Source organism: Cygnus olor, chromosome 6 (genome assembly GCF_009769625.2).
Source record: "Cygnus olor isolate bCygOlo1 chromosome 6, bCygOlo1.pri.v2, whole genome shotgun sequence".
In the NCBI taxonomy this organism is placed as follows: Eukaryota; Metazoa; Chordata; class Aves; order Anseriformes; family Anatidae; genus Cygnus; species Cygnus olor.
Genome location: NC_049174.1, coordinates 26870015 through 27151089, shown reverse-complemented (window position 1 = coordinate 27151089; position 281075 = coordinate 26870015). Strand labels below are relative to the sequence as shown.

The 281075-nt window shown below is 40.3% G+C and overlaps 4 protein-coding genes and 1 long non-coding RNA gene across 21 annotated transcripts; 3 read left to right on the top strand and 2 right to left on the bottom strand.

Moving 5' to 3' along the window:
- Positions 1-36411: 36411 nt before the first annotated feature.
- TMEM177 (transmembrane protein 177) lies at positions 36412-41040 on the top strand. Of its 4 annotated transcripts, none has more exons than XM_040561837.1 (3): positions 36412-36487; positions 39318-39379; positions 39899-41040. In XM_040561837.1, exon 3 carries the CDS (start codon positions 39913-39915, stop codon positions 40846-40848), a length of 936 nt encoding a protein of 311 aa, XP_040417771.1. In that variant the 5' UTR covers positions 36412-36487; positions 39318-39379; positions 39899-39912; the 3' UTR covers positions 40849-41040. The 4 variants fall into 4 exon arrangements, with proteins under 4 accessions (XP_040417771.1, XP_040417770.1, XP_040417772.1 ...); XM_040561836.1 differs by having other exon boundaries at positions 36425-36487; positions 39318-39424; XM_040561838.1 differs by lacking the exon at positions 39318-39379 and having other exon boundaries at positions 36467-36487.
- A 34156-nt stretch (positions 41041-75196) lies between these two features.
- PTPN4 (protein tyrosine phosphatase non-receptor type 4) lies at positions 75197-188866 on the top strand. Of its 10 annotated transcripts, none has more exons than XM_040561077.1 (30): positions 75325-75384; positions 103665-103732; positions 105459-105614; positions 115334-115488; positions 121954-122061; positions 127389-127431; positions 127528-127606; positions 131152-131196; positions 131441-131493; positions 133720-133840; positions 134875-134962; positions 135945-135986; positions 136370-136458; positions 141550-141613; positions 147639-147811; positions 151813-151881; positions 159299-159433; positions 160707-160865; positions 166010-166169; positions 169186-169269; positions 169352-169408; positions 170731-170887; positions 172349-172515; positions 174242-174332; positions 174416-174477; positions 174905-175051; positions 176987-177115; positions 178574-178722; positions 181389-181524; positions 184064-188866. In XM_040561077.1, the coding sequence occupies exons 4-30, from the start codon at positions 115351-115353 to the stop codon at positions 184148-184150; spliced, it is 2832 nt and encodes a 943-aa protein (XP_040417011.1). In that variant the 5' UTR covers positions 75325-75384; positions 103665-103732; positions 105459-105614; positions 115334-115350; the 3' UTR covers positions 184151-188866. The 10 variants fall into 10 exon arrangements, 9 of the variants coding, with proteins under 9 accessions (XP_040417013.1, XP_040417009.1, XP_040417015.1 ...); XM_040561074.1 differs by lacking the exon at positions 75325-75384 and adding an exon at positions 88800-88978; XM_040561081.1 differs by lacking the exon at positions 135945-135986 and having other exon boundaries at positions 75257-75384.
- On the bottom strand, positions 84475-89979 carry LOC121072006. 2 transcript variants are annotated; one of them, XR_005820931.1, is made up of 3 exons: positions 88816-89979; positions 87752-87870; positions 84475-85862 (listed from the first exon to the last, which is right to left on the bottom strand). It is a non-coding gene; the product is annotated as an uncharacterized LOC121072006 (long non-coding RNA). The 2 variants fall into 2 exon arrangements; XR_005820932.1 differs by lacking the exon at positions 84475-85862 and adding an exon at positions 87220-87379.
- A 2722-nt stretch (positions 188867-191588) lies between the features above and the next one.
- EPB41L5 (erythrocyte membrane protein band 4.1 like 5) lies at positions 191589-245929 on the top strand. Of its 2 annotated transcripts, XM_040562342.1 has the most exons (25): positions 191589-192078; positions 201988-202092; positions 205557-205599; positions 206725-206803; positions 209609-209653; positions 209960-210012; positions 212693-212813; positions 213222-213309; positions 213936-214024; positions 214861-214930; positions 215642-215811; positions 217795-217901; positions 218582-218609; positions 220995-221040; positions 221959-222077; positions 231122-231288; positions 232107-232201; positions 237246-237374; positions 238036-238097; positions 238761-238871; positions 239290-239383; positions 240350-240427; positions 241352-241393; positions 241802-241935; positions 242328-245929. In XM_040562342.1, exons 1-25 carry the CDS (start codon positions 191899-191901, stop codon positions 242383-242385), a joined length of 2313 nt encoding a protein of 770 aa, XP_040418276.1. In that variant the 5' UTR covers positions 191589-191898; the 3' UTR covers positions 242386-245929. The 2 variants fall into 2 exon arrangements, with proteins under 2 accessions (XP_040418276.1, XP_040418277.1); XM_040562343.1 differs by lacking the exon at positions 240350-240427.
- Positions 245930-253378: 7449 nt separating this feature from the next.
- Positions 253379-269866, bottom strand: LOC121072614 (F-box only protein 42-like). 3 transcript variants are annotated; one of them, XM_040562340.1, is made up of 9 exons: positions 269143-269866; positions 268089-268204; positions 260638-260888; positions 259694-259773; positions 258816-258894; positions 258043-258089; positions 256520-256640; positions 255430-255616; positions 253379-255086 (listed from the first exon to the last, which is right to left on the bottom strand). In XM_040562340.1, exons 3-9 carry the CDS (start codon positions 260816-260818, stop codon positions 254393-254395), a joined length of 1389 nt encoding a protein of 462 aa, XP_040418274.1. In that variant the 5' UTR covers positions 260819-260888; positions 268089-268204; positions 269143-269866; the 3' UTR covers positions 253379-254392. The 3 variants fall into 3 exon arrangements, with proteins under 3 accessions (XP_040418274.1, XP_040418273.1, XP_040418275.1); XM_040562339.1 differs by having other exon boundaries at positions 267677-268204; positions 269143-269335; XM_040562341.1 differs by lacking the exon at positions 268089-268204.
- Between the last annotated feature and the right edge of the window lie 11209 nt (positions 269867-281075).

The window sequence follows — 281075 nt, the reverse complement described above, 5'->3', positions numbered from 1 at the left end:
TTCAGGTGAGTGCAGCTAATGAAAACATTTTCCTCATTTGTCCAGTCTTCATCGCGGCCAAAATACAGCAAACGTCTGCAGCCATCTCAGCAAGCTGCTTAGCATCGTGCTGGCTCACCTGCCTCTGCCCTATTCTCTGTGATGACAGATGCCGGGGACGGATTAGCGAGGGGGATATTGGAAGGAAATGTTTTTCCTGGTAAAGTTGCAACACCCTGTGTCAACTAAGATCTGGCTTCAGACCATCGCAGTGTTTCTCCCACTGTAGTTTCCTCATTGGCTGAATTGTGATGGCTGAAACCTTCCGGGTCAAATCCGGGCTCTTGAGACTTGCCATTATCTTTGGGGGGTGAAGATCTCCCTGTAGGCATCTCTCTCATTTGTTCCGCCTTCACACGGTGTCTGATGCTTAAAACCAAAACAATTTGCTGTAAACCCATTGTTGCATTCCTGCCTGAATCCCTGTCTAGTCTGACTACAGGCTTTTTTTTTTTTTTTAATTACAAACAAGTAATGCTATGGGATGCCACACACAAGAAGATGATGGCATTTTCAGGGAGCTCTGCTAATACCCCCCGGAGCGCTTCCACTTAAAAATAACCTGATTTCTGCTGAAACCCCTCATCCTTATTATTTTTATCAAAACCCTTGGGAATGCTTGCCTGAAAACAGCATGTGTGCATCTTGAGTCACATCTGCTGGGTACTCAGCACTGCATGCAAGAAATTATCTGCTTTTTCTGAAAGCATCTTAATTGTTTCTTCAGCTTCTTTAGCAACTAACAGCTACTGCAGAATAACGTGGGGAGGAGGGGAAAGGAACAGATTAACAACTAAATATGCATAATGATAAAAAGGGGAGAGCATGCTTCGTTTTTTTTATGTTAATTAAACTGTTAGAGCAAGGAGTGTTTTCCAGCAGGGACTGCATCTCTAATGAGTCTAGGGTGCGCACGATAGAGAAGGGATACAAAGCCTTTTGCCATCTAACTCACCCTTTTGTATTCAGGGCTGTTATCAGACCAAGAGTACTGTTCCTCTGTGTGCAGCACCTGGGACCTGGGTTGCAAGACACTGGCTGATGGCACTCCCACCGCAGAAGGCACCCACTGTGCTGGTGGGTAGTTTATTTTTTGTATGGCACGTCCACTGGAAAGGGACTTTGCTGGGGTCCGAGACAGTCGGGAGAAGGATCCTGTAAGGGTATGTTGGGGAGCCATTTTGTGAAGGTCTGAGGGTTCAAATGACCCAATGTCAAAAAATAAAAATAAAAATAAAAAGCCTATAGGTGGTCAGCTAACAATGAACTTCTCTTAGCTGTCACAGACCTCTCTTGGCCGTCTCAGACAAGGCAAAGCTGCTGAATGACAGCCTGGGTACATCCGAACAAACCATGGTCAGATGATGGTGCTGTGCAGGAGAGCAGCAGAGATGGGGAACAAGAGAGCAGCAAGAGCTTACTGGGAGGCTGAGCTTGCTGGGTTTGGATCAGATGGTTCAGTTTAACAAGAGGCCATTGCAGTATGTTGCTCTGTTCCTTAATCTGTCATAATTAATTTTGGCTGGCTCTTTAAACCTACAGCTGTACTAGAATTTGTAAATTGGGCTAGGCTGAGGGTTTTAGATATACATTATGTGTCTGGTCTCGAGAGGAAATGAGCAGACGGCATTGTTAGGCATGGAGAAGACAGCACTGAAATATTGGCTCAGACTTCTGCTGCTGAAGTGCTTGGGAACGAGCCAAATGCCCTAGAGCTATACGAGCAGAATATAGACTATATTATATAAATAAAAATATAAATATATTTTTAAAGAGGCACAGCCTGTGGGCTACACTGGCTACCAGAGTTCAGAAATGTATTTACTCATGGTGCTGAAAGAGGGATAGAAAGAAGTTTGGCATTGTAGGACTCCCCAAGCCCCTGTGACAACCGTCACATCAACCGGTGTGCCTGGGATTGGACAGAAGAGATCTTGTCTGCAAACCCAAGTTCTTTTAGCTGGGGTTGAATGGACAGTCTACTGTAGGTTGGACAGAAAGGCAGACCTTCAGCACATGTGCGAAGTGCTGCAGCACATCTACACATCCAACACTGCAGAAAAAAGGAGATGAACACGGGGAGTGTTGCAGTGTTGGGATGTAGCTCCCTGAGCAGCGATAGGAGGTGTGTTGGGGCCAGCAGTCACACAGGCTCTGTTCTGTGTTTGTTTAATGCCATTTGAGGTGCCTCAGGGCATCCAAGGCATTTGCCCGGGACTTTCAGCTGCACCAAAGAGGTCTGTGCCTTTCTGAAGCAACAGCTCACAGCCAGGTAAGATTCACTTGGGCATCAGAAATGGCTCTATAAACGTATCTTCTGGCAGCTACTTGAGCCCATGGTGGCTTAAGAGCCCTTTTCTATTTCACAGCAGTGCTCTGAGAAAGTCTGTGGGTAGTCAAACTCCTCTTCCTCAAAGTAATCCCACCTGTTTTGTAGGAATCACCAGTATATCAAAACAAAGTCTGAAAGAAAAGTCCCCAAATTTGTGATATGTATTAATTGCATCTTGCAGCCTGAGTGTTCTCACAAGCATCACTTGCACTTGTGAATAATTCAATGTTTGGCTATTGGGGATTCCATTGATATTATCAGGCTTTTTTCTTCTTTTTCTCTTTCATGCAAGGGCAATAAATATTTTATAGATGATCTCACAGACAGTTTCACTTTTCTGGGATGACATGGGACTTGCAGCACTATGGAGTGGGGAGACAGCCCTGGGTGTGCTGGATCCCATGATGGGGATCGACGAGGCAGAGATGTGCTCCAAGTTGGCTTTTGTTCCATCCACCTGGCAGCTTCCTGCTGCCTCCCTCCAGCTCCAAGGAGCTCCCTGTAGGTGGCCAAGAGGTCAGGCAAGCCGCGACTTCCCAGGGAAGGAGAAACATGCGGGTGCTGCCTCACTGCTGCATGGAGTGCCAGGGAAAGGGAGGATGGAGGCTCACCATCGGAGTGTGAGGCCCACTTGGTCACTGAGCGCAGGGGTTAGCATTTGTGACAGTGTTGTGCATGTCCAGAAGTGGTAGGGACAGACAAAATCACCTCATCTTGCTCTGATTTCCAGCCCTCCCCCTGGGGCTGTCCTGCAGCTCAGGGCCTGCACAGAGCAGCGCGAGCCTCGGCCTGGGCACCCGGTCGGGTGCTGGAGCCAAAGAGGAAGGACCCGGACACTGCCCTGGATTTCGTTAATGAGAGAGCAGGAGGAGGAGGAAGGAGCTTGGGGAACTGGGGCTCCGTCCTACAGAGCCAAAGCCTCTGTGGGTCTGGGTAGGAGACACCGTGCCATGGTCAGGACAAGCTCTGCCCAGAAATCAGCCCGGCTGAACACGTTACAAGCCGGCCCTTGGCCTGCCACAGGCAGAGGAGATTATGGTGCAGCTCCCCTGACAGCAGCTCCCTGCCCGCAATAGTCGTGCCTAACCAGCCCGCCGGGGCCAAGGCAGGATTCGGCATGCCTCTTTGCATCTCAATAGCCCCCTCTCCCCTGAAAGTGGGAGCCTTGGCGCTGGGAACCTGCTGAGCGGCCTGGGCACATGCTGGCGGGGCAGGGCATTCAGGAGCTCCGCAATGAGAGCTGTGCTTTCAACAGCAGGCCCTGGGACGCAAACCGACAAAAAGCAGGAAATTTGAAGTGAAGGCTGATGCGCCCGGCTCTGCTCACACAATTGTGGCGGCCAAACAAAGCACAATGGTGTGAGCTGGGGACAGGGTGCTGGCCAGCCCTCCCGCGGGAGCTTCCTGCCTTTCCCTCATCCTGCTTTCCCAAACTTTCCAAGAGCTTAAGCCGTTTTCTGTCGTCGAATTTCCCACAGAGCTCGTCACAGGGCTTTCTTCCCACGTTCTTGAGGTCTCCCTGTCTCTTCTGGCACCCTCTGGCCAGAAAGGTGAGGTCTCTGGCAGGGGACAGCCTTGGCAGGAGGTGTTTCATGGAGAAGGAGATATGCAGCAGGTGGTGAGGATAGCAAAGTATTCATGATTGATGCTCTGCTGGCGTTTGGGCAGCGTGAATGATGCTCTGCTAGGGTCTGGACACTTTTACTGTAGCATGGAACAATTATTCTGGAAAAATTCACCTGATAGCTGCTGCCATCCAAACAGAGAAATTGGCACTAGTGATTTTGCAATTCAGGACCTCAAAGCGTTTTTCAGACATTCATGAATCGGTCCAGACCATTTTGCAGCTGGGACACTCGGAGGCAGCAGATCTTGTTCCATAGGTTGCAGAAACGAGAGTGCAGAGATCTGAAATGTGGGGAAGGAGCAAGGTGCAGCTGGCGAGGTGCCGGAGCACTGCACACTGCTGGGACTTGTGCTCGGTTTGCCTCAACCTGAGAAACTGCAACTAGTATAGATTTAGCTGAAGATAAATACTGAATGCTGAAAGAAGGGGTCTAAGGCCAGCTATCCTGAGAGATTCAGTCCCTGATACAAATGGTAAATACCTACTAGATAAATACTTCTAAAAATGGCGTATTTGCCAGTATTGTAATTGATTTCTTTTTCCTAAACAATCTATCTCCTTCCTAATTTGGGATTCAGATTATCACATTGTGGAGGTAAAACAAGAACGGAAAAGGTCACAAGCTCTGTTTCATATAGGAAAAAAATGTTTACTCTTTGTAAAGCACCTTTGGGTTTATTTACATGACTGCTTTGGTTTTTGTTATAGAACAAAAGCTTGCATCCTGCTTGTCCCACACAGCCCCCAGTACCAGTGACTGCAGTAGCGATGCAGGACAAGCAAGCGAGCACCAAGCTGCAGCACAAGCCAGGAGCCCACAGCTGAGCTGAGGTTTCCTTTCCAAGGGGCAGAGGCTAATTCTTGCTTTTAATGGGGCAGGTCCTTTGGCAGTGTTGTCCTAAGGCACCGACAAACAAGTGCTGCTACCCACTGCTCCTCTCAGCATCCTGACTTTCAGAGCTGGCCATGTAAGTAATGTCATTAGTGCCCGCGCTGGATAAAGTGCCTCCTGTTTATCAGCCTGACCAGTGCTACAGGGAGGAAGGCTGTCTGTGTGTTTCCTATATTTTATTGCCAAGTAATGCCAACTCACAGGCTTATTCAGCCCTAGCAAGGGTCTCAGTTGGGTTTCCTTTTACCGTGACCAGTATGGGGCTTGTAGCATTGAAAAATCCCTGGAGAGCCAAACAGCAGAAAAAGCTTCCCTAATGCATTAGTCCATTCTCTGTGAAGGTTGGGAGTAAAACTGCCCTACAAATGCTGCTGAAAAAGTTGTTGAAGGGGGAGAATATAAAAGACAACCCAAGCAATCTCCACTTGCATTTTTGGAAGATGCTTTTTACAATTACTGTCGTTGGCTAGTCAAACACTTACCCCAAAAAAAAGGAAAGAAAAAGTGGAGGAGACAGCTTCAAACCAAACAGAAGATTTCAAGCAGTTCACAGACTTTTTCAAATTGTATTGATCTTCCAAAGCCTGTTAGTTAGACTTAAACCATCATGACACAGTGCTTACAGAGTAACTAAAACCTTTTGAGAGTTCACATTTTATTCTCCAGGAGATCACTGTAAAACAAAGGGCTGAAAAATCCCATTTGGATGTGAATCTTTAATATGGCTGTTTGGAAAGCTGCTGCTCTGGCATTAATTTGGGCAGATAATCAAATAAGTATTAAAGCACACAATTATGCAAAGATAAAATTGGCACAGAAAAAGCTCTAACTTAAGCCAAAAGAAAACGGTTTAGAGAGACCATTTGACAATGGCCTTTCAAACAAAATTAGAACAAAACACCGGGGTTACTTTATATTCAGGATTACAGACTGGCAGCCGTGCTGGTGGTACCTGGTATGTAAATATAGGGCGAGCGTTTGTTTTATCCCTCAGAGGCCCCTGTGGCTGGTAACTGGAGCCTTTCTGTTGAGCTTAAGCTTTGGGTCGGGCTCCGTCACCTTCTGAGCAGGCAGTCCCCAGCTCCTTTTATCAGCAGCGCTTGCAGGAGGCGCAGGAGCAAAGCTCATAGCAGAACCGAGCTCCAACAGGAGCTCCGTTCAATTATGCCCTAACATAAAACTGTAGCTAATGCGCTTTTACCAGATGTCCTGATGAAATACTATTAAGAGCCGGTGCATTGCATTAATTAAAGTGAGATTTCGTAATGAATTCTTCTTGCAAGGCAGACCGGGGATGAAGCAGTGACCTACATAACCTCCCTTCGCTTCGAAGCAGCTTCACGAAACGTGTCCCCGGCTGCGGCACGACGGTGCTGGGCGCCGTGCTGGGGGCTGAGCAATGCCCCGCGACACCAGGCCAGCTTGGGGCCCCGTGCAGGCAGCACCCCGCAGCAGCAGCAGGGCCCTGGCCGAGGCAGGATGGCTTTCTAGGTGTAACAGGTGGCTTTCGAGCTCTTCCTGGCTGTGCTCAGCGAGCCAGTGGTCTGACCCTCTGCCGTACAAACAGTTAAACGCGCTTTCATTTGCATGGACAAGGCTTAGTCTGTGTCATTAAAATATAATCCACGATGCACAACAAAGGCACAGCTGGCAGGCTCAAACCCGTTTCTGCAAGCGCGTTAGGAGAGCAAGCACTGCACAGCTCATGTATGGGGGGAGAGGGCGGGCAGAAGGGAGCCCTCTGTTCCTGGCATATGCTTTTAAAAGAGAAAACATGCCTGTGAATTCTGCTTATGCCTGCATTAGTACACTTTTATCCGTGCCCGTGGTTTAAAAGATTAAAAGCTCCATATAATGTCCCTACGCTTCAGCAGTGTGTGCTGCACGGCTGAAGCAAGGCGGGATTGAGCCAGCACATCCTAATTGCCTGCAAGATAATGGTGTCATTAAAGCCTCGTGCCCCTGTGAGCCTTGTGCTCCTCGACAGCAAAGATGCTTTCACTGCTGGTTTCATGGGAGCCCTGAGCCGCTGCTGAACCACACGTCCGTCCACCCAGAGGTGCTGGCAGGCTGCGCTCTGCGCTTGCTTTATTTCCCTGCTTCTTGCTTCTCAAGTCATTGGAAAGGGGAGGGCAATGGAGGGAAATGCAGACAAATGTTGATTTTTCATCAAAAAAAACCCAGGATATAAATCATATCTTATTCAGTTAGAAACTGTGAGGGAAAAGCGGCTGCAATGCTTCCAGCAGCAGGACAGGAGCGTGCTTCTGGGAAAGGAGGTACGTGCCACAGAATGCCAGCTTGGCTGATGATCTTCAATTCGGGAATTGTTTCGGCAGAAAAGCTGTGATCTGCTCCTTTATTCATACAAAAGGCATGCAGCCCTGCAATGACGCCTTAATTCACAGGACAATTTCAATTAGGAGATGACCTCACTTGAAAACATTCAATTCTGCTGTGTAATTTATTCCTCCCTGCCTTGGTAACACCTCTACAAGGCAGAACGATGTTTATGCAGGTAAATTGATCACATGCCAGTTCATGGGGGTGCGTTATTTCTTTTCACCTGCACTCCCACCCCCACTGTGCTTGTGCTTTGGGAATTGCCCTTCTGCTGGCTCTGCCCTGCTCAGCTGAGGATTTTGTGTTCGCTGGGGTCAGCGTTAAAAGGCCACCCAACAGTGACAGTGACAGCAGTGGTGGCATGCAGAGATATCCGACTAATAGGTGTTTTCTGCATTTTTGCCATAAAAAATTGAAATGACATGTATTTAATATCTAAGAACTAGTGTGAGTGATGTCTGCTAAGCCAGTACAGTGAGCTGCTTGCCTTGCAGAGGGCCTGCCATCCGTCTGACCTCATAAAACCATTGCAGCTAAATGTACTCTCACTTATGCTGAAGAGACTTACGGTAAGCCATTACAATATAATCCCGAGTGCTCACCAAATGCATGCGTTACGGATAAAATTGCTTTGCAGTGCTGGTGCAGGATACTGCCGAGCGGAGTACTTGCACTTTGCAGCACACAAGTAAACCAGCGCTGCACGAGTCGGTGCCCAGATCATGTTTCCTTTCACATTTTCCTTCTTTTCTGCCCGTCATCCTCTTAGCCTTTGCTCCTCCATCACTAGGCTTCCATCTCAGCCCCACGGGGCTCATTCAGGACCCTGGCGCAGGCAGCGCCCAGCCACGGACCCGCAGCCTGCAGAACACGAAGGCAGAGCTGCAGCCAGTGCGTTCACAATAGGGGATGGTTTTCTTCTTGTTATAAAGGAGCGATGCACAAACGGCAATAAATCCATGAGCCTTTTGGCTTAATCCCATCTCTGACACAAGAAAGAAAACCCTGCCTGACAGCCACAACCTCTCTGGGAAGAGTCGGCTCTTCCTATGTTTCCCTAACTATAATTTTACTCGGTCATGTGCTGTCATCCTCCAATCCTTCTCCAGTGTCACTTGAAAAAATCTGTTGTCGATTATAATGACAATGCACTGAGGATGGCTTGCAGTGGAGAATGGCGCTTTATAGCAGCCGCCTGTGACAAATCTGGGCTGCCAGAGAACATTGTGTGTGTCTTAGAGGTTATAGCTTTTAAAATAAAACCCTCATTCTCGTTCCCTGGGGCTTTTTAATGAATTGCCACATGTAGCAGTGCCTTAAATGAAGCATCAGTGATTAGCCATGTACCCATCTGACTGTGGCTCGCTGCGAGGTATTTGTGAAATAAAATCAGGGCCAGCACCCTGCGCAATGCAAACCTGCTGGAAGAGCTCTGTTGATCTGCTGGTGATAAAGGTACCCCCAACTTTAAAGGCAACGATGCCATAGTCACCAAAGGTGCAAAAGCTTTCAAAGAGGTGGGATTTCAGAGGCTGCCCCATGCCCTGAGCCACGCACCAGTTGCACCACAGTCCAGGAAGCGGGCTGAGAGCAGCAGGTGCCACCCTGAACCCAGGATTATTCGGACACCTGGACAAAGGGAAGTCATGGCTCACGCTGCTGGCAGGAGCTGGTATGAGGCCAGGAGCAGTGGTTTTGCCGTACGACCCAGGGGAAGCAGTTCCTGTTGGGTACGTGCCCCTGAGGCTGCCCAGGGTCCCCTCACCCAGGGCTCTGGGTGCCCAGCAGCCCAGGCTGGCCGATACCCAGCTGTCCGTGACCTCAGAGCTGGCAGCCCAGCACGCTTCCTCGCTGCCGGCCCCGTGCCCATCTCCTTTTGCTTCTGGGCTTGCCGGCAGCCAGGGTAGATCTGGGTCAGCGTCTTTCCGCAGCATTTCTCTTCCTTTCCTGTCTTGGCCGGCAGAAGGGGATGTGCCAAGACAGCACTGAAGGGCCATTGAGTGGCGAAGAAGGACAGACAGGGAATGGCAGGTTTTGGTTTAACTATGTAGAATCTGTGTGTGAATGCACAGACACACAGGGCATGAGCTGGCAAATTTCAGTAAAAATCAGAGTCTGATATACATGTACGAATATGTCCTGTTTCCTCAATGTATTGCACAGATCCATTTGAGTCAGTGGGAAACTCAACGTTTGCTTTTCTACTGTGGTTAATAGCTTCTCAGTTTTTCATAATTTTAATACATTATTGTTAATATATCTAGCAACCTAAGGTTAAAACCGTACTTAGAACCAATGCAACTCTGACTGTTGGGAAGTTCACAGAAGAAAACAAACAAAAAAGTCCATCTTGTCCCTATCCCCTATCTCAGAAAACGTGCAGGAGAACTGGGATGAGTAAAAGCTCTTGTTAGTTCTCTCACGCTTTGCTGTTAGTAATTGGTTGATATTTCGGGGATGGAATAATCTGTGGAAGTTGTTTTCTGTAGCATGCGTTGCTAACCCTGTGGTTTCTTAAGAAGATCCTTTTGAAATTAGACACAGCTTCTGGAATCTACCCAGACGCTGCTTTTCAAGCCAGCAGCATTGTATAAGCATCATCAATCATGCCACTGGCTCTCATTGCTACTGTACATCGCCTTTCTACCTGGTTTGAATTCCTAATTGACTCGGACTCACCACTGACCGCCTCAAGGAGCGCGGTGGGGCGGGTGGGGGGGTTCAGGGCTTCCACAGCTGGAATCTGGAGGCTTTCTTGCAAATTGCACTGATAAAGTCCATTTCCTGGAGAAAACAGACATGAAGCAGTTGGTAGCAGGGTGAGTAAGAGTCGAATGTGGTGGGGTATGAGATGTACGAAAGTATGTACGGCTGGCTCCATTATCATCAGACCAGTTGGCCTGGCAGCTGCTTCTATCATGTGTTTCAGGCTCGTGTGCTGTAACGCAAGCACAGAGAAGTTGTTTGGACACGAACGGAGCAGATAATTCAAGAGACAGACTGATTTTCTGATTTAGGTACAGAAGAAGCTCTGTGAAATGCGATTTTTGATGAAGGTTTTCTCTTACTTTGCCTAGGAAACCACTGCTGCTCTCCCTTTCCTGCATCTCTCATTTTACACCTAACTATTTGTTACAGTAAGCAATGTTAAGAGGGTGAGAGCACCCCATGGGCTGGTGACCCCAGGCACAGCGATGGACCAGCAATGATGGGCCATGGCCCTGTTCAGCTGCAGGCACAACACAATCCAGGGTGACTTGGAGCTACCTTTCCATCTCAGGTGCAGAGAAAGCACAAATAGGAGCTCAGTTCACATACAGAACATTTATTACACATATAGGATATTTATTTCACTGTTTTGCATCCCCTATAGCCCCCCACCCCACTTACATTAAGCACTTACACATGCTGCTGGAAGCCAGGGCAGCTGTACTCATCTATCAAAGCCTGTCAGCTTGAGAACATAGGCTCTTCCCATTAATTAAGCAAATGTAATGTGATTAGCTAAGGCTGTAAATGTTTCACTTAGAAAGCTACAAAACACTGAGCCTCACAGCCCTCATTTTCACACACTTGTGCAATCTTGGATGCTCCTCTGTGGCTGAGAGGTTTGTTCTCAAATTTCTGCATGAGAGAAAATGGGAAGATGTAACAGAAAGCACTGGAGGTGGGTCTTACTTTGTACTCTTTAAATTGCAGTTTGAATTATAGGAACCTGAAGAAGAAATTAATTTCAATGCTTCTTTTTTTTAAAAAAAAAAACACCTGCCTATCTTTTGAAAGGGATGTAACAAGAACTGCTGGAAACTGAAATTTCGGTAAGAACGTACACCTTGTTTAAGCTTTCTATGTGCTTTGATGAAAAAATATATACTACTTAACATTTAAAGATCTAAATCGGGGTACTTTCAGCTGTCAAGCTGAAAGCACATAGAACATTCTGTGAAAGCTGGATGTAGAATAAGAAAATTCTTGGAGTTAGAATAGTATGAACAAGACCAACTTAAGGACTTAAAAATCTAGAGCAGGATAGAGGTGTCTAAATCCAATACTGTGATGCTGAAAAGCATTGCTTCACCTTTTGGCAGACTCTCAGGATGTCTGAAACCTGAAGGCACCTCCCTGTTTCCCCAAATGTTCACCGTCATTGTAACTTCTTGCTCCCTTCCTCAGCATGTAACAGGCATCCACAGTTCTTTGGGATCTAGAAACTTAGCATTCCTTTCCTTAAATCCCCATAGTGGCTTAGCCTGGTAGGCATGCACTAAGAATACCCCAGACAAAGTGGTTGTGCCTACACAGACAAATCAGGCCACTCCCAAGCTGCTCAGAGGGCTCCCACCAGCTTGCATCCACACATGGTTCACTGAAAGTTAAGCCCAGTGCCTGATGTCTTGCCCTCAGTGCTTGGGATCAAAGTCCTGGTGCATCCCATGCTTTCATGTGGACGTGAAAAATACCCTGGACTCCAATCAGAAGAGTCATTTCCTGAAGCCAAATGCTTTTAAACAAATCATTCCGCCAAGCCCTGACATACTATGTGTAATCTTTTAGATGACCCAAATTGCCAATTTTATTTCCAGAAATCTGCTGTTTTTTTCTCCATACAAGAAGTTACTATCACGGCAGGCAAGGCAAGAGTGGGGATGTGTGCCTGGTGAGCTCCTCTCCTGCAAGACAAAAAGCTTTACTGAGGCTCCACAATCACTATGTCATCGTTCACAGAAATGTCCTGAGGGACACTGAGAGGAAAATGTTGCTTGAAAGCCCTCTACCTCCCTACCTGCAACTGGCCAGAAAGCTGAAGCTCTGGGCTGGCAGCAGGGAAGGGGTGACAGTCGGCACATCCTCCCCTCCATCAGGAGGAGGTTCTGTCACACCGCCGTATGCCCTACACTTTCTGTGGGCATGGTATCTTAAAAGTACACTGACTGCCCCGGCCTTTCCCCCAGGGAGCACTTCTGACTGCCATGGGAAAGAGGGCTGCTGTTACAATGATTATCTCCTCTAGGTGAACGCGGGGCTAGATGTCAAGTTAATCCCTAGGTAGGCCTGCAGTGCTTGAGACCAGGCCAGGTCGCTGTGGAGGCCTGTTTGTACAGACAGGGCCACGAACGCGGCTGGGCTCTTCTGACAGCCGGCTGCCACAGCTGCTGGAAGGGACACAGCAATGCCACGTTTTGTAGAGCTCCTTTGTGCTGGGATCAGCAAGAAGCAGGAAGCCAAGTGTTAAATTGCTTCTTGGCTGAAAGGGATTCAAAGAGCTCTCCCTGTGGAGACAGTGCCTCACACAGGCATGTGTGAGCTGTTGAGTGGAGGAATTCCCCATCTCTCAGGGACTAAAAGTGGAGAAAAGGACTGCCAGGCCTACATGCACTTGCAGAAGAGGATGCAATGCTGGAGTTTCATGTTTTGGGCCTTCACCTGGCTGTTAGTGTAGCTAAGAGTCCATAGGACTGATCAGTTACTGCAACATCTCCCAGCAAGTGGCTGCAGGTGTCTCGAGCCCACCAGCAGTCACAGATTGTCTTTCCTTATGCCGTTAGACCCAAGTCCTCAAAGGTGATTTCAGTGACCGTAAGACACTGAAACAACTCCAGGAGCGTACAGATCAGTACCTTTCAAGGACAAACAAGTTATCCACCTGATTTCTGAGGGCACATCAGCACTGGAAGAGATGCCAGGCAAAGTAATGATATTCTGAAAAGCTCCTAGGAACCTGTATCTAGTGAAAAATGTGTCAGCCTGATGCACAGGATATTATGAAGCTCTACCAGGTGCCCTTCTGCTTTCCCAGGCAAGATCCTCTGAAGTGTTGATGCCTCAGTGGCATTTAGATGGCTGAATGCTTTCAGAAATTTGATCTCCACCTTCCTGAGAAATGGGAACTTTTCCCTACAACTCATGCTATTGAGGTTTAGCCTCCACCAATAATACCAGAAGCCTAAATATTTTATCCAGAGTACCCAAACAGCCTATTTTGTACCTCAGTTTGATGCTGGCATTCAGTTAATATTAATGTAATGGTTCCTTCGAAAAGATTGTAATGATATTTACCAACACAGTCACCAAAGGGCCATTCATAACTTGTATATATAGTTGCAATTCAGCATGTGTTGTGAGTATTTTATAGGGTTAGTCTTAACATCACAAGCTAATAATACTGAGAGCAGGGAGATGGGTAAATCACAGGGGACACTACACTCAGTATATAGCTAACAGTGATTAAGTAGTCTGCTTTCAGAAGAAAGATAAGGGCCAAAAAGAATAGGTCCCTCGATAACATCAGGTAATTCTTATATATGGTCCTTCAAGACACAGGCATAAATCACAATAAGACCCATCTGCAGATCTAAGGGGTGAAATCATAAATCCTGCTTTATAAATGAGACCTGCACATCTGATAGCGTGCACTGCTCCAGATTTACAGCTGCTGTAAATGATGTACCAAGGTTCACAAACCCATTTGCACTCTCTGGCTGGGAAGAAGAAAGGAGTCAAGATATTCCAAGGGAGGCAGATATATTTCAAGATATACTCAAAAATGAGAGGGACCGTGTGTGCAAGTGAGAAATTGATGTTTTACACTTGAGCCTCTCTCATCTGGCCCTGGTTCCCTTACAGCCATAGCGCTGGGGTGTGCCTTCCCTTTTGCTCCTAGGCCTGACAGGTAAATGCAGCTGATAGAGCTCAAAGACCAGCTTTGGCTGGTTGCTGGAGCACACCAGACGCAAATAAAACCTTTCATGTTGGTCAGGAGACCTGGCTGTAGCTTTGCATGCCATCTTCTCCCATTGGGGTAGTCCAAAAACCGGGTGTTCATTTAAGCAAGTGCAAGGCTGGGAGCTGGGTGCTCCAGCACCTCCACTACCTGGGTTATGGTCCATCTGCTGGACAAAGATGGCCAAGTCAACTGTTGTCTCATATGGGCTTTGGAGGGTGCATAGTCCTCGGGACAGGCACATCTCCCTCCGTGTTTGGAGGACCTTTGGAACATCCTGGACTTCCTAAAACCTTTACATTTGTTGTCCATTAAGATGTGACACACCCAGACTGCTGGTTTAGGCAGCCAGCGATGGGGCGCTCCTTGCACAGGCTTTCACTGCAAAAAACTCTTCTCACCCCTTCCTTTTATGCAACTTTACTGCAAACTTCCAGCACACTTTGCAGCTGAGGTTAGAGCAGCCTGACGGCGCTAACTTCTCTTCCTGTTATGGTATTTCTGCAACAGCAAATTTACATTTCTATATAATTGAGTCCAGCAGCTTTGCCTCTGTCAGAGCAGCATGGAGCTCCCAGGCGTGATCTCTCTGTGTTTCCAAATGTCATCTATGTAAAGTTCAGTACCTCCTAAGCAATCAAACATGGTGCTGTGTTTTCCTCCAAAACGCCTCAGGGAATGAGCATAACTGAAATGTCAGCCTGAGGAAGAAGCGTTTCCCAAAGGGTGAATGAAGTTTGTGGAAATATGTACATTGTTTCTCTAAGGGCACCTGCCAGACATCTGATGATGCATATAAAACTATTTTCTACCTGTCATCTCCCCAGAAATCTTTCTTTTGAGGCTAGTAAAAAAAATAAAAATAAAAAAAAATTACAGATTTTTTTTTTCAGGTATACATAAATACAGCATTCCAGCTTTGTAACGCAGGTCCCTAAGACAACTGCATCTGCGCAGTCCCTCTGCCTGCCTATGGTAATCTGAATTTCTTGGCCATAGAAACACATGAGGCAGATGGATGGAGGCTGCCGAGAGAAAAAGTCTCCATAAGCTCAATGCAAAAATCCATGACTGGAGAGAAGAGAAAATTTTTATCGCCCCTGGTGAGGGAAGAACAAGGGCTATCCCTTCTGCTCAGCGGCAGCTGGCTGTCGGCTAGCACTTGTACCAGGCTGGCTTTTGGCCTGCCAAAAGGGAAAAAGGATGAGGGAGGAACCTGGGAAGCTGGCTTAGAGGCTACGTTGAGCTTCTCATTTTCTATACCCCTTTTTGACAATTAGCTGACTGCCACAAAATGCCAGGTGGCACCTGTTTCCTTCCTGCTGCCTGGGATGGTGCACCGCTGCTTCCATTGCCTCATCAGCCTTTGCACCTTCCTTGAAAGCCCAAAAGCTGGGAACATCCCAGCTGCTTCTGTCACCTCCTGCCTTCTGGGAGCACCCAGATTTTTTTAGAAAAACTGTGCAAAAAAATGTTTTTTTTTTCTTTTGCATTTAGAAGATGTATGATGCATTTGACTCTTTTTCACACTCTTGTACCTCATTTCAGTATTTCCATAGTGTATAGTTCATAGCTAGTCCCTTTGCTTGAGTCAGCTGAAAGCTATTAAAATCGTCAAGCAAATCAGAACCAGTTACTGTTACAAGTAAAGCTGCTTTCTGACTGTCGTCTTAATTAGTTTTGCTGGCACTTGCTGCTAACAGGAACAGAATAAAACAGAGTTTAAACCAGTTGTCTTCTTTATTTCCAGAGTTTCAAATCTAGGAGGGCTATTAACTGCTCCATTGTTCCACTCAGACTATCATCTCCTTTTATTTTCTCTTATTAGCAAGTACCACCAGGTGTTTACTGAGGGCTAGTCATGTGGCTGAGGCTTGCCTTACTGCCTGAGCTCTTGCTGGTCACAATTCTTGCCCAACATAACAGTCAGCCTCAGTTTGCTTTCTGCAGTGTCTCTGGAAGGTCCCAATAGCCGTGATGCTTTCAAGACAACATTGCATCATTGAATTTTACTTGTTTTACGCAGCTGAATGCAGGGTAAGCTTAGCAGGGCTGGTGCAAGCAGCATGGTGAAATGGGCAGCAATTGCAGTGGGGTTGCTCTTTGGTGAGGGAATATTTATAGTAAACACTTGTCGTGGTTCCTAAGGGCTAGAGGGGGTAGGAGATGTGTCCTGTGGATTTGGAAACCTGCCCCCATGGAAGGGGGAGACCAACTACCATGAAGAGCAGCAGCTGAGGGCTGTGTTTGCAGAATCACAGAATGGCTGAGGTTGGAAGGGACCTCTCGAGGTCATCTGGTCATCAAGCAGGACCACCTAGAGCAGGCTGCCCAGGCCCATGTCTGGGTGGCAGACTCAGTGTTGTGCCTGCCAGGCTCTGGGGCGTGGTCTCCAGTGTGTGGCCAGCAGGGAAGGAGGTGACAGCCCTCCCTTTGCCACCAGGATGCTGGAGCACTCCGATAGGGTGCTGGGGTCCCTTCCAACTCGGGATATTCTATGATTCTATGGGATGGAAAGCGAGGGGGCTTTGCAACCAGCCTGAACTGCAGCAGGAGGAGGCATGAGGCAGGGTCCTGTGTGCATGCCCGCCAGCAGCCCTGCTGTCAGTCATGGCCGGGGACTGTTCAAGCTGCAGCCTGACGCTCTGTGCAAAGCTCCTCTGTTCTGGTGCTGACTCCAGCTCTGCCTGGACCAGAGTAGAGAAGAGAGTGTCTGGGGCACCAGGGCACCTTTAACCCCACTGGTGGGCATCACCTGCGCTCCCACGGGCGCTCATCAGAAATGGTCTGCCTCAGGACTTCCTCACCCACTGCCCTCTCCATCCATCTGTCCCCACGCGGTTTGCTGGCAGGGGTCGGTGTTCACACCCCCAGCCAGGAAAAGCCGGTTGGAGTTGGGATGCATTACAGTTTCAGATTATAACTGATCTTCAAAGAGCACATTTAACACTGCTAGCTCACTTCCAACAGAAGCTGTACCTTCCAACCACCCTCCTCCATACCATCTGATAGCTTTCTGATGCTGCTGCTTTCCCTGACGACTAGTGCCACAGCCTTATAGATATCCTGGGTATCTAAACCCTACAGGACCTCCAGGGTCACCCGACCTTCAGATGTCAGCTGTCTGGGACCCGTTGTGTTGGCTCCCACACCCTGCTTTGGTGAATCTGTTCAGCTCTCCCCTGGTGCCCTGGATATGGTGGTTCCTCCTGCTATCAGAGCCGGCCAGCTGGGGAGCGAGGGACCTGGCAGCTGGGGCACCACGGCCGTGGTGGAGCAAACAAAGATGTTTCTGTTTCGGGGGCTGCCAGGCTGTCAGCCTTCAGCCAGAGAAAGGATCCCTCACTCTTTACCTCCTGCTCCTTAAATGAATACAATTCTCCATTTCAAATCTGTAAAACTCACTCTTTCCCCCCCACCCCCTACAAGTGAGCATCTGGAAAGTTAAAACAGGCTCCTCTGGTAGAGGAGAGCAGCTTGATTAGTTTTATGGCAGCAAAAGTGGGTTAATCGTGAAAACTGCTTCTTATGCTGTCATGGTTCAGATAAACGGGTTTAGCACAGCAAGCAGCCAAAGGGCACGCATTAGCGGTTCGTTCTGCAGCAAAGGGAGAGAGCATGCTCAGAGGACACCCCTCGGAGGCATCAGCCTGCTGCCTGTGAAGCTGGTGGCAGACTTCCCACTGACTTCAGTGGAGCTGAGATTGTGCTGTAAATAAATATATCTGCTTCCAAAGGGTACAAGAGACAGATCAAACAGGAATGAGCTTTTCTTGTATCTAGTAAGATCTTTTCCTCTATTTCCTCCATGGATTTCAACAGCATTAAATTTTCATTAAAAAGAAAATGATTCGAAAATTGCATTTACCTAGAGCCTCTGACCGTATTGTCACGTTCAAAGCACACATATTCTCAGCACCTATTGGAGCTAAAGCTAGCTGTGCTGCAGTTTTGGCATGTATAGCACTCGAATTCTGCAATACCTGCTCTGGCTCCACCTGTGTGTGCTAGCACCAGACCCAAAGCACCAACAACGGGTGGCTGCCTGGTGGCTGTCTCAGTTCCTACAGGAAAACTCTGTGCATTGGATGCATTAGGATAATTTTGTAAGTCTGAATGCAGGACTTAGACTACGTTGCACAGTCAGCTGTAGCCTGATTTGTTCACACAGCTTTGTTGCAGCAGTAAAAAGGCATAACAGGTAAAGGGGAGAAATGAGGATCACCTGCCAGGCAGCAGGGAAAAGTGCAAGACGGTACGGTGGAGACACTGGGGTCTGGAGTTTGGCTAAAGCTTTGTGGGTGAGGAGGGAACTGTGAAATATAGAACATGATGAGATTTTCTGATGGCCAGCCTAATGTTGGTGTCAGGTAAAGCTGTTGTACATTGTGGTAAGTTGGTAGCTAACTATTAGCAAGTATTATGTTACATCAGAATATGGTTGCAAGCCCTTCAAAGGCAGTTTCATGTTGTATTGAGTGGTCAGAAAATGTAAGGTGGTTTTCCATTTCTCGAGTGAATAACTGCACCAGCTTCTCCAGAACAAATATGTGTGTATTACTTGTATTTGTATATGTATAAGATTGGATTTCCGACATTTCATGTGCAACAGAGGCATTCGTTCCTGCAAAATAGAGTCACTGTTCACATGAACTATACACAGAGCAGAAACTCACATCATTTTGGTGCTTATTGGTTTCAGTATTGATTTCTACTGTGTTATGTTGTTTATCCATTGCTATGGTAAACTCTCACCTAGAAATAACTCAGATGCACAAAATTACTAGGCTGTGATTCTGATCTCTGGTCAGTTCCCCACTGTGTCAGCCACTGGCGGCCCCTTTCCTACAGCCTGCTGCTCTCTTTGGAGGCTCTCCAACCAACTTTGCTCTTAACCCTGGGCATCTCACAAAATCTGGACAGGCGGCTGTTGTGCAGCCTTCCCTTCTTCACAGAAAGCAAGAAACAAAATCTTTTCCTTTGGCTGACTGCAGAAAACAAGCGATTTTGCGTGTCTCACCCCGTCCTCGTCCCCTCCTGTCGCAGCGAGGGTGCTGAGCGGGGAAGTGCTGGGTGTAGGCGCTGTCAGAGCAGCTCCTGCTGCTGGGAACTGGCAGATGGCTGGTCTGAAATGTTTCCAAAAGAGGAGAAAACAAGAGCCTCCCAACCCGCTGCGAGCCCCCTGGTACAGCTGCATGGGTATGGCAACGTGCTTGAGGGAAATGGGGGAGCAAATGAGGCAGGGAAGGGCTAGGTTCAGACACCGAGGTCTCAAGTCAGAGCCCTCGATGCAGATTTCTGTGTAATCTAAGTTTCCTTTCCCTTCCCTGAGCGTTCAGCTGTTGCCCATTTTATGAGGGGAGCAGATCCAAGTAAATACAAAGCAGGAAAGCCTTGGGAATTTTCCTCAGAACTGCTGTTTCCCTTTCAGCCACATCATTTGGGTTTCTTATTTCTTTGTTCACTGCCTGCTTGAAACGTGGCAGTGTACCCCAGCAGCCAGCCCAGGAAATGGAGAAGGCCCCGTTTCTGTGCTCTGAGTTGTCGCTGTGTGACCACCTGAGCTCTGGTGCCGCTGTCGGATGCCTCAGGTGTGACACAGAAAGGTGACGGGGACTCACAGAGGCGTCACCAGCACCACCAGCAGCTTTTATAAACCCACATGTAAGAAACACGGCCTGTGCTCCGGGGCAAGCAGGACAGGCCGCGGAACTGGGGCCTTCCTGCCTTGCCCCGGCCTGTCACTTAAAATGGAAGTCAGAGAGTGGAGGTGAACTGAGATAATAAAACTACCATGGGGGCCAGAAACACCAGCCAGAGATAGGTCTGCTTCCTCTATACGTAGCATTTGCACTCCCCGGTGTGTGTGTCTTCCCTGTAACAGGCCAGCGAGCCTAGTGGCCATGGGCTCCTCCAGGAATGCATGCTTTGCTGGAGCACGTGGCTGCAGAGGGCACAGGACAGTCTAGCTGGGAACTCACTCGTGTATGCAACATCTGGGCCTGCTGCAGGAGCGATCGTGTGGCTGCTGTGAATTAGGGCTGGTATTGCTGCTTCGTGGCAAGCATCCCATATTGTGTCCTCACTGATGCTGTTTTCATCCTCTCCTCCATGCTCTTGATTTTCAGTGTTCCTACTCATTCCTTGCCTTTCAAATCCAGGGCATAATTATGGTGGATCCATGCTAAAGCTCACAGTAAATCCCTTCCACTCAGCCCCCCCTGTGCTAACCTCCCCAGCACTGTCCCTAAGGCAGCCCTGGCCTCCTGATAACCCCTGCACCACCGGGACCTCTCACCTGAGATGAAGGAGGTGCTTTAAAGACTCCAGGTCTGTATGGAGTGGTTTGCCTTCCAGTATGTCTCAAGCAATTTGGAGCTATTATATATAGCCCAGAGAAAAAGGTGTTAGCAGAGGTGGTGTTTGGTTTTGTTTTGTTGGTGGTGGTTTTTTTGTATTTTTTTTTTTTAAAGGAGCAAATATCAAAACATTATTCCTTTCTAACCCTGGGATATCCAGAGATGTCACAATTCCCTGGGAACAGCATTATGCCACAGAGAAAAGCTACTTTAGCTTCTCTTTCTCATTTTCTAATGATATTAAATAGCATTCTTTCTCTGTCCTCAGGGGGTACATTCTGGCAAATTCATATCTCACTGTAAATCAAGAGCACTTCCACTAATCTCAGCAAAGACTGACTCAGTGGAGAGTCAGATTTTGGCCAGGTAATTAGGGCATGAAAAACAGCACGGTCATGAGGCTTCAAAATGTCTCTCCAACATTTTTCTCACTCCACAAAGGTGATCCTGCTCAATAACTACAGCCAAGATCCCTCTCTTACATAAAAGCTTTGTTGGTACCCAAATGAAACAACCTAAAGTCACTCAGATTTGCTGCTTTGTTACATGCCGATATTAGTGCTGATAAAAACATGGTCTGCTTCAACATGTTTTTGTGGTACTTATCGTCAGAGGTTTGATGATGTCTTCTGATAATTAGCATTTTTCTGATAAAAAAAAAAAAACACCAGACTGCTCAATTTTTAGCCACACTTCCTTTTGAAAGCAGGCTTATGCAACAGCACCTTCTGTCAACTATCCCCTCCTCCTCCCAGTCCTATCACTGTCAGAACCATCACCCAAACTTCAACCCGTTGACAGGAGGAAGGAATTAGAGACCTGAAATGTATGAAGTGTCCATAGATTTTATGAAATGAGTGGAGAAGGAGCTATTAAGGAGCTCGGGCTGCTGCACAGGGTGGAGGCAAGAGTGGGATGGATGGAGGTGGCCCTTCCTAAGCCTGGCTGGGCCCATGCTGGAGCTCTGCCTGAAGACATGAACCCATGTCTGTGGTTTTATCACTCAAGCTTTATGTTGATGTGAGTGTCATTTGTTGATGTGAATGATGTGATAACAAGTGACACATCAACATCTCTGGGCAAGACTTTCTTTCCATCCTGCTTAGCTTCAGTAGTTGAGGAGGCATTCTTGTATGTGGGCTATATTCTCCAGTTTTTCTGCAGGTCACCAATGGGACCATGTCCGAGTGAGTCCCTTTCTCTGGGTCTCTGTTCCCCAGCTTTCCTCCCCTTTGGCGGCAGTGATGACAGCCCTTTTCTCCCTTCCTACCTCACAAGTGCTGGGAGCACAAACACAGTGAACATGGTGAGCAGTCTTCATCCACCACCTTTCTTGCCTCCAATCCTGAACACATTTACAGCAGAAGTGTCCAAATACTCTTTCAACAAAAGCCTCATTTTAAGAGGCAAAGTGTCTAACAGTGCCTGGAGTAGTATGCACGTACCTGCACAGATCATGTCCTCCAAGCAGGTACGTGCATATGTGATGGGCCTTTTGGGACCTATCCTTTACCGAGCAAGTGCATTTTATGTAATGCTTATACATGTCAGCACTTCACACTTCCTCCCTGCCCCCCCTCCTGTGCATTACTTATTTCTGGTTGGTAATTCACCATTGCTTTGACATCTGGCAGTACAATCAAAGCAGAATCTCACTTACCGAGGCTGCAAGGCAAGCAAATCTGTGTTTCCTTACAGCTTTGTCACCTCATCCTGTTTCACAGCAGAAAGTTCACAGTACCCCCTGTGGCAGGGCTCTTCTGCTGCTGAGGGTATAGTTGCATGTTGGATTTCTCCAGCAGCAAAGCCAATGGAAGAGGTTTGTCTGAGCTCAGGCCCCCACCTAGGGATGCTTCAGCCCTTTCAGGTGCACTAACTTCACTATTTCTGTTGCTATGACCCCAAACTTCTTTGAACTGGATTTGCTGCTGGAGAAGTCTTACTGTAGCATGTCACACAGATCCAACTGCTCTTGCCAAACATGTAGATGTACCTTTTACTGAATGCTATGAAATATTAATGGATGGAGTGGAATCTGGGCTTTAAACATAATCACAAAAAAAAGAAGAAGAAGAAGAAGAAGAAGAAACATGGATAGAAGAGGGGCTGATCCAGCTTCTGGCTAAATTAGGGTTCATTCCAATGCTTCTTACTGTATAACAAAGTGTCTTTCTTTCCAGACCAGAATGCCCACACAGGAGTTCACTCTGCCAAGCACAGATTTGCCAAACAGAGAGGAACAGGAGAGGATCTAACGAGGACCTAGCTCAACCCTTCTCACTGTGCCCTGTTAGTTCAGTGTCACTAAGCCATGAGACGCAGCTGATGTCTGGCTTTGTCCCCTGCACAAGCACCACCGACCTTGCCCAGGAGCTAATCCTGCCCCGTGCCCCCAGGCAGGCAAGCCTTTCGCAGCAGGGCAAGACCAAAAAGTCAGTGGGAGAAGGAGGCAGCTTGTAAAAGTTACACTTCAGACTTGTTGGGATCTGCCTTAACTTTTACTGCAAATGAAATAGTTACACTTTTGTACTTTGGCAATAGCTGATCTATCAGACTATCAAAAAAACTTGAAATTATGGTATCAGAAAAGCAAAGCTAGAGAGAAATTTTAAATTTCCTCCATTATCAGTATTTCTTGGGATCTGGCTAATTTTAATTCCTTCCCCTTCCCCACCCACACAATGTCTTATTTCAGTCCGTTGGATATTGAGCAGTGTGGTACTCCCACGAAGAAAGGGGAGGTACCAGGCTCTTACATTTGCTGCAAAGCTGTCAGTATTGGCTCTGTGTTTTACTTGCCTGTCATATTATCTGCAGCTCATGCTTTGGATTTCTTTTTCCCTCTTTGTTCCTAAATGCTGCAAGTAAAAACCAGTTTTCTGTAACCTTACAGTCACTCCCTCATTTACAAAGCAGGCACCAACACATCTCTCAGATCTGTCTGCAGCATCCAAGGAAAAATCAATTCCAGACATATTGTATCAATTTCAACACTTTGTAGGAACTGGCAGAGTTCAAATCTCTTCGCTCTGTATGTCTTGAATCAAATTTGCCTTTCTTTTGTGTAGATACAAATGCAGAATAATCATCCTTACTTTGAGGGAGTTTAATTCAAGTGTGCATCTGTCTAAAGAAATTAAATAAATATGTTGCTCCACATTTGCATACTTCTGAGGGAGGGGGAAGATGTGACTGCTTGCTTTTGGAGGCCAAATTTTGATCCTTTTAATAAGCACCAGCTAACTTTACCCCAGTCTCACATTCTCCAAGGGAATCACAATGGAGCAAAGGCTTAATCTTGTTCCCATTCATGTCAGTAAAAAATTCCCATTCATTTAAATTGGAGCATGAGTGATCCTAAAATATGAGTCAGAATTGCACAATCCAGCTTCCACTGGGGCGAACTTGAAGGGTCTTTCTTTAACCAAAGTCCAGTACATACTCACCCAAGTTCCCTGTGTGCAAAAATATTGGTTTACAAGATGAGGCCTCAAGCCCTGACTCATTCCTTCCTTAACCAAACTTCCACTGCAGTACTGTAAATATTATCCAGAGAGTTAGAGATTTGTTCTTTTGCCCCTATAGCACCATCACCTTTTTCCTTCCTTCCCTTCACTAAGTCTTGCACTCTGCAAGCCCCCATGTTTTGCCTTGTGCTTTATAGAAACAGCAGAAGCAATAAACTTTCATTTCCCTCTACAAACATTATGAAACTGCTTAATTATTAAAATGTCTGTGTTGTTTCACTGGAGGGAAAAAGTCAAGCCCTGCATGTTCTAATTGTTTGTTTTCTTCTCAGTTTCCTTGGCATAGGGGTATATCTTTTTTTCATTTAAGCTTAAGCAAACATTTCTCCAGACTCAGCATTCAGAAAGTTCCTGGTGAGTTAAACTGGTTGAGGTTCACAAGCTTGAATATTTCAGTGGAGGTGCGATGAGGGGAGGTGATCTCATTTTATGGCAACATCTTCATAGGACATCTCCTATGAAACTCTGGGACTGGACGGATGCAGATTGACATGTAAAGCCCAAGAGTTACAGTCAAAAACCTTCCTGAGTTTGTAGCTGAGCTATAAGCAATGTGTTGCAGAAAGTATTTTCTAATCAAGACTTGGCTAATGCTGTAATAAATCAGTACTGCAGCCTTCGGTCTGGGGCCGCAGACCAAAGGGTACCAGCTGTTACCTATTGCCCTAAACCACTCCTGCCCCATGCTGGGACCTAACCCCAGGAGCTGCTGGCAGGGGAGAGATCTTGGTTCCCTCTCCTGATCACAAAACCACAGAATCACAGAATATCCCGAGTTGGAAGGCCCTCACAAGGATCACTGAGTCCGACTCATGGTTCTGTGCAGGACCACCTAAAAATCAGACCATATGTCTGAGAGGGTTGTCTAAACTTGGCTGCTTGAACTTTGTGCTGTGACCACTGCCCTGTGGGGCCTGTCCCAGTGCCCGACCACCCGCTGGGTGCAGAACCTTTCCCTAACACCCAGCCTGACCCTCCCCTGTCCCAGCTCCATGCCGTTCCCTCGGGTCCTGTCGCTGTCCCCAGAGAGCAGAGCTCAGCGCCTGCCCCTCCGCTCCCCTCGTGAGGGAGCTGCAGGCCGCCATGAGGCCTCCCCTTGGCCTGCTCTGCTCTGGGCTGAACAAACTAAGTGAGAAAATCTGTCTGCAAGCAGCTTGTAGCTTAATGTCTTCACAGTGTGCCTGCCCTTTCTCATTTATGTGGACTGTGCACTGGTAGATCATGCAGAGGATTAATGAAGTGGATCTTCAATGCCTCGTCTACTTGAGGTTTTGTTAAAGCTGAGTTGTTAAACTCGATTATCTGTTGGGATGTCCACGTAGGATTCATTTGGAATTGGAGATAGGCTGGTAAAGAAATGCTGTGTGCACTTCTGCTCCTTTGTCAGGACTGTGAGTTGAGTTTTGTGCTTGTGGGACGTGGCATGACCAAGCAGCTATATGTGAAACACTGGGCCTGCAAATTAAATGAGGTATGTTGTGTGATCTGTGCGTTCAAGAATGGGGTTACTTCTTATGTGACAGCGAAGTCTGCTCTTAGAGAAGCAAGTGACATTCCTGGACCAAAACAGTTCGGTTTCTGCTTTCCAGGTCTTGCTGTTGTGCAGATATTAAGGAATACAAGAGGTGTAGGATACACTGCTTATTGTGCACTGCAAAGAAGCTCTTTCCAGTCATATAGCTAAGTTTAAAGATAAATTCAAATGAAAGGGAATTTATTTGAATAGAGAGGAATTAAAGGTTGGAAAAGTAACACTTTCTGAACAAAGCTGTGAAGCAAAGATTTCCTTGTCATCCTTGGAAACAGAGGGGCACTGGGAAAGGGGCAAGTGGAAATGGGTGAAGAAGAGTCTGTCCCACAGCTCTTCACAGGGAGCCTGACCAGACTCAGCTCTGGGGTGAAAATGGCCAGGGACAGAGCACTGCCAGCTGTCCTGCCCACAGAGGATCCTCTGGTACCAAAGTTGAAGTCTTTCTCTTAAGAACTATCAGGTGGAAACTGATTTATGGACCGCACCAAAGTCTTTAACCACAATTAATCGGATTCCTCACTGTGTAAGTGCATAAGACAGTGTCATTGGGGGTTATGAAATGAAACTGGCCCTGGCAGAAGTGATGGAGCTAAGCCCATGTTGGTTTAGGCTCAAACTTTACCCTGGTCTCTCATCATACAGGTTAATGACCATGCCACCAGCAGACTCCTCTTAACCACAAACTGGGAAACACAGAAACGCATTTTTCCTGTTGACTGGGCCACAAAACACCGGGAAATCTGGCAAGAAAACTCTGGTCTGCTGGTGCCTCTTCTAGCAGCGCTATATGAACGCCCCCAAAAGATGGGGTTCGGAAGCTCCTCTCTCAACTGCTACCTGGTGCCCAGGGCTGGCTGGCAGCTGATGGACATGACTGTAATAATGGACACCTCCAATTAAAAGAGATTATACAGGGTGGGAAACCTGAAATTTTGCCTTATTACTTCAGAGCTTTTATTCTTCTTATACTAGACCAAAAGCCCACTAGAGTCCAAACAAAAGTTTCCATTTCTTTTAGGTTTTGATTCAATACCTTTGCCAATAACACAGCCTGACTGCTGGCATATGGAATCAAAAGAAGCCTTGCAAGTGGATGCTAAATAGTATTTGTGGGCAGCAGGGGCTCAGCGCAGACTTTCATGCTAGAGGAAGGCTCTCTAGGTCACTTCTGAGGTCCTCTGGCAGGGTAAAGACGGTGACATGACTGCTTAGCTGGTGGTGCTGGTCAGGCACGATTTGCTTGGACAGATTGATTCTAAAATGACCTGAAAACAGCAAACTTTCCCCTAATAAACCCATTCTGACATTCCTTTCCTGGACCTGCAATAACCTGGGAATGCAGGTTGTTGGAGCAGAGGCATGTAGTCTCTGAAAACTAGGAAGCTTTTTTGTTTGTTTGTTTGTTTGTCCATTTCAGCCAGGTTTTTACAGCCATTGAAACAGATGAACTCTACAAAGACAAAGTTGGTTGCTCTATTATTTTTCCTCTATTTTAACGTATATTAACTTACTCCCTGCAATCCCACTGGAACAGAAATCAAGACTGTCTTCATTAAAATTCAGAGCTATTAATTTTGGCACCCTCTGTGCAATAAGCGGCTTCATTTCAGATTGCACATTGCCTACATTTTGCACCATAGACAGCCTTGTAGAAAAAAAAGAAGCAAGAAATACAGCAGCTAATAGTATAGACAAAGAAAAGACAAAAGGATTAGGATGAACCTTTTGGGCATTGGCTTTTTGGAAGAGGAGGAGGAAGGTCAGGACTCCTTTGTCCCTGTGGTTGCTGTTATCAGGGCTTTTAGGTTCAGAGTTTTTATTAGACATTTTCCCCCTTTACAAACAATATTAAGCATACAAGTGAACTCTTGATTTTTGTGCAAAATGACTAATTAGCCACTGACCAAATCCTTAGAAGTGGGTCTTAATGCTTATCAAGTATGCATATTGAAAGGAAACAAGACTCAGGTGGCCTGGATCTTGAGGAGACTCACATAATTACTTTTGGGGAGATTTAAGGGAGAGAGGAAGGTTACTGGCAAGCTGAGTGTCTGTTTTAAAAGAAAGGGAAAAAATGCAAAGAAGAAATTACATGTTTTGTTTTCTCCTCTTCTGCTGGTTTTTCTGCAAATGAAGATCTCACTACTGCTGACTTTCTCCATTATAATGGATAGGGCTAGAACACAAAGAGGTGGGGTATTTTTTTATTTATTTTTTTTCTTCTTTCTTGGCTACAGCTTCTGCCTGTATGTTCCTATACAAGCTGTTCATTCTAGTTGCTCCTTTGCATGAAGCAAAAATCAGGGAGTGTAAGGTTGGCAACTGTATTTAGTAATAGTCATCCAGGCTATGCCCTTTAACTCTTCAGTGGGTGAAATACTGATACCTAAGTGCAGCAAACTGGAACATCCAAGTGGCTTGTAAACTAACATCAGCTCTTGCTGGTCACAATGCTGCTCACCTAAGTGTGCTTATATTACATCAGCCTGTTTAGTAATAGAGGTGATAAAAACTGCTATGTTCATGTGAGCTTGGAAAAGGTCTGTTGATAACTTTGCTGCGTTGAAGGTTGCTTAGGGCTCCGGCTTTCTGTTCCCTGTAAACCTTCTAGGGCTGCCATACCTCATGAAGGCACACAGGCTAAACAGTGCTCTGCCTGTTGTGAGGCCAGCAAAGCCTGCTACCTATTTAATCTTAACTGATGGCTGCCTGATTGTAGGCCAAGGAAGACTAAACAGCAATCCCTGGCTGCTCATGATGTGGTTCCTGCTCTATGTATCATCTCCCCAAACCCATCAGCATTGTCCCAAGCTAAAATATTATACGCGTGACAGCGAATGTTTTCTGATGTTATACTGCCTTCTTCTATGGCCAGTCCTGGAGACAAAGGGCTTTATCAATCACTTCAGTTATTCATTAGGACACGCAAATTGTTATCCAGATAAGCTTGGTGTTTGCTCATTGACAGCTTCACAGCAGTAGTGTCATGTCTATGTGTGACTATGCAAGTTATCTTGAATGAAGAAGCTTATCTGTTCTGGCTGAATAGCTTAAATCATTCTTTTGTTAACTTTATATGAAGAAGCCACATGACAGAAGTAGATATATTTATTAAACCTTTGTTCCACTTCTAGGCTAAGGACACCATGAGTCATTCTCACCGGACTTTTAGATGTCATCACACGTCTGTGAAGTTGCTCGCTGAAAACAACTTAGATATCAGTTCTGCTTGACACGGCCGCTCTCAGCCTTGCTTTTAGCGCTAAACTATCAATGGCAAGCTAGTAAACAAGGTAGTTATCATAACTTATCCTTTGTTTTTTGTGGATAACACGGTCTGCTCCTCCAAACGCAGCTTCTAGTTTTCTGACTGACTCTCCAGCTTGTTAGCTCCCATGCGATTCTTATATGACAGGTGAGATCAGTCGCTGTTATCAACCCCAGATTAGTAGGGAGATTACTTCTGATGAATGCAAACCATTCCTGGCATTTAACATTTTCTATTTCAGAGTGCAGATTATAAATTTCACAACTTTCTGAAGTGTGATCTGTGATATACAAACGCTAACTACTGTGACAATAGGCTTTTGCAGGCATGATCTAACAATAGCAAGATTCCTGCCCTGCATATTCTTTGTCACAATATTGCGCACCTGTGCATCTGCACGTAGTGTGTGAGCCTGACCACACTCCATGGACCTTCTCAGCCCCTTGTTTTTATTCTTTCCTTGGAGAGTATCTTTAATTGGGGGATAAACAATCTATTTGGGGTTTGATTAACATCATTTCAGTAGGACACTTATATAGGGTGTAACACCCTCATGAGGAGAATGTGGTATAAACAATAGCCTCTCTAAAACAAAACTGTTTCCTGCAAACCAACATACATTCCCCTTCAGAGCCTGTAGACTGGCTTGAAGCTTGCCTCACAGATTTCAGAAAAGTTTATCCTCAGGCAGCACTATTTGGTGGATATGAATGAATCCAAAAGAGTTATTGTTTATACTATGATCATGCTTTATCAATTCCAGTAATGCTGAACCTGCAGTAATTCACTTTCCAGTATTCAGACCTGGAATGTGACTGCAGTTTTAGGCAGCTCTTAGAGGATGGCATAGGAATTTTGGGGGGGAGTGACAGTAGATGGCAATCGGATTCTTGGATGCTGGATCAGCTGTGCAGATCTTCAGTGTTTATTTTGAAATGTACCCACTGCCTCTTTCTTTTGAGCTTCCGTTTGTAGATAGTGCTTATGCTTTGAACCAGCTTTACAGTGCATAGCATAAACTTCATCAGACATCAGCAGCATTATGTGATTGAGTAGGAGAAGATGTAAAAATGAACCTGATATTGTGGTATCCAGATCTCATTTTGGCCTAGAATTATTCTGAAAAAGCAATTTATCTGGGAAGCTAGTATATTTAAATAAAGTAATGATCTAGCATTTAAATGCTGATTAAAAATGTAAACAAACCTGTCTATTTCTGATCAAACTTATTGCTTAAGTGGGCATGAGCAATTTTGCATTGAATCACTTTATTTAGACTTCTGAGAGAGGATCCCTACAAAGCTTAACTCAGGGATGCAGAACATAAAAGTTGACCCAGTCACATTTAGAGCTACAAGACATCTAGTCTTAAGGATCCATGTAGTCTGATGAACGGCTCAGACATGGTTATTAAAGTACTGTGGGATCTTTAAGTGACTGATGTGATAGGAACACAGGCTGCTTGGTGGCCAAATACCCTGCTTTTCCCCAAGAACAGAGTCAGTGTGGGACCAGATCCCTCCCCTCCTACACACAGACACATACCACGTTGTCAAAGCAGACAGATTGCACCTGGTTAGGCAGAGCAATTGGTTTATAGAGAACAGCCTTGGCTTACTGTGGCTGTTCTCTGCTTTATACACCCTGTGTAAGACTTGAATCTGCTCCCACACAGAAGCTGTCCCTTTTTTTTTTTTTTTTTCAGTTAAATGTGCTCTCCAAGAAAAAATGTGGGTCACAGCTATGAACAATCCCATCTTCTCATGATGACTTCTTAAAGTATTTTAGCTAAGATTTTCTGACTAAGGAAAAAAATAGATGCAACTTTAGTGGGGAGAGATGGGTGGAAATATGTAGCAAGATACAACTTATTTGTAAATTACAAACTCCACAGGTTGGGACTGGGGGTGTCCAGCTTTCCAGGTAGTACAGAGCAAGCTGGCCATCTGTAGGGAAACAAAAAGAGAATGTTGGATTTTTCAGTGGAAACAGAAAAGTATCCCTGTTCTAAGGAATTCTCACTTTAACATACAAGTTTGCATTTCCTCTGCATGTAATCCACGCTTCTATTGATAACCTTGCCCCAGATTTGGGATGTCTTTTCAGCTGACTTGATTCAGGGTGGAATATGTGGGCTGTGCTTGTGCCAGGAGTACACAGAGCTCTTTGTAGGCTTCAAACACTTGAAATCAAGATATTTCACTGAAGATATGGCATCTCTGATTAGATTCCTTCATTCAACCTCTCCTGGTATAATCTGATCTTGAGTCTAAATACTAGAGGCAAGAGACGCCTCCTTGCACATCCTTATGCAGTATGCATTACTAAAGGACCCCAGACTTGCACATGTGCTTTACTGAGGCTATGAAGACAACTTCTTTCAGGGACTTTACTTTCTGCTTTACCCTGTGGGTGCTAACAAATTCGAAGTTTAATAACAGTGGTTTGTTTGTGAAATGTGGCCTTAGAAGATAACGGTTCTTGAAGTTTTTGCTGAAATCTGCCAAAATTATTGAGAAATGAGTCTGAGTGCGTGAAAACTTCAGCAAATCAAGAAGATGACCCCCTGATTTTTTCAGACATGGATGATCGTAGTGTTGGCAAAATCTTTTCACCATGGAGCAGTGTTTGGTGAGGAACTAGGCCGATTGTCTTAGTGAAAGAGCCCCAATTTCTGCTTCCTGTCAAATATCGTTGATTTTGGAGTAAGAGTATCAGGAAGGGTAAGTATTATGGAGGCTACATAATTATGATTAAGTATGTTAATTATTATGGCGTTGCCTGTAAGAAAGGACATCCTTTCCTTTCCAAGACAGGCAGCTTCTAGTTCTGAAGGGAAATAGTGCTAATTAGCTGTATTGTGAAGATCTGTGACACTTTAATTCGCTATAGCTACCTTCCTTTCACTATAGCTAGCTAATTGCAGGACCAAAGCTCTTAAAGACAGATACTATATCTGCTATAGACAATGTGCAACTGTCCTGGGTACAGCAAGTTTGGCTTGTGTGGACTGACAAGAAATCCCAGGCTAGATGATCAGCTTTTGTTTGTGAGTTTTGTTCTGATTTTGCCAAATGGTATCACGGTGATGTCTGTAATGTGACTAGAATCTAATGCCATTTGAAATGCAGTCTGGTATAGCATCTGTCTGCACAACGTGGATAGACCCGAATCAGCTTTAAATACCAGCAGGCTACTTGAAAGACCACAGAGTTCAGCATGAATTGATTTGGCCAGAATCTGTAGGTGGTTTTCCCCCCTCAGCTCTCTGCTTCCAGTATCCAAACTTTCCACCAGCATCCATGTTACATGTCTGTTAGCCTCAGGAGAAATTGCGGTGTATGTTCAGATCAGGAATTTTCTAATGAATAGAGTTAAAATGTCTGATTACAGAGAATACTCTATCATGAACCTTTCAACTTCTGGTGTATCTGGTTAGAGTTAGAAGAGCTTGTACAATTGGTCCCAGCATCTGAAAATGTAAAAGCTAAGCGATAAAAACATGATCACTTGCATGTTTTCCCTTTCTCACAAAGAACCCTCCTGAGTTTTAGGTAGATCTAGACCAGCAGAGGAATACTGTAAAATATAATGCCAAGGGTGTTTGAGTGGAAACGAAGTCAGTCCCACAGTTTTGTTGCTGGCAAAATGCCTCACAGCCTCATTGTTGCCTTCTAAAACACTGCTAGCTTTTGATCCCTGACTGATCCCAAACTGTTGTACATGGGAAAGAGAATCTCTTCCCAGGCCCTCTGTAGACTCTTTGTAGTACTTTTAATTACTTTGATCAATATACCTGCCAACTCCAAAGGCACAACTTTTTCATTCTTGAATAGCAGGGTTTGAAGGTTTCATCTGAGACCAGAAATGTAATTCCCCGTTCTATTCCCACAGTTGGGTTTCTGAATGCTCACTATTTACTATATATCACCCATCCTGAGAGGCAGTACAAGCTATGTATTTATCTTGAAGAACATATGCACATCCCAGGAATAAGATAAAGAGTCGGGAACAGATCATCCTTTTCTACATGAAGCACTTAACTAGGAGACAGGAACTTTTCATCCTACTACTTTTTACATATGTCTTTGATTATCAGCATAAGACTGGCAGGGCTTCTGGTATTCCAGCCAAACCTTAATGAAAGGGAAAATGTGGATTCTAACCTGTGCTATCTGAGCCCATAGCAAAATCCTAGAGTACAGGAGCACAGTTGTATCCCACACAGTTGGACAGTATGCATGCTAAGATTACCTCATTGCTATAATTTTATTAAAATTGTTAATAGTTTCTGCAAAATGTTTTCTTTTTTTGGTGTTGTTAGTCTTACAAAACACTATTCTTTGTTATGCACCAAAAAAATGTTGCGCTCAGACTGGTGGACACTTGTTAACTGACCATATTTACTTTGGAGATCACATTAGCAGAACAGAACGTAAGCATACATGCATTAAGATATATAGAAGTCAATGAGACTCGGTTCTGTACTTAAAAATCAACATTTTACCTAATGTAGCAACAAGGTTTTACACAAAATTGTAAATTAGAGAAGCAGGTAATGGTAGGCATCTATCTCTCTTCTGGTAAAACATCAGACAGAACTGTTATTTTTGAATGAGTAACTTAGAGCGTGTCCTACAGCACCACCTAGCAGGCTAATTTAAAAGTGGTCTGTATCCCTTGTTTCCTGACTAAGATGTGCTTATACAACAGAAATAGGGTGCACTCCAGTCTTCCTTCCTTTTCCGTTCTGTAGCAGCTCCTGCTTGAAACCAGAATCATGCCAACGTGCTGCTTAGTAAAGCTGGGATCTCTACTTTTCACAGTCATATTTATTATAAAGCATTTCAGAGAAACTATGGTTTGAACGTAATACTGAGCCAGCCTCTAGAGTTTTGCATAAGAAACCATTGGTCTCCAGACATCTCTAGCTGGTACAGAAGGCAGAAGCACCTTTCAGAAAGAACAAGCCTATCCAAGCTTCCATCCAAATTCACCACTAGGGTAAGTCTTAGCAACTCTCAGGCTTTCAAAATCCATCATCACTCCGTGTGTTTTGGTTAGTGTATGGTCTAGTCTCAAGAAGTCCCTCATCTGCATGCATTATTTCTTTGTGCTTCTGTATGGAGGATGAATGTCAATACCTATTCACAAATGGTAAATTTTGGCGGATGATGAAGCTACACACTGAGGCTGCGGACCCATGGCTATTAAAGTTCTCCCCTGGTAAAGGGGGAGATGAAGCACTCCTTCCCTTTTTTTCTGGCTGCCTCCCACCTTGTTACAGCCCTGGCAGTCTTCAGGCTTTTCTATGATCCCATTCAACTCAATAACCTAGAAGAAAATGATTGTAGGTGTTTTGGTTTTTGTTGTTGCTTTTGTTTGTTCTCCTATTAGGATGTTTTCTGCTGATAATGGTTAAAAGTAGTTCACGAGAGGGTCTAATGAATGCCAGATCTAGAAAACATAAGCGGTTCAAAGGGAGACAGAGAGGTGGGGAAGGTAAGATCTTTTCCCTGACTTCTCCCTTTGGGTGGCAGCAAATTGTTAATCTGCCATACTACATAAAACCATAACCTAAGGCTAGAAATGTGTCCTCTCACATAGGAATGTGTTTTCTTAGCAATTAGCAACTTGTTCATTGGAAGGTAAAAACCAAGGCTGTCATTAACAGCCTCTGTTCACAGCAGGGAGAGATGCTGGCTAGGCCTGGCCATGTCTATTTAGCACTAGCATTTCTGTAATGCTGGGGACAAGCAGATCATCAAGTAGAGAAAAGATCAAACTGACATCTTTATTAGGATACTTTCAGAGAAGTTGTGGCAGAAGATCTCAATTTGAATGAAAACTCCTAAGTATTTAGTTCACGATATTAATCCATTTACGTGAAGGCAAATCTCAGAAGTTCAGAGAACTGAACCTTTACTGATAAAAGATGCCTTTATCAGGTGCTGCTACAAAGAACTTTCAAAATTAATCCAAGTAGATAATAACAGTGGGTTGCTTTTATTTTTATTCTGCTGTGTTTCAACTCACTGAAAAACATTGTCCACTTGATTTGTTAAAACTGATTACCTAGTTGACTGCTCAGTGTGAAGAGACACTTTTAAATGACTGTAAAGCACCAATGCATACCTTTCTTATAGAAGAGGCAAAACCAGTTTTCCAGTGTACACCACCCCAATGAAATTCTAGGGTGGCTGGAAGCCATCCTCTGTGTTCTTGTTTCGCAAGGCCCATACAACTCAAGGGCAAGGCTGGCCTTAATAGAGCCATGTGCTCAGAAGCCAGATCTTAACTGGCCTTAATGTGCTACTCTGTGACCCACCACCCTTGACATGCCAGCAAAATTGAGCTTTCAAGGAAAAGGCAGACCTGCTCTGGGCTTTCTTAGAGGTTCCAGGTTGTAGAATGAACTCATGAAGGACTAGTGAGAAACTGTACTGGCTGCTATCTGCTTTGAGCAAATCATAAATCATATAACAAATAAAAAGCACTGCATGTGCTATTTTCCTATTAGGGATGACAGAAAACAAATAATACGTGGCAGATGTTAGTTATGCCACTGAATGCGTTCTTATTATGTGTTCCTGTGCTATCACTGAATCATAGAATATCCTGAGTTGGAAAGGACCCACAAGGATCATGGTGTCCAACCCCTGGCTCCACACAGATCTAACTAAAAATCAGACCATGTATCTGAGAGCATTGTCCAAATGCTTCTTGAACTCTGTCAGGCTGGGAGCTGTGACCACTTCCCTGGGGGGCCTGTCCTAGCACCCAGCTATCCTTTCAGTGCAGAACCTTTCCCTAACACCCAGCCTGACCCTCCCCTGTCCCAGCTCCATGCCGTTCCCTCAGGTCCTGTCACTGTCCACAGAGAGCAGAGCTCAGGGCCTGCCCCTCCACTCCCCTCGTGAGGGAGCTGCAGGCTGCCACAAGGCCTCCCCTTGGCCTGCTCTGCTCTGGGCTGAGCAAACCAAGGGACCTCAGCTGCTGCTCATGTCCTTCCCTCTAGACCCTTCACCATCTTTGTTGCCCTTTGTTGCCTCTACAGTGGAAGGCATCTATTGATAACACATAAAGATGTTTAAGCAGGAAAAATGCAAGTTTCCCTTATGTGACACCATTGGGCTTGCTCCGTGCTAACACAAGTCTGGGAGTGTCTCTACATGCACGATGGCTGCTTGCTGCTGAGCTGGATGGGGTTTGCACAGCTGTCCCCAGCGTGCCAGACCCATGGCTCTTCCAGCTGGCACCACCGGCCGCTTCAACAGCTGCTGCGGGTTTCTGGGCCCCGGGGGGACAGCAGCACAGGGCCTTGTGTGGCTGCAGGGCTGGTGGGGCCGGCAGGCTGCATGCCCAGGAGATGAGGTGCCTGGGGTGTCCGAGGCCTTGCTCTTTGCCTCCATGTGGCAGGCAGGGAGCGATGGCTGGCCAGGTCTCCCCCACGTGGGGTTGTGTCGCTGATGTGCTTGGGGCTGGGGACACATCCACGAGCTTTGTGAGTGCAACAAGCCCAAAATACTGCCTAGGAGCAAACCAGCGCTGGCTGGAGAGCTGCGTGTGGGACCAAACAAGCGATGCAGTCAGGCTGCTGTGCTGCGCCTCGGGGTGCCATTTTAAGCACGGCTGCGCTTTTTGGAGACCCGCTCCGGTGGGAAGAGGGGCGTTCGAGCTGCGAAACGCTCCGCGAAAACCACAACCCCGGCCACCCAGGGTCCCCGAAGAGGAGCCCGGCCGCCATGGCGCCGCGGCCCGCCCCTTCCCTTCCCCTTCCGCCCTCTTGACGGCAACGGGGCGGCCGCTGCCCGGGGAGCCCCGCCTCGGCCGCGGCGCGGAGCCCCGGTAGGTGCGGGCGGCGGGCGGGGGGAGGCGAGGCCGCCGGTACGTGCCCGGGGCCGGCCGCCCCCTCGCTGCCCCTCGGGGTGGGGAGGCTGTCCCCGGGGCTCTGCGGGGGCGGGCGGGGGGCAGGACGGCCCCGGCCCCGGCCCCGGCCCCGGCCCCGGGGGCGCCATGGGTCGGGGCCCGGGTTTGGGCTGGGATGCAAGGCATCGGCCACCCCTCAATACTATTTCGTAAAGCCTTTTTTTAGCGCCCCCCCCCCCAACCCCCCTTTTATTTTTTAATTATTTTTTGTAAGGGAGCCTTGAAATCCTGAGCCCTAAAGGCAGGTCGAGGTTTTACTCTATTTCCTGACCGTGTTTTAAGTTGGGCTTTTCCCCCTTCTCCATAAAATTACAAGAATAAAATAAAATAAAACCTCCATCCAAACGCAAGGACAAAAGCTGCGTGGCAAGCCCACATTTTGAACTTTTGCAACTAAAAGTCTCACAGGCTCCAGTGAATTTGCTTGAATGAGTGCCCATAAAACCACAGCGTGCTAAATGGTATTTCAGCCCTTGGGGGAGGCCAGCATACAAATTCTGATGTGACTTTACCAGAACTAACTAAATGGATAGGAATTTACAGGCTATGGTCCGTATAAATTGCCTTGTCATTTCTGGTTGCCTTCCTTACAAGTAAGTTGAGGAAAGTTTATGGATAAAAGTGCCATACGCAACTGGGGCTGCAGTGTGATTTATTTGCGTGAACAGAAAAATCTGCAGTGAACCTTGGGGAAGATTTGAAAGCACAAGGGCTGATAGGTTTTGAGGACATTTTTTCTTTTATTTTCAGGAGAATTGGCCATCACAAGAAATGAATAGGCTGGTGGCATTTCCAGCTTATTCCTGCTTTAGGTTGGTGGCAGGACCATAGGATTTAATCCAGTCAAAATTACAGCATGGGCTGCAAGGGGCCTGTTCACAAAGATTTGAAACCATACCTGCACAAAGTGTAATTAAAAAGGGCTTAACAACTGTCGCAAGTGTTGGAATTTTTCTGATCAAAGCAGGAAGAAACCTAGTTGTGCAGGAAAGCAGGTGTTCATGCCTTGTGCCGAGGAGGTGCATCCCGTTGTTGTGGCTGTTCAGGAGAAGTGTGCAGATAAACACAGCACTTCCTGGCCCGCTTTCCTGCAGTTCACCCAGCTGTCCAGGTGTTCCTCGGGGCATGCGAGTCGCTGACCGTGTGGTATTGAGCATCCCGTGTGCTCGGCAAGCACCATTTAATCATACAAGAATGGACACTATGCTATTTTTCAGTGTGGTCTGGCCTTTCCCGTACTGTACATGAGCTGAGGGAGTAACTTTTTCCTTGCTCTGTTTCTGATCTTACAAAGGTCTGTTAGCCAGCCTGAAAGAGAGCTTGCTCTTATGCGAGTGTGAGAAACTTGGGAAGTCCTTGGCTCAGCTTCATATGTGGGTCAAGTGCGAGGCTTCGTATAATCACACCCTTTGAAGTGTTGCCCCCTTGTTGTAAATGGCATGACCTTTTCAATCAGATCTAGACTACCAGTCTAGATTTGCCAAGAGGTCATTAACTCCCAAGAGGTCGTTTGGGTTTAATATTAACATTTTCTGTCTTATAGCTCCACTATCAGGGATGTTAACTCCTGAAATTATGTTTCACCCAAGCTTTCGTTGCTTTAGCATGTTTTTCTTAAATAACTTTGTCTAACAAATCACCAGCACCGCTCTTCAGCAGTGTTGGAATACCACTAGTTATTATACTAAGAAATACAAATTAAATTATTCTATACTTACATGCACCATTATTTTTATTAAAGCACTCGGTATGTGTTCAGTGCAGTATAAACATTAAACAAGGTTATTCTTCCCCTGGTGAATTTATAGTTTGAAAGAGCTTCATAGGAAGGAGTAGTAATAACATATCATTAAAGCACCACCTTTTTGTTTCACTGTGGTTAATATTCATTTGCTGTTGATCCTGACTGGTGTATCCTGGCATATCATGCAGTGCTGGTTTATGATGTTACTGCCCCCAGTTGTCCACTCCACCCTCTGTGGGAGGTTATTGTTCAGCCCGAGTGGAAGAAAAGAGCAAATGTCCGTGTTTCAAATGCTGCAGTACAAAGCCCAGCGGCATAGCTGAAGCCCACCTTTGATGGTGCTCTACGCTAAGACCTTGGTGGCTGTATCAAAGCACAGTTTCCTTCTGCCACCTTGACTTCCTGTAACGACAGCTGGAAATAGTCATGTCTTAAATAGCTGCAGCAGGATTCTCCGTAGCTCGTGTGGTAAAGCTCTGAGAGAAGAGGCATTGCGAGATGCAAATGGAAACAGGGGCACCCAATTATCACTGATGTCTCTGGGACTTAACTGCCTGATTAGCTTTTATATCTTTATCATAGCATCATTTTAGGAAAGAATTCTGTAGCCTCTGGGATTTTTTAAGAGATTGGAGCTTTCCTGGGCAGAACACATCATGTGGCTCGGTCCGTGAAAGGAACTGATACTCCCAAAGGGAAGCAGGACTCTTGAGCTGAAGGATTTAGCAGGTTTGAAAGTTCTTATATTTATCTGCTTATTTAAAGAGTCACAGCATAGTCATCTACCCTGAAACAGTTTCTGTTCTAGTTTATGCTCTGGATTGCATGAATTATTTGTCAGACAAATTATTTTAGAGAAAAAAAAAATTAAAAGTTGCCATTAAAAGCATGTTCTTTTTGGAAATAGTTGTTTGCTGAGTAAGCTAGAACCATAGCCAGGTAGTTGAAAACTGGAAAAACTAGAGGAAACCCATACTGTTCTTTATTTTTCTTTTCACATTGAAGTGGATTATCCATTAGAAAGAACTCCGAAGGCATATTCCGTCTCCCGAAATTTTCAAATGAAGATATGATCCCGTTTTGGATGTTGTAGCCAAGCTCAAGTTACCAAGGTTAGTGTTGAGGCAACTAAGTAAAATTACTATGTACTATCGAGGAGGTTAGATATTAATTATCGGCTCTTTCTTGCCTTAATATCTACAGTCTGTTGCTGTAGTGGACTGCAGTGATAGGGCTGTGATGGCAAGGAGTAGATATGTGTGTTAGGTAAATAGAGAACGTGTATTGATTGCTGGGGGGAGGAGGTCATATGGTGGCTTTATTATTGGCTTTACGGCAATAAATTGATTTACTGGAGGAGATGGAGAAGTTAATTGTTTGTATCAGTTATCCTGTGTTGTTCAGAGGCCCCAGAATTAGTGAGTATCACTTTCTCTGTAGAAGTATTTTGTGTTTTGTTAATGTAAACTACTATTTTATTGGTTATTGTACTCTGCTGTTTCTCATGTTGTTTTGTTTTTAAAATGCTGCATAGATGAGAAGCACATTTATGCACGCTTTAATTCCTGATTTTGTGTTACGAACAGGTTAGGAGTTGACTATGGGAGTGCAATTCCTGCGGAAGGCATCGGTGTGGGTAAAGAAGCGCAAGATCACTTTGTTGGCTACTTCTTGCGTGGGACTGTTTGGCGCTAACCTTTCCTATCATGTGTTTCCTGAGCAGACGTTCAAACTGTTGCATGAGTGCTGGTCAGATGGGCAGCCAGCTGAGCTTTCACAGAGGCTCAGTGGTGTCTTTCAGGATGTCCTTCAAGATACTGATGTGAAGTCCACTGACTCCTATCGAGCTTTTGCAGCTTCTGGCTTCCACCCAGTCAGTGCTGGAATCCCCTGGCTGCCTGCGGGTTCTTTGGTGGGCATACCTCCTAATTTTGATAGCACAGCTGAGGACAAAAAAGGAATAGTCAACCACGTTGTTGTGATCAATGGCAAAGAGGTAGACTGGGAGAGCAACGAAGGTGTTGCTTTGAAGGAAGCTCTGACATTTTCACTTGAAGCACAGAAGTTTGCAATTGCCAGAGAGGTTGTGTATTTGCAGAACAGCAGCCCTTTAGCAAGGGCAGTTGTGGCTCCAGTTTGTTTAGCTGGTACGTGTCTCTGTGGGGTAGGTATAAAGATAGCTCTGGGTTTATCTGCTGGCCCCACGATACTTCGCAGCATCTGTAACCTCACAGTTGCCGCCGCTGGACTAATCTTCTACTACGTTTGTTATGATGCTGTGACCTATTACCTAGACTGCAAGGCTGACAGAAATGCAGCTACTGTTTCCAAAGACTATGCCAGAGGTGGGGTGGAATTCTATGATAAAATCTTGTCCCGCAACAGAATTCTTCGTGCTCTGATGGGCAAAGAAGGGATGAAAATGTATGCCCCAAGTGGTAACCTTTTCCCAAGGCACTGGTTCAGAATAAAGTATACCCCGTACACTTACCGAAGAGATTTGATTGTTAATATTTTAAGAGAGCTTCAGGCATAGGAAGGGAGTGCTTGAATTTTAAACTTGTGAATTATGTATTCTCTTGGAACACTGCTGTGCTGCCTTTTTTTTTCCTCTGTATCTTCATTAGAATTTTGGGGTTTATTTTTGCATATAGTTCAGAAAGAGTTATTGCACATTCTGTGAATAAAGAATTCTTTCTTAAAATATTAAAGACTTGCTTCAAAAGTGCTCTGTTCTGTGTGCATCTTAAATCACAAGACCACTGAGGAAGGGAACTTCTCAGATGCTGATCTGGAAGTTCTGCTGCTCTGCTCTGCTCTGCTCTGCTCTGCTCTGCTCTGACTTCCTGCCAGTTCCAGGCTGGAAAACGGAAAGGGTAAAGTCCAACAGAGAGTTTGGGGAGCATTGTCATTTAAACAGGGTGTTTTTTTTCAGTGCAGTTTTGCCATTCTTCCTGTGGTACAACCCAAAGATGTTTAGAAGACTGCTCAGTCTATATTGTACTGTTAAGTAAATACCAAAACACAGTGCTTTTGTTCTGTGTAAGTTCTTATGCTGCATACGCTGCAATCACCATTCTTTTGTAGGGAAAGCTAGTTATGCTGCCATTTATAATAATACAGCTAGATTATTACCAGAACCTGAGTGATTTAGGTTAAATCTAGTTCCGTTTTCTACATGTCACTGTGAGTGCAGCGGGTATATCTTCAGTGTTCCCAGCAGTGGCAGTATGTAACGACCAACATCAGTCATGGGTTGGTTGGTTGTTTTCTCACAAGTGGGATAAGCATCTTCAGGAGAGGGTTTGCTGTTTGCTTTGGAATGTTTTTTGCTTCATTTAAAAATACAGGTTGATGTATATCAGCTCTTATGTCAAATAAGTCTGGCATGCTGTGCAGGAACTGGTGAGGTCTGTGATCAGGAGTTGCCAAAGGAAATCAGTCTCCTGTTTCAGACTAGCCCCAAGTCGGTTTTGTCTAACAGAGATGATCTCTGCCCAAGGTTACAAATCTTCTGGAGAGGTCTTTGATGCATGGGTAGTATAGGTTCCTCTACAGCCTCACATCGGATCTTTTCCGTGAGCTCCAAGATGATAGCTTTCAAGCTTTGTAGTTCCCCCTTTTCTCCTTTTCTGTAAGAGCCATTCCAGCAGCCCTCCCTGCTGACTCCACAAGTTTTTTTTCTGATCTCCGCTGTCGTTCCTACAGGTAACTTTTATTGTTTTGTATCTTCTCAGTCACGTATGTACCGAGCATCCTCTCTGCTCTGATTTTAGTCCCTTCTTTATCTGTCACAACAGTAACTGTCATGTCAGTGTTTACCCAAAGCATCACTGGGTTCTGTTTTCCCTTTGAATCACATATTGACATAAAGTAGATATACTGGCTGCCGAGGCACTGGCGTTGCTTTGCATTGCTGAAGCCATATATTTAAGTTGTTTGGGTTTCTGCTGCAGTAATCTGTGTGATGGGTATTTTTCTACACCACCACCAATCACTTGTGTTTTGCCCTTGAAGCATCAAGTCATGAGATGCCTTTTAGATGCTTTCTGGCTATGGGACGTAAGTTTAATGTTCTTGTGACCTTTGTGAAAGAGTTTGGCAAAATCTGGTCTGTGGAATAAAAAGACTTCACTTTTAGGCTGCAGGCTTTCAAAGCTTCAGTCTAAATTTTATTTGTCCTCTCTTCCAGGTAAATCCAATATAAAAGGTCAAGACAGGTTTGCTGGTTTAGTGATGTAATGGGTCAAGGCTGGAATATAATTCCTGCTTTATACAGACCGTGATTTTGATTCATCCTCATGCTACTCCTTCAGACACATCTGAACTTCATTAAATACTATGGGAGAGAACTTGGCCCGCTTGTTTTATATGGTTTAAGGAGCTGCTACTACATGAAGAGTGCAGAGAGAAATAGAGTTCTTCTTTGAGATTTACAGCAGTAGCAGTTTCAACAAAATTCAGTTTAAAAAATCTGTGTGCCTCTTAATTGAATAAAGGATGAAGTATGAGGAGAAAATGACCAAATTGAGTTTCTAGTTTAAATTTATACACAGTCTTCATTAAAAAGAGATTTCCTTGGCTGATTTATTTAGGATATTATCCTGAATTTCTAGATAACTGAAGAGAAAAGAATTCTTGTAACTTAATTTTTGTGTAAATGTAATGCTTGCTGCTACAGAAAGCTTTAGGGGATAATGCTGCAAGAGATGAGAGCCTCCTTTGCTCAGAATTCCCACTGGCATGCAAGAAATGCCCTAAAAATTGTGGTACCTTGTCATGGAGATGCCTTCAGCTTATTTAATGTTCAAAAATGTAAAGCTGTTGAAAGTAGGGCAAGACTGAGAGCTATCTGGTTTTCTGAAAGACAAACAAACTGTAGAAATCATCTGATTTAAAGTCATTTCTGAATCAGCTGCTATGGTATCTCATCTCCTCTGGTAGCTTACAGGAAGAAGCAGCTTCAGAAGTGGCTTCCACAAGCGAAATCTCCAGGTAGGTTGTATACGAATAAAGAATATCCTCCATTGTGTTGCTACAATGTTGAAGTGCAATGCCAATTTAGAAAACTGCACCTTTTATCACAGCAGAGTGCTATTATCACCCCCTTTTCACATTAAAGTGGTTTCCAGAACCTGACAAATAGGATGGTGGGAGAGCTGACTGCTAAGCTGTGGAGCCTGCAGCCCTACATGGTAAGCTGGTGGTGTTGGGAAAGTGATGCCGGGAACTGAGGCTGCTTTTCGTTTGCCCTTGGCCATAGCAGTTGTGAACCATCCAGCGTGGCACAGTGTGGCTTGGGTGGGAGTGAATTAAAACGTATAAATGAAATCATCACCCTGTGGTTGAATCACAGGCAGCTTTCAGTAAAGGAACAAATGCAGAGAGTCCATCCAGGAGCGAGTACTGCTGTACACAGGAGTTGTAGGCGTCATGAAAACAACTGCAGGCATCTCGACTGTGTGGAAATGCAATTCCTAGCAAGCAGCAGACACTGAGACAAGTATGTAGGCCATATCCTGCAACTGTTATCTGCTCTTGTTCATTAAAAGCTTCATCTAGCAGGTGCGATTGCATTAATATAAAAATGATTAAGTTGCAGACAACCTGCCATCCTTGTACGCACCAGCTCCTCCTTTATTTCATTCATCTCAGCTGGAAATGTATCTGAGACAGGCAGAATGCATTGGAAGGTAGAGGAACGCTAATGTAGGAAGACATAATTAAGCTTTCAGAATAAAGATAACACAGGGAGAGAGAGAATCTGAATTTGGTTGTAATCAAAACTATATTTAAGAACAGAAAAACAATGTACTAATTCTCTAGGAACTGGCGTGTTAGACAAATTAAATCTGAAGGACATGAAAAATGGATGTTTTGCTGGACTTCTTTTTCATTGAGAATATATCTGTTTGTTTAGCTAAAGTGAATATATTCAAGCTGCTCAATCTGCCAGATCTGAACATTGGAAAATGATTAAAGTTTGGCTAGAAATTAGTCTCTGTTTCCTATCTGGGAAGAAAAAAAAAAAAAGCAGGGGGAATTTTTTGGACAAGGTAGAATCTAAGTTTCATAGCCAGAAATCGAAATAGTCCAGCACTTTAACCATGCGTGCAGCTGGGTGCTCTCAGTTCCCCTAGTCAGATAAAGCTTGCTGTGATGTATCCTGATCTCCAATACTGGGAGAAAGAATGCTCTTTAAAACTCAGTTTGTGTCCAAAAATGCTCTTTAAAAACCAACCATCTCAGCTGTATCTTTATTTTCCTCTGCCTTAGTCTGCATACTTCTTCCTGCAGGAACTGTTTATGATGCCATGTGCTGGTGCAGGACTTGCTCTGCTAAGGCTTCTGCCTAACAGAATAGCTGCGTGCTTTCTATATACCGCAATAAATACATGAGGGGGACATGAGCACACATGCTGGTGCAGGTGGGGGGGGGGGGGGGCATAAGTTTTGAAAAGAGAATCATCCCCCAAATCATGCTTCTAGTGAACAAGGCTATTGCATCTTCTGGAAGTTGGGCCCCTCTCCAGGCCAGATCTGGTTGCTCAGTCACCAGCTGCTTTGGCCTTCAGTAACATCACTGCTCTCGCAGTGTCAAGGTGTTAACGATGTCTTTGAATGTAATCAGGTGAAATTGTGTCCTTCCCCATGTGTGGCCAAGCTGCTTCAGCTGTGTAGGTGTCTTGCAAAACCTCAGGTATCAGCTAATTCTGTTCTCAGCTGCTTTAGGCCAAGTCTCACCAGCAGGCCAAGAGATGTGATCCTTCCCCTCAACTCAGCCTTGGTGAGGCCACACCTGGAGTGCTGTGTCCTGTTCTGGGCCCCCCAGTGCAAGAGGGACATGGGCACACCAGAGTCCAACAAAGGGTCACCGAGATGACCGAGGAGAGCACCTTGCCTGTGAGGAGAGGCTGAGAGAGCCGGGACTGTTCAGCCTGAAGGGGAGGCTCAGAGGGATCTGGTCAATGTCTCTAAACATCTGAAGGGGGGTGTACAGAGGATGGAGCCAGGCTCTTTTCGGTGGTGCCCAGTGCCAGGATATGAGCCAATGGGCACAAACTGGCACACAGGAGGCTCCGTCTGAACACCAGGAGGCACTTCTGTGCTGTGCAGGTGGCTGAGCACTGGCACAGGCTGCCCAGAGAGGTGGTGGAGTCTTCTCCTTGGAGATCTCCAGAAGATGCCTGGACGTGGTGCTGGGCACCCTGCTCGGGGCGGCCCTGCAGGAGCCCAGTCCCAGGTTCGCAGTTGCATCAGGTGTCACAGAGGGAGCATTAGAAGAGGCCGTGCAGCAGGCAATCAGCTTTTCCCTAGTAACTCTCTAATGGCATGGGGCAGACTGGCTGTATTCTGGTAGCTTTGCTTCTGTCATTTGCTGAAATAATTCTCCAGTGGGAATGTTGTTTCTTTATGCCCCGTTCTTTTGCATTTCCCCTTGCTCTGCTACTCTAATTACCTCTTCTGCCTGCTGACTCATCTTGAAAGCTGCTGCAGCTCATTCAAAGGAGATTTGGGAACATTTTAAGCTCACTTGCTGCTTGCATTTTGATGTGCACTACCTACTTGCTCCTACAGCGCTTACTAACTAAAGACCACAGCAACTTAAACTTATCTTTTGTTTTATTGGGTTTAGACTACATGGTTTTTGCAATGAAAAAAGCCTTTGACTAACTGAAAAATAAGTACTGTGGTTAGAAAACATGTTTTGGCCATGAAAAAAGATATATTGCTTTTGAATTTTCCATTTAGCATTACTTTTTGAAATATGCATTTCTTGCTTGCAGTTTCTGGCACCTAGTATACTTTTGATCTTAATGCCATTTGCCTCTGCCACTTTTAAGTTGCTGCTATCCCCTCGGAGCCCTTAGAAAATGTTTCCTGTTCCCAAGAACTGCAGGGAATTTCGTGTACCTTTTGTGGTTGGGTGATATATTGTGACTTGAGAAATAATAACTAGCGTTGTACCATTAGGTGCTCGTACTGATGTTGACCTAGCTCAGGTGTGTCCGTGTTGCACTTGAGTGCAGGCGTTGAGTTTACAAATGTTTTAGTTACCTGCCACTGAGCAGAAGCAAAGGGATCTGTTGGTTTTGGTCTGATGAAAAAGAACACTTACTTGCTTTTGACGAAAAAAAAAAAAAAGTGACTTTGAATGACTCTTGCAGTGGCAAGGAGTTTAAAATGCAGAAGATATGCCTAGGCAAAAACAAGGAAAATAATCCCATGTTCCTTAAATTTCCTGGTGAAAATCTTGATGTTGTTACAAAGCCCTACGCTGCACAAGAATTGCAGTAGACTTCTGTTGCCATCTGCACCTGATTTCCCTTTAATAAGTTGTCTTTGCAGCCTTGGCAGCAAGCACAGATGCTTAGCTGCTCCTGAGCAGTTTCTTCATGACCGTCAAACACAGTAACGCTCCCTCTGCTCAGTACACCCTCAGGTAGCCCACCTTTTCCATCATTTCCCAGTTCTGTGTGTGCAGCAACTTTCTGGGTGCTCTAGGTGACAGGCGTGCACCTCCAGCTTTAGTTCTCCTGCCCTCGCTGACCCATCGTCCATGCTCTGTCAGACTGGAGGCAGACATTACGTAGCCACCAGAGATGGCAGTGGAGTAGCCTCTGATTTAGAGGAATGAAGAACTGAACCTGATGGTTCCCTCTTCCACTAGACTTCCACTAAACAACATGAGACAGTTCAATACCATGCTGTCTTTACTAGGTCTGCTGATCTAAAAACCCACGCTACTACGTACTTCCAGCCTGAGAAAAACGGAGTTTTGCCAGGTTCTTTTGCCACAAATAAAATTTTCGGTATCACTGTATATCGTCTGAGACCGAAGCCGTAATTTGTGATATAAAAACTAGAACTGGATGATGTTCCCAGAAGTGAAAACCAGTAAATGACTCCACTTTTAAAGAAATGTAATGAATATGGAACTAAAGATAAAGCTATAATCCATTTTACTATTGTAAAGCTGTATTCATTCTTAAATAACAAATGAATTACAATGAAATGCTGGTTTTGTTTTTCAGGGGATATTGAAAATTAAGATCAAGCTATGTTGTAAATACTGGTGCCAGTTTTGAAACTTTTTTTTTCCTCCATTTTCTGACTAGACCAGAGGCACGTATAAATATTTTAGAAAACAGAGCAGGGGAAGAGTTACTCTGCAGAAAGTTATCCTTGTAAGATCTCTTCTCAGATGGGATGAGTTCCACTGCCTCGGTGGCTGTGTTATAAAAGCATGTTATATAATTCTCTGTAGATACCAATAGGCAGATGTATTTATGGTTTTAGGAAACTTCATGTAATTTAGGCATAAAACTTGAAGGGTGTTTTATAGTTCCTCATTAATAATAGTTGAGAATTATGCTCATCTAAGGCAGCACACATAAATTCTTAATGTTCAGACATTCATTATATGCCTGTGATGGTTAGAAGCCACCACAGGAAAATAAAAGCCAGTGCTCCCAAAAGTTTGTTTATATGTATATACGTATATATTCTTTTTAGCAATTTGGAAAACTGCTAAATCCCCTAACACTTCTTTACCCTCCACTTCCACATTCTTCTACGTAATTTAAAGATACATTAGCAAGTGTCGAAAAATCAAATAAGGAATGAGAAAAACTTTTTATCAATAAAGTTTTCAGTGAGCGTAACAACACCTTATACTAGGAAATGCTGAAGCCATCATTTTATGGAGGCTATAAATCCAGGTAGTTTTTTGCAATATCAATTTGTTGATCTTAATAGTGAACACACTTGCATCGTATGTGAAGATGGCTGTGGCATAGTTGCAGGTGGCTCATTGAACACGTAATGTTTGCATGTGGACTTTAAACCTTTGAAGCAGGTGAAAAGGTAAAAGTTTTTTTTTCTTGCCTTCCTGGACAGAACACCATTTGTGTTGCAAATTAAAGTCATGCTTTCGCAATAGCAAATTGAACTACAAAAAACATTGTTATCGATTTTTTCCTAAATTTCCAGCAGCTAAACTGGATATGTAGAGCCATAAAAATGCAAGAACTTCAGTATAAGAATAGAACTCAATAAAAATGAGAGTAATATTTTATGGGATTTTCTATGTATCTGGGATTTCTTTAAGTGAGTATTAAAGAAAAAAATCTGGGCTAAAACTTCAGAAGAGATGGATCAGGAAAGGTAAAATTTTCTTCTAGAGTCATGGGATGACCAGGACTTTTTTTCTGCTTATGCAGTGAGTGGGAAACAAAAGCACAAATGTGGTGCCACATTTGGAACAAGCACTTCAGTGGCACGTGTACTTACTGCTTTCTTGACCCAGATACAAAAGTGCTTGTGCTGTAGAAGCGGTACATGGAGAACACAGACCTAAGTTTTCCTGAAGCGTGAATTTCCCAAGTTACATCATGGCTGTCTCTGAAGTCTCTTTTATTCTGAGACTGGAAACTGCAGGATGCTCTGTGCGTGTGTGTGTTGCGGGAATAGATGTGTCAAAGTCCTTTCCCCTTTCACTCAGCGTTTTCGTCCTGAATTTTCAAAGCTGACATCTGGTATGAAAGAATTGGCTCTTACCTGGCCTTTCATCATGGGTATCAGATGTAGGTTGGCTTCAGTTGAAACTGGGGGAGTGAAAAACCTTTTTTTTTTTTTTTTGAGGAAAAACCAGACCTACAGCACTCTGGTTTTGTTTCGTGGTGTCGCTTTGGTTCTAATCTTGCAGAGTTTTGCATCAGATGGCATAAATAGAGCTGATATCGTTAGCCAAATCCAACAGAGGTGCTTGCCTAAAATTGGCAGCAGGTGTAACTATGTAGTAACACAAATTTGTAACTGCAAATCAGAATGCATCTCCCAAACCTGAGTACCTCTGTTACCTGCTGGTCAGACCTCAGCAAGGGTCTGGGTGGCTGCGACCCTGCTGCTGGTTCCCGGCAGGGGATCGGTCGGTTGGTCTGCTCTGAGCAGCCCAAAGCTGCACATCCAGGATCAAAGCCACCCCGCAGGGCAACTGTGATGTCCTTCTAACACATGGCTGGAGGAGGCCATGCCGTGCTCACTGTGCTGCGTAACGTGCTAGTGTGCGCATTGAGGAGGCTGAAGACCGATGTTAAATCATCTCTTCAGGTTTATGATTTGTAGGTTTAAGCCACAATCTCTTCAAGATTAGTGTAAGGATGGTGTTGTAGGCAAGGATGCATGAGGGGAATCCCCGGAGTTGTGTCATGGTGTGGAAGGAACTGCAGGAATTATGGGAAAGATGCAAGGAGTACACTGGTGGGTTACTAAACAGGAGGGAGCCTGAGCTGGCTATGTCACATAATCCAAGGAGCATTTACATCATATTCTCATTATATCTAATGTGGAAAATGTTTATGTGCTTGGGAAGTAAGAGACTGAAATCAAGTAGTCCCCCAAACTGGATGACAACCACAAGGCAGTAACTGCCTTCTCTTTGGATGGATTGTTTTCTCAGTGCAGAAGTGCCCCCTCTGCCTACTTCTCAAGTCTTATTTCATTTTTGATTATTATTATTTGTTTAATATTGGCTTCCTAGGAAAGAAAAAAGACACTTTTATTCCTGGAAGAGTTTAACACTGCAAGAGGTTGAGAGCGAAGAGACTGCTACACTTTTCATTGCGATCCAAAAAAAACTTTCCAAGGACTATAGCAGAGACATATTATCACATCATCTGTCTTTTACAATTTTCCATCTTTACAAGTTGATTTATTAGCACTTTGTAACTTCCTTTAAGTTAGGCTCTATCCAGGCTACCAAAGAGCACGCAATACACATTTCCTATTGCAAAAGTAGGTTTCTTGAAAACTCATGTGTAAAATAAAGATTATGTTGTAGCTGTTTTATCTGCTGTCATTTAATGTGCACATCCATCATGCCATCATAAACTCATCAAGAGTTTTCTAACTCAGCTGTTAAAAGGTCTCCTTCCCTGCAGTTGGTGGATGGGTTCACAGGCTGTCGGCTATAAAGTGGAGATTCCCCAGTTTAAAACCCTGCCTGTTCTGTTCAATGTCCCTGTAAGTAATTTAAGGAAAAACACACATGCTGAGGTTTCTCCTTGCCCCTTTTCTGCTGCTAATAAATGATTTTACGGGCCGAAGAGCAGCGATCTGTCAGGCAGAGAACATCCCAGATAACAGTGAGCGTCAGATGTGAACTTGGTGTGCCTCTTGGCAGGCAGGCACTCACACGAGCATTGGCAGCAAGTCAGTGAGCATATGTGCTTGAGAAACTCCTACCCAGTGGGGATACCACTTGACATTCTCTCTGAAAGATAACTTTTTTTTTCAGGAATTCACCAAAGCACATAGATTTGGATGGCATGACTGCTTTTTGTGGAATTAGCAGGCTGTGTTGAGTTGGAGTCTGAGATTCTTTGGTTCAGCTGATGTTACATCACCGCTCGTAATCCTTTCTGGCTTTTTGAGTGCCAAGACCATGCTGGAAGGAAAAACAGTGGCTAGCTGAAGGGCTTGATTAATGTGAGTCTAACCAACCAAGGAAAGGGGAGACTGGCCCAAGATTGCTGTCAGCTCTTAATAAGACCAGAATGAGTCTCCGCACTGCGGCAACTATGAATTATTTAGTTACCACAGATGGACAGCATACCATTTGAGTCAATGGGATTTGGCCAGAGCAGAGATCTGGCTTTGCTTAAAGCTTGGTGTAAGGCATATGCAGCAGGTGTCTCACCAACTGAGACGTTTTCTTTTGCCTGGTGAGCTTTGGCCCTTGAGCAGCATTTCAGTTTTGGAAAGAATTGAACGACCCTTTGGTGGTAAGCAAGATTTTTATTTGCGCCAAGTTTACCACTCAAGGAAATAGTGGCAGAGAGCTGACCATAGATCCAAGGTTTCTACCATGGTTTGTCCCTGGCGGAGACGAAAATCATGAAAAATGCTGTGATTTGTGCCAAGTGGCATCCATTCCTAGAGAATCCTCTCTGAGCTAAGTACAGCTCCTTCGCAGCATCCCTTCATTCTCCTGCACGGCTCCAACCAGGAGCTGAGGCTGACCAGGGTACAAGGAACCAGCTACGACAGCTCTGCACCATTGGAGACATAGGGCTGGGATCCTCCTGGTGTAGCAGGGGGAGTTTATAAAGGGGAGGCTGGGATGAGAAATACCATTTGAACCGAGTCTAAAATTTCTATTTGGTCAATAATGAAAATAACCGATCAGCCTCGTATTGCTGTTGCTTTGCGGTATCTGTTGGCCAAACGATGGTACTGTAGGCTTGATGATTATGTTATTTTCAGGTAGCTCTCAGTTTGCGCTTACTCTGTATCATTTTGGAAAAATACGGTTTTATCACTTGTCATAGGAATGACCTCCATGTAACACAGGAAATCTCGGTGGCTTATGGCTTTGGTGAGAATGACATAAGGAACGTGGGAGCGCGGGAGCAACCTGACATCTTCGCCAGCGCCGAGGTTAACTCAGCCCCTTGGGCCAGGCTGTGGGTGCTGCTGCAGGCCCCGGAGGGCAGGACTGCGGCCTGGGCTGGTGCCTGCCCCGCTGGCTTCCCCGGCACAGGGCCCTGCTCGGCTCGGGGGGCTGACGCAATGCTGCAATATAAAATTCAATCCCTCTGACTCCAGAGTCTCCTTCACCTCAAGTCTTCCTTATTCCCCTTCAGCCTTGTACATACAGAGACAGAATAAACGCCATGATTGTAACTTGCATGGATGTGGCCCTGGGGACCTCACAGGCACAACGTGCCTCACTGATTTCAGTGCTTAATAAAAGCTCTATGATAGCTTTCTTTTATTTTGTTGGATGTGTGTAGAGGTGCCAGGAAGAGGCTTAAATCATTAGAGAAAATAAGGCATGATCTGAAAAGTTTTCAACTACTGTTGAAACAGATCTGTTATGTCATTGCTGAAGGTATTGTCTGCAGAAGTTAAAAGTGTTTGTAGCTTCTTTGCCCTTTCAGCATCACTTTGGGTGATTCTTGTCTGGACTCTTCTCTTTTTAATCTAAATAGGCATGGTCTCTCCTGGTATTCTCAGCTGGAGATGCTGTTTGTCACTTCCTGGGCTCGCCTGTTATGAAGTGGCCATTAGGAATTGCCTGATGTTACTATAGAGGTATCTTATTTTTAAGGATAACAAAGTGGCTTCTGTCCTTTGTAGGGCGTAGGCTCCTGTCCTTGTCACTGATAGAATCATGAGAGGTTAGCAAACGAAGGGGACCAGACTGACTGGTTTTGTCAAGTGTAACTGCTACTGAAGTTACACAAGAGATGACACATATTTTGCCAGAACTCCTTTTGAGCCATGTGTTTACCAGAGAATCCTCATTATATTTAGGATGATTTTTTTTATGTGTTGGGCATTTTCTCCCTCAGCCCATCCTAATATTCAGAGGGATGAAGTTTAAAATCTGTCTTTATTCATTGATGTAAAGTTCTGTAACGTTTCACTTTCTTTCTGCTGTTGGATGGAGATAGGAGGTAGTTACATGACAGCTGCCCATGTGTTTTGGGAGGTTGTCCATCAACAGAAAATACCCAAAAATGTGCATGTAATTTGGGACCTCTCTGTCAAGAGGGATGATGAGAACTTGGAAGGGTCCAGCAGGAGCTGGATCCAGTTAAGGATCTGGGGTTGGATCCCACTTAGGACAATTATGTCAGACCAAGACTAATTGTCAAATAATACTGTTCATAATCAAAATCGGATGACATAAAAGCAGTCCTGTAGTAATTTGTAAATCCATTATTGTGGATGAATTCCACCTTTCAGTTCTGCAGTGTATTTTCATATACTTCTTTATGGTGATTCTCATCGGCAGACCTGCCCTCTAGTTTTGTCGAACTCCTGTGAGGTATTTTTTCTGTTACACGGAGTGTCCCAGCTACAGAACTCTGCCTTTCACTTCTCTCTGATTACTCATTCATTAATTAATTTAGCAAATCAGATTGGTCTCAGTGTGATACATAGGGGTGTTACACAATCAACATTAGGTGAAGTTGAAAAATGACTGAATATTTCTATCTGTTGTCTTCTGTCTCTGAGCCAGCTTCTCATTGATTGGTATTCCATGACCACTTACACCTCAAAAGCAGCTTTTTGCCAGGGGAATAACAGTTTCCATTAAAATCATGTTGTTCATTTTCTGTTCACTGTTTTGTTTAGCAACTCAAGGAATCATGGAAGAGTACACCTTCTTGTCATGTAATCCCAGCCATAAGCTTAATCTTTTTCATATCTTTAGGTAATGAAAACTAGCATAACTGCCCTATTTTTGGTGGAATAATGCTGACTTGTGTCCAGTGAGAATCTGATTTTTTATTGACAACGACCATAAACGGGTAGAAGGAATCTAAGAGGTGAGACGGGCATCAGAAAGGTCAAGTGGATCAGGTACCTAATTGTTGTCCTGTTTTGCACCACTTAAAGAAAATATGCATGTACTTTTTCTGAAAGTTTTTCTTGTTCTAACATGTTCTGTTTCTTACTGATGCTCTGAGAACACCATATTTGCACTGGGAAAATAAAATGTTGTGCTCATGGCTTCCTACAGCCAATTAATTATTCAGTATTTGAGAACTTTGAGATTTCTTAAGCAAAAGTGATAGGGTTGAAGAAAAGTCACAATATGTGGTAACACAATTCATGTAAACACAGGCATGAGGAGAATTATTATTTATTTAAGAAGAACACAATATTCATCCTTTTATTTTATGTTTTGCACATTTATTGGGATGTAGGATTATCTGTAACTTTTATTTTCTATAATATAGAAATATATTAAAATACTGAAATAATAGAAATATATTAAAATATTTAAAAATAAAATATTAATATAGAAATAGTAAAATACAGAAATTACAACCATGTTTCTGCTTTTGTGTATGTTAGAAACAAGTCATGGATTTTAAACATGGACTAGAAACTCTATTGATATCTGTGAAATCAGCAGAGTTATATGAATTTATACCATCCCAAATTTTGGACACGTGTATTTTAACAGATCACAAAGTGGTAGTCAGTTTGACTGTCCTGAAATCAAAAGTAATCTAAACAGAAAGGTCTACAAGCTGACAAGGAACAAATAATGAATATTTTATACGTATATCACTGTTTCTTGGGCATGTTCAAGTCATTATTACACAAGGTGGCTGGCAGGTTTATATTCAATACAATAACGCTTCCAGTAGATGTCCTTTTTTTCTTTCCAAAGCAGCAGAACAGAGGCTGTGGCTGTCACTGCAGGATAGCACAGGGAGCAGTTACCGCACTCTGATCTTGGCTGCTGCCTGAGGAATTTCAGAGTGCTGTACATGCCTGCCTCGCATGGGATGGGCAGAATGACAGTCGCCAGTATTGCCCCTGACCTCAGAGCACAGTGATTTTTGTTCATCATCAGCCTAAAGATAGCGTATTTGATCTGTTTTGTTTGGTGATTTGCGTTAACAAAAATAAATCTTACAGGAAAAACATTTTACCCAGTTAAGAGAAGTGTTTGTCACTGAGCAGCCTGCCACCAATGTCAATGTATAACTTCGCTCCTATGTGAGGATGAGGATGTCTTCTGTGTGGGGATGTGTCTCTAATGGCTGTCCAGCTTCTTTCATCCTTATAATTTCATAGAGGACTATTAGCAAGGTGTAGTTTTGTAGATGGACAGAGTCCACTTTCTTTATGTAAGTCTTTTTTTCTGAGTCACTTTAAAAAGAAGCAGAATGATTGTGCTGGGAAAGGGTTAGCTCGAGAGCTCGCGTACAGAAGGTTTTTGCTGCAGAACAGTGAGAGAGCTTGAGACTGTCTAAAACTATAATCTTTTAATGTGCTAAATCTCTGTTCCCTAAACACACAGTCTTTTTATATTATGGTAAGGTTGTCATAACTTGCTGATGTAGGCTGGTAAATAGAGCATCTTATGTTAGTAAATAGGAAAAAAAAAAAAAGAAAAAAAAAAACACATTAAACCTTCCCTGTAGAATTTTTCCAGTATGGTACTTAAATTTGTTGGAAAAATCCAAGATGGCATAAAGTGTCAAGTGCCAACACACAGCTAATACAGTGCAGGTTTTTCCCGTGGATGAACATTCAAGGACATTGTAGCCTTTCTGCTTAAATTCTAAAAAAGATGTACACAAAGTAAGTATTAGGGCTGTGCTCAGTTCTTTTCTTTGCACATCAGGTATCGAGGCTGCTGCCAGTTTTTATTTTGGCAAGCCTGATTACCAGGTTTGCTTGCCAAGGCTGTAGAGAAACATCCTTTGTTGGCAAGATGGTCTAGATGACCTAATGCTGCTAGTTGTTCCTTTCTACAGCTTTGCTGGTTCTACCAAGGATTGCAGCACTGTGGCAGTCTAGTTTTGACTTACTGAAATCCTGTCGTTGCTCTTACTTCTTGATTACTAAAGCTCAGTATATTTGCCCATAACCATGTATGTTTTATTTGAAGGATACAAGGCACGATTCAGTGGCTATCAAAGCTCTGTCGCAGGGTTTTAGTGCCCATTGGCCAGATTTTCAGAGGTATCTAAGGGTGTAATGAACACCTAGTGAAACTCGTGCAGTGTCCGAGAAGCTAAATGATAGGCTGCTCCTTGAACTCAACCTCGCAGTAATGAGTGCTTCTCTATTGAGCGAAAGGACTCAGATGGACAGATTTCCCCTTCTATTTTACTAGGTGAGAAAAATCCATTAGTCTCTCTTTGCTCTGCAGGAGAGCTATAAACGCAGCAAACTGTGAAGTTAAATGTTTTTTATACCTTGTAATGACAAATTGTCCATGTCACAGTCCTTCCTTTAAAAGCAGGAACTATGTAAGGCACTTCTTCAGGAAATTGGCTTTCTCCTCATTAAGCTAATCCCTTTCCCCAGAACACAGAGTGTTCCACACGTTCACGATTGCTGAAACATGCTCACCATCAAGTCATTAATGAAGGCAGCTAAGTAAGAGATACCATTTGAATCATTACCTAGTGACAAGACATAAAATTATTCTGACATCTTATCTCGTAGGCTCAATTCTGTTCTCATTTGGTATTTCATTATCAAGATAAGAATTAAAATAATAAAGCCAGGGCTTAGAAAATTTGTTTCTGATTATGAAGCCATGCAGTCCCACTGCATGATGATAACTGTTGCAGTCTTCACGTGAGTAAAGCAAATAGCAGAAGAATGGCAGCAAATAAAAATGTGAGCGAATTCTTATGGTTATTATGCTAGGCTGGAAGGCAAGAAGTAGGTGAATGCAAAATTGCTCAAACTAGAAGTGGATGAGCACCATCTCCCTTGGGCATCACTGGGCCGCAGTATCATCCCAAATCCACTCTCTCTGTGACAACAGCCACGGGGAACAGACCAGGCCAGGAGCTCTGCTGCCATTATCTTTTCCTTCTCAATGCACTAAAATTTTCTCTTAAAAGTAGTTAAAAATTAGATTTTTATATGTACAAAAATGGCAAAGTCATAAATATCTGACTTTGTATCTGATCAGAGACCAAGACAGAGACACTTTATGTAGCTGGCAGAGTAGACAGATCCCCTGTTTTATGACTTTTGTTTCTTGATTTTTTACTTTCAGGACAAAGGAGAGGTATGCAGCAGGTTATAATCTGCATTATTTTTTAAGCAATGTGTGCATGTGTTTGATGTGTTTATTTTGTTTTACTTCAGCATCAGTAACCAGCAAACACAAGTGCAAAGCGAATTGAAAATCTGTAGAGACAGGTATGTTGTAACATTTGTAAAGGGTTTGCTGAAGCCTCCTCACTTGGAGCAAGCTATAATGCCAGTTTTCAGATAGAATTACTTTTACAAACAGCATTTCATTCTAGCGGAAGGGAGCTGGATACGCTGCAGGAGAGTAATGCTGAGGGTGCCTCTGCACCAGCATTTTGGTTTGGTTCAGGAGCGCAGTTTTGGAATGAATCTCCCAACTCTGCCGCCTTACCCCGTTTTGGGATGCATTGCAGCGAGGTCTCTGACGACACCAGCTGGTTTCCTGAAGGATGTGCTGCGAGAGGCAGGTTTGGCTCCTGTTACCTGCTTGTCCTGTGCCACCCACAGAGTCCCCATGTTCTCACACACCACGCGCCAGCCCAGCAGCGGATTCATGGTGTAAAGCTGCTCTGGGGAGCTGCAGCACAGCCGTCCTGTCATTTCACACAGTGAATAGGAAAAAAAATAACGGGTTCTTATTATGTTGTTATTATTATCATTATATATAATAGTATCTCACCACAACAGAGGCCATCATGCAGTGTGGACCTGTCTAAGAAGGAGCTAGCCTGATCATTAGGAGCACAAGCCAGCCTGTGCCTCCAGGAGGTGGGAAGCACTTTCTGGCCATGTTTTATTTCACAATATATGCACCTATTCTATAATTTGGAAGAGGATATACTTTCTTTGCAGCTTATATGTGCAAGCTATCCATAAGGTCAGGCACCACAAAATACCATGATGGTCTTGTTTGGACTGTGGGTGATAAAGGTGAATTTTGTTCAAAGTGACTGTGTGTTGATACTTGAAAATTAAAGGAAATAAGGCAAAAGCAGCATTTGCAGCCTTTAAGTTTGGGTCTTGAAGAATATTTGCATGGCTGTAGAATTACTTGTGCATTTAGAGTCCTGCAAGCATAACATTTGTTCAGAGATTGAGGACTAATTGCAAGCAAATATAAATTATTCAATCTTTAACAAATAGACTGGGAAAATAATGGGAGTGAATGCTTTCAGGAATTAAAAGAAGAAAAGGGCAGAGAAAGATCAAAAACCATGTAAAGAATGGCAGTCAATGGAATAAGGGCATACTAGCTAATATATAACACTATTTCATATTTGTTACTTTTGACTAAGTTTTTTATTCCTTTTTCCTATGTTGTCTCCATTTTAATCCCAGAAGTATTGTGGTAGCATAGAAATCCACTTGCGTGCCAGAGCTTACATGTCTGAAGCTAAGATTATGGAAATCTGGGGGCTAACACTGTATCTTTTTATTAGCCTAGACAGAACCTAGCTCAGTAAATAAACACCAATAGCTTATCCTAGAGAAATTGATGTGGAAATAATTATTCAGTGGAGGAAAGTACCAACATTTCACTGCAATATTTGCATGAATATTATTTTCAGAGTATTACTCAAAAATCTTTTGAGGTACTGCATAAGGAGAATATTTATCCGTAATAAGTGTTTAATAAAAAAATATTTCCCAGCTTTGCAATGAATGATGCATTAGTAACATGCGCATGACTGCGCACATTATACATATCTTTATAGATGTTATGGTAAATTGCTACAGGTTAATACATACTTAAATCCTTTTCTGTGTAGAATGCTACCAGGTACAATTTTTCCGAGGAGCTGAGCCACCCAGAAGTTTAAATATGATAATGAGTTGCAGAGACTAAGTGTGTCTGGAAATCAGGCCACGGAAGCGCTGGTAACAGGGAGCCTATTTGGAGCTGGCATGAAGGGATAACGTAGTGAGCTGAACTTGGAGCATATTCTGTAGGTCTGTGGGTACAAAATTCACCCTAAAAACTCTTTCTTCCTCCATACAAAATACATATTTAAAATGGATACAACTAAGTGTTTAAAAGCTGATTAGAAACAGAACAGATTGCTGATGGAAATAGCAAAAGATGGATTAAGACTGATTGCAGGACACTGATGAAAAATGACAAACCCATGGAAAAAAACAAGACGTGGCAATCTAGAAAGCTCACTGCATAAAGATCTCTCTGCCATGTTTCTACTTCTGTCTCATTATAATTGACATTTAGGCAGGCAGTGGGAGTCAACTAATGTAAATAGCTATGAATCTGGCATCCTGTTGTTAAGCTCTGGACAGGCATTGAAAAAAACCATGCTCCAAGCCACAGAGATGTGTATGAGGCGTGTGTAAGAGGAAGAGAGAAAAACAGAGTATGAACCAGTAATAACATTTTCTTTAGATTTAACTTTTTGCAATGATCCAAAACGCTCGTCATTCTAAAGCAAACTGGAGTTGCTTGATACCATAAAATATGTGGTTTCTGAGAGGATTTAAAGCTAAGCTGGTTCAATTATTCACCCTTTGACTTCAAAAAGCTCTCTAGACTGTATCAGCCCATATGTCTGCTTAAAACTTCGCATATGTTGTAAAGCAATTTTGATAACACAGCAGTAATATTGCCATAAACAACAGATATTAATAACAGGTAGTTACCAAAGCATTATATCTATTTATATCACTCCCTCTGTCTCTGTTTTATCTATGTACACATCCTACTAGACCATTATTTCTGTACAGCAGACTGGCCAATGGCCCAAGGACAGGAATGTATGAATGGCTAGATTGTGCCAATAAAATGTTAACCATATCCTGAAATCTGCTGAAGAAAAGCAGGGGGTGTAGCACAGGCACCAAGAGAACAAGCAGAAGATGACAGCAGAGGCCTTGAAGGGACAGGCACAAGACACTACTGGAAGCCTCAAGCACAAATCGCAAGTAGTAAATTACTGATCAAGAGAGAAATGCAATCTTGAGAGCTGGGTAGAACCAGTTTTAGGGCCTAACTGGGACACGTGTTGTGTAACCACCTGCAATAGCCAACTGGCAGCACAGGTGGAGACACCTTTAGATTGTACACAAGATTGCAACAAAACCGGCTAGTTGCACAGGAACCTTATTTCAGAATTGGGTATGTGAATTGATCACTCTGATATCCTGTATTGATACATAATGTAAATACTATTTCATCATCGTATTTGCTCTATGCTGTATAGCTTGTGCTTGGTTTGAGGCTTTGGTTGCAATTTGGATGCAATGTGAAGAAAACTACTACTGGTTTTCTTGTAAAAGAAACATCAACACTAACTGCTGTGTTTCTTAAAACACTATTGTTTAACTCTTATACAAAGCTTGTGGACCTTCATCATGCCATATGATGCCATTCTGTATGTTCAATTCTAGCATGATCTGGCATTGTATATCTGGAAAAGAATTCAAGTAGCAGATCTGTTTAGATAGAAAATATGGGCTTAGAGCCTGTACTGTCTTTGCAGGAAGAAAATTATGATCTTGAAGGTAAAGAAAACTGATTTGCCATATAGGTCTGCTATTGTTTTGCACTGATGTAGGCTGGTAGAGCAAATAAATAATTTATGTTTACACAGAACTGTACTAGAATCATGTAGGTTTTATAACATGGTCACACCTGAACAGATTGGCAATATACATTATGTAAATCAAAGATGTTCCTGGCACACAAAAAGAGGCTGTATGCTGTAAGTGACAAAGCTGAATTAGCTGTATGATCCTGCGAGTTTGTTAAACAGCATCCCTACAGAAAACAGTGGTAAATATCAATCATCAGCCACGAATGACACTTACTGGATATACTGTAACAATAGACTTTGGGCACAGATTTTTTTTTTTTTTTTATATGCAGATAATTCTGAAAAACAGTACATGCGAAAAGATTCCTTAGCGCAGGCATTTGGTACAGGGCTGGTATGGCAGCTTTTGGATTTGAGGGTTTGAGTAGGAAGGAATATGAGTGGGATCCTCACGCACCATACACAGATGGTATATGACATCCAGGGGATCACAGGGAGCCAGCCACCCCTGGGGTCATGGAGAGCTCCGGAGGTTACGACAAATCTGCTCTCCTCCTCCTCCTCTTCCTCAGAGACAGAAATTTCAACCTGGAGAAACAGCATAACTTCATTCTTAATCTCATATTCACACCTCTCTGCTAGAGGCATTACTCTTTCCTTTTCAAACTTTCCTACTGCTTTTCCAAATTTGACCTGCTTTGCTATTTTTTTTTTTCTTCACAGTTTGGAGAGTTAGTGTTACAGTGCTATGCTAAAGGAGAAAGAAGTACCCTTGTACACTCACGAAGAGAGGACTTCTCAGGTTGTTCTTTTCCTGCGTTATACCTGGTGTTGTCCACAAGTGCTCTGCATTTTTGGAAAGCCGTTGATCATTGCTGTATCAAATCCTAGCATCTCACTTAAGGGCCAAGAGTTTCAAGCAGACAGAATCCTCTCTGCTTTCCTGTTTTCTTTGATATCCTTGCTATGTGGCCTCAGGCTAATGTGTTTTGGCTCCCCGTGCTGCCTCCCTTTCCTCAACACACTTCATTCTGGAAAGCTTTACTTCAGCAGTACATGGCTTCCTCTCAGTAACGGGAGCGCTTTGCCTTTCCCTTCACTCTAGGAAAAAATGAGGTGCAATTGGCAACTCTCAGGAATAAATAGCTGCAGCTTTCGTGTGGAGGCAGGGGGACAGAGTGCCTTTAGGCCAAGGTTTGTGGTAGCTTACGCTGTGGGTCTGAGCAGGTTGAACTCTGACGTGGGATTGTGAGGTTACCTGGGCCAAGTCACGTTTCTGCATGTGGTTTTACAATTAACACTTCAGTAAGCGATGGTTTAGTTGGCTTAGTTAGAAGTTAGTAACTTCAGATGTAGCAGCTGTAGGTTGCACGATGTAAATCCACAAATGCGTCTATTTTGCCGAATGTCTGAGTGGTTGTATTTTACATATATGTTCCATTTATATTTTCTTTTAAGGGGATATTCATGCAAAAATTACCTGGATCAGTTAGTGCTGGAAAGACCTAACTTAGTGCCCTTTTTCATCTTCAGAAAATACGTTTAAACTTTATTCTAGCAGGATCTAATTCTTTCTTTCACTAAAGCAAACCCACAATGTTCAGGCTGTTAAAAACAAACGAACAAACAAAGAGCCTGGCAGTTTCAGCAAAAACGTAAAGTATTAAATGATATGTTAGCCAAGACTTCATTACTTTTAACAGATATAGCATAGTACATTTTAAGTGTTACCCAGACTGACCTTCAGTTGTCTAATTAGTTAATAGATTTTTTTGAGATGTTTGGCCAAAACTTTGTCTGTCAGAGCAGACACTGGGCTGCTGTGAGACTCACCGCTGCCATGGTGGAGCTTGGCCCAGAGCGGGGTGAGCACGTCCTGCTCCCAAGAAGGATTGGGGGAGCTAGAGGAGATAACGAGATAAGTAGTAACAAAGGCAGTGCAGTGTTTCTTTAATGTGCTATATAGTAAAGGAAAGATAGTGAAAGCCTGTTGAGTTTTTGTATCATGGGGTCGGGCTTTTGAGAGCATACATTTTCCCTTTGCTTGTTACCTGAAAGTGATATCCCTTATCCAGACTTCCCTGGGATTAGTTTTACTCTAAAATGACAGGCAGGCATTCTGCGGTTGGGATTTGAAGGTTAGTGAGATTTCTTCAGTATCAGCAGGGTACTGCTGTGTGACTGGGGGCAGCACGACCCATCGCCTGCAAGAATGTCCTGCAGGAACAGTAACTGATTTTATAGGATTCTAGAATGTGCTAAAGGGATGAGCCCCCAAAAGATGATTTCCTTGCTTTCAGTAATTCCGATTGATTTTTTTTTCCAGTGAAGCAGATTTTCTAATGTGCTTCACTGGAAAATGTGACACATTTTTGTTGCAGTTTCTTGTTTCGCACTTCTACCTGCCGGTTAAGTGGTGACAACATTTGGTGTTTCTCCTGACAAATGACAGGAATGAGCTCCAACCCAGAGACCTGGGAAAGCTAAGTGCTTCCTCCCTGCTTTTCCTTAGCAAGCAACATTTCTCCACCCACAAATGCTCAGATGCTGTCCAAAGAAAGAAGTCGTCAGTAGAGGAAAGGTAACATGGAAATATTGTTTTGTTTCCCTGTACGTGCAGACAAAGAGCAGTACTCCTCTGCACCCTCAAGCTTCTTTTAACGTTTGCAGTACTCCATCCAACCCTTACTTCTCCCACCTCCACCACTGGTAGGAGTGTGCCACAAAAATGTTTCTCTGACAGTCCCCTGGGCAGCTGAACCCCACTCCTGCTTCGGCTGGGGAGCAACACGCATCTCTATCAGGCCGGCTCCACAGGAGGAGTCACTCGGTGGTCTCAGCTTCGCTGAGGCCCTTGGAGCAGCAGCACAGCCCTGCTGCTGGCCACCTCTTGCTGTGGAGAGCTCTGCCAGGGCTGCCCACTTGCCAGGACTCCTGTCTCACAGGGAGACCCCAGAGCAGTTTCTGTACTTGCAGACGTCACTGCTCCACCAGCATCCAGAGGGCTGAAGTCCTCTGTCTGACCGCAGAGCACGTGTATTTTGAAAAGCAGTAATGCAAACCACCTGCCGTGCTGCCACGTTCTCCTTTCCCTGCGTTCTGTGCCCACAGTAAACCTCCAGCTTGGCCTGGATGTGTCCTGGTCTTTACGGTTACTTCCTGGCCTGACCTCTCTGTTGGAAGTCTGCCGGCAAAAATTAATTTGAGGTCTAGTGGTGTTTTCATGAGATGCAGCTGCTTGTCGTCTGGGAACGTGATTCAATCCCCAGCTCCAGTCACACAAGAGCGGTTTTCAGTCGATATTGAACTGCAGTGGAGATGAGGAGCAGTTGGGCAGAGATGAGGAGCTCGGCAGAGCTCCCGTGTGCGGTTCCCTTCGGTGTGCAGGATCCCTACCAGTGACAGATCCCTGATTTCCGAGGATGGGTATGAAGCAAGCTCCATTTCATGCAGGTCGCAACGCCTTGTTTGATTGCTCAGAGAATTGTGACCTACTTCATGACTGGGCTTTTTGTTTGTTTTTAGCTCTTTGGATGGAGAAACTAATAAGTAAGCTAAGTGAGTACCAGAGGACAAATGTTTATTTTTAATGCTAGCCTCCCAGCTTAACCAACCATAAAATATTTAGGGTTCTTTTTTACAAGTTTAACTGTTACTAATTCTGAATCTTCGGCTTCTTCTCCTGATCCTGATGAAGTCTCCATACTTCACTGTAAAGTTTTAAGTGAAATGCTGCCAGAATTAAACCTCTGGCCTGAAACACAGTAAAGAGTCCGTTGCTTAGAATAATGTTGTGTCTTGTCACTGGCTAAACTGATTTAAGCTTTACCATATCTACTAGGAAGAAAAGAAAAAAAATATGAGATCCTCCCCCCTGCCCCCTTAATCCACCTTTCTCTATACTAATCTGAAGATGAGCTTCAGATCAATAAGAAGGCCGGGGCTCAGTGACAGTCTGCTGAGCATCTGGTCTAGATCCCCAGCTGATGTATATCACATATATTTTGAAGCTCATCACAGCAGCAGCAGGTTGGGTTCCCAAACAGTAAATATTTACTTCTATAAAGCCCTGTGTAGCTTTAACAGAGCATCATTTTCTGTCCCAGGCCTTGTCCCAGAGTAAGCCCAGATAGGCAAATTTAAACATGCTACAGCAAGACAGGCAAACAGAGCAGTGTTTTGAAGCCATGTTTTGTTGTTTGTTTGTTTGTTTGTTTTTCTGGAAAGGAAGCATAGCACTGATGTTGTACCTTAACCAGATCACATTGAAGTTTCCCCAGATTTTACTCTTCCTAAAATAATAAAAGTGCCAGTAATCGTGCTGTAACACACATTGCATTTCCAAAAATTGCAGCTCATGGCAAGGTATACATAGTAAGCAGACCTTGAGGAATGTGGGGCAAACAAGGACCTGATAGAAACACAGCCCTGATACCTTCTTTCACTAAAGCAGTGTCTGAACCTCAGTTTGCTTTGTCTAAATAACTCCTCCAAGACAGGCCCTAACGTATTTATCCGATAAACTTGTCACACAAGAAGGGCTGTGCAGAAGTGCCTGGTCTGTCCCGCCTATGCTGGAAGGTAAGAGGATGCCAGTTTGTTTACTAGCAGGTATTGCACAACTCACAACACGAGTTAGGAAACAGGCTGGCAGGTTCTGTGGGAGCCATGCTGCTCGGTACTTCCCCAGCTGGCTGGGTCAAAGACTTGCATAACGTCAGGAAAAACAATGTTTATCTGCGATATGATTTGAACTGTAAATGTCGTTAAAAATATCATCTACTGTGATTTTTTTCCAGTTAAGTATACAGTTTTTGATTCCTAAGATAAAGCATAAAGGGGGAAAAAAAGACTATCTCATTGCACTGGCATACATCGTTCACTAAATTTGAGATTTTGTGGCCTGCTCTTGGTATACCATTTCATACCTTAGGTAATTCCCTGATACAGGTGCACATGAGTAATAACAGCAGTCGGAGCAGACTTGCCTTATCCCTCTGCCATGCAGCTCCAAGTAAGATGCTGGATGAAGCCAGTGCAGTTACTCCAGTGGGAGACACATTAGTCTCATCTTCACACCACGCAGATACACAGACAGAGCAATGCTATCACTGCTTTGTTTTAAACACTTTATTCTGTGCCCAGTGTTCAAATTTATGTTATTTGACTCAATAAATGTTTGATGGTCTCAGTGTAGCATCTAGTGGAGAAAGGGTAAATAACAGAAAAAACGAAAGCAGACACGTGCTGTTAACCCTTGCGCATTGCAGGGAGGAAAATGTGAACCATTGCTGAGCAAGGAGCAAACAGTCATTTCCCTAAATCACCCAGAAAAACACCTCAAGGGTTGCTCTGAAGTGGCTGCGGTTCACGGGGTAAAACGAGGGGCTTGTACTCCGGCGGAGCAGGATGGTACCTCTGGCGGGGATTCAGCGCGAGAGGGTCTCTGTGTCTGAATGAAGCAGGGCTTGCTTGCTCTCGCTGCCTTTCCGTAGGGTTGTTTTTTTTTCCCAGTAGGCTTTTGAGACATATCAGATCTCATCAGGTGCTGAAAAATGGGGTCCTCTGTGTAATTATTCACACAAAGTTTCTAGTTCAGATCTATTCTTTTACCATCCTTTTTTTTTTTTTTTTTTTTGAATATCATGATTGTATCCTGTTTATAAACAAATTAGAATAGAAGATTTTTTGCAAAGAAAAGAAGAAAGACTCATTTTCAATAGCTGGGAACTTAACAGAGTAAATAAGAGGAGACTTGTTTTATAATTATTTTCTTCAGACTTTATTGGGATTTTTTCATGTGCATAATGTCTTTGCTGTTGCATGGGGAGGTGAACAAAGGGAGCACAAATCCATACACCAGGATCTGCCTCTAGGCACAGCTGATAGTGGAGAGTCCTCCAGAAGCACCACTGCTGCAGAAGGGATACGGCTCTGAAATTAATGATGGGGTTGCGGAGCCAGTTCCTTATGATATGGCATGGAAATATGCTGCCTTGAGCAGAAATACAAAGCGGATGGTAAATATGTGCCTCATTAAGGGTAGCTCCAGAGAACGCTGTGATTAATCCAAAATTATCAGAGATGCAATTTCCTTGCAGTTCAGGGGGACTCTGTATGCTGCCACGGAGTCACAGAAGCATCTGTACCAGCCTGGTGGCACCAACCTATATGTAGCAGGAGACTTGAGGGTTACCCATTCTGTATTTTCCTCGCTAAATCTTCTAGGCAAGATGGTGAAAATGATGGGAGGACTCTCATTTTCCTGTCTTCGCGCAAGGAGTGTGGCTGCTGCTGCTGCCCTTGAGCAGGGAGGCTGTCGGGGTCATCTCTCAAAGTGCCTTTCAGCTCGATCCCAGTCACAGATCAGCCCCTACTTACTCGATGTTTTCCTCTTTCTCTGAACGACTGATGGTATCGCTGTTTCTGTTCTCTGAGAGTGTACAAAGGAGCAGCAGACACCACCACGCAAAATTTCTCCACAGTCCAGCCAGTGACGGTGGCTGGAGTTGGAGGAAACAAGCCCCACATTTTTACCTTGTGTATGGAGACAAATTTCTTGTGTGCTTTCAGCAATCCTAAAGGTGGCTTGGGAGGACCAGTAGTAACACCATTGACAAAGCCAAGCATTCAAAGAGAAGTTGTTCCCAAATTGTCAAGTACAAAATATATTTGCATTTTAATTTGCATTCTGTTTTTTTCTGACTTTTTCAACTTTCTTATTTCCAAGTCCTCACTACTACTATGACTAGAAACGTCATAATTATTCTTATCATCTCTACTATGACTGCTCAAAACAATAATACATGAAAGCTAAGATTCGTAGATAATAAGCAAATTTCATGAGCTGTGGGCAACATTAGAGAGCTGCTGTAAGAATGGAGAGTTCAGATCAGATAAAAGCCACATTAAAATTGGAACTAATTGGAAGCCTCATTGCTGGTGTCACTGGAGAGATGAAGGAACGAGCCACCATGTCCTCAGTGTGTGGTCTCTTTGTGGTTGAGTGAGATAGGTGCAGGTAGAATAGCAGTGTGAATGCACTACAATGCTGTTATCATGTTTAATTTGGCTATAGTCAACAGGGCTGACACGTCACTGCTGGCTCCTCCGTGCCTCTGTTTCCCAGCTAACCCAGAAGCCATCACTGTGCCTGTGCTGAAGCATCTTTTCGTGGCTCTATCCACGTTAACAGCAGTCAAATCGTTTGAAAATTTCCATTGGCTCTCTGGTCCCGTCATCTTTGCTGGCTGTTTCTGAGGGGCATGCTATTTTTAGTTCACATGTATTTTTAAATAAAAAGGAACACGCGCAACCTTTTTGCAGTCTTGATCTGAAAATAAGTTTTTTCACTCAATTAGAAAATGCAGAGAACTGAATTTTGTGTAAGTGATGATGTTTTTTATTATAATTAGCCCAGCTAATTCCTATACTATCAGCCCAAGCCTTCTAATAATTTTTGCTATTTATAATGTGAACTTTGGGACTACTTCAGTAAGCCAGAAAGTGAACGTTCTATGAATCGAGAATTCAGAACGAGCTGAACAGTTCCTGGAAGAACTTAACTGGTCAAAATCTCTCTTGACAATTTTAATTACTTTGTAGTGTGGCCAGAATGTGGGTGTACCAGGAAGCAGTTTGCACATACGCTTTGTTTAGCTGAATTGCTGCTGTGCCGTCTTTTGTGTCTTAGGAAAGGTCAAATTTAGCTGTTTTCTGTACTGTACATGGAAGCAGATCATTAATGCAAGGTAAAAGCAAACCACAACAGTCAATAAACGCTCTTTTATTTTTCTCTTTAGAAATATTAACTTGTAGAAAACATTTACTTTTGAAATATGTCACATTATACTGCATAAAAGAAAAACACTTTTAGGACTGGAGTTGCATTTCTGGCTATGGCTTACCATCAGCCTTTCACTGGTGCTCGCTGTTGGCAGACAATGTAGACCTCAAAACCTCAACTGTAAAACTGCCGAGCAGCGAGAGGTGACATATGGTCTCCTCTGTGCTTCAGATGAGTGAGTACTTCTGTGCAAACTTTCGTAAAGGCGCCTGTGAAAGGCCAAAGAAACCAAACACTACAGTGTTTTTTCTAACCCTGTGCAATAAAATGTGAAGGGATGACCGAGCAGCCATTTTCCCTGCCCCTCTTTTAGATGTATTTCTGTTTTTCAAAAGATTTCCCCGATGTCTTACTTGCGACTGAGCTGAAATGTGAAAACCATTGCCATTTTAAACCATTTGAAAACCAAAACTTCCCCCATCTGGAAGCCTGAGCTCATTCCAGTGCTTTCCCTTCAGAGCAGGGACACAAAACCAACAAAAGCAGCTTCTTTACAAAGGTGCAATGTGTATTTCTTATCTACCCGGGCTGCATCAGCTTATGGAGTAAAATCCCGCAGCCTTTGCTCGGAAGCAGAAATCTTAGCGACAGAAATGCAAATAGCATTGAGCACCCAGTGCAGCACCCTGGGCTCGCACGCCGTCCTCACGGGAGTCGCTGCCCTGTAACGTTTGGCTCTGAAAGAAAACCGTCTCCAATTCCTGAAAGTTACCTAGAGTTCAGCCAGATACAGGTCTGGAATTTCTCAATAAAGATACTTAGAGAAAGAAAAAGGAAAAAACTAAAACCTGTGGACCTGGGATCAGCATGTCTGAGTTGCTCATTTCAGAATACTCTTTTTTTTTTTTTTTTGTCACTATGGAAAGAAATCAATAGCAGAATTGAGCTAATTCCTTTCAAATTGAGCCCATACTCCTTTGCTTTCTGAACGTTTCTTTCTCTCCTCTCCAATATTCCAGAAATTTTCTGACAAGTTGCAAAGCTGGGAGGCTTCGGTGGCAATCCGCAGCTGGATGGTTTAGTGATGGACCTAGAAAAGGCAAAAGCTATTTTAAAACACAGCATAGCTCAAACCAAAGTTATAGGCTTGCTGCTGAAATTACTGGGTGAGGTTCTTTGGGCTAAATCAAACTGGTGGTCTAACAAAATGGTCATTTTTGGCTTTAACTCTATGAAAGTAGTTTGCCTAAAATAAGATTGTTACGGATCTCATCTCAAAATTTTGATCAAATGCCTTTTAAGGTTCTAAAAGTGTTCATTAGACGCTTCTTTCACTACAATGTTTTATCAGGGTTTCTCATGTTCAATACCCACATTCTAGGATATGCTAAGAAGCAAAAGGTCTGAGACAGATGTCGTTCTGTCCCAGCCGTAATATGAGAAAGGCTGAACTGTGTCACACCAAAGAACCAGATGACCTGGCACCCTGTATTTGGTAAAGAGCACGAGCATACACCTTACAGCAGAAATAGAAGGACACAGCAATTACAGCTTCATTTTTCTTCCTATTTATCATCTCAGTTTCTGGTGATCTAAGAACAGAATTGAAGGCTAAGTCCATCTCTCTGCAAAGCAGCCTTTTCTTCCATTAATTTGTCTAGTTACTTCTCGCAGCCCTTAATATTTTTGGCATCTTAAATATCTCATGGCATTGCATTACCAAAATTAAGCAGATGTTGTTTAAATAGTACTTCATTCTGTTTGTTTTACACCTCCATCTGAAAAAAGTATTATGAGATTAATCTGAATTCTTGTAAGAAAGGAGTAATTGTTCCCTGTTCACCTCTCCTGTGTCAGTCACGATTTCCGATATCCGTGTTATATCTCCCAGTTGTCATCCATTTTCCAGGTAATCCTGGAGTACCTGATCTGCCTTACTCAGGAGGTGCACAGTCTTCCTGATAACCCGGTCACCCTTTTATCTGTCTTTTCATATGTTTTTCTAATGCTTAAGAGGCTCCTGCATGTTGAGGTGCAGAACTTTGTGTAGTATGTAAGGGAAGAACGTACTTCCTGAGGGTTTATGGAGTAGCATTATGTTTTATGTTTGCTTTTTAATTCTCTCCTCTATCAGTCTGAACTGCCTCTTTGACCACCACTGAGGTAACATTTTCAGAAAACTAACCACAGTGACTCCAAAATGCCTTGCTAACTGATGCAAACTAATTTAGAGACTGCCGTGTTGCAGTCTTGGTTTTGGTTATCCTGAATAATTGTGAATCCCCAGAAAATGTTATCTCACTGTTCAATCCTATTACACTTACTCTTTGTGAACATGTTTTAAAGTGTGGGTCCCCTGGGAATCTCCTGGTTGCTCCCCTGTGCGATCATTTACCCTTCTCTTCCTTTCAACGCAGTTACTAATCACAAAAGGAGTTCCTCTCTTACGCTTTATGAAAATGCTTTGGGCAATCTATATAGATTATTGCTTAATCTGGGCTGCATGTTAAATGTTCTTCATGTCATATGTAGAGTCCCCTTATTGCTCGGGCAGGGAAGATCCCTGGAACACACTGTGCCTCCCCTCTGTCCCATACATTTGGATTTCCTTTCTGTGGAAATCAGACTGAGGGCAAAGGCAATCTGGGAAGAGAAGGAGCAGAGGCAGGAGATGACAGAGGGTGATATGTGCTTGGTCCTCTTCCAACCGGGAGTTGGATTGTGGCTGAGAAGGACTCCGAGGTCCCAATGTTTATACAAAGCCTATATAAACCAGCCCCCTTTATCAAAGTTTGCTGACGTTTTCAAAGCACTCTAACAAAGCCGCAGTTTCCATCTCTTCCCATTATATGGTAATGAACCATGTGTTAGCCTGACTGGTCTGTCGTTTCTAGCTTTTCCCTAAAGTCTTTCCTAAAAGCTGGTATGGGTATGTCAGTGTTCCTTTCCTCCAGCACAGACTTCACTCCGAACTGCCAATTACAAAACACAACTAATAATACAGTGTGCTGGGGGTGGCTCTGAAATCTCTTACGTGGACACCAGAGTTTGGGAACTTTTTTTCTAACTTTGCCCTTTCAAAGGTTTTGTTGTAGCACCTCAGACTCCACCATAATGAACAACGGCAGAAAAATCCTACTTTGATTTTATCCCGTGGTTTTCTTGAATGCTTCTGTTATACCTGATGCTTGCTGGTTCCTCATATTCCCTGGCAGTTCTCCTGTTCTTGATGTATTTGGAAAAGTTTTTATGCTTCAAAATATTTTTTGGCCTGCTTTATTATGGTTTTATATTTAACTCGCCAGAGTGTATGCTATTCGTCTTTTGGACAGAAGCAGAAAATAACAGTATTCCAAAAGCGAATGCACAGATGACATTCACAAAAGGCTCAGGTATTTGCAGTGGGTATCTAAAAATGCAGTCTTGGGGTACTTCAATGCATGGTGAAGGCAGGGGAGTTTGGTGAGGGCTGGAAGGAGGAAAAAGGACTTGGCAAAATGTGGCCCAGGGGCTGTTGCTATTTACATTTCCTTCAGCTTTCATTCTCAGTCCGTGTATTCCTAGAGGGTTATCTTTTAAATATATTTTAAAGAGAAATTCAGACAGCTCCCAAACTGCACAATAGCTGTAGCAAGCTTATTAGCACAAATTATTATTACGCAGTATTGTAACAGCTCACGTTGTGGAGCGGTATTGCGCCAGGTATTGCACAAACGTGAAGTGAAAGTTGGTCCCTGCCCCAAACAACGAACGGGTTCTGTCCCCATAGCTTACATAGCACACTGCTGAACAAGCACTCTCAGTATTTATGACCCTACCACGTTTTAAGAGTGATCCCAAGGCCATGTTCAAGCACCAGCTTGCCTGCCGTTCACACGTCAATGGCACGCTCCACGTGGGATTTGGCCAATCTGAATTTAGGGCTGTGCCCGCGCCCCTTAAGTTCCAGAGAGCAAGGCATCTAAGTGTTTTGCTGAATCAGGATCCCTCTTTATAGAAAATGTATCTGCTATTAAACATACATTATGCTCGCTCTTAGTGTTAAGTGCCTTGTCTCCTGCCCCTTTCCCAGCTAACCTCCACCTGTGGTGAGAGCCATTCATCTTGAATTGCTTTAATGCAGTGTTTAAGTATGTCAGCTTGGCAACAAAGCAGTTTGCATGGTATTTCAGTGAGAGGTTTAAAATCCCATTCACATTTTTAATATATGTTTCTCTCACATAAATTATCCCAGCTTGGTTGGCAGGTCCTGCATGAGTAATAAGGTTGTTGGCACAAACACATATCACAGATCTATTAAGAAAATAGAATCTTTTGTTTGTTCCTACACTTATACCAGCGCTGTGAGATTTAACTTCTACAAAACAGTTTAAGATACTTGTATTTTCCTAGCAGTACATTACTACTTGTGAAGATAACTTATCCCCTCTGAAACGTATCAGCGACAATAGAGATAAATCCCCATGCACAAGTGTGAATATTAAGCTCATGCTATGTGACCTAGCTGTGCAAAAGGCAGCTTTCATGGCTTCTGCAGGCAGGCAGACTGTAGCCGAAAACTTGCTCTTACATAAAAGAGCCGCTACTGAAAGAGAAGTGAGCTGAATGCAGTCTTTACATATGAAAGGAACGTGTTCCCTTTCTGGTAAATAATGACGGAGTCACATTTCAGTTTGCTTTCTCTCTTTCATTCATAATTCTGAGAGGTGGTCACTCTGTGTTTAACCCACAACAAATCACAATTCTGTAAAGTTAAGTTCCCTGCTGCTTATGCTGAAGTCCACGTTATAAGGTCAGAGCAATGTCTGTACACAAGTATCCTGCAGTGCAATTTCGCTCCATTTGTGTTGTAAGATCACGAGTTGGAGAACTTTGTCTCAATATCTATTTTTAAAACATTCAGAACTCTTGCAGTGTAGGCCTGACCTGAGCACACAGTGGGAATCTTCCACTGGCTTTATTTAGGGCTTTGAATCAAGCCTTCTGTAAACAATGAATTATGGGGCTAATACGGTATTGTGAGGAAACAGCTTTGAAGTGTCTAGCCTTTAATATCTGTATGTCTCACCAATTTTGTGTCAGATTAGGAAAACATATCCTTTCATAACAGCTTAAGGTTACAATTGCTAAATAAACGTTGTGCAGTTCCACAGTCACAGTGAGTGTTTTGGATTGTTTCTTTATTACACTGTATAAAATATCAATTATTGTTATTCTCAAACTGAACGTAACAGTATGTTTGACATAACCCAACCACAAGTAAAGAAAATTATGCGAAAACGTGAGAGGCACACTTTGAAGCTTATGTGCAAACGGATTAAAATGTATCTATGCAACTTGTGAATAAATTCATCATGATCTGAAAGTGAATTATCAGGAAACCACGGCAACTCTGCAGCTACGGCTCTCTTTAATGCACAGAAGAACGTATTTCATCCACTGCTGGAGAGGCTGGCAGCATTTCAGAAATGCAGAATTCAGTTATTGGATGTCTCTGGATACAAGCACAATGAGTTTGTCAATATAACTACGGAAATGTTCAAGCAGAGCTGGAGCAAGACACAATAAGGAATGGCATTACTGATGCTGTGTGTGTCATTCTAGGGCCTTTATGACGTCTGCCTGGGAATTCGTTCAATCCAGGACAACTGCTTACACTTCAAACTTGGTAATTTTATTTATGGACTTTCATTAATAAAGTTTAAATAAGAGCAATTTCTAAGTGTTTTCCAGTAACAATCTTTGAAAAGTCTGTTACTTAAACGTGCTTCGCAGACTGCGCATTATCTAGCATTCCTGCTTGACTGCTTTCCCCAAACTCTCTTCCACCCGGATTCATTCAGCTTGGTCCTGAGAGAGGAGAGCACAAGGAGGCAATGCTGTGTGCCCCAACAATCACGCAGATGGAGGAGGCCAAGAGGTTGGATTATTTAGCCTAGCAAAACAAAGCAGGGTATGTCCTGTAAAAACAAACTGGGGGTAACCACCACCAAGAGAGAAGGGCTATTTAAGCAAAAGAACAAGACTGGCACAAGCACAAATGGCTATAAAATGGCCGTGAATAAATTTAGGCTGGAAACAGGTTTCCAAACATCAAAGGAATGACATTTCAGAAAGTTTCCTAGTAAGGATGTGTGCGAACTCCCTCAGCGTTATATAATCTGCATCTTGCTGGGTGGGAATTTGTGAAAGCCAAGAACTCCTTCCCAGCCGCGTTATTCTGTGTGTCGAGGGCTAATTATGAACGTCTGTATTTTAATAATTTGAGATTCAAGGAGTTTTTAACCAGGCCCTTTCGCACACAGGTAGTTACGTAAGGGCAGCGGGCTGCCACACGCCGCCGCGCACAGCGAGCCACCCCCTCAGCCCCTGCCACAGCTGCCCCGTGCCCGCTGAGCGCTGCGACCCGACCAGCTCTGCTCGTCGTGACTGACGGCTCAGGCAGCCAATCCACCGCCCCCACCCCATGATTGACGGCACATTCACCCAATCGGGCTACGAGTCGCACTTCGCACTGCCTTCCCCCTACCGACAGCGCCACGGGGGGGGGAGGTGCCAAGCGTCGCTCTCGCGACATTTTCCGCGCTCCCCCCCCCCCCCCGCCGCCGGGTGACGGCGCGGCCGCCATGTTGGTTGCTATGCTGCTGCCGCCCGCGTGAGGCGGGCGGGCGCACGAGGGGAGGCGGCGCCGTTCCTCCCCCTGCTCCCCCCCCCGGGCCGCCGGGCGTGAGGCGGCGCCGTGCCCCGTGTGAGGGCTGCGAGGGGGCAGCCGCGGCCCCGCCGGCCGCTCAGCTGTGAGGAGAAAGGGGAGGGAGGGGAGGGAGAGCGGCCGGAGGGGGCTCCGCCGCCTTCCTCCCTCCTCCTCCTCCTCCTCCTCCTCCTCCCCCACCCCTTTTCCCCTCGGCCCAGCCGCCGCAGTACGATGCGGGCCCCGCTGCTGCCGAGGCCGCGGCCGGGCCGGGCGCTGCGGGGGGACTGAGGGGCGGTGTCGAGGGATGGGGGCGGGCGGGGCGAGGCGAGGCGGGGCGGGGCCGGCCCTGAGCGCGGCCCCGGGCGCGCCCCCGGCAGCTGCGCGCACGGGCACGGGCGCGCGCGCGGGGGGTCGCGGGGCGGCAGCGGCGAGCGCAGCCCCCGCGCCTCTCCCCTCCGCGCTCCCGCGGCCGCCCCCCCCCCGTCTCCCCCGCTCCATCGGCAAGGACGTGGCGGTTATATGAAGGTAAGGGGCCGGGGGGGGGGGGCGAGGGACGCGTCCCTGCGCCGTGACCCCCTCGGAGGGGGGTTTGGGGGCGGCCGCCGCGCCCCCCACCCCCGGCGAAGGGGGCGAAACCCGTCCGTGGGGAGGGGGGGACTCGGGGGGGGGGGGTGTAGGGGCGCCGCGGGCTCGGCCGGGCGGCCGCAGCCGGTTTGCGGCACGTCGGAGGGGGAAAGTTGCCGGCCGTGCGCTTTCTAGGCACAGGCGCACGTTGCCCTGGATATGGCCGGGGAAACCGGGCCGGAGCGCGGGCGGCGCGTCCCTCCGGGGGGCTGGCGGTGCCTGCCCTCCAGCAGCAGGCTTGGGTAACCGCGTGTCGCTTCCATGCGACCGCGTACCTGGAGATGTGCCTCGCCTCGGCTGGTGCAGTGCGAGCTGGGGGAGGGAGAGCGTCCTTGCCCTCCCCAAAAAGCCTCCCGGAGCTCGTTGCTAAAACCGGCTAGCTGCCGGCGTGGGTGAAGTGCTCCCGCCGCCCGCCTGTGCCGAGTGCGGGCCGATCAGATGGAAAGCACATGCGGGTGAACTTTGTGCTGCTGCTTAAACCTCACGAATTTCACCGTTTTATTTTACTTTATTTTATTTTAACCGTGACACGGAAAATATTTATGTCACTGGTGTATTACAGAAGTGCTAATGGATTTCAGCTGAACCGCCGTTGTTAGCCTGTAGCATGCACATGCATTTTCCCAGCTGCGGGTATCGCTCGCCCTGAGCTAAACTCTCCTGATGGTAAGGGGGTCTTGTGCCTGCCCGTCTGGTACCGGCATCGCTGGGAGCCCCCCGTGTGTTCGCACACATGCAGACATTTATGAGCTCGTTACGTTATAAATATGTGCTGCAGGAGCACATGAGGGAGATTAGAACTGGTAAAAACGTCGTCTTAATAGACGCCTATATAGAGGGAAAGCTTTTCAGTTCGTTGCCTAAATATAAAATATTCAGTATCGTAATCTTATGGATGCCATTTTCTTGACAATGGATTTCTTGCTTCACTGACCTAAAAAGTTATTTTTACATATTGGCATATAACTCAGGTTTGCACCATGTTGATAAAATATTATTCTGAGTGATAAGCTTACAAATACGTACGTGTGTTTCTACACATTTCCCAGGCACGTTTTTGCTTTATAAGCTCAGAAATGTAACTGTGGGTCTGATTTTTTTGAAGATAACTTTGTTGTCATTACAGTTTCTATGTATTTTTAGATTTTTGTTCCTTTTTTAAAACTAAAGCAAACATTGAAATATGAATATGTTTCCATCAGAAGCAGAAATGTTGTAATATTTTACCTTTTAGTGCGTTTTTCTTTGTGTCTGCTGTTAAGTCTGTTTGGAATCAGGTTCACCTCCTTAGGGTTTAGTTTGGTGTTGTTTTTTTTCTTGTTCAGTAAAATTTTCTGTGAAATGTCTTATTTGCTGCCATACTTTATAATTCTGTTGTCCTGCTGAAGCCCTGTTGAGGTGGTACATAGCAGTATTGATTGAACACCCTTGCTAAAAATACTGTCGGGGTTGGGTGTGCTTACAGCGTCGTCGCAGGAAAGTTAAGTCTGCCTTGTTTTTCTGTGAGCAGAACGGGTGGTTGATTATTAGCAGCTACGTTTGTCAAAGCCCCGAATAAAAGCAAAATCCTGTGATCGTAGAAGTAATGCTAGTTGCTCTGTTGAGTGGCCGAACTCCCTATTAACGGACAGAGTTCATTAAGTGCTATTTACATGTCAGTGCCATTAGCATATTTTGAATATATGGTAAGCCAATACCCAGGGCACATCATTCTGGCTCTGTTCCTGCAGTGCCCCCTGTTTGGGCAGAAGGATCCACCTACCCCCAGCTCGCAGCAGGAACTGAAGCTTAACCGCTGGTTCTGGAGGCACGAGGCCGATGTTTATCGTGAGCATTTGCTGCGTGTGAATGTTTTGTGTGTTTTGTTGTTAACCTCCGTGTTTGTGTGGCACGTCGTACAGGCTTCAGTGCTTGCAAAGAGCTACGTGGTTGGCACCCCGAATAACAGCCAAATGTGAGTGTGGCAGGGTGATTTTGTGAAAATGAAATATTTTCTTTGAACTGTTTTATCTGATCAGGAAGATCCTGATCAGTATTTGGGGGCTGTGTCCCTCTGGGGCCTTGTTATCCTTGGCAGGTTGTTTTATGAAAGTTTTGCTGAATGTATGTGGAAATTTTGTGCATCGTTTTACGCTTACGTGTAAAAAGTGGACTGTCTGTTGTACAAATGTGTTCTGGAAAACTGAGTGGAGCCTGCAACTTTGAATATAGTGGAAGGGAAGATACCAGGATGGCGTGCTTGGTCCTGAAAGCTAACCTGTGCGTAGGAAAGAAAGCCAGAATGGCTTGCTGGTGGCATTTCAGGCGGTTGGATGAGGTAAAGGGATTGCGGTAAGGGTCTTTTGACAATTATGACAGACTAAAAATTCCGTTCTAACTCTTTAGTTTATCCAAGCAATCAAAACAAATAGTCACATGCCACGTTTCGTTTGGCATCGGAAGTCACCATTAGATTATTTTTCTGAAACTGCTAAACAGTGAGTTTCTGTGGCCTGTTTTCCTAGGTCTTCACGCTGCCATTAGCTAGATCCTCTGGTACATCGGGAGTCTGCCTCATCCCTCTGCTCCCCTGCCCCCCGGCCAGTCTGGGTTTAAATTTGGTACAAGATCACATGAATCCCATGCCTTCACATCCTGTTTTTGTGTCACCTCGCTTCCATTCTCACCAATTACAAAAATGGTGAAACAAGAGAATCTTTCAGCAGATGGTTGTCTGTGCATTTTTTTTTTTAATACCTCGCTTTCACTCTGGTGCTGTCACTTTTCATAAAATGGCCAGACAAAATTCTCGTGAGTTTCATTGTGATCCAGCCTAAACAACTGTAAAAATGGTTTGTGTGCACACATAATGTGGGCCTGTTTGTAGTGGGAAGAAGGAACTGTGAAGGTAGAAGAAAAAGGGGAGGGGAGGATGGTTTGGGCAGAAGACAGACCCAGGAGAGGAGAGCGGCGCGGTAACGTAACAGCAGCTCTTGCTGTCTGGGCCAGCTGTTCATATATGCTCATTTGGGAACAGAAGCTGTTTTTCCTCGAGGACTTGTAATCCATTGAAATAGCACAAAATAGTTCTGTGTAGGCTTCTGAAAGCCTTTTTAAGTTCTAAGATTTTAAGATTTTCTGGAAGTAATCTCTGCTATGTTTCGTCACAGAATTAGGTAGCAGAATCTCCTTTCCTAGTTTGGAGAATTTCACAATTATTAGGAAACTCTTGCTATTTATCACTTATACCATAATTCCTTCAGGCATACGGTAGTTACTGTGCTCACAGAAGCCTCACTGACCTGTCGCCATACAAGACTGAGATGCCCAGATGCAGTTTACAGGAACGTGGCTGTTTTGCAGTGGTCTGCAGTACTCAGCTCAAGTCTGTGCCGATTGTATGTGCTGTGGCCCAGCGTGTCTTACAGAGCATTACAGCTTGTAGGCAAATAGTTACTGAGGTAAATCAGACAGGCATAACTAAATGGATTTTTGTTGGAAATGTGTGAGTTGAACCAGCTTCTGTCTTTCTCAGCTTTTGCACCTTGGGAGAAGAACTAGGTGATGCAATTAGACCTCTGTTTGCACGCTCCTTTGTCTCGCACTGCAATTACTTCTTGGACAAGTTAAAGGCGACTGTTGAATGATAAATGCAAGTCTCCGTGAGTGGTTTATGAGATACTGCCATCGCTGCAGTTCCACGAGGAAGGGAGAAATCGCTAATATCCATTTATAAATAAACTGTCTTTTAATTATGAGTACTTATGCTCTTTAATGAAGAATGCTTTAGGAAATATTTTCACCAGTTGGAGATCGAAATGCAGTTGGTGGTTAAGAGTTCTCAGGCCATCCACGAGAGATAAGGGATAAATAAAATTGATAACACCCCTAGAGCATGTGTGTTCTCACATTTCCTTTCAGGCTTCCCTTAACTTCCCTGGGGTTAACTGCCCGAGAGAACGGTTGAATTATTCTGCGATTGAATTATTCTGCGTGACCAAAAGCCCAGACCTTCACATGAAAACCAAATGTGTTGCTACCAGGGATTCATGTTTTCATATATTTTTTTTTGATTTAGAATTGTGTTTGTTTATTTATTTATTTATTTTTACTTTTGATACCAAATACTTAGTGATTTTTTTTTAATTTAATGCTGAAAACTTTCTTCTAACGTGCTGTTTTTGGGATGTTGCTCCAGTCCGGAGGCCTTACTTGCATGTAATTTTGTTATTTTGTGTGATAGTTTTCATAAACTATTTTAAAATTCATTTAAAAGTAAGCTCTTAGCATTACTTTTGTGGTGTTTATTAGGAGTAACAATGTCAATTGATTTGGGTTTATGTCCATTAACTGTGTATGGGTTAAACATACGTTCCTTACTTATTTGGCTCTAAAAGAATATTAACTTTTAAGAAAGCTGAATGTCACTTAAGCGTTTTCTGAGTGCTTTGGCCATTTTATTGCGCTGGTGTACCACCATCTCCGGGCCCTACAAGAAAAACAGTAACTAATCCGCGGAACAATGTTCTGTTTCTCTTGCGAAGGACAGGCATGGAAAAAGGCCTCTGTCAGTACAGCCCTGAAACTAACTCTGAGTAATGAAAGTTACATTACAAATATTTTCTCAGATCAGAAAAATATTCTCAGATAAGTCTTGTCTTTTTTTTTTCAGTTTGTGGTTGTGATGCTGTTATTATTTTTAAAATGGCATCAGTCATTAAAACCAGAAATTGAAACTGTATCTGCAGCAGATAGCTCTCGGTGTAAACCAAAGCAGCAGCTGGTAGAAGATAAGGGCCTGCTGGGGCTCCTTTGTCTGGGAGAGATGTGCTAACTTACTTGGTCTTAGAAGAAGGTTAACAAGCAAGATTCCTCTGTTTTCTTTTTGCAGCAGCAGGTGGTATTTGCAAAACAGTCAAGCAAAGTCAGTAGTCAGGATTTGATGCACTGGAAAGCTGCTATTTATTTTTTTTTTTTTATAGGAATAGATTCAAGCGTGTCATACCAGAAGCTTGTGCTCCCTCTTGTCTGTGCCAGCAGAGAGCCAGCGCTGAACTAACTCGAGTGAAACGTAATAGAGGTTTGGTTACGGCCTCTGTCTCCTCAGGTTGGGAACCTTTTCAGGAAGGGCACATAGAGATGCAGCAGTCAGTGGCAGTGCAGTAGTCACTAATAATGTTCTCTGGACTCCCGGGTTAGCACGTTTTTGCCTAGATGTGCTAATAGTTAGTTTCCTGGTGGTGTTTGGTCAGTATATTACAAGTCTGAGAAACATGTTTGTTGTAACGTGAAAAGTTACTTCTAGAAAAAAACAAAACCGTTAAAAGTTGCTCCAGTCAGGTGAGATAAACCAAAATGGGATGCCCTTCTCTAGGGTCAGGAAAAGATGCTTCCCAGATCTCTTTTGCTTTAAGAAACAGAATGATGTCATTTTGGAGGAAAAATCCCATAGTAAAAACTGATTTTTTCACTAACCTCGTAGTGAATTCTTACTTTTTTTTTTTTGGGGGGGGGGGGGGTACCACACCTGCAGTTTTTTCTTGACAGCTTGGCTTTGAAGAGAGTTGAAGTGAACATCTGTCACTTTGTGCTTGTCGGTGGTGATGCTTGCAACGAGCTCTTAGTGCTATCTGAAACAGGACCATGACATTTTTCATCTTCCAAAGCAGGAGTGGGGGCAGATGCCCCGCGCTGCTGGTGGCCCACAGCCTTGCCTTCGAGGTCATTTTCTCCCATGCAGGTTGTGCGCTGGCCACTTTTTGTGTCGTGTCCGTTTACTGAGTTTGGGTGGTGCCCCTATTTAAAGAAGATGTCCTTCAGGAAAAGGGAGGTGTATTATTTAGTTTGACTTCTCAAAAATTAAATTTTAACAACTTGGCATATGAATTTTGAATCACTGTGGCCTGTAACTTCCAAGCTGTGAGCTTCTATTAAAGCTTTCCTTGGAAGAGGTTTTCAGCTTTTTGGGGGAGGCAGGTTGCTGTTGTGATCGATGCCGCAGTCTGTTTTACTACTTGTGTGCAAATGAGAGTGTAGGTTAGTCTCGGGAATCCTAATCTGCAAATAATTCCCCACTTAGTATGATTTAGGTTTGTGGGTTGACTCTGTAGGAAGATATTGCAGGCATCCCGTTAGCTCGTCTGGATGCGCGTGCTTTAGGTGGAGTGCATCTCTTCAAATCTAAAGTTTTGAAGGACCTTCTGGGTGCAGTGTTTGTTAAGAAGAGGTGCCTGGAAGCTGAAACTGTGGCTACATCCTTAAAGCTGATGGGATGTATCACCTTGTCTAAGCCTGGATGAAAGAACAGGGGAGGGGAAACTGGGAAGAAGGACAGCTTTCCTGCAGTGCTTATGGAAGTTATAAGGCTTAGGAAAACATAATTAAAAAGGAAAAGGGAATATATTTTTTGTTTAATATCAACAAATCTCATTACCTCATGGGAGGCTCCTGCCGAAGTGACTGTGGTTTACACAACCACAGGAGGTGGAAACTGAAACCTAGAAGTGGCATTACAGTGGAACAGATCAATCTGCTATAAGATTGGCTCCTACTTCCAAATTTTTTTGAGCATTTCATTGGTTCTCTTGTTTCTGTGATCTTGGATTAGACTTCAGTGATTTGGGTGTTCTGGTATATGGCAAATACAATTACTTCTGGTTGTGCTGCTAGAGTTTCTTCTCAGGTTCGCAATATGCAACTGGGTAAGGAGGGATAGAGCATTAATGGTGGTAAGGTAAAAATAACCTTTCACTAATTAATCTTTTACTTCTATTTTTCATTATATGAATTGAAATATACCATACTAGCTATACAAACCATCCACTTTGGAAGTAGCTTGAACTTTTTAAACTTCCTATCTTCATATCAGGAAATAATTTAATTTTGGTGATGATGTCAGGAAAACTTACCTGGGTTTTGCAGTGCTTTTCTGTGTCCTGACCTGCTTACAATGTTTCTGGCATTTTCCCTTGACAGATCTACTCTTTCCTTAGAGACGTAAGGCACTGGCGATACTGTCATCTGTTCCCTCAGCACCTACTATGGATTTGAGTCCTTTGTTCGGCAGCTCTTAGATCAGCTGGGGGAGCGCATTTGGTGACTGTGCAAGAGGCAGGAGGCTGCAGATGCTCGCTGTGGTCTTTTTTAAAACAGTTTCTGGCTTCTCGCAGTCGCTGTGCTTGCAGGGGCTGGATTCTCTTCTAATTTCTCAACAGCTACGTAAATTTTACTGGATTGAATAATAGATGCATTAAATACATTAATTAAAATATCTCTGCTTTTCAAAACCATGCCACATTAAAGGCTAAAATAGATACAATGAGAAAATGAGGCCTGGGTAACCACTGCGGTATATACAGTTACACTTAGAACAGGATTCCTCTGGAGAAGACTAAAAAAATAGACTGAAAATTAACATCTGACAAAAAACCCTCTAAGAGGAAATTCCTACAGGAGAACTTCATTCTTGAGATTAATTAAATGAAAGATTAGAAATTCTCTAGATGGCTGTAAGCTATTTAATAAAACTGAAGCAAGCAATTAAAATACTCAATTTTAGTTACCAGCAGAGACATTGCTCCTTTTTATGATCCTGGTGTTGTGTCGCTGTCCCCCCATTGCATATGTTCTGCCTTTTACAGGAAAGCTATATGTGCAGCTCATTAATGCTAGACATTTTCTGCAGAAGGATTTTCATTAAGAAGAAACACAAAACATGATGTAGAAAAAAGGTGATGTAGATAATAACTTCTTTGGCTTTGAGAACACACATGCGATCTTGAGAAAACAGAAATAAAAGTGCTTTGTAGGAATTATACTAATGAAATGTATGTGAGAGACTAGCTTGAAAGAGAAACTTGATTAACATCTGAAACTTCAGCTAACATTTAGCCACCTTTTGGTAGCACTTCCACTGCCAGTAAAACTGCTCCTGCCTTCTCAAACCTCTGGTTTCTTCTCTTTCTAAATTATAACGATTTAAGCGTTTTTCAATCCACCTCTTTGCAATATTTTTTCCTGTGTCTTCCAGACAAACTGATTAATTCTAACTGTTCTGGAAAATGGTTGTAGTTGTCCTAGTATCTGTCAAAGTCGTTTTCCACTTAAGCCTTTCATACTCGCTCAGAATACATTTTGCATTCTGCTGCACCTGGTGTGCCCTGACAACTGCGTGTGCTCCAGCAGTTGTCTGTAACAAACTGCAGGTCGGGGCCGTGCTCTATCACCACAGATCCATCCCTCGTCTGAGGGCACTGTGCGACAGCAAATCGCATCGTCACGGGAGGGAGAAAATGCCTAACTGCAAGTTGCTGCTGGATTCCTGAAAATTGAAGTAGTTGCCATAGTTCAGCAGAGTTACGGTGCCACAAGGAGAATGGGAAAGATAGAAAAACTGCGTCTCTTGTATGCCAAGTAGTGCTATTATACTAGGTTGCTCCAAATCAAGTTCCTGGCTGTTTAAGTTTAAAGCAAAGTGTTCTGTGGTGAGATTTCTTCAGAAGTGTTTATTACTTTCTGCCTGTAGTTCATGAGCAAACAGATGTGGTCTTCAGTGAAAATAAAGATAGATTAGTACAGAAGTTTCTGAAGATGACCTTCTTAGTGCTATTGTATTTTTCAGTTGTAAACAGAAAACCACATTCTAAAAATCTGCTTTCCAAACTTAAATGACTATAATTAGTGCTCAGAAGAAGCAACAGTCAACCTTTTTCTTTTGGCAATGCATAAATATATTCATTTTCATAACATTTAACATAAAACACATCATCTATCGTTAGACTTTAACGCAGAATGATAAAAAGGAAGAGATGCCTTTCCTAACGGCTGTTTATTGCATTAATAATAATTGTGTGTCTAAGCTAAAATGAAAAAAGTGTTGACTAATTATTCCTGAAGCAAATTAGCTTTATTTTTGTTGTAGCTTCCAAAGTATGGCAATGGGTTTGAAGCCCACTTTGCTGTGTACAATTAATAGAAAACAAATCATGCTTTGAAGGCCTAAGGTTTCTGAAGATGGGGTTTCTTTTCAAATAACGGACCCGTCTCCTTCCAGTTGCTGGCATACCCAGCTGCCCTGAAGATGCTTCAAGGTGTCTTAAGAATGACACAGAAGTGATGAATGCTTACGAAAGAAGGCATTAGGGACCCCAGGCCCAAGCCTTTGGTCAATTTCAAGTACTTGCAGATAATATCATTGTTATGAACGCACATATTATAAAACATTAACTAATGTGTCCTAAAATCAGCAGGGGATTATATTTAGGAGGTGTGTTGATTCGGTGTCTATGATCTAATTAATGTATATTGCATACTTCAGATACATCTGTACACGTGCTAAATAAAATACCTTCATGTTGGTGGACAACAGGCTGGAGTGATAACACTTGAAAATTCTTTAATAACAAATACATGTTTTACTGTAGAACATATTTCAAGAGTATGCCAAGAGTTTTTGAAATAATACTTGAGAAGCAAATCCTGACGTTCATGCTTCCTCTTCAGGAGTGACAGAAATGTATTTCGTGTATTGTTTTTGTGTTAGACTTAATCATTCCTGTCAAAGTGTCTTACGTGCACTTCAAAAAAAAAGTTGAAATGTTCTGTTGACTTTTTGAAACTTTCTTTGGCAATGTTAGGCTCTCCATTTATTTTGTCCCTTGTTTAACAGTTTTTTGTGTGTGTTTTCAAAAGCACTTCCATTCACCATTCAAGGAATTCAATAGAATTCTAATAGGAACTGAACATAAATAACTACAGAAATCAATGCTTCAATTCAGCCAAGAGTTTTTTGTGACTTCAAAAGCCACAAGAGCATTTATTATTAGAAACATACAATTGACTTTTCTTGTATTATCATTTTGCATAGTGATTTGGTTTTTACCACCACAACAAGATGTTTGACAGTTTCATTTGAAAATGATGTATTTACATCCTGCGTTCCACAACAGTTCAATTTTTATCAATTCTGTGAAGCCACATTCATGGCACTTTGCATGTTCAGCGCTGGGCAAAGGTTCGGTGCAATACTCACTCGGAAATTTCTCCTCAAAGGTCAACCAAATGCTAAGCCCAGTCTCCCATTCCTGTATCGTAATGAAAATATAAAAGAAATCTTTGATGTGTAGAGTTGTTGGATTCATTTTCATAGTTACAAAATTCAAAGCATCTCCTGTCCCCTGGAAATGTTTCTGAGACGTCCTTCTGGCCGCAGAGGTGAGCTGCTATAGCCCAGGGCTGCCCCGCACGTCCTTGCAGCCTGCAGTGGTCTCACTGCCCCCCGGCCACGTCTCCGCTAGGAATCCTTCTGGTCCCCAAGTTCTTGGGCGGGCTGGAGCGAGGGAGCTGGTCTCCAAGGAAGTAGCTTCAGCACTCTACGAGCTTTGGAAAGTCGGTGCTTTTTTCTGTAGAAAGAACCAGAGCTTGATAACAGGGTGGTCTGACCTGAAATCCAGCACCCTGACTGCCTTAGAAATGGGCTGCTGGAGGCTTGGGGCAGCTCTTGTGTGCACTTTTGAGTAGCTTTTAGTGTAGTCTTGCCACCTAGGGTGGAAAGTATACCCAGGAGGAAACAGCTTTGTCAGGAGAGCTTTTGAACACTTGTCCATTTTTCTGCGTTAATGTTTTGCTTTTCACAGTTCAATCTGTTTTCCAAACTATCTGCAAGTTACCAGCAGGGGCTTCTCGGTGACAATAGCCTTCCCCCAGCCTCCTAATTCCTGCTCAACAGGCAGTCTGCTGCTGGTCCGAGGAACTGCCTCCTGGAATTTCGTTTTGGGAGAGCCCTGGTGCTGAGACTTCCCGCATGGGCCCCCGGTTCCCTCCAGGTGCAGACCGGCCGTGCCATCCTCCCGCACCTCGCTGCGTGAGCAGGTGCTGCAGCGCTGCACGCCTGTCTCGGCGCTCGGGAGCGGTTCTGTCGGGGGGGCGGAGAGGAGAGGAAGCAAAGCCTGTCTCTAGTCCTGTCTCCTAACAGTTGTTGGAGTGGAAAGAATACGCAGGTGAAACTTCTACTGCACCTTGAGAAAGATTTTGATTGTGATCAGGGGGAAGAGAGGCAAGAGTGGAGCATGATGAAGAGCAAGACTCCTAACACAGTGTGGTAACTGCACCTACGTTAATGTTCAGTGGCTCTGTTATCCCTTGGAGTTACGTGAATTTAAGATTGAAGAGTTGTCACGGTGTTACCTTAAATAATAAAGGAAGTGAAGTCAGACCTTCTTTTGGTTCTTCAAAGTTCTTCCCCATTCCCTTTGACCACTTCTGTCTAATTCAGGTTGTATTTGAGTCAGCTGCTTTCGGCTTGACACTTAGGTCACTTAGGCATCCGCAAAGTTAGTATGCTACTGTCTGCATTTCTGCTGACCGACAGGTACACTAAAACCTACCTTACTTGTGTCGCTGTAACACAAGGCTTCTTTTAATTTACCTGGCTGTTCAGCATTTACAGAAACAAGATACTAGAATGTTGCCGGCCTAATTCATTCGCTAATTCGTTAGCCTAATGTCTGAGATCTGCTAAGCAGGGTTTTCTTCCTGAAACATTCTCTGACCCTTCCTGGGTTCTCATAGATAGTTGATGTTTAACCGGTATCTAAGCTGGGGTAGAAAAATAAAAATGAGGTACTAAAAATATATAAAAAAAAAAAGAAACATAATATTTATGTATTCAGGGAAGCTTGGTTCTGTTAAGGGGCAAAGTAGGCTATTTAGATTTATCAGAAATCAAGTATTTCTTTTTTTTAATGTTTGTGTGGATCTTCTGCTTCTTTGTGAAACCCAATTTTATGACAGTAAGCAAGACACACAAACCATATAATTCATGCTGTTCTTGAAGCAATTCTGAGTGTTATCCATCCCCTCTTGCATTGCTTCTCTTCTGTAGCCAGTCCCAAATGTATGGGGGAAAGGCAAAAAACAGCTGGAATTTGTTTTGAATGCAGGAGAAACAGAAGAGAAAAAGAAACAGGTAAAACATGGGGAAGACTGGGAAAGAAACAGTATTCCCAGCCCTTGCAAGTAATTCCCAGAAAACCTGAAGCACAGAGTTATTAAAATTTTGTTATTTGTATGAAGCAACAAGGACTTTATTGCTTGATGCTAGACACTGCTCCATAGCTCCACTCTATCATGTAATCCATTTTATTGAACATCGTTTCAAACTGACTGGGGTTCCTTAACTAGCCTGTTTATAGAACAGGTGGTTAGAAATTTACTTCAGAGACAAAAATATAGTCCTATATTTAGACTAAATTCTTCCCTGACCACTTCATTTACTCTGTTTTGTACTTACCATTCCTTTTCCAGAAGTGCTTTCTTCTGCCTGCACAGTTTGTCTGAGTGCTGCTGTCCTCTGTATCGTTTATAAAAATTGGCGTTACGTTTTGAGCTTCTTAATAAACATTCCACCAGCTATATGTGGAGAGAAAAATAAAGCATGTTTCAAAATAATTACAGACTGTTGCAGCTTCACTCCCAATTTTACAATTTCAGATAAAGCAGTCTGTTTTTTTTTCTGTATCTCATCATTATTGGGCTTTTTTCGTTTTGGTACTGCTTGGTGCTGGAACACATCTGCATATTTTTTGAGGCTCTAACAGCTAACCCATTTGAGCTTTTGTAATACTGAGCAGCATCAGAGAGGACCTTCATCTATCACGCCTGACTAAGCATCCTTATGTGAGGAATTCCCTCTTACAACAGCATGACATAGCTGGCTTGTTTGCACCTTATGGCCTGCTGAAAATATTTTCTTTCCTTCCCACTTACCTTCTACAATCCTCTTCAGCAGAAATGGTGTCTAACCAGTTTGTGTGCTGGTCTGTATTTTTGTAGTCGGTTATGCCTGCTTGATAAAGTACAGATGTTGTCTGAACTTACTCTAAATTTCAGTGAATCACTGAATTAGGTGCCTATGAGGGGTTATTGAAAAGTGAAAGCTACTGGGATTAGTAGAGAAAACAAATTGGATCAGCAGCTGACCATATAGACGACTGCAAATGGCTATACTGTAAGAGCAACTAACAGGATGGAGGGAGATTATTAGTCATGCTCTTCAAAAATCAGTCTTGAAATTAATTCTGTCTCATTACATTCGTTAATAACCTTGGTGCAAGAATTATGTCTCTTCTTATTAAAAGCTGTAGATAGCAAAGTTCAGAAAATTGAGTATTTCAGACAACTGGATTATTCTGTAAGGAAAATAAGAAACTCATAGATCTGAGCACTAAAAAACTAATATGATTTAATAATACAAAATCAAGTCTTTAAGGCATCAGAGCTTTTCTTTGCTTTTAGGAAAAGCACTGGAAGCACTTTCAGTAACCGTTCTCAATATGAAGAATGAGCAAGGCTAACCTGGCACCAGGTGTCGCCGGCTCGATGTCAGGGCAGAGCGAGCCTGTTGCTTCTGCGCCCTGCCTGGGCTGCCCGGTGGTCTTGTTGCTGCCGTGGTGACAGAAGAGAACTGGGGACACGCATCCGAAGTTTCACCAGCAGCACCGAGTTGGGATAACTGCAAGTATGTTGGGGAACATTTCAACATAGAATTTGTACGTGTTGTTTTTTAAACTTGTCAAGATAAGTCAGGGTGGAATTCGTTAGCACTTGTAGAAGATAGAATTCGGGTATTTTTTAATGTACTCCGAAAAGTATCTTCTAAAAAAATACACTATTTCTTCTTCAAAAGTTTAGAGAGGTTCTCTTGAATGGTTGTTTTCCAGACTTTCTTTAGTTTTGTGTGAGGACACACCTGGAAACAAATATCATTCTTCGAGAGTTCTGAAATACTAGTTTTTAAGAGGAATTGTATAAATGGGATTCCAATTCATTAGACACGTTTACAAGTTAAATATGAATATTAGAAACTTCCATTAACAGTAATGCATGCACTAGAAGTAGGTCGACTGGTTTACTGAGATTATGCCAACGAACTGAAATAATGGCCTCTTACTTCAGGAGATTTGTGCTGAAATCGGCTGAGGTCATAAGAGAAATTCTGGTTCTGTCCCCGTTTCTCGCAGAAAGAATGCTGCTAGTCAGCGCCGCAGCGGGCCAGACAAAAGGCTGATCAGTGGGAACATCTGGATCTCGCTGTCAAATGGCCCAGTGTAGTAACACAGCTAATTGCAGCTTGCTCTTAACCTTTATGTCCTAATTCACATTTGCAGTGCTTGCAATAGCATTATCAGACTGTTAGGCTTTTTTTTTTTAATGTTTGTTTAAAAAAGAGGAAAAATCTTACTTGCTTTTGAGCAATTGATGTGATTTTAGTGATTGTGAGACGAGTAATGTCCTTTAAAGACTTATCACATCTACTCTGTGGACTGGTCTGGCTGTTCTTAAACACTTTTTTCAGTGCTGACAGTGCGCCAAGGTGGGCTGGCCATGTGTTTTAAACCCTAAGAAAGTGTGGAATGCTTTTTATGGTTTGTATGTGTTATGTATGTTGTGTACACCAACAGGATCTCTCACGGATACCGCACGTTTTAGTTCAATGCTGAACTGCCTTTTCTTTACAATTTCTGTTTCTGCTTGTTTTTCATCTTATCTGAGCTTACTTGGGTCAAAAAAAAAAAAAAGCTAAGAATAAACAGTACAGGATTTGTCTACATAGAAAATAGTTGTAAAACAAAATTTTGCTAACAAGCAAAATCATTATTTCAAACTTATTTTACTCATGGGCTTTCTCATTCAGTATTGAGTGTCCAATTGACCTTTGGTTGAATCCTTTCCTGTAGTATAATAAAGGCAGCCTTACTGTTCAATAAATGGGTGGTGGTTTGGGTTATGTTAGGGAGAGAGATACAGAAGAAAAGAGAGAAAGAGATGTGCTGTTTTTTCAGTGAACTGGACTGAAACCTGAGTATCTGAAGCTTGAGCTTTTGGGGAAGGTTACTTTTATTTTTAATTCCCCCAGGAAAAAGGTTTTGTGGAATGTCTCCTGAATCTTAAACATCTTAATGATCAAAATATATTTCGATCATTAGATTAGAATGGGCATGAAGTTAATAGTTCATGCGATTGTTCAAAATTTTTTTGTGATGAGCTCCTAAGCACTTACAGCAGCTCTGGAAAGTAAGCCCCAAAATATTACTTGAATCTATGAATTCAGAGATTTCATAGATTTAGGATGAAGCTAAAAAGTACTTGAGTCTTAATAGTTCTCCTTTCCCTATCCCCAGTTACACACTGGCTGTGACGTACACCCGTTTTTCTGCTGTAGCATTTATTGTTCCGGTACCTATACCGATGCCTCGTGTAGATGTTTTCCAAAATGTTTTAACAGCCACAGGGAATTAAGTCTATGTCCCCTCCACTCTTGCCTTGAGCGTAGCAGTAGTACATCCCTCCCTTGAGCACAGTAAACCCTCTGCAGCACGTTTCTCTGTGGTTATTTGGATTTCTAAACGTAACTTATAAAGGAATTGGTCTAAACTTTATTAACATGTAGCCTTTCCAGAGGAGCATATAGATTCACGGACATTGTAGGTTCTGATGGATTAACAGATCTCTTTTCTCAACAAAAATACCAACATATGAAGGCTTTCACTTACAAAAGGTCTGGTCCTTACTGTTGTGAAGGTTAAAAGCATGCTTATAGCTGATGCAGCTCCCCAAACCTGCGCCGAGCCTGCCATGGTTACTAGAAGCAGGTTTTCATGCACTTGAGTTGCCTTTCCCCTTCCGATTGCAGTGCCCCCATCCCGGCACTCGCAGTGATCTCGCGGTGGCCGGGTGTGGTGGGGTGGGCGGTCAGCGCTGGTGTCGGGCGGCACCTTGCTGAGTAGCGTGGTGCAAGAGAAGGGGCTGCCTGGAGGGGTCGAGATCTAGGATGTTACATCCAAGTAATCGTAAGCAGCAGCTGCTCCTTACGTAACAGACGTTTGGAGGGGAAGGAGCAGATCCTGCTTCCTTCTGCTGTTTCCTCTTTTCTCTTTACTTGCAACTGGGCTTCGGTGCAGGTCTTTAGAGTCCATCCCTGTTCGCCCACGTGGGATTTTCAGGTAGGGGAAGATGTTTTTCTAGCTTCTTGATGGGGCAGCTTGGTCTTGCCTACCTCAGCCCGCTACTGCTTGAGTTGAAAGTTTTGTTGCAATAATATTCCATGCACTGACATGAAACTTCACGGCGGAACATCTTTCATCTTTCCTGTATCGTCATACAGCAGAATGCCATGTTTTGTCTTTTCTTGGCAAAAGTACTGTTGATTATTTTCAATATGCATTGATCTGTTAGGACTTGGGCATCTGGAGGATAAGAAAAGTACTTGTGAACTAACACTGTAGACTTCAGCAATACTCTCACAAATAGTAAAGCTGAACATGCTGTAAGAAAGCGAAGAGAAGGTTTCTGCTAGAGGCTAACTGCAGGCACGCGTATAGGCACCAGTTACAGCGGGAAGGTCTGTCTTCGTGGGAAGGTCTGCCAAAGTCATTGATGAAGATAAAATCCAATCTTTCCCAGGGTGTCTTGTGTGATTGTGTGCCAAAGATGATATGCTAAAGGGATCATTATGCCAAGTTCTGTGGGATTTAAGGAGTGCTTGTTAACTAAAGGAAATTTTTTTTGAGTTGCATAAATTAACCTTTCTTCTAACAATTTATCTTTTGTTTATATATTACTGTTCCTTGTTCATTTGTACTGTCATCATCGTTTTTTTCTTTTTCCTCTCATGTACTAGTCCATTTTCACACCACGGAGAAAAAATTTCTGCATCAGAGCGACTGGCACAACATGCCCTGCAGATAAAGAAGTCCGGTGTCGTGTTGGATCAGGTTAAAGGTTCAGAGCTCAGTGATGCTGACAGTGGTTAACAGCACGGAAAGTATGAGAAGCAGGCCCTGGATAATGTGAGCCTTCCCAGATGTAGCTACATAATAACCACTTATAAATCAGTTTCGTGGTTTAGTTTGGTTTCGACATTGTAGCTACTGATGCCCATAACTTTTATTTTGTATAGTACGTAATTGTTTCTCAACATTCGTGGTAAACCCTGATGCGTAAGGCCTGTCTTCGAGACAGTGGCATGCTGGACTGAAAAAGGAGGCAGCCAGTATGTTAAATACTACGTTGTATAAACTCCAGTATTCATTATCACAGCAAAAGTAAGAACAAGCATAAATTTGAAATTGTGTGAGGATTCTGATGTTAGTACATATGGCATGTAACTATTCTAAAAGCCCCTATTCTAGTGGCAGTACCTGATAAGAACAGCGAGATGTATGACCAGTGTGGGCTGCTGCCACTGACTCACTGTGTAATGACAGGCAAATTACTCAGTTTTCAGCATCTCATTCTCCTCCTTTATAAATGAGAAATATTGTTTCCCAGTAAAACTCTTTGAGATCCTTGGATAAAAGATTTTCATTTTGTACGCCTACTGAGTATATAAATTTGAAGTGAGAAAGTGCAGCAAATACCAGGTTCTGTGCAAGTCTCTTACCAGTACAGACACAAAACAGTGGAGTCTTGTTTGTAATGGATTGTACTAAAGCACCTCATGCTTACGAAACCTTGGTGTAGAGCATAAGCAAAGAGGTGTTTAGGTCCAGCTTACTACTTGAGTCTGTGTTCTGCGCAAGCCTTTTTATTATCTGCATAGCTAAGAACAGCTTCAGTAAAACTCGTGATGTGTGCATTGATACCTACCGTCCAGTTTTCTTTGATATGCCAGGCGCTGTGCCACCTTCAGATGAAATAGTGCAGGGAATTAAATTAGAGAAGTTTTCTGACAGTCTCCATCATCTCTTTCACGTTGTCTGTGGCTGTGTTTTATCACTAAATTTAGACGATATTTTGGGAAACTTGACCTTTCCAGAATGATCTACATTAGCACTATAGTCTTAATCTTTCCCCAGGCACCTCCTGAAACAAAATACAAATTAATGATTCAGACACCACAAAGCAAATCACATGCCACTTGTTTCTTCCCAACTATTCTTCATTGTCATTGTTTGCTGTATTGTATGCATGTCCTTGTGTATTCTGTGGTGAAAGGGACCTAAATGATGCAGGAGATTTTAAGGGGGTTGGTAGCAGATGAGTAAAGAAATGAAGCAACCGTTTCAGGTATATACAGAAGAAGGTTTAGTTAAGCATAAAAAGAACACCGTTATTTCAGCACTGACAAGCGGGTGTTAATTTTGGCTTTGATGTATGGTTTGTTTTTTAATGAATTCAGACTTATTTTGTGATAGTCCATAAATAGCTGTGGAAGTGGTGGAGGATACATGAAATGTCTGGTCTCTGGTGCTGCAGGGAAGAATATGCTGTTGTCTCTCCCTGTAAATGATTGCCCCTCTGTTTCTGCATCTTTGTCTCCTCCAATTCCATTTATCATCATTCTTCAAGCCATTTAAATTTGCTGACATTCTTAGACTTTGCAAGAAGCATTTCTCTTACTTTATAATTAAAAATAAATAAATACAAATAATCCCATCGATTACTCTGGTTATCACCCTATTTTATCCAGCTGTGTTCTGTCCCAAATTCAGTAAATGCACAATCTAAAAGTTCTGTTGTAGGTTTTTCTCCTTTTACATTTTTCCCCGGCTTGTCACTGTTGTCCGTCCTTTTATTTTTCTTTTGAAACCACTTTTACCTAAATGACTGATCCCCACTTGGCTGTGTGCAATACCTTCTTCGCTCTGTTTTACTTTTCTGACTGTGGCTCTGCCCGAAGCAGCTACACCCTCCCTTCGTGGCCTCCTCCTGTCTTCCTGTTGCTGCCATAGCGCTTCTGCAGCCCCAGAGAGAACCATGTTGCAAATTGGTGTGAGCGAGGAATAATTTTGCCAAAATGTTGTTGTTACTTAATTCTCCACTCTGGTTTACCATATGGCTGTACAAATGGCTATGTCAGCAGCAGGGAGAGGATGATGCAAGGCTGGAAACAAGAGGCCAGACACAGGAGTAGGTCAGGAATGCTGCTTTAGCTAACATTGCTGGGCTATGGCAAAATAACGAGTTCATCAGAATAAAGCCTAACAGTCTCTGTCATGATCGCGTCTTCTTGAAATCTCAATCTCTGTTGCCTTTTTCCTTAATCTTTCTCCCTCTCCCTCATATTGTTTAGTGCATTTTCCACAGCTGCTTGTTCATCTCTTCTCATTAAAACTGATCAATAAGGACATCAGCGGAAGCCTGTATTTCTCAGCATGCACAGGAGGTGGAGCATCCTCAGGGCAGGGTTGAAAAAAACACGGTTAAACCATTTGGGTGCGCATCATAAGTCAAACCTGTACCATCATTTGGAAATACCTGTTAAATAATTAAGATAAGGTTTAGACTGATAAGCTGTTGGGAATGGATAGTTAAGTTGCAAAAGAGTATTTAAATCAGTAGTTTTCCAAAACAGCACAGTGTGATGCTCATTTAGTATGAAATTTTAAAGACCTAAACCATTTTGATTGGCAACAAAAGATATCCTATAACCTTATCTGCTTTCATAGTGCCTTTCCAGCAGGGACCAGATACCTTCACAACAAATAATTTTGTTTTTCATGTCCCTGAAATCACAAGATGGTCTTTGTAAACAAATGCACTAAAATTCCACCCCTTTCCTTGGTCTGGAAGTTGCTCTTATGTTAGTCTACAGTTATTAATAACTAAGTTATTAATAGCAGCATAAAAGTGTTTCTTTTTTGTGGGGTTGGGGTGTGCTCTACAAAAAATGATTCTGAAATGTTGAAATACATATTTGAATTTAAATTACTTACAAAGCCGGACATTTTCAAATCTGAGCCTAGGTCGAGGCCCACAAATAATATGAAATTACATCTAAGTCCAACTCTGCATGGACAGTGTCAGGTAAATGTTTTGGCTGGATCTAAGACCATATGTAGTAGTGCATCTGCGTGTGTTTAAGTGTCAAAATGTTTCAGCTAAAATAAAAATATATTTTTGTTGTTCTTCAAAAATTCATAAATTGCATTCCTTCTGTTCCTTTATTTACTTTCAACCTGGAAAAACAAACCAGGAAAGTCAGTGTTCTTGAACAGTGTGATATGCTCCAGTAATACAGAATTTCTGCGGCTTGGCTTTGGTACTCAGCTGTGTACACTCTTTCAGGAAGAGATGATATTAATTACCCTCTGGTCAATCATATGAGCTATAGTTTATCATGGTGTCCTTGCCTTCTTTCTGGCTACCATAATCCTGTTTATTGACCTTCAGAATTTCCTTTTGTTCTAGGACAGAAGCATCAATCTGCTTCTTTCAAAGATCAAACGCTGAAGTAAAACAAAAATCTAAGCTAACACAGAGACAAACATGCTCACTCAGACCATAGGCAATCATTCAGTATTAGTTTTCTCAGTAAATAGGTCATTTTCCAAACTTTAATACCAGCATTTGATGCACTGCCTTGATGAAAATGAATTACTGAGTACTGATCTCTTTAAGTATATCCCGAAAACAGAAACGGAAAACACTCTTCTGTGGCAGGTAAAATATAAATAAATATGACTTTTTTGTGGCTTTATGTCCTATCGTCTCTACACCTTCTCCCAAAAGATTTCTCTACACCTTCTTTACACCTTCTGCTGTGCTGCTGGTACCTCCCGATGTGGATCCTACTGTGAGTTCTTTTCCATGAGCCCCTGAACACTGTTGTCTTTCCCCTGCTGAAAAGAAGGCATGGTCTTCATTCAGGAGCTGCTCTCTGCTGGTTCCTGAGGTAATATTTTTCTTGAATGGAGATGGTCATTGTGTTTTCTTTACCTAAACTTACTGTCAAGTAGTTGTATGTTTCTTCCCTGCTGCCTTGTCTCGATTTTGTGTACTTTCCATAGATGTCATAATTTAATCTGCAGCTATTCTGAAAATTGGCATTTAAGTAAAGGCTCTCTGATCTCCCCTCAATCCGATCCCTAAACCTGATATAGGTATATTGGAGAGCATTTTTTTATTCTCTTAAATTTCCTGACCATATTCAATAGCAAACTGAGAGGAACTTCTTGGAGAAGCCAAAAAAAATTGAGAAACAAGCTGAGTACAAAAGTGAATTTCAGATAAATGTTCGAACAAGTATAATTTTAAGACCTTTCTCATCACTTGTGGTTCAGATTAAAAATTCAACATGCTGTGGAATTTCAAGATGAGATGTAAAAAACAGATTTGTGATATTATTGAAACTTGCAATGTAAGGACGGCATGGCTACTCCTACTCCATCTTCCCATTACCATGTTTCAGAGGAGAGTTACAGCAAGCTTACAAAATGGCTTATGTGGTGTAAAGTGGCAAAATCATTTTTGGCCGTTCATAGATGCAAGTTACTTTGCTGGAGTGACCACCATGTGCCAGAGATGCGCATGGAGCATAACCTACATATTTGTTAAAAAACAAAGCCTACCACAAAGAATGTGTAAACTGTGGGCTTGGATGTCTGTGCTCTTCAGTTACTTATTTTGGGTTTCTTGAGAGCTAGATGAGATTTTTCTGCACTTCCATGAGCTCTGTCAGCACTTGTTCAGTCTAGTTGGCACCTCTTCATTTCTCTCTGTTTTTTCAGCAGATTTTCTTAGGGAAAGGCAGATGATCTAACACTGTGAAGAAATTCTAATTTGTGCTTCTCTTTATATACTTTCATAGGACAGATGGACATGTCTGTTATTTAATAATGTTAATGTTACTTTCTTCTTAAAGAACCAGAATAGCTTCTAGCAGTCTGCCTGCCTGTCACTAGCAGACACGAGCTTCTTGCTGGTCTTGCACTAAATAACAGAGATTTTTGCGCTCTGGGTTCCAGCTTCCAGAGTTTGAGAACAGCGCGTTTTGGATGGATGTTGCCAATTCCTCATACTCCTGGCTGGTGAGAAATTCTTTCTCTGAGCTTCTGGTAAATAAATGTCCAGTGCTGGCCCTTGAAGAGTGGGAGCTACTTTTCAAAGGAATAAGGCGGTGGTGGTGTTAAACTCTTTACCATTACCGTTGTCTCTGACTGAGACACTTAACAACATGCTTGTTATTAAGAAATTGCCAGAGCTTCCTGACATCGACTGAATCTGGAAAGGACAAGCTTTTTCGTTTCTTTCCTCTCAGTTACCAAAATTGAAGAACACTCAAAGATTCCTCTCCTCCCTTCTGGGCCGCCCCACCGCTGCCGAAGGGGCAGCATGCTGCATGGCACTGTCTGACCGTGTTTCACTTGGGGTGGATAGTGCCCACGACAGCCCCTTTGCTGTGCTCAGAGGCTGAGAGATCCAGCTGGAACTGCATCTCTTCTGTTCTCTGGCTTTCCAGACTCCAGTTTATGGACCTGCAGAATATCCTTTCTGGCCCCAGACAAATTTGGGACTTCTCAAATGTTTACAGGGCTGTGAGAGGACCCACAGATCTGTGTGGTTTTGCTCTTTTTGTTGCTTCCTAGAGCCACAAAACCCCTTCTAGTAGTGGGATGCCTTCCCTGTTGTGGTACAGGGAATAAACTACGTGCTGTTGTCACGCATTTCCACAGGAAACATCAACAATTTCACAGCGGGCCAGGACGTTATCAGTATTTACTCAGTTTCTTGACAGTTCTGAGGCTGTGGGAGAGCTCTGTGATGTTGGCAGCCCATTTCAACAACCTTTCTGTGCGTAGTCTTGTCTAGGTGACTAGTCAGCGTTCGCCAAGCCACAGCCAGAGGTACTTGCTGGAGTGTACTTGTCCCGTGGTCAGTGCTGCTAGTGCCAGGACGGTGCTGCATTTCACAAGGTACAATCAACATCGTCAGCTTGAGTGCTCCTCAGAATCTTAGCACAAATAGTTTGTATTCAGCTCTCCTTTGTATGCTGTTAATCCTATTTCTATACCTGCTTGCCGGTTTACTCCTCTGTAATGGGAAAAGGATCCTCCCTAGCTTGTGGGTTGAAGTTATTGACCTCTTTGTGATACACCAAGCTTGTTCATCCCTGCCAGGGATCCTCTAATTGTGTCAGGAAGGACTTTACTGGGCTAACAGAACTGAGGGCTAGCGGTTTGGTTTTGGCTTAGCTCTCTTTGAATCTTTGTGACCTGAATTCTGGGCTGTCTCCTACATCTTTGGTAGGGTGGAACTTGTTGCTAACTCAGGTTACCAGTGTATTTTTGGAAATACTGACATTTCTAAGGGTCTTACTTAAAGCACTTCTTGTAGTGAGAGAATTGGTGCCCCAGTAGAGCTGAATCTGATCAGAGATACCCTGATGAGAACACCTTGCTATTTAGAAGGAGAGTAATTGCATCTTGTCAGCAAAGCTGGTCATTGCTTGTGTGATGCTCGTGTCTCTGTTTTGAGAAAATGTTGCTTCTGAACATCTGCAGCACAATGTGCATGTGAATAGAGACTGGGGAACAGAAGAACCGAGTTACTTGATTCCTTTCTCAATATGCGCATTCCATATCCTGCCATATGTCCCTTTTTTAGCCTTTTAATTCTGGGATGGTAGAGTTGATGCCTTCAAGAGTGTTTCAGTAGTGTTAGACTGCATGCATGTTGTAATACTCCATTATAGCAAAGACCAAATTTGTAGAGTTGAGGTAGTGGTACAGGATGTACACAGGAAGGCACAACTTAAGGAATTCAAATGACTCATGTTCAAAATTCAGAAATATGTTTTGGGGTAATGTTGGTATTAATTCAGCATGGAAAATTGAATTAAAATTGACCAAAATCAATAAGATGTTTTGGTTTTATACCCTATGGTGGTATTAGATAAGAAAATTTCAATTTTGTTTAAAGCCTGAGAACCTATTTTTACAGCAGCTGGGAGAAATAATATTTTCCATAGGCAGTATAAACAAACTGTGCTTCTAAGATAATATAGCTTAGCTATTAGTGAAAAAGCTTTTAGTTTACCCTATTTTTTTTAAGGATATGAATTCCAGATAATGAAAAAACTTTGCAATAAGCAGCCTGAGACGATTACTGACGCCTTAAAATAAAAAGTCACATAATAGCATTAATTTTTTTTTCATGTTGTGTCTTTGCATTTAAGGGCAAAAAAATAGTGGTTCTCTGTAAGAAGTAGAAGTTTCACTTTCTGTCACGTAATGCAGAAGGTGGCAAATAGATTGGGGAAGCTGAGAGGATCGTTTGTTTAATTATAAGAGTGCCTAGAGAAGGGGGTGTAAGACAAATTGGACCTGACTGCAGAGGCACATGAATGAAAAGCATTTTTAAACGTAGTGCCCGACTGGAGCGGTGGCAGTGTGCCGGCTCAGAGCTCGTCTCCTCTTAGTGCCATATTCCTAGATGCATCTGTACGTGGTTAAGCTGGTCCTTCTCAATGTGCTTTGTGCAGTAGGCCCTCTTTAAAGTAAGAACGAATGTAATCTTTTGTCTTCTGAGTGTCTCTTGATGCTGGTACAGGCTGTAAGTTTCTTTTTTTAGGTATCAGAAAATCGTAGCTGCTGGAAAACTACTGGACTCTCTCTGTACCTCAGCTTAAGTTCTGTGAAACTGAAAAGCCATTTAAAGATTTTATAATGCTGTGTAGGCAAAGGTGTTGTATCCATCCTTTCCATTCATGATCACATGGAAAGCATTTCAGTAGCGTCCATCAGGCACCTTATACCTGCGGTGTTACTCTTAATCTAGGTGTATGTGGCATTACCCTTGGATGTTTGGAGCAGATTTGGGCATGGTTTTTCTCTGGCTACAGTTTCCCTTCTTGCCTCCAGGTGGTATGCTTGGTTTTCTGTGTTCCTGGGGGATGTTCTGGTAATTTCTGTGGCTATTCCATCTTCTGTGCCCGCCCCAAAGGAGTAGGGAATGGTAAAGACAAAGATGGAATAGGCCAGAGAAGAAAAGTTGAGAGGTGATTAGAGAAATGGGTATGAGGTAGAGAAGGATTTGAGATGCCAAGGGAATATAACAATCCAAAAGGGGTTCATCACAGCCTTGAAAAGTAAAGGAAGGACATGGAGGAGGTCTGAAATACCTGAAGGAAGAAAAGAAATGGTACAGAGCTGATGGTTTCAATAATAATTATCCTTGTAGTTTCAGCATGACTGCTGCATCAGCTTGTGAATCTGTAACCTATAGGACCCATATTTGTACCTGTCTTTCTGGGCAAACAACACTGAGCAACAACAGCCAGGGTACTTTAAGAATATTTAATTAGTATATTATTTAAATTGCGTAATGATGCCGTAATAACTTTTAAAGTGTGATTAGTAGCCACGTTTAAATAGCTGAAAACCAGCATACATAAACTTATGTGCGCAGTCCACTGTTGTTTATTATTTCTCTCATACGATAACATGCATTTGTCCAGACAAAAATTTTGCACTTGCTGTCAAATTCACAGAAGAATGGCATTCTCAAGAGAGACCGTATCTGTACTTATAGAATGAGAGATATATTGAGAAATTATTCTTTATATTATCAACCTGACAGGATTTTTGTCATCTACAACAGCATTCATAAAATAATTTAAATATTTGTTATTGTAATTTATCTTCATTTCTCTGCAAGCCTGTGCTGATATGTTTGACTATAAGAGCCATAGCCTTTTTATTGTGACTTCATAAAACATAAGTAAGAATTTTAGTGACAAATTTTACAACCATGTTTTCCTTTAAATAAAACAAAATCTCTAAAAGAGCTTACTCTGGGCATTTGGAAAACTAAGGTTCTTCATAAAACTTGCTTCATTTTCATTGCTTTTGAGTTTTGCTTACTGAGTTGATCTCACAGGTACAGTTTGTTGTTTGTTAGGGTGTTACTTGTGTCAAAGCTTTTTTCTATTGCTCTTTTATCTGTTGTAGTAGTTGATTGACTTCCTTCTTTGTTTTTTGTTAATCTTTTTATTCGTCTGTATGGTAGTTTTGGTTGACACAGTTGGTCACCTTCATGTCATGCCATGGAAACTTCATACAGGAGGAGGACTTCAGCAGGCTTTGCCGGTGGCTATCAACGTGCTCAGAGAATTTCTTAGAATACCCCACGCATCAGAGAAGGGATTAATTAACGAGAAAGTGCAACTTAATGTTTTTTTTGTGTGTAATTGTTGTGTAAGTTAGCACTGCTGGATCTAATCGAATCAAACGTGATCTGGTGGTGAACTTTTCTCTAAGGACTGCCTGTGACTTTGGGATGGCCAACACCAGGACAAGTTCTGGATGCGCCATCCTCCTACCGTCAACAGTCTCTTGCACATGGCATTATTCAGAGGCACAAACTCTAATTTGTGCTCTGCATTTTGAGAGTTTGTTTTTTCACAGTAGCTTCTGTTCCCTTTTAGAAAAAGGAAATGAATCTGTCCCAGAATGTTGACTGCTTGGCCCTTGAGCAGAAAGAAAATACTTGCTGATAGCCTCAAAGGAAAGGTATTTAAGGAAGTGATGACTTCACTTGCTAGCAGCTTCCCTTCTACTACTTCTGTAGAAAGCAGTGAAGGCTTTCATTCTCACCTTTACAAAAGGGACAAGATGCTGAGAAACTTGGGTTCATTCTGCCCATCTTTTCTTCATTAGGGGCATTTGCATTTATTGTTTCTGTCAAAAGACTCAAATTGTTTTGGCTCCACGGTCTTGGAGGAATTTCAGTTTGTCAGGGATTCACATCTCCCGGTACCAGTGCATGCTGGAAGTATGGGTCATTTAGTAAATTTAGTCATCAACACCTAAAACATTTACTGTAGTCCTACTAGCACTGGTATCCTACTCTGAAAAGAGAGCATGATGTTTGTCCAGGGTGCTGATGATGAGGATTTTTTATTATTTAAAAATATTTGTCAATTATTGTACCAATGCAAGTACGTATGCAACTAAAAAGTTAACTGTTCTCCTCTAAAATAATCTGAAATGCCAGTCAGAAAACCTGCTGTCCTTTACTGAAGTCCTTTACTGGGTTTGGCATGGACCACAGGTGCACCTGAGGGCGTAGTTACTTCCTGGGTGTAAACACAGCAACATCATTTTCTTTCTTCATTTGTGTGGTGCAGAGTTATCTCCTTGTCTTTGATAGGGGCTTTGGCTAAATGTCAGCTCTCTACATACTGGTTTGTACTGAATTTCCACATATTAAAGGTTTGGTCTCGTATTTGTTGTCCTGTGGAGAAGCTCATCAGATGGCTTTGGAGGTGGAATTCCTCCACTTGTGCAGGAGCAATGAATCCGGTGGCAGGGAGGTTTTATACAGGCCATGTTACAGTTCAGCGGCGTAAAACGTGGGTTCCTTATAAGTATTTGGAAATAGATTGTGTTATGAATAAGTATTTATTTATTTATTCCCTTGCAGATCTGAGTTAACCTTTTAATTTTGACTATGAATTCCCTTTCTGGCATTTGTAGCACAGCAACTTTGCTGTAAACATGCTCACTGAGGCTGGCGCTGGGGCTCTGCTCTCAGTTTTTCATAGACTGTCACGCGCTTCACGTGCTTGGCACTTCTGCTACGAGCTTGGAACAGGTAGACATTTGGGGAGGGCAGTAACTCCTTATTGCTTAAAGCTCATTTTCAGTAGAAACGAGAGGCTTCTGTATGTTGGAAGGTGAATTAGTTGGGACTGAAGGCTCCTAAACCAGTCTGCTGCTTCAGTTGTTTGGCTTCAAAGAGCAATGCAATGCTATATCCTTATTCTTTAAAACACTGGAAGAAGATAAGGCTAAGATGTCACATTCTCTCCAGTCGAACATTAAAATAGCACACATTCGTTCTTTAACAGCAAATTTTTGGTCGTGAGTAGGGTGAACTTCACTGTGGCACATAAAGCTAAATTAATCACTTGATTAAGGCTTCTTCTGAGGTAAACTTTTATGGTTAGGTTATTTTATTATAAGCAAATATCAGTTGTAAGAAGTGGAAGAGTTGATCTGTGTTTCATTTAATGGAAGTTTAGTGGCTAGATATCTAACTACCTCTGTTGACATGGTTTTCTTAGAGTTAGACTTAGTTTAAGAAGTAAAATCAACAACAAAAATTTGGTCTGTTCTTTCCTACCATGAGTTTGAGCAAGTTTGCTGTGTTGATGTGTGGGCTTCCCTCCTGGGCTGTGGCCACGGCCTGGCTGGCATTGCTGGTGCTGGCCAGGGAAAACCTCGTCCCTGCTTCAGGGCTGAGGGCGAAGGGACTTGGGTTGGGGGTCGGACCAACGTATGGTTTTAGAGGCAGAGGATAGGTTTCAGCAGGAGAGTTGCAGACTGCTGGCTGTTTTATGAAGAAGATTAAGAGGTAATTTAATTACAGTCAAGGTATCGTCAGAGGTGATGAGCTCTTCCCTTGCTGGTTTGTTGCAGGAGGTGTCTGCTACCTTTTATCAGGAAATCGATTTGGCCAGATGAAACTTCCCAGGCGCAGTGTAGAAGTAAGTAAATGAAATTGAAGACCCTGTGTTATGCAGGCGATTAAACTGCATTCAGGCTGGTGTTCTCGCTTAAAAGCAGTAAATACATGAGGGAAACCATAAATAGTGGTGTGACAAATAGTAGTGGGGCATAAGGCTTATAATAGCCTTTTATAATTTTGTAGAACTTTCTCCTTTTAATAGCCTGTTGCTTTTTAGCTTCATCGCATGCTAACTCTGCTTGTGTGTTCACTTGTCCTTCTCAACTGTTTTATTCCAGTTGGAGCTGTGATAAGTTTCTTTTATTGCTTAATTTTAAGGTTAACTGGCTTGTAACTTTGTTCTGTTCCTGCTTCTTTTCAGCGGGCATGAAACTTCATATTGAACAGAGCCAATGTGACAAGCATTAAAGTCTGTTGTTTTGCTGAATGTGAGTGCTCCTGAGGAGCAGCTGTTTTCCTGCTGGAAATTCTGTAAATCATAGAAAAACTGAATTATTTCATCTCAAACCAACAGTATCTTGCTCGTTGGTTTTGTGCTGATATTAGAACTTTTCAGTTCCAAGCAGAATGTTCAGATAATTTTTCTCAATCAGATGTTTTATGAAATGCGATGATAATAAATATTTCTACATAGAAAACATATGCCCCTCATCTGGGAACTAATTCACTATTATATCTAGTTGGAGGTCAGATACTTTTTATTAATGTCTGAGATTTAACTGTCTGGGCTGAGATGAATAGTATGTAAGTACAGATTTTATCACTGAATTTTATTTTCACTTGGGTAACATGGTGTGACTTCATTTGGTGGGTTTGTATTAAAAATTCTTTCTAGGTTTTGTGGCTGTTTGTTGTATACATGCAACTTTTGCCTTTACTTTTAGGCTGTGGGATTCTAGTGTTTTTGTTTTGTTTTGTTTTTGCTTTTTTTTTTCAGTATCTTCAGAGTTAGCCTTGACAGTGTGCTGTTGCTTTCCACTCCATTAGTAACTACTGTAGTTTTTGTTAATTTTGTGGAAACTTCAAACTAATACTATGCAATTCTATAAAGAACGAAGCCAAAAGGTACAAAACAGTGATATTCAGAAACAAACAAACAAAACCAACTTGATTTTTTCCAAAAGTCTACTTTGATAAAGCCTAGTAAGAATTATTTACGTTTTATATAAATTTGGGTCTTTGCTATTCTCTTGCATTATCTTTTCTTCTAGTACCTTTTTTTTTTTTTTTTTTTTTACGGAAGCTTTGCATGCTTCTGTAAATTTGTCAGTTTGGGGTGGATTTCCATCTTTTGAAGCTAATTAAAAGCATTTTTAGATAACTGTTAGAAATGCATGTGAGTGTAGTTTTTCTTCATACTCATTAAACTACAATCAATTTTGTACGTAAATAATTTATGAAACTTCAAATGTATGAGGAGGAGTATATGGAGCCTGCAGTCTGAGTCTAACTTTTAATAATGTCATAATCCCTGACAGCACGCCGTGGTTGAGGTCAGTATGCCACGGCTTTGGGACACTGTTGGTTTGCACTTCATAACTGCAACTGTTGGTTATACTTCATAAGAAATACAGATGGAATTGTGCTGTCTTTTTTCTGGACAAGATCTATAAAAATTATCCTTTTGCAGAGTAGGCTTGTAAACCTTACAAATTTGGGGAGCGTAGACCTCTTTGAGATACTTTGCTTATGAAACAAAACTACCCCAAATTGTGATTTTTTTTTTTTTCCCCATTTCATTTCAGGTGAATGATTTTCAGATTTAGCTGCTTAGTCACTTGAACTTGAGTGATATTTTCTTTGCCAGATTCACTCAAATCATTGTGAACTTCTAGTCCTTTTGAGCTGGCTTGAAAATGGAAATTGTTTCCTATAAAGAAAATCTTTGAGAGGAGGCAGAGGTGAGTCAGAAAAATACTTATCTAAGACTTGGTTGAAGTTGAAGTAGCAAAAATGCGAAAGGGGCGGGAGGGAGTAAAAGGAAAACTTCGGATTTGGGATGCTATGAATAGTATGATTCTTTTGCTACTGGGCAGGTCTGTCAGCAAACCTGCTGTCCCCCTGAGTAGAGAGCTTTTTAGCTCTGGTTCAGAGCGGGGCTCTGGCTTCTGCCTCCAGTGTGCAGCCCGAGAGCAGCCAAAGGGGGAACTGCTGCGGTCTTGCACCCCGGGGCCCACAGCTGGGGAGCAGCTGAGTGTCCGGTGCTCCGGGCAGGAGCGCGAGACGGAGCTGAGAGCCAGGGGCACGGATGGAGTGAGGTCACTTCTCTGGGCAGCGCTGCTCGAAGACTTTCCTTGGCGTGTTTCTTGCTGGAGGAAGAAGTGAAGTTGACAAGAGTTTTCCAGGCAGGTAGCCAGACAGCCATTATTTTAATGTTCCCAGCGGAAAATCGGTGTTTTTTGGCAAAACTGAAATTTTCCATGTGAAAATTTCTATTTTGTGGAAGTGGCATTTCTGATTAAAAACTAATTTTGATGGAGACTGTCCAATTAGTTATATTCAGCCTTAGAATTAGCATCTGCTATGTTTAAGTCGATTGAAGATAATTTGGCTTAGATTTAGTTACTCTGAACAGAATATACACAGACAACTTTCCTCCCTCTGTCTAATACTTCAGTTCCAGTGCCAGCCAAAATTCAACTTGAAGTTGGCTATGAGTAGAATAAAAGCTTTTTCTGAATTTTGCCAGTTTGTTTTCAATTCAGACTGCCTTCAGCTTCAAAGACTTCACAAGACACATGAACTAGAACTAGACACTAGTTCTAGACACTAGAGCTAGTACTAGAGCTGCCCTGGACTTGCAGATCCTACTGCATGCAGCACTGTTGATCTGTGGATGCTCAAGTGGTTAATAACCAGCCCACAGGTTTTTCCCATTGGTACGTTTTCTGTTAATGTTGCCTTCAAATAATTGTGGGTGAGGCTTGTAGGGTATATAGAATGTGTGACTTGTGTTCCTTTACAGTCACATGCATAACACATACAAGTTCTAACATGCAACTGTACCGTGTTTGGTGTTTTTCCTCTGTTTTATCTACTTAGGTGTATTCTGCTGTTGAAAACGAGCAGTTTTTATTTTAATTTCTTTCTCTTGGCTTCTTAATGTTAAAAATGCAGCTTCTTGTTTTAGTCTATCTGAACTTCCACTGATTTCAACCCTCTTTCTTTTGGTTAGTAAAGAGTTTAGGCTTCCTGATTTTAGAGTTGCATGGGAACCAGAACTTCTTTTTAATGACAAAAACTATTTAAAACTATTTAACCTAGTTTGGGGAACACACATAAAAAATTACTGCAAGTTTATTTTGAGAAGTTTCTATCGGAAGGTATTTTGGTAATGTTTTGTTATAATCTCCATGTATTAAATCTTATTATAGGATTGAGTCATGAAACCAAAATAAGAGGTCCAGCTCCAGGAATGGGAAGAGTTGCATTACTAATCATCTGTGTTAGGATCATGGATTTCCATTTTTAAGGCTATTTTCAAATAAGGGCAGGTTCTGATCTCATCTACTTTAAATCATTGGAGATGGAAGTCACTTTGGAAAGTTTTTCTGTTCATTCCTGATAAAATTATGCAAATGATAAAAGCCTCCAATTATCATGAGCTGACAGCTGCATAGTAGGAAACAAGGTGGTTTATGTTTGATCAATACACTTGTGTATTTATTTTGTAATGTTTTTACAATAGAGGGATAGTTAAATTCACCATTCTGTGATACTTAAGCAACACTCCTCTTCCTAGTTCTCTGTGCAGGCAGCTTTATCCTCTTCTGCCCTTACGCAAGGTTTGGTCTGCTACGGGGTTTGATTGTTTCTTGTTTTGTTTTTTACATAGGTAGTTTCACTTTTCTTCCCTACTAGATTTGCCGTTTTCCATTCTAAACTCCTTTTTCCAGCAGAAGTGCGGGCTGCTGCTCACTCCGCGTGTGCTTCTTTGTTGGTTTAAGTGGCCGTGGAGCCGTGCAGTGACCGCAGCCAAGCGCTGCCCCCTCCATGTGGCTCCAGCTGGCTCCCAGGCTGGGCATGGCTGTAGCCGGTGCTTGCTGTGAGCTTACAGCAGGAACATCGTATGGGAAGGTGGGGTGGGCAGGGCCTCTCCCTGGTCTGAAATTGGCTTTTGTCAGCTGTGAAATATGGTCATTTTAGTATTCTGGCCTCCCTGATGTCTCTAATGTCCACAGGGGGCCCATCCAATAACATCTGGTAATGATCTCTTACTTATTCTGACCTTTTGTCTTCCCTCCCCTGACTTCCTGCAAATTCACAGCATCTGTTTTCATATTACAGGCTTTAAACTATACCAATATGCTTAAAGGTGGTTCTAGCTTCAGCAGCGTGCTCTCTCCTCTCACCACGTTATGTCTTTCCAAAGCTGTTCTGTAGAGCTGTTGCACTGTGATCCAAGTGGCTTCTGGAGATAATTATAGGTGCTGGTTGTTTATAGAAAGTTGTGAATGCAAAATGCCTTAATACAGGGATAAGTGGTCTTTTCTGGTTTATTAGGGTACCTGTGGGTATATTGTATTTGTCAGGTTGTCAGTTCTAATATGGTGTGGACAAAATAAATTTAAAAATAAAAACGGGTTTAAAATGAACCGTGTTGAGCTATTCAGTGTAAGTAATAGTATTCTATTTACTTACAAATAGCATTCACATAGAAATAGTATTCTATTTGTATATGTATTTGTATTTTTTTCTACACAGACTTCTAATGTCTCCTCAGGCCAAGACTGATCTTGAGTCCTGATTAGCAAGGGTGGAAGAGTTGCTTTCTTCACGTGAAAAAATGGCATAGAATGGGAGGGCATAAATGTTTTAGTTTCGAAATAATTGACAGGGTTATGGCGCAGTTTCTAGGAACTACTTTTTTCCTAGTATTACTTCTACGCTGTGCCAGTAAGTATTGTAATCTCAGATTAATGAAGTTTGTCTTCCCATCTTTGCGTTTCCTGAAATGTTACTTATAGGAGAGAAGATAAAGCAGCTCCCAGACTTCCCATACTGTCATATTTCAGACCCAAAGCAGAGAAAGTGAGCAATTGAATTTGAGAGGACTTTTTCATTGGGCATACAGCAGTTCCAGCATAATGAGTATTGACATTTAATTAGTCAGAAGCATCATTTATAATAGGCTTTTCTGTTAGCTGTGCTCTTGTTCTTGGGGGAAGGGAGGAGAAGGGGAGGGAACGGTCAGATTGTAGAAATGGTTTATTTTTCAGGTGAAATAGTAGATGGCTGCAGTACTACTGAACTGATTTGTGTTCTGCTATGTGTCCTCCAGCTTTACCTAACAGATTGACTGTATAGGGTGACCAAATACTAGTTTATATAAATATATATATATATAAAAGTATATATATATTGGAAAGAATACAATTTGTGTAGTAATGGAGCAAGATGCTGTGCATTTAATCTTTTGTCACTATTAGTAATTACATGATTATAACTGTGAAAATGCTGCTTGATATCTCACAGCAGTTGCTCAAGATTTGAAATCTCTGTTCAAAGGAGACTGAGTCATTATCCAAGGAGGTGTTCATTTAAGAAAGTTGTCCTCAAATAATTTTTAAACTGAGTACCTATTAAATTAGGTGTCAAGTCTGTACCAAAATCCACAGCCAACCCCCTGAAAGCCACATGTTCATAAAAAGGTGAATTAACAATTTTAGAAACTTACCTGAATAACTGGGTGGTAAAATACTAATTGTCTGTTAGCTCACATATAGGAGAATGAGCTCTCTTGGAAGCTGATGGTGGAGGAGGGTGGCTAAACTTCTTTTCTCTCGGGTGTTAAACTTTGGGCCCAAAGCTGTCAGAAACTGTTAGATGAATTTTAAGGATTAATGCTTTCTGTGTTAGCTCTGGCTGTGTGTGTGTGAGGATCGAGGATGTGGAAGAGGAGAATATAAGAGGATCTCTCTTGTTGAGATGCAGGTGAGGATATGGACGTTTTGGGGGCATGTAGGTCAGTGGTTCGTTATTGCTCTCAGGAGTGGAAGGCTTTCAGCTCTTTGGGAGTGTTGTAACACTGAATGAAGCATGCTTGGGCTTCATTTCTGTAGTCACTGCAACTGTCACAGTTCATTGGAAAATGACCTCTCTCTCTTTTCCAATGGATGTTTTAGGAAGTTTTTTATCAGTGACCATATGATACACTCATGTAAAGCTACCATTATCCTTAAGGAGAATGGATTTGATTAATATATCTGTTTTTCAGATAATTAGTAAACTTACAAAATAAACACAAGATTTTTATAGAGCCCAGAATCATTATTGATGCTGGGTGACTGGCCAGAAGTCTAGCTTGGACCTCATGACACCGAAGTGAAATAACCCAAAGATTAAGTATCAGCTTTCAAAATCTGGAATACTTTCCATTGTTTGGTCAGCAGAATGCAGGAATAAATGAATAAAATACAAAAAGTTAGGAGGAGTTCAGGACTGTAGTATATGGCTTGATTCATTTGAATTGAAAATGCATTTCTGCTCTGATTTTGCTTATAAGGAATGCCCTGTAGCTGTGTGCTACATCAGAATTGTTGATAGCTTTCAAAGCAAATTTTTGAAAGATAAATTTGAACTTTCACTCCCTGGGCTAATGTGGACTTCCTTCAAAATAATGGGCTATCAACTAATGTTCTGTGTTTTCAAACTGTTTTTGTCTAAATCATTTAATATAGTTCACTAACCATATTCTTGGTAAATGTATATGAAAGTGAGTACAAAGGAGTTACAGATATAACCTGGTGTTTGAAATGCCACACGTTGTAATACGTTGTAGAAACCTTCAAGATTTTCTTTGTGCTTCTAATATTTTTTCTGTTAAATGGATTATCTGGATGATGCTAGTAGCCACAGGGTCTGCAGTCTATTTAATACAATCAAACTACATCACATTATGAAGATATGGGTTTTCTATGAGTCAGACCTACTCTTCCAACTATTGTAGCCAATTCTTGTAATGTGTTGGACCCAAATCACCAGGTGGGCTATAGCGTGGAAATAGGTGTCTTCTGGGTTGCTAAAATACCAGCTTCTAAACAAACTGGAAACCATTCCAAAAGCTGTGTTCTTAATCTGTCAATGTAATAGGTTCTTTAGATTAGCCATGAAAATTTCTCATGTCCTTGCAAGCTCACGTACCTACTGTACCTTACTAGGGTAGCTGTCTTTGTGTACAGTACATGATGCTAAGTCTCATTAAAATAACTTTTTACTTTGAGTCAGCAAATCAGTTGCACTTTTCGGTAAACTTAAATTTCAGTTAATTATCTTCTTAACCAACTGCTTAATTGTTAAGCTGCTTGGAATTGGTTAGTTTATTGTAAGCCCAAGCAAATTGTCATTTTACATTATTATATATTTTATATAAAAGAATAGAGGATGCTGAAAATTGACTTTTGAAGCTTCTGTATGTTCTTTAATGCCCTAACCAAGCAAGTATCGCAGGAATGTTCTGCCCTTTGATAGGGAACACTCCCTAGAATTGCTTCATCAGTTGAAACCTGAGCTCAGGCAGGAAATGTGCAACTTACTCCCTCCATAGACCTGAGAGGTAAGTGGAGTTTCATTGCACAAGTTCTGTCCTTCTCCAGTTGCTGTAGCAGCACATGCTTTGGATCATTAATTCAAGTGTCTAAATGCTACGTGCTTAGCAGAAGGCTGAAAAACTATAAGCAGAAACCTTTTTCATATGCAAAGATTAACCCAATTTAAATCCAATTTAATGAATCCACTTGCATATATAAAAAGATTTTACTTAGTGTGAGAGGCCATGATAGTGTCCATGACGTGCACGTGCACACACGGTAGTACCTTGCTCAGGTTAGGCTGCTGTGTAACTTAGATATTCTGAGACTTTTTCCGGGTTGAGTCTGACCTTTTGCTTGACCTCTTCTCTTAGGTCTGTGGATTTCACTTTGCAGCTTCTTCACCTGTTGCATGCTAACTTCAGCTGTAACGTATCTTTGCTTCAGAAGGCTACAACCAGTGTAGTTGAGTTTTTAGCCAGTTTTCTCACTTTATATACCAGTTTTTGCTGGGAAATCAGATAGTTACAGTGTATAGCCTCATAAGTAATTGAGTAATTGCTAGTCATCTTACTGTTTTTCTAGTGTGTTTTTAAAATGTGTAGCAAGAATGATGCTCAGGAAAAATACTAGTGTTTCTGGTGTATATTTCTGGAAGAAAAGAGTAGTAAAGATGATATGGATAAGCTTAGGAGCCAGCTATATTGTAAAACAAGTGTCACAGTAAGACTGGTAGGTGCAAGGTCTGCCCGTGCTTAGCAGCTGCATCATTTTTGTATGTACATATGCTGGCAGAGGTTTAAATAAGGTTTGTGTTCACATGATAGGCCACAAAGCTGTTGCGTGATAGCCCTGACAGAAATTAGAAGGAAGAATATTTCCAAGTGCATGTGATAGTGAAGGCATTTTAAAGTAATTCCTACACATTTGCATAGTTTCTTTGCTGACATGTGGAGGAAGAGTACATTTGAATGTCATTTGCAGAAAATAGTCTGTATTTTGTCACCTTCCTCTCTATTACTTTCATGGCTGTTATATTTCCCTTTTGTTGAAGTATTTCAGGATTTCTGTTCTTATACTTAGCCTTAAAACTGTGTTCTGTAGCTGTAGAAGCCTCTGAGTTTGATGGAAGAAATCTGTGTAGTACAAGATGGCTGGCTCTTCAGGCTGCTACGTGTTGTGCGTTGGACATGCTTCACTGCCTGACTTTGAAAGATCAAGACCAAGATGAAAATGTTTGCGAATAACTAGTGTCCACCATGGTGTGAGCATGAGCTCCACGCCAGGAAGATGCTAAACTCCAGTTTGTGGAGCAGTATGTGTGTCCTGTACTTTTCTTCCTTCCGTAGAGAGAATGAGAAGGCCCTGCCATCTAGGTCTTCAAGCTAGGTGAACTTTTCTGATCCAGTTTCTGCTTCCCTAGAGAACTCATTTGAGTTCTTCAGCCATTTCATTTCTGTACATTGGAGGAAGGCCTGAATCACCATCTGCAACTGGTCGATGGTGTTGGTTGGTTGGAGTGGAGCGAAAATCATCAGTGTTACAGCAACAACCATGCTGGGTCGGTGGGTTGTGTCCATCGAAGGACAATTAATGTTTGCTTGGTCCTAAAGGGTTTTGAGGGCAGATTTTCTGCTTGTTCACTGTGGTGAATTTGCTGCTTTCTGTCTGGTTTAAGGCAGTGATGAGGAAGGAAGAAACTGTTGGTGTTGATCAGCAAAGAGAACAAAAAGAGGGAGAAAACAGGAGGCTTTATGGGAACAGCTCTTTGTTCCTGTAAATCATGGTGGTTTCTGGTGCTAAACTGTGGCTTGTTGAGTTAAGAGAGTCCTAACACACTGTTAAATGGTTTCTTGTGGACTGGAGTACATATTTGTAAGCTGAACAGTCTTATTTTGTGCACTCGTGTTGGTATGCTTAGGAAAGGAGTCTGTGCTAACCTTCACTGTGTCTTGTTTGATTTGTCATTTGTTGAAATCCTGGTAAAAGTGTGTCAGAGTGTTATTTCTGTGGTGTAGATAAACCGTTTTAAAAAAAAATAACATTTTATAAAACATTCTTTAATGCAGCTCACAAGTGAATAACCACTGTAAAGTCTCAGCTGGAGTTACTGGTTGTGTAGCTGCACTGTTAAAGATTTCTTAAATCTGATTTTCACATTGTTACAGCTACTAAGGTGATGGACTTTTAGATGGTGTCAATAGGGCATAACATATTATTTGTGAAATATGATGTTGTTGGCTCAGATCACTGATACGGAGGCTGAGTTACCTGGTCCCGTCTGTTCGGGGTTTCTTCTGCCTTTTAGATTTGAGAAGTTAGAAGGTAGAGTGGAAGCAGCTTCTTCATGAGTTGTCAGACATGTACATTCTTGTTGGACTTTTTGCTTTGGAGTTCGAATGCTTGCAACACCGTTTTTCATGATTTTATTGTTGAAAGTCATGAGTTCAGCTTGTAGCTGGTGTGTTTACCTGGTGTCTTTATCCTTTCTTGGTTTGTTGTATTGGTTTATCAAAACTAAGAGAAATTTGCTGTAATTAAGCATGAAAATGACATTGCAGTTCTGAAGTCATAGTGACTGGAATAAAGTCAAAACTGATACTTTTTGCAAGGATGGATTTTCATCAAAAAGATTTATTTATTTATTTATTTATTTTTTGTCTTGAGTTATGTGGTCTTGTTGAAAGAGCTGCAGACCTACTTAGAAAAGCAAAATATGCCAGTAAGTTTCGGGGCAGTCGCTCAGGACGTTGACTGCAGGCAGTGGGAAGAAGGCTGAACTACAAAGTCCCAGCCCCTCCTGATTCGCTGGCTTGAATCCTGGTCTTCCACTTTCCCACAAGAGCCTAAGTATCTAAGCTGTTAACTGTTTAGGAAGGGATTTATCATTTACTTGTGACACCTATTCTTTTGTGTATACAGATGTCTGTTGTGACCCAGGCAAGTTCTCTACTGTATTTGCAGCTGGGATAATTGTTGTCCTCTCCTAAATTCTCCTTTATTCATTGGTACACACCTACACGTATCACCAAAATTAGGAAGCAAACTTGTGAACATTTTTGAAGTTATTTTTATAATCAGTTTTGAGAATATTTTACTAATTTTTAAGGTATTTTAATTTATTATTTCTATATATTTTCTACTTCAGTTATGAAACTTTGTTTGCTTACACCCTTATCAAAGGAAGTAGAAATAGTTGGCTGAATGTGTAATTAAGTGAATTACAGGCCTTGATTCTGCAAAGTTTTTAAGAATATAACTGCTACCGTTGGAGAGAACTAACAGCATACTGAGAGCATGCACGTAAGCTCTTTGCTGGACAGCAGTTGCAGGACAATTAGAAACTCGGTTTTGAAAAGTGAAAGTAACATTTCAACTCGCGTGTTTGTTTATCAGCACTTAGCCCAAGATACAGACTTGTGTTGATCCCGATTCCTTACTTGGAAAATAAGAACTGTTTGTCTCTTCATACTAAATACATAAATACAATCAAATTGACCTAGGTGGAAGGTTCAGTATTTCGACAAACCTTTACCTATTCATACTGTAATACAAAGCAATGCTAATATTTTTATCACTACATTTTCTTGTCTAATACTTATGCACTGAACACACAGGCCTTGCAGAATAATGCATCAAAGTCTTTGTGTGTTTGCTGTGTTCATGTTTGTCTGCATTTTTGGTGTAAGATTTTTTTTGCTGTTTTGCACTGAAATTACTTAATTACCTCTGATATTGGGAGCTTATTAGCCATGATGCACATCAATTATAAAGCTTTTTGAAGTGAAAATGCTGTTCTGAATCTTTTTTTAAAAATAGAAAAACAAGAAAAAGGAGACAACAACTTAGGGAGGGAGTGGACAATAGACAATAAGTAAAGGACTGACTTTCTTGGGATAAGGTTGTGTTGTAATTTGTAAGGCAGTATTGGATTCCGTGAATTTAGTACTTTTTTTTTTTTTTTGGTATGTAATGGAAATTTTAACAATGAACTCATTATGTGTTGACTTTCTTCAGAGTACTGTGTTCTTGCCTTTGAATTTTTTGATTTTTTTTTTTGTAATTGTATGTTGTTTTTGTTTTGCCTAAAGACTCCGTGTGGACAGTAATGACCGCACGTTTCCGATTGCCTGCTGGCAGAACCTACAATGTACGAGCATCTGAGCTGGCACGAGACAGGCAGCATACAGAGGTGGTCTGCAACATTCTTCTCCTGGATAACACTGTACAAGCTTTCAGAGTTAATGTAAGTAATTTGATTATTGCAATGTCACTGGGCTGGCTTTCCTTTGCTCCATTAGTGTGGCTAGAGTTTGACTTCCAAAGCAGCGTTAAGTGTGGAATAAAATGGGAAGCTATGTTCAGACGGGCATGCTTGTACTTGTACGTACTGAGTCACTGTGGACTTAGTCATTCTGGCATCCTCTATGGTACTAACATCTTAATTTCAAAATTCAATATATAAAGAATAGTTTATTTCTAGTAATTTTCTTCACAGACCGAGTGCTGTGTAGCGAAAATGGAGGCCAACTTTGCCACTCAGTGGAATGAGAAGCAAGCTTTTGTTTCAGCCAGTTCTGTTTTTGTCATTTTGAGCATGAGTATAAAAGTAACTCTTATTTTGACTGTGTAACTAAATATGTTCAATCATGTGGATGGTTATTATTGGGTTACAGTTACCATGTTAAAGTATCCCTTTGCGTTTTGCTTTTCTGGCATTGTGTTCTCTTCTTGTTCTGTGATTTCCCTTGCTTAAACACGCTACCTCCTAATGGCAGGAAGGAAAATAAGAAAATTCATGTTGAATGCTGAGGGCTGTTACTAGGAAAAGTTACTTTTATAAATGAGCCTGGAATTTCACAGGAAAACGTTAGAGCATTTAAAATGATCATTTTGTGAGAGGAATCTGAACTCAACAGGAAAGAAGCAGTGGGGTCTGCTGGGGGTAAAAGCAGAACTCAGCTTTCACTTTATAGCTGTAGAACTGGTAACTTCTGTGGAGAAAAATGGTAAACAACACGGTGGTAAAAGTTACAGGTGGCATGATTCAGTGGATGAAGTGACGGAGTAGCTTGATACCAGGTAAGGCTGTGGGACTTCATCAAGAAGGCGAGGGAGAAACTGACGCAGTTTTCAAATCTGTGTGAGCAAGTTTAATTTGGACCATCTGAAAAAGTTCCAATATTTGATAATTATGTTGAATTCTGATGTCCACTGTTCAGTTAGGATAATGATAAATTTGCATGTTTTGGGGAAGATTTGTGAGAGTGATTGCATTCCTTCGTAATCAGGTTATTTGAGCTTCTGCAGCCTCCAGGTCTCTGAGTAACAGAATCTGTTACCTAGCAAAAATGCCCAAGGATCCAGTGTCTAGTGGATTAAGATTTAGAATGTAGACTTAGAGGTTATTTTGCATAGTAGTGTAGAGGATCCTTCCAACTATAATAGTAAATTGTTCAATCGGGATAAAAGGTTTTAGGAACGTTCTCTTAAGATATTTTTATAGTTGATTCGTGAGCTATTTCAGAAGAGTAACGTGGACTTCACTATTCTGAACTCTTGAAAAGTTAAGGGTGGGAATCTTACATGATGGGGTAGGCAGAGGTATGACTGACAAAGATTTTAATGTATCATCCTCAAGTCTCATCTCCTTTCTGGGGTAACCTCTCCTGTACCCTTTTTTCCTACAATATTTCATTGCCTTTCTGTATCTCTCATCATCTTATTCTTGCTAACGGTTTCCTGGTCTCTATTGCCTGCTGAAAAATAGTGTATTCAGGATGTGGTTGAAGACAAAGCAATAAAGGTGCATGAGAAATTGTAAATATGTTCTTTGCTTTCAGGTGCTTAAGTTTGCAAGACAGGTGTTTGAATGGAAGTTTGTTTTTTTTTTTTAAATAAAAGTTTTTTAAAATAAGGAATAATTGTTGTACAACAGTTATGGGCAGTGATGCTTCTTTTTTAATCCAGATATCCAAAAGCTTTGTCTCTTAAGAGAATGCTAGTGCCTGTGTAGAGAACAAGCAGTCATAAATCCCTAAATATCTATTCTGGCTCTGCTGAGAAGTGTGTAATATATTCTTCCTACCATCCTAGTGTATTAAATATTTTAGTTGCCCAGATCACTATTTATTGCTTATATAGACCAGCCTGAAAGTTTTGTCTATTAAAACTGAGATTAGGGACTAAAAAGTTCCTTGGTGCTCAACCTTTTGATCCCATGTTTTAGCCTTAATCTATGTGTTGTTTTTTTTCCTATTTTTCAAATATGAGGAGTTATGACAATTCTTAAGTAACCTATCATAGGAAATGTATGCAAACCTACATGGTATACAGGTTTTCAGGGTTTATAGCTGTGTTTTACTTTATTGTGGTTGACACAATATTTGGCAATAAATATTAATGGAATTATTTTCAGAATAGGAAGAACAAAGATAACATCAAGTAAATTAGCACGGTTTCTTTCTCCTGGGGATTGCCATAGGTATTCTGTATGCTAATGGTTGTAAAGCTTAATCACCTGAAGTATGCAGTGCTGTATTAATAAAAATGTATTCAAATGATATTTCTCCTCCAGTAGCAAAATACTGATCACAGGCAATGTCTCTTGATAATTTATACGACATGTTTTATGTTCACATTTCAACCAGCCTCTTCCATTGATCTGCAAAATTTCTTTGTGCTCAACATTGCATTGTGTAGAGCATAACAAATCAAATAAAATAATCCCTGCGGCCTGTAGTTAGCCATAGGTTATTTTGGTTGCAGGCAGAATAATCCGTTGGAACTAACCTGTACATATGTCTGAAGAGTAGAAATTTTCTTTGTAAAATGCCCTGCTTACCAAGTGCAGAAGTCCTGCTTCCAGGTTGGAAAGCATGTGGTGTAAAAGGCAGAGCTGGAAGAAGCGAGAATGACTTGAGTTAATGATTTGCATAAACCTGCTTCTTCAAGATCAAATTATTTTGATTTATTTAGTTGTTTAAATACCTTGTCTCTTTTCTGTGCCAGCTGACTTTGCAGTATTTCCTGAAAGCCAGTACAAAGAGATCACCCTAGAAAACTAAAGCAACATAGATGGGATGAGTTGTTCTGTGAGCAAGGCTAGCAAGTTAGTCGTCACCAACAAATGCTTCGCTTCATCTCAGAATCCTTCTCACGCAAGTAAAAAACTCAATAACTGATTGGAGAGGTGACATTCTCTAATAAGTTAATCTTTGCCATCATTTGATTTCTTTTGAAAGAAAGAAAAAGTAAATCTCCCATTGCAAAACATCTTTTAAAAGAAAAAGGTTTTAAAAGCTCATTTAAGCTATAGAATAAAAGAAGGCAGCGGTGCAGTTCTGCCTGTTTGTGGAATGGGTTTCCTTGTTGCAACAGAATTACGCCAGTGAGCTGAGAGGAAGGGTTTCAGTGCTGTCCTTAGCAAAGTAAGAGCACAAGCACTCAATCTGTGTGCAGCAGGACTCGTCTGATGCCCCTGTGGCTCTGCTGCAGTCCTGGGAAGGCCCAGTACCTGCCATTCATGCTTCTGCCAAGAGAAGTCCAAATCTGGCATGGCAGCGATAATATCTCCTGGTGTTTGTTGTAAATGCATCCTGTTGTGTTGGCCAGCTAGAAAACCAGAATGTCAGTTATATAAATTGGGAAGGCAGTGATTATAATTGGTAAGGAGGCATTAAAGCTAGGTAAGTGTGGATGTTTTGATAATTTTTCAAAGGAGGGTGTTTGTAACCAGGTAACAATCCTTTTGTGATTAAAATTGCCATGTGGGTATCATGTACGTGGTACTGGATGTTAGCCACTGGGTGGTAGATTGCAGCTTATATACTGATGTCTAGTGTTGATTTCTTCTGAAATGCCAAAATACAAGACATTTGACTTTAATGATTATTAATAGTGTGTATGCATAAAATTCTAATATTCTTAGCAAAAATGTTGCTATGTTTTGTATCCAGCAACTCAGTAATAAAGTTCTTTCTAGCTGACTTCACACTCAATTGAGAAATAGCTAATTGCAGTGGGTAGTTTTATATTAGTTTTTATTGTCCATTTATTTTTCCATTATTCTCTCTTTTAAGAAGAAATAGTAATGTTTATCTTCAGAAATAAAGCACATTTCTTTTTATGCTAGACCACATACATTGGTTTTGATTTTTTATTTAAAAAAGGCAAAAATAGATACTTGTCGTGCCTTCTTTTCTTCTTTTTTTTTTTTTTTTTAATTTATGGCAGCTATTCAGTGGCTGTGGTAGTATTACAAATATTTTGGACCTTTCACAACAAACAGGATTTTGACCTTCACCTGCTCTGGCAGGCTGCAACTTCATTATATAAATATTGAAGATGGGTTAAACTGAGGTCTGGTTTTACTAGATGCTTATCTTTATTTTGCACTGAGAGTAAAACATTGTGATCAAAACAAATGCTTCATGTTGAAACTCGTCTCCTCTTACCAAACTTGCTGCTCTGTTTCAGGAGAAATACCTCTTCACTATGCATTCTGCCTTCTAGCAGGACCTCCATTCATGGTCCATCTTCCTTGCTGTCATGAAATGACATTTTGTACTTATAAATTCAAATGGATCAGCACATTCTAAGCTTACAGTATTTTTTTTGTATATTCGTTTATTTATATATTTAAGAAACTATAAATTCTTGGGTTTAAATATTAAATAAAAAAAGTACAGAACTGATAACCTGCATGCTATTTGAAGAGGTAGCGTGCCAGCTGTAGTAAATGTAAGTTTGAACTGGGGTTCCAAACCTCTCCCTTTTTTTGATCATTACTCTCATAACTTTGTAGACTTAAATCAGAACTCAAACTTAGGGAAAAATGCCAAGAAGCAATTAGTGTTGCTATGTAATTTTAAAATTAGTTTAGTTTGTTGAAAAAATTGTACTGATTACTGGTTTATTTCAATATATATCAGAAACTCCTAATTTAGTAAGATGAAAGTAACTATTTTTGGAATTGTACATAAAAAATGCCTTATACACTTCTGCTGTCATGTACTTATTATGTTAACATCTGTGGGTTTTAGCTTGTTCCTGTTTATTGGAGATGAATTTTCTTTAGTAGTGAACCTTTTAATAATGTTGAAACCTACTCACTGTTAGGTTTTGTTAAACTTTAAGAAATCTTTTCCCCTGATTTTGTTTGAAAATAAGATAATTTTTCATAGTAAATATAGCAACTCACAAGTCACTTTTACTTAGCCAGATAAATGAATATACATGCCTTATACATGAATACACCTGAAATACATATCTTAGGTAACTTCAACTTAAATAGGCAGAGCTACAGTTATGATTATCCTGCTGGCATCATTTCAGACACAATTGGTTGATAACTATTCTCTGTTTTTTTAATTATTCCAAAATAAATTATCAAATTTCTTAGAACTTTTAGCCCCCAAATAAAAGGTTTAGACTGATTTTACTCAGCTTCAGTGTAACTTCAACTGAACAACAAAAAAAATTGATAGTATGCTGTTTGATGTAAACAAATGTCAGAATATGATTTGTAGAGTTTCCCTTGTTTATAGATATCAAGTAAAACCTTCTGACCTTTTAGCTATATATTTCAGATATAGCTGCTGTGAAAGTAACCTATTTTATAATATCTTATGAGGAGCAAGGTCATTTGTGAGCAGAACAGGAGTCTTCTGTTTCTGTTATTTTTCAAAATATTGCCTACAGTAAACAAGGCAAGATGTATCTGAAATTGACTACAGCATCAATAATACTTGGCACCTAGAACATCATTAGAAGCTTGCTTGGTGCCAAAGAAGTAGAAAATCTGAGTGGAAAATGTGTTAATCATATCTTTGAGCATGTTGTTTGACAGTTTTGCTTGCAGAATTTTTCCTCATCTTTTGTGCTTCAAGAAGCTACTGATACTTCATAACTTCTTTGGGAAAATCCTTCAGATTTCACCAAGTGTATTTATGGAGTCTAGTCAGAATGTCACACTTAGCCTTTAAATTATGTGTTGGCAATATTTTCAGGTTAGGCAAAAAATTGCTAGGTACCCACAACCACACAGATTCTTTTTATATCGTGTTGTGGGTAAGAGTTGTCTCTGCAGTAAAAATCAAGTTTGTCCACCTGTCTATGAAAAGAAATGTTACTGTTCAGTTTATTTGAATTAGTTAAAGTATCTTTAAGAGAACATATTTAAATGACACTGCTTCTCAGCTGGGTATTTGTCTGCTTAAGCTGTCTGTGCCATTTAACTGTGGAAGCATTTTCAATATGCTGGTTCATTTAGATTCAGGAAAAGATTTTCAGATCAAGAAGTAAGAATAACCTGTGCAGGCCTGAAAAACTTTCTAGATTCGGTGACCCAAATGACACTAGAAAGTCCTTTGTCAAATCCTCTTTTCTCCTTTCTTTTTGCTTTCCAGTAATCCTTTTAAATATCAAGTTTGGTTAATGAATGGCTTTCAGAAATAATCATGTAGCAAGCTGAGAAGTGAGAAGTTCTTACTGTCAGAAAATGACAAAGAGGAAAAATAATTCCTTACATATGTTTCAAAAGAGAGATAGAGCTTGTTTAAAAATAGTGCTGCTGGGATGGTCTTTGTGATGTTTATAATTTAGACTGCTAGATCACATCTGAAAGTATGGGCTTCACCTGCGTGAACTTTGTGTGTCCAGTTATATATTTGTTCATTAAACAGTGTATACATGTATTTGTTCTCTGCAGAAACATGATCAGGGACAAGTTCTATTGGATATAGTCTTCAAGCATCTCGATTTGACAGAGAGAGATTACTTTGGTTTACAGTTGGCTGATGAATCCACTGATAACCCTGTAAGTTGGATCTGTTTTATAAATCATACTGTTTTCATTCATTTAATATATATAAGGATCATGTTTTATTGCTTAGAGGATACTTAATTGTTAAAATTTTAATTTGTTTCTTTTGATAGATCAGATTTTCTACAGGAATGCTGTAGGTTTTTGATTTGATAGATTTAATGCACGTTGCAGTGCATTGAAAAGTACTATGTATTTTTCTCTAGAAAAAAAAGATGCTTCTTGGCTTTTTGAAATACAGTTTTGATTTGCTCACCTGGACAACTTTATTCTAATATGTGGAACAAAATTAATATCTTGAGAGTGGAGAAAGGATTAAAAAAATATAAATATATATTTATTTCTCACCTGCTTGAACCAGAAGTTCTTCTTTTACAACATTGCAATAATGATAGCAAAATATTTAACGTTAATATTTATTTAAATATTAGAACATTTTAGTCGTTTTACTTTTTTTTTACTGCTGAATTTACCTAAAGAAGAATATAAATGATACCATAAAGTGTGCTGTCTTCTCACATGAGAGATGCTCTTCAATCTTGTTGGTTGAGCTTGTTTTCAGAATGTTCTCGAAAGAGTGATTTCATGAATAAAGAACACATGAATATTTTATTTGCTCCTTAAGCCATTTTTTTTAATGCACCAATTTGAATACATGGTTATTTGATGGACTTGAGAATAGTATTTTCATTGATTAATTTGGTAGATGAGAGGCATAGAATTAGAATACTATTTCTACTAGAAGGTGGAGAAGAATTAAGAAACAGAATTAGGGAGATACACTGGTAGGGGAGAACAGTGACAGAAGTAGGGAAATAGTAATATATGTGTGGTAGAAACACTGGAGGCTGGCATAATGAACAAATCAGATCAAGTGAATTAATTAAATGGCAATTGTGAAAACTATCCAAGTTAATTATATGGTAATAATCAGCATTCAAGCAGCATGTTAAAGTAGATGAAGGTTGAAACGGGAAGAAAGATGGGTGATGTTTGGGTTGTGAAAAATGGAGAGCTTAATCAGTGTTTAAGCTTCCCACTAGCACAAGGAGTGCATTTGGTGGTGCTCTTTGAGTGTTTCATCTTTTTTCAGGGTTGGATGAAGTTACCTGAGTCTAACTCAACCGTGAATTTTTGTCATTGTGGGAGGTGTTTTTTGTTTTTGGGAGATGTTTTTGTTTTTTAAACTGGTCTATTTTAATCTCTGCCACGAGGAAAAAAAAATAACCAATGCATCCATGGGAAATGCTGCTTGTAGACCTTTGAGCAGCACTCCATGAAGAGTTACTAGCTGTTTTTAAACAAGTAGAAGTACAAAGTTTACTACTTAAATATATTTGTGAGAAAGGAATATTTGGAATTAAGTCTGTTTTTAAGTGGTTAAACCTTCCAGAGATTTGCACTCAGCCCCCTGCACTCATCCAAACCACAGGGTCTTCTGTTTTAAACATCGGTCTTCTGCCGTTAAGAGTCCTTTCTTTGTACTATGTAAACATGCCCGTTATCCTGAATTCAAGAGGCATTTCTGTAGCTTATGATGTATTGCTTGTGTAGATTTAGTAAGGTATTAAATAGGATTTGAAGAGTTTACTTTGATCAAAGTGATTGCATGATTGAAATGGAAATGTAGCTCTTGAAGTACAGCTCTGCTTCAGCTAGCATTATTTCAGTTAAATTTGAATTGGCTATTACATTTCCATGCCCTATAAGCAATATTATGTGTGGCTGCAAAACTTAAATAAATAAATACAAGTGAGCCCAGGTATCAGTAGCATTGTATTCCCTCCCCCAAATGGGGGATTCTAATGAATGTTTTCTCTTGAAGTGGAAATAGGGGACTCCAGAAGTGATGGAGTTTAGAAGAGCATCACTGTGATCTGGGGCACTGTAAAGAGTCAGTATCACCTTATAGTTACAAGTAAAACGATGAGACTTGTGCTCATGAAATCATACGTTAAAGGGACGTTGCCTGTTTTGTTTTATCTAGTTAGTGGATGGCATGGTCATCATCAGTTGGGATAACAAGCAACATTTTGGGTGTGTTTTGATTATCCTGTAAGGTGTTTTCCTTTCTAGCCAAGACACTTTGTAAGTCTTTAAATCGTGTTTCATGTTGTTCACGATATGTCAGCAGCTGTCGGCTCATCACCATAACAGATGAAGAAAGAGACTCCTCTAAAATTAAGTTTTGGTAGTAGTTGATGTGCTTTAATTGCAAGGAAATTCCATAGCACTGAAACTTTATAAATCAGATTGTAATTCACCAGTAGAAACATTCATGTTTACTGCTTCTGGAATGCTTCTTGAAGGCTTTTTTTACATCTCTCAAGTGTTCAATACTTGTTTTGAAGTGCAATTTAACAAGATATTGCTCCTTATAATACGGTTCTTTACCGAATTCCTGTTATATTCGTGTCAGACTGATGGGGTCTAAACCTGTCTCCCAACTTTTGTGTCAGTCATTTTTATTCACAAAATGTGCAGACTGTAAGTGACCCAGTAAAGTGTTAATTGGTAACGGAGGTCAATTTCAGAAGGCAATGAAACCTTTGGTTAGTGTAGATTTGGGCTACTGTTGTTCTACCATGAAGGGCAATCCCTCAAAGCAGGAGTACCTTTTATACCTGACTAAAAGGTTTGGATTTTTTTTTTTTACACTTCTTGTAGAAGAGGAAGTAAAGTCATAATGCTGCCATCATTTTTCTTGCGCTTGAGTGGTGGACTTCTTCCACAGTGCTTTCTTCTCCAGGGCAAATAATTTTTAATTTTTTTATTATTTTTCTGATAACATTAGGGTACTAGTATGAATAGAGCAACGTAGCACACTGTAGATATTTAATGGAGCTTTCTTTTGTAACTTCGTATACGGTTCTGTTAAGACATTAGCAGGACGGCCATAATTTAATTTTATCATTCTAAACTTTGTTTCAAGGCTGAAAAGCCAAAGTCATGCTGTAGAAAAACCTGAATTATTTTTCAACTTTGATTAAAATGCCTTTAATTTAACACCATTGAATATTTTATTCAACATTTAGAAACTTAGTGTTTTTCATTCACACTTATCTGCCATTTCAAAGCTTAGAACTCTAAACGTTTTTTTTAGTTTATCTGGCTGGAAGTAGTTGAACACAGCACTGTAATAGATACTAATGGTTAAGAGTTATTCCAAAAGAAGAGTGACTTCACAGATAGTTGATATAAGCACATGCCTTAACAGCTTAATATTCTTTCTAAAATATTTGGCTTTTCAGCAACCATCTACTTGTCATCAAAATATGTCAGAGCTAAATAAAATTTTTACAACTATTAGTTGTCTAAGCTGAAGATTTATGGGTTTGATTAATTCCGGGTTTTGATATCAGCTTACTTTTACACTTTGCTCATTTGTGCAAAGGAAACAGATTGGATTGTCAAATACTGTGGTTACATGTGTAATAACACACTGGAATATTACTAAGATACTGAAATGCTGCAGGACACAAAACTGATGGGGAAAAAAGAGAATTCTGCTAATTGAGTGTGAAACCTCTATCACTGTGCCTAAATGGGAATTGCATAAACTGCCCAAGCTTTATGTATTTGTATAAAGCTAATGTCCTAGCACAAATCAACACAGGAAGCATTAATGCTGCCTACAGCGGAGTGCTGTGGCTGGTTGTGGGGGCCTGGAGCAGCCTGGAGAAGAAGGGATCCCAGATATTCCTACCTCTCAGACCTGCTAGCAGGTCTGAACAACGTGGGATAACGCTTCTTGCTAGCAGCACCTTGACCCATAAACTTCTGTTAGTTTTGCCTGAACCTTATCAGCTTTAGCTTCTTTATCCTGTTAAGTGATTTAATGCTCTGCAGTCTCTCACGTTTTATGTTTGGATCCAGTTATATCATTTGAAGCATGGATATTGCTTGTTAAATACAGTTCAAAAAAAAAAAATTACTCTTCTGTGGTTTAAGCTATGTTAGTACATTCCAAATTGATTTTTGCAACCAGAAGGAAGTGAATGCAAGCTTTTCTGCTAAGCATTTAAATTCCAAGTTTTCTGGATTAACTATAATCTCAAGCAGTATTTCTTGAAAAAAAAAAAAAAAGAGGATTATCAGTCAGATCTATGTATTTATCAGATATATTGAATCAAAACCCCTGTTTAAAGATACTCAAGTGTCTTTAATCATGTTCTTCTCAAGCCATCTGCTACAAGGATACCACGTTTGGATCTGGTCAGTATTATTTCTTATTCCCAAGGAGCTAAATGACTCTGAACTAATTTCAGATCTGTAGTGTGTACCAGGTATTTCAAGTCTGTTTGTGTCCTCCTTTCTCCTTTTTTTTTTAAAAAAAAAAAAAAAAAGCCAAAAAGCCACGGGGTAAATTTGAGGTAGTTGTGTGCCATACATGACTTGGACTCTATGGCTTCACATGAGGGATCTGTGGCCATGCAGCTGGTTCCTGGGGCTTGTGGGCTTGCATTCCAAGGCAGGATGAGGAACGAAATGGTATTTATCAGAAGTGAAGGTATAAGTTAGCTAAAGTACATCGGTACAGGCAGGGTCTGCTGGGGTGGTAGAGGGAGCTGTTTAAATATCTTGTAGGGCTTTCCTAAGAGCCACACTTCTCTCTGAAAGTTGCAGTGTTGATTTTATAAAGATCTGCGTATACTATGGGGGGATATACCAAAGCAATATCCTCCCATAGAGATGATCAAGGTTGGTAAAAATGTTCTGTAGTACTTAATCCAGTAATCCAGTGGGCTGAGTCTTTGATTTACAAGATCATAATTAGGGATGTAGCAGAGTTGACTCTGACAATTGGAAGAGAGAATCTGTGAGCCAGTGGGATCACTCTGGATGTGTCAGACCTGCAAACTGCAGAGTTAGAAGGAACCTGAACTGGTTTAAGCAAATTAACTTCCGAGGACAGTAAATTAGCCTTCTCATAGCTTTTCACTGCCACAGTTAGTTTACCTTAGATAATCAGTTTAAAGAATTGCTAAAGATGGTTAAACACACCCTAACTGAGTTCTAACCTCTGTCAGGTACAGGTGACAATGATCTCTGGTATCATGTTGTAGTTGTCTTAATACTGTAACAGACAGATACCTGGACAGCAGAGATTAATCTCAGGTAGAGAAGAGGAGACTAGCAACTGCTCATGATAATGTTGGTGTCCTTCCAGAGTCTATGGTAATACTTTGTATGCTAGTAGGATGTTTTGGTAAAAGATCAAATAAAAAGTAATAAAATTACAATAGTTTCTTGATACATACGGCTATAATTCGTGCTTTTTTGTTTCTCTAAAATTAGTGTTATAATTTGTCTCTTTCCAGAGGTGGTTGGATCCAAACAAACCTATCAGGAAACAATTAAAAAGTGAGTACGTATATGTATTTGGACAATTCATACATCATTATAATGATGTTTTTCCAAGGTACCCTGATTAATTAGAAATACTTTCCTTGACCATAGGAGGATCTCCTCACAGTTTGAACTTGAGAGTTAAGTTTTTTGTAAGTGATCCAAACAAGCTCCAAGAAGAATATACAAGGTAGGTCTAGTTAATTCATCAATGACATATTTTTCTAGTAGGTTTATGTCTAAGTGGAAAACTGTTCTTTTTTTTTAAAGGTATAACGTAAATTTTCTTGTAACACATTTTTATGTGTAGTATATGCAGGCTTCTAATTTTTGCCTGATAATTACAGGCAGGAACTATGCAGTTGCACCAAATCAACATAACAAAAAAACCTCTATGAATAAATTTACAAATATATATGCGAAATTAAGTAACTGCATAAAGAAAATACTATAAAGTAGGAACAGGAAAGAGAAAATAAAAGAAGGGAAAAATTTAATCCTGCAATTTATCAGTGAGCAAAATTTAATTTTATCCTTAATTATGTTCTCCTTTATGATTAAAAAAATCCTGAGCTTTCTGCATTTTTTTTCCAGTTTTCTGCCTGGCACTAATAAGTTCATCTCTATTCATATATTTGTAGTCCTAGCTTGAATCATGTGAGCTCATTTTGCTACCTATGTGTTGAAGTTTGCTGAAGAAAATGCTCAGTGTGAATCAAGTTAGGAGGTTTTTGAGTTGCAGATAGCTCCTGAAGAAATGCCTCATGTTTTCAGTATTCTTAGTTAGTTCTACTCTCCTACATAAGTGGTGTGATTTGACAGATTGCAATTTTTGGATGTCAGCCATTCTGGAAACAGGTCAGCCCTGTTCAATATCTAAATTATTAAAGATAGCTTTAGAAACCTAAGCACCAAAACTGTGAAAATTTGACTCCATATTTGTTTATAACTTTGGATTTGTCAAATTTTTAACAAAAATTTGTACACATCTATGCAGTCAGAATTTACAAAAATGAGCATCAGATTAGTCTTTGTTTTATTGAAATATTTACTCAGAGAATTTTGCAATGTACTATATTAGAGTAATGAAAAATACATAATTTGGATTGAAGGGCAATATAAAATATTCCTAAGGAAATGAAAAAGACAGCAAATGCTTATCTATATCAAGCAAACAGTAAAGAAAAAAGACAACTGTTCACATAAATGTTATGCTGTAAATACAGTGCTGCTATAAATACAGCAGCCATTTAGGTAAGAAGTAATGTAGGATTGCTGTATCTAGGTCAGCTCTGCCTTTTTAGCTAATAGGCCTAATTGCCCCTGAGAAAACTCATTTGTATTTGGAATTATTATAAAGAGAATACAAAAACCCCACGGATAATGGCAGTGAAATTAGGATGCCTTGTCACTGACATGTGGTCCTTTCATGTAATCAGCATTTCCCCTCTTAAAACAAAACCAACCAACAAAAACAAAACAAATGAAAAAAAAGCCACCAGAAAAGGAAAGAAACAAAGCCCATGCTTTTGACAGTTTTCATTCACGATGAGACTTTTCAAAAATACTCAGTTTTTATAAATTTCATGAAAATAGAAGAATGAGCTAACGTGAGGCAATATGAATAGATTGGAAAGGTTCAGTGCAGGCTCATATCTTTAAATTAGACCTCTGAGAATTTCTGAGAGGGAGGCAGGTTATGAATGCCTCGGGTCAGAAAAGGGTCAGTGGGAGCTCAGCTTGTGTTGGAGGGTTTAGCTTTAAGAACTTGCATTGGTAGGAGATGAAGCTTCATTAGTTCTGCTCATCGCAGGACAACCTCTTTATTAACATTGACTCCAGTTAACAATAATTCTGTCTTATCCTTTTCCCTATATTTAAGGAAGATGAAAACATTGTAATGCAATCAAAGCCTTCTTAATTGGTTTAGCTGAATTTGTTGTACAGATTTTCAGATCTACATTAATACAGCTTCTATTGATTTCCCATTTTGCTTAATAATATGCAAGGCAACAGTGTTTGAACTGGGGTGGCTAGCTAACAAGCAATTAACTTCACTGTTCACTGAAAACAGTGGACAGAAAATGAACTCTGATTGGTATTCATTAATCATCAGGTCCATTAAGTACCATGGAATATTTTTAATAATGCCTTTCACAAAAAGTAAAAAATAAAAGTACATCTGCACATGCAGATTTTTTCCATGTTTTTACAGCCATGGATGTTAACAGTGGGAATTATTGATCTACATTTCTTTAATAGGTGAATAAATTTGCTTCATCTATTTCTTTTTTTTTTTGCATCAATGTGAGTTCTAAGTTGCAAAATGAAAAAGTGTTTTGAGTTCTTTAAAGCCTGTCTAGTGTCTCAGTTTTAACTTAGGGTTAATACCTGAAACAAAGCTTGTTGCCATTCCTAGAGGTCCAAGATCCTCTAGAAGGTTTTGTGGGAGTTGAGCATATATGGGCTAACATCTTTGCTTATCAGTTTGCAGGTATTTTCCTGATACTATTTCAAATGTAAAATGTTTTACCTTTCACTACATTTAGCTTGTAAACGAGTTGATTTCTGTATGTATTTGTAAATGTTTGTGAAAGTCTTCGAAGTGGTAACCACTTTCTGAAGACTACACTGAATCTTAGTCTAAACAATTATGAGAAGTCATATGATATGTAATAGTGATATATATTGTTTTGAACTCTTAGTGAAAGTTAATATTGGAAAATATTTAATGTTTGGTTTTAGTCAGACTTGAAGTGAGTATTTTGGATACGTAATTGTTGAATGTTTATAATGAACAAGTATGGCTGACTATACTTCCAAAGCAGAACTACAGAAGGAAAATGACTGATTTTTGTAATAATGACGTAGGATGTTCCAAAATTTAATAAATTTATAAGAAAACAGGAATGATGTTAACATTTTCCACTCACTGGGAAGGTTCAGGTTTCTTAGTTTTTTTGTTTCGTTTTTGAGTTAGAGTTTCTGCTGCTAACATTTGGTTGAAAGTAGTCCTTGGTTTAAAGTGTTAGTCTGCTCCTTTTGCTGTTCCCATCTCCTTCCTTACTTGAAAGAGTGTGCATGTGAAGAGCAGAACTTCTAAAACAAGCTTTTCTCACATCATAATTAAAAAAAAAAACCTTCAGAACAGAAGTTCAAGGGAAGCCAAAAGACTTTTAGAAGGCTTTTAACATAATAGAATCCACAACTGTTAGTTAAGGATGTAATGCCAAAATACTGAGACTAATTAGTTTAGTTTAAATGAAGACCAAGTAATGTCAAATACTTGATGAGAATAAACTAACTCTTTTTATCTACCTGGAGTACAAATCATTCTTATTATGTTACCAGCGTATATAGATGGCATCTTTGACTTTTGGCTTGTGTATTGAATTGTTCTATTGTTACACTTAGTCATCGTGAAGGCACTTCTTTTTCTTTTTTTATTTTAAACTGAACCGAAGTACCATCAAGTAAAATGGGTAGAACGTGAATTTGTCAATATACTGGTGAAATACGCATAATTTCATTATAGAGTAACTACTAGCCTGTAAATAGTTTAATTTACAACGTTGTATTATATTACTAATCATGGTTTAATTTCTTTCCCGTAAGAGTTTAAGAAATAGCATGCAAAGTGTAAAGTTTTAGCTTTGTGCTAACTGGAAACAAAATGCACTAAACTAATGAAAAACAATTAAATGATTTTTAATTTTTTTTGTTTTTTTTAATAAGGTACCAGTATTTTTTGCAAATTAAACAGGACATTCTTACTGGAAGGTAAGATGTTTTTGTTATGTTAAATATAGCGTGAAACGTTGACAAAAGGTTGTTAAGTTAATCATAAAGGATTATATAGACAAAAAATAAAAAAATGTTTAAAAGTAACATGCGAATAGAAGCATTTATAATAGTTACCTGTCCAGCTTGTGCATTGATAGATTATGAAAGATTAGGCTTTTCAAAATAACTGTTTCATATGAAGTACGTAATTTCATTTGGTTTTCTTCTAAAAACAAAACAGGTTGCCCTGTCCATATAATACTGCTGCTCTTCTGGCTTCCTATGCTGTTCAATGTAAGTATAAGGAGTATTCATATATATCTAAGTACTGAGATACGTAAAAAGTGTAGTACCGGGTAGTTTAGTTTCTAAAGAATGTAGTTTGTGTATCATCATCATGTTATGTCCACAAATATATTTCTCATCATTAAAGAAATCTGGCTGGTTGGTTTTTCTCCCCCAGCAGATTCTGTTGCATTAGAGAGAAATACTAATAGCTCTGTTTTCCTTCTTTAAACCCATGCAGTTAAAAAACAAAACAAAACAAACCCATTGTATTTCACTGCATTCTGAAGTGTGATTTGATATACATGTATATGTTTTTATGAGTCATACTAAAGCAGTATTTAGACACTTGTATGTTTTATGCTGTAAAGTGAACCTCCAAATGAGTGTGAAATAAGAAGTTCTGCTCATATCTGTCCAAATAGTTCAACACCTGTGTTACCAATTTTAACTACCCATCGTGGGTAATTATGTCTAGAAGACTGAGATTGTCGTCTTCCTTTCTCCCTGTTTTCCTTCCATAAAACCTAAACTGTTCAATGGAAGGAATCTAAGATATTCAACCCTTAGTTATCAGAAATTGTGATTGTCAGAATCTGTTTTACATGCAGTCCTCATATATCCATGTGTATTCATGTGTTATATTTACATTTAGTACTTCTCACATATCAGAGAAATAGTCCATGTTGATCTTTTCAGGGAAAAAATACATGGTAATGTTAATGTCAAATATTATGCGCAGTTTTGATAAGTGGTGAAAAGTTGCTTGACTTTTTCCAGATCAATCAGCAGAGCAATTTCTCTTACACAAAACGCCAAACTGCAGTTGCTAGAAAAAATATGTAGTGTAAGTGCTATCAGAAAAACAAAAGTCACACCTTAGCATTTTGCCTTAGCAAACATTTTGATAATGAAGCAGGCACTGTGAAAAGTTTATAAAGTTTTAATCTTCTAAGAATGCAATATGTTTCTTTTTAAAATAATGTAGTAGTAGCAGGTATGCATTCTGCATTGTAGTTAAAATTTACATACAAGGTCTTGTTGTCCTTAAGTTTTTCAGTGTTCAGACCTCTGTCTAATGATTTTCTGTACATGCCTGTTACTAAACTCTCTTTGGGTTTAGGTTTTAGAATTCTTTTTATTTGTAAACAGCAGCCATAGATCTTAGCCACCCTTGCAAAATATATATTTTTATATATGTATAAAATACACTTGTAGTGTATTTTAGCAAGAATTGCACTTGGTTACAAAGTCTGGTCACATTTTCCAGTTTTGAAATCATTTTAAATAGGATCAGTCTCTGGTAATGCAAATGCCCCAGACTGCTTTCCTGCCTTTGCTTCCCTTGCTTATCCTCTCACTCCTCTCCTTCATCCCTCCCATCGTCAGTTTTTCCATACCCCACAAATTGTCAGTAGGCCTTCCCAGGACCCCACACCATGCTAGGTTGCTGTGAACTTTCCAATTTTCACGTTATGTTACTTATTACTGTAAATCTGTTAGATGGATTGCAGACACAGCTGGATTTATTTTTGGATTACAGTTAAAAAAAAAAACAACAAAACCTCGAAGCCTGTAGTTTTAGCAAGTTGTGTGATTATTTATTTATTTATTTATTCTGACAGTAAATGTGATTTTGATTTACTTATGCTTTTAAGGAAGTGTTAGAAATTATGTAAATACACTTTTTAGTAATTTCAAGTAAACGTTGTAGGTGTATGTATGCATACTTTTTCTATACACATACAATTGTGCAAAATTTTTTTTCTAATGCTTCTGAATATATCTTGGTGTAGTTGTTTTAGCAGAGCTTCCAAAGTGAAGAAATAGCAGTTCCAGTTTTTAAAAAACAAAACAAAACACAATCATATGAAAGTAAGCAAAGGTTAAAAAAAAAAAAGAAAAGAAAAAAGCTAGTACCTGAGACACCTTGAAGTGTATTATTTAATACTTGTCATTATAAGAGCATTTATGAATTAATTGTGCATTAGAAATTAAACACTTCATAAACTTCCTGCATAAACACCCACTCAAAGCTCTTTTTAAATGATTCCACAGCACTCAATGAGAATGTGACACTTTATTCAAAGGGAAAAGGGGAGCTAAAATGTCTTCTATATTTTAATTTGCTGTAGAACATAAAGTATGTGGGAGCAGACTTGTGTGAATTTGGGGGCATTGCACAATGCCAAGTACATCACTGATAAACAATAACCTCTCTTTTTAATATTTTAGCCGAGCTGGGAGACTACAACCATTCAGAAAACTTGCCAGGCTACCTCTCAGACTATTCTTTCATCCCTAGCCAGCCTCAAGACTTTGAAAAAGAAATAGCAAAATTACATCAGCAGCACATGTAAGGATTTACAGCAGAAGATATTGACTGACTTTGTCAAATCCTGACTGCTGGTGCTGTGCTATTACATAAAAACTGAGTATTTTGTCTTAAAGGTTTCTGTTAAAAAATTATCTATGTGAATGTGATATTTCTTGTAGAATGTCTGTATAATAAGTACCATTGATGCTCTGCAGAGATGGAACGTATCTGTTAGAGTAAGAGGGAATGTTAGTGAGTAAATGAACATGGTAAAGGTGCACTGAGAATTGTGTGTTTATTACATAAGATATTAACTTAGCAGGATACAATTACTTGAAAAGTGTTATTCAGCTCTTGAGAATGCATAAAGGCCTTGTTTTCATGGTGCTCTTACCAGTAGATTAGAGTCACTTTAGAAGTAAAAAACAAGTCCTTTTCTCCAATATCTGGTCTTTCCTGTTTGCAATTCCTTGACTTTTTCCTAAAGAGGAAAAGGCAATGAAGCAATGGTAAATACATTTTTCTCAATGTGTAATGTTCAATAGTATTTCTTTCATTGATAGCTCCTTGGCATTTTAGAACTGAGGCACTTTGTTCTTACAGTAAAATTTAACAAAAGATAAGCTATAGTTTAAAAACTACTGAATGTTGTTTTACGTTTCAGTCAATGGCTTAGCAAATCCAGTTAAGTAGAGTAAATAAAATGTAAGTGGGTTGATGATAATTTGAAGTTTGAAGGTGAGTCTTAGGGAGAGATTGCTATTATCAATGCAAAATACAGACTTGCAAAAGTAATTTCCAGATTCCAGAGCTTCACAGACATTTAAACAATATAGTGCATTAGAAATAAAAAATATGCATTTGCAAACAGTGTGTTGCAGTCTCTTTTCAAGACTGTGGAAGCACCAGTTAAGATTTTTGGATTACAGTCTGCTTATGGTGAGAGAGGAAATTCAGAATTCAGGGTGGGGGAAGAAGTAGTAAAGCTGATGCAGATTTTCTATTTGAGCTCAATAAAGAGCCTGATGTGGGGGATATGTTTGAATGTTTCTTATTTAGCTTCTTTCTTTCAGAGGGCTGTCTCCTGCAGAAGCAGAGTTCAATTATCTCAATACAGCACGTACCTTAGAACTTTATGGAGTTGAATTGCACTATGCAAGGGTAAGTTACATTACAACACTAGTTGATCCAAAAAGTGGATTCCTGGGATATTTATGGGGAAATATTTATATATTTTTAGTGAGCCTTCCTGGCTGCTGTTTTCAGGAGAAAAAAATGAAATTATATTATAATCTGCTTAAATGCAATTTAGCAATTTCAGCAGCCACTATGATCTTAAAAGTGTTTTCCAACCTAAACAATTCAGTGATTGCTTGTTTGCTTTAATTTGGGCTTAGTTTGTGTGCATTACTGAGGTTCAGCCTTGTCAGCCTGAATGCCAATTTGGTTGGTTACTGGTGAAAAAGAAAAATGTACTTGTTGAAATGTGCTTTTGATATTTAAGGATCTGTCATCTTTTAAGTATATTTTATTTGGTTCAGATTAGAACTGAGCTACGGATCATTATCCTTATATAACGTGATCTATTATGTAAGGTGAAGGTACTATAATTTGATGTGATATGTAGTGCGTAACATATATAACGTGAAGTGTAATGTGAAAACAAATTGCTACCTATTCTTCCACTGTAAATTCAAAAATGAAATACAGGTTAAAATTATGAAGGATATACATTTGAAACTAGGGCTTTTAAATGAAAAGTCTGATCATGAAGAATAATTGAATATATGTGGAAACCTGGTAGCTTACTTCTCCGTAATAAGTACAGTGAAATAGTTTTATCTGGTAAAGCAGGTAGCTTGAGGTCTTGAAACAACCTGCCATTACAGTGCTACCATTTCTCCAAAGACTGAATGTAATTATTTTTAGTAAATAAGACAGCTCTTTTTTAAATATTCTTGTCCCACTCCCTAATGTTAGAGAAGTATGCAGCAGAATGATAAGTACTGCACTTCACTACTGTCTCTATCCTCCTATTTTTGCACCTGTATTGAGAGATCTGTAGCAGGCATTTGATTAGAGTGCATAAGTATTTGAGGGAAAATGTGCTGTTTAAATATGCTTACAATATTATTTGTTTTAGAATCTCTCCTCTCTGTGTTCTGAGATTGCAATTTCCTTTCAGGTAGGAATTTAAGTCGCTGGTTGCTTTTAGTATAGCAAACGCCAAGCCGCTCTGTTAGCGCTGTTATTCATAATAAGCTGCTAGAATACTCTACATTGTTGTTTCTTCAAAGTTGGAGGAAAATGGAAGATCTAACTTATAAACTACCACAGAATCTTAATTTTCTAAAGGGCTCAGAGCAAACATTCGGGCTTGTCCGAATTAGGAGGGAATAATGTAATTCCTACTTGTCTTACTAAAACACATTTCCTTCCATGTAAATCAAGTTCTATTTTGCTATTGTGTTTGTGTATTTAGAGGGAGAGAGATGAGAATGAATATATATGAGGTTTCAAAGATGTTGATATTGTTTTTCAAGCCATTGTCTCTTTTCTCTTTTGAAGGATCAGAGTAACAATGAAATAATGATTGGAGTGATGTCAGGTGGAATACTAATTTTTAAGAACAGAGTACGAATTAACACCTTTCCATGGTAAGGACAACTGTTTAAACTAATGCTTTTGTTTGGTATTTCAAAACATATTTTTACCACTGTCAGTGTCACATGCTCTAAAGAAGACTGAAACTTAATTATAATATCTCAGGGTGAAATGATTTACCTCATGCTGTGCAATGGGTAACTTATGATGGGATTTTGTCCTGTTCTGCATGCTGTGCTGTTAAGTGATTGTGGTGCAAAATATAATTAATTTTAATACTTCTTCATGAGTTTGTAAGCATACTTTGTTTAATCAACTGTATAGCCAGTGTTGTGGTAATGGCAACTTTATTCTAGGTTATTCTTTAAAGGGACCACTAAACTTACAAATCTTAACCTGAAAAGTGATTGCTCTAATCTGTTTTGTCACATATAATTTAATTGTACTTCGTGTGTTAAATTTAGCTTAGATATGTTATTTGAGGATAACTGAAGAGTGGCATTCAGAGATACTGTTTTCCCTTCATCCACAGATAGCTATTTTCACAATAAAGTTCAAAAAAGTGTTTTTATTGAAGAAAAGGCTGTCACTTCTCTTAAATAATTTGTAAAGCTGTTCTCTTCTGGTATGTAAGCATGGAGTTACCCTCAGTAAACATGTTAACATGACGAGATCATCAGTCTCTTAAATTGGGATCCTGTTTTTACTTACTCATGTCAGAAGGGGAAAGATCGAAGAGAAATCCTATTTTGTTACATCACACTAGTGCTCTACCCAAGTTTGTCACCTTCCCCAAAGCCTTTTTTTGCATCCCTAAGAAGTAACTTTCCCTTAGCTTCCTTTGCCTGCTTTGAATTTGCTCTTACAGTCTGTCTTAGTACATACTGCCCTGTGCATACTATAATCAAGATCTGAGTGGGCTGTCAGCCATATAAAATCATTGTAATAGACATGAGTTTACCAGGCACAAAAGCTTTTCGTATTAGAAAACATTTCACATTTTCATTTGCTGACGATCTGTGTTCTTGGGCAATACAGCATTGGAACTTTCTAAAGTTCATCTTCATATAAACAGATTAAATTGATTACCTCAACTGAAACTGGAAAAGCTTTTCTCTGAATTCCAGCTGATATGGGCACCTGAAATTCTTGTTTGATTGTTGTTTCCTCCTAGTGTATGGTAAGATCCATTACCTGTAGTCAGTGACCTATTTTCACTTAGTAAGCTTTCTTGCAGACGTTCAAAATACTAGTGATGTCTTTTCTTCAACCCACTGAACTTCTGAGACATTCTGGTTTTCAGTGCTAAGCTTACACTCAAGTTTTGTTGTAGGATGTTATTTAATTTGGGATTTATCATATTGAGAAACAGCGTGAATGATCAAATTTTAGGAGATGAACACAAGGAGCTATGGACAAAAGCATTCTCCACAGACAGATATAATTGAACACAGTAAACATGTTGCCTCTAAGCATTTAAAGAAAAGTAAGCCTGAGGCAAACATGGAGCATTTAAATTTTCAGTCTCCATGGTTAGTCTGGGAAATGAAAACTGGATCTTGCAATGTTAAGTCTGGGACTACTGTGATAGTCAGACCTGCCTTTATAATAGCAACTTGTTCTAAGAAAGAAAACCTTCATTTCCAAGAGTTTTGAAGTGTTAGGGGTATTTCTGGGTTAAGGCTGCTTTATAAATGCAGTGCTGTAATAATCAGGATGTTTTTAATCCAGGCTGCTTTTACTGCTGTTTTTGGAGGAGGGAAACAGTAATAGTAGAAATAGGTTCAATACAACACACCAGTAAATTACTGAGTATGTACAATGTAAGTCATAATTAAGCTGCAAGTCCCTACTGGAAGCTAGAGGTTTCTGTGAACTGTTTCATATCGTTTGCATGCCGGGGATGCTGATCTAAATTCTCAGTGTGGTTTGTGTGCTTGTAATTACCTAAACAGTTCTTCTTTGTATTCAACCATATCAGCTGACATCAGGCTTATTAATTTCTTCCTGGGAAGACTGTAGTACCAACATAATTGGTCTTTACAAAAGAAAAATAAATAAATTTGGGGAGAAAAAATACACCCTGCCCCCCACTCGTGTGCACATACACAGTTTCATCCTACCATAGGCTTTCTTTTGCTATGAGTAAAGGTCTGTAATGTCAGTTCTTACAGTATGGCTCAGTAATACACCTCTTACCTTTCCAGAGGTCCACTCAATTTAATACTATGTCTAAATTACATAATACAATCTTTCTAAGCAGGGATCGTGGGGAGAAGAGAGGAGGGAGACTAGGCAAGTATAAGACAAAATCAAGGAGACTGCCTTTTATCTAGTCTATCCTAACTTGATTTTCTTGTATTGTGGGTAGTTCCTCTTTTTCCCAAACCATGCTACCAGGCACAGAGAGCTGAGAATCCAGGGAGCAGATCTCCTTGAAGACAAATGAGGAAAGTGTTGAGTACCTGCCTTAGCCTGATTTGTTACTAGATCACCTGCTCTGCAGTGGAGATGCACTTCCCTTTGTCTCTCTCTTACTGTTAATGCTTCCCTGGAAAGCTTTCCCTTTTACAACATTGCCACTTTTAACTCCAGCTGAGCTTTGCCCTTCCTTGTTATATCCCTGAATGCCTAGGGAATACTTCTGTGTTACTCCTTGGTAGTCTCTGATCCTGCTGCCACCTTCTGTATACTTCCCTTTTGTGTTTGAGCTCAGTCAGAAGTTCCACATCCAGCCAAGCTGACCTCCTCCCATGCTTGCCTGTACTGTAGCACACGGGGTTGTTCTGGATTGAGATTGTCCTTGAAGGGTGGCCACCTTCCTCAGTTACCATGCACTGCAAGACAACCTCCAAGGGATTTTGCCTACTAGAGCTCTGAGTTAGGTGACTCTTAGGGATTGAGTTAGACCTTAATGGTGAATATTACAGTTTTGAGTCTCTTCCAAGTGGTTTCAGGCTTAACAGCCAGCTGAGCTCACTCTGAATTATGGAGTAGGGTTAAAAAAAAAAAAAAAAAAGTGTAGCTTTCACCTTTTAATTTTCTGTGAGTGATCAAAGGCAGTCATTTTCTTAGCAGAAGAGGAAAAAAGAGTAAATGGTGGTAGAATGTTTTTACAAATGGAATAATTTGCACTTCTTTTCAGTCTGCTAGTATGCTAAGCAAATCTGATATGCTGTAAAGCATCCACAGTTCAGTTTTTGAAAAAGATGAGTATTAAAATGTTCTTTAAATTGTACTGTACCCCAACATTTTAGAAAATTGATCGTAACATGCTTTTGGTTATATTAGACTAGGTAGTAGTTAACTTCTTTATATATTTCCACAGTTGGACTGCTATGACTAGTGGCTATCCCATCCAGCAAATTTAGGACCTGTACCAAATTTAGGACCTTGTTTGTCATGGTTGCTAAGAAAACTGCTGCATTGCCAATGAAATTGTTTGATTTCAATAGATAAGTTGTAGCCTCCTTTATAGATCGTGACAAATTTCAATAGCAATGTTTTATTAAGAATTAAAAACCAGCAACAACCACCCCCGAAAAAACAAACAAACAAAAAGACAACAATAAAAACACAGGACAAAGTTATAACTTTTTTTTCTAAGAGCAGAACTAGGAAAGAAAAAAAAAGATGTAAGCATAATTTAAAGGCTAGTAACCATATACCTCCTTTATATTATTGTTAAGAGAGTTTCTCTTTACAAATTAGGACATCCACATTTGGTTCCTGTTGTCAATAACATGCTGGAGAAAAACGTCTCCATTTGGCTATATTAAGAAAATTTATGTTATATATATATATATAAAAATATATATATATAAAATTGTCTCCATCTTAGGTGTCTGTTAATATTTTGCTCCTCATCCTTCCCAGTCTAGAGTTTTTTTTATTCAATATGCAAGTAGTAATTCCAGCAGTTTCTGAGGTTTCCTCTATATTCTTAATGAATAAGTTCATCTAACAAATTGTAGCACCATATTCACTGTCACAATTTTTTTCCTTTGGTAGCTTTACTAAGCTAATATAATAACTTGAAGTAGAGGGACCATCAGTTCAGATTACTAACAGTGCTCTGTATAAATGTGCAGCGTAACAGGTTAACTGTAACCCCTGAAGAGTTTGCTATACAATTTACCAAAATCTTTTAGCCAGATTCTCTTTTGCTCTGAGTTTCATTAAAATTGTCAGTGAAATCAGGTTTGAGTGAGACAACATTTGAATTGAGCATCTTACAGTTTGCAGTATCACATTGACCGTTCCTTTTCAAATTCACAGAAGTTGCTGCTTTTTCTTGTTACAATTGTAGCATTGCTTTTATTCTTGACCAAAATAATATTCCTGTAAATTAAACAAAGGATATGCACAATCCAAGTATTGTTGTTTTTTTAAGTATATAATTAGATTATGGTGGAAATATGACTTGTCTTTTCCCATTTAGCATAATTAGCATTAAACTGGCCATCCAAAATTGTCTGGAATTACTGTCAGCATCTCACATGTTTGTAGACAACCTGCAAGATGAAAATATCTGTAGACTGATTTTTCCTGTGATGCAATATTTTAAATGGCTTTTCCTGCTTACGGTGTGGTGGGCTTTTTGCTTTTTTTATTTCCCTTTTTGTTTGCCTTTTTTCTTTATCTTCATGCTTACATCTTGTCTCAGATACTTGACTATTTAACAACTTCTGGTTATATCTTGAGGTGAGTAAGAACGTAGAGAAATAATGTCTTTCAGGAATCAGATGGAGTTGATAGGTTATGTGTATGATTTTTTTTTTTTAATTTTATTCTAAAGTATAACGAAAGGTCTCAAAAAGAGGATTTCAGGTTGGGATGACTTGAGGATAGAATAGGTCTTTCGGGTTTAGGAGCTGGGAAAATACAAAACTGAGCAACTGCCTTGCATTTAGGATAGAAATAAGTGAATTTGATAGGTAATTTAGATATATGGCTTACTAGTTTCAAATAATACAAGTTATTTTATATAATCTTTAATATCTTATTTTCTGTCTATGGAAATTTCATGGAAATGAAATGAAATCTGTCCTCTAGAAAGTATATTTTCAGTAGGTATGTTTAAGCCTTTAACCATGATGCAGTACACTAAGTGTTTAAATATTCTAATTTTATTTTATTTTTAGGTTGAAGATTGTAAAAATTTCTTTTAAGTGCAAGCAGTTTTTTATTCAACTTAGGAAGGAATTGGTGAGTACTGTTTTAAATTTGGTCTCAAAAATGAGCAATGAAATTTCTCAATACTGCATGTCTGCATCTGACAATATGTTGGTTCATGCCTTTAACTACAATTAGAAGTCCAATTTCATCAAATTCCCGGTTATTTTAGTTGTCAGATGGGCCATTACGATGTTTTATAAGACTTCTTTCATTTGATTTGCCTAAATACTCTTAGTTTTACATTTGTATGCAGGGAATAACGATTGCTTATATAATGCAAAGGTTGAAAGTAAATCAATACTATATTTACATTCCAGAAGAAAGTGAGTTAGAATTAAAGGCAGTGCTTAATGCTGCTTCACTTGTATATCTGCTTGTAAGTGTTTGATTAAAACATGCTGATTTGTATTATTCTGATTTAGTAATACAACTTGGCTTTATTACTTATATTTAAACGGAAGAGAAGAATGTCTTTGCAGTTCAAAATTACATATGGTAATTGTTTTATGCATAATTCTCTATTTGTAAGAAGAAAATTGAAACTTTATATGAAAAATATGTATGTTTTTCTACTTGTGGTGTTTGTTTGCTACCAGATGAAGCACCACAGGACCATTGAGCATTTAATTTGGCAAGAAATGGATCGGTGCATGCCTCCAAGAGATAAGAATCTAAACCCTTACAGACATATCACTGGGGGAAGAATTAATTAAAAATATGGCTATGTGATTAACTCATCAGATTAGTTAAAAGGTTTTGTACAGTTCTTACTTACAGTTGAAAATATTTAAAGACCTAAAGTGCAGAGTTACTAACTGGATAAAAAAAGAGGTTCTAGACAGAAATGCATCCCTCAGTATTATAGGACTATTCCAGATTCAGAGGCAATATGGTTAAACAACAAAAAGGGAAGGAGGAAACAGCTGTTATATCAGAACAGGCCAATGGCTTGTGACCAGCAAGAGCATTGAAACCAGGAGATGAACTGGGTAAAAGGAGATCCTCTAAAAGGAGTCCCGGGAGTTTGAAGTTCTTCACAGATGGAACTGCCTAAATACAGACACGCCGTACATTAGCTGCCAGGAGAAGTTTGACACTTGTGCTTGGAGCAGCAGGAGTAGCTATCAGTCCAAAAGTATGGGAACAGGAGGTAGAGGGAATTAAACAAGTGTTTTGGAGAAATTGTGTGGAAAGAAATGAACTTTGGCTATTACATGAAATAAATGGAAGTATCTCTTGATATAGGCAGAAAAATGGTAATGATGCAGAAAGGGGGAGGGGAGTATTTTATCATGGTGACACAGGATTTTTAATACCAGGGAGGAGCTACAGGCAAGTTCCCAAAGGCAAACTGATTTCTGATAGCCCAATGATCAAATTATGTTTTGATATATAACTTTAATATTTAAAAAATTCTGCATATAATTGGAAGCAATATAAAGATAACTTTCATATCTTGTATTTTCTGTTGCTTTTTAGTACCCTGCATATTGCTACTTGTACCAGAATGGGGTTGGTATATGCAACTAATGTCATTTCTCTTCTGAGATATCTTATCTAAGGCAACAAATAAAAAGTCTCATACTGTTTTTCTTTATGTATCAGATGAAAATTGATGGCAAGAACTTCATTTTCATTCATTCCAAGTCATGAATATCTTAAGATCAAAGCTCAAATTTGGCTTCCAAAGAAGGCATACTTAAACTTTTTAATCACATCTAATATTAAAATTGTTATTTCCAAAGTTAGTTTCCCTGAGTAGACTCTTAGGATGAGATTCATCTCACCTACATTCAGCTTCAGTTAGGTTAGAAGGAACATACTTTCATGATATTTAGCGAATCAAAACTAATCATTAAACTTCCTTTGTAGTAACCAAGACACAGGCAAAGGGTGAAACTTGTTGCATGAATTGGAAGCATCTTTTAGGATGGGTTAAGTTGTTCTCTGGTGGTGTATGCTTGCTTTCCCTTTCCCTTCTTTTTTAACAATAAAGGGGGCCTAAATGGGTCCTTTTTTGTAGCAGAAACAAGGTGAAGTAAGTCCAATTACACATTTCATATGTAAAATATCTCTGGTCCAGTACTTTGAGTGTTTATTTAAAAGCACATATTTACAGTATGGCAGTGAAAACACATTTGTGTCATGTTGATGGTATATCTCAAAGTTGTGTGTAAATATATAAGATCATACAGCTAAATAACCATATTTATTCTAATGAAAGGCTGAGATGCTATAGGATATTAAAATGGTGAACTTGGGAGAAAAATTTTCCAGTGTTTTTTCTAGACTCTATGGTTTTTGAGTAGTCCAAAATAGGTATTTTTCAAATACTGTTAATGAGTGTTCAGAGCTTTTAATTGCAATTGTCCTTGAAAGTGCAAGCGCCTTATCTTTTAATCACTTATTACGTTTATTCCCTGACTTGGCATTGCTTACAGGCATCAACATAAGTAAAGAATTATTTGACTACTTTTTAGTAGATTATATCTGTGTTCTAAATAAATCATTTACAGGAAGTTAGATGAAGCAGTTTAATGTCAAAGTGATTTTCCAATGGTAGTATAATATACATTCTTGAATGAAAGTTGGTTGTGTAGTCTGTCAAGTATATAACTGGAGCACATACACACTGGAGTAGATTTTCTTTTCTGTTTTGTTTAGGATTGGGGCAGGATGGGGGGGGAAGTGTTACACATACAATTTCTTCATCCAACAGTGGAAGCCCTCTGAGCCGTAACTTCAATTGCTGTTTACTACCCTGGACTTTGCATCACTATATTTTTGCTTATTCAGCCTGTTCCTTATGCTGCTTCTCTTGCATGCTTTGAAGCTGTTCAAGAATTATTGAGTATATATTCATTTCTTTAGATGTTTCCTGAAGTTTCCTTGGTGTTAGCTGGTTGCACGCTTAGCTGCTGTAATGTCAACAGTCACCATCGAATTTCTGATGCTGTCCAGCATACTTTAGTGGTCTTTTATTTTTGACAGCCAAATAAGCTGTTCAGCATGTTCCTTTGTTCTTTTAGAGCTCAGATATCCACTGATAAATTACTTGAGTCTGTAACAAAACAGCGTCATGGGTTTTGTCCCTGACAGAGACCTGGCTTCAGCGTGTGAGCAAAAATTTCCTTATTATACATCATGTTTCTGAAATTTGTGCCCCCCTGACTTTTAGAAAGAACTTGGGCTAGATTCACAAAGCAATATATGGGTTTATCTGCCAAAAGACATACTTGAACTGAAGTAACACCGGCTTTCATTAGATGCCGAGCCGATTGTTTCCTAATCCTATCTAAGTTTTTGCCATTGGGTCGAATGAATAGCTGATACTACTGGCACAATCTATGTTACATTTTAAGCTTTCACAGGACTTTTGTCCGCTGTTTGTGGAAGAAGGAATATCTCAGCTCTCTGGGGCATCTGCTTATAAAGTGCCAGTCTTTGTTCTCTCGGAGGTGGGGGTGGGGAGTTATTGCTTTGTCCTGGGGTATTTCTTTGTTTAGGAAAAGTGAAGGAGATCCACTGGAGAATTTATTTTTTTCTAACTCACATTCTCTCCTGAGCAGTAAGAGATCTGCTTTTAAGTCCCTACCTCAAATCAAGCAAAGGTGGGTTTGAATGAATGTTGCTACCCAAGGCAAATGTTCAAGGACTAAGTTGCTGTATGCAAGAGGGAAAGCAACATCCATGCTGCTTTATTTATTTATTTTTTGTCTTCTAATAAAAGGCTTCACAAACATGGTTTAGACTTCGCTTTGCGCTTTTCTTTCCAGTGTTTCTTCTTAGATAGTATAGGTAACCTGACGCACAGTGTGCATTTTAAAGGCTATGATTTAAATTAATTTACATGGTATTTGCCTCCCCTATGGTTTCACCCGCAGGCCCTGAGCCTCTGATCACCTGTATTGCATTCCAACTGCTTCGCTGTTCCCCCCCTGAGCAAGCTAACTGGTTTCCTCTCTCTAATAGGAACCATGGGCACAATTAGTGAGGTAGTCATTGCAGATGAGAATCCAACTGTGACTCCCTGAGGTAGTCTTCTAACACTGTCTCAACAGACCTACAACCCTGAAATATCTCTGACATCTCTCAGAGCATTCAGCATCTTCCCTGAGCCTCGCGCTATAAAAACATTCTTAGAGGCTGCATTATAACCCTTGTGTTATTTTAATGCTTTTGGCTGAAATACCAACATTAACAAATGTTGTCCTGGGACCTTGTTCTGAGCCCAAATTGATCCAGGCCTATTGTTCTTCAGGGAAAACCAGGGCAATCTGCTCTAAGCCCTGCTACCAGTCAGCAGCAGAACTGGGGCCTGCACCCTAACAGCATCAGCAAAGATAAGTTTCAAGTGCCCAACTTACACAGAACCTGCAAGGGCAGATAGGAGCAGCATTGGTGCACTTAGGGACCTGTATCTTATACTCTTCGTTACCCTAAAGATTGATTCCTGGCTGTAGCTGAAATGAAGGGCAGGGTCTGAGAATCCTTTCTCTGTGCTGCAATGAAAGCTTTAGAAGCTATGAATGGAACTATTGTTAAGGTACCTTTAAAGCTCTAACACGCCAAGTTCCTGTGAAAGTGTTGTTTCGCATTACAATTAAGCTGATCTAGCTGCAGCTACTTCTCATCATGCTTACCAGCTCCTCCTTCATGCTTCATGTCTGATGTGGTGATCAGATGGTGACATGAGAACCAGATCAGCTCATTCTCTGGAATATAAACTAGGGTGAACAGCAGGATTTTTTCCACCAACCCATAATTATAGTGCTTTAAGAGTGACATGAAAAATGCACGGTCATCAGTTCACATAACTTGTCAAATTCTCTTTTCCAAGAATGTAAAAAGCTGACAGAGCACTAGAATTTGCTACGTCATGAGAACTTCCTGTTGGGATCTAAAATCTTAGCTGGTTCATCCTTTGGATCTAGATGAGGCAAGCCATAATTTCATAAAGGTGCTGTCTTGCAGGATAGAAATGTATTTTGCTTATAATGTTAGTATATATTTTGATTTTTGGGAAAGCCTTTTTTAACTGTACAGAACATGGACGTAATTTCTGTTATTTTGTTCATGGTTTTTAATTTTTAAATACTTCTGTTAGCATGCCTAGAAAAGGGGATGGTGATATGTGGAAATTAGGAAGAACTGTAGGTAATTCTTGTCAACTGAAGTACATGATCAGTTTTTAGTTTCTTGCCTATAATTTATTGAATTTTATCAGTAGATACTTAGAATTTGCTGTTTACTTTTAAAATCCGGTTTATTCTTTATTCTAAATTCATCGTGTGACAGAAAGCGCGGTGTCTTTCTTAGCCATTAGTCCTACTGACTTCCCAGGTACAACACTGGTTGAACAGTGCCAGGTCTGTGCCCCAGTATCTCAGCAAATCTGAAAATGAGCAGTCCAGCAAAAATTAAAGTTGGTAAAGGAGTTTACTGCTAAGTAAAAGCAACAAAGGTATGCTAAATATTGCAGAGGATTTAGTAATGTGAAGAGAGAGCAGAGTGCTGATGTTTTCTGGCTTACGAAGTTTGTAATCAAAGTCCCTCAACAGGCAGAATAGCTGAGCTTGCTTTGCAACTTTGCTTGTCTTTCCTTTAGTAGGAACCCAATTTAGAAGTAGGCGTATTAACTGTTCTTGAGAATTAAATTCCTAATCTCAACTGTAGAAATCTTGAAATGTTGCATTTGAGTTCTCTGGTCACAGGGATTTATTGATGCAGTTTCCTGCCTTTTGAGACCGTTTCATCCCATCTAGACTTGTTTCAACACTAAACAGAATGTTAACCTTTGGACAGGCTCATTTAAAAAAAATAAAAATAAAATGGCTACAGACTTTAAAATGCCTTTAAAGAAAACTCTTAGGAGCCCTCCCCCCCCCCCCCCCCCCCCCCCCTTTTTTTAAGGGCTTATAATACATAAAGTTAATGTAAAATTAGAGAACCTCTTCAAAAATAATTTATTTTAAAAAAAAAAACAAATTGTGTTTATCTTTATTTGAAATGTAACTGTGAATAATTATCTGAAATCCATTTTTTTCACTTTTAGCATGAATCTAGAGAAACATTACTGGGATTCAATATGGTGAACTACCGAGCGTGTAAGAATTTGTGGAAAGCTTGTGTTGAACATCACACGTTCTTCCGTTTGGACAGACCGCTCCCCCCTCAGAAGAACTTTTTTGCACATTATTTCACTTTGGGTTCAAAGTTCCGGTACTGGTAAGTGCTGGTTTGAAATATGTGGGAAAACATAAAAGAATGGGTAACTCATAAATAAACATAGGGAATTACGTAGAATTTATGTTAAACAGTGTCATAATTCAAATGGCTTTTGAATCCTGCAACTGTTCCCCTCACTTCTTGGCATGAGTCAGTAATTTTCTGAAATAATTTGGAAATACAGTTATTATATTAGCAGTTGTTATCAAGCTAATACTTTGTAGCAGTCTCACAGGTTGCATTTCTTTGCCTGCCTACCTGCTGGGTTATGTTTATCTTTTTTTTTTTGTTTCTATAAAAATGTTGTTTCAGAACTTCAAAGTGTTTGGCCTGGTGTTTTTGAAAGCTGATGGATCTCAGATCCTGCATGCAGCAACAGCAACAAAACAGACCTAAATAAAGATCAAATAAAAATCAATGAAGTGAAGCTTGTACAAGTAAAGCCCACTTAAGCGAGATGCATACAAATAAGCAACTAGATGAAGACAAAAGACATGTATGCTCTGCACCAAAAGCAGAAGTTTAGAAAATAAGGGTGGAATGAAATCCATAATTTTTAAGGATGAAATTGATATAATAGGCAAAAAGCATGGAGGTGCAAAGAATGACAGAGGCATAACTATAATTCCCAAATATAATTTGTACTGTAACGACTGTGAATGGTATGGTTTTTCAAAGTGTTTTATGTTTTAAAAGAAAAAAAACAGCAAGCTGAGTTAAGTAAAGTAACTGGGTTAACTGTCTCTGCAAGTGAGGCAGAATGCCTATGGTTTAAATTGTGCCTAAACTAGGGAATAATGGAGCTACTACTAATCAGCTGTCTAGAATGGCAACAGTGTCTGTGACGTACAAAGGGAGATGATGAAAAGCTAGGAAGCACAATAATGGGCTATTTCTGTTACACTTGTGAATTGCATAAATGTATAAAAAGGAAAGTAATTGAGAAGCTAAATTTTATACCATCTGTTTCTTTGACCAGCGTTCACAGCATCCATTTGAGAAACATCATTCTGCGATCCTGAACTGTATTCGAGACTTGTTTCAATGTTACTGTCATGAATCTGGGGGAGCTTTTTCATTTCTGTAAAGATTCTGAATTTGAATCATCATGGTTGCTGTAGCAGAATAGCTCTTTGATGATGACATTCAACTTATGTTAATGTAAGATGAAAAGGGAAACTGTATAAAAATGAGGAAGGTCATTAAAGTTAATGAAGCAGCCAAAAGGCTAGAATTTCTGCACGTAGTTTGAGAGCTTGTTTAGAGACAGCATGATAGTAGTAACATTGCACACAAGGAGAGGTTAAGGGCACTGGGCTTGTTTAATCTGTTGAGGAGGAAGCTAAGGGAGGCTTTAGTAATAAGCCTAGAGCTAATTCAAGGTCAGTTTCAGAAATGATGGAACCAAACCTGTGCTGGTGATACAACAAGGACGTCACGTGTTTGCCTTGAAGATTCAAATTGGACACGTGTTTTGTTTTTTTTTATTTATTTTATTTTTGCTGGTTGAGTAGTTCATTACTGGAACAAGTTACCCAGAGAGGTTGTGGAATCTCTGTTTTTGGACACTTTCAAAACTTGGCTAGACAAAAACTATGGCCAGACAAGATTTAGTATTAGGAGGTTAGACTAGAGCCTCCTAGCCAGCATTTCTGTAATTAAAATGAACTAATAAAATTCTGAACTGCCAGGGCTAGACAGAGTTATCTCCGCTTCTGAAAGAAATCAGGGATATGAAATTGTTGAACTATTAAACGTGTTATGTAATTTGTTATTGGACTAAAAGGTTCTAATGCAGCAAATTTTAAAGCAAGTTTAAAAAAAACAAACAACAAACTTCCAGGAGGGATCAAGAAGACTACTGATGAGAAAATCTGACTTCTGTACACTGTCCTTGAGATTGTCAAAGTGGCACTCACAGTATTCCTCACCAAACCTTAGTTAAAGAAGTTAAGCTGCCAAACAGAACTACGTGGAGCTTTCTTGTATATTAGCAACTGATTTAACGAGACGGGAAACAACAGCTAGGTCCAATCTTCATAACGAGGGGAAGTTCCAGTCATACACCGTTGTGTAGTAAAAAGCTAAGATGATGAGAGAAAGATTCTTTGGTATGTCACAGTGAAGGATGAGTAGGCAATAAAACGGCAGCTAAAGTTGAATGTCCAAAAATGCAAAATAATGTATATAGGGGGAGAGAGGAGGAACATCAATTATAAGCTATTCCTGTCTTGGAGCTCTGTGTGTAGTTCTCTGAAAACATTGAATCAATTATTAGTAGGAGGCAGTGCAAATACAGTGTTAGAGTTCTTGGAAAGGAAAAAAAGCTACAGTAAAAAACGTTTGTTTTTGTTACTGTTGTTGTATTTTGTTTTGTAATTCTGTTTAAGTAGAATTTCCCATGTTTCAGTTGTTCCCACTACCTCTTGTCCTGTCGCTGGGCTCTCCTGAGAAGAGTATGGCTGTCTTCTTTACTCCTCCAATACGCATTTATTTATACAAGCTGATTTAATTCCTCTGAGCCTTCTCTTCTTGAGGCAGAACAGTCCCAGCTCTCTCAGCCTCTCCACGCATCAGATGCTCCAGACCTTTAATTGCCTTTGTGGCCCCTTTGCTTGACTCACTCCAGTATGTCCGTGTGTCTCTTGTCCTGGGGAGCCCAGAACTGGACACATCTCTCCAGATGTGGTCTCACCAGTGTTGAGTAAACCTGCTTTCCAGCCAGTTGGCCCACGGTCTGTTGCAGGGGTTGCTCCTCGCCAGGTGCAGGTCTTTGCATTTCTCTTTACTGAATTTCGTGAGGTTCCTCTTGGCCCATTTCTCCATCCTTTACACACTCATTAGGCGGATTGTGAAATTCTCTGCAAAGGATGTTGTGGAGCCTAGAAATCTAAATGAATTCCAAAAAGCACATAGAAAACAGATGGAAAGTCTTGCTCCCAATCACAACACAGACCAGTATCAGACTTGGAAGGTCCCCTGTCTGGACTGGAGTATATACGGGGAGAAAAATCTTTAGTTTGACTCATTCTTTATACTCTTTCCCTAAAAACAGCTGCTACTGGGCATTGCCCGGGGTAGATGGATATTTCCATCTAGCTCCAGTTTCTAACTCTGGCTTTTATAACTGGTGTACAAGATTCAAACCTAAAGTGCTTACCATCTGATTTCCTAATTATATTGTATGTAATGCTATATTGGGTCTGTAATATGGATATGGAAATGACTAATTATTCTTTGATTTCATATCAATGTAAATGTCCCTATAACGGACAGAGAAGAGCAGCAATGTAATTTTGCTATCCTTTTAAGTCATGTGTATGCATTCTCTGGCTGTGCCCTGATATGAAGTAATAAAGGAGAAAGTGGTTACAAGGATAGTTTTGCTGGACTCTAGACACCAATGCTTAACTTCTGATAGACACTAACATTGCATTGTTTTCCAGAACAAATTATGAAATATGAGGGATTTGGCACAGAACATCTGGTCTTAAATGAAGAGTCAGCAAGTTCCAAGTTCTTATTTTGTATTTGATAAATTGTGTAGCAGAATACAATCCTGATGTGCTTATCTAATTTCTTAATGATATTTTGCTAAACTAAGTAGCAACTAAGTTTTTGACAAATCAGGGAATAGTTTAGGAGAAGTACAGAGGAAACGCCATTACTTTTCATTGTGGCTACGACAGGAAAGATTATAGTCTGGAGTGTTATCCAAAAGATACAAGCAGAACTTGCTTGTTGCTTTGGATAGAAGAAGGATGAAAAGAGAAGGCTTTGTTATGCCTAATGTTAGTCTTTGTTACAGCTACACTCTAATGTGAAAGAAGACTTATACTTACCCAACTGTTGTCTAAAATGGGACTGTATTGATGCTAGTACAATTGCTTGAGCATGACTGGAAGTAGAATTTAGGATTTTTTGTTGAGATGGTTCAGTTTTAAGCAGGAAATTGTTATCCTAACTTAGTGGCATTTAATATTTCTTGTTTTGTTTTCTAGTGGGAGAACAGAGGTCCAGTCTGTACAGTATGGTAAAGAAAGAGCAAACAAAGACAGAGTATTCGCAAGGTAAGCAATTAACATTGGATCAGTGCTGGATCAGTAAATCTTCTGTTTGTACCTTCTAAGATGTTATGGTGTCATTGTTTGCTGGTTTTAAACACATAAAATAGAATAACCTTTATCCACTGTTGCTGGTGGCATGACTTAACTATCAAAGAGGTTAACGTTGATGTGGGAGGTTGTCTTTGGGACAGCCAGAAGTGGAAGGGAAACTCATGTCAAGAAAATCAGAAAGGGTATTCTTTAATATTTCCTCATTTTATGTATTTTCAGAGAAATGAGAATGCCCTTTCATCTGAGTAGTTTGTAGTTATATCTATTAGCCCTTTTTGTGCTGTCTTTATTGCAAAGAATGATTTCTAACTAATCTATTAAAACATTGAGTTAGCGGGTATGTTTCATCCCTGATAACAACCTAAACGTAGTACATGCATACTTCCTTTAGTAGAAGTTGTGGTGGATGTCTGTCTCGATGAGAACAGTTTTATCACTGTAGTCCCAATAAGGTACTTTAGGATGAAAATTTAGATTGAGTGCACTGCTTCTGAAGCTGTCACAGAGTAGCTGGCTAATCACAGAAGCTCTTGTTTGTGTGTTTAAGGTTCCAGAGGGGATTAGTGATCAGGAGAAAGCAGTCGAGACATAGATTTAGTTCTTCATTCAAAAATTATGATGCAATGTTCAAAGACGTAACTGCTGCTGCATCTATTTGGCAATAGGCTCTGATCATTAACATAAAGAATCCTTTTGAGCAGGGAGCATCCTCTGTGCTTTTTATCTGCTTAAAGTTTTACTGAGCCGGGGAATGTCTTTTAACGTAATTACCCTTTAAGGAGCTCCAGAGTTCAAGTTTATGCTCACAGACTTTAAGTAACAAGCTCAGCAGTCTTTCTCAAGTATTTGCAAATACTGTTTTTCAGAGCATTGGTAGATTCTGCCTCACCCCACACCCCGTCCCTCCCAAAGAGGCAACAAATTGCCCTCCTCCATCAGAGTACTTCTCCCCATATTTGAGGGACCATTTCTGCCCTATTTCAAATGTTCTCCACATCATGATGACAGTGGAATTTTGAAACGACATCAGTAAAATTTATTTTCTTGTGGTTGTTCTTGGAATCGATTAAGTAGTTATTGATAACTAAAACTGAATCTTTAGCTTGAATGTACTTTTGCTGCTGCCCTGCCCCCAGCTTTTTTTATTTTCCACTTTTTTCGTGGTATTTCTTAAATCTACTTCCGTTTTCTTTTTTTCTGTCTTCCTCCTTCTCTCTTCCTTCCTCCACCCCTCCCTCACTCCTTTCTCCCTTTGCAATATAATCTGGGTTTTTAGCTGGACACAATACAGATGCCCAGCTCCATATTAGAAGGATTTGTGGGCAGAAGTACTGTGACATGGTTGTTCAACAGGTCAATTTTATAAGACCAATTTGTTCTGTGCGCTCTAGACTTTTTTTTTTAAATCTAATTTACTTTGGGGATCTGGTTAGATTTTTGATTGGGGTGACTTTATTACTCAAAAGACACAACACGGTGTCAGTTAAGCTTTCTCATATTTATTTAAAAGATGGTTATGAATCAGCTAAAAGCTATGTATTTCACATTTCACTCTGAACTTGGCAATTTCCCACAAATAAGTGAGATGGAGGAGAGCCGGTACTTGGTTTTGAGGAGCATATGTTTCATTTTAGAAACTCTATTTCAGTAGATGGCACTCTTCCCTTTGAGTCTAACCAGAGCAAGCGTTGCTGGGATCATTTGTCTTCCGTAATATATACTCTGGATAAAATTGAAACCCATGGCTAGAATTGCTTTGATGTTTCCTCAAGTCTTTTCTGCTTTTTTTAGTTAATAAACTACTTGACTCTTCTGTCCTCTGTAATTGCGTTTTCCTCTGTTTCTGTTAGACAGAGCAATACAGCATTCATCTTCAATTACCTTTCAAGTTATTCAGTAATGCTGATGACTGATAAACGTCTGATTCACACATACGTATGTCACAGAGTGGACTGAATTTAATGGTGTGTTGTAACAAATACACCTTGAAAAACTTTTAATAGATCATCGGCTTCTCCTCTTGTCGTCTCCAGCACAGTGTGCGATTAATGCATTTTGAATTTTAAAGATCTGTTGTATTCTAAAGGGTGAAAAAAAAACATGAAATGGATGGCATTTGTCGAACAACGTCTGCTTCAGGGAGCTTAATCTAAAAACATTATCTTTAATTCCTTGTCTACTAAACATCTGCATTTCAAGATGAAATACTGAACAGATATTAGCCCTTTTTGTATTCATACAAAAGCTAAATTTTGCTTTTTAAGGTTTTCCAGGTATGGCGTGGGTTTTGTTCCTGGAACCTTCCTTTCTCTTTCTGAGTATGTTTTTCTCAGACAAAGTAATCCTGTCGTTGAACAGCTTTTTAACCTTTCAAGCAACAGGCTAGTTTCAGTTGGTTCATCTTTTGAAAGTTCTTATAGGTGTCATTTGCTTTTTGTTATGAAAGTACAAGTATGCTAGTTTTGCACTCAGGACTTGTGATTTAAGTGGCCACTTAAAAAATTGAATATTTACTGTTGCTTTTATTAGTACCACATCAGAAGATTTATTCAAGATCAGTCATGATCTGCAGGAAAACTACTTATTTTCAGTGACTGTCTTGAAAGAAAAAAAAATGGGATTTTTTTAAAGCTGTACAGATTTACCCTTTGTTTTCCTTTTCACATTTAAATAGAAATTGCTGTATTTGAGCTAATATTGAGCTAATAAGGAAACTTTTAAATCCTTTCATTGTAAGAAATCGATACTTTTAGCTACATTGAGATCTTACTTGAATTATCAATTTATTCTGAGATGGGAAATGGAGACTGTCACAAGTGATGTTCACCTAGCTTTCACATGTCAAATAGAACATAGATACAGAGCACAAGGCATGGAAAAAAATTACAATAATGTAACGTACAATAAAATAACATCCATTTAAATAAAGCAGGTCGCTTTAACCCACAATTGTCAGGCTTAGCTCTTTGTCCTCAGGATTTTAATATAAAATTAGCTGAAGTTGTATTCATGAATTTATTTTTTAAACCATAAGAACATTTTAAAATTAATTTAAAAAATGGGTCTATTACTGTAAAGGAAGTAGTCTAATAAATTTGATGAATACCTTTTGTGGATGCTGCTTCGTAATTTCATGCAGCACTAACTGCAGGATTTAGAAGACTGTTGTTGCGGTTGTTTAGATTTTTTTTCATCTTCATTACAGCTATTCTCTCGGCCTCATTTGTTGCAGGATATTTACAAACCATAAAAATCTGTGAGAATTCCCAGGAGCATAATAAGTGACTGAACTTTTTCACTTCTATTATCTTTCAAGTCGTGAATTGTGAGATTTCTTAAAGAACATTGCTTTCTCTTGCAAAATATTCTAATTCTGTTCAGTTCTGATGGTATGTACTGAATCCGAGAGAAGGTTGTTTATACATATCATATGATAGTGTGTGGTTATTTCAGTCATTTGTATTTCTAAACTGTTTATCATGAGGTTACAATCTCTGTTTCCAGAAATCCACTCTAATTGTTTCAACCATCCATTTACTCAGGCCGTTTAAATTCTTCTACTCTAAACTGTACATGTCATTTTGTGGTATATCTGCAGACTCGTGTATAATTTCAGTTTCTTTGTCTGAAGCAGTAGTCACCAGTTTTGCTCAGAAATTCATTCCCTTTGTCAAAATATATATACATATATACACACACACACACACACACACACACACATATATATTCCCTTGTCAAAATAAAAAGGCTGTGGCTCCAGGTTATATTTCTTCTGGGGACAGAAACGATTTAAAAGATTTCCTCCTGTATCCCCAAACAATTTTGTCTCTGCCAACTTGTGAGGATTTAGCATTTTAGCTGTGGGACCTCAAAACAAATTCTTTGAAACCTTTTGTGTACTGTAGCTGAGTCAATACCACTAGTGTTATGCTTTTTTTGGTTGTGTTATATAATTTTATCCCTGCTTCTAGTTTTTTGTATTTGGTATGGTATCACAGCTTCTAAGACTGTTCTTGATTTTTGTGAGCATGTGAAGTTTTCGGTCTCTAGCCCTACTCAGATGTAATTTCTTCCAACTTTTTTTAGGAATGTTTCTGCAGATAAACCAAAAATAACATTAAATCTGAAAATAGTTTACTCAGCAGTGCCCTGTGATGGGGTGCAGTAGAAGTATCCAGAATGAGCAGACAAATGAAGAATTCATAATTTCAGAGTTTATCAAAGCATTTCAAAAGTTTTTTGGGCTTACTTCCCTCCTCCCATCTGCACTATGTCATGAGAATGTTATTTGAGTATTTTAAGAAATTAGTAGCAGAGAATAAATTTGCAGGAATATTTCACAATGCATCTTAAATTTTAATTAAACATCAAAACTTATTGTTAGATTTCTAAGTGTTGGAAAGAGAACCAGTATCAAAAAGCCACAGCACTGAGAAGTTCGGTGCTGCGTGTGGTTATTTTTTCTTTGAAATTTCTGCAAAGACAGGAAATGGAGGCAACAAACATGAGTGGGTGGGACTCTGAGGTTAGAGCTGTTAATAAAATAATTGAAATGAACCTTTGCTGATAAACTCTGCAGTTGTTTATCATGGTAGTGGTATAATTTCTGAAAGATCAGACCATATCCACAGTAAAAGGTGAGTTTTCCTAACATTGGATTATTTCGATAAGGAAGGAGGTGCTGCTTTTCTTATTTTTAAGGTTGTACTAATTTGTTGCATAGTTTGAGGAAGTTTTTCAAAATGTAGTTAAACTGATTCAAGATATGACGGGGTGAGTTGTTTCTGAAGCAGTCATAAATGACATTTTTTGAAAAAAATTTTTTTTCCCTGTGCCCATACTTTTGTGTCTCTCTTCATAATTTATTTTCTGTTTATACAGGCAAGAAAATTCCCCTTTTGCTGTTATTGTGCATTTAAAACAAAACAAAACTTTCCTGTATCCACCTGTTGATTTATTTAATTTTTTTCACTGAAGGTGAAGATAGTTCAGTAGGTGTCTTTACATGTCTGTCAGTACTGTATCTTCACTCCCGTGTTCACCTAATTTACCCCTGGTTATACTGTGTTCATCTGCATTTTCCCCCCAGCTAGTTTTCTGGTCAGTAGAATTTACCTCTTAGCAGCGCTGGCTTCTGGTGCTGATCTGCTGGCTGCAAACTTTGTGTCAGCAAAGTCTAGCTAATGATTGTCTTTGGTTAATAAAAGAATAATAAGCTGGTAACATTAGATATGTATTTCAGTTCTGCTGGTTTCTTTTTATTTTACCCGTTCAGAACTGTTTGAATTTGCTACGTGAATAAAAATCTCTAAAGAGGTTTGAGTTGCTCACATTTGAAGCAAATTATGTAAATAAGAATATTGGTTTAATTGACTTGATATCAAGCTAATTATTTCTGAATCAAATTAATACTGCTTAAACACAGTGATCCATTCAAAGAAGTTGGATGTCTTATTTCTCAGGAAATAAACAGCTGCTATTTTGTCTGTTTTCAGTTATCGATACACTGCTAGATTTTTTTCAGGTGGATTAAGGCCTGAGTGAATAGGATTTAGAACAGCCCATCTTGCTCAACTCTCTCAATTTTTTCAGCTGTTATGTAGTAAATCTTTAGAACAGCAAAACAGCATGCAACACATATTCAGAACTGCATCAGGACATAGGGAGGGAATAAATACAACAAACAAAAACCCTTCACACCCAGATCACCACTGCTTTAGTACCAAACAATAAGACATGCACGTTCCCGTATGTGCAGACAGATTACTCAACATGATGTTTGCTTTTTGTTTTTTAGACCTTTTTGGTAATACTAAGGATGGTCTGCTTAAGGTGGTGGCTTGTATTTAATTTAATTTCTGTGAGAATCAAAAATGTATTTGTAGCTGAAGTTCTCATTTTCAGAAGGATGTAATTTGTGTGTCAGTAGTTCCTTATTTTCTCAAAGTTCCTTCTTTCTGGGTTTGCATTTTCAGTAAATCTGTAAGGTGATAATGATAAGATGAAAATAAAGAACAGTTACCATGTGTTTAGGGCACAGCAAAGGCAGAAGTTATTTTGTGATATGGGTGCATGGAGCTGGGGAAGGAAATGGAGGAGAGCATTATGCTGGTACAGTAATATGTAGTCACCTTATTCTCCAAAGTTGGAGAATAAAGAAGAGTGTAGTGATAAAATATAAAGGCAAATGGGAACAAAATGATTGTGACTGAAATTGAGGTATCATGGGGGACACTGGTAACACTGGAGTTGGCTAATAATAGAGGAGAAATTGAACTATATAGCATCATCAAAGTAGTGGAGGTGAAGTAAAAACTCACTAACACAAAACGCAAGGACGTGTATTTAAGGGTTGTTTGAGAGAATTTTTGTTGTTGGCTGAAAAATCTTCAGTTAAAAACAATAAAAAGCTAAAGTCTGGATATGTTTAGATGCAGGATGGGTGAACAGTCCCATGTGATGCCACTAAAAGAAAGGCAACCACAAGCCTTGGATGATTCATTTGACACTGTCCATTATTAGAGGGAAATATAGTAGTTCATTAGATATTTAAAGTATGGTTTCATCTGTACTCGAGCAATATGAGAAAGAAACAGCAGAAGAGGTGAGTATGTATCCTGGTATGACTGGAGGATGAGAAGAAAAAGTTTCCTCAATATCAAGAAATGGCAACAAATAAAAAATGATTCCTTTCTTACAAGAAATGATGGGGATAATGACCTCAACCTGAAGGATGTTTCTGGCACAAAACCGAATGGAGCCCAAAAGTAGCCCACTACGAAGATTAAATAGGATGATTGCATCTTGTTTATTGGTGTCAAAACATGTTCTGGAAGAAAGCGTGTCACCTTGAAGGAAAAACCCTCATGAGCAAAGGCCAGCAGTTTGGTTGCCGTGTTCCTTATTGCCCTGCTTTCAGTTCTTCAAAGTCTTTGGGAGCTTTTTGGACAGATGTTTGCACGACTTTATTTTCCTGAGACGGCTGAACAGTTCTGTTACTTAGTGTTTTTTTTCTTTTTTGAGTTCATACCTCTTGATGAATATTCTGTTTGAGTCAGATTCTCTCTGAGGCATTAGAAATACCTGGTGAAGTTTTAATAGGTTCCTTTTCTACCTTGTCTGCCTTCGTACCAGCCAGCAGTATTTCACGACTGTATTTCACTGATGTTCTCATGCAAAGTACAGAAAATGGAGTACAATATATTGAGAAGATGCAACACAGCACATGTCAATACAGTTTTGCATTATTACATTTCTGTTTCCATATGATTTGGTTTCCTTTGATAGAATATCCAGAGTTTTGTTGTAGTTAATTTTATATAATATTGTTCTGACCTTTCTGGTCAATCATTTTACTTTCTTCTTCTAGATCCCCCAGTAAACCCTTAGCACGGAAATTGATGAGTGGGATGGACTGGGAAGTAGTGAGTAGGAACTCACTGTCTGATGATAGGTTAGAAACCCAGAGCCTACCATCACGGTCTCCACCTGGAACCCCAAATCAGTAAGTAGCACTGAATCTCTCCCTATAAGTGACTGCCTCTAATGGCAGGGACCTACTTGTGTAATAAAAGGACTAATGCTTTACGGAGACAAATAACTTGACAAAATTATGTGCTGATTAGTTCTCTGGAACATTTAACTCCACATGAGAAACTGTTCAGGGGTGAATTATAGATACTTTTAACTCAACCTATAGAAAGATGTAGCATGCTACCCTAAATTTGAGCTTGATTTCTCTCAAACACAGTTAAAACTAAATTATTCAATTGGCTAAGAAAAAAAATAATAATGGTATCTGTGTGATATTTTAGAAATAATTAGTTCTAGATAATTTCGCTTATTAAAACTTTGAGGAAAAATACTTGATCAGAAATCCTTGCAGATTTATTTCCCTCAGTGTTTCTGCATTTCTTTTATTCCTTTCAAAGCTTGCTTTTCAGATGTTAGAGCTGTGTTTTATGTTAGTTATAGTTATGTTAGTTAGGGGAAAATCATTTCTGATTTCTTTTGGAAAATAACCACCTTTCTCTTTCAGTGTGCTGAAACTGGCTTAAGAATCTGTATTATCCAATTTTGTATTACTTAAGCAAGAAGATTTTAAGATTCATTGGCATTGCAGTAGATTATTCAAAAGAAGGTTGTTATAAATATCTGCAGCAATTTAAAAATTACTTTTAAAATTGTATAATAAAGATGCTTATAGTATAACATACCTTAATCATTCATGGTTCAAGGCATTTTAAGAATACATGCATATGTCACGATACTAGTTTTCGCATGGGAAAATGTAGGGTCACAGAAAGGAAATGACTCTCAGTATAATGCTTATGATTCTTCCAGGAGAAGATGTTGGGGATAAAATGTCCATCTTAATGGACAGCAAGGTTCTTCCATGAACAAACAGGATTTTTATTCTCAGGGATTCATTTCTCTTCTCATTGAGTGGACTGTCAGTTTAGTAGCCTTTTCATCAAAAGCATTATCTTTCAGGTTTCTCTAAAAATATTAAAAAATAGCCGTTTAGTGTTTTCGAAAGTGTGCCAAAAATATTTTCGTAAAGAAAGTTATGAAACATAGCACATCTATCATAAAAAACACATAATTGTTTCAGTGATTTTTTGAAACATGAAATTATTTCATAGAACTATGTATGTGAACATATGCTTTCACTGCGAGGAAAAAGTGTTTTTCTGGCATTCTTTCATAGTGGTGTAAGAAATATAGGTTAATAATGAAATTCTTTTCACATTGCATTGCTATGCTTTCCCTTTCAGTCGCAACTCTGCCTTCACTCAAGAAGGAGCCCGGTTACGACCCTCATCAGTTGGACATTTAGTAGACCATGTGGTTCACACTTCGCCAAGTGAAGTATTTGTGAACCACCGATCTCCATCTTCCACCCAGGCTAACAGCATAATACTGGAATCATCACCGTAAGTTCTGTTTATTTGTTACTGTGTGGTAGCATACAGGGCTGCTGAGGATAACAAGTCAGAAATCTTTGCCATAAAGAATCTAGTTTTAAATGTTTGAGTCGGGGGAGAGCCAGAAAATCTAATAAAAAGGTAGCTGTTGCTCAGGAGCTATTAGTGTAAGACTTAGTAAAAATCAAATTATATAGGAGTGAAGACCTATATCTGAGGTGTTCCTGGTACAGGATTGCCATACTTTTCCCCTTGCCCAATGTAAATGTGGGTTTGTTGTAGTGTGACCATCAGTGTCTGGATGTGAATGTAAAAGTTGGTTTTGGTAGAACTGGAGTGTATTGCTTTGTGATACAAGTTTTAAATTCCCATGACTTTGGAAATTTTGCTTTTTGTCAAAACACAGAAGTGTGAGATATACAAATTACTCAGCCAAAATACCTTGTTAGTACCCCAGCATTCCGAGGTTCTTAGTATTCTTTGTACGTTGTTATAGAGTATATTTTTATTTTGTTTAAGACTGCACTGTTTTGTTTTTCCTAGCAAGCTGAATATTCTTCATACTGTAAGAGTACTATGCAATGGTGATGAAAATGTAGTATTGTATATTAAGTTCAAAAGGGTGACATAGCTTTTGTGGATGAATTTATGAATTATAAAGATCTTCCTTTTTCATGCGAGGGTTTTCTTGCTTGACATAGTTGTCATCTAAAAGATTATATATTCATTTGTAATCAAAACTAATTATTATAGCAGGTTGCAAACTAAAACTTTTCTTTGTAAAGATTCTATACATGAATTGAAGGAATTCTATGGGAAAAATGTTTATTTTCAAACAAACAAAAAACCTGAGTTATTGAAAGATTTGAAATGCTCGGAATAAACTGGTGGCCAGACTACAGATGAATTGGGGGAAAAACGGTGCACAATATAAACGATATTAACACTGCTGCTGTATCTTTTTATATGTAGATACACACATAATTCTAAATTTACCCTCATAATTTTGTATAATCTCTGTAAGCAAGGAAATTATGCAAATGGTTTCAAAACCATTTGAGAACTATAAAACAACATGTGCATAATTACATTTTTATAAACAGCTGGTGTTTCTCAGGAAAAAAATACACTGGGAATGTATTCAACTTTTAAAACCTCGCTTGGACTATACCTTCCATTTCAACAACTTTGCATAACTTTGGGGAGGGAAATAGAATAGAAAACTGTTAAGGTTTTGTAAAATAACACAAGTTATTTTATTAGCTATAATTTTACAGTCAGTTGTTTAGATTTCAGAGATGAAAAAGCAGTGCTTTAGCCTAATAATAGAAAGTTCCCTTTTTTGATGGTCTTTTAATCTATTTGTGTGGCAAGGGAATCTCAAAACTGGAACATCTGCGAATCTTTTTTCATACTTGTGCTTTACTGTACTGAGGCCACTCAGGTTCCTTCAGTTCCCAGACAACTGAAGTCAGTTATGAGAAACTCATCTTGAATGGTAGAGAGATACAGTGGAGTAAGCAAAATTCTAAAAAGCTCTTTTATTCATATGCTTTTACTCTAAATTTAAGTTGTAAAATATGTTCCTGAAAGTTCTTTGGATTTGTTTATTTAATACCTGATTTGTGTAAGTTACCATAGAAATGAACCTTAAAAGTAGAGAGGAAGTGGTTGTGCAAGTTAATTATGCAACTATGGGTGTTCTTCATGATTTTGCACTTTTTCATGCTGTAATAGGAAAAATATTGCTCTTCCATCACTAAGATTTGAATTTTTTTTCCCTTGTGGGAAGTTCAGACGTGGAATTTAATCTCACTCTATAGGTACTTAGTATAAGGTACTTTTAAGAGTGAGGATATTGCTGTCAAAAATGTGAACCGTGAGGGTTTCAGAGTCTTCTGAAAGCCTCAGGTGGTGTTATTGATTCAAGCTTTCATATTTATGAATGAAAGTAGTAGAGTCACAAAGTTTATATTGACAGTATAACTAAAAATGGTACTGTTTTACACTCAAAAAAAAAATACCCTATATCTTAAATATTTTGATTATTCCGAGTCGGAAGATTAGAGTAGCCCCTCTGCTAATTTATTGGAAATTCCTAGTTATGGATCAAATTTGTGTGTGCAAGACAGTAGGAGGGGCTAACCTGACAGTCTGTATAGTGCTCTCTTGAAGTTTGGAGTCAATATAGCAAAAGAAATCAGAATTTCAGTGCAGTTTAGAAGGGCATTATAGCTTAGATAGCACAATCTTTCATTCTGTTTTTTTTGTATTCATCGGCATGTGCTATTCAGAGCAGCTTGTAGTTTACAGAGGTAATTATAACCTTAAATTCCAAAAGCACATGATATATATTTAGTTTAATGAACTTATGGGTATGTGTATGAAATGTTTGCTTAATATATTATGAAAGGTCTGACCGGATATCTGTAACAAAAATACACAAAGGTAGTCAGTGTGAGGTTTTGTGTGTTATTTTATTATGATGTAAATTGCTGAAAGCAGAAACAGAGAGCTGCTTTGCCTGCAAAACAGGCTGCTTTCACCGCCATTGTCTAAGCATTCATAAGGAAATTCAAAGCTGACTGGGCAAATATAAAGCAATGAAGTTTTTGCCCAAGGCTTGATTGTTAGTTCTCACAATTCGTTATGCTAATGTATTACAGTACTTGCCTTGCTGCTACTAAAATGCTCATTTAAGTAACTTTTCCAATCTTTTTTATAAGTTTGTATGTTCTGTAGGAATTTGTGCATGTTGACATGTATGGACCAACATCTAGTCAAACATAAGTTCCAACATTTACTTTTATCAGGATCCTTTTGTGTCTTTATGAAGGTTTCCCATTCCTTTTTTATTCAGTTTAAAATTCTCAGGAGTAATTGTTTGCAGGAAAATATATAACTGTGTTGCCCTTCACTTGAAAGGATGAATAACCTGTGCTGGCCAGAGCTGAATGTATAAATACACAGGTAGCTAAAAAGCTCTGGATGACCTTCGTAAGTCAATGTATAAATAATTTAGAGTTGCCTTGAAAATTCGTTCTGCAAATGTTGGCAATCATTGTATTTTTCCCTCTCCACAAAACTGTATTTTGAAAAGGTACTTATAAATAATAATAAAAAAGACTTTTTACTTTCAGTTGCACTGAAAAGTGTCACAAGATATTATTTTTATTATTTTCGAAAAGTTGACATTAAGCAAAAACATCTCTCAAAATATTGTCAGGATCTTTTCAAATGTACTGTTCCCCTAAATTGACAAAAAAAAAAAAAATCAATATTTGTGTTCTAGAAAAATGGCTAATTTTTTAAAAACTGAAGTGGAAAATGTGCACTTTTCTTTAGTGAAATGTTCCATTTTCCACTCCCATTGTCACACGTTTTGAAAGATGTTCATCCCTGGTTTTAAATCACTGAGACAATACGGATCTTATTTTTTTCATTTTTGTTTTTGAAAATGTGCACCTGGGCCCTGTTTCCCTTTAATTACATAGAGCCAAATTCTGCAGGATGGAATTTGATGTACAGCTGCCTTAGGTTTTCATACTTGCAGCAACTTGAAATGCTGTTCTGTCTCATAACGAGAGTCTTACCCAGCTAACAGTTTACTGCAGCTAGCCTAGTTAAATACAGAGGACTAGTCACGTGAGTACAAGTGCTTTTTAGAGATGTTATAGTTACAGATGCTTTTTTAGATGTTATAGTATGAGTCAGAACTACAGCTTGCTGATAACGAGAGGGGCATTGTCCTATTTCTGGCTTCTGGGAGTGTACTTCCCTCCCCTCACAGTGCTTGACCTAGGGACGAGGCGATTCATCTTGTTGAACCAGCAGAGAGCTACCCAGGCTTGTCCAAAAGTCGCTGTATTTTGGCTTGTTTGGTAAGCTGGGCTGGCCAAGGGAGGAGCACTGGCATCATTTAAGGACAGGGGCATGGGTGTGAGTGAAAGAAAGAATGGCGGCACCCATTTCTGGTGGTGGTGTTCTCTTTAGGTTTAGCTGTAACCTGTAACTTCATTCTTCATGGGTTTTGGATTTGCTGCTAGTATCAGTGGGCTGTTGCCATAAGTAGTTAAATTACTTAATAATACCTTTTAATGTGGTTTGTGAGGAGGAAGGCATGTATCCTTGCTGGTATTTAGAAACTGACATTCAAACTAAGTTAATGGGAACTAATGCTAACTGCCCTTTCGAGCCTCTAAAAATGTTCGCCTTAATTCTTAAGTATAAAGCCATATAATGAAAGATGAATCATCTATGTAATACAAACTATACAGTTAAGCTTTTATTCCAAAGGGACTAATAAAGGAAATGATCTGTATTGCACATAAACAGAGAGAACATTTTTATTAATCTGCAGTACAGGGCTTGAAGATCTAAAACAGAAATAGAAGTTTCTGCTGTTCTGTATTCTGTAATGATGTTAAAACTCAACTGAAAAATGCATGCTATGAATGCCATTTTTACAAATGTTTCAATGCTGCACATATTTCAAAGGGGAATATGTTCAAGAGGGGAATAAAACCAAAGTTCTTTTGAAATATGCCTGTGTGTGTATATATATATACACTTTTAAATTGAAAATTTTAACTCTATCACCTCCACTGAGCTTTTCAAATAAATGTGGGTGGACAGCTGAATTGACTTGAGTTTGCACTCCTATTTCTAGATCAAAAGCCAAAAAATATTGTGGGAGCACTTCATTAGAATGCTTTTGTCTGTTTTTAAGATCTAAATTTCAGGCATTGACTTGTGATCTAATTGGTTTTCTTATTGCAGGAAACATTTTAAGTGACATGTACTTTAGATATTTATTTTTAGCAAAAATGAAGTCTATAAATACAGTGAATTTTATAGTTTGTAAACACAAAATAGGTTAAGAGTGCTAGAACCTTTGAGGGAAAAAAAAGAAAAAAGTAATGTATAAAACTTGAACTTGCTTGTTCCATGTACAATTGCTTTTCAAGAATAAGGCAGTAACATGGCTAAACATACACTTCCAATGTATTCCACCACAGTAAATTTTTGAGATTCTCAAAATATATGCATACATTCAGGTCATCCTGAGTTTCTTCAAGCAGTTTATTTAGTTTACCTGGAATCCTTAAAGTATTGTCAATGTCTAATGATTTTACTTTTATTTTGATACTTAGATCTCAAGAAACTCCTATAGATGGGCAGCCTCCTGCATTACCGCCCAAACAATTTAAAAAGAACAGTTGGAACCAAATTCATCATTCACACTCACAGCAGGAACTGGATAACCATATTAATGAAACATTTGATGTTCCTGCATCACCTGAAAAGTCCACAGTAAGTTTTTAGATCTAGTTTAATTATTTTGCTTTTTTTTCTGAAAGATAGTTCTACTTTTCTTTAGCTAAATTCTGATACATTTCAGGGAATTGCCACGCTTGTACATTACATTGCAACATTTCCATTATACATACCCTCTCTTTCCTCGCTACTACTACTTTTTCTATCCACTGGAGTAGTCCTTTGTCTTCTGCCACCAAATGACTACACTGGGATAAGTATGCAAAACATGTTAGAGAGATCTTTTTTATAATACTCAGCTTTTCATCACTTGCAGAAACTTTTAACCTCTTCAGAAGTCACTGTCGGTTTTAAAGAAGACTTTGTAGATAACTACTGCTGGTATGAAAACTTGTGTTTAATCTAGCTTTTGTCAAAAAGCCGAACCTAAAAATTCCTACTAGCATCTGGAGTAGTTTTGTCAGGAGTGGATTTTTGAATCTGTGGTAGTATTTCTGATTAGAATTTCCAAGAAAGAGCCACTACCAAGAGATTGGGACAAGGAACGTAAACATCCAAGCCAAAGTTCTTTTTTCTTTCTTGAGCATGTGCTAGATGAGTAATATAATCAGTTGATTATTGTCTGTCTGAGGTGAGAAGTCACTGGCCATTTTTGTGATTTTTGTCCTCAGGAAAGTTTTCAAATGGTTTTTGGTTTGATACTGATGTGGGTCAAGAAATGTTTTTCAGAATGGGAAAACTCTTTAACATCCAGATGTAACAAATACTGTATAAACAGTTTCACCGACCTCAGACATTCAAAATTATGAGTCAGCTCCCAAAATTGATATTTTAGAAATGCCTTTGGTTTATTTTTATTTGCATTCTGAACTCTAAGCCTAGGGTGTTCTCTCAGGTCTTGTTATAAAGTTAAGATTCCCATAAAACCCATATTTAATTTCATAGCTGGGGTTTTAATAAAACACAAAATTGAAACTTCTTAGATTTATGAGCATTTTGGGAATGTCATAAAAAGTTTGCCTTAATTAAATCATGAAACAGTATTTTTAACAGCTCAGTCTTCTGCTGGTGCTTACCCAAGTCATAGTAAAGTTCTGTTCTGAAAAATAACACTACTCATCAGGTCTTTCTGCATTCGGTTATCTGTACCAAATTGACAAAAATAACTTTCAGTTGTTTTTTTTAAACTCCTTTTAGTTCTCATGCAGCTGTGTTGTTTTTTGCAGAATAAGATTCTTTTTCCTGTGTGCATTGTCAGTGTGATTGTTTGCTCTGGTCCAATGAGTTACATTTACTCAGCCCTACTTATGGCAGTACCGTGTTGTAATTGAAGATGTAATTTGGTCTGCTGATTGCTTTTTATTTTGGGTACTAGAAAAGAAACACAGTATGACTCCTACATTTTGTGAAATTAGAAATTTAGGATTTTGAATGTATTTTTTCAAGATTGCTTTTCTGACCAGAATGCACTTCAGGTTTCTGTACTGTTAAAGTCTCTTCTGTTGCTCCATCTCAAATATTTCCAGGAAAAACTCTGATCATTTTGCCTTCATTAAGCTGTCAAATTTGCTTTGTCTGTTTACATATGGAGAGTTCATTTAGAATGGTAGTAGGACGGGTATGGAAATAACAACTTTTTACGCCAGCCTTCCTTAAGCATCCAGTCAGAATGTCCAGAAGTATTTGAAAACAGGTGTGGCCAGGAGTTTCTGCAGTCAGGACAAGTTAATGATGATATACAGCGCTCTCTTTGGGTTTTTCATTATAAACTACTCTTCAAAATTGCCTGTTAGAGTAGGAAATAATTAGCCCTTTTTTTTTTTTTTAAATTTGGGGAAAGGAGTGGCACAGAACTTGCCAAACTCTGCATGTGAACCCTTGCTTATTGTTCATCCTGCCCAGGAACATTCGCCTGGTCTCCTGTGCCAGTGAACGTCGGCAAAAACTATATGCTCCCTTCCTTCTCATCAACATATCATTTGCTTACTCTTATGTTTACTCTCCTCTCCTTCCCCAAAGTTTTCACCTTTTCACTACTATGAATGTGGTTGTGGTGGGGTGGGGGTGGTTTGGCTTTAATCAGGAGCTTAAAACATGTGACGCTGAGTTGTCTTTTTATGATTTTTTTTCCAGTTCTTATGAGCCAAGTTTAGCAGCCTTTTTACCTATTGAACCTGTGCATTTTGAACTTTCATACCTAATAGGAACATTTGATTTCCTTTAATAAATGGATTTTTTTCTTTCTTTCTGAATATGACTCTTATGCTTTGGGCTATATTTGGTAACATTAAAAACATCGTTGAAGTAAATTTCTTTAATAGTACTTCACATCCTCACCATGTATATACTAGGTGATATTCAGCCTGTGAAATTAATATTAATGTGGACCAAACTAAAATTTATTTCAATGGCAATAAGTTGATTTTGCCAGATTACAAAAGTATCTAGTATTCCCCAGTTTGTTGGTGGTTCCTGTGACAATGTTGTTCTGATCAGAATAATAATAATAAATAAATAAATAAACTGTTCGAATTGTCAGAGCTTGACAGAACTTATACTACATTACGCACAAAATAGGACGAGATATGGAACCAAGATTTTGTTGCCAAACTTGTCGCAGCTTACTGCTACCATATTGCAGTTAATAAGGGGGAAAAAAAGTGTGTATTAACTTACCTCATTTTTTATCATGTTACGTTCTTACTGTGGGCTCTTTACTGCAGTCTAAACTAAAATAATTTAAAATGTTTCAGATCGGTAATTTTTTTCTCTTAAGACTGCTTGAAGCCAATTAGTCTGTTTTAGTGCCGTTTCTTACTTTGAGCTTCCTTTGACAGAACACAATTTTAACTTAATTACATCCAAGACTTTAAGTGTATAATTGTTTTTCCTTCTATGTAAAACTTATGAGATAAGACATTTGCCTTATTGATGTTTTCATGTGTGTCCAGTAGCAATTTCTTAATTAGGAAAATGCAAAATTATTGCATACAATATCCACGAAGGCTATAATAACTGTGAACAAGTAATATATATTTTTTGTTTTTACTAGCCCAATGGTGGTATCCCCCATGACAATCTTGTTATGATCAGAATGAAACCGGATGAAAATGGAAGGTTTGGCTTCAATGTCAAGGTACAGTAACTATTCCTTTTGTGTCTGTTAAGTTGTTTTTCTGATGTTTATGGTTTATGACTTATGTAATTTATTTTTAAAGGGTGGATATGATCAGAAGATGCCCGTAATAGTGTCCAGGGTAGCTCCAGGAACACCTGTAAGTTATCAAAAATCAAGCTGTTTGAGATATCTGTGTAGCTTGAAGTATGTGCTCAAAACTAGTAACTTTTTCTTAGCTGCCTATGAAACAAGCCTGTGCTGACATTATCCTGAGAGAGCGAATGATTTGCAGAAAGGATTTGATGGGGCTATATAACACTGGTGAAAAAAAAGTTCAATCCTCAAAAATATTTTTTTAATGAAACAAGATCTAGTTCCTGAAAATTACAGATTTTCAGATGTTCAGTATGCATTGTTTCTTGAGCTGTCATCCTAAAACTACATTTACTTGATTATTTTTTAATATGGGAATTCATACAATTTAATTTATATGGAGTCTTCTATTCTCTTAAAAACAACTAAAATAGCAAACACCTCTTACTTTAGTGACAGATGTAGCTGAATAAAGCCAAGACTTAGATTAAAATCAGACATCATGAATCATTCATTAGGTCTGATTGTCTGTTGTTAGTGGTGTTTAGTGACTATCAATAGTGTCTTCAAACTAGGCACAATATTTTGTCAGTTAATTGCCAGAAATACTGACCTGGTATTCAGCTGACTGAAGTCAGCTCTGTTTCTACCTTTTACAGTAGAGCGAACCATTTCTTTGCTAACAGTTAAGAAATACAGCATTTTTTTCCCATTTTTTTCCTGTTGAGATCTGTGGTAAGAACAATGTCCTTATCCATGTAAATTATTATCTCTAAAATATTTAATAATATAAATAATTTTGGCTAAAAGCTTTAAATAGCTAGTCTCCAAGGAAAAGATAATTGGTGATGGCATGTGCACTTTCATTTTTGCAACCATGGTTGAACTGTGGTATAATAATTATTTTTATTCTTCTTTCTGGGATTACTTAGACTTATGCATTGTCTTTGGTTATTGTCTTACTCTTGTTGTTACAATTGTAATGTTTCATACCTGAAGTATTTAAGCCTCTGAAATTGATTTAGACAATTACTCCCTTCCCTTCAAAGATAAGAACATTCTGCTTTTTAGTTGCCTGTACAAAATGTGGTTGAAACAGAGAAGCTCAGCCAAGCTTTCTACTTCAACCAGAGGAGTGGAGTAACAGCTGCTGAAAGACATGACAATGACAGTCACCTCCCAGTGACAAATAGATTTGTTCATATGAATGGCACTGTCTCATATATTGAGCAACACTCAGATTTATCATTTGAATACAATGCAGCAACCATAGCAACTTGGCTGTTAGGATTCAAGTCCCAGAGTGTAGTTAGTTTCAGTTGCTATTTTAAGGTGACAAGTTGGAAATGGCTCATTTTACAGATTTTATTTTTCTATGTGTTGCAGGCTGATCTTTGTGTCCCTCGTTTGAATGAAGGAGACCAGGTTGTACTGATCAACGGCAGGGATATAGCAGAACATACCCACGATCAAGTTGTTATGTTTATTAAAGCTAGCTGTGAGAGACACTCAGGGGAACTTGTGCTCCTAGTTCGACCCAATGGTGAGTAATTTGTACATAATGAAAAAATTATATAAATAAATCAGAAAACACCTTGTCTTTATTTTCTAATCTTAATTTTTTGTCCTCTGATGGAATGCTTATCTTTTAAGAAGTAACTCCCTTCCTTGAAAAGGACTTGCACCAATACAGCCTATTGTATAAATCTTAATTGATCCCATGCTCTAAGGAACTGTTCAGAACTAGGTATTGGGAATGAATAGGGAAGCCAGAGATCGCGTATTTCTAACAGAGAGCTGAAGTAAATTTTGTTCTCACTCTCATTGATTAAGGAAAAAAAGTCCAGAAAACCATCTGTATATTGAATGCAGTTTCTGAGGTTACTGTAATTCCCTTGAAGAAAAAGAAAAACACAAACAAGAACCAAGTGTTTGGAAGCCTTTGGAGTTCCATATATGCAAAATCCTCCCATGTGTTTTAAAAACAATTCAAAATGACTGGTAACATTTCTACTTGATGCAGAAAGTGCTAAAAATGCAGTTGCAATAACAGTGTTTGCAATATACTCATGACGTAAACTGTTGAAGTATTGCCAGCAGATGGTCACTGGAGTTAATTCTGCTCTACATCCCAATTATAATACAGTTGCACAGGAAAGGAAAATGAAAAATCATGTTCAATCAGAATAATTGAAATTACTTTAGGAGAATATGTCAAACACCTCATAAACAATATTTCCTGTATTCACTGATTCATGCTTCCTATTTGTGCTCACGTTCTGTGTGCAAGCTTTCTTGCGGTTTTTGTTTACTTTCTTTTTCATATAAAATTGTTTGTTTGTTTACAAGTTACTAAATTGGTATCCCCTTATGTGTTGATCATCTTTGTGATCTGGATAAAAACATTTGAGTTGTAGAAGTGAGGAGCTGCTAGTTTCCTCCTTCGTGATCATGCAATTTTCAACTAAAGAGAGGCTTTCTAACAGCATGTTTGTTATGTATAGTAGATGATGCATGTTATTTTTCAGTTTGTTTATAGGTAGGGCACACATACAGCATTGATAGTGTTATAATGGCATATATTAGTGCCATTTTCTCTGGTGGTCTGCATGTCTTGCCCTAATCACCAAAGCCTGAAAGAACAAATCAGTACAAAATGAAATAAAAGTAAAAATGTAAATGTACCTTAGTGTCTTCAGAGGCATGATGTGGGAATTTGAGATTAGGGAGTACACCAGACAAGGTAGGGCCTAACGTGAGGTTTGATCAAAATGTGCTTTTGCTTAAAATGACTATTAAGCCAAAAATAGCTTTGTCATGGGTGCTAGTAATCAGTAAAGGCTACTTGCCCTTGATGATGAGGATTAAAATCAATGCATTAATAAATGTGGATTTTTCTACAGGAGAAATGCCTTTTTAGTTGATTTAAATAAGTGACTTAAAGTTAACTTTACTTGCCAAACAGCATGTCTGGTTAGAGCCTTCATACTTTTATTTTTTGTAGCTGTCTATGATGTTGTGGAAGAGAAGCTGGAGAGCGAGCCTGACTTCCAGTACATCCCTGAGAAATCTCCACTCGATGGTGTCCATCAAGATGATAATGCTCTGAGGGAATCCATGATTCAGCTAGCAGAGGGGCTTATCACTGGAACTGTTCTGGCTCAGTTTGATGTGAGTACTGTCACCTGTAGTTGTGCGCAAGTTTCAAGTCTTTTGGGATAGTAATCATTTAAAACAGAGAAAACTTCACTTAAATTTCAGTACCATCAGCAATTTTGAGTACAACAATTGACTTAACACTCAAAAGAGAGAATTAAAAAAAGTCCTGTAGAGGAAACACTACATGTCCAAAGTTATGGCATAGAATAACCAATCCAAATACTATTTCTAAATGTTGTTTCAGTTTTAAATAGCCTTATTGATTGCTTGCAACTTTTTATGGTTATCAGGGGCCTATTTTAATAAACTTTTATAGTGGTGATGACAAAAATCCATACCAAAAATTTGTGTTCTGTACTCAGACCTTCATTACTAATCAAAGTTAATGTAGGAGCTGAATGGCAGCTGAACTGTTGACATTTTATGTTCTATTTCAATGAGGGAATATAAAATTACCAATGGAAAATACAGCCCTATTAAGAATGTGTAACATCACTTTATAAATAGTTAATTTTTTGGCATATTTGAAAAGAACAGTGCATTTCTTTTGGTGTCCATAGCTGCTGATAGCTATAGTCTTTCTTTAGCACTAACTTGTGTTCTGATGATACTCCGTCTTCATTAATGCATGAGGTCAAGTGACTTAAAGCAAGAAGCAGTAATTTGTAAAACACAGCAGTGTGAATGCCTCACCAGAGACCTAAGGTTATGTATCACAATGTATATTTATAAAACATACTATTTGAGACTTCTGGTAAAATGTATTTATTTTATACATAGAATAGTACCTATATTTTGCAGTATGTGTACCTTGTATGTTATACTGCATAGGTTTAGACTGGGAGCTCTTCCAGGGAAAGTTTTTGTACGGTTTTGTAACAGTGTTACATAAATGGCTTTGGTGTGTGTGTTTGGGTCAAGAAACGTATGGGTGTACTGATGCATAACTCCCAGGTCTTCATTTAGCTGTTTCATTACCATAGGATGTCAAACTTGTGCATGGAATGTGTGTAGTCACCATGTTTTATGCTGGGAGGACAAGTGAAAGGTTGTTCTCTGGTTGAAAAGTGATTTAAAAGCTCTACTTGCCACATCTCTTACTCTGGTTCTCTATCAATTCACTTAGGAGTTCACTTTAAAACAAATTATTTAAATAATTCAGATTTTAAGTTTGTTAAGTGCTTTTTATTGAACCTGGATGATATCACTGGTACTGTTTGCAGCACAATGGTTATGGCAGCGAATGACTAAGGCATGGCAGGACAGAAACCGCTCAAAGGAGATACTGTGCAAGAAAAGCACAAGGTAGCCCAGGATTCACTGTATACCTAATGAAATGCAGGAAGATATCTGACAAAACAAAACAAAAAAAGCTCTGAAACAACTTCATTGTAGGTAGAGAGCTATACACAACACCATCTGCTTGCCCTAAACCACCACGTGGAATGTCAGTATCTGCCAATTCCCTTAACGTTATATAATACTGACTTCACTGGATTAGTGATCTTATGGAAGCCGGAAATTTAAGAGTCAGTTTGTCTTTAACCAAATTGTGATGATGTCTCGATTATTTTAAACGATCCCATAGAATATTTCATAGGGCTTTCTTATAAAAAGTATTTCCATATTTGTTGAAACAATCTTTGTTCAGTAATTTATGTTATAAAAAGTATCTCTATGCATATACTAACAGATATTTTTTATCTCCTGGGGTCTTGGCCATCTTTTTTGTCTTTAGCAATTGTATAGGAAAAAACCTGGAATGACAATGTCTTGTGCCAGATTACCTCAAAACATTTCCAAAAATAGATACAGAGACATTTCGCCTTGTAAGTATGTGTGTGTATTTGTGTTCTAAAAGTATTTTACCCTGGTTAGTAAATAAGTAACATCTTTCTAAAATTTTTTTCAGATGATGCTACACGGGTTATTTTAAAAAGTAATGAAGATTACATCAATGCAAATTACATAAATGTGAGTACTGTTTTTAAAAATAGTTTCTGACATTAAGTAATTTTGCAGTTTTGCAACGGAGAACTCAAAAAAAAAAAAATTCATGTGAATCTAGTCGAGGCTAGAATGTCTGGGTAAGCCTGTAATCAGATGGTTTGAAATTTACTGGAGGTTTGCTTAATTGCTATACTTTGTGGCAGGTAATTTTATAAAAGAAACAAGAAAAAAAAAAAAAAAAAACCCTAGGAGAAAGTAGCCCTTTACCAGAGGAACACACTATTCTTTTTGGATTACTAATGAGGCAGTAGTGACTAAGTTGCAGTAAATAGAATTCATGTAATGTTGCTTTTTATCTATTAGTCACTAAACATTGTCCGATGTGTAACTAACAGAAATTCATTCTCATGGTGAATGCAAGAATTAAAATAATGATTTTATCTTCTCTTAGATGGAAATCCCTTCTTCCACTATAATAAACCAGTACATTGCTTGTCAAGGTCCATTGCCAAACACTTGTCCTGATTTTTGGCAGATGACTTGGGAACAAGGCTCATCTATGGTTGTAATGTTAACAACTCAAGTTGAACGGGGTAGAGTAAGTACAAGATTTTCTTAAATGCCACTTACATAACAAAATCTGTTGATGATTGCCATTTAAAAGATCCGAGGAAGATACTGTTACAACAGGTAGTGCAACTGTTTTCATAAGGGCAGTGCATTCTCACTACTGTTGTAGTGATGAATCTTACATTTTAAACCTTTTGATATTCTTAGTGTAGCTAATATTAAAACTTGGTTCAGTGCTGAAATACATTTAAGTCCCCATGTATTTCTTAAAATATTTTTGGCTTATTGGTTTGACTCTTGTCAAACTAGAATTTACTTTCATGAGTCTTCTTTTCTCTAATCTTCAAATGATGAAACTCCAAAAAATGGAGTCAGTTCTTGTAATTAGTTCTTTGATATGTAGAGATAAATTTTTAAGGCAGCCTAAAGTAGCTTTGTAGTGTTGAGATAACGTGCCTGGATGGCTGTCTTTAAGAGAATCCTTGATAAACTTGAAATATAAAATTCTTCATAAAATGTTCTTCTGAGGCTATGAACATTTGTTTAATTGTGTGAAAAAATCATTGTCCTTTCAGTCGTTTTCGTACAAAAACTTGCAGAAGTAGAGACTTACGAATTGCTGAAAATAATTGTTCATGGTGTTGTCAAAGGCTTTTTTTTTTTAAAGCAATAGTTTTTCTTTATTAGCTTCATTTGTTGTGCAGCTTTGTCCTTTGGAGACAAGCAAAACAATAAAATCTAGTCATACAAATGGTTTAGTTCCAGAGTTATCAGGTCTGGAGCATTCACAGTAGCACTGGATGATTGAGTGTGTGGACAGAAATGACATACTAGAATAATAGTTTAGTGGAATTTCTCATAATTCAGGATTTCTTTTGAAGATGGATTTATGGAACATTGTGGGTGTTCTGATCAACTCAGGCTATATTTCAGCTGTCTGTATATATTGTAACTTAGTAATAACCATGTATTTGTTGGGAGGTCAGGCCTCTAAATGTAATTAAAATAATTGAAGGGGAGTTGCGGTGTTTTTAAACTTTTTTTCAGTGACTCAACATTAGCGTGATGCTGCCTGCTCCCAAATAAATATGATTAGAGGGAATTTCAGTACAAGTGCCCTTTTAATTTGAATTTTCTTTACAAATCTGCTACAAACAGACTTGCAATAGCAGTTCTGAGGTTCCCCCACCCCACTCAATAATGATATTTGTGGAGCTCTTTGGAGAGCTGCTAAATAATTAAGTAAAAGGACTTATCTGTCTTATACCCATAGGCAGACTCCCTGCTCTAAAGCTGATCATGAGGCTACTGACATCACTATCCCACTGCATGCCGGGATGTCTCAGTGGAGCAGGAAGTCTGCAAATCTGGCTGCTCTTAAAGAATCGCCAGGTGGGTTGGAAAAACAAAAGTACACTTGAGCTGAAATGACCTCTATAATTGGCCGTTAAGCAATATATCTAAAAATCTTAGTTTTCAGAGTTTTCATTCACACTGGTGACTTTATCAAGAGTCTTTGAAGCCCACCATCTGCATTCCCCTCATTTCTGAATTGGTTTAGCAGCTTTTTTGTTGCTTATCTCCTTTCTTTTTTTCATATGTTCTTTTCCCATATACATGTGCTTTAAGAAGATTACGTTAAGTTTTTAGAGGTCAGAAATATTTATAAAGCAGCACTTTTGTTACTCAAGTGTTAAGATGAAATATTTTATAAATACAATTTAAAAACAAATTCTAGCTAAAGATAAAGGCATCAATTTACACTAGCACTGAGTTGGTGCTCTGCGGCACATTATTTGATCTGCAGTTAATTAAGTAGCTCAGTCTATTTGGTAAGTAAACTAATAGTAATTACAAAGTGATCAAAATATTATTTACTGAACAAAGGAATAAGCAACTAGAGAGATTGAAAATAATATTCTGAATTTAAACACAAACATCTTTAAAAATGTGTTGACTTCAGGTTAAATGCCATCAATACTGGCCAGAGCCATCAGGAAGCTCATCATATGGGAATTTCCAGATTACCTGCCATTCAGAAGAAGGAAATCCTGCTTATGTGTTTCGAGAAATGACATTGACTAATCTGGAGGTAAAATCATTTTATATATATATATATATATACACACATATATATGTATGCATATGAAGTATTAATCTGTGGGATCCTCACAGACTATCTGAAACTACCTAATCAGGCTTTTTAAAATCTTGATGACATATCCCTGTGAATAGAACTGTTTATTTCTAGAAACCTTTAGAAAACTAGTCTTATTGCAATGTTTTTACCTTGTATAAGTTCTGCTGTTAGCATGATAACCATTTATAAGCAAAATATCACAAGGATTTGGTTTCCATAATAATATTAATTGGTTTAGAATCACATAAAAGATGTATTATTTGTCTTAAAGACTTTTATTGCCATCTTTCAAGACCTGGACAATGAAAAAGAGTAAAAGTTGAGAAACTTGTTATTCCCTTGATGCTTTCAAAACATCAAACAGAAGCAGTGTTTGAGTATTGCTACTGAAAATCCACCTCTTTGGTGGCAAACGGTTCTTTATAATTCCATCTTGGAGATTGTGTGCAGGTAGATGGAAGATAAATCCTGCTGAGAGAAGCATGAATTGGGATCAGCAATGAGATGTAAACCAGGACCTCCCAGATTAAACATGAATAGCATGGAGTTTGAGGGAATATGTAGTTTCCAGAGCTTCGCCAGTTCGCATTTCAGTCTCAGAAATGTTTGGAAATGGTTATCTGTAGTTCATGTACTTCTCTCTCACTGCATGGATTTCCAGATGAGATGTCAGTTTTATAGAACTTCCTTTTAGTCAATTTGCAGTTAAAATTCCTTTCCTGTGTGCTGTTGAGACAATTGCTTATTTATTATCAGTAGTGGAAGCTCTGTAAATGATTCCATGCCAAAGGGTTATTTAACGTACTGTAACCTCTGTTCTTTGAAATGCTTCTTTTACTCCGATTGTACGGCCTGCCCCCTCCGCTCACCAGAGGCATGTGATATGTTTGTGACATTCGAGCGAGGGGGTGGGAGTGGAAAACCAAGTCATTCTGCATCTTGTGAAGTAAGCTGGATAAAATTAGAGGTGCAGTTAAATCCAACACAATACTGGCGTTCACACAAAGTCTGAAAGAAGGCTTTCATGCCTGGAAGTCCTGTCTTCCCCTCTCTCTATTCCTGTGCTGCCATTTGATCTAGGAAGATGGTACCTCTTTCTGCTAAATTTGTTTTGTTAAAGATTTGGCTACCTTCTTGTACGTCTGGTGTTTAGATAGACTGTTTGTATCCTTGAACTGTTTTTACTATTACATGGAGTGCCATTTTCTAACCTGCCGTTTTTGTTTTTAACAAAAAAAATGTAATTGTAAAATCCACAATGAGCAAAAATTGACAACTGAAAGTTTCCAGAAGCTACATCTATTATAGGCACAAGTTGATGTAAATGTACCATTGATTTTTATTTATTTGTTTGTTTTCCCCTCCATGGAACCTGAGTTACCCTTCAATAAATCTTACGTTTCTGTTTAGAAAGAGGAAAGCCGCCAACTGACCCAAATTCAGTATATAGCATGGCCTGATCATGGGGTTCCTGATGATTCCAGTGATTTCCTAGATTTTGTGTGTCTAGTGCGAAAGAAGCGGGCTGGCAGAGAAGAACCTGTTGTTGTTCATTGCAGGTATCCCTTTTTTTTCCCCTCCAATTTTGCTAAATCACAAAATTGAACTTGTTTATTATCAAATAGTATTTCTGTGCTTTGTTGTTCAAATAAACATTTAACTGTATCCGCAGATTACAGGAGAACTCAACCTTTAAATTAAACAGTTCATTTTTCTTAAAGTTGTAATCACTTTCAATAAGCAGAATTTTGGGTATCTACATCCATGAATCTGGGTGGGGATTGATTTGTTTAAGTTAAATGCTTGTGCTAGTGGTCTATGTAATTCAAGGAGATGGTGAAAGATACCTAGGAAGCTTGCTTAAGATGACTACTTTTTTATGACTTTGTGTATCAGAAATTGTATTTAATTGGTTTGGCTGTCTTTTCTGCTTTGTGTTGGTCAGGGTAAATCTTCTGAATTAGGGAAAACCAATTGGCACTGCTAGAATTCCAGTGTCTCAAAATGATATTTTTCTTCAACTTCATTATGGCTATATTTCGGTTGATATGGTTCTGAACAAATAGTTTCATTAACACAGTACAAAGTGTGCAAGTCTACAGAGACACTGGAGTTCAGGAACAATTTCGTTCCTCTCAGTGAGGTATCAACCTGACTCCACTCTGATAATTTCAGTATCAACATTTAAAACAGTTTCATGTCTCTCAGAAAAAAAGGAGAGAATACCACAGTTTGGCATAATTTACTTAATTGACCTAACTTGATGGCTGTTGGGAAATATAACTGAATTCCACTAGCGAGGTCAAGCTGAAGGAGCCCAGGGGTTCTTCCGCATGGTGTTGGCATGCTATTTTTACTAGCTGCTCAGTATAAGGGGACTAGACATTACAGCACCAAAATGGTGAAGTTTGGTTTTAGACCTGAGGCACCAGTTTTAGTATGGGGAATCCAAGTACCTAATAGAGAAGACTCCTCTATCATACAATAGTAGTTTAAAATGAAAAAAAAAAAAAGATTGTAAAGCAACAAAAATCCGAAGAATAGGGAAGGGTTTTGTTATGTTGAGCTACTTTATAACACTTGTTTTCAAGTTGTGTTCGTCGCTATTGCTTCTCTGATTACATTTAGTTCTCAGTGCTACTAACAAGTTTTTTGACTGAACTGAGAGTGGTTAAACAATTTATAATCCATATAGCCTGAACACAGCGCTGATGAGAGGACACTCTGGTGTAACAATCTTTATTCCCTGTACAAATTGGTGACTTGCTTCTAAATTAGTGTTTTTTTGAGATTTGCCATTGTAGAAGAGTACTGAGATGAGAAACTTCAGAAGTGAGTGAATCTTAACTGTAAGCATTTTATTTCCATGGCACCTTTCTCAGTAGCCTTTAAAGGAAAAAGGTGTAGCACAGAATGTACTTTAAGAAAGAAATGTTATTCAAAATCAGGCTGAATGTACTCTGTTCTGTTTGGACCATTGATCTTAAATAGATGCTTCAGGAAAATTAAGAACCAAGCAAGGTTTTATGGTGCTTGTGCCATGTAATTTGCCCAGCTTCCAACTCATTTCAAGTTAAAGAAATTACTGAACCTGTTACGTTTGTCTGTGTAGCAGCTCCAGTGCCTTTCTTTTCCAAGGACATTTCTGTTCTTGTTTCTGAGTTCTTGAATTCCTGCGTTCCTGTCCTTTGGCAAGTTCTGCAAATTTGCATCTAAACTTTTTTGTTTGTTTGTTTTTACTTTAACAAGGCTTCTAACAGTTTAGCTGAACAGTTTCTAATTCTTGTTCCGTAAGAGATGGTGAGCCACCCACCCTGTTCCTGCCATTCGTGATTTTCTTGTCTTCTGTTAAGTTTCAGTGTTCCACTCCATCAAGCAATGGTTTTTTTTCCCAAGCTGAAGAGTCTTAGCTCACCTGATATTTATCATATGGAAACTGTATCATACTTTCCATCCTTGTTGTTGCCCTTATCTGGATCTTTTGACATTGTAAAATGAATTGTTAAAGATTCTTTAACAAATACCATTCCTGCTTGCATTTCATGGTGTATTCTGCATACAAATTCTGTATGTATAAATTCTAGAGGTGTAAAATGTTGTGGAGTAATTTTATATAACCAGTACATTTACATCTTGTCATGAAAGTTTCATGACATCACTGAAATATGTAGTAGCTTTGATGCCACCTTCTGGACAAAAACTTAAAGTAGTAGTTTGGCTGGATTTAATCTGAAATTATGCTTCAGAATCAGAACAATTAAGCTTCAAAGACAATGTTTATATTAACTAATTAATTTAGAAGCAAACTTTAATTTACTGACAAATAATAATTGTATGAGTTGAGATAATGGTGATGTCTGAAAAAACAGATTTGGTTTTATATTCAAGTATGAAGGAACATTAGGTTTCTATTTTAAAACTGCAAAACAATATTTTGAATGAATAAATATATTTGTAGATTCTGTTAGTTAAAAGCTAGGTTAAGAACTGTCAATTCTCTGAAGAGGATTGACAGTTCTGCACTGCCTTCTGCTCTTTTCAGGCAGGATGGAAGCTTCCAGTGACACCCAATCTGTCTAACCCCTGTTATCGTAAAGCTCAATCATGAGAATCCTTGAGAAGGGAGGTCTTAAGTTTGGTGGGGTGGTTTATACACCATTTAGGAAAATGTGGCCTTTAAATGTGAACTGTCTTTCAGATACTTTATTTTTTGTTGTTTTTACAGTGCTGGGATTGGACGGACAGGAGTTCTCATCACTATGGAGACAGCAATGTGTCTCATTGAGTGCAATCAGCCTGTTTATCCATTAGATATTGTAAGAACTATGAGAGATCAAAGGGCCATGATGATCCAAACACCTGTGAGTATCAGACTTGTTTTTCTGTGTTGTAGAAGAATAATTTCATATTATTTAGTTGTATCATTAAACATATTTTAATATACTTGCTGTTTATCATTTTTCAAAGAAGGTGTCTTTACCCAGTGTAGCTGCAGCCTTGGCTCCAGACAGAAATAAATTGCTCTAGTTATTGGAAAAGAGCAAGTCTTTAAATTTCTACAAAAACAACTTGGGGAAAAGCAGCGGCTTTTCCAGGGTTATCTGGCAGTTAATGTCAAAAAGGGCCAATTTTCAGTAGTGTACAAATTGCTCAGTAGAGAAAGCAGGAGCATAATTCTAAAAGTTAAAAATGGGAATAATATAAAAGGCTAACACAGAAAGATCTAAGACATGCAAGAAAAAACCTTCAGTGATGCAATTCGGTGATTTTGTTACCCTAGTAATAGTGAAAACAAAATTTCACACCGTCCCGTAATGACTTTAGTAAGGGGAAAATAATCAAAGAAATTATATTTTAAAAACAGAATTATTAAAGCTGATCCCAGATATATCAAAATAATTTATTTTTAAAAAAGGTAACTTGCTTCTGGAATTCTTCTGGTGCTCTCTTTACAGTTCAAGTATCGTAAGATGCTGGAACTTTCCCTGGATTGATGATGTTTGTTTGTTTTCGAGATAATTGCTATGTTTCTTTCATATGTTATATTTCTGAACTATAAAAGGATTAGAAGGGTTTTAGAACAGATTTAGAACCTTTTTATTTGTGTCAGTCAGGTGTTGCTTATCTCTGAGCTGTTTGCATTACATTTTTACAAAGTATGTAAAAAGGGTCAAAATACTGAGTTTTGTTGTCTTTCAAAGAAAGGCCTGAAGTCTTGGTTGTTCCATTTTTTGACCAGTTTCAGTTTGTTTATTTGAATCAACATTCAGTTGTATAGTTTTTACTCACTGTATTTAAAGGGAAAGTATTTTGAAGGAAAAAAGGCACTAGATCCAGTGTCAAATCTCTTCCATAATTACCTGCAGCTAGTTATTCGTTGTAGTAATGTCAGTGTTCCTGTTGCTGTTCCTTCACCTAAATTTGAAGAAACCTTTTATGTTCTTCAGAAGGTATTCAGACTAAAAAAAATAATATAAGCCTCCATTTCTAGGTCATCTGTAGTTCAATGCTGCTGTCCAGTATTCATTTCCACAAAAATAAATAAAATTTATAAAAGTGTTATTCATCTGGGACGGGAAGGATGAGGAAAATGACGATATATGAAAAACAATAAAGGATGGCTCTTGCTGTATGTGATGGTGATACAGTATGAGTTTGTACATCTCTATAGCATACATAGAGAGGAAGAGACTTTTATTAGTAAAGGGGGGAGGTAAAGGGGTAAGGGTTCTAACTATTTTTTTCCCCAGAATGTGCTGAATATCTTTTTTTTTCATTTTTCTATTCAAAAAAATGAGCATGTTCTATCTGCAGTGGAACACAAATGCGTTTCACTGCATCAGAATGAGGGGGGATAATAAACATTATCTATCATAATTTCTCCTTTTGATGTCTATTCCTGATTTTGTATATCCTGAAAGATTCACTTAATGTCCGCAAGATGGCCCCATGCATGATTCCCCTGTATGCTTACTATAGGAAGAGAGTTTGGAAAAGCTCCGTTGGGGAGCACTGGAGGCAGAATGCATATGCTCCACAAATAAGTATGAATTCAAATATATTAATATATATGCAACAATACAATATATAATAATTCTATTACTAAATCTGTTACTGTGCCCATTTAAGACCAGACGTCAACAATTACTGCGTAGATAGGGATATCCCAAGACATGAAAAAGATAGGAATGCTAGGTTTCTGACTAGCGTATACGCTATATGCAGTATTCATTGTTAGTTGTGGTGCTTTACAAAACAATGATTTTTATTTTCTTTTATTTTTATCTTATTTGAATTTGGTTGCTGTTGTTTTTTAACTAATATTTGTTTAAAACGAGGTATTAGTGGCCTCTACATATGCTGGTGCTCAACTTGAATGTGTGTAGAGTTAGACATTATACAATGTTAAGAAATTGGGTTTTGTTTTTTTCAACATGAAACACTTTTTTCCTCAAATTCTGAGAGATGCCAGTAACATGGCAGAATTAATGTAAGTATGAAGAAGTGCTTTAGAAGTCGATAGTGCTAGCTACAGGTGCTGCTGTAGCTTCTAAATGCCAAGTGCATGGAAAGGTTAGGTCAGTGAAATTTCAGTAATGAAATGAAGGGTAGAAAATTACTGAAGAAGTGATGTTATAAGAACAGGACTGGTGTTGTGGGTGTGACTTCAGTTATATATTTCAAAGTGCTATTCATTCCACTCTTCTGTCGAGAAACAAGAAGTTTCTCAAGTTCTAATACACTGTTTCTATTGTTTTGTGTTTTCTAAACTAACTTTGAAGCACAGTTCTCAGACCATTAAGGAAGTAGGGTTGGAAATACTAGAGACCTTTCCTGCTTCCAAAGGACATGTCTCAAGGCTGTTTCTTTTCAATTAATTGAATCTGCTTTCCTTTTCAGAGTCAATACAGATTTGTATGTGAAGCTATTTTGAAGGTGTACGAAGAAGGATTTATTAAACCTTTACAAGCATCACCACATAAATAAAGAGCAAAAACCCTAGGATATCAATTGAGGAATCCTGTCCTCTGTATAATGAACTGGCAGCATTCTTTGTGCCATAATACTGCTTGCAGGAAGTGATAGTGAAGTACGGCAAAGAATTGACAAAGGACTTTGAAAACTTCAGCACTGTTGCACTTTATGTTGAAACAAAATCAGTCTCTGAAACTCTTCTAACCTTCATCTGTTTGAAGACTTTATTTTCGTGCTTTGCTCCGAACAAACCACAAACTGAAAGAACTAATCGTGTTCAGGGTAATCTACGATATTTCATTGTAGTGCCATATACTGCGCTTCTGGTTGAATTGCTACAAACAAGGCTTGGAATTATTTCACTTTGTTTTACACCCATGTCTCTTAAAAATGGAAAACAAATGGAAAAATACACTAAGCCATGGTCTTTCTCCAGTGCTAGGTTTATTTACTATGTACAGACTCACACTGTTTTGTTTTTTTTACAACATTAGCAATATTGCCGATACTAGATAGATACACACTGCCTACTGATGCAGCACACTGTCCTACGCCCTTATTAGAGACCAGCTGGTTGTTAGAGGAAAGCTGGCATCTGTGTTAACCCAGCAGTAGCTGCATAATGCCCACTTACCAGCATCTTGTAAAAAGAAAAAAAAAAAAAAGAGGAAAAAAAAAAGAAAAAAAAAACAATAATAAAAATTAAAAAAAAATAAACAGCATTTCTTTGACACAGCTTGTGTGTCATACACTGGTGTATTCTGATTCATGTGACTTAAGATTACGTGATGGGAACTAGTGCATGCATTGTCTTAACCCCTTAAGTGCCTTGAGACTTACAGCGTACATCCAGTGAAAGGCACTCATGATTCTGTGGGGGGTGGTCTTGTCCTGTCGTATTTATCTTAATGGGTTCAGATTTTAAAAACAGCCCTTGGTGCTTGGAATATGTTACTGCAAGGGGTCATGGAAATACCGTTCCCTCTTTCCTTATACAAGTACCTGTGTGCTACACTCAGTAGCAAAAGCACCTCTGCCAACTTAATGAATGAGCATCGTTTGCTGCTGTGTTGTAATTATGTGAAAAATCTGACACATTCCTTCATTGCTTTCAACTAGTAACTTACTAGCAGCTTACTATGAAATGCTAGTAGGTCATTAGAAGCTGATACTTTGTCTTATCCTTTTATTGAGAATAGCTCTCTTGCTCAATTAGAACATAACTCTTTAATAGCACTGATAATTAAGTTGAATTTACAATCAGATGTGATTTAATTCCATTATCTGCTAACCAGTTATTTTTTAAGTCCTCATAGTTGATTTCAAGCCATGTTCGTACAGGTCTGCCTTTTATTTTTCTAATTGTTTGGGGGGTGGGGGGTGAGGAAGGAGAACACTATAATGCTGTCCCAGAACTTTAATTCCATAATGACCCCAGTCGCCCTCTGTTTTGCTTGTGCAAAGTTGTTCCAATTGATATGGGTTGCTTCTTATTTAAGTAGGTAGAAGATTTGTTACAAATATCTGTGTGATACAGTATCTGAGCTCACTCTAAGGATGGATATATATATATATATATATAGATATATATATATAATGTCCCAATTTTTAATGTTTTTCCAGTATAGGAGAAACCAAGTCAGAAGCAAGGTGTCCGTTGTAATATACTGTAAGAAAAAAAAATAATCAGTCACTTCTTTGACTGCCCTGCAACAACATAACTTTGTGCCCTCTATTTAAAAAATAATAATTTATTGGTTTCCTGAAAATGTTTATCCAGTAAATTTTATTATAAGCTATATAGAGCATAGAATTAAAATGGAAAGTTCTACACTAAATAAGTTTTTAACTATTGAAGAATTATATTATATAATATACTGTGTTCTATGGACATTGAAAGAGATCAGCTATGAAATATTAAGTGAAAAGGGATTCAGGCAAAGTGAAATCCTGGCTTACGACTTAGTAATAAACATGAACCACAATGCCAAATGGAAAACATAGTTTTAAATATTTTTAGAAAACAATATAATATTAGATGGCCTGTGGCCTTGTTACTTATATTTCTAGATTTGATGCCTAAATCAATATTATTCCTCAGCGAAAAATGAATCTTACAAGAATCTCTGGATCTGACAAATTGAAAAAGAGTGATAAAGTAGCTTTAATCTCAGTTTTATTTTAAGCCATTTGCAACAACAACAACAAAAGTCTTCTTTAGTAAAGTTTAAGCTTTAACTTGCATACAATGATATTAGCTGAGATGCCAGCTAGCTGGAAGGTTATTTTAAACTCAGCACGTAATGTCTACAAATTAAAATAATTCATTCATATACTGAAGTAAATTTTCTTCGTAGTCAAATTGTAAATGAAAATAGCATTTGCCCTTTTTCTCTGAGGGGAACAAGAAATTAAGTTTATAGCAACATTGCATAGTGTTGGGATGTCACATATTTAAAATGTGAAGTTGCCAAAGCAGTTTGAGTTCAAAAGACCCATTTATACCACAATTGTGTGGGATATTTATCGGTCATCTGTCATTATCGTTTTGATTACAAATACAGGCAAGTATAACAGGTCTCTTCAGAATCTTCCTCTGCGTTGACTTAAGCTGATGGGTTGGCGTGCATTAACTGGTTGCACTGGGAAAGAAGTTGAAGCAAAGCAACTCTTCTTTGATAACTGCTCATTAGCTGATCAGGGGCATTTGGGCTTCTGGAAAGCAGAGTGGTAACCAAAAACCGATTGGGAAAGAGAATTAGCACTGAAGCCTTCCTGCACCATACATCATTCATTCAAATGTTTCTACTGGTTGTGGTATAAATGGCCTTTCAAATATTTTTATATGGCCAAAAAAAAAAAAAAATCAAAACTGCTAAAGATTTTACTTTGGGTTATGAAGATCTGTATCATCCTTCAAACTTTTTAAAGAAGTTTTTGTATGTTTCATGCTGTACAAACATGAATGTATCTTTCAGAGAAAATGACCTATACGTGATCGGTGTTATGACTGTTGGATTTTATGAATAATTATTTTCATACCATTTGATTAGGAAAAATATTGGGTGGGTGGGAGAAAGAGTATGTTTGTAACACTTCCATGATACAAATCCAGTTTTAAAAAAGAAATGAAGTTTTCATTGTAAATAAGAGCAATATTATGACAGTTTTCTGCCAATGTATAATGTCAAGATTTTTGTTTTCCTTTTGGGTTCAAACTGAAAACAACCACTACCATCTCATTTAAAGTGGATTTGAAGGGTTTTTTTTGGTAGAAAAACATGGGGCTCTAGAGAGAAGGCTTTGTGTGGTTTTGGGGGCATTTTTTATCTTTGCTAAATATGAAATAAGATGCAGGTATCGTTTTATAAATCACCTGCAGATTGTCAGCCAATCCATTCTGAGAAATACTGCGTCAGATGTAACAGATAACTGAGAGCTGCAGACTTCATTTGTCCTAAACTTAGAAACATTTGGTATTTTAAGTAGTGTACTTGTCTTAAGCAGTAACTCATTGCTTTTATGCATTTAATTTTTATATATTCTCTCCTAGTTATGAAAAAGAGCTTGATTGTATCACACTACATTTAATGTTAACTGAAGTTTTTTCCTGCATTTTTTCTGTTCAGTCTTGGAAGCTTACATCCCATACAGATAGAACAACAGCGCTTCATCTAGTATAGCTGATTATACTCTGGCACACCATCTATGAGAGAGAGGGTGAGAAGGCAGTTGGGAGACTAAGGAACATGAGGTGTTTGATATGGAACCCGGCAACTTTCCAGAGAGAGCTTCCGAAAAGCTTTGTGGTACCCGTGAAAGGGCCAGAGTGCAGCATTGCTGCTGCAGTTGCACTGCCCAGAGAGACGGGAAGAAGAGGAGGTCTTGCATAGGGAGGCTGGAGCTCCAGGTGTGTCGTGGAGCTGAATTATGTGATATTTTTATGCTTGTGTAGGTGTGTGGGCGATGTTTGATGGCTCAGGGAATTAGCATGAGCATGAAAAACTACAGATCCACCATCTGCAAATCTCCAAGCGAAACCAGGTTGTCCAATACACGCACTGTAGTTGTGACCGTAGAGCCACTACGCAGGCAATCTGAAAGACCCTCAGCCCTGAGGATAAAGGGAGGAATTGGAATATGGTCCATATTCAAATTCTGCATATTTGGATTAGCACAAAGTACAGGAATGGTGCCCTCTAATGTCACTTATGTAAGTCTTTTTATAGCACATATGTCCTCAGGTGGTTGGGAATATTCTCTTATTTAAATACCCATCTTTTGTCTCGAGACTGGAAAAGCTCTTTTCCATTGCCACTTCTAGTGCTGGGATCAAATATAAAAATCTTGTAAATATTTATATATTCATTGATTAAATGTGGATCTTGCACGAAATTGCAGAGATTGGTTAGTGGTGATTGGGAAGCTGTTACAAGGGGAAAAGGATTGGTTTGTTTTAATATAACCGTTTTGTCCAATCTCACTTAACTCACAGCAGTTATAAACCAAAAAAAAATTTTTTTTTTAGTTTAGCAATCTGCAAAGGAGGCTAGTTTGTCACCACTGGACTTTACCTCTGTCCTAGTTGCTAGCACAATCGTGCATCTTCACAGTTCATTGGGCTTCTCCAGCTGCAAGTTTAACTGGTGCACAAGCTGCAAGCTCCAGCTGCTCACTTTGGCATGTTTTGTTCATTGAGAGCTCATTTGGTAAAACTTTGGGAGATATGACTTTAAAACAAACAAAAAAAAAAAAGCCGACATTTTTGGTAAAAAAGTATGTACTTTTTGGATTGTTCTAGTATGCTCTAGGATGAACTTTGGTTTCACAGACTGGCTGACAGTTTGCTGGTTGTGTTATTTCATATTTAGCAAGCTTACGTGTTTTAAAGGGTGATTTTTTTCGAAGTGTTTTGATGTTTGAATGGTAGCACTTTATCTCATGCTTACTACTGACTGAACTATTGGACAAAATAAATTGGGTTTGGAGAGAGATGCTTAATGGGTTTCTGTACAGAGATGATTTGGATTACACCCTGGTACGAATGATTTCTGTTGTTCCAACCATTTCTGGTTTACTGCTCATGTATTTGAGGGACTTTCAGAAAACAGATATTAATAATTCGTCACCTCAATTTTCCTGTCATAAAAAGAACATAGAGCTTGCATTTAAAAAAAAAAAAAAAAAGCGCAAATGGAAACTACAGGGTACTCGTAAATTTATCTCTGTGATCTCTCTCAGCTAGCTGCAGATTGGCAAAGTTTACTGTAAGTGGTTCTGCTAAGCATTATTTTTAACATTAGATCAATTACCTGGAAATCAGTATTTTTTTTTTACTTAACTTATTTGAATTTTGATAACTAAAGGTAATGCGCAACAAAGTTTAAAGAAGTTGTCTTCCTTTTACTCCAAGGCCAGGGGCCTAAGACATGAGTGAAAGGGGTAAACAGTTTACATTAAGCTGTTGTTTCCTTTAACTAGGATGTATCCACAAAGACTAGGCTATAAACTACCCAGTGCAATTATCTCAGTACATTGGGGCACCACAGTAACAACCCGTAATAATCGTACAGGAAAATTAAGGTAAGAAAACTAAGGTTTTTGTTTTACCCAGTGTACTCAGATTTTATTCCATTTGGTTTGGTTCGTTTACGAGTGATCCCATTTTAACCAGTCAATTTGGCAGGGCTGTTTGTGTAAGGTTTGGGGTTTTTTATTTTCTGTAACAGGTGCTATACTATCTGTAAATACAAAGGGAAGAATATTATCTAGATCATTATTAACAATCAGGAGGTGGCAATATTTTTTGCTAGTTACTTCTGGTAATTAATTTGCATTTCCAGCTGTGGCTTTCAGTTGTCAAATTTCATCTCCATTTCGTACTGCTCAATGATTGACAAGTGTGAAGTAAATCATCTCAGAGTTGAATAGCTTTTGTTGTTTAGACTAACTCTTGTGTATCTTTATTAATGTTGGGAGGGTGGGAAGCTTCTTCCCGTAAGCAGACTTTTGCCTATAAATTTGTTTAAAAGCACATGGCGGGGTGGGGGACGCTTTAAAACACAACATCTTGGCTTAAATCGCCAGGGTAGCTGATTGAAAACGATGGAAACTTGAAATTGGTCAACACTGGACAATGTGAAAATGAATTCAGCTTTTGTCACTGCAGCTACTGTATGCTTTAAAGGGCCTTATGTATTTGTCCTCATTTTGATAAAATGAAATTTCTTGCCATTAAAACAATACACTAACATTCTACCGAAAACCAGCAGTTCCCAGAATAAATATGCTAATTAACATTTAACAAGTCTTGTTTTAGTCTTAAGTAAAATTTCATTCTATTATGTGAAAAAATGCTGTTATGCATATTTTGTGGATATATTTAATTTCAGTTGACAAATAGTTGTCTAGGTACAGACTTGAAAATATATATATAGTTTACTTGTGGATCTTAATTGTTTAATTGCAAAATAAAGATGTGCTTTAGTAATTTAAAGTTTAAATTTTTTTTGATTTTCTTGCTGCTGTACACATGGTTTTACTCTGCTACTTTTATACAGTTCAGATGCCAGATAATGTTCATCTTGTATTTTATTTTATTTTATTTTTTGACATTGTATTCCATAAATACAATCCTGCTTTCATTTAGAGAGGATTTGTATGTTTGCACTGAGCACTAGTGGAGGATGCTAAATTAACAGAAGTGAAATTGCTTGATTACAGAAAATGCATGACAGTATCAGTTGATGTTTTTTACGTGAAAATATATACCATAAATTTTGCTCTAATGGAAGAGTAACTCTCCTCATCTTTTGCAGTGCCATGTATGTAACTTTTAAGTGAGGATTTCAGGCAGTGCTCAGTAGGGATTAGAGCCTGGTGCCAAAACCTAGGGCTAGCGCTGTGAAGAACAAAAAGGCCAGCTGGAAGATCGTGATGAATGTTTGCTGCCCAAAAAAAGTGCGGGAATGCTCAAAGCAGAGGTAGGAAAAGAAGATGAGAGGATTTAGGGGGCACGGCAAAAATTTCGTGAGGGGATGAGTTGAGGAGATGAGAGACACCACCCTGTCCTTCGTTGGGGTGGTTAATTTAGGAGTTTAGAGCGAGGGCACCTATCTGAAACCCTCCGTGCTAACTGCACGTTTTCCATATTAATTAGACTAGGGTGAGGTCAGGGAGCTCCCCCACACCCTTCCTGGTGGGCTGGGGGCACCGAGGCCTGGGTGGCTGCCATGCGCCCAGGGTCCGGACGCAGGCCGGGTCCCACCGCCGCTGCCCCTTCCCCCGGCCCCATTTGTCCGCCCCTCGCCCGGCAGCACATGGGCCGCGCCGCGCCCCGCCGCCCGCCGCCGGGCGCAACCACCTGGCTGGGGGCGGGGGGAGCGCTCCCGTCTCCGCCTCCTTAAAGGGGGCGTGCGTCTCCCCGCTTCTCCTCCGTTCTCCTCCCGGCAGCGGGATCCCCCATCTCCCTTCCTTCCTCCCCCGGCAGCTCCGGGACGGCCCGGCCGAGCCGAGCCGTAAGCGCGGCCGGGCGGCGGAGCTGGGCGGGCTCCTCTCCCCTTTAAGGGCCTCCCGCGGCGCTCCGCCATTTTCTGAGGCCCGCCCCGGCTCCCCCGGGGGCCGGCTCAGGGAGCCGCCGGGACGCGGGGCGCTGCTCCGCCGGCCCGCGGCGCGTCACCCCCCGCCCGGTACCGATTTCCCCCTTTTTTTTTCCTCATTTTTTTTTTTTTTCCCCCCCATGGACTAACGCTCCCGCAGCGATGCTGAGCTTCTTCCGCCGGACGCTGGGCCGGCGCTCGGCCCGCCGGCACGCCGAGCGGGAGCGGCTGCGGGAGGCGCAGCGCGCCGCCACCCACATCCCCGCCGCCGGGGAGGCGAGGGCCGTGCTCACCTGCCGGGTGGCGCTGCTCGACGGCACGGACGTCAGCGTGGAGCTGCCGGTGGGTCCCGGCTGCGGGGCGGCGGTCTGAAGGGTGAAGGGGCTGGGGGGGGGGGGGCTGGGGGGGTGGAGGCACCTGCGAGCCGAGCTCCGCCGGGCAGAAAAAGGCACAAAAAGGCGCTGTGAGAGCAGCGTTGGTGAACGGAGCTTCTCGGAAAGAGAGCGCTCGGGCACCGGGACGGGCTGCCCGGGGAGGTGGGGGGGGGCACCGGCCCTGGGGGGGGGGTGGTCAAGGAGTGGATGGACGTGGTGCCTGGGGACGTGGTTAGTGGGTGATGCTGGTGGTAGGGGGGTGGTTGGACCCGATGAGCCTGGAGGTCTTTTCCAATCCTAATTTTGAAGGTCTTTTCCAGCCCTAACGACCCTGTGGTTCTAGGGAAGGAAATCCCTCGGCATACATCACTTGAGAAGGGCTGCAGCACCAGGAGGCGTTCAGCACCCCCGGCTCTTCCATGTGCACGTAGCCGCTCGCTGCTCTTACGCAGCACGGTCCTAGGGATTCGTATTTCAGCTGTTCGTTCGCTCTGCTTTTTATACGTACTACGAGTAAATTCCTGATGGGTTTTGCTTGCTTTGTTCTTAGGTCCAGCACCTTGTATCTCATCCTTGACTTGGGAGGGGGAGAGAAGGTTTCTGCTGGGGAAGGGCCGAACTCTCCTTCCTTCCCCTCCCCGGGGCAGGTGATACAGCAAGGGCTGTCTCATGGCACAGGGCTTTGTTGGGAGCGAGGTGTTAGCCGCTGCTTTGCATTTCTAAAGCTCCCTTAATATGCACGTGTCAATGTTTAATTATATATCTGCGTTTAATTACATACCTGCGTTCAGGCAGCAGGACAAACAGTAGCAACAGGAGCCTCGTGCGTTGCCTTTCTGTTTCCAGCTGTTGGAGGCGTTTGCCACTTGTTTTGAGCTCACATAGCTCGGTTAGGAGGCTGTGGCTCTGCGAGGTCTTCTGGCCAGTTCTGTAGGGTTTTGGCTTTAATTAACATTTGTGCCAATGTTGGAGCTGCTGGCTAGAAAGAGCGTGCAGAGCAGTTGTTGTTCTTAAATGATTTTTCTTTCCTCCCTGATACTTTAAGCACCATTCTTCAATGTCTTTCCAAGGAAAGCCCAACTCGGTGGTGTGCTGAGCAGCGTTGTTCACACCATGAGCGGGGTGTAGTGCCTGCAACATCCAGAAGCCCAACTGATCCAGAGTTTAAGGAACAGTTTGGCACCTCTCTTTGCCAAACGGCCCCACGAACAGGCATTTATAGAGGGCAGTAAAATTAATTTGTACGTCTCTGAAACAATGTAATGAACATGTCCAGTGCTGCTTAGTGCCTGGGATGTTTGATTTGAGGCCAAGAATGCCCGCAAACACTTTATAGCAAGAGTTACACTCAAAAAAGTACTCAAGTGTAAATTGGTGTTTCCACGTAACCGGAACAGCAATCACTGGAGCTGGAGTTGGCTCTGTAGGCAAATTCCTGGCGCCTGTAACAACATTTCTAAGGCTTTGAGGAGCATAAATTGAACCTGAAGAGGTGTCGTGACCTCCCATCTGGACTATAAAACTTAGATCAGGGCGTAGCAGTAACTATTTTATTTCTGCAAGAAACAGACACTTTTTTGCACTCTTGCTTTTTTCTTTATGAGCCAGCAGAAAGCCTTGTCCATGAACATCTAAGTTATGAGTAACAGCAAACAAATAAGCTAAATCTACATAGTTAAGTACAATAATTACAGCATGTTGTCAGGGGCTGACATGGACTAGTTCCTTCGGTGATTAAAATACAATAAATTAAAAGTAAATTAAATGTTTCATTTCAAACTCTCTGGCATGTTTGTTCGCGTGTCTCTCATTGATCGTATTTGGGACACACAAAAAAGTGTCAGGGAGTGGAAGGAGGATGAAACAAAAGGTACAAAATCTTGGAAAAACAACATTACCTTCTAAAATCTAAAGCTAAGTTAAAAATATACTTGTCTGCACATAGAGATTTTTTTTTTCCTTTTACAAAATCTGTCCTTGAGAATAATCGGCCCCTTTGAGCTAAGCTGTTTTCTGGGACTGGTCCTGTTAGGCTGGCAGTAGGTCTGGTTTAAATGAACTCCTGTGTTCCCAGAGAGGCTCCCTCAGGTCTGCCGGTGCAGTGCTGTATGGTGCTATTGTCTACCTAAGCTCTCCGAAACCATCTTAGGGAAAGAAAAAAAAAAAAAAAAGTAAATAGCAGAAAGCGTTTCCTAAGACGGAATCATTTAGCAAACAGGTTAATTTCCAGCCAGCAAAAGAGTTGCCTTGGCACAAGGGAGAGGGCAGGAGCGAACACCTTACCTTACCTCCCCTAGTGCACGGCTACATCAATACTTTACGCTGGCATTAACTTGTTGCTGCTACAGGAAAAAAGATGCTGCTTTTCTTACTGCGTTTGTCCTTGTTTTCTCATCCCCCTTGGCAAGAGAAACGTTTTCTGGCAGCCAGGCAGTAAGTTAAGTCAAGGAAAATCTGGGCTGAAAATAGTCAACGTAAGTTTGTTCTGTTGGTTTCCAGCTGGAGTGCTTCTCCAATCTGGCTCCCCATGTGCCTCCCCGAGCGTGGGGCAGAAGCACTTAGAGGCAGCGTAAGGTTTATGCTGGCTTTCAGGGCCTGTGGAGCTAAAGCCTTACAGTGAATTTGTTACTGAAAGGAGAGCGTTCTGGAACTGTGGTCGTTCCTATCATTGACTGGATTTGGGATTGCTGAATTTCTGCTTAAATAACGTTCCCTTTGATCCCTATTGTGGCCTTTTTTAAACCATGTAAACTAAGCATGTTTCAGAGCCTTTCTAAGGAGCTAAGGCTGGTGTTTTTGCAAATATTGACAACGAAACAGAAGGAACGTTGTAAATGATGCAGTCGAGATGAATGTATTAAACACAGAGCCAGGGCTCGAGCAGTAACCCTGCTTTTTGTCCACTGATCTTATCTGTGGTGTCTGTCAGGCCACTTGATCTGTCTGCTTTTCTATTTCTTCTGTTCTTTTTAATTACAAAAATTGCCTAACTTGAACCGTTCATCAAAGCTGCAGTCCTGTGCAGTACATAGGCTGAATTCTTTTTGAGAATCTACTTATTTCTTAGCCATGTCAATAATTAAAGAGTATCAGTGTTGTGCGCGCTATTTACTGTCACTTTGGTATGTTCAAAATGGGAAGCATGAACTTCATGCGAGTTATCAGTGTTCCTTTGGGGCAGATCAAAAGGGTTTTTTTCCCCCACTGTCATTTCAGATTCTAACGTTGTGTTCTGTCCTGGTAGATTTCCTTGTCTACTACCACTTGTTTTGAAGCTCTGCGTTTGTCCAAACCCGTTCAGTGATTTTTGCCAGACTTGCAGTCATGTGTGCTAAAACACTGAGAAGCTTACTGTTGTCCACAAAAACTTCTTAAAAATATATGGTGGCTGTTAACTGTGTTGCTTTTGACATTGTTCATCATTCATGCCTTTTTCTGTTAGCTTATCTTGGGTTCAACTTGGACAGCAAAAAAGTCAGGTTGTGCAATGTCTTCTAGGTTTTCAAAGCCCATGGGTAGTGTTTAACAGTGTGATTGCAGAGAGGTGAGAATTCTGTTTTGCCTCCATCCCCTATTTTGCTTCTAGTGCTGGTGCCATGCAATAATACTAAAAAAAAAATGTCTTCCCCTTACCACGCTTCCAGAATTCCCAAAGCTCAAAAGCTGGGGAGGATTTTTCAATCAAAAGGTCTAAAACTTTGAGTATTTATTGTAGAAATAGTCAATCCTTATGCTAGTTAAGTAAGAATAGGGAGAGGGAAAAGATAGCCTGGATAAAGGGAATAAAATTGTGAAATAAATCTCATAAATGAAATTACAAGAATACATTTGAAACATGCACCTTTTAAAAAAATGCGTAGATGGATTTCTGGGGAGAAACAAGGGCAGCCCCACGACAGCGAGAGAGAGTATGGAAAATCATACTATGCAGAAACCAGGGGTTTGGGTTAAAAAAACAAAAACCTGACCCCGCGTAACCCATAATTTACATAACCTTCTCACAGCTAATAGAAGGTTAATTATATTCCAGTTTCTGTACATGCAGTCTAAGTTTCAGGCAGAAGTTACCTGGCAGAAGCTCTTCAAGGTGCAAGACCCAAATTGCAAGGATGGCGCCGTCTGAATCGTAGCAGCTTTTCACCTTAGCATCCGCCTTACTTATACATGCATGAAATTTAGTGTGAAGATTACAAAATGAGATGGTTTTGTCCTTGTTATAATCAAGTGTCATTAAAACAAGGTCTTACATAAACCGGTTGAAGAGCTCTGTGGAGTAGCAAGAATTAGCTAAGCTGTTTACAATTTTGGAGTAATGCTTACAAAATAAGATTGAGAGGAGTGTATTAGTGATGATTATTTAAAAAATATTAAGAAATCTCTTTGGACTGCCAAAGAACGTTGCCAGCAAGCTGTTAGAGGAGTGCTGATGGCTTTTTGTGCGGAGGGAGGCGATCCGTGTTGGTCCGACTGCAGGATCTAGGGTGTGCTGTGATAGGTGTCTGTACCCTGTAATCCAGCCTGGCTTTTATAAGTTTCTAAAATACTTGTGGCTCCTTGTTTTATTTGTAACTGTAAATGTAAAATGCAGAGTGCTTTCTATAGGACAGATCCTGGTTAAAATCTAGTAATAGTAAAAATGTTGGAAAATTTAGTTTCTGGCTAAAATGGCAAGTGAGTAATCCTAGCAGCACTCAAGGCAGGCTAGATTTTAAATTTTCAAACTGTATCTCCGCTGGCAAAAACAGGGCGTAAATAAATACACGTTTGCTTGTGCCTGCGTGTTAAGACTGAAGTTTCCAGTGAAACCCCTTCCTGCACATGTCTTTTGTTTTGGAGCCCTGCAGTGCTGTTTGCCCAGCGGGGCGCTGGAGCCGGGGCACACAGCGCAGCCTTCCCCGGCCCCGAGCAGCAGCGCTGCCCGTGCCGAGACGTGCCCGAAGGCTGCTCGCTGTGGGCTAACCACGGTCGAGCTTTTGGGCTTGCTGTGTGTGCTGCCTGATGCTCTGACCTGGAGGAAGAGAGCAGCTGGAAGCAAGGTGCGGCTGCTGCCGGAGCGATTTCTGTGGCCTGCTGCGGGGCGATTGGGTTGCCCCGAAGGTTTAGCACTCCTAACTCGCCAGGTAACAGCGAGTTTTGTCCCAAGCACTGCTTTCCTGCTCATCTGCCCCCGTGAAGAGTTAGTCCAAGCGATGAGACCCTTAACTGAGCTGAGAAACCCACGGTGCAACACCAAGCTGAGGTGTTTGAGAGTCTGTTGGGGCAGGGATTTAATTGCTAAGCCTTAGTGCTGGACACACAGCTCATATACGTGTTTGTATCAGAAAGAACATTGGGAAATAGGCACACTAATGGACTAAATCAAATGTGTAACCAGAAATCGCAGAATCATCGAATCATTCTCCAAAGACCTCTAAGATCACCTAGTCCAACCTTTAGCCTAGTACTGAAGTCCACCACAAACCGTGCCGCTAAGTTCCGGATCTACGCATTTCTTAAAGACCTCCAGGGATGGTGCCTCGACCACTTCCCTGGGCAGCCTGTTCCAATGCCGCACACCCCTTTCAGTAAGGAAATGTCTCCTGATATCCAGCCTCAACCTCCCCTGGCGCAACTTGAGGCCATTTCCCCTCATCTTATCACTTGGTGCTTGGGAGAAGAGCCCAATCCCCACCTCACAGAGGATGTAAATTGGTTTCTGGGAGGGGATAAATAAGAGAGTTCTGGCAAAACAAGCTGACAAGTGGGAGTGTTTTGAATCTTTATCATTTTATCTGTAGGTTCAGCAAGCCTGGCCGTAGTACATTAAAATCCTTCTGTATAGTATTCTAATAACCCTGCAGTTGTGATGGGTGTTGAAATCAGCTCCGTACTTCTAACACTGCCCTTGGGTTTTAACCCTCTCCAGTTCTCCAGCAAGCCCTGATGGTTAACGGCGTTAACTATCGGGGCTGTTTTCATGTTTGGAGTGAATTTTTTTTTTGCTTAAAGCTCACTGTTAGAGCTTTCTCTTGACTCATTTCTTGAAGTGTGCAGGTTGGGAGAAAGGGGAATTAATTTCATCAGGAATGGAGAGGCTCATCTGATGCTCCCGCACTGCCGTGACCTGCACGTGTGCATGGGTAGCATCCAGGGTTCGTAGTGACTGTAAGTTCTCAGTGGATGTCCCCAGCCTCTCCGGGTGGCGTACGGGGTCTTTGTGAGGAAACTGGTAGGCACATAACAGCAACCCTTTGTAGAAGTTGGCAAAAGCCAGGAAGGGTTTTGCCCTTCAGTGGCTGCTGAAGGCAACAGCTACTCCGAATTGCTGTTAACAAGCAGTATTAACACAATTATTTCAAGAAATCTTGTGACAGATCGGAAGTACAGTGGCAGAGATGTGAGGGCAAAGTCCCCCAGCGATGGAGCCTATTTATTCGTCGCCTTTTCAGAGTTTGCCCTGTACGGGGATCTCCTTAATGAAAGAAACAGAGGAGGAAAATCCTTCTCAGATAAAACATTTTAGTAAATTCATTAGGTGGGCTTTTTTCTTTTTTTGTTTTTCCCCAAGTATTGCAAGTTGGGGAGTGCTTTGCCGTGATAAAAACCTGATGAAAGCCTTGACAAGCGAGCACAAGGGGCCGGCCCGCAGCTGCTGGAAGCCAGCGTCGCTTCATCCAAGCTGGCCTGTGCCGGCCAGGGCTGGCGCTGAAACCACTTCTTTATCAGGTAACCTTCACCTTACAGACCCGATAAAAAGGCAGGGGGCTGCCATAGTGCTCGGCACCAACCTGCCTGCTCATGCTGCGGCCAGTGTGTGGTTTTTGTTTTGTTTTGTTTTGTTTTTGCAACACCTTCTCAGCCAGCAGCTGCAGTTACCGAGGGAAGCGTGAGATGTCATTGGGGCATGTCTGGGAGCATCCTTCCCATTCGGGGGTGGGCAAGGTTCACACCAAGGTGCTCAGAAGATCTCATTTTGATCGCATTCCATAGCAAAACCCCTAGATGCCCTGCCCTCCAGAAGTGATATGTTTTATTTAAGTTTCCCAGCTCAGTTGTCAATTCTCCTGCTGCTCGGTGTTTGCTGTTGCTTCCTACGGGGTACAGCAAACTGTATAAATCAAGTCGTCAGGTCTTAGAGCATTACAGACCCATGGGGAGCTTAATTTGTCCCCTGGAGGCAGAACCAGCCGCTGCTGGACTACCTGTGAGCAAGTAGTTAATAGTTCCTTGTCACCACTGAGCAGCTTGAAAATATTTGTCCTGGGAGAGTAACCTGAGCCCTGCTGCAAGAGGGGGGAAAGGAAAGAGCGGAGGGTAGCAGCAGGATAAAAACGTCATTTAAATTGAATGGTGCCACTGGGGAGGTAGGGGAACTTCTCACCAGAGGACGCAGCAGAAGCGTAGCTTTGAAAACGTTGGAGATTGCAGGTTTATTAAATGCAAATAGGCTGATCTGGAATCGTAAAAGCTGACCAGAGCAGTGCAATTCCTGTCTGTCGATTGCTTAAATATAAAGAAGGAGGACTTCGGTATGCCTTTAAGAACTTGAACTTAACGTTGAGGAGCATGTGAAACTTGTGCTGACTTCCACCGAATACAGCAACTGCGGCTCTAGGTCGTATGCAAAGCGCTGCGTAATTAGTTCTGTGCTGACAGCCCCGCTGATGTACGGCACGGAACAGCCAGCAGCCCTGGAAACCTTTCCCCTGCTGCTCCGGCGCTGTACTTCAGGGACTTTGTGCTACATCAGTCATCCTGGGTCCTCTTGGTGGCCCGTGAGTCCTCTGCGGAGGTCGCCAGAAGGGCGATCACCTCCGGCAGGGGAACCCCCCCGCGGGTGGGTGCACACGGGCGCGTTTCGGTGTCGGCAGCCCGAGACGGCACGCGCAGAAATTCCAGCCCAGCTGCTCCGTTGTCCCTCCCCAGGAGGGTTACATATAAATCTTGGGGTTTGGCTGAGCTAACAGGTCAATTACAGTTTTAAGAAATGACTTACTGAAGAATTGGGAAGAACCTAAAGCGATCTGTGCGACAAGGTGGAGATTTTCTTCTAGCTTTCAATCAGGTGCAAAACAAAGCCTTTTTCTAGTTTTGCTCTTGCAAATGCTGAATTAATTCCACTTCTATTTACACGTTATTTGCTCAAGAAGAAAACATCCCATGCTGAGAGAAAGTATCAACAGCTCACTGCCTTGCTCTTTGCAGAAATCTGTCACTGTCGCAAATAGCGGAAGAAATGTGTTTTGTATGTAGGTGATTTGCCCTAAGGCTGCTGCTGGGAGAGTCTTGCTGCCGTGTAATGGAAGTGCTGCTGCCTAAAAAGGGCTTTTTCCTTGAAGCCAACAGAAAAACTTGCCCTGAATGAGTCTGGTGAGGTCTGCATCTCAGCATTCTCGTTGTACAGTGTTTTGCAGAAACTGTGAGTGTGAAGTTGGCAGCTGATCTCATTGCTTTCCTCTTCCCCCGCCTTCTCCAAGACTTGGAAACAAATAACCGCAAGAGAACTTGTTTAGGCAGATTGGGTTTGCAGACTTTTCTGTGATTTTACTTAGGGCTATGAAATGTCGTTCCGGATTTAAGTGAAGCATAGGGTAAACCAATGACTGCGATTACCAGATTAAATATAAAACACTTGAAGATCAGAGCAGAGGAAGGAAGCAAAATTATGTATGCCTCTTTTCTTACATCATTATAATTCAGTGATTGAACTAGGTTATTTCTGAGAATAAGAATTCTGGCTTATTCTTGAAAATCCATTTGTAAACTATGGGCATCTTGGAGTGTTGTCTGTGTTGGTGTTCAGATACTAGGGTTAGGTACTCTGTTCAATTCACCTTGAAACTTCTTTCTATGTGGCCAAGAATTTTGAGGGGTGGACTAAATCTGCCCATTAATGGCATATCTTTAGAAAGCCTATTTCTCAGGTTGTGAATGTATAAATATTAGAGCAAAGATTGCAAGATGCTATGGAAATACAAAAATTGTTAAACTCCTTGCAGAAAGGATTTATGCTTACTGTGCATTTCTTTGGATTTAAAAATAATTCTTTTCTGCACCGGGGCTTGTACTCTGAGCCCTTAATTTATTCATGTATTTGTATTACTTTTAGGCGTCTCAAGTGTTAGAGTTAAGCTTTTCTTTCAATGCATTATTATGAAGGAGTTCATAGCATGAAAAATGTATGTTGTATAGAAGCTGCTCAGAGTTATTTACATGCCTTCTCTTCAAAAACATCTGATTAATTTTTTACATCACCACTGTAAAAAATTATGTTTACTTGGGACCAGAGCTGTTTTTTTCATAAATTATGTATGCATATGCAGTGGCTTTTTGCACCTACAAGCTGAGTTTTACATAAATACGTTATCTAAGGGCTGTTTGTTAAAGTTCCTTGCCCCAGACAGTTTCCTGGCAGTCGCTAAAAGCACCTGCTAATGGAATGCTGTAGCCCGATGCAGTGTGCTTTTCTACCCACTTCAGCGCTGGTGAATCGCCTAGTTAGCAAACAGTAGTCAGTTCTGGAGCAATTCACCCTGAAAATCTTCCACTGTATTAGTTACTGTCAATTATACTAGCTATGTTTCCAGTCCTATTGAACTTCATGGAGGAGAAGGAAAAGGAAGGCCTAAAAGGGACAATGATGAAGTGACATTCTGACACTTTCAGCCTCGTGCAAGGCCATGTGGACGTTTTTCAAAAAAGGTTATTATGTGTGCTCCTTGTGGGGCGTACGTTTGTCATTCAGAAAAACAAGAAATATAAGAAAAAATCATTTACAGATTGTATTGTCAGAAACTTAAATTTTGGAGTCCTCTTACTTTTGGAATTGCAATGAATAGAAAAGGTAGATGCTACAGTAGATCCACCTGCTAAGTGTTAAATCCTTTTGTATTTTCAGAAAAAAGCCAAAGGCCAGCTCCTGTTTGAGCAGATCATGTATCATCTGGACCTTATAGAAAGTGACTACTTTGGATTAAGGTTCATGGATTCTGCACAAGTGGCGGTGAGTAGCAGTCAGTCTAAATGTTAAATCTTAACATTGACAAAAATGCTAAAAGAAAGCTGTCTTTTTTTGAGTTACGGTCTGTGCGGAAGCTCTCTGTTGTATTAAAGTGACCCCAAGTTTAACTCGACATTCTTTTGAGCAAAAGTCATCTTGTTCACGTCTGCTTGGGAAATAGTCTTAGCAAGCAGGGTATCTATGGGATTTGCTCAGATTGGTTGTGAGTCAGCCCTGCGATGAGGAGTTTTTGAGAGGGTGATGGTTGTGCTTGCGTGTACCAGACCGTTTGCATTGAGAGTTCATGCAACCACTTTTGAAAACAGCAGCAGGGCAATGTTTGTCAGGAGCAACCACAGTTCTTTCACTTGCAGTTGTAGTTTCATGTGAATGATGCTTCTGGCTGAGCACGTAGTCCTGCCTGGAAGGTTAGCTGCATGTTTACTTCCTGGTTTTTTCTTTTGTGTTTAAGTGGAATGCTAGAAAGTCTTTGTGTATATATGCATGTTTGAAAGCCTCATGGCTTCTTTTCAGAATTTCGGGGGTCGAGTTTAGTGTTTAGCACGTAATTGTAGAGCACATTTCTCTTTTGAGGAAATAATTTAACTGTTCAGCATCTGAAGCAAACTTCATGACTAGCAGGACTAGGTGCTGCTGGGTTGCAGATCTAGTAGTAAAAATGGTCTTAAGCCTCTTGCAGAACAGAGGAGGAAAAGGCGTTTTACCTTTTAGGATTTTGGATACTGGGTTCTTTAAACAAGTTCTTGAAACAAGTTGTAAAGGGAAAGAATTGTCGTTTTCATGTGATTTCTATGTTCATTGCTAGTCTGATGGTTAGGAGGAGTTACTTTTCCCTGCACTAAGAGGCGAGAGGTGGCAGAAGGAGGTGTTTGCAAGGTTGTTCACAGTGTACCACGCGTGATCTGAATCCTGGTAAAGCCAAGGGAACGGGCTATTGTTAATGTGAGTGGCTCTGGTTCAGGCTGACACTGAACAGCACAGCATGGCCAGTGATGGGACATGTGAAGGTTGCTGATAACTTTCTCATAAGGAGACATAGATCATTTAACAGGTGGCAGATTCCTAAGTCAAACGTTCAGGTTGCAAGCATCAAATACTTGCTATTCCTACTGGAGTTGTAGAGCGTAATTTTGTTACTCTAGCAGTTGCTTTGTGTACTGCAGTGGTTAATGCTGAAAACGGTTGTATAGCATTGCCACTAAGTATGCAGCCATTAATTCTGCAAAGCGAGGGACCAGATTTAGCCTCATCATCTTAATTAAAAGCAGCAGCACCACCAACAAAAAAACTACTGTACCTTCTCAAAATATTGCTTTTTATTTTTTTAATTTCCAAAGAAGCAAACTGGTTTAGTAATGACTTCCAGTGCTCTGTCCAGTGCGTTGTCTGTATTGCTTCTTGTTTTAGTGAACTTTATCTCTGGATTTCAGGAGTAGGCTGTGTTGAATAAACTCTTGTCAAAATGTAAACTTAAAGGATCTTTTTGCCAGGTCCACTTGAATTCCATTTTAATCGCTTGGAATCAATCTTAAGTTTCCTGTCGTCTGTGTGTGTCCATGCGCATGTTGTTTTTTTCCCTTCCTTCCCCTCCATCTGAAAGCAGTTGCTTCCCTTCTTCCAGCACACCCATGCCATCCAAACCAGGCTCCTGTAGGCAGTGCTGGTAAGAGCTGAGCAGAGTAAATCGCTGTCAGTGCCTGTCTCGGGCCTCTCATGCCTTCCACTGGAATGTGGAGGAGATGAGAGAAAACAGAAGGGATGAGGCGGGCGTGCACAGGCAGTCCTGCAGCCTACAAAAGGCTCTCTCTGCTGTTCCTGTGTCTAAATCACCTGCAAGTCTCAGGTGGAGAGTTCACATATTTTTAGGGTGGAGGAAGGAGCAAGTCACTTGTCTCTGAGAGCAAGTGAGTTTGTGAAGTAGGAAGGGAGGTGGTATCATTTTCTTAAAGAAACAAAAAATGTTCAACTCCATTTCACTGGCATTGTAAGCAATGTAGACAAATATTTGCTTCATTCCTCTTAAGGTTCCTGCTTTATTTAAAAAATACATTAGATAACATTTCAAATAGCTTTCTGTAGCAGCTCTGTTTTAGTAACTATTAAGAGCATTTCCAGGTGCATGCACGACAACACTCGATGGTTCAGTTGTTCTGATCTGCACCTAATATATCAGCCACTGCGTGCCCTGGCTGCGTTACAGGTCGGCTTTATGCACTCCCTGCAGAAGGCAGGGCTGCTCCAAGACAGGAACGTGTTTGCACTTGGCATTGCAACCTGAAAATACCGGTTCTTTCTCATACCCCTGTTGCTTTTCTGTCCTGCTTGGGGCCCGCTGTAAACTTCATGGCACGTAGTTGAACGAAAGGTGTGTTGCTAATTGTATAATTCGTCCGCATTAGTTTCAAGGTGACATTTGGGATCGACCTAATGAGGTGGTGTTACCTGGGCAGTGTGAAGCACCTAGGACGTGGTGTGCAAGGTGGATTGTTCCGGCAGCTCAGCCAGTGCTGTGATGTTGAACAGGGTGCTGTGTTCCCCGTGAACCGAGTTACCTCCTTCAGAGGAGGGAGCTGTTTGTGTATCCACAGCGCTGCAGAGCAGGTCCCTACCACTAGCTGGGTGACAGTTTTCCAGCTTTATTTCCTGGTGTAAACACTTCAGCAGTGGGAATATATGACGTTAGGAAGTATAGCGTCTACAGGTAGGTGTTTCTGTCAACCTGCCACATATAGCTTATTTTTCACATGCTCTTACATGCAGTGTAAGTGAAGCCATTACTTTTGTCCTCAGAGAGTTAGCCTCCACATCTAGTATGTAGCTTATCATTAGCATTAGTAGGTGAGGCAGTGACTTCTGTCCTCCCATGCAGCAATTGCTAAATGTCAGCTGTGAAGAGGTTTTGGACAGTTGGGTGGAGCTGACCCTGTGTTCAGACATAGACAGCTTTGCTGCTATTTACTATGCTTGAGTGACCTAAAGAAATGACTGAAAGACAGCAGTATCTATTTTGTCTCTCCTCGCCACACCGGAGTGATCACAAACAGCAGAGTCAGAAAGTTGAGTTATAATTTATGCCTCTCTGACACTGTCCCTGGCTGACTACTAATGTGCCAATTCAGTTTTTGTTTGGACAGGGTGACAATTTTAGTGATTAAATTAGTTTGTCAATACTTTTTTTTTTTCCTCCAAGTAGATAATACTTTCTGGAAGATTGGCTTTAGATAAGGTACGTCAGGATATTTCTGGTGCTAACTTTTTGCGTTACAAAGTTTTTACATTACAAAGAGTATCTTCAGTAAGCACTAAGAACTACGAATTGTAAAAGATCTGGATTAGATTGTTTTAATGAACTACTTGCTATTGCAACATGCTCTTCACAAATGAATATATTGTGGGGTTTTTGTGAGATTTCTTTATTGATTCAATGAGAGTAATTTGTTTTTCAGCATTGGTTGGACAACACAAAAAGCATTAAAAAGCAAGTGAAAAGTAAGTGTCTTTTCCATTTTCTCTTTGGACCTCACATTGAACATACAGGAGGCACAGAGCTGAAGTGGTGGGGAGGAAGGAACTGTGTTCTGTGAGGGGTAACATAGGGACTGAAACCCAAACCCAGCATGCTGCTGCTGATTGCTTAATGACCTCTTCCCTCTGCAGCTCGTATTACTTTCATCTAATGTCCTTAATTAAGCATGTTAGAGGCTCATTAATTATAGTTTAAATAGAGACAAGGCAGCTGAAGATGCTTTAGCATCACAGATTCTGCCTATAGGAAAACTTGTCATGGAGCCTCCATCCCTTGAAGTGGTCCAGAATGCCCTGATCTGTTTGTGTTTGTCCCTCAGGTCATTACTCGCTACACAAGCGTTCATTGTGGCCTGTTTGGTTCAGTGGTCTGTGCTGGGGTAATCTGTGACATCAACTGATTTTGCTCAGCAGCTTCCTTGCTATCTGATGTGGGAAGTCTTCGGGGATTTGTGGTGCTTTATTAGCAAAACAAAAATTTTGGAAGCACCATCAGGGAAAATTCCTCCTGTCAAATGCAAGGATCGACAGAGAGCTGCACGTTTTAAAGAACTGTTAAACCATCCTTTTGCTGGGTTAACTCTTCGGTTTCTGAAAAAAAATGATTCTTCCCCAAAAGGGTCTATTATATACCCCTAAAATATGTCTAAAATTCAGTGGAATATTCAGGCCAAAGTTGTCAACAGTGGGCATTTCCCAGAGCTCTGGAAAGGCATTACAGATACCAACAGAGTACCTAGGGATTTGATTGACTGCAGAGCCAAGACCCACAGCTTTCTTGGTGATGGATGGAGTCCTTAAATATGAGGATTAACCTAGATTTGTGTGCTCTTGGCAAGACAGATCAACTTCATCCAACATCTGTTGGATTGACTTGTAAAATAAATATAAAACTATTTTGTGCATAAATTTAAGTGTACGTTCATCCTGATGTTTTTCATGCGTTTTCCTGCTACAAATTGATTCCTGCCTAAGACCTTGTGGTAGGACAGGGCCAATTTCAGTCAATGTTTGTGATGTGATTCTGTGTAATAAAATAATCTGGTCCAGTAACTGTTGCTGCTGTCTCGAATAAATTCTTCTTTGCAGTTGGCCCACCGTATTGTCTGCATTTTCGTGTGAAGTTTTACTCATCAGAGCCCAACAATCTGCGTGAAGAGCTAACAAGGTAAGAGGAATTTTGTGACAGAGACGGTCAAGTGCCCAAATAGGGCCAGGAAAATGTTTCTGTGGTATTTATTTGAACAGTTTTGAAGCATTTTGGGGAATTCCTTAAAGCTGGTTGCTTACCTGAATGTTTATAAATGTATCTAGTGTAGCTCTTATGAAATAAATGAGATGTATTTTAAAAAGATGCAAATATTTAGTATATTAGTTGATGCACTGTTTTTCATTATGCAACTCTGGCAACTGATCTGTATGTATACAATGGGCAGAATTTTTACTGAACTGCCATGATTTTTCTTTTTTTATTCTGCTTAATGTATTTAGTTTAAGCTGTGTGCAGTCATCCTGTCTTTTTAGGCAGAAGAACATTGAATTGCAATTTAGGGCTTTTCTTTGGCAAAAAATAAGTTTGGTTAAGTTTCATTACGTCTGTGATATTTTGCAAAGGGTTATGCGAAGAGAAAAACTATTTTACCGCTATGTTTTGATGTGGGTTGACAGTACTGTATGTGTAGGATTGTATTATCAGGTAAGCAGCAGTTTCTTTTGTTAAAAGCGTTTTACATACCCGTTCATAATGCTGCGTTTCATGTTGGACTGAGACGTATTTGGGGTGCTTTGAAAGAGAACACAATTTACCATCTGTCAGCTGTATAAATCTGTTGTAAAAGACAACATTTCTTTGCATTGTTGTCACCACTGCTGATGATCCATTTTGGAGAGAAAACAAATTTATGTTTTCTTGTCAGCTGTAGACACTTCATACCCTCAGCCATTTGTAAGAGTGTGAAGTGCATTCGTTTGTTTTTTTTTAGGTTTATCTGTGTGAATCTTCGATCTGCACTTTAGCCAAATCCCTAGGAGAGCTACCAGGCGGATTATAGTAGCATTACCGTGTGCAGCCATATGTACTCTGAGCAGCTTCATGCTTGCAAGTGATAACATAGTGCTATAACTGTTTTAATTCTTTCTTGGCAACCTGGGAAGAATGTTTTACCCCTGATATATGTTCCTGAATCAACTGCTGACTGTCTTTGAAAATCACAGTAATAGAAAAAGTTCAGACCTCTGTGTGCCTACCAGCGTGAAACGTTTTCATCCATCTTGACTGAGCTCTGCCAGTCAGACCTTGCTGTGCAGGTTTTAGCATGGCAGAATTGAAACCTGAGGGCTTCTAAACCCTGTCTGTCTGCTTAGCTAATCCTCCAGACCAGGAGTGCAGCAAGTCTTTCCTCTGTCTCGAGACTATTTTACAAAGAAGCAGTGGGAAAGGGAGCTCTGCTATGGGTTACAGGTGTCACAGTGGATTTCCAAGGGTTCTGCCTTTCCTTTGTGTGGCAGGACACCCAGCTGGAGGCCTTTGTCAGCTTCCACAGGTGCAGATTACTCACGTTTTCTTCTAGTTTCCTGTCTGTCAGATGCCACCAGCCAGAGGTCGTGTAGCACAGCCCGAGCATGGGAAGTATGCTCGAACTGTTTGCAGGTGGTGTGTGGCTGATAAGCACAGGTTGGTCCCACCCACTCCATACAGGAAGCCTGCGCTCATTCTTTTCATATCCATGGTCAGTACTGAACAAATGTATTCCCCATCTAGAGGCCAGCTTTGGGTGATGAATGCTTTGACAAATCCATTCATGGATTTCCAAGGGACCTGTAGGAAAAATGCCTGTATGCATTTCATGCCCATGTGTGTTACTGCGAGGAGACAGGCACATGTGGTCTTGGTGAACATCACAGTTGAAAGAGAACAATCTTTGGCTGTGTGTGAGGCTCCTCTTCATCTGCAGTGCAATTCAAATCAAGTGCCATGGCTGAAGTCAGCCTTTTAGCTGATAAGACTACCTCAGTTGTGAAGGGAAAGCTGTGTGCCACGATAGAGCAGGAGGGATGCGCTTTGTGGGTACTGGATCAGAAGGCTAGGTGCTGCACACCAGAGGGGGATAAGTGCTTTTTCTTTAATGCCTGCAAATTTCTAAGCAAGAAGAGGAATTCTAAATAAACAAGGCAGTGATGGAAATCTGGCTCTGAAGAGTCAGTGATCTGAGAAGGCTGCAGCCTACTGGTTATTTTTTTGTCACTTTGCAGTCAGCTTTCTGGGTTAGATTTTTAGCTAACCAATCCATATCGTGAGCATTTATTTTTGAGAGACTTTAAGTATTCATTCTCTAATGAGATCAATGTCTGTGGGTAATGAAGAAAATGCAGAAGATGCAAGTTGTTCTTTGCTTATTAAACTTAGGTCCCTTCCAACTAAACTATTCTACACAGATCATCTCGTCCAACTGCCTGAGCACTTCAGGGCTAACCAAAAGTTAAAGCGTGTCATTAAGGGCATTGCCCAAACATCTCTTGAACACTGACAGGACCAGGGCATCAACCACCTCACTCAGAAGCCTGTTCCAGTGTCTGACCACCCCGAGAGTGAACAAATTTTACCCAGTGTCCAGTCTGAACCTCCCCTGGCTCATGCCGAGCCTGCTGTCAACCAGCACTCCCAGATCTCTTTCTGTAGGGCTGTCCATGTAGGATCCTGGGATTATAAATGAGGCTTATTTAGGTATTCTGTTTCTTTTTCCATGCAGCACTGTAGTTCAGCTTCTGATAACTTCTAGTTTTGTGTTTACTTCATTTGAAGTGTGTGCCATACTAACCCAATTGATAAAGCCTTTGTAGTTTCTTCAGTCTTGAAAACCCATGTGAAGAGTATGTGACTCTCTAATTTTTCAGGCTCTAACTGCCGTCTCTTGGCTGAGTGACACATCAGAACTGTTAATCAATGACTTTTGTTTCTCATTTAATCCTGCAGGTATTTATTTGTTCTGCAGCTAAAACTGGATATTCTTAGTGGAAAGTAAGTATCCCCACTAAATAGTCTTTTAGACAACTACAATGTGTTTAGCATAGGATTTATTTAGCTGTTATATTTGGACAACTAGTAAGACTTACTAAGTAATGTAACTTTTTCTCCAAAATACTGCTTTTGTGTGCATGAGTAGCAGCAGAGGAATGCCTACTTATCTCTTGTTAGTTTGATGAAAATCTGCTAATCCTTTTCCACTTCCTTACCGCAAATGTTTGTACCATTTGTCACTGTCAGGTATATGAGTTGTCTGCTAGTTTCAGATGAGGTTTTAACAAGGCATTTCTTTTATGGCAGATTGGAATGTCCTTTTGACACAGCCGTCCAGCTGGCAGCTTATAATATGCAAGGTGAGTAGGTATGAGTGGGGAAGGAAGAAGTTGCGTGAACAGCTTTGGGTAGACTATTACTGCTTCTTTTAGTCTGTCCTTGCAGTATCCAGAAAACAGGTTCTGTCCAAATGTCAGCAATCCAATGTGAAACAGCTCTTCTTGTTTGTAATTTTGCTGACAGTATGTATAGAAAATTACTTGAGTCCTCAGGAAACAGTACAAGGGGGTTCTGAACATAAACAGCTTTGTCCTAAGCTTGTTTTTTCATGTGCTTGTATACAAACCTGTCCACCTTTACACAAGCTATAAGATTTTCTATCTTTCTAAATTGCCCTGACACAGGAAAACAGTTCACCTTTTTTTTTCCATGATGTAGTTTTCTACTGTGTGTTTTCCTCACTGTTCAAATCAGATACAGTTTTTAATGGTTCTGAGCTCAATTGAAAACTCCTATGTATAAAAACTACCTAGCTTTTGACTTTTGTATGTTTGTAGAAACATGTTAATACCCCATGTCTCATGCTTGTACTTGAGCATTTATGGCTGAACTGGACTTGTTGCTATTTCAGATCCTCCTTCAACCAAAGGAGGTGACCTAGTATATTTTTTCTCAGCTCTGTAGTACTATGTTTGAATCATCTGAGACTCTTTAATAATGAGTTATCTTTGACTTCTGATTCCAGCTGAGACTCCTAAATCCATGGCTTTTCCGAGAGCCGTGGTCTGACTTTTGGCTACTTGCACATCATTGATCTTCATGGCCAATGTCTTGTGTTGTTTGGATGAGGGTGTCATCTTAACAAATGTGAAGTTTGTGGTTTCGAGCAGGGGGACCCACAAAAGAAAGGAGGGAGGCTTGAAGTGTTTAGATGTGTCTGCTAAAGTAGGCTTTTGGGTCCTTTTTGGAGGCTGTCGCACTGCGGCCTCGTTCAAACCAGTTTACAAGTCTACAAAAAAGTCTCAAAACCTTTGCTGTAAAGCTGTTGTACGGAAGAGGGAATTTGGAGATGTGCCATGTGCTTGTGGTGCACAAATTTTCTACACAACATTCATCTTACAAACCAACGTACTGTTGTACTAACTTAGCAGGAGTTAGGTAACAGGACTAAGTCACTGAAACTCTTCCTCTTACAGATGTTTTCCAAAACACATTTTGTCCTTAAGGTAGGAGCTAATAATAGCCTTGATCAAGTGTAGGTATGGAGAGTTGGCATTAAACTCTAAAGAAACCTGTCTTTTACCCCTGCTCTTTTGCATGGAAGAAAAACAGTTAGAATACATTCTATAGTTAGAAATACTGGCATTGTTAGAGCCTTAAGATGTTCAGTGGATAACTTTTTCGAAAAACAAAGTGATCTAATTAGGCCATATATACATTGCTTTCTGTGCTAGTCTTTTCTTTCCTCTCTGCACAATGAGGCCTGTAGCAGGGCTTTAATCTTACTGTCTGACAGCTGTGTACTTTTATTTAAATCAGCTGGAACCTAAGCTGGCTTTGACAGCATTCCTTTCAACAGAGGCAGGCGTTTTAGTGGGAGTAAATTATTATAGAACTACAGACTTCCTCTGTCAGCATTTAAAAAAAAAAAAAAAAAAGAAGGGGGTGAAAAGGCTATTAATATATCCACTGAGTTCGAAAAACCAAGAACCAAGAAACAGGTTTTTGGATGTAATTTTTGTACAAGTGGAATACTCTATGTATTTGAGTTTTCAAAATCTTTTCAAATACATTACTTTTTCTTTTTTTTCCCTACATTACATATGTAGTTTCTTTTTTTTTCAGTCAGAATAATTATTGGCATTTATTGGACACGCAAGTTTTGAGTTATTTTTGAATTTTTGGATACAAGATGAATGTCAAAAAAACTCTTGAAGTCAGTGGGAGGAGCAAATGCTAGTGACTCTGAAAATCAGGACCTTTTTTGTAAAGGTTTCTGAGTTTCAACTTTTTAGGCATACGTTGGTCTTTAAAGGTGGACTCATTAGCATCAGTGGAAAAAAGAAGGTTGTGCTTTTGCTGTGGCACACCCATTGACTAGTGTGTTCCAGTATGCTCTCTAAATAGCATCTCTTATTGCCCTTGTTGAGCATGCAGCCGTGGACTAGATGAACCATTTGACTGACACAGTAGGGCATTTATTATGTTCCTAGACGAAAAGGAACGAGAAAAATAACAGCTGCGTGATCATGCCCTGACACAAGAGTAATTTTAGCAGGAGAGTTTTATGGTTATAAAACCAAAAATTGATTTTTAGAATGGACAGTTACTTTACATAAAAGCAAAACCAGTTGTGATAGTTTTTACAAGATATTTTAATAAGGTATAATTCCATTCTAACTTCAGTCACCTGTTGTTTCAGTAGAGACTTCAGTGACAAAAATATTGAAAGCTCTGCAAGAAAAATACTGAATTTCAAGGATATTGATAGCTTTATAAGAAGTTTTTAAACTGATTTATCAACAGCACGTTGTAAAAAATTAATGCAAAAGTTTTATGTATACTATAGAACTATTTTTTGGTGTCCACAATTCTCTTGTCAAAAAAGGTGATGCTGCAATTAGTGGGAGGACTGAGGAGAGGAGGGGAAACAAAAAAGAAATTTAGTATTTTAGATTAACTACAAAAGTACACAGAAGTTCCTGTTAATATTTTCTGTCTTTATGGTGAAATTTGCTTGACAATGCTGTTCTTTTATAGCTGAACTTGGAGACTATGATCCTGCTGAACATGTCCCTGAACTGGTGTCTGAGTTCAGGTTTGTGCCAACTCAGACAGAGGAGATGGAACTAGCCATTTTTGAGAAGTGGAAGGAATGCAGGTATTAGATCTTCCAGTGCATGCTAACCAAGTGTTGTGCTGATTTTTCTATAAAGAGAATGTATTAAAAAAATACTCCCGATGCTTCTCCCATGGTCTTCTAGAAAAACATAATTCTAATATGGTTCTGTCATATTTTGTTAGAGGATATAATGTGAAAATGAAGCTTTCCAGAAGTCTAAGTAAAACGATGAGGTTGCAAAATCTCAAAATGCAGCAATTTTTTGCTTCATTGGTTTCAGATTAAAACTTACAAAAGTGACCTTGATGTTCACTAAAGTGAACGAGAGTCAACAGTGTTTAGGTTTTTCGCATCCTTTTAGGCATTTGTTTTCCTCTTTCTCATATGCCAGTTTTTCCTTTCTGTGCTTTTCCAGGCATCTTCCTAATGGCAAAAAATTTATTTCAGGGGGCAAACGCCAGCACAGGCTGAAACTAACTACTTAAACAAAGCTAAGTGGCTGGAAATGTATGGTGTAGACATGCACATAGTCAAGGTATGTTTAAACACAGCATGGTGACCTTTGGAAATGGTAATGTTAGCTTTGTCTAGCGTTTCAACAGAGATTTAGCTTTGAGGGAAAAAAATAGGAATATTGTGCTCATCTAAACTATGTAACAAGTGATGTGACTTTACATCAACATTCTACCCTGTTTTATATGTTTCTACAAGGTACAAGTCCAAACATATCCGCTCTGTATTAAATGTGATTGGTGCACAACAGTACGCACTACTGTTTGTATTTAGACTGAGAGCTATGTGAAAATTACAGTAATTAAATTAAAATTGGCAGGGGTCCAGTCAGTTATCATACAAAAAACTGCAGGTAAAAATAGATCTCCTGTGGCGAAGGAAGTGCAGTGAACTGCACAAGGTGCTTATTACACAGGCAAATGAGGAAACTTTAATTTTTCCACTTCGTCGTATTGAAGGATTGCAAACTGGAAACTCCATAGCATAAGTCATTGAATGCAGAAACACTTAAGACACCTTTGTTGCACTGAATACGCAGATATGTGTTGAATTGTAACACTGGGCAAATAAGCTATATTAATCACTAGAATAATTTGAACAGAGGGTCAAACACTGAAAAAAGCATAATCTTTATTTTGCTGCACTTAGGCAAGAGATGGCAATGATTACAGCCTGGGACTAACCCCTACAGGAGTTCTTGTCTTTGAAGGAGACACAAAGATTGGTTTGTTTTTCTGGTAAGCTCTCTGTATGTTAAGATACAATTTATATTTTTACTCCTCAGTTTCTTTTACACTACCCCATTTTTTTATTTTTATTTTTTAAATGTGAGAGCACTGGGAGCACTAGGTACCTGCAAAAATATTCTTTGGCCTGTGAGTGTTTTCATGGTGTCCAAAAAAAATCTTTCTTCATAAGAATACATAAGTAGTTACTTTGGCTTAGTCCAGTCCAATTTTATAAAATTCACAGAGAAACACTTGTGTCATAGCAGAAACGTTATTTGTGTCTTATGAACTTAGGAATATAGGAAGTTCCTCCATCATAAACTCTGAATAGTTGTGGTGGTTTTTTTGGTGGGTGGGAAGGAAAGTGGTTGGACTTCTGTGTCACGTCATGTTAATGTTTTTTGTGGCTGGAATTTTCTGAAACAGAGCCGTCATAGGACTTGATCTGTGATATACTGTACAGTGTTTTTGCACTTCTTTAATAAAACAATTATTCTGGCCTGCCTTGATGCCCTTATGAGCTCAGTCTTCTGTGCTTATGAAGACTAGGCAAGCAAAGGTATTTAGGGGAACTTTGATTTCTGCTCAAGTAATTGTTATTTTAAGTTCTGATATATTTAACTGTTTGGAAGTTGCTGACTTCTTACTTTTAAGTTTCTAATGAAGTGTTGAAACTGGAAGTGATACATTGGTGTCCACATTATAATCAAGCCCTACTGCATGAATTAAAAACACACACAAAAACGGAGGGAAAAAAGAAAGGCTTGAACCAGCACGTCTAACCAAGCTCTCAATGTGTTACTGAGAGAGCTAAGCCTAACCTGCTTTTTCTGTTCATCTTGCAGGCCGAAGATAACAAGACTTGACTTCAAGAAGAACAAACTCACTCTTGTTGTTGTTGAAGATGATGAACAGGTAGATAACAATCAGTTTAGTTACGTCTCAGTCTTGATTATACAGTACTAGTTTACGTGCTCCTGATCTTTCTTTAAGTTTTGAGAATTGACATGGCTGCCTTCCAAGATTTTTGGTTGTGACTTCTAGTGGGGAATAAAGGGAATTAAATATAAAATAAATAGGTTCAATTGCTTTTTTCTTACCCTGTTTTTAAGAAGGGAATACCTCATTACGCTAATGTAGGCTAGGTAATTTGGAAACCACGTGCTCGTTTCGGTGCATTGTGCAAGAGAGTTTTAAAAAAGGCCAGGTAGCACATTTAGTGGAATGAATTCCTTACACAGATGCCAGAGTTGTTCCCGTGGGAAGAAATTGCTCAGAGCTGAGAAGATGAAAATGTGAGCCTTGGAAATTTGAAGAGATCAGATTAGGAAGTGAAACCAAGTTAGCCTCATTGAGAAGTACCTTTCTATAATAATAATGTCTCTCATTTGTAGTTATTCAGATAAATGACTTGTTAAATATATAGGTGCTAGCCCTGTGTAACTTCAGACATTGGAGCAGTAAAGCATTAAAGCCTCTGAAAAGATTCATTTTTCTGCCATAAATATTTCTCTTTTATCATACATTTAGATATCCATAAAAACATTTTATTTGGCTTGCATTTAATTGTATCTTTGACTTGTTCAAGCCCCTTATAAATCTTTAGTGCACTTTGTGTGCTTTAAGGGAAAGGAGCAGGAGCACACTTTTGTCTTTAGACTGGATCATCCCAAAGCCTGCAAACATTTGTGGAAATGTGCAGTGGAACATCACGCCTTCTTCCGGCTCCGAGGTCCTGTTCAAAAAAGCTCAAGTAGATCAGGCTTCATTCGGCTGGGTTCCAGGTTTCGATACAGGTTAGTGTCATCTATTATTTAGCACATATCCTCTGTCATTTCTTGCTTTTCTTGGATTATGAGTGGAAATAGGAGAGAACTTTCACTCACTCTAGGTGAATGAATAGAAACTTGCAAGATGAGTGAGTTGAATTATTGGTTTTGTTGAATCATGTTTTCTCAACACATATGCTTTCTGATTTATCTGTAGTTGATTGTTATCAGTGCAGTAAAACACGCAAGGAAACCGAAGGTGTCTCAAGGTTTATGTTCATTACATAGCATATGTAGTACATTGATTTTAAAGACCCCTTCATCTTGAAAAGCCACTCCTTTTTAAATGAACTGCTGAGGAAGTATGGTCGACTTGCACAGTTAGAGACAGTGTGTGACTTTTGACTGCTGATTTTGAATCATAGTAGTGCTTCAGCAGCCTAAGATAATGCCAATCATCACGTCAGGCAGTACCTATGTATGTTCTTCCCAGTATGACTTCCGAGTAGCCTATAGTCCCACACTGGTCTATGAGGTGCTGTCAGAAGCCCCACTAGGGTTGGTGAGAACATACACAAGGTGATGGAAAGGTGACCCCATAAGTGTACATAGCCCTTGCTTCCATTTCCAGTTACTGTAGCAATACCATCTAGTGTGTGTCAGAAAGGACCACTGGTACCAAGGAGACAGACCAGAAGTACCAGTGACAGAACATGGGTCTGCTATAGCTTTGGAGGCAGAGTCCAGCCAGACTCTACCCAAAAGGAGATGTGCTGTATTTTCAGAACCATCATTTGTTGGTTAGGCCCAGTAGGCAACTTGCAAATTATTATTATCCTCTTCATCAGTTGAGTTTAAGGAGCTTGAAGGAGAAGTGGAGGGGAGGAGAAAAGAGGAGTGTCAGAAAGAAGGAAGGAGTTCGAGGGGAATGGGAACATTTCATCATGTTTCCTGTCACTGAAAACTTTGCTGCTTTGGGGAAAATTTTTCACCGTTCTCTGAGATTGGAATCAAGGAACCACCATTGCACCCTGTTGTCCACCCTTCAGTCTGTTGAGGTGACCCTAACACTTAACTTTTTGTCCTTATTATCCCTTAAAGATACATGAAATACTCTGCTTCTTAAAAAGGTCTTGTTTCCAAAAGAATTGCTTAAGTTTTCAAACCTATTGTTTGTGCAGTTGGCTTTCTGTCAGGGGGTCAAGGTTAGTTCCCTTTGCTTTAGGATTCATTCTGATTTGAATCTTCCAACATCCAGACTGTTAGTTTTTGTGTTGATATGCATATCCTATCCAATTGGAGAGAGATTTCTGTCAGTCCAGCGCTTATAACAGGTAGATTTACAGCATTATCCTTAAAATGCATGAGTTAAATTCGTTTGATCAATTTAGGAGAGTGGAGTATGTTAGAGCAGCAGAAGAGCTTGAATATAATCAATAGTCAAACACGTTGGCTATATACCGCATTATCAGAGCAAGCTAGTGACTGTCACTTCTGTTTTCTTTGGACTGTGTTTTGAGATCTTTAGCAAAGGGGCTAGATGGTGCCACCAGTTTTCACTGTGATCTTGGTGCATAATCTGAGGCCATTAAAAAATATTAGATAACTAACTAGTGATCATCCTGGTAAAACATAGTATAGGGAAAAAAGAAAAAAAGCCTTTTCTTACAGGGTCCTGAGGAAAAAATACACTGACAATACTTACAGAAAAGAATTCTTGAGGGAGAGACTTGCCAAGGAATGAGATTCTGATTTTTAGCCTTGTTACCATCTTTCTCTATGAACTTTGGCAAGATATCTTAGGCTTTATTCTCTCCTAGAATTTTTGATCTCAATCTGTATGCATTTTGACCAAGAAATATGCAAAAGGCAAATGTTTTTACTAGAAATGAGATCAGATTATTAAGCTATGAATTTATAATAGAACTGTAATGTTTTCCTGAGCAGTGTCTGTATTCTGTCATAAAAAGCAAGTGATTTAATTTATGGTTTTGTACTTGGCATCATTAGTGGGAAAACAGAATATCAAACCACCAAGACCAACAAAGCCAGGAGATCAGCATCCTTTGAAAGGAGGCCCAGCAAGAGATATTCTAGACGAACACTACAAACGAAAGGTAAGCTATTGACCTTCCATTTTGAGATGTACAATCCACCATGACGATCTATTAATCACATCCTTTAAAGGTTCTTTATAGGAGTTTTTCCTATAGCTGCTTTCTCTTTTCTTGAATTTTGAAAATTAGGTTTCCTTTGACTTAGCTGGGAGGTAATCTATATTTGTCAGAAAAAGCTTGTGTCCAAAGCATGTCATTCTAGCTTTCCTGGCAGCAAAAACACCTATGAATATTGTGCAGTGTTTCTGTATGAATATGTAAAACTTGTGTACAGGAAACAGAAATGTGATAACGGTAATATTTGAAATTTTTGAATCAGGTTTGAAATTTTTGTCAAGGATATTTTCTTGTTCTTAGAAGCTGCATTCTGTCCGTTGTCACAGCCTGACAGCATGTGATACCTTGTCTCTTACTTCCCTTCTTGCATAGGTCAAAAGTGACCTCCAGGCAAGCTTTCAGAGCCTTGATTAAATACAACTCCTTGGTTTGCTCTTGAGTTTTTTTTATTTTTCCAATTTAAATTTTATACACATTATACAGGGGTTACATGCAACACTTGGTCTTTTAGTTGCATAGTTTTAGGTAGTGCTTTACTATTTTTATTTAATATGCTTTAATATTTGACTGACAACCTAATTAGAAATTAAAATTTAATTAAAACTTTATGTATACTTTTGCAGCACATGTTGCTAAACTTGAAGAAACAAGGTAAGATGCATTCTAATACTTCTTTCCTTTTGATGTTTGTCAGTTATGTTTGAGCACATCTGCAGGAGGTTATAAGATTGGTTAAATGCAGATAGTGTTAACCTCTTAACTGTGGTTTTGATGTGGTTTTCGTGTTTCTTTGCTTTAAATAAATCCTACTGTTTGAGGTAAAGCTGCTGTATTGGTGTCACATTGAAGATTTTGCAAGAGTAGCTTACTGGAAGGCAATAATGTTTGTTTATGGCTAGCTATGATTCTTGCTGATTATGAGCTGTAGTTCCCTATGCTGCCATGTAAGGAGATCAAGTAAAAGCATGAGGTTGTTGCTGAGATCTGCCTACTTGGGCTATGCAAGTGAAATACATAATTGAGTGAAGTTCAGAGAAGGGGAAAATCCTGTAAAATATTTAAAATATTTTGATGTTTTTGTATTCTGTATTATACTTAAATTTATTTTTATATAAAGTATTTGTTTATATATATTGATAATTATGAATTAGTCATGACTGACATTGAGAGAGAAGCTTTTTGATTTCTATACCTAGAGTCTTTCTGGATGTGGAGATTCATGCTTACAGTTGTAGTGTAAAATGCTTCTGTGAAACTGGATCATATTGTATTCACACTGTTCTTGGAAAAGAGGCTATAAAGAATTTACCTGGTAGCAGAGGAACAAAATCACTCAGTTTTGCTTTCAGTCCAGGTTGTGTTTTTTTTTTCTGTTTTGTTTTGAGGTGTGGGGTTTTGTTTGTTTGTTTGTTTTAAGAAAATGTAGGTACTGTTAGATGTTAAGCATCCTGGCAGTCAGGAGTTGGGTAAGGAACATCAGTATAACATTTAAAAACTACAGGCTTATTAGAGACATACATCTTGTTACTAGCAAGCAAGGCTGATTCTTGCATAAGGGTAGGCGTCTAGGAAAGTTGAGGCCAACGCAACAGTTTAACATGTTAGTGGAGGAGGTCTCTTTGTCTTTGCAACCGTAGGGGCAAGTCTCTCCCATGCTAGCTTTTCTTTTTTATAAAATGAGAAAGTTGTCTTCCACACCGGGTGTCATTAAAGTGCTTGAAGATCCTCTGCATGCAAACTGTGACTGCCTGATTAATTAGTACTCTCGTCATGCTGTGTTGTTATGACCTTGTTTGAGTTTCATGCTGCTTAGGTCATTCTGAGAGTGGGAAGAGAAACTTCAGGTGCAGTTTTGCCTTCTGATAAGACGATGGTCTTCTGATTTCCACATAGGTGTGGCATTGTTTTGTTAGTCTCCAGAGCAATCAATGCCATTTCTGAAACTCTACACTCGAGGGTTGCTAATTGAAATGCATCATGAAAGATGTATGTTGTTCTGCTCTTTGGTATGAACTCAGCACAGGGTAATGTGCTGCCAAGAAGTCATTCTTTAATATTTCTGTTAAATGTGTGCTGTTCTGTGGTAACCTCCACACGCTCTCAACGCAGAAGGTGTGATGTTAGAAAGCAGGCAAGGAACAAGTTGTTTGGTCTTGTTAGGATGGTATTTAAGTAAAATAATTCTAAAGAATCACTGAAGTAGATACAGAAATCTATTTAAATTGTCAGCTTGCCAGGTTGGTTAGCTATTGCCGAGGCCATAAATCAAAAGAATAATTAATGGTAGGATCCTGGAACTGTTTGTAAAAAGATTAGAAGTCTGGAAAAAAAAATGTTTGCTTTGAATCTTTTGAATACCTAGCTTTGTGTAAGATTTATAATACATAATTATTGCACAGGATGGTAATACTTTTAAATCTCTCAAAAACATGCAAATTTGGAGTGTGTCTTGTAGAATAAAAAATCTTCATAAAATTAGTAATACTGTGCTGAACTGCTGTGCGCATAAGTTTGAGTGGCTGCTTTTAAGATTGAAATTACTGAAGTGGTAATTCAGTCCATTAGAGCTTGTACACAGAAGAAACTCATGATTTCATGATGTGAAACCTCAAATCAGAAGAGTCCTAGTTATAGAGCAAACTATTTATTATGTAAGTAAAGTTTTGACGTCACATTTTTGTTGAGTATTTAACTAAAAAGTCATACAATTTTTGCTCTTAAAACACCCTGCCTTACGGCTGAATCAGAAAGACTTTCTAAGCTTTAACTGGTGTAGGAAAGGAAGAGGGGGGAAAAAAAACAGAGGAATGATAGATAAACTACAGTGTGAAAATAAAAAATAACCTGGTACCCTTACTTAACTAAAATGAGGCAGCTGAGCTAAAACATAAGTTTTCAAATTTTCTTTTGAGGACGTTTATGTAATTTGAAAAGATCTTTTAGACTTCGTTTCTTTCTGAAAATCATTACAATTCTGCCAGCCTTCAAAAATAATTTGTTGATCTGATTCTGATGTAAATTCTTTTTATCTTTCAGTTTTCCAAACAATGCTGTTATTACCCAAACAAATGGATCACAACAAGTAAGGCCTATCTCTTTCATTCTTTTTAAAGGCAATTTTGATATGTTTCAACAGATTTGAGGATTTCATTATTTCCTTCGTACTGGCCAGTTGTATTGAAAAGTTACACAGTTAACCAAATTGCATGCAAAGAAGTGACTATCTGGAGTGAGGAAGATACACCATACCCCTATGTAATAAAAATTATACTGTTTATAGATGCAGATTTTCATAGGTACAGAAAGTACCTTTGTGTGGGGGTTAGTAGTACCCAAAGTACGTTAATTGTACGTGCTAATTAACACCAAAGGGCATAATCCATCAGCACCAGTGTTGATTCCTGGTTACAGTACTTTTCTCTAATACTCTGAAAGAGGGGTGTACGCCTGCAAATTAGAGAATATGTTAGCAAAAATTCGTTGTTTATTGAGTTTGAGGGAAATCTGAGACACCTGTCTTCTCAGTACTCGTGCACAAAATACCATGTTTCACTGAAAACAGTAAGGTAATGGTTTGATACCATTCTGGGTATCAAAAAATAGGACTTGGTGTTTGGAAAGACCCTGTCTTGCTTTCTGTAGTATTTCAGCTGCAGAAGGGGTTACAGATCAGTGGAAATGGGAAATCTAGTTTATTTTAACATTAAACACTCAATCTCAGCTGGAAGCAAGCAGACAGGTGGGTGCTCTGCTCAGCCTTTTGCTTTCTCTCCAAAATGAGTTGTTTGAGCTGTCTTGGATTCATTGCAATCCTGGCGTTGTGTATAGTACTGGAAAAAGTGAGTATAGGTATCCAGTGTTGTGGAAGTAATGGAAGAAAACAGCCTTGTTTTATCATTGTGTATAAGGAAAAGTGGTGATACATTTTATTATGTACAACGCGACATTGCTTAACTGAAGAGTTTACAGGAACTTACTTGTTTCTCTTCTGTCTCCAAAGAGTTGGAATGCAAAGCCAAACGTACCTGTCCTAACAGCAGCAGTTCCTTCTGCCCCAGTCCTGGTGGAAATAGAAAACCTCCCAAGGAGCCCAGGAGCCAGCCAGCAAGACAAGAAGTGGTATGTTCTGCTTTGCTGGGAAATGAATTCTGCTCGCTTTTGCATGATCCAAGTGACTGTTTCTTTACCTGTGCTTGAATGAACTCTCTACCTTGCATCTTCAGTGTAAATTGAAAGACAAGTTAGTGGTGATGCAGCTGATTTGTTGCTGCGAATACAGTCTGGGGAGGTGAGAACAACATGCTTAGTCATTGTCAACCAAAAGAAAATTTCTCCATTGATGCCAGTGATTAGATCCATAGCAGCATTTTCAAGTCTTGGAGAGAGCTGGGTCCTTCTGTTTTGCCATAATATTCCTTGAGGCCCTTTGTTTGGTATCGTGGAGCCCAAGGACTTACCTCAAACCCTAACAAAATGCACAACCTTGTAAATCATTATCCTTGTGAATCTCTTAGAAAAATCTTCTGAAATGGGCAAGCTGATCTTTTTGTTGTCTTGGAGAGAATGGGAGCTTGAGGAAAATGACACAAGCTGAAGATAAGAGCTTTGCTTCTATGTAATAAAGACGATTTGTTTTATATGGATTGTATGCTTCTCAAAATCAGGCTGATCTGAAGATAAACTTACATCTCATTCATCTTTTTAAAAGTAATTTTATATTGTAAACATATTTCAGAACCAAAATTGACATATATCAACGCAGTGCTTGTGCACACTACTGACGTTTTTTGAGGTTCTTCAGCTTCTTGTACAGTATGGCTAATCCTAGAAGGGTAATTCTGATTTCCGTGAGACTGTAGAGGAGCAGCCGTGGTGAAAGGGAGGGAGAGTAAAGCTCTTATCCTAAGCCATTTCAGCCCTCAAGAGAAAAGATCCTTCTCCTGTTGTCTGGCATATGAACCTAACTTGCTTCAGTATCTCTTAAAAAATACATGATATCTGCTTCTGACAGTATAATGACAAATGTGCTTAAATTCTGTAAATCATGTTGATTATAAAGACTTTCCATACTATGGGTTTTGAATTGTAAGAGGGAGAATAATTCTGCTTTATCTGTTGCGTTATATTGAAGTTTCAATCAGAATACATGATCAATGCTCTTTTTCTTTCTTTTGCCCTTGATTTGTCTAGTATCTGAAATCTGTGGTTGTCTGTGATGAGATCCTGTTGATCGCTCGATTCCTTCCATGGTGGTGGGTGAAAGGTGGTGGTTTCTTTATTCTTCAGCCTTCTTGAAATGTTGGGTTGATTTTTTTGTCTAACTGCAAGATGCGTGCTAAAGCCGTTATTTCTTCTGGTTGAAATGTTTGACTCCTGCTCCAAACAGCTCTTCCTTGGTATCTGATTCAGGTGGGCATTCGTTCTGGTATTCCCAAGGCTTCTGTTGCTCCTTGAGATCCCACTGCTTTTGTTCAGAAGCAGAGGGGACTCTAGCAATCTCTTTCAATTTTGGTCTTGGTATTTGTTTTTTAGGATTTAGAACCTGAGCCTGTCCTTCTTAACGTTGTCAGGGGATCTGAGCTTAGGTCCCAGCTGCTGCAGTAGGTAGCCTTTCTATCGAAGAGCAGGAACAAATATAACCTATGTTTGCGTGTAACCCAAACCAGCATGCCATAAAGAAAACATATTTCTTGGCAATTAATGTGCTTTAATCAAAAGAGCAATGGTGGTACTGTGTAAATGCTATGTCTCTTGGAGCCATATATTTATTACTGAAGACAGTTGTCTTCTGGCAGAGAGGTTTTAATGCGTTCACTGGAAGTTGTACTGCCTGTGATAATGGACAAATCCAGCTGTAGGAAGAAGGCAGCAGTTTGGAGCTGAGTCGGCAGAGGAGCCACATGCTGGTTGCATAGCTGGGGAGCAGGGTTAGGTTGATACAGGGCCTGAACGTGCCTACTTAGCGCGGGGGCTGCAGCTGGGCTGTCACGCCTTCAAGCCTTGGGGTCTCGATGCTGCTAACAAGATCTCTTTTCAGCCGCTGCTGTCTTTAATTGGCCTGTTTCTGCATGATTTATCTTTGCTTCCTGTCAGAAAAATAGTCTTCTTTTAGAGAGAGTTTGCCGAGGATTGCTAAGAACACCAGAATATTTGGACAGGGGATTTTGTTGATGGTTAGATTGAAGGGGTTTAGAAGTAAGGTCCCCGACCTTGTGCGTTTCTGTACTTTTCTTGGCAGGTGCCTGTACTGGCTGTGTTGCAGATTAGATCCCTTCCTAATGTCAATGTTTCCTTTAATTTAAAATGTGAATGCTGCAGCTGCCAACAGCATTAGTGCCAAGTCATAGAAAGTACTTTGCCAGACAGGAATGGTTCTAGTGTTTTTATTTCCTTTCTTTGCTCCATTCCTATAAAATGTGAGTACAGGAAAATGATGCTGCTCTGGATGGTCTGGAATATTAACTGCAAGGCTGGAAAGCCTAAAACCCAGTTGGTATGTTTCTAGCTTTGGCCCTTTCTTGAGAAGCTGTGTCTGTGCTAAGATACAGCAGGAGAGAAATGATTAATAGTTGTTTGCTTATTGTGAATACAGAAGGATTGTTTTTGCTTCATAGTGGATGTAGTTTTCATTTAACTGTTTAAACTAGAGAAATTGGAAAATAATTTAACAAACTGTTGAGGATTGGAGCCTTCGGTATTCATGGGTCATTTCCTCAGAGGGTTTCACAAAACCCGAAACTCTGAGTTTCCCCATGGGTGAGCTTTATATAAATCCCCTCTTTTCTAAAGGAGGACTATCGCGGAACATTAATCATTTAACACTGTTGTGAATCCTGCATGCTTTTCTGCTTCCCTGCCTCTGCACATGTGATCTTCCAATTTATGCACTGCCTGCTTGGCTGGGCTGGCAGGGCTGGGAGTGTTAAACTGGGCTTTTTGGAGCACAGGAAGATGGAATTTGAACTCAGGGACTATTCAGCATGCCCTCTGAACAGCAACAAAGTTTCCACTTTATTTCGATTTGGGTCATGGAGTAGAGAATTTTACATTAAACTGAAGGAAAATGTTTGTTTTAGGAATTTCTGAGTAGGTTGAGAGCACCCTTTTTTCAAGCACTTCTTTGATACCTGACTGTAACTTGCAGCAGCCTGTCTCAAAACATTACAGTGAAGAATCCTAGGACAACACAATCAACACTTAGCAAATATTTGTCCATTTTTTAGTCATCTAGAATTCGACAGTTTTAGTAAATTGTTTATCCCTGCTGCTTTGGAGATACTTGTGCCTAATGCCTTTTGTGCAAGGAGCCATTAAATAGGAAGCTATAAATATTTTTCAAAACATTATTTAAAGTGATGAGTGTTCTCTCCTGCTCCTTTTTCTAGCTTTTGAAGAGCTTTGTTCCAACTGTTGAAGAATTTAGCCATACCTGTGCACAGCACAGGATTTTGATTTTATGAATTTGAAATGTAACATTTATGAACCACATGCAAAATTGGAAAGCAAGGTCTTTGTGTTGTAACCTTTTCTAAAATGGTGGTCTTCCAACTAAGTTTGTTAGTTAAGCATAACTACAGTCAGCTGCTTTGGTAGGAGTTAGTCCCTTAGCCAGCTAAATGGTGAATGACTTATGTACGCTGTACTGTTTGCTCCTGCACAGTAACACTCATTTCTCTGAATTTCTATTTCCTTCTTTTTTTAAAAAAAAAACTTGCATTAAAATCTACGTTTTTCCAGTGACTTCGAAAAATTAGCGTTGCTTATAGATGCTTGTTCCAATCATGCAGTTAGAGCTGCTGCTTAAAAACCCTTTCAGCATCCTGAAACTGCAGTGCACTGTACGCCTGGGAGGTCTGTTCCTCCACCTCGCTATTTTCTCCCATCTGCAGTGCATGCTTCTTGCTCAGTTTTGCCAAGCGCTTTGCAATACGAAGTGCTTCTCATTTCCGTAAGTGTAGACAGTATAAGTGTGAGACAGCATAACTTCTAATTTCAGAAAAATATGCATGATGCTGAGCAGTAAAGGGGTTTATTTGACACTGCCTTACTGTACACATATATTCGCATGCCTCTGTCCTCTGATATTTACCTGCCAGCAATGTCATTTTTCCTTGTCTTCTCCCATCACTCATCCTGCCTTTACTTTCGCTTTGCTGTTCCCCCCTCTCTCTCATCCGTACCTAATTACTAATTGTGCCCCCTCCCACTCCCCAATAATCCAGGCCCTTTGATGCTGCCGACCGCTGCCAACGTGGTGGAAGCCTGTGGAAGGCACGGGCCCCGCCGAGGACCCCCGCTGCAGACGGACAGTACTCTGCTTTTGTTCATGAGCGCAATGTGAAGAATGCAGGAGTTCATAGCGGTGCTGTCACCTATGCTGTCCAAACCACCATGACCAGCCTGTGAGATGCGCGGGCCTTTCGGGAGCTTGAGGCTGCTCTGTAGCAGAGGCTGGAAAATTGCATTTTGAGCTGTCTCAAAAGATAAGGACAACGGACCCAGAGATGACTAGGGGGAAAAAAAGCTTGTGTTACAAAGGCTCTGCATATTGTGCTGTGGTATTTAGTCTTTAAAGAAAAAATAACATATAGACAAGTTACCCATCGCAATTACTTTAAATAGAGTATATATTACTTTTTAATTGTGCTAAGATTTTTCTGAATGATTGCAAGGTTTTTTAGCTGCTTTTATCTCTGGGAGCCATGCAGGAAGTCACGTTGGTAACAAAACTGCACATGCAACCAGTGGATCTTAATGCGGTTTCAAAAATCTTAAAGGAATAGAGGATGTAACTGCACCTCCTTTTGTACCATGATTATTTAAAATTATGTAAGGTAGATGGTTGATCTGAAAAATAATTTTTTAAACAAGTCCTCATCTGAAAAATATTGTTTAGAAATGGAATGGGATAGAATTATTTTAATTTTTTTTAAGAATAAAATTATCAGAACTCCTGAAAAGGCAAAGAGTGATACTTTGGAGGAGGGTCCCCCTGCTAGGGAATGTCTTATTTGTTCTCTAGAAGTTTTTCTTTCATTCTTGCTGCTGTGCTCCAGACAAAATGAAACAACTATTTCCTGACAAACACCAGTCCTGCCATGTGATTCGTGACGTTAATTTTTAAGTCAAAGGTGAAGACTCCAGCTTCATCAGTATACTTGTAGGCCTTTAATAACGTGAAGGACTATCTTCACCCTTGAACACTCTGTGTTTTCATGTTTTCTGAAATTAGCTACTTTAAATTTGCAATAATCAAATTTGCAAAAAATCAAGTCATTGTTCTACTGCAGAGTTCTACGTTCAGATGTGCTTAATGTGAACATCGTGGTGAGGCCACTGCAGGTCCTGGATGACTCCTCAGCTATCAGAGAAGAATTGGTGAATTAGAGTGTAGCTATCACAGAATTAAAGGATAGCGTATATCCTTTATATCCAACTTATAATTGATATAAGTTGCATGTTATTCCCATCTGCCTTTGAATCTTCCATACACTACGAGGATCAATTTTGCTCTTTGCTGGACTCGTTTTAGGGTAACTTCATTGACTTCGGAAGATTTATCCTGGTTTCTACTACAGTTAAGTGACGGCTCTCAGCAGCAAACTGAGAAGTTGTACCAAACTAGCACATATTGATGCCTACAATATTTAGCTGCCTTTTTAAAAGGACAGGTCGTGTGCTCTAGGAATAGCATTCAGGAAGTGTACAGGTGTACTTCTAAACAGTATAGTGATGACAGATCTTTGCTTAATACCTATAAGGCTTCTGCAGCCAGCAACTTTTTATATGGGTGTTCTTTCCTATTTCCTGTAGTTACTCGCTTGCATATATTACGATATATAGGTATTCCAAAATCCCACAGAATGATACAAGAACAGAGAGGACTCTCTATATTCTTTTATTGTTTAAGAGGACTCCTGATCTTGGTATTCTTCAAATAAATGGGAGAACATAATCTTAGAGTTTAGAACCCTGCTTGACTGAAATCTGAATCACACATCCCCAAGATTTTTTCTTCTGTTTTCCTCACTATAAAAGGAAAATCGTTTTTTTTCCCCTGAATATTCTGCGTTTTTGTTTAGGGAAAGAAAATTCCTATGTTCATAATGGTTTATATGGCTTGAACTGCTAGTATCTTTTATCAGCTTTTCCCTTTGAATGTTTCCTAAAATACGCTGGTAGAAGTTGATTCTGAAGACAGTCGCACCTGGCACTTGTTACTATGCAAAGCTCAAATATCCTTTAGTGTGTGAGTAAATAGGGATACATTGAAAGCTATTGCCCATTTCACTCTTGAGTACTGCATACTTACTGTTGTAGAAGTTGCACTTTTCGTGGGAAGCCTTTTACTATTTCCCTCATAACTGGCATGACTGTTTTATTAGTATTTTGTAAGACAAGTCAGAAATTCTGTGAAGTGATAAAAGTAGTATCTTGTGCTTCTTACATAGTCCGGCCATTTCCTGCTGATGCTCTGAAGAGGGCTAAGAATCTGGGGGGCCTCAAACAGTTTACTGCTCTTTGAACTCGTCCTTTGTGCCTGCAAATTCCAGTGGCTGAGGGTCTCCATAGTATGACTTGCCTTTCGTGAGTGCCTCTCTCAGGGTGGCCAAGTAGTTATTTCAGCAGGTAAAACGGGACCGGTTCCTCTTCGAATCTTGGCTTAGGGAGTCTTCTCTCAAGTCTGCCTAAAGTTCATTCACTTTCCCTGAGGCCCTGCTGTGATGCAGCGATGAAGCTGCAGTGGCTCACCCAAGTCCTGCCCTTGCTGCTTCAGCCAGTCCTCCATCCCACAGCACAAATGGTAGTAAGTTTCTCTACAAACTTCTGTTGCCTTAATATAAATAGTACTCTACTTTTGGAGCAGCTCTGAACTTACTGAGATTTCCATTTGAATATGTCATCAGTTTTCAGGACTGCCTGTATCTCTAGTAGGCAAGTTTTTGAATCAGCTCTCCTGTATCCGTCTAGTAAATGTTATTGCAGTTGTCATTAGAGTGAAAAAAAGATAGTGTAATTATTCTAGTTATTTTCTAATGAAGATAAATTTAATTTTTTACTCAGTTTCTCTCCATTGTGCTGCAATACTCAAAAAAGCATGAGAAAATTACAGCACAAAGGAGTGCTACTGATGCCCTACATCAGCTCCCTTAAATGGAGTTCACAGGGGCTTATATGTACATAGTTCTTGAAACACGTCATGGTCTCAGCATCTCCAAGTGTGCAGGCAAGATCAGAACATCTGATGATGCTGGTTGTCATATTGGACATTTGGGTGACTATTTACAGAAATCTGTCAGAAAATGGGAAGAAAAATCTGTGAAGCCTTGTGAAGGTTAGAAAACATTTTCTCTTCCATGCATAGTAGTTACCCTCTCTGAAAGTAAGATGCGGGATTCAGTCTCCCTTTGCTACCTTAATTGGAAGAGCATCTATTCTTGCCCATTACTCAATTCTGATAATTGAAATTCTCTGTATCCCTTGCAAGACTGCTGCTTGCTACTTCCCATTAGTGGTGCACACAGAGGCTATACAGTAGATCGAAATTTTCCTATTATTTGCTTTGCTAGCAGCTTCTCATTCCAATGCTTAGAGAATTGAGCAAGTGACCTCAGTTTACCTCGCAACAATTAACCGTCTTAAGACGATTCGCACATTATTAGCACTTAAACAGTGGCATTGCGTGATCTGTTGCAGAGGTATATATTTAACGTTGGATTTAACTGGGATTCTTTTGGGTGCTTGAGCTGAAGGGAGGTTTTTTTCCTGGAGCCTGTAGTGACAACATTGGACTGCTTCCAAATTCCAGGGGCTGGAGGGAGAAAAGGGGCATTAACCCATTAGTGAGAAGCTGGTCTAAACACTTAAGTAGGAAGTGTCTCTGTCTGTGCATAAGGGTAAGTTCTGCTGGGGTGGGTACTTGCTTGTTTTCATAGTTTTCATCTTTGGGACAGAACTGTCAAAAGCAATATGAGCAATTTTCTTCTTAAATCGGTATTTTAACCGCATTGTAGGTAAACATGATTGCTGATCAAAAGGGGTGACAATCAAACTGCGGTTGTATACACAGGTTGTCTGATTAACCATTATATTCTGCAGCGGCTGTTGTGTCTGTATTTGATAGTTTGCTGTTAAAACAGCTTTCCTTAGCTTCCAAGAGATGGACGAGATTCCCTTCTGTTTGCACAACATAAGCATCATAATGCAACTTTTGTTGTTTTTTTTTTTGGTTTGGTTTGGGTTTGCTGTTCTCATTGTAAATACAGATGGTAGGACAAAATTAAAAGGAGCCATTTCCATTAGAAAGCAAAGGAGGTGAAGGCAAGTGATCCTAAGAGGGTATGGAGTACATGCTTTGGTTCACTCAAAATACTGTGACTGCTAAGTTTTCATTCGCATCTCTGCCCACATTAGCAAAGCTGAAACTAGTTATAGATATGCTTAACCATAACATGGCATCGATGCAGCCCTGTGCCATGGACCCTTTTGCCCTCTGTCCTTTTTAAAACTGTTCATGAAATGCTGCACAAATGAATAGCTTTTTGTGAAGAGTACCAACTTCCCTCCTGCACGCTCTGTTTTTCTCAAGTAAAAATGCATAAATGTACCTTGAGTCTGCTAAAAAAATCTTTCAAATATTTGTTCCAAAAAAGTGAATCTACTAGATGATAACTTTCCAGTTTCTTAAAACAATTGGAGTCAGCTTGCAGTATGAGAATTAGAAATAACATAACGTGCCACAGTGCATCTTTGCCTTCAGGAAGAGCTCCAGTATACACTGGGTAGGACTCACCAACACTGCCTGAAGATTCCCTCTCTCACAGTCTAATTGCTGTGTTTATAAATGTCGGAGAGGTTTCCACAGAAACTCCCCTCCCTTTTTTTTCACTTCTTCCACTGCTATGTGAGCAACAGACAAAGTACACCTGTTCTGCTACGAAGTCAATTCTTCTAGAGATGTGAGGTGTTCCTTGTTTTTTTTTTTTTTCTTTTAAACTCACCGAAAGCTTGGAACAGTTTCCTGGAACAGGTTTTCCAGAATGTTTCTGGTTACCAGAAAACAACTTGAAAAAAGAGATTACACGTGGTTAAAGCTTTTTCATGTTACAGAAAGAATGGTAACAGAATTCTGCCTATCTCTGCCCATCTTTCTGCCTTTGCAGTGTACCTCTTGTTGATTTACTAGACAGCATGGAGCTGCCAGAAACTTGTGTTGATGATGCTGTAGGCCGTCCCGTTGTTGGCTTGGCAACGGGAGATTCAGAAGAATTTGTTAGTTGCCCTCATCCTGGCACGAAGGAAACTGCCAATGAAAAAACAGACTTGGATCGTAAGCAACCTTACAGATTTTTTCCTATTATTGTGGTGTGGGGGGTCAAAGTTACCTGATTATATGGTTATGAGGCTGTTCTCGTACAAAAATCCAAAGCTGTTTTAGAGAGCTCCCTTAGATGCATGCACAGGGACAATTTTGCTTGCCAGTGGAATGCAGCTTCTCTAGTATGTGAAGCAGTGCGTACAAGAGTTCTGTAACAAAATGCTAACGACTTGTTTGCAAGGAGAGCCTATTTCAGAATCAGACTTCCCTCTTTGAGATTTCTAGTGTTGCTGCCATTGTATCTGCCCGACTGTCCTTAATTCAGCTTTCAAGAGCTGCCTTGTTTCGATTGTACTAAATTACAGTATTTTGCCACAAACTTTTCAAGAATTGCATAAGACATCTTTAAGACATAACGCTAGGTTACGTAGGTTGGGATGACAAAGTTGGTCAGCTCTGGCCCGTTGCAGTTGGAAGCATCTTATTACCAAGAACAGAGGTACAAGGGAAAAGTCACAGTTCTCTGTGGGGTCTGAGTAGCCACAAATACAGTAAAGTGCTGCCATCTGAGCAGTTACCTCTTGCTGCTTGCTCATTCGCTGTAAAGATGGCTGGAAAAATGAACACGCAGGAGGGTAGTGTTCTAATTAAATACATATAGACTGTAGAAATGAAAATTAAATTGAAGATTGAGCAAGCAGTTTGCTTTGTTTTGTTTTTTTTCACCCCAACTTCAAAAACCTTAGAATTAGCATTCAGGAATAACACAAGAAGCAAGTTAACTAGACAGTGATATTTATTAGTAAGATGTTGATGTTTGTCTTTTTCAGCATTTGAAGATGCATTGCTAAAACTGAAACAACTGGAGGCAGAGTGCAGCAGCCCTGTGCCAACTGACCGTCCCAACATAAACATAAACGTGCAGGTACTTGGGCATCCTTCTTCTTGGCAGAGTCACTTGGTTTTGTTCAGATAATTCTGAAAAGTCTTGTGCTTAACTTGGTCCTTTGCAAGATTTTCAAGAACAGGAGTAATATTGGGGAATAAAGCAAATACAAATATTTTGTTGTATATAAACCTCTGCCTGATAGGGCAGTGAGATAAAGATGAAGAGGCAGAAGTGAACACGCACATATGCAGACTGCAGCCTGGTGGAATTTTCTAAAATCTGTGTGAGCAAAAAGTGCAAACGCTTGAAATGTTCCTCTGTTGCCTTTTTCTGTAGGTTGCTAACTGTACAATGTTGTATCGTTCACCCTCTTGTTTTGAAGGGCTGAGCGTTTTTCATAATGTTTTTCAGTTGCATTCCGTAACCCTCCCAGAACTTTGTTCCAACATTGTGTTTTGAGGCAAGTTTGCTGCTGGTCAATCCCTTCTGTTAAGTAACCTGTTCTTACCAGCTCTCTGGATAAGGTGTTAGTGGAGGTTGTGATGTGTGTTTGCACAGAGAGGAGTGATGGTTCAGTGCCCTGAACAGGGAGAGGGGTTTCTCCCTTGCTCCTCTTTGCTTTTCCTTCCCTGGCTTCCCTCGTTCCTCTGTCACTTCCAGTAATTGTTGGATGTTTTAATGAACCAATGTAATCTGCGAAGTGACAATATCTAAACTATTTTTTTAACCTTTTTCGGTTTTGAACTATTTTGTTAGTACCTTTTTTCCCCTTTTTTAAAAAAAGTTGTGAATGAAATGGACTCGTGGAGGAGGGGGTGTCAAAGGAATGCAGGAGCCATAATGAAAATAATTACTGTTAACCAGAAGGGTCGGAGAGCACAGGATCCTCCCTTACAACGGCAGAAAATTTTGATAAATTCACTGGCTGTCAGACAACTGGACCCATACAGGACATGCTTTGCAGTCAAGCCAGGGCATGTGACTATGGTTTATAAAATTTTAGCATATTGAAAGGTACTTAAATTGAACAGATCAGATTCTGGATTTCAAAAAACTGGAATATAGTTTTCCCTCCAGGCTTGACTGTGAATAAATCATGTGTTTAAAAAAAAAAAAAAAGGACAACTTAATCTGCTTCCCCTATGTTAAAGCTTTGGATGCTTTACTGCATTTTGAACAAGCAGAGAGAGTAAAGCAATCTGCAATATTAGGTCTGTTTGCACTACCCTACTTTGTGGGGAGGCCTGAGGATTCATCTACCTTTTGGTGAAGTTGGTATGACTTATTCCAGCAATGATAAAATAAAACAGGTTCTGAGAGAGGTTTCTAGCAGTGTGTGCTGGGGTAAGCCTGTTCCTAGGCACTTGTTTACCCCCCTGGTGTGAGAAAAGGCTGCTGTTTTGGTGTGCTTGTTGCTGCAGGCTGTTGTGCTCAAGTCCCCTTTAAGGACTGATGTCAGGGGTGCCTTGTGTACCTTTCTGCTTGGTGACTGCATTACAAAGATTACCGAGTCTCTAAGAAGATTAGTCAGTAGCCCGTAGGTCCTGTTATGCCAAAATACTGCTTCTGTATAAACTAAAGCAAAGAATACCGCTTATTGCAGAATATTTTTTCCTGTTGAGCTCCATTTGAGTTCAAACGGAGAGGAAAAAAATATCTAGGTGGTTAAACGGAGAGAATGGAGCAAAATTGTATTAGTGCTTTTTAAATAATAGCTGAAATATAGTAAGCGAGATAAGATTCCTGTAACAAGCTAATCTAACAAGCAGATGCCAATCCAGCACATTGACAGTTATCCAGCTGTCATGTGAGGTGCTGAATAACTTTGGATAATAACGGTTACAGATGCTGGGGTGATAAGACCCTGATGAGAGAGCAAGAACATTTGCTTAACTGAGAAATAGGAGGTGTATGGATGAACAGCATGCAATTTGATTCTCTCTTTGGGAAAAAAAGACTTAGCAGCTTTCAGGAAGGAAGTTTAAATTGTATTATGGAAATTTAAAAGGGCATATCATAAGTGGTTTTCTTCAGGTAGGAAAAATTAAACAGCTTTTCAGCCTATGATGTAATTTACCAAGAGGTGACTTGAGAGTGTTTGTTTAAAAAGGTAGGCAGATTAGAGACTGTCTCTGTGTGCTTCAAACTGCAAAGGCAAGTAGGTTACGGTAGTGCCAAATGAGCATCTCCCAGCTGTGACTAGAGATAAAGGCTAATGGTTTGGAAGTGTGTCCTGAAAGAATGACCTAAGAGCAACTATTGAAAATGCCTTATTTCCCTGACTTTGAAGTCTGCTTAATTTATGTATTTATTTTTTAATTTCCATACGTGGTTGGGTTTTGTTTGTTGTGTTTTTATTATTATTATTATTTTTATTTTTTACATAATGTGTATATTGGCTGTCCTGCACCTAGTTTCACTGTTAACCTACTCATAAAAAGAGGTGTTTGTGGCATCTTCTGCCTGGAAAGAATGGGACAATGTATCACAGTTGGCTGGAATACACCAATAAAACCTTACAGTGAGCTTAGATCCTGGAGTTTGCTGTTACTTCAGATGAAGGCAGTGTTAGTGTTCTCTGTGGCAGTGCATAATTAAAAATTTCGGCATTGTTCATCTCCCGTTAAGTTTTACCCAGTGCATAAGGTACCGACCTATGTAGAAACGGTTGCAGTGCACAAAAGGGCTGGTGAAGTGCATTGAGGGGAAGGCATTAGTTCTCTGCTTCTGAAAGCAGAGCTGCATCTTGGATTTTGTGATGCAATCAAATGCCAATGAACTGCTCATTCCAGCTCTGTTCATTAAAAATCTTGAACTTTTTTGTCATGGGTCAAAGATGGCCTGCCAGCATCATCTTTACATAATTCTATACTTGCAGACAGTCTTGACTGATTTATTCGATAAGGAAATATTTATACAGTATCCATGCCCTTTTAGAAAGGGAGAAATCTTTCTAGAATGAGAACTGGGAAGTGTGGAATGAATGGCTTCATTCTTCACAGCTGCTCTCTGCCAAAATCTGCTGGGATGGAAGAATACAACTTTGTTGTTTCCAAGCTTTCCCTAGTACAGTGACCAGATCTGACAAAAGGGAACAAAAAGTTTTTAAATACACTGAGCTCTGCTTTCATCAGTTTCTGAAGTGGACTTATCCTTCAGTCAAAACATGAAGCTAAAGTACAAATATAGTTTGCCTAGTACATGGAAACAATAGAAATTCATAATGAGCTAGGATATTGACAAACTCCAGCGGCTTTACTGTTCTATGTGGATAACTCCATGTCTTGTAAATCAGACCTCTTGAGGCCATCTTATCACGTGCCAAATGCTTTCCCTTCTAGCTTCAAGCTCTTTCCATAAAAAAAAAAATAGCAAAACACCATTGCTTTTTTTAAGCACAAAATTGAAATGACTGAAAAAAAATGTATCTTTAGTATTGATGGAAATGTTTCCTTGGTGATATAGAACTTATATTTGAGTACGTTAAAATAGCTCTTAATAATACTAAACTTTTCAAAAGTTGGGAATGTAATTGCTAATAGACTAGCATGGCCTAATTAAATTGGTTGTTCAGATGGAGGAAGTGAGGAACCACAAAATGGTGCTTAAAGCATCCGTATACTGACGTTCTCAGTTAAAATAGTTAAATTTACTATTTCACTGGTACTGGAACAATGCCTTAGAAATTCTGTGCAGAGAATGTTGCATGCAGCATTCAGTTCAGTGAAGTCCAGTGTAAGGATTTAAGGTTTATCGCAGTTGGGTACTTTGACTGTATGGATCATAATAATTCAGTTTTAATTATTCCAGACTTTTGGCAATTCCAGGAGCTTCTGTGAAATGAACAACCCTTAAAACGTTCAATAAATAATTTTGGTAGTCCTCATGAATTATGTGCATGTGCATCTCTTAATATTTGCTAGCAGTAGCCGTTAGTAAGGCAGGTGGTTGTTCCTTGTGCCTTTTTACATTGACAGTGATCCTTCAAGATTTTGCAAAGTTCCGTATTCATTGCTGAGTGCAGCCAAAATTTTTGAGTGGGTTCTCCTTTAGGTAAGTCTCATAAGTTCCTATTTGGATGCCCCAAAAGGTGATTTAGAGGGAGACAAGAAGGGGAAATGTTTTTCTCCTCCCTAAAGACTGGAACCTAGATGTTCTATTTACTATTTCCAGTTAATAAAAAGAAAAGTGAAAAGCGGATAGAGATCTGGGTGAGGGCCAGGTATTCTTCACCTTTTATTTTTTATTTTTAATTTCTGCCCTGCATTCTCTATGCAATGGGACTCATTCCTTCTGGACACGCTGCATTTCATGCAAGTAGCAGGCTGGTGCCTGCTGCAGTGCGTGTTGCAGGAACTGCTGGAGGAGCAGCCTCAGCCAGCGAGTGGCATATGGTGAGGAGAGCAGGGCTCTGTCTCCCCCTGCTGAGTCATACCCTGAGAAGAAAGGTCACAAGGTTTAGTTTCCACTCAGTTAATTAACTTCTGTCACTAATCAAATAGCAATTAGTAGGTTGAATGCTTAATTAACATTTTATAATTAAGAAGTGCAATTCACATAATGAAATATTCTCTACTGAAAAGGTATCTCGTTTTTAATTGTCCTCCTAAAGTGTCTGGCTGCCAATTTGTTCTGATATAATTAGGGGTGGGAGAGGGAGCTAATAGCACATGAAAGTGTTGTCCTAATTTATAAGCAGATTTTAAGGTAAAAATCTTCCCAACTTGGTTTTGAAAATGAATTATCAATTTACAGTTAGGCTATAACAATGTAATACGATGGCTGCTATATTGATCTCAGATCAGTAAACTGCTACATGTTGAGGGTCCACTGCTGCTCAGTTCTTCCACACTGTATTTTTAGCACAGCTTTTGGCATCTCTACTTTTAAGCATTGTGCTTTTTTTCCTGCTTTGTTTTGCTCTGATTTTCCAACTGAATTTTGAAATGAAGAGATTATTTTTCATTTCAGTATAACCATTGCTTTTCCTCTCACTTGGAGCCTTGTTGTTATTAATAAATTCCAGTCCAGGGTCTTCATGTGGGAACTGCTTCTAACAAAGGTTTTTCATGTCTTCTAGGATGAAGTGGTAAAGCTGACAGATAAATGTCTTAACAATGCAATTGAGAGCCCAATAGCAGCAGCAGCATGGCTTCCAGCAGATATGAAAAGCAATATCCTGAAGGCCCAGGCGGAAGCAGGGCACAAGGTAAATACTCCAGTGATAAGGACTACAATGTTCTCAAATGTTTTTTCTTTTTAGAACTGGTTGTGAGGGGAGTACCGTTAATAATGTTCAGGAGATGCCCTTTTTCACTGTTTGACTCTGCAATTGCCTGGTATTGAAGAAGGTGCTTTGCAAATAAGGGTGCTTCAGGAGCTGAGGTCCAAAGAGTGGCAGAGTAAGAGAGCCTTTCTTCACAGTCACAGCGGTCCAGTGCTGGAATGGCTTGCCCAGGGAGGAATTGCAGTCCCTGTTAACACTTAAAATGCAGTTGGATAAGGCCTTGAACAAACTAATCGACCTTTACATTTGGCCTCAATTTGAGTGTGATTGAACCAGATAACATCCAAAGGATCCCTTCTAATCAAAAAATTATTCTACAATACAGTGAATAAGGCCATGCTTCTAGCATGTTCTAGTAAATTTTGTAGCAAGTAGTGGTTTGGTTTTTTTTAGCTACATTAGTTAATTATCTACACAGAAGTTTTCACACTGAATTGATGTTTTAAGTCTTTGAGCAGTAAATAAACATCACAGTTTCATGCAGGAGAGGAGGCTCTTGGCTTTTTTTCTGAATTTCTGAGTTGATACAAAATGGAAACAGGTATCAGAAATGCATATTTTTGTTGTTTTTTTTTTCTCTTAGGCTGTAAGAGAAGACAGCGTGGCAGGTACCAAGAATTCCATTATTCAGGATGCTGCTGCCAGGTACTGAACAGAATTGGAAGAAAAGCACAATCTAGTTATCCAAGTACAGCACTGAGAACCTGGAGTTCTGGAGTCTCAGTGTTCAGTGTGATCTTTCAGTGGCTCAGTAATTATTGCATTTTACCTTGTCATAGTGTAGTTTAACCTGGTAAGCGTGAGGTGTTTTTAAAACGATAACCAGCAAAAACTGTATTTGCAAAGTTTTAATATGTACAAGGTAATCCAGATGCTCTTACTTTTTTCTCCCATACTTCAGTCTGATAAACGTTGTTCCAACAGCAGCCTTGACCACTGTAGTTATTTCTGACACAAACAACTTCAGTGTGAGGAGTGGGGAAGTGTCTGTTTACAGTAGCTGTTTTACAATGGAGATAAAAATGTGCATACAGAAATCTGTCGCTGGCAGCGGATTTCCTGTGAATTACCGAATCTCATATGATCATTAGTTTTAGCTGAATTTCAGGCACTGAAAAAATTAGTGTTGCATGTCATAACTACATAATATCTTGACCTTTTATGAAGATAAGCATGTATCAGACTTCAAAGAACACAAGGCAATATACTGAATAAAATGTGCATCTAGCAATTTCAAAACTGTGCTGTAACAAGTGAAGAGCTTTCAGTGAAAGTTTGTACCTTTCTGTTTGGTTTTTATTGTGCCAGGAACATTCTCCCATCAGGCAAAACACCGAGTAGTTCCCCAGCAACCAGTCCAATATTTCAAGAACCAAAAGAGCTCCTGAAAACAACCCCTGCCTCAAACACCTTCATTCCGTAAGTGATTCATGAGAAAAATCTTGCTGGGATGAGAACCATGTAGAGTTTATTATGAAACAGGCTTGAAAAGATGAGGAACAGTGCTGAGCAGTTAGGCTACGTCTAACTAAACAGGTTTATAGATGCATCTTTAATTAGTGTTGCAACAGTTCATCAGTGTAGGCCAGGCCTCAGGGTGAGCATGCTATCGAGCTTACTGCTCGTCTCTCATCTTTTGAAATGACTGAAATACCTGACGTCCCGCTGCCCCTGGCTCCAAGTGGGGAGATAAGAGGATAGCAGGGAAGACTTCAGTCCTGTGTAGACAAATTAGAAATAAGTGCTGAGAAAGCTGCTGAAGATTGAAGGTACTGATACTGTTGGGTTTATAGGACACTGGCTACGTCTACTGATGAGAATTGTTTTCTCCTTCCAGTAATGCATCAAATGAGGATAGTGCTGCCTCTAGCCACGAAGAGTTGCTGATTCCGGCTAGTCTGGCTCCAGCTGAGGAGGCTGCTGTTTCAAAGGTATCGCCACCACCTGTCAGCCTGGAAGGTTTCTGTGTGTTGCATTCTGAGCTACTGATGCCCTCAGGCAGCCACAACAGACCTTACTGCATGCCTGTCATAACACAGCGAATACCAGTCACTGGTGAATACCAAAGACTGCTTTCTGGAGCAGAGACAGATACTATATACATTGCTCTGAAGGATGTCTGACTCCTGTCAAGTTCTTTGCCTGGCACTTATTTTTCTAAGCTGGTGGGACGTTTTTCTCACACTGGTGGGGAGCCATTTATATCCCAATAATTTGGTGCTCTGGGGAAGAGACTGCAGGGATGAAATTCTGACATATGCAGTTTCTGTCAAAATAACCATGGAGGGAAAGGTTTAAATTGAAATGTTTAATTGCTGTATTTTGGTTGCCTTAAGGGTAAGGTAGTGGGTTTTTTTCTATAAATGGGCTCTGAAATGCACGTAACAATCTGTGCAGCACTCAGGGATCAACTTTTGTTTGTCCCTCTCCAAAACAAAAGGTGAGTCCAAATTGGACTTGGCTATTATTTCAGCAGGCGGAGGGGTTAATCTGGAAAACTAAAGCAACACACCCTTTATCTGTCATCTCTCTAAACCAGTATTATGTAATTTATTCCACTGAACAATTAATCACCTTCATCTTCTGAGTTCAGATACTCAGCTTGCAGACCTCACTGACCTTTTTGTCAAATGGTGCAATACTTCATCTTTGCACAGGAGAAAAGGGCAGTTTTGCAGCTTACTTGGCAATGACATTACTTTCAGCATACTATGGAGGAAAAGTGAAATTAAGAGATAATTTAAAAAAAATCACATGACAAGGTTTGAGAAAACAGGCCTGATGAATGGCAGTGTTCATTAAGGACACCGGTCCATAATGCAGGAAGTCATTAGAGTATTCAGCAAACCTATCTATTTACTATTGGGAATTCAATTCAAAACTGATTTATTCCATAGAGCACTCCAGATGACCGGGACGTTTCCTTAACACCACTGACAGAGAATCTAATTGACTTTACAGAAGCCACACCTCGGGTAAATGTATTTCAAAACCAAACTTCTTCCTTCCCACGTACAATGGTTTTTACTCATAAACTCTGTTCTTGCTTTAGTATCTGTCCACCAGGCTTGGACCTGCTGCAGTGGAGTGAAGTGGTGGTTCGCCTGGGTCACTGCGTCACTGCACATATGTCACCTGCCTTTTAGGGTGGATGGCATAGGGCTGTACAACTTTGTAAGGGAAGTGAAGCAACCTGAATTGTTTTCAAGAGTTAACTTGTATCTGTGTTACAAGAGCCTTTAGTCTTATTTTAGTATGATGCAAATGCCAGCCTGCTTATCAGACTTCTAGATATATAGAGTACCTTATATGTATATGGCTGTGCAGCTATATATGCACACGTTATATACATTGTGTGTATGTGTATATAGATGTGCATATATAAAAAAATAAACAATTGACAAATATTTTAATGCAAATGACTTTTTAATATAAAGGTTTTAATACAAATAAATGCTTTTATATTGGAATAAATTTAAAAAAAAATGCAGTGGGTAAAAATGAGCTATGCTGTGGGCACTGAAGAAAAAGGGAAGGAGTAGGACCATAAACTGTTCACAGAAGTGTACTTTCAGTTAACTTTGTCCACAAAGCAGAAAATAATAATGGGTTCAGCTGCCTTTTTGAAGGGAGCTCTATGCTGAAACTGTTTTCAGTGAGTTTCTGTGAGTGAGTAGGTGTTAGCCATATGCTGCGTGGATGTGAATTACCTTTTTGTATGAAGTCACTTCACCTGTAGCTAATCACTAGTATGGTTCAAAGATCTCTTCTGTAGGGTGGCAGATTCTGACCAGTGACTTATAAATATCTGATATTGTTTTAGGCAGCCAGTATTATTTCAGGAATGTTCTCTGTTACTTCCAGCCTTTTCTAATGAGCTTTTTGTTTGTTTTCTGTAGGTGTCTCCCCAGCCCACGATAACACCGAGGTGGATAGTGCCAGTGAGTTATTGAACCATTCCTTAACAATTTGATATGAAGCAATTTAGAGGCAAACTTAAAAAGAGAGAGAGAGAAAGCTTTTGTCATGATTAAGAGATGGGAGCTTGAGTAAGAGACAATAATTTGTATTAATTTGAAAGCCCATGCAGTAATGTAGCAAAGCCAAGCTAAAGCAAAGCAATCCAGGTTGATACTTGGATGTCCTGTTAATACTTAAACTCTGCTTTTGCTGTGTTTACATTGCAGGTAAATGTCATAACGTTTCTTGAAGTACTTGCATTTAGTGAAGCCCACCCTGGAACTTGATGAATCTTAGTTTTCTGTTGTAAATAACCATATTGAACAATTACTGTGTTGTGTGCTAGCAGGTTTTTATTTTAGTTTCCTGTTTCTTTCTCCCCAATTCAGACTGGACTGATTTCCAATGGGCCTTTGGGAAATGATGTTGCCTTAGCTCTGAAAGCAATGAAAGGCAGCACAGAGGCTCTGTTGCCATCAGCTGGACTGCCACCATCCCAGCAGACATCTGAAGTCCTTGCAAGGTAAGTTCCCAGCATTCACATCAGAAGTATGCATGTGGAGAGGAAGTATGTGCTCTTGCTTACTTCCATTTCAATAGTTATAGTTAGCAGTGATGACCAGATCTTTCAGTGAATCCCTGAAGAAAGGGAAAGCTTCAGCGGGCAGGATGTGGATAGCAATGATGCTACTTACTGCACTACTGGAAATTGGTTTGGTTTGCCCTTCTGCAGGTTGTCCATTGGAAAGGTTTATACATTGGTTTTGTTAGATTATGAGGGAACAGCTATTAATACTCTTATGAATGATACTCATCTCTTAGTTTTGCTCCTAGCAGTATCTTTTGCTTTTTAAATCCCTTATGGAAGATCTTTTTGTAGGAATGCATTCACAGGGCCTCCTTTTTCTCTTTTAGCCCAGTCAATGAGGATGCTACAATAAGGACGAGATGTTTACTCACCACTGAACTCTAGAAGAAGGAGTTTCTGCACTTCCCACCTTGTAAAAACTCCAGTCTTCTACAAGCAGTCGTTTTGAAAAACTTGCTTGGGATCAAACTCTTGCTGAATGGGACGGAAGCAGCCGGCTGGTTTGCTAGGATCCAGGAAGAGACTTTCACATTTATTGCAATCTAACTGGAATTATAATATGAACCAGAATATAAAACCACATGAAAATTTGATGTTCTCCTTAGGAGAAGTGAATACCACACTGGAGCTAGTTCTGAACATGCGGAACAAAATCTACTTGTGTTCCACTCACACTAGATTTAGTCTTTCTTAACCCTGTGCTGCCTCTGAAGTGTTAATGGCAAGTGATCACTGTGATGTTAGCTATATAGTGTTTGAACACCACATCCCTGACCTTTATAGAGTATTATTGGGAAGATTAGGAGAACTTCTAGGGCCATCTTGTGGCCATACTGTATATGGTAGTTCACAGTACCAATGACTGTTTGATACGGCCAAGGTAATTTTCTTCTGTGTGATTAATCCCACTGGTTTTCCTTTGTTTTAACAACACATATGCTCCTTTTTGGCCTTAAAGCCCTTAATAATCTGTGCACCTATTGTTACAGAACCTGGAAGGAATTAAAATCTAGTCCATCAGTGACCAACTACTTTGACTGGATTTGAGCTGCTCATTGCAAGCAGGAAAAGGAAAATTAACTGGCCAAACAACTTTTAGCATTAGCAGATTACAGCAGAGGTCCCACATTTTTTTGACACTAGTTATTTTATTTTCTGCGTGACTCAAGTACATGCATTTAGGCTATAGATATGGGGTTTTGTTTGTTTGTTTGTTTTCAATGCTGAAGCAGTGAAGGTATGAGTACAGCTTACTTCAGGAACTGCTTTGAGGTTAGTTCTGTTGTCATTCAGTGCTAGGAAGGAAAAGACTTTCGTTATTTGTATTCATATTGTTCCTAGATGTTGTTTCTGGATGCTGTTCTTTGGGAAGTGCTTACCAGGCATGTTATGGCATGACAGTACAACCACGTCAGTTCTTACCACCTCGAATCCTGTTCCAGAATAGAAAGAATAAGGTGAAAGTAGGAGAAAAAAGTTGAAACATTCCCAAAAGTAGTTCACCTGCTTCTAGGAGGAAAGCAGGGTTCTTGCAAGAGCATGCTCCACAGTGCTAGTGAAGACCTTTTGGTGCTCAGGTGAAGTACAGGATACAATACGTACAGTTTGAAGAGATCCTTTGAGTCCCAGGCAGCAGGATCCTCACATGAAGGTGTAGAGGTGAGAGCACATGGACCCTGGAAGTGTATCCTGTGAAAATATCAATGCAGAGTCAGAGGAAGGAGAAGTGTAGAAGCCCAATGACGAATTCCACACCTCCAAACAGGGAAGCAGAGGTGAAACTACTGGGATCCTTCCTTCTCAGGAAGAGGTTTGTACGTATGACTGGGGTTGGAGGTTTTTTTCTGCGTAGTGCTGCTGTTTATAAATATTTATATACATGTGGTTCTTAGAAACAATTTTGAATGTGAAAGTCAGTTTGAAACCTGTACGTACAACTTCCTTTCTGTGCGCCTGCTGCGTGCACGTCTCTCAGTGTGGACAAAGATTTGGACCAAACCACTGTGGGTTGTGCAGGTAAGCTTGTGTCCTACTAGGCTGCTTCGTTCAGACTAAGGTATGTCCTGGACGTTCTTACTGCTGTTTTTGTACTTGTTTGCAAGATGCTGACTGAGAGTTTTAAGGAAGAAACCGCTTAGCATTTACATGGCCAACTGCCACTCCTCAAAGCCCCAGAGGCCTTAATAGAGAAACACAGAAACCATCGGGAGCAATTCGGACTGACATACCAGAGTGACTCTCTGCAGACAGTGATTTGCAGCTACTGCCTGGAGAACCCAGAGCTGAAATTGATGGCGGGTGCTCCAGGCACGCTCTGCACTCAGTGCTGCCAGCCAGAGCGGAGCTGCTGTTTGGGACCGGGCAGCGTGTTTCTGCTCCCTGGCGTCCACCTGTCATTGTTGCTTCCAGCGGAGTGTTATCTTTTATATTTTAAGTCTGAGCCTTATTGTGTATTAAAACGTAGAAGATTCCCGATTCAAATATCAAATGTCTGAGTGTGGATTAATGGAGTTGCCAGAAAGGTTCCTGCAGGAAAAGGGAAGCTATGGCTGCAACAGTCTGCTTCCTGCACAAAGCCAGGACTGTGTGGGGAAACTTGGCACTTGCTATTGATCTGTTTGCTCAGCAGCTGAGCTGGCATTCGCCAGCTACATGTGTTGGTTTTGTAAATAGACAGAATGCAGTAGCATTCTCTTTAAGGCATGTTTGATATTTGACTCTTCCCATTGGGTTCAGGAGCACTGTGAACTGTTAGCTTGAATTTCTCCCAAAAGTAAAATAACAGAAGTTTACAGTTTTACAGCGTTGTGTGCTAAATACCGTCCCTAGATTCCTCCCAAGCAATCACATAAAGCAAATAACAAGTAAATAACACATGTGGTGAATGTGTCCCCCTAAAATCTAAGTGGTTCCAAGTAGCCAACTGTTTACTGTAAGCATGGCTGGGGTGGTGGTGGTCGAGGGGGGACGTTGTATTTAAACACACACAGGAAGATTTCAGAGAGGCAAGGTTACCTCAATTTCCAATGGCCTAATACTTAAAAATTCAAAAATTTCAACTGTTACATTGGGGATTTGCAATTTCTAGTAGATTTGAGACTGCAAACCTAATTCTTCCCAGTGACATCTGGGAAAATATTCCATTTAACTCAACGTAGCTTATTTAGCTATTCCAATTGTTTATACAGGGAGCCTGGGGAGACTTAGACACCACAGTGATGTGATCTAAACAGGCACGTAATTTGGTGTCTGAACATCCTGTAGTTTTGCATCACTATTTTGCTTTAAAACTGTAGGTGTCATGTGGTACCATGACTGGCTACCAGGTAATGCAGCCTTACTCATCACTTAAATTTTATCAAACACAAATAGATACAGTAGTGCCTGCAGCTGATGTTATAAAATATCGATTAATGCCAGCATGCTATTAAGAAAAACGGATTTCTGAATGTTGCTACTCGATTGATTGGCTATAAGTCCAGCCGCACTCTAAAAGGTTATTTTTTGGTATTTATTTAAAGAGTTTTATAAACAAAACTTCTGTGTTAATCTGACGTTGGGCTGTTGGCAGGTCTGCCAACCACTTAGAGGCTTTGAGAGTTGAAAAGAATGAAGAGATGCAGCCACATGTGTCGTGCAGCCATTTGGAAAAAGCCAGCTCCTAGATTTTTTATTATACAATATATTTAACAAAAAAAGTGTTGTTGTTTTTTTTTTTTTTTTTACCTAAGAAAGTTATAACCCACTGACTTACTAATGCATATTCCAGCCTCTGCTTACTCACTGTCTTTGTACCCTTTTGCCGTGCACATGCAGTGCTGATCAGGGATGGATGCTTTTTCACTCTGTAGTCAAAGAGTGAAAACTTACACAAAAAACTGAAAAGTGATTGTACACCATAAAAGATTTTGCAGAAATTTTAACATCTGTAAAATAACAAAAAAAAAAAAAAAGGGAGAAAAAACCACACACAACACTATATCTCAAAGTGATTAACCTTAAGGAAACGTGGACAGTAGAACTGCATTTCAGTCTCACCCATCTAGTCTAACAGGAAGAGACCAGAGAGCCTGCATGTGTGAGTAGGTGGTAATTGTCCTGTAACTACAAGCTTTTGAAACAGGAATTAAGGTGTGGGAGTTCAGGCCCTCTTACCACTGGAACTAAGGGGATGTCTTTACATCAGTGGTAGGGAAGTTGCATATCATAAAATAATGACTTACCTGGTACTCAGTCATGGTTAATTGGTTAGCTTGAACATACTCAATTTTAAACTGAAATTCCATGTATGCTTTGTCAAAGACAGCCATATAAATGGTGTGTCTTGGGCTTTTTGGCCGCAACTTGGCGAGAAAATGTGCTGCACTGGATGAGGAGCTCAGGTGACAAGTCCAGTTACATTCAGGTCTCTTTCCACAAACTGTTTCCAGCCCTTGCTTGTTGTCCCTTTGCACCCTGTCTTTGCCACTTATTCTGTTTCTTGAAGCACAGCTGTACTGTTAAGGTCTGCCACAAACAGCGCTGTTATTCACGTTGTGAACATGTTCTGGTACAGCCCAAATCTTGTACAGGTGAAGTGTTAGCAGCTCTATCTCACAGCCAGCTAGCATTTAAAGCTCAGCTGTCTGGGCACGGAGTGTTCGTTAGTTAGAAAGTGGTAGTAAAATTGTGTAACTCTTAGACATGGTAGTGTCACAGCTTTCAAATACAGCTGGACAATCATAACTTTTATACCAAAAAAAAATAATCCTTGCTAATGGTCTTTCAGCGGTGCAGGTCTAATCTGCATGTGTTTGGTCGGAGCGTTAGCACCACAGAAATAAGTCCAGGGCCCTTCCCACTGCACTCAAGTGGACGTAGAGTTTGTGTGATTTCGTTAAGTCTGCTGTTGTACGGCAGTGAGGAGGGAGGTCTGGGCAGTTGGCATAGCCTGTGGAGAGCAGGGATCCTCCAGATTCTCCTCCTTTGTCCTGCTTGGTCTGAGCACTTTGCTTCCTAAACACACACATGCCCTTACCTATAACTGGACAAACCTATTTTTAAAGTCTGTAAGAATATTTTTTTAGCTAGATATTTTTTTGTTAAAGCCACACTAACTACTGTATTTTTACCTTTTTATATGTAAAGCTCGGCGGTAGGTCTCAATGTATAATTTATTTTTTTTATAAAACAAAGTGCACCCTCTCGCTTCTGTTTCACGAGGATAGTGATGTATGAACTGCTTTAGGCACTGCACTGAGATCTGTATTGAAACTGTACATGGGAACAAGAAGCTGTGATCTGTAGTTCACTCGAACCCAATCTTGAAATGTTTATATTGTAGTTGTGTCTGAAATACACCACATCAGTGCAAAAGTCTTGCAGAGTCATCTTTTAGCAGCTCCGTGCTATGCTGGTGGCGGACAGGCGGGACGCGAGACCCGGGGTGTTGGGGACATGAGACCTGGGACATGAGCTGGGCATTGGGGGCCGGTGGGAAGTCCAAGCCAGGGGCACGCAGGGTGCTGGGGCAGTGTGCGGCTCTCTGCGGGAATGTGTTTGTCGGTCTGCACCCTGTGGTCACTCAGCGGCTTCTGATGGAAGAGGCAGGTGCCTGGGCCAGAGAGAGACTTGTCAGCTTACTTGGGATGTCAGAACTGCAGGCCATGTTATAAAATTAACCTGCTGTCAATTAGTAACTTAAATACCATCTACGCTTAGAGACGTTAAAGACTTGCATGCTGTATTCTCAGGTGAGCTGAGATCTTCCAGGAAGGCTGTCCGGTGGTCAGGGTTTTTGAAAATCATACCAGGGTGTGTGCTCAGTGTGGACAGAAATGGATGCCAGTTAGCTGAGGGACCTTGCTTTGCTTTTATTTTCAGTATTCAGGGGAATGTTTTATGCTTTGAAGTACACTGCTGCTAATGATTGTTTAAAGGAAATTTCCAAAGCCTGACTTTGATGGAAAGCTGAAGAAGGCAGCAAAGGGCAACCAAGCCATCTGGTTATCTTCATTTCTCAGTGATGAAGACACTTAGGAAAATATCACAAGGAAGTGAAATAATTCCATCTCAATAGCTAAGCTCATAGAAAGTCATTTCCCCGTGGCATCATTTTTTGTGTAGGTCAAACTACAATCCCACCAATATGTGACTGAATTGTACTTCAAATCCATTTATAACTCAAAAAAAAAAAATTGGCCTATTTTTTTAATTAAAAAAACACCTACTCTCTTTATTGAATGTCTGTATGTTAAAAGAAAATCCCTCTGCTATTCAAGCATTTTGATGTTCAGCAACCAAGTAGTAATTAAAGACGATGAGTTTGAGATATTTAGAGCTGATAGATTTGATTTCTTGCGATACGTGATTTATGATAAAACAGTACCTCTCACATCTCAGATGAGATGAATCTAAACTGAAAGATGCGTTTTAAGATGACGTCAGTTTTTCTCCAGCCACTAGTGGGCATGGGATCTGTGGGACTTGACCTCGTCTGAAGGAAAGTCCTCCAAAAGGCAAGTGGTGTGAACAATGGATCATCTGCATGAACTCTTTATGAACTTTTTCACTCTGTAGATACATTCCTGTTATGCCACGGGGCTTCCGAATGTACATAGTCTGTGATACCTTGAGTCACAAAGCTAGCCCTAGCCTTATCTAGCAAGGAATTAGCTAGCCTTCTTACCATTTTTGGAGGCAAGAATATTTTGTACTTCTGGAGATCAAATTCTTAAAGACTTCTTAAATTAATTCTTCAAAATAAGTCTTTAAGACTGGTGATACCTGCCTTCATGTTCAAGTATCTTATATAACAACAGTAAAATGTTAGAAGCCCATTTAAGACATCATCTTGTACTTAAGAGAAAGCTTTAAAGCATGTTAAGCAATTCTTTTGTTTTGCAGTGAGTCTTCAGCAATAATAAATTTTAATCATTATGGAAATTAAATAATCTCAGTATGGCAGGCTGGAGAAATGAGCTGACAGGAACATCGTGCAGTTCAACAAAAGCAAATGCTGAGACCTGTACCTGGAGAGGAGAAATCTCATGTACTAGCAGATGCTGGAACCCAGATGGCTGGAAATGAAGTTACCAGAAGAGGTATTGGGGATCATGGTAGACACCGTCCCTGAGGGTGTTCAAGGAAACGTTGGACATGGTGCGTAGGGACGTGGTTTAGTGGGTCACACTGGTGGGGGGGGGGGGGTTGGACCAGATGATCTTGGAGGTCTTTTCCAACCGTAATGTTTCTATGATTCTATGTTACACTGATGAGAGGCTAGAGCCTGAGCTGGAAAATGGCATGTGGAAGAAGGTAGATATGGCTGCAGTTTGCAAGGTTCTGCAGTTTTGCCACCTAACCTAACCCATAAAAGTGGCCTAAAAATAAAACGGAGAGGGACTCCATCAGGGAGTGTAGCCATGGAACCAGGAATCATGGCTTTGAACAAACGGAGGGGAGATTTCGATTAGATGTGACGTGGGGAAGAAATTCGTCACTCAGAGCGCAAAGCGCACCTGGGAATTAGGGCTGAAGATGCACCTTGCTTCTGTTCTTTTCCATAAAGAACAGAATGAAATTACCTAAAAACCAGAGTTAAAAATAAACCCAGGGCACAGGATGGGAGGTGCAGGGCAGGCCCTGTGGCCGAGGGACAGCCTTTCTCTCTGGCAAGCCAAATGGCCCGGGGAAGCCAGCCCCACAAAAGGGGCCCTCAGGCCCCCCCCACCCAACCCTCCTCCTTCTTCCACATGAGCGTCATGGGTGAAGGCAGAGCGCCGGCAGCACAACGGACACCAGTGCCCAAGGGAGCTCTGGTGCACAGCCCCCAGATGCTTACAGGCGGTACCATTGGCACCGCAACGACGCGGGGAACAGGCAGGCCCCTCAAGCACACAGCAACAGGGGGCCTGGGCCTTCTCCTAGTCGCAACAGCGGCGTGAGGCAAAGGCAAGAACATCAGCCAGAGAGCCACAAGGAGCACAGGCGTGATTATAGTGTGCAACACAGTGTGGGACCCAAGCATGGCCATACACCTGATGGCAGCGTCAGACCCACAAATGGAAACGAAGCGCAGAGTGGCACGGGACCTAGGCGTGGAAGAGAATGAGCCCGTGGTTCGGCACCCTGGCCTGAAAAGTCTCCTTGAACAAAGGCATCGCGTGCGGCCAGTCCCCAGCAAGGACGGGCTCAAACATTGGCAACTCCAAGCCGTGCGCCGTCCTTCCCCCAAACCAGACAGCAACTCGGGGCATGGACCTTCCAACTGTCGCAACGACGGCATGGGGAAAAGGCAGGAACATCGGCCAGACAGCCGCACAGAGCAGAGGCGAGCCTATCAAGCAAGCCCGGACACCTATAAGCAGTACCATTGGCACCGCAACGATGCGGGGAGCAGGCCATCCCCTCAAGCACACAGTGTCAGGGGGCCTGGGCCTTCTCATAGTCAAAACAGTGGCGTGAGGCAAAGGGAGGAACATCAGCCAGAGAGCCGCGGGGAGCACAGGCGTGCCTATCACAGGGAACACAGTGCGGGACCCAGCCAGGGCCATAAAACAGACGGCAGCGTCAGACCCACGCATGAAAATCAACCCGACAGTGGCATGGGACCAAGGCGTGGGACTGGACGACCCCCTGGTTCGGCACCCTTGCCTGAAAACATGCCAGATGGAAGGCATCCCGTTTGGGCAGTCCTGGGCAAGGACTGGCTTATCCTTCTGCCCAACACGTGGAGCCCATGGAGCTGGATCCACCAGAAGACGTGGAGGAACCAATGGAAGTGGATCCACCTCCACCAGAACAGACCTGGGACTCCCGCAGCATCTCTCTGCTCTCCAAGCGCACAAACAGCGTCGCAGGAGTGCCCGGCCAGCTCCCTACCCGTCATCACGCAGGCTCCATCCCAAGCACTAGCTTGGAGCCACCGAACACCATGGACATCGCGCAGGATTACCTGCAAGACATCCCAGCAATAAACCACTCTGTTGCTGATTCTCAGGGCTTGCGTGAGTGCTTCTTTCCCATCCGGCAGCCCTTGTGCGAGAGGTGGCATCCCTTCTGCACAGAGCCTCGAGGAAGAGCACAAGAGAGGACCCAGCTCCCTTCGGGCTGCTGCGCTGGGGTGACAGGGGGAGTCCCCAAGGGCCACCATGCACCTTTAACATTTGTGAAAATAGACTGAGGGGTGAAAATAGGAGTGTGTAAGTGATTATGGGTGGCTAATTTCTTATATTAGGAGTGAGTTTCTATAGCTGACTAATTGGCAACGACAGACGTGGAGAAGGCTGAGGTACTCAGCAACGTCTTTGCCTCCACCTGCACTGGTAGGCGGGCTTCTCAAGTCTTTCATTTCCCTGAACCCGTAGATGGAGGCTGGGGGATCAAAGTCCTACCCACTGTAAGGAAAGAGCAGGTTCGAGACCACGTGGTGAATCTAAACAGGTGCAAGTCTATGGGACCTGATGACATGAATCCCAGGGTGCGGAGGGAACTGGCTGATGTAGCTGCCAAGCCTCTCTCCATCCTAGTTGAAAAGTCCTGGCAGTCAGGCGATGTCCCTGGTGAGTGGAAAAATGGAAATGTTATGCCCCTACTCTTCAACAATTAAAGAACTGAACAAAGAGTACTACCCTTCAACAACTAAAACAATTAGGAGACATTTCTTACCAAAAAGTGTGGTCAGGCATTGGAATGGGTTGCCCAGGTAAGTGGTCAAGTCACCTTCCCTGGGGGTGTTCAAGGAAAGGTTGGACATGGTGCTTAGGGACATGGTTTAGTGGGTGACATTGGTAGTAAGGGTGATGGTTGGAGTAGATGATCTGGAAGGTTTTTTTTACAACCTTAATTTTTGTATGATTCTATGAGATTACAATAAGTTTGCATCCTTTTGTTTTTATTCTGTGAATCAAATTATGCTGTGGCCATAACAAACACATGCAAGCTTTCGTTTTTTCAGAGAGATTTTAAAACAGCAAGCTTCAGCCACAGCCTCTCCGCTCTGTGTCCAGCCAAAAGTGATGTGTGCTGTTTCCTTTCTCAGTAGTTGCTGTCAGCTGGACTAATTCCATTCATTATTCCCTGCAAGCCACCACGGGGCTTTCAGATGGCAGCAGTGTTTAGTCAGTGGCTGGGGTCTGAGATGAATGCTCCTCAACTGCTGCAGCCGTGGAGAAATGGCACAGGTACATCCACAAAGGCTCTGCTGCAAAAAAGTAACTGCATGAGATCTAAGTGGAAATGGGCACCAGCAAACGGGGAGTGAAACGCTTGAGGTGCTGAGAGGCCACAAAGTGTAGCTGACAGCACTGTTTGAGTTCTGAAACAAGGCGTCCCAGGGAATAACAGCGGTACAAGCAAGGATTGCTTGTGTCGGTCTCCGATGCTGTTTGCAGGTTTTTGGGACAGGACCTGAAATACAGGTTGTGTGTGCACAAAGGGAGAACGCTCCTGCTGCTGAGTGGCTGTGGGATGCAGTCGCTTTCCGTCTCAGACCCTTTCCTCTCTGGGCAGAGCTCAACCTTGTTGGTAAAGACCTGGGAATGGGCCCCCATGGGGACAAAAGAGCCTCCGGTGGCTCCAGCCCCTCCCTGAGCTCCTGTGCACCTCCAGGGCTGGGGGCTGGCAGGACCCAGGCAGTGGGGGCGGTTTGAGAGGTTCAGCCCTTCCTGGAAGAAACTGGAGCTGAGCCGAAGGCGCTGGTGCAGCCGCCTGACTTGGCTCGCCAGCAGCGGCGAGGGGAGGACGCGGGGGAGATGGGCATGTTCTGCAAGCTGCTTTTTGCTCCCTGTGCCAAGCCTTCGCCTTAGGGCTGGCTCGTGTCCTGCCTGCATCAGATCCAAGTAAATGTTAAACCCTTTGTGGGGCTGCCAAAGAGAAGGGAGTCGGGGGGGAGGACGAAAGGAACGGCAGAGGCTGGATGGCATTTTCCTGGGGCTGTTGCGCATCCCCAGGATACGTGGACATGCCAGAAACCATTCTCATTACTTGGAAAATCACTGTTTTATTGTTACCCTTTCCAGATAAATTTCATTCCCTCATCAATCCTAGATAAAAGTCTGAATGTTACAGCAGCTCTCTGGATAATGCCAGAACAGATGTGTCAGTCAGCAGAAGAAAAACTTGCTACTGATTAAAGGTTGAGGTGCTCTGCACGTGCTCAGCCCAGTTGCTGTATGAAGTTCTCAAACATACCTCTGCCAACTGGGCAGTTCCCTGTTCTTGAAGGAGAAATTCAAAGCCTGGGCAGCCCTTAAGGCCTGCTGGATTGCCATGAGATGACGGGTGCTTGTGGGAGCATGGTCTTTGTTCAGAAAGGTAAGTTCCTTGTTCGTTTTGAAAATTTAAGTACATATTTTAAACTCATGAAAACCCAGAGAACAAGCACACACTGATATGAAATGCAGCAGGCTTTATTTATATGGCAGCATACAATTCTGGTCCTAAAAAAACGTCACTGAAGGTCCAAATAACTTTTAAGTAGCTTTTTGCAAACACATGTAATTTTCCTATTGATTTCATGTTACAGCAACTTGTAAAGAGATTAAGGAAGTACCTGTAAATATTCCCACTGAAAATTCATTTCATATGAAACTTTTGAGAACAATTTTTTTTCAAATATTGAGAAGTATTAAATAACACTTTCCAGTAATTTCATTCATCATCATTTCTTCTTACATGAGGACAAATTAAATCAGAAGGCCAGTATCTGAGTAACTAATACAAAAATAAACACTTGAAACACTGGGTTTCACAAAAGCACCTTTCTCAGTGAATCGAAATGCTAGCGAATTTTTAAACAAACAAAAAAAAAGAACATACAAAAGCTCAGGATTTACTTTTACTTGATATAGACGGGAAACGTGTAACAAATACTTGATACATATGCTTACAAAACAGTGATGGAGTTGAAAAAGCAGAAATCTTTGAAGAAAATGCAATCTTAAATGTCTTAGAAAACAGTGCTATTAAGATCAACAAATCTCTCATAGCCAAGCATGACTGTAACGTGCGCAAACTTGATTTCAGTATGGTTTTATGAGTGTTTCTTTTACTTAACCCAGCACAAAATAAGCTTTGCACCGCAAATGGCAGGTATGGAGGTAGGGTTATTGTAGCTGTCATTTTCAAGGCAGCATTGGCCGCTGCAAGTTGAAAGGACATTAACTGACCAGAAGGAAAAGTAACAAAAGCAGTAGTGTTCCCACATGCTCCTCTCAGAAACTGTAACGCTTATGTAAGTTGTGACTTACATATATAGAGGTTTTTGTTCACATTGTGAAAAGTCTGTTCATAGCAACTACAAGAAGGTTTCGTTTTTTTCCCAGTGCACCACTAGGAAAAAAAACACTTGCAAGTGGTTGGTTCAACACCTCCTAGTATGTTGGTGGGAGTTTATCCTTCTGCTTTGCAATCAAAGTGGTGACAAGCTATCGCACCCTATTTGCCACAATGAGATTTCAGAGAAGCTGGACAAAGGTTTACCCCCAATGACCAGCAGCACATTGGTGTCACTGCTAACTTCATCCACTGCAGTTGCGTCCTGACAGTCAGTTCCTTCTTCCACAAGCACAGCAGCAGCAAAGGTCTCTTTTTCTGAAGAGACAAACAGATGGGTGGGTTTTTTCTTTGACAAAATGCTGGTTGATCTGTTTGGATCTAGCTCTGCCTCCGAAGTGGTTTGAAATGCACAGAAGCCCGCTGGCTCCAGAGGCAAGCTGAAGGTTTTCATTTCAATCGCATCGCTTTGCTCCGTGCTGAGCGCTGGGAAGAGAGGCTGACGACGGAAGTAGTCGCACAAGCGGCTGTGCTTTGGGATGGTCAGCAGCGGGTGGCGGTCCTTCTGCTTGCCCTTCCAGTGACTGGGGGATGTATTAGGGGAACCTGAGGTAGTTTGAAAAGCAACACCAATTCCTAGGGTGCAGTGATACATTTTAGGAAAAAAGTTTGCCTTTGTAATACTACTTAGCTTCTTCCATGTCTGTGTGTGGAAATGGTACTTCCAGAGGTCGTCGTTAGGACTGGAGTTTGAAATCCCTCCACCAAAAACCAGCATTGAGTCTTTGAAGACCACTGAAGCGTGACCTACCACTGGAGGAGGTCCTTGGCTAAATACAAGAGAAACCAGCAGTTATGGGGAGGTGAACAAGAAACTAACGCTGATTTTAGCCTCTATTTTTCTTTTCACTCAAGAGAATGACCACTAAAACTAAACAGCTGCACTGGAACATCAAAATTACATTGCTGACAGCTGCATCAATGTGTTGCCAACAGCTCATCCAAGCAAAGCCAACTGGAGCCTCAGGGATGGCAGCAGTACTGTCTTAAACTGAACAACTCCTACCTTTGCTGAAAAATCAGTATCTCCCCCTCTGCTTGCACGCAGTATCATACGGTAAGGCTAATTCTCTCTTTCTGTGTCAATTTAGTTTAACAAACAGTATGCTTCACCTTGTTCTGATGTTGTACCAGCTGCTGTTTATGAAGTCCCACTTCCAAAAGTCCTTCTGTTCACTCAGCCCCATCAGTCCTCCAAAGAGATACATGCCTGTTTGATAGACCACTGCTGAATGTCCATGACGAGATCCAGGCCCACTGTTGTGAGGTGGGGTGGAAACACACAACCATTTTCTTGTATCTGAAAACAAAATATTAATTAATAAATTTACCAAATTTACCTTAATACATAAAAATGGATTTATTTCAACAACAAAGTAACTATTCTGTTGGAGAATAGGTGGGTTCTACTCTAAATGTATTATGGTATAAGTTAACAGTTTAATTTCTGACGCTGCAGAAGTGCATAAACATTTAATGAAAATGTCAGATGCTCTATGACAGATGCCATGGAAATTTTATTTACAAAACAGTTTTTCCTACAGCTTAGTTAATTCATTACCTCTGTCACAGAAAGATAATTTCCAAGGTATAGGAGGGAAAATCAGCCAGCAAAACGATTCCTTCATTAATGCTTGTGCTCATTCTGCCTGGGAAGGAATGAAGGATGAGATAAACCCATCATCCATTTCAAAGTAGCTACTGAATGACCACCAGATAACAAAAGCTACCCATTTAGGAAGTCTCTGGGAATCGATATGGCTTGTAACCATATCGATTCATGATGAGTATGACACCATCTCCCGTCAGGTTCAGCTCCCCAGGGTCCATTCTAGATTTGAGATTCAAAAGGTGGCATTAATAGGCCGAAGGCATGGAAAATCTCTGCTGCAACTGGAAGTTTTCAGTAATCCTTGAAGAATGTAGTGAGTAGAAAGCAAAGCACACTCCCTGATTCTCAACTCTAGAACTGGCAAATACTGCAGAACTTCTTCCAGTATAATACAGTCCAATTCATTTCAGATGGGGATTAGTTTAACTGACAGAATTCATAATTAAATGCTGCCACACAGAAGCCAAAACTAACTTAAAACATTACTGCTGGTAGGAATTTTATTCACAGAGCAAGCCGTGCTATCCTACAGCAGTCATCACTTCACAGTGACTGTACTGGATCAAAACTTTATTGAACTATTAAACTTACCAAAATTGAAAGACCAAAATTCTTGTGAAATGCCTCTGATACCAAGGTATCCCCCATAGATATACATGCTGGAATTGTACACTACTGCGCTGTGACCTTTTCTGTTCGTTGGTGCCAAGCTCTGAAACAGTTTAGTAATAAAGTAAACAAAATTGTTAACAGGTAGTTTTATCAGTGGCAGTGTCCACCTTGGGAATATTCTCAAGCAATGAAAACCATTGCACTGAGTTGTGTTAAACTTCTTCAAAAATAGAGGCTAAACCAACGACTGGAGCAGCCTGCCCTTTTAAAGTCCACCACCACATGCCTACAGCCTCCCTCTCTCTGCACCTGCACCAGTAGTACTGCTTTTATAGCTACTGCTATGCACAGGATCAGTTTAGTTTCAGGACATATTGCGAATATTCCAGGCAACTCTTGGGAATGTAATAGGGAGACACAGCCCTTTCCACCACCAAGGACAACCTTCCCATCATTTTGCTTGGTGTGGATTTGCCCCGCCACAAGTCCTAGGCCATGGCCAGGCCCCCAGCTGGACTCCAGGCGGTGCTCACTGTGTCTGCAGCAGTCCTCAGCGCTGCTGAGACTTGTGGACCCAAGCCCAAGGAGGCCCAGGTGGAGCTGAAACAAAATAGAAGGTAAGTGTTTGGTTTTGTTCATTTACAGCCCAGTTTTGGGGAGGTGGAGGAACCATGCCCATCTCTCTGTAAGTATCTCCGTATCATTTAAGATAATTGCAAGAAACCATTTATCTGTCAGCTCCTTCTTAAATGTAGGAGCAATGCCATCAAAAGTGGATGCACAGCGCTGTGCTTTACAAGGGACTGAATTATGTGGGTGACAGGTCCAAACATCTCTTTCTCACAAATAAACCTGCAGAACCAAACTTAACTCCTCTGCCAAACACAAGTAACCATATTAGTAACTGTGTCAAATCGTAACAATTTTTGTGAAACTTTATAGTGTGAGGATGAACTTCCAATAGCAACTATTAAGTGAATCTTTACAAGTAGTGATATAAAACCAATCCTGTCAGACCATGACCTGAACACTTAGGCTGAGGTTTCATTTAAAAGCGGCAGTATCTTGTTGAGTCAATGTGTTCAGACTAAAGAAACGGGAAATTCTGCACTTCACATTTCAAAATCTATTAGTGTGACTGCCAATCTGTTTCCACAAACCTACTTTTAAAAGCAGACTTTTTTTTTTTGATGGTTGCAGTGCATCATTTAGAATTTGTTCTGTTGATAAGTATTTCAAAAAAAAACAGAAAACATAGTAGAGGAGAAGACTTAATTTTTCTACATAGGACTTAAAATTTAAGAGCAGTATTCTTAAATACTGTTTTAAAGAATGAAAAAGCCTTAGTTATTGAAAGTGCAAAGAAATAAAGTATAGCCAGACACATGTCTCTGAAGAGATTAGTTTGGAACTGTTTGGGGGAACATATTTCAAAGCAATCTGTTTAATCAACAAAGCAACAGGCATTTGATTCACACATTCACCACTTCCTGGCTCCTTACCTCAGTCTCTGCTGGTACGTTACGGCACTCTGTCCATCTTGCAGAATCTAGGGGATTGTTTTAATAAAGCGCAGTTTATATCCCAGACCACAAGAGGACACTCCTCCAACATCAATTTTTCAAATCACAAGTCTAATTTTCTAGTAAATCCCAGCCTGGTGTTTTCCACTGAGAAGGCTGAAGAAATCTGCTTCCTTTCATACAGCAGTACCAGGCAGCTGACAGAGACATAGTTTCACAGTTTTCCTGTATCCTTATCTGCTATCAAATCACTGAGATGCCATACTGAATTTCCTGTTTCCTAAGGCTAAATTTCACTACACCAAAATAATCTGTGATTTGCAGCATTTGCTGGACTTGCAAAATACCCAAACTTTCCAGTGGAAGTATAGCTCCTTTTATTTATTATTTAAATCATGTAAAAATAGCCTTATTTTTCTTATTCGTTTTCACGGATCCCTTAAAACAGTCCTCAGATAACAGTCAAAAATCACTGATCTGAATGACTGGAGATACCAGATACCATCATCCCAGAGACAAAATATCTAAAAAATCCTAAAGAATACCTTCCAATTAAAGGAAGGCCTGACTCTTTGATAGCTTAACAGCCTAATTTTAGGGAAAAAAATATGCCCACAGTTTTACACATATTTCTTCTTGTAAAGCTAGGGAAAGCTTGTTACAGGCAGCAGAAAACAGTTTGGGTCTTACTATTTTTAGTACCTATGGACTTGGAATGTCCCATGGAAGAGACTGGCTATTGTGTATCATACCAGTATCATATATCCAGAGAGGGGTTTTTGCTTGCGTGAAAGCAGAATCCATCATTCCACCAAAAATACACAGGGTGCCCTGCAAAATGGAAAAAAAAATGTTTGTCATGTACAGGTAGGCATGTAGCATAAAATAATTTTAAAAATAATTCTGAAATGAAAAGACTGATATCATCAAAATATAATTAACAGTAATGATAACCTATTAACAATTCATGAGGCAATTACAAGCCACCATCTTTCATCTTATTTTTATTCTCTCCCACTAGGAAACCCTGTAGAAGGTTGTGCTATTTTGACGGGGACAGCATTCCAGAAGCACTTACTTCCTCCTCATCTAGGACAGCTTGCGGGATGCAGATTCGGAGTTCTCAGAGACGTTACTCAGGTAATACTAGGTTTACTCTTATTTGTAGAAGGATTTCATTGTGCTGCAGCTCCTGATATCCTAAATTATGTTTCCCCCTCACAAGCAAAGCTGTAATTCTCATTTGTCTTCGCTCCCCCGTTCCTTTTCTATGCAAGTTCTTAAGTGAATGTTTTTATGCTGTTGCTTATCATGCAAATGAATTCAGAGCAACTGTTACAACTGTACAACTAAGTCAAAGAATGTGCTGCCAAGGTCTTTATTTCGTATTGCTATTATGTACTGAGCATCGACTGAGGAAATCAGGGAGCTGCACGCTGCTGCAAAGCTGAAATACCGTGACTTTATTCAGAAGCGTTCCAAAACATTGTCTAGCTATATCCAGAACTACACTGACACAGAAGTCCTTTCTGGGTATAGTATTTCAGTACATAATATACGGCATTTTATTTCACTGTACAATAAGAAAATAAATGTTAAAATACGGTCAATGTAAATTTTGCCTTCCTACCTTGTAAGCCACCATTGAATGTTCTTCCAGTTCTTCTGGACCATCTCTTGAGCAATCCAGCATCTCCCATTCATTCCTCCCTAAAAAACAAAGCTCAAGTTAAGACAGTGGTAAACTCAACATATAGACAGTAAGAAAAAGGGGAAAAGATCAGCTTTGAATTTGGCTGCACTCTTAGAGTCAATGAGCTATGAAGGTTAACAAATGCTCCCTCGTTTTCCTTGTTTGCTATCACGAAGACTGAAAAGTTGCTGCTCTGATGAAGACCATCTTAAAAAAAAAAAAGCCTTTTGTCATCTTTCCCCTATTAGTTCAGAAGATTGAGGCACTTCCCACAGAATTAAATTATGGGCATTTTTTTATTTAGCAACCTTAAAGAGAATGGAAATTTATTTTGTTTTATATTTTATTGTTATACTGTTACCTATGCCAAAACCAACAGCTCTGTGTTTTATCCAGGAACAACATTTGAACCAGGAACACTGTACATTAAGCCTCAGAAAATAAGTGTCATATTTGATGGTGCATCACTAATTCAGTCTTACAAGGTATTATATTCATGTGCTCCTTTTTTGCATTCTTCCGTGAATGAGCTATTTCCATGTTAAAAATTCAGTAAATCCATGTCTGTTATATCCCTATCGTAAATCAATATTTTTGGTCAAAGAAAAAAAAAGAGAGAGAGAACTCAAATCTAAGCTTTCTGGGACACCTGCAACAGGAACAAACACATACCATTTGCCCAGTGAACATAATGCAGTTCACACATCCTTTGATCTTCACCAGCATTTATAAGGCTTAGGTAGTTGCTTGAGGTAGACGATCGTTTTGATGGAGAAACACTAAATTGGGAGAATCTGTTAGCTATAGAGTGTCCCCAGTTTCACACTGACTGGATGCATTCTCTCTTTAATACTGATGTCCCTGTGAAGGGACAAACTTACCCAGATTGTATCTCCAAAAATCTCTTAGACTGGTGGTGTTCCTCCCTCCATAAAGATAAACAAACCCTCTGCAAATAACGCAAGCATGTTTATATCGATCGCAGGGAGAGGGCTTCTCTTGGGGTGCAGATTTCCAATCGCAGTGTGCCGTTTTTCCTTTCATGCTGACAACTAGGAGCATCAACTGGAAAGGATGACCATGTCAGGGGAGGGTCCCAAAACATCAGGGACCAGGTTAAACCCTGCCTGGTCTGTAAAAAGACAAAAACAAACAAAAATATAAAACTATGTTAAAAAAAAATGGTGATGGAGAAAAAAAAAGTCTATGCCTTACGATACAAAATTCTAGTGTTTTCTTTAATTTCCATCAAAAGCAACCTGACATTTTTTGCCACCTGTGATAACCAGAGTAAAACATTTGCAACGCTGACTCACAGAGCCATGTATCAGCGAGACTGGGACAGGCACGTTCCTGGAGCTGAAAGTTTTCCAAAGAATGTTGACGAGTTGAAGGGATAAAGTGTGACACGCTACATCTACAGTATGGCAGAAAGCAAGGCTCGGTCTTTTTTTCACTATGAGTTTCAGGTAAGCTGTGCTTGAAACAAAATTGGGAAAGAGAAAATATACAAACGAAAGTAATTCATTAGCACTTGTCCAGAATTTATTTAGACTTTCATCCCTGAATCAGTTGAAATTAGGATGCACCTGGAAAAAAGAGACACTATCCCTTCATTTGCCACAAGATGTCACTATGTTCTGTGAAGAGACAAGCACCAGGAACAACATTCATCTCTCATCCTCTTCAACATATATCATGGCCAGTGTTTTAAAATAGATTATATTCAGTGTTAAGCCAAATTACGGGATTTGCTTTGGTAATATGTCTGAGGTGACAAACGTCACGAAATGAGGTGACAAGGACTCCTAATTCTAAAACTCTTTCAGTGAAAGCCAGATTCCTATTTAGGATCTAGGATTGGAAATTGATGGATCCCAGTCCGTCGGTATGGGCACACCCTGCGCACAGCACCCCTGTGGATCAATTCTAAGCTCAGCGTAATGAATGTCTAGCAAATCCATTCTTTTGGTTTGAGACTATTTCCAAGGTAAATGCAATAAATCTATAGCTACTTAGCCCGATTATTTCTAGTTAAAAAAAGACAGCCATACCAAATTTGCCCGAGATATACTGCAATAGATCGTTTTTCATCCACAGAGAAATTTCATTACCTCTGCTGTCCACAGCCTTCCTGAACAAGGCAGCGTCAAGGGAAATTCTCCCTCCGTTTCTTCAGAAACGGGAGGAGAGGAGCAAAGCTTTTACAAAGCCTGGTAATTTCATGTCACAAGCAACAGTGCAGGCAGGCACCAGGGCGATTTGTCCAGCTCAGTGCATTGGGGTCTTCAGCAAGTGTGTGTGCCGAGAGCATATCAACAGTTTCGGTTTCCCAGGTTAACTCACAAGGAAACTGCATAAAAGCAGTAATGCTTGTCTGATCAGAAACCACACCCAGGTAAGGTTTGTTTCCTGCAAATGGTCATTTGAACTTCTTAAAGCCAGAAGTTACTTAGAAAGTACAGCAACGGCCAGGTTAGGAGACAGGAAGGCTTCTTCCTCATATCTATGTGTGTGGTTATGTTAACTGTGTGCCTTGCCACAGTGTGACTTAAGTCAGTGTAACTGTGCCTTCATTGTGTAATACTGCACTTGGCCATCTGTGGGCCAGTGAAGGTCAAGGTAAGTGCTGTTCACCCCGGATTACAGGATAAGGGGGTATGTACAGGGAGAAACTACAAAGTATCTAGATCTCTGTCAGAAGTTGGCATCTTCTGAAAGGCTGACGTTCACTTGCATGTGAAGATGTTAAAGATGTTAGTTGACTAAAAATGAGACTGTAAGCGAGGCTTCTAAAATCAGTTTTACACGTATGTCCAGAAACATGCTGAGTAATACCGGCCAACACCATAACCTTTCTTATAATCATTTTTCTGTGCGTTTCTATAATAAGCCTTTATTATTGTTTTCCTCCCCAAATCCTACATCTTGTTTCACCGATGCATTTCAAGCAACATTTTTGTTTTTGAAAGCTTGTTTTGAAGTTTTTGAAAATTGTTCTGGGCAAATTCACGAGCCTTCATCGGTTTTTTTCCCCTCCCTCTACCATGATGAACAAGGAGGCTCCCAGTGGTCCCCTTACACCAGTAGCCTCCCATGCTGGTGAAAAAATGCAGACGCCTACTGAGCTCCCTCTTTAAAATAGGATTGACTCCATCAGGCTTGTGCTGAGCTCGTGACAGAAAGCCCAGCTGGCTTCAGGCAGTACCACAGGTACTATGAAGTGCATTTTGGAGCATGCCTGTTATCCCAGGGCCTTCCATTTTATGGGGTATCACCACTGCTACTGTCCTAAAATTACCACATGAACTGCAGCCCAGTATCCCTCTGATATTACTGACCTCTCTCAGATGAATGTGCAAGAAGTTTAGGCCACAATCTTTATAAAATACAAACAGATTAACTGTTGCTTTGATTCCTGAAATCACAATGGCCACGATGCAATAGCTTGCTACAATAAGAAGCTTCCGATAGTAAATATCTACTTGCAAAAGCTAGGCCTGTATTTTCACTGTATCTGAAATTTGTACTTATTGCTATTTATTCCCATGGTCAGTAATGAAAGGACATGAGCCCAGGAGCTGTTTACAGCATGAATCCCTGCTGCATCCTGTAGCTTCAGATGTTTACAGGGAAGTCCAGGCAGAGATGCACATAATTAGAGGGGGAAAAAAAAAAGATTACAGTAAAAAAAAGCTACTGAAAATAACTAGAGCATATTATTATGAAGTGCACATATCTAATGTCATTTAGTGTATCATACAATTTATCTCTAAGATTTATCACTTGTAAGACTAGAATAGATTCAGTGACAAAAACGTGTGAGAGAATCTCTTCTGGCATGTTCTGTTAAGACTAGCTATTCAAATTGTATTCATCCACTTTATGCAAACTGCCATTGAAAGGAATTAGTGTACGAAACTGAAGGGTGTTTTTTTTAATATTTTGTCTTAAAGAATACAAGATTGGCAGCATTTACAAAGGTGTATGTCTCTTTTTTTTTTCCAGGAGAATTAGCAGCTATGAAGCAATGACGCATTATACATGTCTAAGTTTGCAATACTTTATGGCATGCCATTGAAAAGGGAAAAGGTTGAAGTCATGAAATACAGATTCTCTCTTTAACTCTGCCGGTATAACCTTAGCCAATTCACCTATTTTTCAGCTACATCTACAGAGAAATACGGGGACAAAGACACCTCATTAGTAGAACACTTCAAATTTGCTGATACAGTGCTCTGCAAGAGCTTTAAGGTATTACCACTGCTATTGATATAATTTAATGTGAAAAAAAGATGATAGGTCTCTGCTATTATTACTTAACAATGGTAAAATGGGCTTGTATCCTTTAGTTTTGTTTTTCCCAGCTATGAAACTAGTTATTCCTCTTCCTACATATTTCTGGTTGTTATTCTTCCTACACAAACCTTGTCTCCTATTATATAAGCATTCACAGAAGGAGATAAGTCCTGATTTCATACAGTAGATTAGCAACAAAATCCCATCCACTAGTTTGTCTACCCCAGCTGAACTCTGCATAAGGCAGGCAGGGTAACAGAAGGCCTGGCTGGAGTTAAGTGACTGGGGGTCTCCTGGTCGCACCTCCGAGCATCCACTGACCCTTGTGCATCAGGCATTCCTGGAGGCAGACCTACAATCACTAAAACAGATTGGTTAACAAATTGCTTCAATTCAGAGTTTGGATGATGCACTTAGAAGTTAACAATCCCAAATCTTGCCTTTCATCACTGGTATTTCAAATTATAAACTCAACTCCTAGATTGCCTTTGTTCACTTACTGCCTACCTTACCAGTCCTGTTTCCAAAGAAAACCACTGTTCTTCTGATGCCGCTGAAAAATGTTCTCTGTGTAAAGCATCAGTGTCCTCAGCTTCAACTTGGTAAATTAATTATCCAATAGAAAGCTCTCTAACGTCAGAAGAATTAAAAAAAAAAAAAAAAAAAAGGCAACTCAGAACGATTTTATCCAACTTTCTCCAAACCAGCTGTAACGCACAAGAAATGGCTGCGGCTCTCCAAACTCTTCTGCTGTTTCACACTAAAAATAACCCCCGTGCAATCAATCCCAATTGTTCAACAGTTTAGGGAGCTGGGAGACGAGGCCCTAAAGAGCTGCAATTAGCGTGGTAACTATAGCACAGAGTACTTATCAATTAATGGCGCCACATTACTGTTTCATAATAAAAATAATTCAGGAAATGTAGAAAGACAGAAATTACTTCAGGAAATGTAGTTTATATGTTCATTATATAATTATTTATATTTCTATTAGATGTGGTTTCTGAGACAAATGATTTATTTATTTTAAGTATTACTTCAATACATGCTCATTAAAGCTTTTTTCCTATCTGGGTCCCCTGATTCATTTCCATCTGTTTTCAATATACTCTGAAAAGTTTCAGATTTAAGAGGATCAAGAGTTTTGAAATACAATGAGATAAGAAATCACTCATTCGGGGATTTTTTTTTTTCATAATAACCCAGTTCTCTGAACCTTTATGTGGGAAGAGTATTTTATTTTCTTCTTTGGTAATTTGATGTTTTAGTGCTCTTCAAAAATAATTACAGGTCTTCCTAGTTCTACTGATCATCTAAAACCTTGCTTTTGTCATGGTTTTATTTAACAGTTGTTCCAACAGGACAGCATGAATAAGGAGAAATCTTTGACGAAAATCTTGTAAGGCAGTTGTGAAAGTCTACTTTTAAGAACAGAAACACTTTTCTTTGTTTTGTATAGCTTAGATGGCAGCATTTTTTTTTCAGTATATCAGATTTAATTCTATTGCCTTAAGGTGTGTGATAAATTTTAGTATGTCACGGTTTGCTATTTTGTTACTTTAAATTCAAGTCATTTTGTCTCCATTATTTATTTATTTATTAATACAGAAACTAATTTTCAGAGACGCCCAGCTTCAGAACTTCAGAATTTCCACAGGTCCAGGATGGCTCTGGGAATGTAGAATATCAGTAATATTTCCGTATTAATTAGAATTCAGAATTGAAATAAGGGCCTTGCTTTGCTACATGTTGTAAAGACACGGTTACTGCATGACTGAGCTTATGACTGAAGTAGCCAAGACAAAGGGAAGGAGATGGAAACTGTTGTTTCTTCTTACAGGGGGAAGCTGACAGACAGAGAGGATTTGGAAAACAGCACAAAAATCATAGCAGGGGACACAGCTCCCCTCTGATTTAAGGGTTCAGAGAAGTGCCAGGTACTTTCAGGTAAAGCACTAACACCCCTTTTGTCTTCATAAAGCTGAAAGTGAACCTACTGAAAATTTAGAGAAAATCTGAAAGGTTTTTATGTTAAAAATCTGAAGGGCTTTTATGTTAAGTAGCTCTTACTTGAATTTTTACAATGAAGTTTACAAGTTAAGCATTATCATTGTTATTTTTCAGTGCTTCTGAATGCTTTCTGTAGTGAAGATGTATTTCAAAGGAGGCAACTATTCCAAAACGGTCGCGTGTAATTACAGTTTCTATATACTGCAAACTTATGTATGTAACCACCACTTCTGGAACGTAGAGTCCTGCATTGGCTCCTTTACTGCACAGCAGATGAGGGTGTTGATAATCTGTCCTTGTTAACAGCTGCCTGCCCACTCCCGGAACGCTGCAGGTAAGGTATCATGCTTCTTATTCAGATCATGTTAATGTTCAAGCTCTGATTTCAGAACTGCAGATTTTGTTTTCTTTTGCAAATTGACATTATTGATCTCTTTCTGTATTTTTCCAGAAGAAATCTGTTATGCTCATTAGTGTGTAGCACTACTCCCTATTACGAACTAAGTTCTTAAATAGTAATTAATCTAACAATGTATTAATAGAGAAGTATAAATATATCCAGCTGTATTTTCTATGTGCTAGATATATTTCCTATTTTTAAGTAAACAAATACAACTTGGTTTGGTGTAATACTGTAAATATTTCTACAGTATTTGGGAAATAGATGAGGGGGTGGCTTCTGGAAAAAAATAAATTCAGTACACTAAAATGTTTCTGGGATTGCTACATCTTTCTATACACCTATAGCATATGAATCAGGAAATCACCTTTTTCACTCTATTGAAATAAGTCTTATGGTGCAGACAAAAAAAAAGTATATCTATACTACCTTACTTTCATGGTTTATTTTCTGTGATAAATTAAAATCTGTTTTTTATATAAATAAAAAATAGAATGTATAGTTTTGACTATATAGTAGATCTCCCCAGGTAATCTGTTTATTTTGATTTCCCAAAACTGCAAATAACAATTTGACTGCAACGCAATTTTGACTTAAGTTTCTGGGAAAGAGCTTCCTGAAATAGGCATCTGTAGGTAGCAAAACTATAACACATTAAGCACAGATAAATCCAGTGCACCTGCCACACCTGATCAAAAGTTTATGCTGATAATGAATGTGAGTACATGTGGGTTTTATTTGTTTTTAGACCTTAAGGGAATATTTATTTCAGAAATCTTATCTGCTTTTTAAATGTTATTTAAGGTCGTGTTGTCAAATCCAAGCATAGGCATGGCAAGAGCTCATTCTCCCTTGGTCTTACCAGGTAACTGGGATAGATGTTGTGATTTAAAGTGTCATGACAGCAAGACGGTCCTTTGGATGTCAGCTGATACAAACAGGTAATTTTTCTCATTCTAAATATGGCAGAGGGAGAAAATACAGTTCCTGGTTCTCACGCTTTAAGCTGACAGAAATGAGAAACTCCCACCATGTTCACAGGGCAGTCTAATATGTATTTGGCCTTCTACCCTTTCCTTGTAGGCAATCTGTATTCTTACCACTGGAAATAGGTCGTTCCAGTACATGGGTCATCACCCCCATCCCTCAGAAAGAGGAGTTTTCGATGTTCCTGGAATTGTGGGATTTCACAAGAGCTTTACGAAACTTACTGGTTGGATTTCTTCAAGACAGAGCAGGTAGATGCCCAGGAGATTCCAGGTAATACATCTGTATGCATTTAGGTGTGACTGAATACATCTTTTTGACAGCTCACAGACTGCCATTCAAGCAGCTTCTAAATACTGTATTTCCTACAGGAGGCTCTACTTTGCACTAAATCACAAAATTTTCTAAGTTAGGGAGAATGTGGTTGACAGTGGCTGCCCAGTGTGCCTGCTCTCCTCAGGCATGAATTAGAGTATTGTGGTATATATGTTACAGCTGACTGTATCAATGAAAAGCTGTCAACTTTATTAGTAAAATATCTGCACTGAATTTTACATGCTTATTGTCTATATTCCCTAACTGAGGAAAAGAAACCCTAATATAACACTCAGCAACATTCACAACTGAATACCATACTTCATGGAAGACAGACAACGTGCTTTTCCTGTCCCAAAGACATTTTGCCCTCAGACAAGCATGGAGAAAGGGGTAGAGAAGATGCACAAGGCTGTGAGAATAGCAGAAGCTGTAACCTGAAAAAAAGAGAAAAGAGAGGGCATTTGGCAATGAGAATAATAAGATGTTCCAGCTGGCAAATCTTAAAACATCCAGATATCATGTCTGAATCAGAACAAATGTAGATGATACAGTATGGGAAAAGTCATGAAAGACTTCATGACTTCTTTGTGAAAAAGAATCAGATGGCACAACTGGAAAGCCTGTCAGTACAAAAAGGATACTTTATAGGGGAAATAAATTTAAACACTCAGGTGAGAGATGGCTGCATAAAGACAGATGATACGATTGCATAGCTGGAATAGATTGCATTCAGAGGAATAGTTAGATTTCAGTCTGTCAGTGAAAAATAAATGGTTTCAGGCAGGCAAAGGGTAATGACTGTGCTGCCTCACAATAACCTTAATGCCAACAGCTACTGGGCTGCACCAGCAAATGGAAAAAATACAAACCCACATAATTTCAATATATAAAGAAGACAGAAAGCATATGAGTAACTTTACACACTCACGTTGTCAGTCCAAATTCAAATGGAATTACTCATGTGAATAAAACCAGTGATACGCATGAGCCTGCACAATGTAGCCTAGATACCAGGGTAAAAGAAGGACCAAACTCTTTTGTTAGAAGCCTGAAAAAATGTTTTGCAAGCTGTTTTCATATTCAGACTCGGAATGACAGGGCCCATTTTTGACCGGAGCCTGCCTTTCTGAGAACTCCTCACTCCCAGCTACCGTGGTCCAGCATTCATCCCAAGCCAGACCCGCTTTGGCTTGGGCTTTGGATGCTTGCATTTCTTTGTCTTTCGCTTGCCGTTTTCGCCGCTTTATGTTTTTTGAGCGTGGAAAAGGGCCGTGGGGGGAGCCGGCCCGCAGCCCCCCGAGCTTCCCTCGCCCTTCCCGCACCGCCGGGGCCCGGCCCGCCCTGCCCGCAGCCCCGGGGCAGCGCTACTCACCGCGGCCTCCGCGCAGCGAGGAAGGGGAGCGGCCGCCTTGGCCGGGGAGCGGCTCCCCCCCGCCAGCCCCCGGCTCTGCCCGCAGCCCCCGGGGCTCCCCCTCGTCTCCAGCCGGGCCGGGAGCCGCAGCCGGGGGGCGGGCGGGAGGCGCGGCCCTGCACGGGCCTGCGCGGCCCGGGGGTGCGGGCCGGGGGCCGGCGGCCGCCATCTCTGGGGGGTCGCTGGGGGCCGTGCCGTGCCCCGTCCCTGCCTGTCACCAGGAGGGCACGGCACCTGGTGGCTGGCCCCAGCACAGCCGGGAACAGAGTTTTTGGGTCTATTTTATATTATTTTTTGGTGGGAAGGGGGATTGAGAAGCGGTTGCTTGTTTTTGTAAGCGCTTCCAAGCCCTTTTAAGTCAGCGTTTAGCCCCAGATCCTCTTTGCAAGCTTTCCGCGGAGCCGCGGTCCCGCTGCTTGCTTGGGCTTGTGTCCTTGGCGTCCTGCACGTCTGCTGCAGCTTCCATGGTTTCTTCTTTATTTTATTTATTTTGCTCTCTGTTTCTGCTTTACAGCTACGTGAGGCTTCACAAAACAATCAGGATTGAAACTCCCCCGCCCACATGTGCCTCTATTTTCTACATTGACGTGTTTTCCTGCTTTGGGGCGAGGCTACTGCTTCTTCATTAGTATTGTGCCTGGAAAAAAAAATTACACGTGTAATTGTTTTTTCAAGTTATAAGTGGAGGCCAATAAATACACCCAGCCCAGAGCAATGCAAAGCACGTGGCCTGGGCTAGATGAATAATATGAGCATCTTCAATTAAAATTTACAGTATGTGCCAGTATGGTGGTAATGTATGCTTCTGATTTTTCATGCTAGTTTTTCTGGAGTTGTTGAGAGGCCGGACCAGAGCCTCAGTACAGAACTTTCCCCAGAGCCTCTTAATTGCCTCCTGCTAGAGATTAAAAACAAAACAAAACAAAAAAACAAACCCCAAAACAAACCCACACATCTTTCATAAAAAGAAGTCTGAGATCATTAGCTAACATTTGGAAGTCCCTCAAATTAACATGCGTGAAGGACTGTGGCCAAACTCCCACTGGCTCCCATAAAAGCAGTAATCAGTCCTTCAAGCAAGATTCTCTACAAAATAACACCCAGAAGCCCCTGCAGAAGGGATTTGCCAATCTCACCATCTGACTAGATTAAAAACAGCAGTAACAATGTGATAATTGACAGGAGAAACTTCCTTGACAAGGAATGAATCAGTGTTTATTTTTAGCATTTTTCCCCAATGCTTTATTTAAACGAAAGATTAACTAATTATTTCCGTCATTATATCGTCCTCACTAGCAACAGAAGGTGGCAGATCCTTACGTGTCTGCTCGGTTGCTGCAGAACGCGAGCAGCTCTGTTACTTTGCTTCAGCTCATCCTTTGAGGTCTGTGAGTGCCCTGGACGGGTGCTGTTGTGCCAGCTGCCCTTTTTCTTTCTACAGTAGTCTTATTGACCTGGAAAGTACTGGGGCTTCGCTTGGCCTCACCCTTAAATTTAGTATTCCCCCCATCAATGTTGTTATTTCCTAAATGGTAAGCCTTAAAAAAATCTTCAGAAAATGGAAACTAATTTTCTGTGTGTTCCACCTTTGCTCCAATGCTTTGCTTGAAAAACAGGTCAGCGTTAATCCTGTCACTGCAACTGCCCACAGCAGCCTGTTGCAATGTCAGGGCACTTGCATTCCAAACAGATAAAGCATACAGGAGCCGGCAATAAAATCTTATCTGGGAGAGGGTGGCTCACCTGAAAAGAGGGCATTTGTTACAGGACAAATGCAAGGAAGCTGGTCATAGTCCCAATGACACCAAATAATATCTGTTTCTGGTCATAAGCCTTTAGGTTCTGCTTTGTTTTGAAACGGGGGACTTGATGTGTTTTTCTTGAATTTTGAATTGTGAGCATGGGTTTAATTAGCAGAAAAGGATCGGATCTATTTGAAAATGTCTGAGTTGTGTGGGTGGGCTTTTTTTCTTTTCTTTTTTCTTCTTCTTCCAGCTATTGTGGAACTAAGAAACATAAATGGCAGTTTGTTTCATTTTTCTACATATCTATAATATGAGGATCACTACAAAACCTACAGAGAGCTGATTTACTGGTCTCTCACAGTCTCAAAGCAATTGTACCATGCTAAAATCACAGGTAAAATTACATTAATTTTAGTCCTAAAGAGTGAATCTCATTGTTAGCATTCAAGTGTTTATTCTTCTATGGCAAATATTTGTGCAGAATTTCTTTTGCACACTCCTTAATATTTCAGATAATTTTGAATGTGACTACTTGATCTAAGCCACTTCTAGGTAAAATAGTTCATTTTTTACTATTTTAGTGCATACCTGATCATTCTTAAACAGAGTAAAATGTCCTCAGAATTGGAAGACCATAGAAATCATGGTAAATGATCAAGTTCTTTATATACAGCCCACTGGTCTCTTGGAAAGTTTAAAGGGAGAAATTCAATTGCTATATTGCCTATGGGAGCAAGTTGAGTCTTTGGTAACTGATCTCAAATATTAGTGCAAGAGATGCATCAAAGGGGAACTATACCCAGAAATGAAAGTATCCTTCCTCCTGTTTCTACATCTCTTGAGGAGACCATTGCAGACATGGCTGCTTGTTGGGATGAGCTCTCTGTCTTGCAAGTATTATCTGCAATGGTTACCTCAGATCCCCAGATAATTTAATTTCTGTTTAGATGAATGTAGAACGCTAACAGGAGCATTGTACAAAATGATTTAATCTGTGGGCAATCAGGCCAAACAAATCCATGAATCATTCATAATCTTTCATATGCATCTGCATTGCAAGAGATACAGTTAACTACAAAGGGAAACATTACAGATGGGGGGGTGGGTGAGACAGGGAATAAGGTAGATCAGTAAAATCGGCATGAAATACATTCTTATTTTTTTAATCAGAATTTATTTTATTGGCTACAGGCCAAGTCCAAAAACTAAGGGCTCAGGTCAGAATTTGAGCTCCTAAATCTAAAACAGAGATGGTGAAAAACCCCAGCGAGCTGCGTCTGACCTTGCATCATGCCTGAATTCCCAAGCCACCTTACGTTTTTTTAGGTAAGCTACTCGGCTAAAGAGAGCTTCTCTGCAAGTGCCCAGATCTGTATCCGTTCAACAGAGCTGAGCAGCTTGGCACGCACTCATATCTCAAACAGGAGCTAAAACCTATGTGTTACTCCACGCATGTCCCCAGAGTGGCTCAGTTCAAGAGGTAATCTTCAAACCCCTCTAACGTATGCCAGTGGGGCTGAGTCTTCACAAATGCAACTGAACCCATTCCTTCTAAAAAGATGTTTTTGTGATATACTGCAGTGGGTAAAGCATTTATCCAGGAGGTGGAAGGTCTGAGTTCAGGGCCCGTTCCTTGCAGATCAGAGATATCAGTAGTCACATTGATGTCTGCATACAAAAGTATTCACCTGAACCCAGCTTCAAAGCTTGATCACTCTCATTTGTGACCCTGCACAGGACATACTACAGTGGGTGGTGAAGCTCAGTACAAGGATACTCAGATTAGCACTGATCAGAACTGGGTAACGCCGTGCTATCAGAAAGGGCTGAAAAGTAGCAGAGTTTATTAGCTGCAGTGCAGTGTGTGTTGAGATGATGGTAGTGCCTCTGAGCCTAGCCAGCCCAGGAACCTCTGTCTTCAGCACATTCCTACATTCAGGCAAGCAACCATCTACTTCAAATTACTAATTTTTAATAGAAGTGCTCATTTCAGTCCAGCAATAGTTAGCTGGTAGTTTGGATGTGCAGCTATCAGATTAGTAGGTATAACCCACGCCACTTACTAGTCAACTCTGTGGGGATTTCTCCCATGAATCCACACTTAGGAACATCCGCTGGATGGCACTCTTGTGCCATAGAGTATGTAAGCATTTGTGATTTTATTTGGCTGCAAATACAGACGTCTTTTAAAGTCAAAGAACTGAGTTCACTCTCCTGTATACCATCATAAATTTGGAGTGACTTCATATAAGGCATTCAGTTTAATTTAGAGTTGCACCAGTGTAACTGGGAGAAGAATACGAAACAGATGTTGAGAAGCAGTACTTTGGCTATTAATTCTATCAATAAAGTTTTGAACAATTTATGAAACTTAAGGCATAGAGGCTGTGGTCATGAAAGACCAAGGGCATCCAGCTTCAGTTGTTCTGTGTTGTTACAGACTACACTAAATTCTAATAATCAACCCTTATGCTTTTACCTGCCAGTGTTTTTTACTCTTAAACCTGCTATATCATACATACCATTCTACAAAGATACAAGAAAATTATTTTATGGCTGGCTGCAAAACAAGAAGCTATCTTCATTTCAAAAGTCAACATTTGAAGACTTTGTTTTAAAGTGTCTAGTCTCTATGTTCAAAATGTTTGAAGAATGGTATGAATCCTAAATATTAGACTTTTATTTTGAAATAGTTGGAAAAAGGCTCTATTATTTTTACATAATTCTGTGAAAGTGTTTTTTTGTTTTGTTTGTTTTTTCCCAAAAAATCTAGTTTTCTGAAAAGAAATCAATTTTGGACTAAATTTACAAGTTGTGATTATCTCAGATCTCTGGTGAAATTGAATCATGTCCACAAGAACTCTTTGATAAAGATAACATATTTGGCTTAACTTTTCCTGTACATGTGTCACGTATCAATGAAGGGTATGGGAGAATACCAGGAAATTTCTGTAAATACATTTGAACATCAGGGAAATATCTTCATGAAATTTGTTCTGCTTCTTTTCTGTTGGTCCTGTAATAAGCTTCACTTCTCCCAAACCTGAATCTGTACAGTACTCTGAATATCAGGAATATCTGGTAAGTCAAGAACTGTTTCAGCGAGGTCACCTTCTACATCTTCGCCTTCTCTAAAACCAATGAAAAAGCTAGGATTTAACATAAGTTGAACCATTTTCTATTTTGGGGTTGGTAAGTATATATCTGGTTTCAGCCAGGGAAGGAAGTGCTCAGAGTGTTTTATCACAGCCAGCTCTTGTGATTTACTTCACATAACTGGAAGAAGGCAATCATGTAAATAGGGTCTAAGGTTTATTCTTGGGAAATGCACAGTTCCACAGACTTGGGATCTTTAACTTATATTTTTGGTTATCACACATATGCTGTCAATTTAAATCTCTATTTGTAGCATGAGAATAATACCACACTAATTCTGTGGTGCTTGGTAGGAGAGCTCCTGTACCTGTGCTAAATGTACTCAGAGGCAAACCTGGCCGGTTCAGCGTAAGTATGTTCAAGGATACCTTTCCTATCCTCCCTAGTTTTGTCTTATTCCAGAGGTCATCATGGCCCTAGCATAATCTGGTTACTCTGGGAAAATGCTCTAAATTAAGGATTGGCTTTTTTGGTTGAACAACTCAACCTGAATCTGTTCAGAGAACAGGCTGGAAACTCTTGTCTTCCCACACTTCTGCCCTTCCATCCCTCAACTTTATTCTGGGACTTGCAGCATCCACAGTTGATGGGATGATCTGCAATTACCCCATAAAGAACTCATGCCTCACCCCCTTTCTTTTATATGCTGTTTCCATCTATTGAGTAGCTGGTAGTTAACTTTTTTTTTTTAAATCTGTTTTATGTTTTAATAACCCAGGGCAATTTATGGTTTCTTTGCACTCGATATTGTAGATTCTGGTAGTTGAGAGAGACACTCTGTCATGGAGCTTACAAGCTCCAGGTAGCACAAGTGAAGGACTGAGATCCAGAGAAATCAAGTGATTTGCCTAAGGTAACATGCTAAGTCTGTGGCAGCGCTTATCTACCCAATTTGGTTATCTAATGCATGTAGGCACCACTGCATGTGCTGGTGTATGTATCAACCACAGGAGTGCTAAAGCTGGAGAAGTTCATTTGGGGGGAAAAAAAAAAAAAAAAAAGGAAAGAAAGAAAAAAAGGGATGTTTGGCACTACTTTTTAGGCCTTGCAAGAAATTTCCACTTTTTCATTCTTCCAGTACCTTGGAAATGCATATACTCTTGGGATCTGCATCTTAAAATGTTGTTGCAAACTGGAATAACATCTGTTAAATGCAGCCAAAAAACATCTGGTTTTCCCTTCCTGGAACCCTGAGCTAAGGCAGCCGTTTTCCTGTCAGCTATGCCAAAGAGTGAAATCAGTTCAATAGGTCAGTGTGTTCTCTCAATTTCTGAGTTCTCAGTTTCTTATTAAAAAGATGGCCAGCAATGAGAGTAAAGAGGGGAAAGAAGATTCTGTTTAATGTACATACTAGTCTACCAAAACAAACAAACAAAACAACAACAACATTTAGCTTCAGACTAAGTTAAATAACTGGTAAGAGCAGAGCTATTAAGCACTAGAAAGAGCACCAAGGATTGTTTGGGACTGTAAGATTATTAGTCTGGTAATGGTTTTATCTTTTATCATTGGGAATAACAATCTGATATGAATCCCACTCAAAACGGTGTTAAAATCTCACACTGATGGTCACTGGGCTTTGGATTTGACTCTAATATCACTGGTAGATGGCCTAGGGCAAGCTGGTCACCAATATGCAGTATATTAATCGCTAGATTGTCGTAACTCTCATCCGAGCAGCTGCAGGCAATGCAGTGGTTGCAGAGTCAGAAATGGCTGGTGCGTTGTATACACTGGGCCTTCAACAACTGCTCGCTCCAGTGGAGTCAAACTGAGGATAGGTGAGGGGAAATACAAGTTAATAATAAGTTCATAATAATAACAAGTTAATAATAAGTTCAAAGGCCTCAAGTAAAGAAGACCGTAAGTATTTTGTGTAGGAGTTAGTTCTTACATTTTCAGCTCTTTGTGCTTTGATAATGCCTTGGACAAACAAACGTCATTGAGAACTGTACAATTTCCCCCTTCATCTTTAAGAAGTGAACCGAGACTCGTAAAGGCACTTAGATGCTTAGGCTCACTCTGAAATCCTCAGACATTAAAAGCATAACTAATGCTGAGGGCATGTGCCATGATCTGATATTTAATTGTCAGTGACAATCTGTATCACCCAGTCATTAGGAAACTGGTAGCACAAGACGGCAGGCCCCTCCGTATCCTGACTGAAAAATGGCAGCAGCCTTGTTTTTCAGGTGCAATGTCAAAGAGAACTGGGAAAAGAAATGCTGTGACCTTCTGCCACAAGCATTTTGGTGAGGCAAAATGGCAATTCTTTTGGCCACAAGAGCCCTATTTCTTCTACAGATGTAATTTGCCACCAGTCGCATGACTGAAAAGCAAAACTAGTCGGGAGGTAGGTTTTCTTCAGTTTTTGTCTGAAGTGTGACCTTTCTCTTCCAGTCCATGAAATTAAACTACTAAGGAAGTGAGTCCTAATCGGAGGAAGAGTATTCAGAATGAATTTAGAGATGCAGCACTTTCTGTGGCGGGGTATCCCAAAGTGCTGATGGTACAAATTAACTCATGGGGTCAGGCCTGTGTGCACAGAGGAAACTTGCTTAAGGCCGATAGAGTGCAGGAAGGGGAAAGGGAGTTGTACAGCTTGTGGGCAGTTACAAGCAGCTTCCTGATACTATTTACTTTTGTCTCCTTCAGAGCAGAGATTGACTTTGCTTTGATACATCACCAGTGGCAAGTGTCATTATTGTTATCGTGTCCATTATGCACTGCCCAACACTCACAGTCTGATACTGAAGCGACCATTCCCCAGCTGGTCTGTTACTATCTAAAAGGACACAGTGGTGTGGCCCACCCATACCCCAACTAGGCTACAGTCAAATGCATTCTTTGATTAAATAAGATCTAGTCTAACTGCCAAGACTATGCCATTTTACTTTACAAACAGCAAGAAAAGGCTGTAATAACACATGGATATGGAAAATGCTTTTGTCAATGAATAGTCGGGAATTGAATGACCTAGTTTAATTTGTGATCCAGGGGGTTGTAGCCTGTTTCGCTCAAAGTCATCTTCATCTGTTCTCTTCAGCCTCACCCCATTTTTGTATTTGGCATATACGCACTTTGTCCAAACACAGATAGGGTTGTGTGTTTGGCACATTGGTGTTTGGAATTCCCACGCATGCTCAGAGTTTATTAAAGAACCAGTGTTAATTACAGGAAAATCCTACATGCTGTGAATGCTTCTACACAGCTTGAGTTCCAACTTAGTCTCTCTGGTTAATTATGATTTTCTCATTTCTCCAGCTTTATGTAGGAACGAGGGACATCTAGTGGCTCAATGGAATATAGCAAATGAAGATGATAAGCTCAAAAAGGTGCATTGTTGTGCAAAGCAGATAATTCAGTAACTATTGAAGGCCTTCCAAGTGGTTGAAGTGCAGTTTGAATATATGGAATGACTTCAGCTTACACTAGGATAATCTGTGATGAATTTTAGTCTTGTGTTTCTCTCTGCTTGTGAAAAAGTGATCAGACTGAAGCTTACATAGGTTAAAATGTGTTTACTACCTATTTTCAGGAGGACTTAGTATTTTAATTCATTAGGAGAAGCTGGGGTACAGGAGGGATGGATAATAAACAGAGACAAATCACAGAACACAGCCTTTATGTATTTTTTCTTCTTTGTTCTTTTTTCCCCAAGTGAACACACATATTTTATGCATGGTAATTCAGGATGCAATTAATTAGACCAAGTGATACCTGATAACTTACAATGACTAAAAATAACTGCAAAGAGCAGTTAAATGGAGAACTTCCCTTTCTGTGCAATGCTTTTTTTATTTTAATATTTAAATAATTATTTTCTTTAGCAAGTAACCCAGTCTGAATCATGTTTTTCTCTCCCTCCTTTCTTCTTATCCTAACCAATAACTATTAGGTATCCCTATAGCTTTTGTTACAAAAGATGAGGTGCATATCATAGAAGCAAGAATATCTACATCAAATTGTAAGCTCTTTTTGTATTGTGAGCCTGTTTATATTAGGTTTGCCATTCTGTATTTTGTATTGAGTACTGAAAGTCCAGATTGACCTCAACCATGTCAGTCAACTATTATATTATTATACTACACTATATGTCAACTGTTATACAGCACAGTCCAGGGACAGTTCTTGACCTTTCCTGGAACAACTAATGTTCTCAACACCTAGCAGTCAAAGGCTGTTATCTCCGAATGTCTCTCACTCCTACCCCAGCCCCATAAAATGACTAATTTAATTTACACAGAAGGAGTTGGAGTATTTTGGCTGGAGTAAATGACAAAAGGAAGCAGTCTATGTATAAAGAGGGAGGCTTCTCCATAGATGAGAGCAAATCATTGCCAAATATTAAGACAAATAATCTGGAGAGAGCAACAGGAGGCATTCTATCTCACCTGAGATGCTGATAAAACTTGGAAGCCACAGGAGTGCGATCAGACTGAGAAAAGACAAATGACTTGCTATTTTGCAAAGATGTGTAACTTGAGAGGGTTTTTTTAAGGTTGGTGATAAAGAAAATCCTTTGCTACACAAGTGGTTTTGGTTTTGGCTTTTGTCTTCCCTTTTCACTCTGAACGGGCCAACCTAGAAACTTGTAGGCCTTGGTAAAACTGAGAAAACCACGAATAAGCAAGCAGGGGGTTCTCCCATTCTGATTCACCAGTTCCAGGCCCACATCCTATGCTGATGGATTCTCAGTCCACCTATGTGTCTTTAAAATTATATAGGAGTAGTTATCTAAACACTGTTAAGATTGTGTTAGGAGCTTGGGACCCAGAGATTGGGTCCAGTGTTTTAGGCTGATGTTGTGTGGGGTTGAATTTGCAAAGTTTATTTGGTTCATCAAGGCACACTGGAAGCAGGGACTTTGTAAACATCCTAGGATTAACAAGTAGTGAACATATGGAGTATATGATAGCCCCTGCATTATAAAGATTAATGAAGGCACTTCTCCAGACAGAGTTGTTAGCAACCTTTATTATCATGATAGAATTCGTAGTTTTAAACTCCTGAAGTTCTAGGCACACTAGAATGCACACAGTTACACTGCTGAGGTCCCGCTTGTCTCCATTTTTTTTTCCAACAATACTTTGTTGTACAGAGAAGTTCCAATGAAGAGAGCTTCCAGAAAATTTTGCTGTTTGGGCCTCTTCCAAATGCTGTGTGAACACAGATATACCCAAACCCTATTGCTGACAACATTCAGGCTACATTTATCAGTATTAGGGAAAATTTAACTAAATTTATTTTAGCTGACAAGTAATCAAGTCTTTCTATTCCAGACACTTCTAAGAAGCAATGGCAAAGCTGAAGTAGGCCTGTGAAGTACCTGATGCAAGTGGGGTCAATTACCAGAGTGAAGAAAAAGCATTTTCATGAATATTTAATGAATAGGAAGGTGACTACTTCTTAAATCTTCACTTACTTTTGCTACTGTGAGGTTCTGGTTACCACCCAATCACTTTACTAATTAATAGGGCAGTATAAAATGAATCTAAAGTTACATAAGATTTAGCCCGGATTTCCTTTGTGAAAAGTTCTAGGAAAAATCAGCAATCCTGTACTGACCCAAGATTAAGGAAAAAGAGAGTGTATGTTGGGGACAGTTTGGAGTATGCCTTGCACAGACTGTGAGTGAAAACGGCAAATGGGAGAGGTGAGATTCAATACCTGGTATCCTTCAGGCCTAAGGTCTCTTACAATGCTGGAAATCAGCCTGGGATTCCTGTCCTTTTACTTCTGTTGATGTTGGAGTGCCAACAGCAAAAAAGCTATGACTGCTCAACTCCGGTTTCCATTCCTGCTGCCCTACACAGCTTTGAGTTTGCATTGCTTTGACTTACACATTGATGGGTACATATTTCTAACTAGTACAGACAGACACAAATTTCCTTTGACTAATCCTCCCCTGGCAAGTTGAGTCATCATATAGAAAAGGTTGTTTCTGCTTGTTCTCTGCTCAGATTATAATCCAGTCCAAACTCCAAAAAAGGCCAGGCCAATAGCATTAACAACTATGACCCTCTCTGTTCTCCTGCAGTACCAGAGGCAAAGTTGGAGAGATGTCTGTAGCTACCAGATTTCTGCAGGGGAAGATCTTCCTTGGAAATTACTTTGAAAGAAGCTGGCAAGGATCCTGGTAAGAACTTAGCCTTTTCTGTCCGTGTTTCTCTGTCTGTCAAAACAAGGCATAAGCCTTCCCTGCTTCAAAACAGTATTGTGAGGATTCATCAGTTAACATGTTTACATCACTAATAATGATTTCGCATTCTTAATCACCTAGACTTTAGTTCTTAGGAACACAAACTCATCCCACCCGTCTTAAAGACTTTTTCCCTCTTTTCATGTATCCATATTCCTCTTTGCTTAATGCTGCTGCAAAAGGCAGTTGCAGCTAGTGTTGCTCTTGGGCACCTGAAAGCAATTTTAACAGTCACACTGAATTTTTCCTGAGCAATGAAGTAATCAGCAAAGGAAAAGTAATTCTTCAATTTCTGTTTTTCCTTTTTATTAGTGTTGGAAAATGATTTATACATCATAGTGCTCAACTAAAATTTCTCATGACTGCTCTGACTCCTTGGCGTTGTCATGAGAAACAATCTCAACATATGTCATGAGGATCAATCTTAGCGTATGTTTATAAAGCACCTTTCAGTCAAGAGACCTCTGAGAGGATTAATTGTGATCTAAACTGAAGTTGTCTATAGACATAACCCCAGTACAAACATCAGGTGTGTCTGTGCTCGTATGCTGCAGGACCTGTACCACTTGCTACCAAAAGGCCAACTTCTCTGGAGCAGAACGCAGCAGAAGACCAAAATGTCTGCAATATCTTAAGCATGAAGTGTACTATCCCACTGAAATTGCACAGGCAACCTAAGTAAGCAAAATGATCTGCAAGCACCTGTAATCAACTTCATGTCAGAACTGTCAAGGTATTTTTAGCTATGAAACACGGTTGGAAATTTATTTAGGGATGTGACAGGTACCCAA

Excerpts from the sequence above, each read along its gene's own strand:
- TMEM177 (XM_040561837.1), top strand. The coding sequence starts at position 39,913 with ATGGGAGTGCAATTCCTGCGGAAGGCATCGGTGTGGGTAAAGAAGCGC.
- LOC121072614 (XM_040562340.1), bottom strand. The coding sequence starts at position 260,818 with ATGCTCCTAGTTGTCAGCATGAAAGGAAAAACGGCACACTGCGATTGG. Across the intron at positions 259,774-260,637 it reads TTTTTGGAGATACAATCTGG|GGAGGAATGAATGGGAGATG; the intron begins GTAAGTTTGTCC and ends TTTGTTTTTTAG. Across the intron at positions 255,087-255,429 it reads TGGTACAACATCAGAACAAG|CCAAGGACCTCCTCCAGTGG; the intron begins GTGAAGCATACT and ends TCTTGTATTTAG.
- PTPN4 (XM_040561075.1), top strand. The coding sequence starts at position 115,351 with ATGACCGCACGTTTCCGATTGCCTGCTGGCAGAACCTACAATGTACGA. Across the intron at positions 127,607-131,151 it reads CTCCAAGAAGAATATACAAG|GTACCAGTATTTTTTGCAAA; the intron begins GTAGGTCTAGTT and ends TTTTTTAATAAG. Across the intron at positions 172,516-174,241 it reads CTGTTCTGGCTCAGTTTGAT|CAATTGTATAGGAAAAAACC; the intron begins GTGAGTACTGTC and ends TTTTGTCTTTAG.
- EPB41L5 (XM_040562342.1), top strand. The coding sequence starts at position 191,899 with ATGCTGAGCTTCTTCCGCCGGACGCTGGGCCGGCGCTCGGCCCGCCGG. Across the intron at positions 202,093-205,556 it reads TGGATTCTGCACAAGTGGCG|CATTGGTTGGACAACACAAA; the intron begins GTGAGTAGCAGT and ends TTTGTTTTTCAG. Across the intron at positions 221,041-221,958 it reads AAACAAATGGATCACAACAA|AGTTGGAATGCAAAGCCAAA; the intron begins GTAAGGCCTATC and ends CTGTCTCCAAAG.